Below are 235,743 nucleotides of genomic sequence, written 5' to 3' on the forward strand. Positions count from 1 at the left end.
CCTGACAAGTACAAAAATAGCAAATTGTTCATAACCAGTAGATAGGTCTGGAGTCTAAACAGAGAGTTTAGCACTTCTGGTCCTTTCAATGATCTTCAGGAAGAAAAAAAAAATCAGTATTGTCTATATTTGGCATGTATGTTTCTCATTCATGGGTGGCAGGAATTGGGGGATGGGGGAGGGGAATGGGTGGGGTATATGCAAATTAAATACTGTAGCATTACTATTGTAAAAAAAAACTGTAGTGTTTTGGTGGACATTTCTGTATTATTTACTACAGTCTTTTTGTGGATAATACTGTAGTATTTACTATAGTATTCTACAAAATTATGTAGCAAGTACTACACATGATTGAGGGATACTACAGTGTGGAGTATAGCATTCTACAGTGTACTACAAAATGATATAGTGAGTACCACACATGATTGAGGAATACTGTGAAGTATAGTTTTTTTTTACAGTATACTACGGTTTACTACAGACTTTGATAGAATTCTATAGTACGTACTAAAGTATTTTATAGAAAACTGTAGTATTTTATTTTTCACTCTCAACTACTGTGCAACACCCATCATGTCAGGAATGGATGCTGTGCATAATTTACTGACCACTTAGGTGAGCTAATTGCCATAGAAAAACTGATGTCTGCAGTCTTGTACTCAAATCACAAGGGACTGTCATGGACTGATTAAGCGATGGCTCAAAAAACACATTTCATGTACAGTATATCCAGATCTCTTCTTTTGAACCTATGATCTCATTTTTAGGTTAGAGAGACTAGAAATGCACTGTAGTGGAAATGCAGTGCACAGCTCCCACAGTGAGTGTGAGTGGGTACGAGAGGGTTGTAGGTCACACTGTCTGCCCGTTTTAGCATGAGTGTGCATTTTGCTCACATCGTTAAACTCTCTTAAACTCACATCTTCACAAAGACCCTACTGTCTAATCGCGGAAATGCTCTCCATCCTACTGTACATTAAGGACCAGTTGAGGGCTAGGAAGTTCCCCTGTGAAATGTAAAATGATAAACCAGATGTTGTTTCTTTTTTTGCATTCATCCAGTCCCAGGTTCCACCCCAATTAGTGACAATAGAGAGGGATATATGGCACATATTTCCATCAAAGTGCATGTCCTCAACTGTCAGGAAAGTGTTGATCAGGAAATAACTGGGGTACTCTGGCCAAGGATCAAAGCATTGGATCTCTTGCAGGCATCCTCTTTTACTGGGAGGCAATGTGAAAGAGTTTATTTAGAGGGGATATAAGAGCCTTTAATAGGTTAGAATTCTGCTGGCAAAGGACCTTAGTGGCTTTTCAGGGAACATAATAGAATATAAGGGATCAGAATCGAGTAGAGTAGAATAGAATAGAAGTCAATAGAATATAATAGAAGGGATCAGAATGGAGTAGCGTAGAATAGAATAGAAGTCAATAGAATATAATAGAAGGGATCAGAATGGAGTAGAAGTCAACAGAATAGAATGTAAGGGATCGGAATGGAGTAGAATAGAATAGAAAAGAAGGGATCAGAAATAGAGTAGAATAGAATAGAAGTCAACAGAATAGAATTTAAGGGATCAGAAATGGAGTAGAATAGAATAGAAGTCAACATAATAGAATATACCAAATATGCAAAAGTATGATAGGTTTGAATTAATCTGTGCCATTAGAAGTTTGAAATACAGTATATGCCATTCAACAGACACTTTTTTTATCCAAAACTAAGGCAGTTGAATACAATTGAATAATGTGGCCTCATAGAGGTTGGCCTGCTGCATACAAATATTAATACTACTCCTACCATAATTCTTTGCGGCACCCAAAAAAAATTGTAATCGCTCTGCTCCACGCCCCTGCCCTCTACCTAAGCATTGGAATATGTAGGAAATATCCGTGGAGAGATGGGCTGAAACTCCTTTCGGTTCATCCTAAAAGATTTCTCAAGCGGCCTATAGGATTTCCGAAAGAACATAAATATGTAAGTATTCACAAATGTTCTTTATTGTGGGAGCATTCGATGTTGGGATACAATGTAGATTGGTATGCGCATGTAGTAGCGCGCGCGAGGCACTATGCACGCAGCCTGAATGTAAATATTCATAGCCACTTTTCCAGTAGCGGACTTCAGTCGATCATACACAGTATCAAGACATGTATCAGCAGAATATATCTTTAGAATTAAAGTTACTTCATAAATTATCATGTTACTGTCGCACTCTTGTTTATTGAATGATATAAATCGATGTGTTGCTCGTCATATCAGGAAAGTATTATGGTTGTGTGGAATGCTGAACTATCCTCAGTCTGTTATTGTTACGAACTGCTATATAACAGTAGACTGACTATACATCCTACAAATTCACAAACACCACGTTCATGCGCTGTAGCCTAGGCTATTTAGGCTACTATACTTACAGTATGATCTATGTTAGCTTATCTGATATCAATACCAGCCAGCTATACCTCAATCTGTATCAATATGCCAGATTCTCCCCCTTTAAATGTCAATTGGTAGATTCGTTTCTCATAACAAGAGTTTGATTAAATATCATGAGCTCCAGATGTTTCACTTGTGTAATAGCATGGTTAGGCCTATTATAGCTAATATTATTACATTAAACATACAGGTAACTGCCAAAATAAAGGAAACACCAACATAAAGTGTCTTAATAGGACGTTGGGCCACCATGAGACGCCAGAACAGCTTCAATGCGCCTTGGCATAGATTCTACAAGTGTCTGGAACTCTATTGGAGGGATGTGACACCCTTCTTCGTCGAGAAATTCCATAATTTGAGTGTTTTGTTGATGGTGGTGGAAAATGCTGTCTCAGGCGCCACTCCAAAATCTCCCATAAGTGTTCAATTGGGTTAAGATCTGGTGACTGAGACACACACATGCACACACTCTTTAAAAGAAAACTATGCTCCTTTGAGACCCCTCTTTCAAAGTCACTGTGACCTCTTCTAGCCATGGTAGCCAGAATAATTGGCAACTGGGAAATGTTATACATTATACTTTTTATTTTTGTATAACTCTTTTTTATACAGGGTGGGTCACCATTGAGGCCAGGGTCTCATTAACAAGGGAGCCCAGTGAACATGACCCTAAACATTATGGGATGTTCATTTCTTAATTAACTCAGGAACCACGACTGTGTGGAAGCACCTGCTTTAAATATACTTGGTATCCCTCATTTACTCAAGTGTTTCCTTTATTTTGGCAGTTACCTGTACATGTGATGTTTTTCTAGGTGATTGGCCTTTATTGGTTATGGTGACACCAACCACCCACTCATACAACTGGTTCACATTCAAGGATGTGTTATTTCCCTTTCCTGTCACTGAATACAATCATTGGCTTAGTTGACTGTTTAGTTGACTAGTTGACTTAATGCTACTGCTGGCTTTGGAAGGGTGGAATTAACTCTAGGTGCTCTCGGGGCAGTGTGCTATGTAGGTCTTTATAAAGGGATGCAAATTCCGTGGTTTTCATTGCACCCAGCTCCATACAATGGCAGAGAATGTTAATCCGTTTCAGGTGCTAGAGGATGGCTACACACACGCCTTCTCATTGGTTGATTACACACATTGTATGAATGTGTGTTTGTTTTTTTTACTCTCCTTCTTCATGCCTAGCAACTCACCGTTTAATGTCTCCTATTTGTCAGAATGATGAGATGGTCTTTAAAATGTATGACATCTATTTCCCTATTGCTGTCTTGTTGTCATACAGTTCAGAGTCAGACCCATGTTTGTTTTGGGCTTGTGGTTGGTTTGCCTAAACTCCAAACACTCACACCCTCTCCCCATGTTTATAATGTCGATACGGGGGGTGCTACTTTTGACCAAACCCTATAGTGCATAATGGGAAATAAGATGTCATTTGAGACAGGATTGCTGTCAGATAATATTGTTTAAGCTCACATTAGATTAGATCACATTAAATTAGGGCACACATTTTGCAGTCCATAGACTAGTGTTTTTGCAGATCTAACTGTAGTATACTATAGTATTCACTGTAGTGTTTTTGCGGTCTTTACTGCAGTATTCACTGTAGTGTTTTTGATGAGATGACTAGTATACTATAGTATTCACTGTAGTGTTTTGCAGACATGACTGTAGTACACTGTAGTATTCAATAAAGTTTTTTTGCGGACATGACTGTAGTATACTGCAATATTCACAAGTGTTTTTGAGGGGATGAATGTAGTATACTGTAGTATTATTATTTTCTGGTCCACAGATGCCACTGCTTGTCTTTGTACCAGCAGTGCACAACTAGCTAGGCCTAAACAGCAATGTAATCTCTTCAACATTATAAGCCTCCTCCTCGGCCAGAGGTGTGAGGATTAGGTTAGCCTCAGCAGAATTCAGCTGCATAGCGTGCCATCTGTATGTAATTAACTACCACTGTAGAATTGAACAGTATTAGAGCAGATTTCCTTATTCCTCTTTCTACTCTGTAACGGTATTTGGGGCAACCTCTCTCACAAGGAACCAATGTGTTCAGCTCAAAAGACTGTTGTCTCTATTGTTTGTTGTTTGTCTCAATTCAGCATTTTGTCATCTGAGATTTTGGGTGAATTAGCATTTATTCGATTCCGAATTGTTCAATTGTTTGTTCTATTTTAAAGACGCTTCCAGTTGATCTGGAAATACAAGTCTTGAGGCACTATTCAGAGCAGAGGTGTCTTCTTCTAGACCCCAAACATGCACAATGCTATAACATAGTAGACGCAACACTGTTATGGTTTGGGCTTTTCAGTTATTCAAACAGTCACTGTGTGTTTATTGGCCAAAGAAATGAGCAACATACTAGTGCAGGTATGAAGTAAGAGGAAATGGAATTTGGCCGAAATACCCTCCTCACTCCCTTCAGTGTTGCATTGATTGGCCCTGAGCTTATAGTATATACTGTAATTCATAAACCACACCTTTTATTGCGCTGTAATTCATTTTCCATTATACTGTCCCTATCAGTGACAAGCCAAAGGAAGCACGTGACAATGTAGGAGTGTGTGTGTTGATAGGTATTGGTTACAGAGTTGTTGGAAACAAGGACACGAGGAAACAAGGACATGAGTAAAAGTTCAGTGTGTGTGTGTGCCTTGTACGTGTGCTGTGGGCGCGTGCGTGTGTATGGTCGACTATGAAAATGTGGAAGGTCATCTCAGCCACATATTCAGGTTCTCTCTTTTCTTTTTCACTCTCTGTTTTCTGGTCCTAAAAATAAGACCAAAAGCCCAATCCCCTGGAGGGCATGTGTTCAGGCAACCATGAGATTTGGGAGGCTAGGACTGAGTCACAGCTGTACACACACACACACACACACACACACACACACACACACACACACACACACACACACACACACACACACACACACACACACACACACAGACACAGACACAGACACAGACACAGACACAGGCAGACAGACAGACAGACAGAGGTATAAGTAGGGATAAAGCCAGAGGGAGGAGGGAAGCAGATGGAGAGAGGGAAGAAGTGAGCTAGCCCTCTGAGTGTATTGCCAAGGGAATCCAGTGAATGGTCCATTAACACCCGAGCTGTAATGGATCTGTGCTGTTAGCATTCATCCCCATATCCAGAGACCCAGTCAAGGAGCATCATGTCACGACTGAATGGACCCATGGAGTGGTTTCATGGTTTCACGTATCTGTCCAAAAGCCTCAGATGACCTGTCTTCTTGACACACTAACCCGGCAGAAATGTCTGGAGAATGAGAACGACTGAGCTCTGGTCAGTTCCATGTGAAGGAGCCATGAGCACCAACATGGGACGTTCATAGGAGCATATCTAATTGGGTGTCAAATGAAAGCTAAGAATTTATTTTGAGGAAATGAAGGCATAGATACATTCTTCAACCATTATACATCTTAAAAATGAGGCATAATTAATGTCTTTGATTTCTGGTTGAACAGATGGAAAGGGGTGTTGTGGAAAAATAGAAAGAGAACAAATGTGAACGATGATGGTCAGTGATTAAGATGAGTCTAGCAACTTGCAGGTGCCGAGGCCCAGCGTTAGGGCTCAATCCCGATTTATGGCATTGTCTGGATGGCAGACCATATGATGGATATCATAAAAGTTTAACACAACCTTATCCGTGGCTTTCTCCGAGGCGGGAGGTTCCCATAGAAGCCTGGGAGCACGGACACCTTCGGGTGTGTGAAGACCGATGAAAACTTGAATTGACTAAATGAATGTTACTTTGTGAATGAAATGGTCATGTTTGGATTGTTTCAAGAGTTCATAAAGACTTCATAAAGTGCTATGGATTTATTTTTGCAGAGTTACTGTGTTATTCTGCCCATCGAACAGTGGCAGTGGTGGAAAAAGTACTCAATTGTCATACTTGACTAAAAGTTAAGATATCTTAATAGAAAATGAAAGTCACCCAGTGAAATACTACTTGAGTAAAAGTCTAAAAGTATCTGGTTTTAAATGTACATAAGTATATTGGCGGAAAAAGTAATCAAGGGTCCTACTTGAGTAAAAGTAAATGGTAATCAAATTCCTTATATTAAGCAAACCAGATTGTTTTATTTATTTTCATTAACGGACAGACGGGGGCACACTCCAATACGCAGACATAATTTACAAAAGCAATATTTGAGTTCAGTGAGTCCACCAGATCAGATTCAGTAGGGATGACAACACGTTCTTTTAATAGGTGTGTGAATTGGACCATAATTCTATCCTGCCTGAGCATTCGAAATGTAACGAGTACTTTTAGGTGTCAGGGAAAATGTATGGAAGTAAAAAGTACATATTTTCTTTAGGAATGTAGTGGAGTAAAAGTAAAAGTTGTCAAAAATATAAATAGTAAAGTATAGTAGATACCACAACAACAAAAAACGACTTCAGTAGTACTTTAAAGTATTTTTACTTAAGTACTTCACACCACCGAATGGCAGTCAGTTCAATGGGGGAGTGACAGAGATGTGCGCCCCTATCATTCAGATAAGAGTTCTGTTTATTGTTTTGGCCTAGCATAGTGATGTTAATTAGACGATGGGAGATACTGAGATTTGGCGCTCTGGGAAAAATAAAAGATTTGTGGAAACTTTGTTCTTGGAGTCATTCTAAACCAATCTCCAGGTGTAGCGTCCCGTTACACTACTGTAAGTCGCAATGGATAAGAGTGTCTGCTAAATGACTAAAGAATATTTAGAATATTTTGTATTCTTTTGACATTGAAGACTTCTGTTATGCCATTGTATTCTTATTGCATAACTCGTAATAAACTTGTAATAAATCGGATTACTTTTAAATGGATACGAATGGTTGTCCTCATATTTCTGAGTAATATTCCTTGAATTATTATTTGATGTATGATCTAATGGTAAAAGTACTACACATAGCTTATATGCTCGGCCTCTAACTGTGCAGCTCTGAGCTGAGGATAACTCAATCATTTAATGCTGGGACATTGATTGCAGGATATTAGCTCTTTGTCTCTCAGCCTGTTAATATTAGGGTTATGTTGGAGACATGTAACTTATAGTATTCCGAGTGGTGACCCAAGTCTCGCTACCTTGACTAGAACCATCGGATTCGCTTATGGGCCTATAGCATTCACATGATAGTGGAGTCCGATTGAATATTATATTATGGTCTTATTGCTCCTACACTAATCTCTGTCATCAGACGGAGTGGATTTTCACTCTTTCACAGGGGTCTTAGAAAACATCGATCACAAAAAGTAATAAGTTGTTAGAAATACATCAAAACACAATAATGTGGAAGTAAAGAACCCTGCCAAATAATATCAATGCTTATTATTTAGTTTTGGAGAAATGTTTTGGAATATGGGTTGGAATAATACATTATGGCCTTTCTCTTGCATTTCGAAGATGATGGTACAAAAAAATTCTAAATAAAGTGTTTTTTTCTTCTTTGTATTATCTTTTACCAGATCTATTGTGTTACATTCTACTACATTCCTTTCACATTTTCACAAACTTCAAAGTGTTTCCTTTCAAATGGTACCAGGAATATGTATATCCTTGCTTCGGGGCCTGAGCTACAGGCAGTTAGATTTAGGTATGTCATTTTAATTTACATTTTTTATTATATTTTTTTATTATCCCATTTCCTCCCCAATTTTCGTGGTATCCAATCGCTAGTAATTACTATCTTGTCTCATCGCTACAACTCCCTTACGGGCTCGGGAAAGACGAAGGTCGAAAGCCATGCGTCCTCCGAAGCACAACCCAACCAAGCCGCACTGCTTCTTAACACAGCGCGCCTCCAACCCGGAAGCCAGCCGCACCAATGTGTCGGAGGAAACACCGTGTACCTGGCCCCCTTGGTTAGCGCGCACTGCGCCCGGCCCGCCACAGGAGTCGCTGGAGCGCGATGAGACAAGGATATCCCTACCGGCCAAACCCTCCCTAACCCGGACGACGCTATGCCAATTGTGCGTCGCCCCACGGACCTCCCGGTCGCGGCCGGCTGCGACAGAGCCTGGGCGCGAACCCAGAGACTCTGGTGGCGCAGCTAGCACTGCGATGCAGTGCCCTAGACCACTGCGCCACCCGGGAGGCCCCTGGGTATGTCATTTTAGGCGAAAATTGAAAAAAAGGGGCGGATCCTTAAAGATGCAGTTGGCCCAGAACAAAGAGGCACGTCTTACTCTTCATTGTAATCAGAGGGTGAATATCAATAATATGCATGCCAGTCTCTCTTGGCTAAGAGTTGAGGGAAGACTGCATCGCTTCTTGTTTGTATTAGAAACATGAATGTGTTGGAAATTCCAAATAGTTTGCATAGTCAACTTACACACACCACTGACACACACACTTACCCCACCAGACATGCCTCCAGGGGTCTTTTTCACAGTCCCCAGGTCCAGAACAAATTCAAGGAAACGTACAATATTATAAAGAGCCATGGATCTCCCTTTCATCTCATATTGCTCAAGTGAACAGCAAACCTGGTTGCAAAAAACAAATAAAGCAACACCTCACGGCACAACGCCTCTCCCCCATGTGACCTACTTGTTCTATGTATGTACTGACATGTATAATATCAAAAATAAGCACTGCCTTATGCCTTGTAATTCCATTAAAAACTTCCTCATATCTTTAAGCTGAGGAGAGAGGATAATGAATGTTCAGTAACAAGTAAATGTAGACCTACCAATTAGTTAGTGTTTTTACGTGTTATTTTATTAATTAGTAAAGATGCACTATGCAGAAAGCGCTAATTCTAATAGTTTGCCTAATTTCAGTTTGTGACTAAACAAGCAACTATAGTGTAGAGAATCATTGTACCATCTAAACCGCTGTGAAATATATTTTCCATAACCAAACATATTGTATTTTCAGCTGCTTGATGCTGGTGTACAAAACCAAAAGTAAAAGAGGCAAAAACGAAATTTAAGAACGGGAAGCATAAAATAGAGCACATAGAACAGATCTACCACTTCTTAGACTTGCTTTCAATGAAAATGACAGATCTATAACTCACATGTAAATTTGGTTGGGTCACCCAAAAAGTTACATATTGCAGCTTTAAGTGATTAAAACTCGTTAATTGGTAACAGAATTTCTGAACAATCTGTAACGTAATTACTGCAATTGAATTGGCTACAATGTTAAATCGTAGTAGTCACAAACTACAGTTGGGTACCTACTGTCCTCTCTTCCACTGGCATACTGTTATGTTCAGCTCATAACTGTTTTCTTTCTCTGTCTGTCATCTGTCGGTCAAAGCAAAACTGGGAAAACAGTATGAACAACCCCTTCCTCTCTCTCTCTCTCTCTCCCCATTTAATGTTACCTCTCCAGACTCTTACTGACACCGACCCATGAGCCTCCTCTCTTTCCATTTACTGTAACCAGCATTTGCGCCCACTGAGCACCGACCAACACCGGATGTCCATGGACATTGAAAAATAGTTTACATTTGGTCAGTTCGCCCTGGCTTTGATTTCAACGTCGTCAGATGTTTTTGGGGCCTAGATTTCCATGTCCACCGATGTTGATTTTTGGTCCGTTCCGGCCTTGATTTGGTGCGAACGTAGACGTCCATGATTGGTGACCGGAACCAAATCTGAACCAATCATAGATGTCTATGTTTCACCAGTTTAGACATTACAGTACAGCACAGCACGCTAGAGTAGAGTACAGTATAATGTACTGTATTGTACTGTACTCTACTGTATTGTTTTGTACTGAACTATACTTTACTGTACTCTATTCTACAGTACTGTCCAAACTTGTGAAACATAGACGTCTAGGATTGATTCAGATTTCCAAATTCGGTCTTGTTTAGGGGCGGAGCTCATTAGAATAATAGCCCGTGTGTAGAATAATACCCAAATATGCAAAGGATGATATTGCATATTTCTACCTTTGTGTACCTATTCAGATACATCACCATGAAGAGAATGACATTCATATCCATAATTATACAGATCAGCGACCCATGATGTAATTCCTTTTCTGTAATTCAGTTACTGGGTGTAAATCCACTCCACTTACTGTAGTTCAAGAACAAAAATATATATTTTTCAATCTCAAGGTGGCATGTCATAGCTGACACCCCATTCTTTCTGCAGAAATGGTCACCTCACTTCAAGTCCTGAGGAAACTATGCAGTCATTTTGTTTTTTTATGCATTATTTCTTACGTTGTTAGCCCAGAAAATCTTAAGTGTTATTACATACAGCTGGGAAGAACTATTGGATATAAGAGTGACATCAACTTACCAACATTACGACCCGGAATACGACTTTCCCGAAGCGGATCCTTTGTTCGAACCTCCACCCTGGACATTGGATCTAATCCCAGAGGCCGACCAAAAACAACGTCGTCACCGCAGGAGAAGCAGATGGAGCGGCCTCCTGGTCAGACTGAGAAGGCGAGCACACCACCCACCGCTTCCGAGCATATTAGTAGCCAATGTCCAGTCTCAAGACAACAAGGTGGACGAAATTAGGGCACGAGTTGCCTTCCAGAGAGACATCAGAGATTGTAACATTCTCTATTTCACGGAAACATGGCTCACCCGGGTTATGTTGTCAGAGTCGGTGCAGTCACCGGGGTTCTTCATGCGTCGCGCCGACCGAAACAAACATCTCCTTGGTAAGAAGAAGGGCGGGGGTGTGTGCCTCATGATTATCAACTCATGGTGTAACAATAACAACATACAGTCCTTTTGTTCACCTGACCTAGAATTCCTTACAAATGCCGACCACATTATCTCCCAAGAGAATTCTCTTCAATTATAGTCGTGTATATCCCCCCCACGTCACGTCACGGACACCAACGTCTTGCTTCGATACAAGCTAAACACCTTCTTTGCCCGCTTTGAGGATAATACAGTGCATCCGACGCGGCCCGCTAACAAGGACTGCGGGCACCCCCTCTCCTTCTTTGTGGCCGACGTAAGACATTTAAACATGTTAACCCTTGCAGGGCTGCTGGCCCAGACGGCATCCCTAGCCGCGTTCTCAGAGCATGCGCAGACCTAGTGTGTTTACGGACATATTCAATCGCTCCTATCCCAGTCTGCTTTCCCCACAGGCTTCAAGATGGCTACCATTGTTCCTGTACCAAAGAAGGCAAAGATAACTGAACTAAATGACTATCGCCCCGTAACACTCACTTCTGTCATCATGAAGTGCTTTAAGAGACTAGTCAAGGATCATATCACCTCCACCTTACCTGCCACCCTAGACCCACTTCAGTTTGCATACCGCCCCAACAGGTCCACAGACGATGCAATCGCCATCACACTGTTCACTGCCTGTAAGAATGTTGTTCATTGACTACAGCTCAGCATTCAACACCATAGAGCCCTCCAAGCTCATCATTAAGCTCGAGATCCTGGTTCTCAACCCCGCCCTGTGCAGTTGGGTCCTGGACTTCCTGACGGGCCGCCCCCAGGTGGTGAAGGTAGGAAACAACATCTCCACTTCGCTGATCCTCAACACTGAGGCCCCACAAGGGTGCGTGCTCAGCCCCCTCCTGTACTCCCTGTTCACCCATGACTGCGTGGCCATGCACGCCTCCAACTCAATCATCATGTTTGCAGACGACACAACAGTAATGGGCTTGATTACCAACAACGACGAGACAACCTACAGGGAGGAGGTGAGGGCACTCGGAGAGTGGTATCAGGAAAACAACCTCTCACTCAACGTCAACAAAACAAAGGAGATGATCGTGGACTTCAGGAAACAGCAGAGGGAGCACCCCCCCATCCACGTCAATGAGACAGCAGTGGAGAAGAAAGTTTTAAGTTCCTAGGCGTACACATCACGGACAAACTGAAATGGTCTAGCCACACAGACAGCGTGGTGAAGAAGGCGCAACATCGCCTCTTCAAGCTTAGGAGGCTGAAGAAATTTGGCTTGTCACCTAAAACCCTCACAAACTTTTACAGATGCACAATCGAGAGCATCCTGTTGGGCTGTATCACCGCCTGATACGGCAACTGCACCGCCCTCAACCGCAAGGCTCTCCAGAGGGTAGTGCGGTCTGCACAACGTATCACCGGGGGCAAACTACCTGCCCTGCAGGACACCTCCTGCACCCGATGTCGCAGGAAGGCCAAAAAGATCATCAAGGACAACAACCACCCGAGCCACTGCCTGTTCACCTCACTATCATCCAGAAGGCAAGGTCAGTACAGGTGCATCAAAGCTGGGACCGAGAGACTGAAAAACAGCTTCTATCTAAAGACCATCAGACTGTTAAACAGCCATCACTAACATAGAGAGGTTGCTACCAAAATACAGACCCAAATCACTGGCCACTTTAATAAATTGATTTAATAAAGGTATCGATAATCACTTTAAATAATGCCATTTTAATAATGTTTACATATCCTACATTACTCATCTCATATGTGTGTATACTGTTTTCATACCATCTATTGCATCTTTCCTATGCCGCGCGGCCATCGCTCATTCATATATTTGTATGTACATATTCTTATTTATCCCTTTACACTTGTGTGCATAAGGTAGTTGTTGTGAATTTGTTAGATTACTTGTTAGATATTACTGCACTGTCGGAACTAGAAGCACAAGCATTTAGCTACACTCGCATTAATATCTGCTTACCATGTGTATGTGACAAATACAATTTGATTTGATATTTAAGAGTTTTTGGAAAATGTGGTCGCATAAGAAACTGAGGGAGATTTTACCATAGTTCTCTTACCAAACTTTACATCTGCACAGTTCTTCCAGTCAATGTGTTTTTATGAAATGTCCTGGGCACATTGTTCAAAATAGTCCTTGTGCATAGAGTTGTATGGTTTGTTAAACTGTGAAATCAATATCTTTTGTTTGGAATACATTTTAAAGTGGAATTCCGTTTATTGTGGAATTGCCCTTCTCTTTCTCTTACCTCTTGCTTCCTCATCACACACACACACACACACACACACACACACACACACACACACACACACACACACACACACACACACACACACACACACACACACACACACACACACACACACACACACACACTGAGCTGCATTGTTTGTAACTGCAGCCTCTTTCTTCCTCTTTTTCTTCATTAACTTCACCCAGTGGTGGAAAAAGTACCCAATTGTCATACTTGCATACATTTTAAGATAACTTAGAAAATGACTCAGGTTAAAGTGAAAGTTACCCAGTAAAATACTACTTGAGTAAAAGTCCAAGAGTATTTGGTTTGAAATATACTTAGGTATCAACAGTAAATGTAATTGATAAAATATACTTTAGTATCAAAACTGAAAGTAAAAGTATAAATGATTTCAAATTCCTTTAAGCAAACCAGACAGCACTATTTTCCTGTTTTGTTATTTACGGATAGGCAGGGGCACACTCCAACACTTACACATCCTTTACAAACAAATAAGTGTGTTAATTTGACAATTTTCCTGTCCTGCTAAGCATTCAAAATGTACTTTTGGGTGTCAGGGAAAATGTGTGGAGTAAAAAGTAAATTTATTTTCTTTTGGAATGTAGTGAAGTAAAAGTTAAAGTAGTACTTTAAAGTATTTTTACTTACAGTGCATTCGGAAAGTATGCAGACCCCTTGACTTTTTCCACATTTTGTTACGTTACAGCCTTATTCTAAAATGGATAAAATCGTTTTTCCCCCTCATCAATCTACACACAATAGCCCATAATGACAAACAAAAACAGTTTTTTGAATATCACATTTACATAAGTATTCAGACCCTTTACTTAGTACTTTGTTGAAGCACCTTTGGCAACAATTACAGACTTGAGTCTTCTTGGGTATGACTCTACAAGCTTGCCACACCTGTATTTGCTCTCCCGTTCTTCTCTGCAGATGCTCTCAAGCTCTGTCAGGTAGGATGGGGAGCAAAGCTGCACAGCTATTTTCATGTCTCTCCAGAGATGTTCGATCGGGTTCAAGTCCTGGCTCTGGCTGGGCCACTCAAGGACATTCAGAGAAGCCACTCCTGCGTTCTCTTGGCTGTATGCTTAGGGTCGTTTGTCCTGTTGGAAGGTGAACTTTCGCCCCAGTCGGCGGTCCTGAGCGCTCTGGAGCAGGACCTTTGCTATGTACTTTGCTCCGTTCGTCTTTCCCTCGATCCTGACTAGTCTCCCAGTCCCTGCCTCTGAAAAACATCCCCACAGCATGATGCTGCCACCACCATGCTTCACTGTAGGAATGGTGCCAGGTTTCCTCCAGGCATGACGCTTGGCATTCAGGCCAAAGAGTTCCATCTTGGTTTCATCAGACCAGAGAATCTTGTTTCTCATGGTCTTGAGAGACTGAGGAGTGGCTTCCGTCAGGTCACTCTACCATAATGGTCTGATTGGTGGAGTGCTGCGGAGATGGTCGTCCTTCTGGAAGTTTCTCCCATCTCCACAGAGGAACTCTGGAGCTCTGACAGAGTAACCATCAGGTTCTTGGTCACCTCCCTGACCAAGGCCCTTCTCCCCCGATTGCTCAGTTTGGCCGTGCGGCCAGCTCTAGGAAGAGTCTTGGTGGTTCCAAACTTCTTCCATTTAAGAATGATGGCTACCACTGTTCTTGGGAACCTTCAATGCTGAAGAAATGTTTTGTGAATGGTGTTGTAGAATACTGTAGTGAAATACTGTAGTATGATGCTGTAGTAGGATGTTGTAGTAGGATGGTGTATGTGTGTGTGTGTGTGTCTGTGTCTGTGTGTGTGTGTGTGTGTGTGTGTTTGTGGCATCTCCAGGGTGCCTGACCAGGATTAGTTTGTTAATCCCGGTGTGTTAATTTACCAGCACTATACTGTACCTGTCCATCGGCCTGAACCCCTGAACCTCAACCTTAACGCTGCATGTTAGTTATTCCCCCTGGACCAGAGGTCACGTCATTACCTAGCAGAACCTCTGAACACCAAACTCTCCTCCAATGTGGGGGGGGCGACATGAGAAACTGGCCTTGGAGTGATCCCATGGAGCGGCCTGTTTGTAAATAGGCCCAGGCCTTAGCCATGCTCACACTTCCTCCCCCTGGACAGACCCAGGCGGCAGGAAATGTGGACCGTTGGTCTGTGTGCCAGCGTTGTGTGTGTGTGTGTGTGTGGGTGTGGATGGGTGGCCGGGACTAGCTTTGAGCACCATTAACCTCTCAACACCACAAACAGGAGCTGGGGCCTCAGGGGCCCGGGCCCTTTGATGTCCAAAGGCTTTGGATAGTTTGGCTATACAGGGCCACATTGGTACACAACACCACAAGGACACCATATAGCATTTTTTAAATTGTTTTAATAATTTTCGTTGTTGGACATAAAACACTGTAAAATCACCAGTAAATGAGCTCAAAGTGAAAAGAAATCTGTTCCCAAGTATTCCCACGCATAAATAGAGAGGCATATGCGATCGTATCCCAATGTAATCACTAATCAAGGTTAGAAATGATTCTGTTTTTGTTTCCGTTGTAATTGGGATTCTTGCAGTCAATTTTCAGTGTTCAAATATTTATAACTATGTTCCGACCCCTCAACCATCCGCTCAAGGCAAAATGGGCCCACGGCTGAATGTAATTGGGGACCCCTGCCATATAGGCTACCCCACCTGAATGGCCTCACTACAGCACCATGGTCATGTTCTTGGCCACATAAAATGTTAAAACGTTTTGCAACTAAAATGAGCATGTCTGTTTGGACAGTTCCAGGTAGTCCCTCCCGGTTCGGTCTGTTTTCTTCCATTGGTACCTAATGAACACGACCCTGGTTTGGACAGCCTCTGGTATTCAGAGTGTCATTTTAAAACCAATGCATTTTTGGGGAATCTAATCGGCAACATATCGTCAAGATCATCAGCAGATGCACTTCTTAAATCTTTGCACAGTGAGACAAGGACAAGGATTGTGCCGGGAGAAGTTGGGCCGTAGTTCGTTCGACTAACCTAAGGGGGAAAGTGGAGAAGGTCACTGAATGTTACCATATTAACATTTAGATGACCTGTTTTTCCTGCACTTCCCTCTATACTTTATGGACAGAAACGACTTTTTCCAGAGAGGAAATTATAAAGATAGTTGGGCTTAGCCTGTGTTGAACTCATCAGTGGGGTGGAGGGATGGAGGCAGGTAGAGTCTGATGGAAGTGAAGGAGGTAGGGAATGTTGACTGTGCATGTCCCATAAAGAGTAGGAATGGTGTAGTAGAAGGCAGTTGTAGAAGGCTGTTGTAGAAGGCTGTTTGTAGAAGGCTGTTGTAGAAGGTGGTTGTAGAAGGCTGTTGTAGAAGGCTGTTGTAGAAGGCTGTTGTAGAAGGCGGTTGTAGAAGGCTGTTGTAGAAGGCTGTTGTAGAAGGCTGTTGTAGAAGGCTGTTGTAGAAGGCTGTTGTAGAAGGCTGTTGTAGAAGGCGGTTGTAGAAGGCTGTTGTAGAAGGCGGTTGTAGAAGGCGGTTGTAGAAGGCTGTTGTAGAAGGCGGTTGTAGAAGGCTGTTGTAGAAGGCTGTTGTAGAAGGCTGTTGTAGAAGGCGGTTGTAGAAGGCGGTTGTAGAAGGCTGTTGTAGAAGGCGGTTGTAGAAGGCGGTTGTAGAAGGCTGTTGTAGAAGGCTGTTGTAGAAGGCGGTTGTAGAAGGCTGTTGTAGAAGGCTGTTGTAGAAGGTGGTTGTAGAAGGCGGTTGTAGAAGGCGGTTGTAGAAGGCGGTTGTAGAAGGCGGTTGTAGAAGGCTGTTGTAGAAGGCTGTTGTAGAAGGCGGTTGTAGAAGGCTGTTGTAGAAGGCTGTTGTAGAAGGCGGTTGTAGAAGGCTGTTGTAGAAGGCGGTTGTAGAAGGCGGTTGTAGAAGGCTGTTGTAGAAGGCTGTTGTAGAAGGCGGTTGTAGAAGGCTGTTGTAGAAGGCGGTTGTAGAAGGCTGTTGTAGAAGGCTGTTGTAGAAGGCGGTTGTAGAAGGCTGTTGTAGAAGGCTGTTGTAGAAGGCTGTTGTAGAAGGCTGTTGTAGAAGGCTGTTGTAGAAGGCGGTTGTAGAAGGCTGTTGTAGAAGGCTGTTGTAGAAGGCTGTTGTAGAAGGCGGTTGTAGAAGGCGGTTGTAGAAGGCTGTTGTAGAAGGCGGTTGTAGAAGGCGGTTGTAGAAGGCTGTTGTAGAAGGCTGTTGTAGAAGGCTGTTGTAGAAGGCTGTTGTAGAAGGCGGTTGTAGAAGGCGGTTGTAGAAGGCTGTTGTAGAAGGCTGTTGTAGAAGGCTGTTGTAGAAGGCTGTTGTAGAAGGCGGTTGTAGAAGGCTGTTGTAGAAGGCGGTTGTAGAAGGCTGTTGTAGAAGGCGGTTGTAGAAGGCGGTTGTAGAAGGCTGTTGTAGAAGGCGGTTGTAGAAGGCTGTTGTAGAAGGCTGTTGTAGAAGGCGGTTGTAGAAGGCTGTTGTAGAAGGCTGTTGTAGAAGGCGGTTGTAGAAGGCTGTTGTAGAAGGCTGTTGTAGAAGGCGGTTGTAGAAGGCGGTTGTAGAAGGCGTTGTAGAAGGCGGTTGTAGAAGGCGGTTGTAGAAGGCTGTTGTAGAAGGCTGTTGTAGAAGGCTGTTGTAGAAGGCGGTTGTAGAAGGCTGTTGTAGAAGGCGGTTGTAGAAGGCGGTTGTAGGATGGTGTAGTAGGATGGCGTTGTAGGATGGCGTAGTAATCGTGTACCGCTGACAAAAACTGTAGATGAGACTCACTCATCTCTTCTTTGGCTGCTTAGCTGAGAGACAGACTCTCACTCCTGCTCGCTCTCTCTCGCTCTCTTGTCTCTCTCTGGCTCTCGTCTATCTTTCTTCCACCCCCCCCCCTTCTCTCTCTCTATCACCCCCACTCCTCTTACACTTATCTTCTCATCTCTCTCTCTTTCTCCACATCCACTTCTCTTCCTCTCATCTATTTATCTCTCTCTCTCTCCTCCTCTCCTTATCTCCCCAGCATACAGTGGAATGAGCAGGCTGAGGTGAGGAGATGCCTTACGTGGATCGGCAGAACCGGATCTGTGGCTTCCTGGACATTGAGGAGAATGAGAACAGTGGCAAGTTCCTCCGACGCTACTTCATCCTGGACACCAAGGAGGGTAGCCTGGTGTGGTACATGGACAACCCACAGGTAGGACAGCAGGGTAGTAAACGCACACAAACACACACGCACAGAAGCTGACAGAAGCACACGCACACATATGCAGAACAGACATACGCACACAAACACACACACACACAATGGAAAGTGTAGTTATTGACTACATACAGTACCAGTCAAAAGTTGGGGCACACCTTTATTTTTACTACTTTCTACATTGTAGAATAATAGTGAAGACATCAAAACTATGAAATAACACATGGAATCATGTAGTAACGAAAAAAGTGTTAAACAAATCAAAATATATGTTATATTTGAGATTCTTCAAAGTAGCCACCCTCTCCCTTGATGACAGCTTTGGACACTCTTGGCAATCTCTCATCCAGCTTTATGAGGTAGTCACCTGGAATCCATTTCAATTAACAGGTATGTATGCCGTGTTAAAAGTTAATTTGTGGAATTAATTCCTTCTTATTGCATTTAAGCCAATCAGTTGTGTTGTGACAAGGTAGGGGTGGTATGTAGAAGATAGCACTATTTGGTAAAAGACCAAGTCCATATTATGGCAAGAACAGCTCAAATAAGCAATTACTTTAAGACAGCAATACTTTAAGACATGAAGGTCAGTCAATCTGGAAAATTTCAAGTGCAGTCACAAAAACCATCAAGTACTATGATGAAACTGGCTCTCATGAGGACCACCACAGGGAAGGAAGACCCAGAGTTTCCTCTGCTGCAAAGGATAAGTTCATCAGAGTTACTGGCCTCTGAAATTGCAGCCCAAATAAATGCTTCTCAGAGTTCAAGTAACAGACACATCTCAACAATCAACTGTTCAGAGGAGACTGTGTGAATTAGGCCTTCATGGTTGATTTGCTGCAAAGAAACCACTACACTAGCAAAGCTGTCATCAAGGCAAAGGGTGGCTACTTTGAAGAATCTAAAATATAAAATATATTTTGATTTGTTTAACACTTTTTTTTGGTTACGACATGATTGCATATGTGTTATTTCATAGTTCTGATGTCTTCGCTATTATTCTACAATATAGAAAATAGTAAAAATAAAGAAAAAACATTGAATGAGTGGGTGTGTCCAAACTTTTGACTGGTACTGTACATTTCACAGAGGAGATCATGAGTTAGGCTATGATGCTCTCACTACCCTCAAGTCATCAGTCTCTAATGTATGTGTGTTTAATCAACGCATGCATTTAGGCTGATGTCATTTCTTGAGTGGGCAGCAGCTGACACGGCCCTATGTACTTACAGTATGCACTGGAGTAGGACATTAGCGGTAGGATGAATTTAATAGTTGCTTCTGTTTGGACTGACCTAATCTCATAAAGTATTGGACTGGATTGATCCGTCTGGTCTGTCCAGACCACTCTGGGCCATCAAGAGGAAATGTGTGTTTCGTCGGCTGGGGAGATGATGCTACGTCTGGAGAAACCGAGTCAAGTTACACGTCTGCCCAGACGCCCGTCCGTCCGTCTGTCTGTCTGTCCCTCCCCCAGATCTATACTCTTGTCATGTGTGACATGTGCAAATTCACCTCTGAACCTCTTCTGGCATGCTGTTTTACGCTCCTACACGAAGTATAGCTGCTTGAAAGTATGTACAGTATACTAGTAGAGTAGTGCTTTATGATTTGGGCATTCCTTTCCTTAACATGAAACGACAAGATAAAGGAATCATCTTTTCAACGTGATGTAGATGATAACCAGTCAATGAAAACATTGGCGTGAACAGAAACAATCAGACTTCATGTTTTACAGGTCATTTAAATGCATGTAATCTGTTTGGAGGGGAGTGGGAGCTCAGTGAGGAATACCTGTACAAAGACAGACTTGGTCATGCCCTCAAAAAATGATATCATTTATTGATGCTGCCCTGGGCTCTGAATTATTCATTTCAGTTTAGTTTCCATCTCCTTCTCCAAGACTTGTAAATCGTTTAATGCCTTCATCACTGTTGAATGCTCTTTTTAGAACCTGCCCAAAGGAGCTGAACATGTTGGCTCCCTCAAACTCACCTACATCTCCAAGGTCAGTCAAGTTGTCCAATAGTGTTGTTGAATTAAATCCTGTCTGACAGACACAGACATGGCCAACCACAGTCTTAGGTGTGAACATCCGTCTCATTCTTTCTCTCGCTCTCTCTCACTATTTCTCTCTTTCTCTCTCTCTCTCCCTCTCCCTCTCTCTCACTATTTCTCTCTCTCGCTCTCTCTCTTGCCCCCTCTAGGTGAGTGATGCCACAAAGCTGCGACCAAAGGCGGAGTTCTGCTTCGGTAAGTCCCTCAACCTTTGGATTTGATTCAGTGTTTGTAAAACACTGTACATTACTGCTAGTTGTGTATATAAGTATGTTTGAGTATTGTCTCTCTAGCAGTGTGCTGTCTGGGGGGTTCTGTGAAGGAGGAAGCATTGGGAGGAAAGTGGGGGGGGGGGGGGGGGGGGCAGCTTGTAGTAAAGACACCGTTGACCTTTAGCTATTGAACTAGAATGATTCTATTTAGTTCGCTAAGGTCGATGATGTGAGCCCCTTGTCAGTAATTGTTTCACTGTTCACCTGTCCCCTCTTTCCATAGATTCCCTCCCCCCTCCCTCCCTCGCGGGGGTTTGAATGGGACCATTTTCTGTATGACGTGCTGTTGTTCAACAGGCCCTTTGTCCCTCAGCGGCCCCAGTCAGGAGTATACAGTAGCTCCCCCACTCAATAGAAGGAAGCAGTAGGATGACCCACCGGTGACCGCCAAGAGCTGGCTCGACCCAACCATGTTGTTCGATGAGCGGGGGTGTCGAGTTTGGGGCATGGGTGGGGGTCTTTCCTGCATGACAGGATGCTGGAGTCCAAATCGGAACCCCCCTCTCTAAAACTCTGGGATATTTTTAACCTAGGTATTTGCATGATCCAGGTCCACTTTTGGATAGTCTCATCAATCTATTCCACTACTGTAGTTTTAGGATTACCTGACTGTCCAAGTATGAGGTCAACCTACCTCAGCCCTGACTGAGTCTAGTGTGTGTGTGCACGTGCGTTTGCATTTGAGTGTGTGGGCTGGTGCGCTCTGGTGAATCATTGTGAGGATCACAAAACTGAGACGTTGAATAGGACGGTGGAAGACAGTATTATGTCTCCTTGAATAGGACGGTGGAAGACAGTCCACTGGTATTATGTCTCCTTGAATAGGACGGTGGAAGACAGTCCACTGGTATTATGTCTCCTTGAATAGGACGGTGGAAGACAGTCCACTGGTATTATGTCTCCTTGAATAGGACGGTGGAAGACAGTCCACTGGGATTATGTCTCCTTGAATAGGACGGTGGAAGACAGTCCACTGGGATTATGTCTCCTTGAATAGGACGGTGGAAGACAGTCCACTGGTATTATGTCTCCTTGAATAGGACGGTGGAAGACAGTCCACTGGTATTATGTCTCCTTGAATAGGACGGTGGAAGACAGTCCACTGGTATTATGTCTCCTTGAATAGGACGGTGGAAGACAATCCACTGGGATTATGTCTCCTTGAATAGGACGGTGGAAGACAGTCCACTGGTATTATGTCTCCTTGAATAGGACGGTGGAAGACAGTCCACTGGTATTATGTCTCCTTGAATAGGACGGTGGAAGACAATCCACTGGGATTATGTCTCCTTGAATAGGACGGTGGAAGACAATCCACTGGGATTATGTCTCCTTGAATAGGACGGTGGAAGACAGTCCACTGGTATTATGTCTCCTTGAATAGGACGGTGGAAGACAGTCCACTGGTATTATGTCTCCTTGAATAGGACGGTGGAAGACAATCCACTGGGATTATGTGCCTCTGCAGAAGGCAGGGCATTCATACTTCTTGCTCTTCCCGGAGCAGGGCAGAGCTGTTGTGAAGGAAGTTGTCAGGGAAGTGAGTTTGTGTTTATACAGGACCTCCCGCCCCACCTACCGTCAACCAGTCATGTCAATGCGGAGTTATTGGTTTGGGAGGCGCATGGCAATGCAGTACGGAGCACAATTTGGCCTCTGGAGGCGCCGCAATTGCGTCACGCCATCCATACGGCGGCCCGAACACATTTTGGGATCAAGGATACAGTGCATTCAGAAAGTATTCAGACTCCTTGACTTTTTCCACTTTTTGTTACATCTCTCTGCACCTCTCTCCCCCTCTCTCCCCCTCTCTCTCTGCCCCTCTCTCCCTCTCTCTCTCTCCCCAGTCATCAATGCTGGTATGAGGAAGTTCTACCTCCAGGCCAATGATCAGCAGGATCTGGTAGAGTGGGTCAACGTGCTCAACAATGCCACCAAGATCACAGTGAGTCCCCTGCCCTGTCTCTTGTCATAAGTCTCCCGTAGTACAAGACCGCTTCCATCTCAACGCCGGCTAGGAAAGGACCTGTGATTCAGAATTAGGATGTGTTATCCCAGTTCAGCTGACGTGAGTGACTGGGATGGAGGAGGATGACAAGGCCGGCATACCTCACGTGTGTCTACTGTCAAGTCAACAGTGGAGAGAAAGACATTATGAAGCACTAATCTGCTGGGTCCAGGAACCCCTGTCTGTTTCCTACAGGGCATCCAAACCCCTCTGGGCGGGGGATCTGGTCTCTTACTGTGTCACTGAGGGCCACAGCAGCAACCACGGCTTTCTCTGCTCCTCTCCCTCCCATCTGACTAGCCCTCACAGATACAGACACACACACAGACACACACACAGACACACACACGGACACACACACAGGCAGGCACGTACATACACACACACACTCGCCTTGCACAAATGTAAACGCAAACCCACACACAGGCAAGCAAGCACACAGGCATGCACACACACACACACACACACACACACACACACACACACACACACACACACACACACACACACACACACACACACACACACACACACACACACACACACACACACACACACACACAGGACAAAGGGGAAGGCGAGTGCTCTGAGTCACAGACTGTCGCTACAGAAAAGGAAGTAACAGGATAGAACAGAACGGGGCAGAACAGAACGGGGCAGAACAGAACGGGGCAGAACAGAATGGGGCAGAACAGGACAGGACAGAACAGTGTGCTTCCACTGGGATTCACTGGAGAGGATGTTCCACTCTAATTCCTCTTATAAACTGGGTGGTTCGAGCCCTGAATGCTTATTGACTGACAGCCGTGGTTTATCAGACCGTATACCACGGGTATGACAAAAAAATTTTTTTTACTGCTCTAATTATGTTGGTAACCAGTTTATAATAGCAATAAGGTACCTCGGGGTTTGCGTTGTGCCTAAGAACAGCCCTTAGCCTTGGTATATTGGCCATATACCACACCTCCTCGTTCCTTATTGCTTAATTGAACCACATCCATGTATGGAAAATGGACTGGGCGTTAAGTATGAAGTAACATAATAATAAGTTGTGTGATAACTTCACAATACACGCACTGTATTGAAGTCTCATCAAACTCTGTTGACTCATGTTCTCTTTATTGAGTTTAGTCCTGCTGCTGACACTACAACACACTCTCACAGTCCACTCAACAAGGTCACGCACACAGACGGCTGTCAATGTTTGACACACACACACACACACACACACACACACACACACACACACACACACACACACACACACACACACACACACACACACACACACACACACACACACACACACACACACACACACACACACACACACACACACGCACACCAATCGATTACCTCAGTCACCACTCAGTGTAGCAGTTTCTCTCTGAGCCCCCAGGCTAGAGTTGATGGAAAATAGACTAACGAGCAGGCAGGGAGTACATCATCATGTCACTACAGAGACCGCTGAGGGACACATCTAACAAGGTTTTGGGGCATGTTGGCCCGATGCACTCTGGGAGTTGATGTTTATTTGACATGTTCCAGGTGCCAAAGTCGGGGGATGGCCAGCCCAGTGCAGAGATGACCCAGGAGGGGCTGGGTGCCACAAAGCAAATCTCCTATAAGACAGAGATCATAGGTGGAGTTCCCATCATCACTGCCACACAGGTAAGGAAGATGCACCAGTCTGGCCCAGCACTAACCAGGCCCTAACCAAACATGAGTACGGTTGCAAACATTCAGGAAACTTTACCAACATTCTCAGATTTTCCAGATGTCCCGGTTGGGATATTCCTGGAATCAAGAAGGAATAAGCAGGATATCCTGGATTCCCTCACCTGGGATTTCTGGAAAACCTGGGGGAGTTTCTGAAAATCTGCAACCCTTAACACGAGTAAATAGACATATCTGACATATGTTTGAAGGCCATTTGCTCAGCTGTGGCTTGGAACAGTTAAGTCAAATCTGTCAAATTGGGACAGTAACGAGCAACATTCCATAACTGAGTTTTTGTTCCCTTAGTAACTTGATTTTAGCCATGTTAATCAGCTATATAAATAGATGGTCTGACTGAATAGAAATGTCCATGGATCAGGCCATCTTTTAGATAGTGACAGACATTGAACTTAATGTTCCTCTGAGGAGGAGCTCAGACGTGTTTTCTGGTACGTATGAGCGGTACCAGTCATATCCTGTCTTGTGCTGGTATATGGTATGTAGCAAGGCCTCTTAAAAAACACTGGCTGAAAGTGAAAAGTTACATCCAGATGCACAAGCTATGATGTCACTTCCTGTGTGGGCAGTGGCGGTGCAGTGGTCCGGCCTCAACTTCAGCTTATGGAACAGCCAGTGAATTCTCTATCATTATTGTTTGCTGTTACCACACATTTCTAGTCACTGGAGATGATGATATGGTGGGGGGCTTGTCATACACACGTATGGGATTGTGTGTGTATTTGTATCTGTCTGTCTAACGTGTGTGTGTGTGTTGGCGTGCCCGATATACTCCCATGCGTGCGTCTGTGCGTTTGTACACTTACATGTGCGTGTCCTGCGGTGCAGGAGCAGGGCGACGGGGGGCAGAACGGAGCAGAGCGGGGGGGCCAGCGGAAGGCCCACAGCCAGCTGCCCTACTTCCTGGGGCGAGGGGCGCAGGACCAGGCGCTCATCAAGGCTGGATACTGTGTGAAGCAGGGAGCCGTGGTGAGTAGAGACGGTACAGACAGTGGGAGAACTCTTCCCGGTGCTGTAGCACGAGAAGCCCACACTAGGACCATGGTCGCGTTCGTAACGGAACGCAATGGAAAACGTTTCTGTCCGTTTTCTTCCTTGTGGTGCCTAATGAGTACATCACAAGCTCAGAGGAATTCTCCCTCAGCTACAAGCTTTTTATACTAGCGGTATTCCTGGCTGTGTGTGTTTGTCGACCTATAGGATTATGATGTGTTGGAGTTGGATAGCAGCAGGTATCTGACCAGCTGTTTCAGAGGGTGAATTATATCCCTCATCGTTGTCCTGCCTTTGACCTAACTTCTCTTAGCTCTCTGTTAATGGAACATATTAACCACAGTAATCCAGCCATTCTAAAGCAAACAGTGTCAGAATAGCTATCAATTAGCAGCATTCTTAGCAAGTCAAAAGGATTTGGAGGAGCTGGAAATGTTGCCAGCCATCTGTGATTTGTTTTCCTTTCTCTTCCGCAGATGAAAAACTGGAAGAGGAGATATTTCTTACTGGAGGAGAACGCGGTCAGCTACTTTAAGTCAGACCTGGTTAGTGGGAATGTGGCTCTGTCCTCTCCTCCTTCTGTGGGCGGCTGTGAGCAAGGTGACACACACTCCACACAAAATGACCTTGAGCCGCCCACGCCAACACACACCCACACACAATTCAAAGGAGCTGCCTGACCCCGTTGGCTAGCAGTTTGTCTTTGTTTTCCACCTGTGTTTCACAGACCCCTAGAGCTCCGGACAGACACACACAGATTAGATAAGAGCCGACTCCAGGCCTGTGCATTGTTGCAGGCTCCCAAAGCTCTTGGCACAGCTACTAATAAACAGGACTTCCAAATGGACAAGCTGGGTTTTGATTCATCATCCATGCTGGCCCAGATTCTCAGCATTTCTATTCTGTACTGTAGCTAGACGAATGCTAGATTGTTGATAAATCTGTTTGTCCCACTCACATTCTGCATCTCCTCTCTCCCGGTCTGAGAGGTAGAGAACGAGTTCAGACAAGAGCGACAAGTTTTCTCCCTCCTTTACTCCCTACGTTTTTAGGATAAGGAGTGGCTTGTGTAGCATTTTTTTTGTGATTCCCCGAGATCAGAGCCAATAGGGATGACCAGGGATGTTCTCTTGATAAGTGTGTGAATTCGACCATTTTCCTGTTGTGCCAAGCATTAGAAAGGTAACAAGTACTTTTAGGTGTCAGAGAAAATGTATGGAGTAAAAAGTACATTATTTTCTTTAGGAATGTAGTGAAGTAAAATCGAAAGTTGTCAAAAGTATAAATAGTAAAGTAAAGATACCCCCAAAAAATACTTAAGTAGTACTTTAAAGTATTTTCACTTAAGTAGTACTTTACACCACTGTTAAGACAGTACACATATTTTTCAGTTTTTCCCCCCCTCCTTCTTGCCATTAAAACTAGTTAAGGAGGAAAATGATACCTTTGCAGCCTGAATGGAGGATGCTTTATGTACGAGACGGTCCACGGGGGAAACAAGTGTATTACCGGGAATGCACATTAATCCTAGACGATAGTGCAGATCTAGCGAGCACTATTGGCTGTCTAGGCTAGGCCTGGGTGTGTTCTCTCTCCAGACCACTTCATCTCTCCATCCTCTCCTACTAAAGTACCATTACAGCCTCTAACCCAGGGCCAAAGACATGCAGAGATACGTCTCTTATAGAGATTATGCTGGGATTGAGCTATTGTGTGTGTGTGTGTGTGTGTGTGTGTGTGTGTGTGTGTGTGTGTGTGTGTGTGTGTGTGTGTGTGTGTGTGTGTGTGTGTGTGTGTGTGTGTGTGTGTGTGTGTGTGTGTGTGTGTGTGTGTGTGTGTGTGTGTGTGTGTGTGTGTGGTTATAGGGGAACAGGGGTGTTGCCTTTAGGGATTTTGCGTCGTACACTACCATTCAAAAGTTTGGGGCCACTTAGAAATGTCCTTGTTTTTGAAAGGAAACAGCGCAAACTGGCTCTAATCAGAATAGAAAGAGGATTGGGAGGCCCCGGTGCACAACTGAGCAAGAGGACAAGTACATTAGAGTGTAGTTTGAGAAACAGACGCCTCACAAGTCCTCAACTAGCAGCTTCATTAAATAGTCCTCAACTCTTTCTATTCTGGTTAGAGCCAGTTTGCGCTGTTCTGTGAAGGAAGTAGTACACAGCGTTGTACGAGATCTTCAGTTTCTTGCAAAAGGGTTTTATAATGGTCAATTAGCCTTTTAAAATGATAAACTTAGATAAGCTAACACAACGTGCCATTGGAACACAGGAGTGATGGTTGCTGATAATGGACCTCTGTACGCATATGTAGATATTCCATAAAAAATAATCAGTTTCCAGCTACAATAGTCATTTACAACATTAACAATGTCTACACTGTATTTCTGATCAATTTGATGTTATTTTAATGGACAAAAAATGTGCTTTTCTTTCAAAAACAAGGACATTTCTAAGTGTGTGTATGTGTGTGCTGCCGTTGCACCAGAGCCTCTGGAGGCTTCCCCTGTGTAACACTACCCTGCTTTATGGTTTAGCAGGATGAGAGAAAGAATTGCATACAATTACAGACTCGCCCTGTGTCTGCGTCAAAAGGCAATTATCTGCAATGAACACTGGTTATAGTATGAATATATATATATTATATAAATACCCCAGGATCAGACCTAGGCCCCCTCTCTGCAGCCCCTCTTCTCTTTATTAGGCTTCAATCTGGACAGGGATCCTATTAGTTTAGCATAATGCCAATGATCATGAATACTCCCCTTCTACCTTCTCTGTGTCCTCCTCTATTCAAGGAACATCAGGAACTAGCTCTTGGGTTGTCATGCTACATTAGGCTTTACTTTTAGTTGTTGCCATGTTGTCATGTTGTCAGGTGAATTACATCTTGTATACATTTTCTGTCTCTCTCTCTCTCTCTCTCTCTCTCTCTCTCTCTCGCTCTCTCTCTCTCTCTCTCTCGCTCTCTCTCTCTCTCTCTCTCTCTCTCTCTCTCTCTCTCTCTCTCTCTCTCTCTCTCTCTCTCTCTCTCTCTCTCTCGCTCTCTCTCGCTCTCTCTCTCTCTCTCTCTCGCTCTCTCTCTCTCTCTCTCTCTCTCTCTCTCTCTCTCTCTCTCTCTCTCTCTCTCTCTCTCTCTCTCTCTCTCGCAGGAGAGGGAGCCTCTGCGTGTGATCCCGCTGAAAGAGGTTCACAAAGTTCAGGAGTGCAAGCAGAGGTCAGTGTCTGTTCCACTTTAGTCACTGAGCTGGACAGGTTGGCTATTGACGCTGACAGGCATAGTGCCAAAGTAAACGGACATGGCGTGTCTCCCAAATAGCATCCTATTCCTTATTTAGAACACTGCTTTTGACCAGGAATAGAGTGCCGTTTGGGATCAGACATGGCTAACAACTGTAGCGCGCTCACAGATAAGAATACATGTTGGACGTGGACCAACAGAGTGAGCTTACCGTCGCCCTTTGATGGCGATGCGTTCTTACATTCAGACCCAGTGATTTCTGTCACTGGGATGTTTGAATATTATTGAAAGTGGTGTCATCTCTTTCCATCCAGTGACTTAATGCAGAGGGACAATCTATTTGAAGTCGTCACAAGCTCGAGGACCTTCTACATGCAGGTGGGACATTTTCTTTCTCAGGGTAATAGATGAACATATAGATTTCATTCCAGCAAAACTGACGAAGAGATACAGTCAGTGTTCCTTGCCATTGTCACAGTGACCTCCTCCTTTTCTCTCTGTTTCCTACGTGTCTCCTTCTTCTTCCTCCCCCTCTAGTCGGACAGTCCAGAGGAGATGCACAGCTGGATCAAGGCCATCTCAGGAGCCATTGTGGCCCAACGGGGGCCTGGACGCTCAGCTGCCTCTGTACGTATTCAGTCTGGGGCTGGGCCTGAGCCACTGGTCCTGCATACTGGTTCTGCATGACCAATAGGGTGTCGACACTTTAGTTGTGGCCAAGAATTACAGAACACAAGTGGTTCCCCTAACCAAGGGCCTGATGGTTAGTTGGATCAGGTATGTTTGTGCTGGGTCAGAATAAAAGCCTGCACGTCCTGTGGACCAGTATTGGAGAACTCTGCTCGGAGGGGAGATACTTTACTGTCTTTGGAGGAAATCCATGTTTGAGTCTACATCCGTGTCTCTAGTTTCCAGATGTTTCTGTCTGTTGAAGAGCAAACATTAAAATCCGGTTTGGATGTAACCCATTCACCCATTCACCCACCACCCACCCCAGCTTACAAACTGGACATCACAGTTAAATTTCTGTACCTGTGTGCCACCTTGATTTTCCTAATTGTTTTGTTGGTTTCCATGTCCTATTTTTGCATTGACATAATTATAGTACACAAGGCAGTATTCGATCTCTACTCACAACCAGGTGATCCAGCTACACTTCAAACCCCTAACCAACGGGTACCCTAACTCGTACACTCATACACACACACACACACACACACACACACACACACACACACACACACACACACACACACACACACACACACACACACACACACACACACACACACACACACACACACACACACACACATACACACAGACACACACACACACCCCAGCCCCTCTCCTGTTCTCTCTCTAATCCCTTCCTCTCTCACCCGGAGCATCCTCCCCTCCCCACCCTAACTCTCACCCTAACTCTCTCTCACACACACACACACACACACACACACACACACACACACACACACACACACACACACACACACACACACACACACACACACACACACACACACACGCACACACCTCCACCCCAGCCCCTCTCCTGTTCTCTCTCTAATCCCTTCCTCTCTCAGCCGGAGCGTCCTCCCCTCCCCCTCCTCCTCCCGTTCTCTCTCTTCTAATGAAGCTGTGCACTACTGTGTTGTTGCAGATGCGTCAGGCCCGTCGGCTGTCGAACCCTTGTATACAGAGGTATACATTCCGCAATGGTGAATGCAGCACGTATGTGAGCCCCCGTGTCAGTCCAGCAGCTTCCTCTGTTTGTTTTGCAGACGTAGTCCTAGGTTGCATCTGAAATGGCACTATTTTCCCTATTTAGTGTACTGCTTTGGACCAGGGAGGGCGGGCTCTGGTCAAAATAAGTGCACTATATACGGAATAGGGTGCCATTTCGGACACAGCCCTAGTCTAATGTAGTGGAATAGAGCTTTGATGATTGCTTAATCCCCTCTGAAACTCTCAAGCAAGCCCATTTAATAGATAGACTTCCATCTCATGCTTGAGTGCTGATCATTAGCCCCTCCCCCTTCTCTGTCCTAACTGGTCTGGACAGGCATAATCTAATCTGCCATTGATTGGTCAGACTAACTCGCCTGGTCCACATGACCTCACTCCTCGCCCTCCTTCCGGAGCTTAGTATGGTCTGGTCCCGACCAGGCTTCTTTGAAAACCCCCTCTATGTCATTGTTGGTTTTCAGTACCTTCTGCCTCTTCTTCCTCCATCCTCATCTGGCAGGTAGCCTAGTGGTTAGAGCGTTGGGCTGACAAGGTAAAAATGTGTCGTTCTGCCCCTGAACAAGGCAGTTAACACACTGTTCCTAGGCTGTCATTGTAAATAAGAATTTGTTCTTAACTGACTTGCCTAGTTGAATAAAAAAATCCCACTTTCATGCATTTATAACTGATTTTGTGACCTCCTGTCTGCGTGTCTGTTCCTTTATACAGATAATACAGTGATCTGGCCTCCATGTGCAAGAAACTATTCCATATAGAACTGTCTTGCGTCACTGGGTTCCAATGTAGCTTGGGAAGCTGTAGTGTAGTAGCCTGTTGTACAGTTACCGGTAGCTGCTAGCTAGGTCTGGTAGCTGCTAGCTAGGTCTGGTAGCTGCTAGCTAGGTCTGGTAGCTGCTAGCTAGGTCTGGTAGCTGCTAGCTAAGTCTGGTAGGTGCTAGCTAGGTCTGGTGATACATGTTCCCCCACCTCTCCTAGAAACACACACAGCAATCCTCAAGGTTGACCATTATATCTTCATTCATTCATCCATTGGCTTCAACATCTTACACTTGCCAACTTTGAGACTTTTTAACATTGCCACATTGCTTTTAGAGTCTCTTGTTACTAGCACTGGCTGCTAAGGGGAGGACGGCTCATAGTATTGGCTGCAATGAAGTGAATAGAATGGCAACAAACACATGGAAACCACATGGAGTTCGATACCATTCCATTGATTCCGTCCCAGCCATTACTATGAGTCCGTGCTCCCCATTTAAGGTGCCACCAGCCTCCTGTGATGTCTAGTAGTTTGAAGCCTCTCATGTTCTCTAATGACCCAGTAATATTGTGATTTCATGTCAACATGTCCTCATGCACCCCATCCCTTCAACACATAGTTATGTTCTCCGAGCTCTACCCATCTATTCTAAATGTCATCCCTCTGCCCATTTTTCCTGGACGCTCGTGCTGTGTCACTTTTTCCATCTATCACTTCCTCATCATCTAATATTTTCACGCCCTTGCTAAAACGAGATACTCCTAAACAGTTTTTTCGCTCGCTGTAACTGGTCATCTTTTCACTAACTTTTGGGCATCTGTTTTCGTTGTTGTGTCTTTTCTCCCTGTCGTGTTTTTCAGAGATTAAAATGTGACAGTGAGTTACTAACATTCCCCAAGTGAGCTCTACTGTACCATCCCTTCTGCTGCTGCTGCTATTCTGCTTCCTCTTCCTCCAACTACATCTGCTGCCTTTGTTTCACTCCTGCTTCCACTACTGTAACCCTTTGCACCAGCACCACTGTTGATACTACTACTATTACTACTACTACTACTACTACTGCTGCTGCTGCCCTGCCCTGCCACCCTGTGCCACTGCCCACACTACAGCACTGTGACTGACCTGACTGAGTCCCCTGCGTCCAGTGCTTCTGAATCTGAATGACTTTGTCCCCCTCCTCCGTCCGTTCCCTCAACCCCTCCCTCTCCTACACTATGCAGGAGCACAGCGACCACTCTACCACCAGCATCCCTTCCAGCTTCTACTGCAGCAGCAACCACGGGGGACCCCCCGCCCCTCGCTCGCCCGTCCAGGCAGAGCCACCCTACCCCCAGCCCCAGGGGGGCCCGGGCCCTTACCTGGGACAGCCAGGACTTCATGGGCCTGCTGCCCTGGCGAGGCCACGCGGAGGCACCACCACCACCCCGCTCCCGCCTCTCCCTCCAGGAGACCCCCCGCCTGTCCAAGTGAGCGCCTCGTCCCTGTACCACACCAACGCCGACAGGGAGGACCGGTCGCCATGGAGACGACGCAGCGAAGTAGAGGGCGACCAATCGGAAATCTCCACCCTCAGCTTCGAGGACTCAGATCTGCATGTCAGCCAGGTGTGAGCCTCTAGTCTAACCCCTGACCTTTGACCCCTAACCCCTGCCTCACAGGACACCGCAAGCTCTCACCCATAACCCCACTCCCCCATTCCCTCCACCACCTGTCCTTCACTCCCCATGCACAGAACCTGCTCATTGGATGTGGATGCAGGTGGATTCACACTGACACAAAGGGGACTGGGCAGTTATCACCAACGACAAACGGAAAGCCAATCAAAAGTGACCAAAAAATGGAGCTGAACCAATCAGAGCCGACCTGGCCCTCAGGAAGACAGGAAGTGGTCCCTGGTTGTGATTGGTGATCGTCTACTCTACCCCTGTATCGAGAGCTTCTCTTAACACAGCCAATGGCGTGATGTGTCAGGGCAAGGAGACCTTGTCAGGTGTTTGGTTTTAGTTCAGTCTCTTTCGTTGTTGATATTTCTGTTGGGTGTTGCTCTTTCTCTCTTGGTGTTGGCATCGTGTGGTATGATTCAATAACATCATCCCTTGTCCATTGGCTAAAGAGGTTACTGATTTAGCTTACTCTGCTGAGAAACTCACTGCTCACGTTTCTCCACCTTCTCCACCTTCTCCTCCTTCTCCCTGACGTCACGTGATTTACTGTTATCAGGGTTGTTGGGCCTAATTTAAAGAGGCGTTAGATGTTATTTTTATTGATAGTTATGTAAACGAAAAAGTTGTAACTGTCGACAATGAGACAACCCCACTCGTAAACACAATGGTTTAGATTTGTATGTACTTTTTAAGATGTTAGATATATTTTCTTTTAAGCTGACCATTTAGTTTTTATCCAAAGCATGCCGTTGTGGAAGCACCTAATGAAATATGAAACCAAAATCTTACAAATAACCTGTTGAAATTCCGTGCACCATACTTGCTTTCAGGTGTTTTTTGGAGTGAGTGGGTCTTGTGTATATTTCTGTTTTTAGTAATCCTTTAGAAATGCTTTGAGTCCTTATGCTCTAATGAAAGTTACACCTGTTGTGTTCGTTCAGACTCTCTCTTTCTCTCTCAATCAGTCACACACACACACACACACACACACACTGTCACACCTAGGTGTTTTGCCAAATTTAAGTCCTGCACTGTAATGTTATGTGCCTGTCAACGTTAGCATGCATTTGTATAGTGACTTCTCCCTCAGGAGGACAGATATGCACAGTACAGTACAATACATCTATAGGCCTGTGGGTATGGCCTTTTAACTGGCACTTTGTGGATACAATGTGGGCAGATAATCTGCCCGCTACACTTGATCTGTTTTATGGGTTCCTTTGACGTCCTCTTCTCTACTGTATGAGTACTGTACTACTTTTCTCAATGCTGTGACGGTTTGTTTGCGTGTCTGTGGGGGAGACATAGGGTACCTGCGTTGCCAATATGGTGGAAGACGGGAGGAAGGTTTGACCTTTGGCCTCAGCTGTGTGCTCTTCCTGTTTTTACTGTGTTGCACAACTCTTACTGTAATAGCTGCTGAAGTGCCTGCGTTCTTTCTATAGAGGAAAAAAAACAAGAAGCTATTTTGACCCTTTTAATTGTGTACCTGATGTTCTTAAATCGTGTGCATTATTTATTAAGTGGAGTTTGAAAATAAATCAATGGATTCAAGTTGGTGTGACTTTTTGCTTCATGTTTGATTTGACTCAAGTCATGTAAATAATGTAATTTTTGTGTTGGCTGTAGATTGACACTATGTACTGCTGAAGGAAATAACTACAAGTCCTTATTTGATCAAATATTTATTCCATTCAATACAATGTCTGCTATGTTCTTTTGTAACCTCACATTTTCCAGCATGTAACTAGATTGCATTTAGAGATGTCACCAATTTACAGCGTTAACAGTTGCCACTTCAAGGCCTGGTAAGACCATAGGAAAGAACCCGGCCAAGCAGGGTTCTAGCACCATCTATTGGCATTGTTTATAGGCATCTATGGTCAACTGAGATGGTTGATAGAGGTTTACTGTCAATTGGAAGTATTTGTATTATTAATACATCTTAACGTAACGTAGCAGGCGTAAAAAAATGCCCGAGCGGCGTCCCCACATCTGTTTTTCAGGGGAAACGGAAGTTAGGTTGAAAATACTGTATCCCTGAAAACCGGAAAAATCTGCTTTCTACCAACCCCATGGAGAGTGAATACATGTAAACATTTAGTAAATATCTATCTCATTCACCACTGTTTGGTCTTCTGAACTACACACTGTGGTCTTAATGTGAATCCCATCAGTATGAATGATCACGGCGACATCATACCCCTAAGGTTCCATCCAAAATGGCATCCTATTCACGGTGGCAGGTAGCTTAGTGGTTAGAGCGTTGGGCCAGTAACCGAAAGGTTGCTTGATTGAATCCCCGAGCTGACAAGATAAAAATATGTTCCTCTTCCCCTGAACAAGGCAGTTAACCTACTGTTCCTAGGCTGTCATTGTAAATAAGAATTTGTTCTCAACTGACCTGCCTGGTTAAATAAAAAAAATAAAAAAATCCTATATAGTTTGACAAGGGCCCATAGAGATCTGAGGGAAAGTACATTTACATTTAAGTCATTTAGCAGACGCTCTTATCCAGAGCGACTTACAAATTGGTGCATTCACCTTATGATATCCAGTGGAACAACCACTTTACAATAGTGCATCTAACTCTTTTAAGGGGGGGGGGGTTAGAAGGATTACTTTATCCTATCCTAGGTATTCCTTAAAGAGGTGGGGTTTCAGGTGTCTCCGGAAGGTGGTGATTGACTCCGCTGACCTGGCGTCGTGAGGGAGTTTGTTCCACCATTGGGGTGCCAGAGCAGCGAACAGTTTTGACTGGGCTGAGCGGGAACTGTACTTCCTCAGAGGTAGGGAGGCGAGCAGGCCAGAGGTGGATGAACGCAGTGCCCTTGTTTGGGTGTAGGGCCTGATCAGAGCCTGAAGGTACGGAGGTGCCGTTCCCCTCACAGCTCCGTAGGCAAGCACCATGGTCTTGTAGCGGATGCGAGCTTCAACTGGAAGCCAGTGGAGAGAGCGGAGGAGCGGGGTGACGTGAGAGAACTTGGGAAGGTTGAACACCAGACGGGCTGTGGCGTTCTGGATGAGTTGTAGGGGTTTAATGGCACAGGCAGGGAGCCCAGCCAACAGCGAGTTGTAGTAATCCAGACGGGAGATGACAAGTGCCTGGATTAGGACCTGCGCCGCTTCCTGTGTGAGGCAGGGTCGTACTCTGCGAATGTTGTAGAGCATGAACCTACAGGAACGGGTCACCGCCTTGATGTTAGTTGAGAACGACAGGGTGTTGTCCAGGATCACGCCAAGGTTCTTAGCACTCTGGGAGGAGGACACAATGGAGTTGTCAACCGTGATGGCGAGATCATGGAACGGGCAGTCCTTCCCCGGGAGGAAGAGCAGCTCCGTCTTCCCGAGGTTCAGCTTGAGGTGGTGATCCGTCATCCACACTGATATGTCTGCCAGACATGCAGAGATGCGATTCACCACCTGGTTATCAGAAGGGGGAAAGGAGAAGATTAATTGTGTGTCGTCTGCATAGCAATGATAGGAGAGACCATGTGAGGATATGACAGAGCCAAGTGACTTGGTGTATAGCGAGAATAGGAGAGGGCCTAGAACAGAGCCCTGGGGGACACCAGTGGTGAGAGCACGGGGTGCGGAGACAGATTCTCGCCACGCCACCTGGTAGGAGCGACCTGTCAGGTAGGACGCAATCCAAGCGTGGGCCGCGCCGGAGATGCCCAACTCGGCGAGGGTGGAGAGGAGGATCTGATGGTTCACAGTATCAAAGGCAGCCGATAGGTCTAGAAGGATGAGAGCAGAGGAGAGAGAATTAGCTTTAGCAGTGCGGAGCGCCTCCGTGACACAGAGAAGAGCAGTCTCAGTTGAATGACTAGTCTTGAAACCTGACTGATTTGGATCAAGAAGGTCATTCTGAGAGAGATAGCAGGAGAGCTGGCCAAGGACGGCACCTTCGAAGAGTTTTGGAGAGAAAAGAAAGAAAGGATACTGGTCTGTAGTTGTTGACATCGGAGGGATCGAGTGTAGGTTTTTTCAGAAGGGGTGCAACTCTCGCTCTCTTGAAGACGGAAGGGACGTAGCCAGCGGTCAAGGATGAGTTGATGAGCGAGGTGAGGTAAGGGAGAAGGTCTCCGGAAATGGTCTGGAGAAGAGAGGGGATAGGGTCAAGCGGGCAGGTTGTTGGGTGGCCGGCCGTCACAAGACGCGAGATTTAATCTGGAGAGAGAGGGGAGAAAGAGGTCAAAGCACAGGGCAGGGCAGTGTGAGCAGAACCAGCGGTGTCGTTTGACTTAGCAAACGAGGATCGGATGTCGTCGACCTTCTTTTCAAAATGGTTGACGAAGTCATCCGCAGAGAGGGAGGAGGAGGGGGGGGGGGGGATTCAGGAGGGAGGAGAAGGTGGCAAAGAGCTTCCTAGGGTTAGAGGCAGATGCTTGGAATTTAGAGTGGTAGAAAGTGGCTTTAGCAGCAGAGACAGAAGAGGAGAATGTAGAGAGGAGGGAGTGAAAGGATGCCAGGTCCGCAGGGAGGCGAGTTTTCCTCCATTTCCGCTCGGCTGCCCGGAGCCCTGTTCTGTGAGCTCGCAATGAGTCGTCGAGCCACGGAGCAGGAGGGGAGGACCGAGCCGGCCTGGAGGATAGGGGACATAGAGAGTCAAAGGATGCAGAAAGGGAGGAGAGAAGGGTTGAGGAGGCAGAATCAGGAGATAGGTTGGAGAAGGTTTGAGCAGAGGGAAGAGGGAAGAGATGATAGGATGGAAGAGGAGAGAGTAGCGGGGGAGAGAGAGCGAAGGTTGGGACGGCGCGATACCATCCGAGTAGGGGCAGTGTGGGAAGTGTTGGATGAGAGCGAGAGGGAAAAGGATACAAGGTAGTGGTCGGAGACTTGGAGGGGAGTTGCAATGAGATTAGTGGAAGAACAGCATCTAGTAAAGATGAGGTCAAGCGTATTGCCTGCCTTGTGAGTAGGGGGGGAAGGTGAGAGGGTGAGGTCAAAAGAGGAGAGGAGTGGAAAGAAGGAGGCAGTGGAAAGAAGGAGGCAAGTAGTCCCCTAAACCTGGAGATGGCCTGTCCCTCACACTGAGCAGTTGGCGAGAGCTGTCTGTTGTGACTGAGAGGCCCCTGGTTTCTCATAGGAAAAACCAGCTGGAATACATTGTGCCCTCGGAGCTGGCCAGGCATGACTCATGGCCACAATGTTATGATGCATAGGTATAAGGAAAGAAATCCTGCTCTAAAGCTCTTGTTTGGATTGGGAACAAAATGGCACTCCTCTTCTGCTCCCATTTGAGTCTCATTAGACGAACATACTTCCAATAAAAACACAGAAATAACAAACTGCTTAAACATATTGGAACGGGTTTCCGAGAGTTTGGATGTTACTGGGAGGGAATGAGTTCAGCCAGTGCTTGTTGTTGCAGCAAATTAGATTCAAGACCCAACAGTTGGAATCTGTCTCCATTGTTGAGTTCAAGTTTGAATAACTCTGAATTTGATTCAAAGGGACATTCGTAGTGCTTCATTAGAACTCTTAAGTTCACACTTAATGGGCTTGTATTGAGAACGATGTGCTTGCCAGATAGTGTCACTCTAAAGAACACAAACTGGAAAGAAACCTCTGGGAAATCTATCTATATTGATGACTGCAGTGAGTACAGTTGACCTTGGTCAGGACATGGGGAACTAGGGACCTAGACATGCAGGCTGGACACCACAGTGTAATGATGCTGTGAAGACCGCAGGTCTCTGACCACTGATCCCAGGTCTGTTCTGCTGGCCCTTGGCTGTCAGGGTCAGTTGTACGCATCAGGTGTGTTCTGATCCCAGGGCCTGTGCCGGGAAATGATGATGTCAGCAATGATGACATGGCCCCTAACAGAGGCCTCTAAGTGAGTTGAGGATAACATAAACAGCTGGAAGAACTCTGTAACCACAGCAGAGCCTCCATGGCCCAACCCAGTGCCTATCAATGGCCGGGTCCAGCTCTTGATCATCATCATTTTTCTGGGGTGCTGAGGCTTTCTCCACACTGGTTCTGGGTGCCTAATGGAGATCTCACTGAGGGAGTGGTTGGAGCCTAACGTCTGCACAGCCAGAGAACACAGCAAGCTTCCCTTCTTCCCTCCCTCATCGATTCATCGCTGTGCCAGAATATGTTAAGTAACCACAGTTATTTGTGTGTGTGTGTGTGTGTGTGTGTGTGCGTGCGTGCGTGCGTGCGTGCGTGCGTGCGTGCGTGCGTGCATGCATGTGTGTGTGTGTGTGTTCCAATGTAATGGTGCAAAAGTGCAACTGAATATTATAGATATACTTCTACATATTTTGCAGACATATATGCATTAGACTGGTTCTGAGAAACTCCATGCATTACAGTATATGTGACATAAGCAACTGTGGATCCTTGATAAGCACTATATAAAACAAATGTGTTATTATTATCATCATTATTATTAGACGTTTCCTGCTCAACCAATCACTGCTTTGCATGCCTGGCTTCCAGTTTCTTTTTTCACATCACCCATGATTCAAGTTAGAAGAAAGACACAAACAGCCCAAACCCCCCACCAACCAAAATAATGTATAAAAGAAAACAGAGTTGTTCAATTATCCTGAAATGGTAAGCTCTGCACTCTGTCATTGCATTGCTGCAATTAACTTAATTCCCCCCACGTGTATTATTTATTTCCCGCTGTAAAAAATAATAAGCACTCCCAGATTAAATTGAAAGTGAACAATAAATGTTACAAGAGATTATGTAAATTTGGCAACAATGTCAGGTAGCCTAGCGGGTGGGTAGTTAGCCTTGCGGGTAGTTAGCCTAGCGGGTGGCAGGTAGCCTAGCAGGTGGCAGGTAGCCTAGCGGGTGGGTAGTTAGCCTAGCGGATGGGTAGTTAGCCTAGCGGGGGTTAGGTAGCCTAGCGGGTGACAGGTAGCCTAGCGTGTAGCAGGTAGCCTAGCGGTTAAGAGCTTTGGCTAAGAGTGCTCGGGCTAAGAGTGTCTGCTAAATGACAAAAAAAACATAAGAAACTCTGGCTCACGCTTTGGAACCAACCGTCTACTCTACGCACCAACACAAACCTATAAAGTTCCAACTGCACTGCTGTCACCCTGTGCAACTTTAGACTCACTTCTATAAGAAAGAACTACACTTGGTAGAAGCTTCTTAGTCAATTTAATGGACCAGCAACACTTCAGCACCTAATAAGATAAATGGTAGAGCTCAGCTGGATCTTTTGCCCACTAGTACGGTTCAGGATAAAGGACAATGTGTTCCCACAGAAAGATGGCTCTCTACAGCCAGCTGTGGTTAGCCAACACCACCAACCACTGCCAATATATTTTGGGAACAGGACAATGACGATTAGGAGTGTTGTGGTCAGATTTTAATCAAGTAAAGAACATTGTCTCTTGTGGCTAATGTGGCTTTCTTTGACATCCAGCACCTGTGGGCTGCAGTATTACTGTACTGTAGATCTTTCTCCCTCAACCTGCTGGTGGTTCTTGTTTCTCAGCTGTAATGGGGATGTGCTTTAGCACTGGCAGCAGCATGGCATGCACCAGGAACGTGGAGGGTGAACAGGATATGTCCTGGACAAGGGTGGGGAACGAGATAACTTTTTTGGACACCACACTCCAAAAAGCAAGTCCTGCAGGCTCTAGTTTAGTCTTATCTTGATTATTGTCCAGTCATGTGGTCCAGTGCTGCAAGGAAAGACCTAGTTAAGCTGCAGCAGGCCCAGAACAGAGCGGCATGTCTTGTGCTTCATTGTAATCAGAGGGCTGATATAAATACTATGCATGCCAGTCTCTCTTGGTTAGGAGTTGAGGAGAGACTGACTGCATCACTTCATCATTTTAGAAGAAACATTGTGTTGAAAATCCCAAATTGTTTGCATAGTCAACTTACACACAGCTCTGACACACACACGTATCCCACCGGACAAGCCACCAGGGGTCTTTTCATAGTCCCCAAATTCAGAACAAATTCAAGAAAATGTACAGTATTATTTAGAGCCCTTATTGCATGGAACTTCCTTCTATCTCATATTGCTCAAATAAACAGCAAACCTGGTTTCAAATGACAGATAAAGCAACACCTCGTGTTACAACACCTCTCCCCTATTTGACCTAGATAGTTTGTGTGTATGCATTGATATGTAGCCTACGTGTGCCTTTTTAAAAATGTATGTAGTTCTGTCGTTGAGTGATGTTCTGTATTATGTTTCATGTTTTGTGTGGACCTCAGGAAGAGTAGCTGCTGCTTTTGCAACAGCTATTGGGGATCCTAATAAAATACCAAATACTTCAAGTCAAAACCCTGTTTGTTCTGCTTGTGGAGTCTCGGCTGGCAGAAATATCATTATAAACTGGGTGGTTCGAGCCCTGAATGCTGATTGCCTGAAAGCCGTGGTATATTGGCCATATACCACACCCCCTCTGGCCTTATTACTTAATTATAGAGCATGGCAATTTAACCATGCTGAAATGACCTCCCCCTAGCTGATATAAGACGTTCATAGTGTCTTGTCCCTCCAATGACCACAAACGTTCTTACTTATCAACATCCACAGTATTACATAAGCTACAGTAAAGTAATGTTTCTGCTGGTGGTAGTCAAAACCACGAAATGAGCAGAGCTGTGCTGATGGGAATGGGTTGAGACTCATTCGTTTTGTGGGCCATTTGGAGTGTGTCTCTGTGTTGATGTTGGGGCTGTGAAAGGCGAGCGGGTGTGACTCATACGTGCTGGAACAGCCAGGTTCGGAAGACATGGATGAGGGGATGGAGAGGAGGATAGAGAGGAGTGAAGGGGAGGGATGTTTCCCGGAGCTCTGTTTGACTCCCCTCCAGCATCACTCACATCGTAAACTGTGATGAGATGTCGAGGGTCCCATAAACGATCCCTGAACATGCCAGTGGGTCAGAATCACTTTTCTCAGACCAGCAGCACTGTGTGAGTTCTCTTAAGCTAGGCCCTATAGGACGCTCCGATTCAGTCAACTCTGACACTCGTTGATGTTAGTTGTTTTCTGTAGTGGCATCCTCGAGAATCTAATTGTGATCATACATAACAATTTCCTGTCACAATCTGTCAGAATAGATTTGTAACAAAATTATAATTCATATTTTTCAAATTTAGTTATTCAGATCCTACAAGTGATCAACACAGCTCCCAAACACTCCCAACGCTCTCACTCCCAGTGGCTATGAGAAAAGTGAAGAGTGGGCGGTTTCTCCAGCATAACTGCCTGGGAGTTAGTGTTACATTCACTGTAGCTGTCGACACTTAAACCAAAATTGAGCAAGCGCTTGGTGTTCCTGTTCCTGTTCACTGTTGTTCCCGTTCACTGTTGTTCCTGTTGCTTTGGGGCGGCAGGTAGCCTAGTGGTTAGAGCGTTGGGCCAGTAACCAAAAGCTTTCTAGATCGAATCTAAAAATATGTTCTGCCCCTGAACAAGGCTGTTCCTAGGCTGTCATTGTAAATAAGAATTAGTTCTTAACTGACTTGTCTAGTTAAATAAAGGTTAAAATCAAAAAAAGTTGTCAATCATACTAAAGGCCTCAGTCATGGCTAGAAAGAATACAGCTTTTGTCAAATGAATATCAAAAGTTGTGTGACGCACTTAAGCGTAGTGGGTGCAGAGTCAGGCGCAGGAGGCAGAAGGAACTGAGTAGTGCTTTAATAGGCACAGGGAACAAATCATGCACGCCAACACACACGGGCGCAACAAACACGATACCCAACAAAACACACTACCAAAATACACTACCACACACAAACACAGTGAAAAGAATAAGCCCGCACAATAAGCCCGCCCCCCTGAGGGCGAGGCGCAGGGCTATCAGGATGGAGGCGATGGAAATCCCTCAACAGTGACGGATCCAAGATGTCCCCCACCGGTACCCAGCACCTCTCCTCCGGACCGTACCCCTCCCAGTCCACGAGGTACTGCAGGCCCCTCACCCGGCGTCTCGAGTCCAGAACAGCACGTACTGTATACGCCGGGGACCCCTCGATGTCCAGAGGGGGTGGAGGGACCTCCGGCACCTCACCTTCTTGCAGGGGACCAGCTACCACCGGCCTGAGGAGAGACACATGAAACGAGGGGTTAATACGATAATAGGAAGGGAGTTGTAATCGATAACACACCTCGTTTATCCTCCTCAGGACTTTGAAGGGCCGCACACACTGCGGCCCCAGCTTCCGGCAGGGCAAGCGGAGGGGTAGGTTTCGGGTCGAGAGTCAGACCCTGTCCCCCGGTACAAACACGGGGGCCTCACTGCGGTGGCGGTCAGCTCCCCTCTTCTGCCGTTCACCGGCCTGCTTGAGGGATTCCTGGACGGCCCTCCAGGTCTCCTTGGAGCGCTGCACCCACTCCTCCACCGCAGGAGCCTCGGTCTGACTCTGATGCCATGGTGCCAGGACCGGCTGGTAGCCCAACACGCATTGGAATGGTGACATGTTCGTGGAGGAGTGGCGGAGTGAGTTCTGTGCCAACTCCGCCCATGGGACGTACCTAGACCACTCCCCTGGCCGGTCCTGGCAATACGACCTCAGAAACCTACCCACCTCCTGGTTCACTCTCTCCACCTGCCCATTACTCTCAGGGTGATAACCAGAGGTCAAGCTGACCGAGACCCCCAGCCGCTCCATCAACGCCCTCCACACTCAGGACGTGAACTGGGGACCCCGATCAGAGACGATGTCCTCCGGCACCCCGTAGTGCCGGAAGACGTGGGTAAATAGGGCCTCCGCAGTCTGTAGGGCCGTAGGGAGACCGGGCAATGGGAGGAGACGGCAGGACTTAGAAAACCGATCCACAACAACCAGGACCGTAGTATTCCCCTGAGACGGGGGGAGATCGGTCAGGAAGTCCACTGACAGGTGAGACCACGGCTGCTGTAGAACGGGGAGGGGCTGTAACTTCCCTCTAGGAAGGTGCCTAGGAGCCTTACTCTGGGCACACACCGAACAGGAAGAGACATAGAACCTCACGTCCCTAACCAAGGTGGGCCACCAGTACCTCCCCCTAAGACCTCGCGCTGTCCTCGCCACCCCAGGATGACCCGAAAAGGGTAGTGTGTGAGCCCACCGAATCAATTTATCACGGACACCAAGCGGCACGTACTTACGACCTGTAGGACATTTAGGAGGCGCAGGTTCCACCCGTAACGCCCGCTCAATGTCCGCGTCCACCTCCCATACAACCGGTGCCACCAGCTTAGAAGCTGGAAGGATGGAAGTTGGATCTATGGGCCGATCCTCCGTGTCATAGAGACGGGACAGCGCGTTGGCCTTCGTGTTAAGGGAACCCGGTCTATACGAGATAGTAAACCTAAACCGGGTGAAAAACATGGCCCACCTTGCCTGACGCGGATTCAGTCTCCTCGCTGCCCGGATATATGCCAGATTGCGGTGGTCAGTCCAGATGAGGAAAGGGTGCTTAGCCCCCTCAAGCCAGTGTCTCCACACCTTCAGGGCCTTTACAGCTAACAACTCCCGGTCCCCCACATCACAGTTACGCTCCGCCGGACCGAGCTTCTTTGAAAAGAAAGCGCAGGGGCGGAGTTTCGGTGGCGTACCCGAGCGCTGTGATAGCACGGCCCCAACCCCAGCCTCGGATGCGTCTACCTCCACTATGAATGCCAAAGAGGGGTCCGGGTGCACCAACACAGGCGCATCAGTGAACAGCTCCGTCAGCCTCTGCCGACCACCGTAAACGCACCGGCCCCCCCTTCAGCAGTGAGGTAATGGGGGCCACCACCTGACCAAAACCCCGGATAAACCTCCGGTAGTAATTGGCAAACCCTAAAAAACGCTGCACCTCCTTCACCGTGGTCGGAGTCGGCCAATTACGCACGTCCCTAACTCGGTCACACTCCATCACCACCCCCGAGGTGGAAATGTGATAACCCAGGAAGGAGACGGCTCGTTTGGAGAACACACACTTCTCAGCCTTAACGTATAGGTCATGCTCCAGCAGTCTCTCAAGCACCTTGCGCACCAGAGACACATGCGCGGCGCGTGTGGCGGAATAGATCAGAATATCATCGATATATACAACCACGCCCTGCCCGTGCAGGTCCCTGAGAATCTCGTCTACAAACGATTGAAAGACGGCTGGAGCATTCTTTAACCCATACGCATGACGAGGTACTCATAATGGCCAGATGTAGTACTAAATGCGGTTTTCCACTCGACTCCCCCCCGAATACGCACCAGATTATACACGCTCCTGAGATCCAGTTTCGTGAAAAACCGCGCTCCGTGAAATGATTCCACCGCCGTGGCGATGAGGTAGCGGGTAACTAAACCCCACTGTGATGGAATTGAGACCTCGATAATCAATGCACGGACGCAGACCTCCCTCCTTTTTCTTCACGAAAAAGAAACTCGAGGAGACAGGTGACGTGGAGGGCCGAATGTATCCCTGTCGCAGAGATTCCGTGACATATGTCTCCATAACCAACGTCTCCTCCTGTGACAATGGGTACACGTGACTCCTGGGAAGCGCAGCGTTTACCTGGAGGTTTATCGCACAATCCCCCTGTCGACGGGGTGGTAATTTAGTCGCCCTCTTCTTACAGAAGGCGATAGCCAAATCGGCATACTCAGAGGGAATGCGCACAGTGGACACCTGGTCTGGACTCTCCACCGACATGGCACCGATGGAAACTCCCATACACCTACCTGAACACTCCTCTGACCACCCCTGGAGAACCCCCTGTCTCCACGAAATCCTGGGATTGTGACTGGCCAGCCAGGGAACCCCCAGCACCACTGGAAATGCAGGTGAATCGATAAAGAAGAGACTAATCCGCTCCTTATGATTCCCCTGCGTTACCATGTCCACTGGAACCGTGGCCTCCTTGACTAGGCCTGACCGTAATGGTCGGCTATCTAAGGAGTGCACGGGGAAGGGGGGATCTATCGGCACCAGCGGAATACCCAGCTTCCGGGCGAGTCCGCGATCCATAAAGTTCCCAGCTGCGCCTGAATTGACTAGCGCCTTATGCTGGAAAGAGGGAGAAAATTCAAGAAAAAAAATTAAGACAAACATGTGACCAACAGGGGGCTCTGGGTGAGTTTGATGCTGACTCACCTGGGGTGACCGAGAAGTGTTCTGCCTGCCCTCTCGACTCCCAGACAGGCTCCTCCAGCACCGGTCGGCCGTGTGTCCTCTCCGACCACAGCTGGTGCAGGAGGAACCACCTCCTCCGGTACCCCTCGAAGCAGTCCCCCCTAATTCCATAGGAGTAGGAGCAGGAGGGCTGGGAGGTGGAACTGACAGGGCCCTTTCTGAACGCCCGCGGGCAGCTAGCAGATTGTCCAGCCGGATTGACATGTCTATCAGTTCATCGAGGGAGAGAGTGGCGTCCCGACAAGCTAGCTCCCTGCGGACGTCCTCCCGGAGGCTGCACCAGTAATGGTCTATCAGGGCCCGGTCATTCCACCATGCCCCAGCGGCCAAAGTCCGGAACTCCAACACAAAATCCTGTGCGCTCCTCGTCTCCTGCCTAAGGTGGAATAGTCGCTCACCCGCCGCTCTGCCCTCCGGAGGATGGTCAAACACGGCCCGGAAACGGCGGGTGAACTCGGGATAGTGATCCCTCGCCGAGTCGGGCCCACTCCAGAGCTCGGCCCGTCAGGCAGGAGACGAGGACTCTCACACTCTCCTCCCCCGAGGGAATCGGCCTCACGGTAGCCAGGTACAACTCGAGCTGGAGTAAAAACCCCTGGCACCCAGCCGCCGCTCCATCGTACTCCCTCGGGGGCGCAAGACGAAGTGCGCTGGAACCGGACGCCGCCAGAGGAGTAGGTGGACTCGTCCGGAAGAGCCGGAGATGAGGTGGGGAGACCACTCCTCTCCCATCGGTCCATGCGCTCCATCATCTGATCCATTGCAGACCCAATCCGATGGAGGATGGTGGTATGGTGGAGGACGCGTTCCTCCATCGATGGAAGAGGGGTGGCCGCGGCTCCTGCTGACTCCATATATTGTTAGGGTGCGGGCTTCTGTGACGCACTTAAGCGTAGTGGGTGCGGAGTCAGGCGCAGGAGGCAGAAGGAACTGAGTAGTGCTTTAATAGGCACAGGGAACAAATCGTGCGCGCCAACACACACGGGCGCAACAAACACGATACCCAACAAAACACACTACCAAAATACACTACCACACACAAACACAGTGAAAAGAATAAGCCCGCACAAAGAGCAGGCGGCTGACCAGCTTAAATAGCCCCACTAAACGTAAACAAGGAACAGGTGTAACTAATAAGACAAAACCAACAGAAAAGGGAAAAGGGAAAAGGGATGGTGGCAGCTAGTAGACCGGTGACTACGACCTGCGAGCACCGCCCGAACAGGAAGAGGAGCCACCTTCGGTAGGAGTCGTGGCAGGTTGAAACATTTTAGCTAACCCTAACCCTTTTAACCTAACCTTAACCTAATTCTCCTAACGTGCTACCATAAGTATCCTAACCTGCTGCGTAAATTATTCTAACCTGCTACATAAATTGTAATCTGACAAAAGCTGTATCCCATTTAGTCACAATGAGAGTGGTAATAGCAACAAACACAAAACCAGAGTTAGGCTCACAGCACCCTTGGAAATGATGCATTGTGGGAGAGAAACTCTTCAAAGACCATTGCAAGCATCTGTCATTTAAAGTGCATTAGGATTTTAGGGTATTCGATCAATCCATTACAAACAGCACATGGAAGTGATTATATTTGCTTTTGGATTCCAGTACGATGCCATGGAATGGATGAGCATTCCAGAATACTGACGTAGACATTAGGGTTCTCAGAATCATGCAATAACATTAATGGACATAACATACTGTAGGCGTATGCCTGGCCCTTACCCAGACCCAGACCATCAACAAATCAAGGACTGCGACCCCAAATCTTTAAACTGAACTATGATAACCTTTGCTTTCACTTCATCACTTTCCCGGCTGTAAATTCAACTTCTGAGGATCCTATAAAAAAAAATTACACTGCACCAAGCATCTATAGTGGCTTTTGTTTTACGTAACCAGATTGTTGAACATTGATAGTCTGGCAAAGGAAAAATCAATGATCAAAGAGCATGCAATTGCTTTGGGCATCTTTGAATTTCCACAACAATTATTAGGCCTAGTCCAGTGCAGTACTTAAATCTATACAACTCAGTTATATGCAGTGGAAATGAATGGGTAGGCGATGCTACTATAAGAGCAAAAGTGTATTTCCATTTTTTCTTTGAGCAACTGAATGAAGCAATGTATGATCAGTTTGAAATGAACTCAGGGTACATTCTGATGCTCTGACATAGCCTCAGTAACAGGGCGGGTGGAGGAGGCATATGTACTGAACCCTCTGCACGTCAGTAGAGCCCACCCATCCCCTGTCTTGTTTATATTGCTACAACGTGTTGTTGCCTTTATAAACTCTGCAACATCACAGAGGGAGTTACAGCAGCTTTGTTGTCTGACAGCAGTAGACTAACGAAGCACAGTTTAGTGAAAAGCAACTGACATTTATTTTCACATTTATGCAACGTTTATTATTTATGCAGATAAAACATTTTTGTAGAAACGTTTGAAAATTCGTTTTTTGACAACATTGCATTTTTTTCAATTTAATATTTAACAATGTTTTGGTCGGTCATCTGCGCAACTTTTCTCCTTGCTCCTTTAGTTTGCGAGGCAAGAACCAAGCGATATGTCATCGGCTGTCCAGATAAATGTGACAAATCTCTATGTCCCCCGATCCCTGCGGACTGCATGGCCGGCGACATACTTGACCAATGCGACTGTTGTCCGGTCTGTGCGTCCGAAGAGGGTGAGGCATGCGGCGGCACAGGGAGATTAGGGGACCCGGAGTGCGGAGAGGGCATGGAATGCTCGATAACGGACGGAATTGGGGTGTCCGCCACAGTGAGGCGTCGGGGCAAAAGCGGTGTGTGCGTCTGCAAAGGTTCGGACCCGGTGTGCGGCAGTGACGGGGTGTCCTACCAAAACATCTGCGAACTGAAGAGAGTGAGTAATCGGGCTCTGAAGCTGCAGCAGCCACCGGTCATCTTCATACAGAGAGGAACCTGTAGCAAAGGTATTGGAATTCAACACAATGTATAACAAATTATGTCTTGTTTAAAGCCTGAGCAAGTGCAATATTGTGCGTAAAACCATAATGCATAAAAGGTGTAGACCAAATAGAAATAATATTATCCATTGAATTGGTCTGCGTTGAAATGTCATAATTGTTTGCTCATTAAAACATCCCATCTCCCGAAATAACATGTTACCGAGTTCAAATGGATCTGTTTTACTGTAGCCTAGCCCAGTGGCACAGCCAGTATGTACCAACATGTATAACAATCACACCAACACATTTACCAGTAGCCTACGGTTAAACCAGATAGAGATTTTGTGTCATACATGTTTTTCACAAGGATACCATATTTAACAAATATCTTAATTTGTTGGTTAATAACACATTTTACTTGCAGTTTGATTGACATTTCAATGGTGTGCCTTCGTGGCTGTTTAGGTTTTCTTCCCTGTCCATGTTATTTTGACTAATTAACCGGTATGGGCTTCACATGCCGACCTGGACATAGTAAACATACATCTGGGTCACTCCAATTAGTATGATATGTTACATTTCGTATAGTATGTATTAATATGTGGACGTCCATCATCCATGTCGTATGATATGTTACGAATTGCAATTCTTACAATATGTTACACATTTGCAAAATGTAGGATATGTTGCTAATTCTAACTTGTTGTAGCTAACGTTATCTAGGTGGCTAAGTGGCTAACGTTATCTATCTATTGGTTAACGTTAACTAGGTTAGGAATTAGGTTAAGGGTTAGCCAACATGTTAGTTGCAAAGTAGTAAGTAGTTGCAAAGTTGCTAATTAGCTAAAATTGTCCTTACGAGATTTGAACACGGAACCCTTGGGATGCAAGACGTTTACGTTACACGCCTACCCATCCACCCCAACCAACTGCCCTACTTTAGTTTTTGCGTGCAAGGCTTTCAAGGCTTTCTTGGGAACTTGGTGTATGCAGTGTAAATAAATACGGTCTTTCTGCTTCTGGGATGTGTATAGTTGTGATGCTTGGCCTCAAGGTACACATTGAAAACACACACACACACACACACACACACACACACACACACACACACACACACACATACACACACACACAGCTATGAACACACCATTCACACCTGGATCATTCTGTGCCAGCCAGCTTTCTGCTACAGTACACTCTTGGAAATAAGGTGCTATCTAGAACCAAAAAGGGTTCCATCGGCTGTTCCAATAGGAGAACCCATTGAATAACCCCTTTTGGTTCCAGGTAGAACCCTTTTGAGTATCCAACTCCTGCTACCCACTCATCACTCCCTCATTCTTCTCCTCCTCCTCCTCCCTCTCCCAACTTTTGAACACAAAACTCCCTTCCAGATTTTGGGACTCTGTTTAGCACCTTCAGATCAGAGGACTGGCTTACCTTGATACCTTAAAAATAGCTGTTTCACTTAATAACTGAGGACAGGATCGTTCAGCACTGAGGGAGGTTTCCAGGAGTTTCAGCCAAGCCAAAGATATGGTAGAACTCTCAGTCATAAAGCCATTACATGAGCTGCTCCCACCTATGATAGCATAGCATCTGTACCTCATGAAGTCAGTCGATTGTATAACTTCTAAACAGATCAAGATCTAGGTCAAATTCTACAGTCGTTGAGCCATGTTTTGTAGACCCGTTTCGTCATGAGGTGACTTGTTCCATATGTACTGTATATGTGTGATTGACAGGCATGGATATAAAATCAACTAAACTCTGTCAGTAGAAAGTGAATGGAATGGTGTCTTAATACCTTTTGAATGGAAAGAAGTGTGAATGGAATCTCTAACAATAAGATGTTTTGTTGCTGGAGAGGTTCAAATCAAATTTGAGACATGTTTAGTTAATTGGTAGCTAAGTTAGTTAATACTATGTTAATACCTGTTTATTTATTTGCTCTTGATGATGCTCAGCTCTCTGTATGAGTGACATGATGGAGAGTGCTGTGACGAACTGCTCCACAGCTGACAGTGACAGACAGTGACAGAGCACAAGCTGTTCCAGACGACTGTGTGATCTCGCTCTCTGTAGCCGATGTGAGTAAGACCTTTAAACAGGTTAACATAAGACCTTTGAACAGGTTAACATTCGCAAGGCCACAGGTTCAGATGGATTACCAGGATGTGTACTCAGAGCATGCGTTGATCAGCGGGCAAGTGTTTTCACTGACATTTTCAACCTCTCCCTGACCTAGTCTGTAACACCTACATGTTTCAAGCAGACCACCATAGTCCCTGTGCCCAAGAACGCCAAGGTAACCTGTCTAAATGACTATCACCCCGTAGCACTTGCATCTGTAGCCATGAAATGCTTTGAAAGCCTGGTCATGGCTCATGTCGACACCATCATCCCAGACACTCTGGACCCACTCAGATCCACAGATGACGCAATCTCTATTGCACTCCACACTGCCCTCTCCCTCCTGGATAAGAGGAACACCTACTTGAGAATGCTGTTCATTGACTACAGCTCAGAGTTCAACACCATAGTTCCCTCCAAGCTCACCACTAAGCTCAGGACCATGGGACTGAACACAACTTCCTCTGCAATTGGATCCTGGACTTCCTGACGGGCCGCCACCAGGTGGTGAGGGTAGACAAGAAAACATCCGCCACACTGACCCACAACACGGGGGCCCCTCAGGGGTGTGTGCTTAGTCCCCTCCTGTACTCCCTGTTCACCCACGTTTGTGTGGCCGCGCACAACTCCAACACCATTTGCTGACGACACGATGGTGGTAGGCCTGATCACCGACTACGATGAGACAGCGTACAGGGAGAAGGCCTGAGACTGGGCAGTGTGGTGCCAGGACAACAACTTCTTCCTCAACGTTAGCAAGACAAAGCAACTGATCGTGGAGTACAGGAAATGGAGGGCCTAGCATCCCCCCATCCATATCAACAGGGCTCGGTGTTCCTCGCTGTCACTAAGGAATTCACATGGTCCACACACACCAACGCCTCTTTCCCCTCAGGAGGCTGAAAAGATTTGCCGTTGTCCCTCAGATCCTCAAAAAGTTATACTGCTGCACAATTGAGTGCATCTCGACTGGCTGCATCACCGCCTGGTATGGCAACTGATTGGCATCCGACCACAGGGCGATACGGAGGGTAGTCCATACGGCCAAGTACATCATTGGGGCCAAGCTTCCTGCCATCCAGGACCTCTATACCAGAGCACCGTCTAGGTCCAAAAGGCTCCTTAACAGCTTCTACCCCCAAGCCATAAGACTGCTGAACAATTAATCAAATGGCTGCCCGGACTATCTGCATTGACCCCTCCCTTTGCACTAACTATTCTGACTCATCACATACGCTGCTGCTACTGCTTATTATCTATCTTGTTGCCTAGTCACTTTATTCATACCTGTATGTAGTTATCTACCTCAATTACCTCGTGCCCCTGCACATAGACTCGGTACTGGTATCCTCGTGTATATAGCCAAGTTATCATTACTCATTCCTTGTGTTATTATCGTTCTATTATTTTTAAGATTTTCTCTCTGTATTGTTGAAATGCCTGTAAGTAGGCATTTCACTGTTAGTCTACACCTGTTGTTTACATGATTGGATTTGACCATCGCTCAGACAAGTGCAAACACTGCTTCGAAGCTTGTTTTTTCCATACCCTTACAAATGTAAGGAGCTCACAGCAGGTTAAACATTAGTTTAGTGGTGAGCACGGCAGCCAAGGTGCACAAACACACTCACATAAACTCACTTGAAGTCTGGGGTTGAGCTTTGGCAACGTCAAGACGTCCAACATCATATTGGATGAGACAGAGTCAATGTGTGTGTGTGTGTGTGTGTGTGTGTGTGTGTGTGTGTGTGTGCGTGCGTGCGTGCGTGCGTGCGTGCGTGCGTGCGTGCGTGTGTGTGTGTGCGCATGTGTGGTAGTCAGAGGGTCCAGCCTGCAACCCATTGCCACCCAGTGCCTTCAATAGCGGGAGAGGGAGTAGCATGGAAGAACTCCTAAGCAACTGATGTCAACAGCACCATGGGAATAACAGCGGATGCTTGATTAAAATACCCATGGGCAAACATGGACACTCTTGTCACATGAGCGGGGAGGGCTGGGTGGTTGACAGACATTGTTGCTAAGACCAGGGCACTAGCCCACCAGAGGTTGTGGTCTATTCTGAAACGTGGTAGCCTGGTCTAAATCCTCAAGTATTTAAATGGACTCACAGATTCTGCAAGAAACCCCTCAATCATGCAAAACTGTTGCTGTAGTCAAATAAAGAAGAACCTATCGAGGAAGATCTATTCCACACAGTTGTCTTTGACCATGTTTACAGTATTAAGACATAACACTTCCTGCCAGCCTCTGTGTCTCTCTCTCTATGTACTCACTTCAGATTGCGAGAGGGGCCAAAGCAGCCTGACAGCCAGTCAAGCCAAGCACCCCTTGTCATATAGCTGATGGACTCATCAGGAAACCATCAGTGGGTAAGAATAGACAGACAGGCCATGGCATGCCCCATAATCAGGAGATCCACTTGGCAGAGAAACACACATCTGTAAGGTTAGAGGGCTATTATTTTCTCGCTCCACGTGATACAATTTCAATTGGGGTGTGTGTTTGTTTGTGTGTGTGTGTATTTGTGCGTGCATGTGTGTGTGTGCCTGTGTGTGCCTGTATCTGTTCAATCATGCTATAGGCTTTCAGTGCACAAAATAGATGGTGTGACTGACAGTGATTAAGAAAGATAGAGAGTCCTCAATTTACAACTGATCTTTTGACCTTTTATCAAAGCAGAAGTATTTGTATGTGATTTGATTGAAAGCCATTTTACATGGCGTGCCTGAGTGCATGTCTCTGTATGCAGGTCAGGTCGAGTGAACTCTCTCCTCTCTCTTACTCTTTTCGGCAACATGATGAAAGAATTATTACATAGAAGTTGACTAGTCATGATGGTGGAGGCTGGATCTGAAAATATATAGACTGCTATGCCACTTCTCTGGGTGGTTTGAGGTCTGTGAAAGTCCTTATAGCCTAAGATAATATTAATGAAACAAACACAGACTAGGCTGTCATAACCTGTTGAATTGATGTTGCCAGAATCTAATATGCCAATCTATACTGAACAAAAATATAAATGCAACATGTAAAGTGTTGGTCCCATGTTTCATAAGGTGAAATAAAATATCCCAGACATTTTCCATACACACAAAAAGCTTATTTAGCAACAATTATTTGTACACATTTGTTTACATCCCTGTTAGTGAGCATTTCTCCTTCGCCAAGATAATCCGTCCACCTGACAGGTGTGGCGTATCAAGAAGCTGATTTAACAGCATGATCATTACACAGGTGCAACCTTGTGCTGGGCACAATAAAAGGCCACTCTAAAATTGTCACACAACACAATGCCACAGATGTCTCAAGTTTTGAGGGAGCGTGCAATTGGCATGCTGACTGCAGGAATGTCCACCAGATCTTTTGCCAGAGAATATAATGTTAATTTCTCTACCATAAGCCGAGGCACATACATCAGCTGTATGTGACCAGGCGAAAAAACCTTTCCAAGCCAAACCATATCATAACCGCTACACACAGCCTACATCGTTGTCACTATATTAGCTAAAGTAACACCATAGTCAGCATAGCTAATAGAACTAACGCGTTAGTAACTCTGCTACAATCATGCAGTAACGTTAGTGAACAGTCAGTAAGCAGTTACCCTGGCGGGCCCCAGGGACAATACATTTGTCAAACCAAAAGCTTACCTTGACTTGGAAGAGTTCCAGTGTTGTGTTGGAAAGTCATAGCCAGCTAGTTAACATAGCATCCCTCTGTTTGAGAAGGGTGTTTCACTAGGCTACACTAGCTAGCTGCATTTTCTAGCTAAGTAAGTGAATATGAAAGTTTAAAAAATATGACAATCTCTCTCACTCTCTATTTCTCTCTTGCTTCTCTTTCATTTTGGAAGTAATTAACTTCTTCAAAACTGTTCAAATACTGTCTTTCTTTCTCTCTGAATCAACTACTCACCACATTGTATGTACTGCAGTGCTAGCTAGCTGTAGTGTATGCTTTCAGTACTAGATTAATTCTCTGATCCTTTGATTGGGTGGACAACATTGCAGTTCATGCTGCAAGAGCTCTGATAGATTGGAGGACATCCTCCGGAAGTTCTCATAATTATTGTGTAAGTCTATGGAAGGGGGTGAGAACCCTGAGCCTCCTAGGTTTTGTATTGAAGTCAATGTACCCAGAGGAGGAAGGAAGCTAGCTGGCCTCCGGCTACACCATGGTGCTACCCTACAGAGTGTTGTTGAGACTACTGTAGACCTTTGCAAAATTGTGTGTCTTAATCAATTATTTGGTGACATTAATATATTTATAGTTTTATCTAAAAATGATAACTTTTTAAATGTTTTACAATTTTTATTTGTATGAAATTCACTGAGGAGGATAGTCCTCCCCTTCCTCCTCTGAGGAGCCTCCGCGGGTCTCATTGTGAATGTCCATGATGTTGTGGTTGGGGTGATTGGGAGTGCTCAGCCCAGTTCAGCAGCCCATCTGCAGTGCATTATTGTTGGAATGTAAGATAAAAGGGGGAAACACCAGTTATTGTTTTGCCTATCATAGGTTGTGTGAGACCAAACCACACAACCTATGAGAACTCTTTTGTCAGTTTGCGAGGTGGGTTGGAAAGATGCTATTTATTAGAGGGATGAGATGGAGGATAGACCTAGGGATATTCTTTGACTGGACCGACACAGACCCAAAGGGAGGAGGTGAAGGCGTAATTGCACATGTTTTGCACGCACTGCAGCTGTTCCATAACCAAAGGTTGCGCAAGGTAAAGATCAAGTGTTATGGTTATAAAACTTCAGATTTGAGTCACTTCCTGAGTTTCATAAGCTCAGTGAGGAGATCAGAAGATCTTCAGCTGGACTGGCCATGCAGTACAATACGGAGCCTCAAAGCAGATGTTCCAATTTCCCTTTTTTAGATTCAGCTGAGTTCTGTCCCTCGCACTACCGATCTGGATGTTATCAATAGAGAATATGCTTATGTTTATACAGTATAGTGATGATAGGAGGTCCCCTGCACTCTTTAAAGCTCCTTTATAAGAGTATAGTGTAGAGCAGTGGTTCCCAAACTTTTTATAGTCCCGTACCCCTTCAAACATTCAACCTCCAGCAGCGTACCCCCCTCTAGCACCAGGGTCAGTGCACTCTCAAATGTTGTTTTTTTCCATCATTGTAAGTCTGCCACACACACACTATATGATACATTTATTAAACATAAGAATGAGTGTGAGTTTTTGTCATAACCCGGCTTGTGGGAAGTGACAAAGAGCTCTTATAGAACCAGGGCACAAGTAATAATATAACAATAATCAATAATTTTAACTTTATTTAACCATCTTACATATAAAACCTTATTTGTTCATTGAAAACGGTGAATAACTCACCACAGGTTAATGAGAAGGGTGTGCTTGAAAGGATGCACATAACTCTGCAATGTTGGGTTGTGTTGGAGAGAGTCTCTGTCTTGAATAATTTTCCACACACAATGTGCCTGTATTTAATTTTCCTGCTAGTGAGGGCCGAGAATCCACTCTCACATAGGTATGTGGTTGCAAAGGGCATCAGTCTTAACAGCGTGATTTGCCAAGGCAGGATACTCTGAGCGCAGCCTAATCCAGAAACCTGGCAGTGGGTTCTGATTAAATTCAATTTTCACAGAACCGCTTGTTGCAATTTGGATGAGGCTCTCTTGTTCAGATATCGGTAAGTGGACTGGAGGCAGGGCATGAAAGGGATAACGAATCCAGTTGTTTGTGTCGTCCGTTTCAGGAAAGTACCTGCATAATTGTGCACCCAACTCACTCAGGTGCTTCTCTAAATCACATTTGACATTGTCCGTAAGCTTGAGTTCATTTCCACACAAAAAAATCATACAATTATGGAAAGACCTGTGTGTTCTCCTTGTTAATGCAGACAGAGAAGAGCTCCAACTTCTTAATCATAGCCTCAATTTTGTCCCGCACATTGAATATAGTTGCGGAGAGTCCCTGTAATCCTAGATTCAGATCATTCAGGCAAGAAAAAAACATCACCCAGATAGGCCAGTTGTGTGAGAAATTTGTCATCATGCAAGTGGTCAGACAAGTGAAAATGATGGTCAGTAAAGAAAACTTTAAGCTCGTCTCTCAATTTAAAAAAACATGTCAATACATTACCCCTTGATAACCAGCGTACTTCTGTATGTTGTAAAAGCGTTACATGGTCGCTGCCCATATCATTGCATAGTGCAGAAAATACACAAGAGTTCAGGGGCCTTGCTTTAACAAAGTTAACAATTTTCACTGTAGTGTCCAAAACGTCTTTCAAGCTGCCAGGCATTCCCTTGGCAGCAAGAGCCTCTCCGTGGATGCTGTAGTGTACCCAAGTGGCGTCGGGAGCAACTGCTTGCACGCGCGTTACCACTCCACTATGTCTCCCTGTCATGGCTTTTGCGCCATCAGTACAGATACCAACATGAGCAGCAGCTACGTTTGGCTACATACGGACCCTTAGTGGAATTCCCGCGAGAGAGTAACTGTTAATGTGGTTGGATGTTAATTATTTGACTAGGCTACCTGTATTTGACATTCTGTTGTTATTTCGCTGAACACTAGATGGTTTAATTGTATTTTTGGCAATGAAACAAGGCTGCTCAGGCGAGAGAAAAAAACTCACCCAAATGTATAGCCCAGTTGGAAAATATAAATGGATTGCATTGCGCGTACCCCTGGGAGTTTGGGACTTTACAGAGTGTAATATATATATATATATATATATATATATATATATATATATATATATATACAGTGGGGAGAACAAGTATTTGATACACTGCCGATTTTGCAGGTTTTCCTACTTACAAAGCATGTAGAGGTCTGTAATTTTTATCATAGGTACACTTCAACTGTGAGAGATGGAATCTAAAACAAAAATCCAGAAAATCACATTGTATGATTTTTAAGTAATTAATTTGCATTTTATTGCATGACATAAGTATTTGATACATCAGAAAAGCAGAACTTAATATTAGGTACAGAAACCTTTGTTTGCAATTACAGAGATCATACGTTTCCTGTAGTTCTTGACCAGGTTTGCACACACTGCAGCAGGGATTTTGGCCCACTCCTCCATACAGACCTTCTCCAGATCCTTCAGGTTTCGGGGCTGTCGCTGGGCAATACGGACTTTCAGCTCCCTCCAAAGATATTCTTTTGGGTTCAGGTCTGGAGACTGGCTAGGCCACTCCAGGACCTTGAGATGCTTCTTACGGAGCCACTCCTTAGTTGCCCTGGCTGTGTTTTTGGGTCGTTGTCATGCTGGAAGACCCAGCCACGACCCATCTTCAATGCTCTTACTGAGGGAAGGAGGTTGTTGGCCAAGATCTCGCGATACATGGCCCCATCCATCCTCCCCTCAATACGGTGCAGTCGTCCTGTCCCCTTTGCAGAAAAGCATCCCCAAATAATTATGTTTCCACCTCCATGCTTCACGGTTGGGATGGTGTTCTTGGGGTTGTACTCATCCTTCTTCTTCCTCCAAACACGGCGAGTGGAGTTTAGACCAAAAAGCTCTATTTTTGTCTCATCAGACCACATGACCTTCTCCCATTCCTCCTCTGGATCATCCAGATGGTCATTGGCAAACTTCAGACGGGCCTGGACATGCGCTGGCTTGAGCAGGGGGACCTTGCGTGCGCTGCAGGATTTTAACCCATGACGGCGTAGTGTGTTACTAATGGTTTTCTTTGAAACGGTGGTCCCAGCTCTCTTCAGGTCATTGACCAGGTCCTGCCGTGTAGTTCTGGGCTGATCCCTCAACTTCCTCATGATCATTGATGCCCCACGAGGTGAGATCTTGCATGGAGCCCCAGACCGAGGGTGATTGACCGTCATCTTGAACTTCTTCCATTTTCTAATAATTGCGCCAACAGTTGTTGCCTTCTCACCAAGCTGCTTGCCTATTGTCCTGTAGCCCATCCCAGCCTTGTGCAGGTCTACAATTTTATCCCTGATGTCCTTACACAGCTCTCTTGTCTTGGCCATTGTGGAGAGGTTGGAGTCTGTTTGATTGAGTGTGTGGACAGGTGTCTTTTATACAGGTAACGAGTTCAAACAGGTGCAGTTAATACAGGTAATGAGTGGAGAACAGGAGGGCTTCTTAAAGAAAAACGAACAGGTCTGTGAGAGCCGGAATTCTTACTGGTTGGTAGGTGATCAAATACTTATGTCATGCAATAAAATGCAAATTAATTACTTAAAAATCATACAATGTGATTTTCTGGATTTTTGTTTTAGATTCCGTCTCTCACAGTTGAAGTGTACCTATGATAAAAATTACAGACCTCTACATGCTTTGTAAGTAGGAAAACCTGCAAAATTGACAGTGTATCAAATACTTGTTCTCCCCACTGTATATATATAGTGGGGAGAACAAGTATTTGATACACTGCCAATTTTGCAGGTTTTCCTACTTACAAAACATGTAGAGGTCTGTAATTTTTATCATAGGTACACTTCAACTGTGAGAGACGGAATCTAAAACAAAAATCCAGAAAATCACATTGTATGATTTTTAAGTAATTAATTTGCATTTTATTGCATGACATAAGTATTTGATCACCTACCAACCAGTAAGAATTCCGGCTCTCACAGACCTGTTAGTTTTTCTTTAAGAAGCCCTCCTGTTCTCCACTCATTACCTGTATTAACTGCACCTGTTTGAACTCGTTACCTGTATAAAAGACACCTGTCCACACACTCAATCAAACAGACTCCAACCTCTCCACAATGGCCAAGACCAGAGAGCTGTGTAAGGACATCAGGGATAAAATTGTAGACCTGCACAAGGCTGGGATGGGCTACAGGACAATAGGCAAGCAGCTTGGTGAGAAGGCAACAACTGTTGGCGCAATTATTAGAAAATGGAAGAAGTTCAAGATGACGGTCAATCACCCTCGGTCTGGGGCTCCATGCAAGATCTCACCTCGTGGGGCATCAATGATCATGAGGAAGGTGAGGGATTAGCCCAGAACTACACGGCAGGACCTGGTCAATGACCTGAAGAGAGCTGGGACCACAGTCTCAAAGTAAACCATTAGTAACACACTACGCCGTCATAGATTAAAATCCTGCAGTGCACGCAAGGTCCCCCTGCTCAAGCCAGCGCATGTCCAGGCCCGTCTGAAAATTGCCAATGACCATCTGGATGATCCAGAGGAGGAATGGGAGAAGGTCATGTGGTCTGATGAGACAAAAATAGAGCTTTTTGGTCTAAACTCCACTCGCCGTGTTTGGAGGAAGAAGAAGGATGAGTACAACCCCAAGAACACCATCCCAACCGTGAAGCCTGGATGTGGAAACATCATTCTTTGGGGATGCTTTTCTGCAAAGGGGACAGGACGACTGCACCGTATTGAGGGGAGGATGGATGGGGCCATGTATCGCGAGATCTTGGCCAACAACCTCCTTCCCTCAGTAAAAGCATTGAAGATGGGTCGTGGCTGGGTCTTCCAGCATGACAACAACCCGAAACACACAGCCAGGGCAACTAAGGAGTGGCTCCGTAAGAAGCATCTCAAGGTCCTGGAGTGGCCTAGCCAGTCTCCAGACATGAACCCAATAGAAAATCTTTGGAGGGAGCTGAAAGTCCGTATTGCCCAGCGACAGCCCCGAAACCTGAAGGATCTGGAGAAGATCTGTATGGAGGAGTGGGCCAAAATCCCTGCTGCAGTGTGTGCAAACCTGGTCAAGAACTACAGGAAACGTATGATCTCTGTAATTGCAAACAAAGGCTTCTGTACCAAATATTAAGGTCTGCTTTTCGGATGTATCAAATACTTATGTCATGCAATAAAATGCAAATTAATTACTTAAAAATCATACAATGTGATTTTCTGGATTTTTGTTTAAGATTCCGCCTCTCACAGTTGAAGTGTACCTATGATAAAAATTACAGACCTCTACATGCTTTGTAAGTAGGAAAACCTGCAAAATCGGCAGTGTATCAAATACTTCTTCTCCCCACTGTATATGTACATGCACAGTATAGTGCTTAGACTTTGAGCAAACATTTTATACAGATAGATATGCCCACTGTTCCAGTCCAAGCCAAAATAATCATTTTCCTACCCAGAAGTATTTGGAAATATTTCGGGGCTTGTGGCAAATATATAACCCTGTATGTGTTTGATGTTTCCCAGGCCAGGAGAATCCAGACAGTCTGCGCCACAGATACAACTTTATTGCTGACGTGGTTGAGAAGATTGCTCCTGCTGTGGTTCATATTGAACTCTACCGCAAGTAAGAACCTCTCTTCTCTGCATCACATTCACACACACGCACACACACACAAAACAACACACACACACACACACACACACACACACACACACACCAACACACAGAAACATCGAACATGAAAAAATACTACAGTGTATACTGTAATATTTACTGTAGTATACTGTAGTATTTCGAGTTTACTATAGTATACATACTGTAGTAAAAAAAGAGCAGTATATACTGTAGTTTTACTGTCATGTTTTTGCAGACTGTAGTATGGTATACTGTAGTATTTACTGTAGTGTTTTTGCGGACTGTAGTACGGTATACTGTAGTATTTACTGTAGTGTTTTTGCGGACTGTAGTACGGTATACTGTAGTATTTACTGTAGTGTTTTTGCGGACTGTAGTACGGTATACTGTAGTATTTACTGTAGTGTTTTTGCGGACTGTAGTACGGTATACTGTAGTACGGTATACTGTAGTGTTTTTGCGGACAGTTGTTTACTGTAGTGTTTACTGTAGTCTTTTTGGGGACATTACTGTACTGTTTGCTAAAGTGGTTTTGTTTTATTATCTTTGACATAGAGGTGTGGTCTTTCTCCTACTGGAGAAGTACTAAAAGAGCTAATGTGCCATAACATGTAGGTAGGACTGGGTTCTGAACGGAGAGGTCAGAGCTTCTGCTCTTTTCTATATCCTTTAGGGAACACAATATATGGTGTATACTTGGCATATAGGTTTCTCACTTATGGCACAAATTAGGGTTGTGTTTTTGTCGACTGTAGTGTTTTTGTTGACATTTCTGTAGTATTCACTACAGTGTTTTTTTATTGTAGTATTTACTATAGTACTCTACAGTATACTACCAAATGCTATATTACGTACTACACATGATCGAGGGATACAACAGTGTGTAGTATACTATTCTACAGTATACTACAGTTTACTACAGAATTCTATAGTAAGTGCTGTAGTATTCTATAGTAAACTGTATTTTTGTTTGTGGGATGGCCAGGTCTGACAGACCAAGCACACACACACACACACACACACACACACACACACACACACACACACACACACACACACACACACACACACACACACACACACACACACACACACACACACACACACACACACACACACACACTCACACTGACCACAGTAGAACAGGTACTGTATCTCATGCGGTTTTTCCCAGTAAAAGTTAAAGAAAGTGACCAATTTCACTCTAAGGTATATAGGAGTGGATGGAGTGTTAGACAAGTAACGTTATAGACCTATATTAAACACTGTAGATCTCCCACCAGATCTCCTGCCTGTCACAGCTGTGTACATAGTTGTCTGCCTGACTCAGGACCTTGTATAAATTGTTTACAAAGTTGATCCTGCTGTTGCTATGAGGACACAAACATTCTCCCGCCCTACTGTTGATAAACACATCATCAGGTTATTCATTCAAGGGATCTTTAAGAGGGGCTTTGAGCTAAATGGTATACAGTATGTTTTGCAGTACCATCTGGTCTTCTGCTCATGGACGTGGATTTACAGATATTGCAGAACATATGCTTTGGCCGATTTTCTGAAATTGTTCTACTACAGGACATCACAGAGCTTGGTTGCAGGCACTTCAAACAGTCTTAGGTGGAACAGTTTTAGGTGAAAACCAATGAAGGATGTTTCCCTGTCTCGCTATCTTTCACCCTGTCTCTCTGTCTCGCACCTTTGTCACCCTGTCTTTCTGTCTCACCCTCTGCCTCCCTGTCTCACCCTCTGTCTCCTGTCTCTGTCCTCTGTCTCCTGTCTCTGTCCTCTTCCCAGGATGGTATTCTCTAAGCGGGAGGTGGCAGTGGCCAGTGGTTCTGGCTTTGTAGTGTCAGAGGACGGCCTGATCGTGACCAACGCCCACGTGGTGGCCAATAAGCACCGGGTGAAGGTGGAGCTGAAGAGTGGCGCTACCTTCGACGCCAAGATCAAAGACGTGGACGAGAAGGCCGACATCGCCCTCATCAAGATCGACGTCCCGGTAAGCCCTGTTACCTCTCTCCAAGCCTCTCTTCTTCAGCAGTCTCTGAATGCACCGGTGCTTCTGTTTACCTCAACCTCCCTTTTCTCTCTCTTTTTCACTCCCTCCTTCCCTATCTCTCTTTCACTCTTGTTCTCTCTCTCTCTCTCTCTCTCTCTCTCTCTCTCTCTCTCTCTCTCTCTCTCTCTCTCTCTCTCTCTCTCTCTCTCTCTCTCTCTCGCCCTCACTATCTCTCTCCCCCTCTCTCTCTCTCTCTCTCTCTCTTGCTTTCTCTCTGAGATGATGCCAGAGAACAGGAATGTGATGGAGAGATTTTAACAGTGGCTCTGAATGGTCAAGACAAATAACATCAGTCTTTCACAGATTGTCATTCATCTGCTCACACAGACTGGATTAATTTATGGCTGACAAATCCCTGCATGAAAATACTTTTTCATATCATTCTTGGTGCCGTCTAGGTTTAATTTGAGCTAGGTCAGATCGTTGAAATAGGACACCTCAGCAACAAACATGATGAATTGTGAGAATGTGTATCTGTGATAATAGGGTCGTTTTTTTGGTATGATTTAGATTGAATTAACAGTTTTTCATCTTTGGTCCAGTTTGTTCTAATAACTAGGGGTCAACATTATGTTTTATATGTCTGCTTCTCCCTACTATTACCAAAAGAGTAATCACCCAGTTGGGGGTTAGAGCTGTTTGGGTGTCAAGGAGGAAAATGTTCCTCTGTGTGTGTGAACCAGTCCCAGGCTTAGTTCCAATGAACTAGTCCCAGAAGACTGAAGACTGGAGGAAGTGTGTGTGTGTGTGTGTGTGTGTGTGTGTGTGTGTGTGTGTGTGTGTGTGTGTGTGTGTGTGTGTGTGTGTGTGTGTGTGTGTGTGTGTGTGTGTGTGTGTGTGTGTGTGTGTGTGTGTGTGTGTGTGTTTGAAGGGGTGTATCTAGAGCATAGGGTGTCTAACTCCCCTACACTGGCCGGCTCCTGTGCCACGTTACTGTGAGTCCTCCCAGACAAGCCTCTGGCTGACTCCTGGATGCTGCTCAATAGCGTGTCACGTTTTATGTGATTTGCAACTGAAAGTGTCAACATTATAAATCCACTTCTGAAAGGTTTTATTGTTTGTCTCTGAGCATAGACAGTGTATTTTTACTTCCATAATGACTTCAAGTCATTATAAGTTAGAAACCTAAATTGTCGAAAGTCATTAAACCGACAATTACACTGTAATAACCTCACCAACAACACAAAGAGAACCCTTAGGAGGGAATCCAAGGACTGACGGACCCCTTCCAGACAGAGTGGTCAAACTCCCTGACCCTGTCTTGGAGTGTGAGGTGGAACGATTACACTGCGTTGGTGTAATGGCGGAGGACCGTCCTCAAAGCGGAGTGGGAGCAACACTGATGTACTCCTGCGAGGCATATAGCTGCATGTGCTGTGGCTCGCTCGCTGCTCTGTTTCCATTGCGTCAAAGGATGAGTCTGTACAGGCTTTGACAGACAGTGAAGAGAAATGGTCTCCTGTTGGCAACAAGGACAGGATTCTGTTTCTCTGTTTCTCTCCCCGCTCAGTGACTTGGAGCCCAGGAAATCTTAAGTCTTATTAGATACAACCGGGAAGAACTATTGGATATAAGTTCAACGTCCGAAGTGGATCCTCTGTTCGGACCACCACCCAGGACAATGGATCTAATTCCAGTAGGCGATCCAAAACAACTACGCCGCAGAAGGGGCAGACGAAGCGGTCATCTAGTCAGGCTCCGTAGACGTGCACATCGCACACCGCTCCCGAGAATACTACTAGCCAATGTCCAGTCTCTTGACAACAAGGTAGACGAAATTTGAGCAAGGGTTGCCTTCCAGAGAGACATCTGAGATTGTAACATTCTTTGTTTCACGGAAACATGGCACTCTCGGGATATGTTGTTGGAATCGGTTCAGCCACCGGGCTTCTCCATGTATTGCGCCGACAGAGATAAACACTTCTCTGGGAACAGGAAGGGCGGGGGTGTATGCTTTATGATTAACAACTCATGGTGTAATCATAACAACATACAGGAACTCAAGTCCTTTTGCTCACCCGATCTAGAATTCCTTACAATCAAGTGCCAGCCATTTGACCTACCAAGAGAATTTTCGTCAGTTATAGTCACAGCTGTGTACATTCCCCCTCAAGCAGACACCAAGACGGCCATCAAGGAACTTCACTGGACTATATGCAAACTGGAAACCATACATCCTGAGGCTGCAGTTATTGTAGCTGGGGAAATCCACAAATCCGAACACGACGCCATCTTGCTCCTTCCGTCTTATAGGGAGAAACTCAAACATGATGTACCATTGACGAGAACCATTCAACGCTGGTCCAACCAATCGGAAGCCACTCTTCAATATTGTTTTGATCACGTGGACTGGAATATGTTCCCGTCAGCCTCAGAGAACAACATCAACCTATACGTTGACTCGGTGAGTGCGTTTATAAAGAAGTGCATTGGAGATGTTGTACCCACTGTGACTATTAAAACCTACCCTAACCAGAAATCGTGGATGGATGTCGGCATTCGTGCAAAACTGAAAGTGCAATCCACCGCATTTAACCATGGAAATAGGTCTGGGAAAATGTCTGAATATAAACAGTGTAGCTATTCCCTCCACAAGACAAACAAATAAGCGAAATGCCAGTACAGAGACAAGGTGGAGTTGCAATTCATCAGCTCAGACACGTATGTGGCAGGGTCTACAGGAAATTACAGACTACAAAAAGAAATCCAGCCACCGACGTCACGGACACCGACGTCACGCTTCCAGACAAACTAAACACCTTCTTTGCCCGCTTTGAGGATAATACAGTGCCACCGTCGCAGCCCACTAACAAGGACTGCGCCCCCCCTCCTTCTCCGTGGCTGACGTGAGTAAAACATTTAAACGTGTTAACCCGCGCAAGGCTGCTTGCCCAGACGGCTTCCCTAGCCTCGTTCTCAAAGCATGCTCAGACCAGCTGACTGGTGTGTTTACGGACATATTCAATCGCTCCCTATCCCAGTCTGTTGTCCCCACAAGCTTCAAGATGGCTACCATTGTTCCTGTACCCAAGAAGGCAAAGATAACTTATCTAAATGATCTGCAATCGCCATCACACTGCACACTGCCCTATCCCATCTGGACAAGAGGAATACATTTACATTTTACATTTACATTTATACCTATGTAAGAATGCTGTTCATTGACTACAGCTCAGCATTCAACACCATAGTACCTTCCAAGCTCATCATCAAGCTGGAGGCCCTGGGTCTCAACCCCGCCCTGTGCAATTGGGTCCTGGACTTTCTGACGGGCCGCCCCCAGGTAGTGAAGGTAGTAAACAACATCTCCACTTCGCTGACCCTCAACACTGGGGCCCTACAACAGTGCATGCTCAGCCCCTTCCTATACTCCCTGTTCACCCATGAATGTGTGGCCATGCACGCCTCCAACTCAATCATCAAGTTTGCAGACGACACAACAGTAGTGGGCTTGATTACCAACAATGAGGAGACAGTCTACAGGGAGAAAGTGGGGGCACTCGGAGTGTGGTGTCAGGAAAACAACCTCTCACGCAACATCAACAGAGGATCATGGACTTCAGGAAACAGCAGAGGGAGCACCCCCTAACCACATTGAAGGGACAGCAGTGAAGAAGGTGGAAAGTTTTAAGTTCCTCTGCGTACACATCACAGACAAACTGAAATGGTCCACCCACACAGACAGTGTGGTGAAGAAGGCGCAACAGCGCCTCTTCAACCTCAGGAGGCTGAAGAAATTTGGCTTGTCACCCAAAACCCTGAAAAACTTTTACAGATGCACAATCGAGAGCATCCTGTCGGGCTGTATCACCGCCTGGTACGGCAACTGCACCGCCCTCAACCGCAAGGCTCTCCAGAGGATAATGCGGTCTGCACAACACATCCCCGGGGGCAATCTACCTGCCCTCCATGACACCTATAGCACCCGATGTCACAGGAAGGCCAAAAAGATCATCAAGGACATCAACCACCCAAGCCACTGCCTGTTTACCCCGCTACCATCCAGAAGGCAAGGTCAGTACAGGTGCATCAAAGCTGGAACTGAGAGACTGAAAAACAGCTTCTATCTCAAGGCCATCAGACTGCTAAACAGCAATCACTAACTCAGAGAGGCTGCTGCCTACATTGAGACCCAATAACTGGCCACTTTAATAAATGGACCACTAGTCACTTTATACAAATCACTCTAAATAATGCCACTTTAATAATGTTTGCATATCTTACATTACTCATATCACATGTATATTTTATTTTTATTTTTTTTATTTTACCATTATTTTACCAGGTAAGTTGACTGAGAACACATTCTCATTTGCAGCAACAACCTGGGGAATAGTTACAGGGGAGAGGAGGGGGATGAATGAGCCAATTGTAAACTGGGGATTATTAGGTGACCGTGATGGTTGAGGGCCAGACTGGGAATTTAGCCAGGACACCAGGGTTAACACCCCTACTCTTACAATAAGTGCCATGGGATCTTTAATGACCTCAGAGAGTCAGGACACCCGTTTAACGTCCCATCCGAAAGACGGCACCCTACACAGAGCAGTGTCCCCAATCACTGCCCTGGGGCATTGGGATCTTTGTTTAGACCAGAGGAAAGAGTGCCTCCTACTGGCCCTCCAACACCACTTCCAGCAGCACCTGGTCTCCCATCCAGGGACTGACCAGGACCAACCCTGCTTAGCTTCAGAAGCAAGCCAGCAGTGGTATGCAGGGTGGTATGCTGCTGGCATATACTGTATTTTATACCATCTATTGCACCTTGCCTATGCCGCTCGGCCATCGCTCATCCATTTACGACATGTACATATTCTCTTTCACCCCTTTAGATTTGTGTGTATCTTGTAGTTGTTGGGGAATTGTTAGATTACTTGTTAGATATTACTGCACTGTCGGAACTAGAAGCACAAGCATTTCGCTACACTCGAATTAACATCTGCTAACCATGTGTATGTGACCAATAAAATTGGATTTGATTTGATCTTGTATTGACTATAATAACAACTAGATGGTTGATGATAAAGTAAGTACTAGATGTTGTACATGACTGTATTATAATTATATGGATTGCTTGGGATATATCCTGTACATGTCTAGGTCTCCGTGAACTTTAGAGGAAGCCTGGAAATCAGTGGTAAATGACTGATCCTCTGTGACAAGAATTACAGTCCTCCATTGCATAGCTTATTGACAATGATCAAACATGTTTTCGGGAGTGCATTAATATTTTCACTGATGCTATCTGCACACTATATAATTATGGCCCTTAGGACTTGGCTGAGGAAGTTCGCTAATTGTAACGCTTGGATCGGCAGGGCGTTAGCTGATATCAGAGGGGAATATGTTTAAGGCTATTAAGCTTGTAGAGTGCATAGGGCTCTATTTTAACAAACCTAACGCTTTGAACACACCTGACAGCGTAATTGCATTTTGGTACACCAGAATTACATTCATTTCCAATGAAACGCTGCGTTTGCCTTGCAGCATTCCGTTGCAGAGGCAGTTGCAGTGCGTTGGGTGTGGTGCATACGTTGGATTTATCATTGGAAATAAATCGAATTCTGGTGTACTAAAATGCAATGATGCTGTCGGTGCGTTCGAAGCGTAAGCTCAGACGGTAGGGTCATAGGTTCAGGGGTGTGTCAGAAATATTTTAGCTATTTTCCCCATCACCATTGTCGGCGCACTTGCTGGCATTGGCGCGAAAGGAATGGGTTGATGAATAAACAAGTTGTGAGTTTGTCGAGTCTTGGCCCCTCACTGGCCAATCAGAACGTGTTCCATGGCGAAATATGTGGTTGTATGTAATTTTATGTATTGCCTTGGAATCAATTCCAAGGTTAGTCAAATGGTTTACAGAAACAAATTAACAAAATGTAGACCTTTCCCATCTTTGCTAAATAAATGAACTTGAACCCATTTGCAGACCATATTGTTCTAAGTAATTGCGTGGCTTCAATATAATTCCCACTGATATAGGGGCTAGGCCTACTGTAAATTGATTTATGGCTGAGCAGGGACATGCCAAACGTTGTCAATAAACAATATTAAATTAATTAATTATAAGGGCTAAAAAGAGAACATATATTTATAATCAAATTCTAAACAAAACGAAACAACAACTTGTTTTAAATAGGCTATGTCACACTTACAGGCACCATAATCTCTCCCCGTGGACATATACTATTAAAACAACATAGACTATGGAGGCTTTTACACACACCAAAACGGGACCTGCATGGCTAAAATAATGTGGGCTTGCCTACAATGCATAGATAAAAAGGGAATGTCAGCTCAAAGTTTTACTCCTCTTAAACTTGATATTTTATTAAAGCTTTGGTGATTAAGATTTATTTCCAAGCGGTCTCAGGAGCCAAACTTTATTGACAGTCTTGACTACTACGTGATTGCATTGGGCAGACAAAAAAAGCCTTAATTGAGAGGAGGCTATGCTTGGTTTTTAATCAAATAAAAGGGGGAAAACGTTAGTCTTTTATGTTTCTAAATACGAAGTATACAGGCACCAAAAGCACGTCAGGCTACTCTTGTTCTTTGTGTAGGGTAGTGTGCGTCACGGCTGGATAGGCTACGTTTCAGCTGTCAAAATCCATGACTGCGATACCGCTAAAACCAGCTTTTGGTTGGTCTTAAATATCTCTATGAACGCTGCCTGAAATTAGCACATTGGATCATGTTTTTAAGGACACATCTCAAATATTTCCACCCGCCCATCTGAGCGCATGCAAGCTGATATAAAACAGGTAAATTGCCGAATCTGGTGTTAGGGCGCCAGTTTTTACATGACGAAATTGCAAACGAACGTGCGTTTGACACTAGCGCCGCCTTAACACCAGCCGAAAATAGAAAATGAGCCCATAGATTTGACACCTGTTGTGCTGTTGAAGTTCTCTATCGAGGACAAATAGATACTGGTTGGGGAAATGTGTCCATCTTGAAGTGTCACTAAGTGACTACCTATGGATGAGTCACATGCCAACGCTATGTACAGTTCTGTCAAACCACAGGAGCGCCATAGTTAATCACAGTCCACACAACAAGAGAAGCCATTGTTTTTCTGGCTGGGGCTCTGTGTTGTGGTGGCTGGGTTTTTATGTAGTTCGTGTTGTGAACTGATGTGCTGTGCCATTGGAAGACAGTTTACACATACACAGACCTGTCGTATCTCAGTCTTATGCGAGACACCTAAACCAATATTATGCTCTCTTGCTATTCTAAAAGATTCCAGTCTGTGCGGTGTTTGTTCAGCAGAAACACAGCTGAGTCTAGATTTGGTTGTCATCCAACATGGATTCTATGGGCACAAAGGACCATTGATTATATTCCCTCAATGCCGCCAAAGCGTGGATGATGGAAAAGAGCTGTTACTGCATCCATAAGAATCCATTGTTTACATGCTCGTTAATAAAGCATCTACATTGAAAAGTCAGTGAAGGGGACCTCAGCTGACCTTTTCATTCTCCTGGATCTGAACAGTACAGAACATTTTCCTGGAGCCATGCTTCCTGCATACAGGAGGATAAGGTCCCCAATTGTGCTATAACCACAATCTGGAGGGCATTTGTAACAGTTTAACTTTACGTCCGTCCCCTCGCCCCGACCCGGCCGCGAACCAGGGACCCTCTGCACACATCAACAACAGTCACCCACGAAGCATCGTTACCCATCGCTCCACAAAAGCCGTGGCCCTTGCAGAGCAAGGGGAACCACTACTTCAAGGTCTCAGAGCAAGTGACGTCACCGATTTGAAAGGCTATTAGCGCGCACCACCGCTAACTAGATAGCCATTTCACATCCGTTACACATTACCCCGTCATACTGAATGAACTGCCTTGAGATATATTTTACAGTAGTAGTACGTGGTATACAACTTCTTCCAATCTATCAAAGTACCGCTGTCCAATTCCCCTCTTAAGACCAGTTTTTATGAAGGTTGTTGAAGTAGTCAGATGTACTGTAAAGAGGAAGGTCCTGGCACCATTTGGTTCACAGGTGGAGGCTTGATACTGTCTGCATTAATGTCAGATAAGGCCATGAAGAACTTGTTTCTACTGATCAGTAAAGAGATGCTGCCTAACTCTGTCGTCCGAGTTAACCATCTTTTACACTGCTACTGTTGACAATGATAGCCTGAATTATAACTTGGCATTTGCGTGCGTTACGCAACTAGTTTTCACATTAATCTGGTCTCAATTAGATTTGACAGACATCAAGTTAGGATTCGGTCTGAAGACCCAATTGAGAAATGTTGTTGAATCTTCTTGACGGAGACAGAGTCGTCTCAACACCCCCGCACTGATGGAGGTGAATCAATCCAAACATTTGGATAGAGTAAACAAGCGTTAGGTAAACGAAACAGATGTTTAAACTCTACCATTCAGCGCTCTCTCCATCCAGCAGATGTTGCATTTTTTATGTTCCATGACTAATCCAAAACCAAAGAGCAGAGAAGGAGCCGGCCCATCCCAGCCCATAGGTAGACCCTTCATACCTGTGGTTTGATCCACCTAGTCGATTTGTGCCAATCAAACAAGATTACAAAGAGAGATGGAATTTTCTAAGTGGAGAGACGCTACCTGGCATCAACAAAGTCATCACTCATCCTTGCATTCTTTCATGACGTGCAGTAAGACATATCCAAACTAGGTCCAAGCCTGCACTCTGTTACTTAACAGTACATTTGCAACATATGTGTTATTCAATTGGAGAAAAGTAAACTGGACTGGAGTCTGTTAGACAAAAGAGAGTCACACTCAAGTGTTGCAGAACAGAGATGAAAGACAATATATGTCTCCGCCGGCATTCCCAGGCTTGTGTTTCTTTCTTGGCTCTGAATTATGTTATTTTTGCTCCCTCAGGGACATCCCCGATTATAAATCTCTGGGATACGATGTATTTCCAATTCCTAATGGTTGGAAAGAAGGAGGCAATGTGTGTCGTTCTCAGTAACCGACATTACTTCTGTCTGCATAGATTTGCTATATCTCTTAATAACCGGAAAGAAAGTGACATGGTAAGTTTGTCTAGAACTGTTAAGTCCACTGTAACAACCAGTAGAGCTCTGAGAAGGAGCCCCATGACCCAGGGCTGGCTAACTGGCCCAGAATCAGGTCCTGAAAACGTAATCCATTAGTCTGAGGGTTTGAGTATGATTTACTGAGCTTGTCCCTGATCTAAGAACAGCCAGTCACAAGCTTCCCCTTCTGCCTGGACTGAACATTGACATTCTTGTCAAAATCTGGGTTTGATTAGCCTTTATTGGAATGGGTTATATATATACACGTGTGTGTTAGTCTTTATCTCATCCTTTCCCCTTTTCAGCAGCCTCAGAGGGCATTTGTCATCCGTTTAAAGCTGGTGCAGAAAGACCACATCAACAGAGAGGGAAATGGTGAATCACTTCAGATGCTCATACTTGCTATGGCCAGTGCCAGAAAGGAACCAGCCAAAGAAAACACATTCTCAAGTCCAATGGCCCCATTTCTCAAAGTTAGCCCATTTTCCCATTTGTCTTTCCTCAGACAGAAGATAGCCAAACCAGGGTGACCCCTTAGGAATGTCCAGGTCAGTCACAGTCACGGATCCTGTGGACTCAAACGATTGTAGAGACACGGAAAATGTCACCAAATGCAATTCCTTGCCTTCAGAAAAGCCAACTTGGCTATGGTGTTATCGGTCTTTTCCCAATATTATATCGTACACTTATAGGTTTAGAGTTATGAGAGACTTCGATCGTATTTTCTCACCATGTTTGAATGCTAGAGTATCTCAATGTGAAGAGCAACTCTGGCCTGGGGGACAGGAAGGGTTGTTACACTACAGGAAGTGGAATAGGTATTTGTGGGTCTGTACACTCAGCTGTGGCCTGAACAGATACAATCAATCAATCAATCAAATGTATTTATAAAGCCCTTCTTACATCAGCTGATGTCACAAAGAGCTGTACAGAAACCCAGCCTAAAACCCCAAACAGCAAGCAATGCAGGTGTAGAAGCACGGTGGCTCGGAAAAACTCCCTAGAAGGGCCGGAACCTAGGAAGAAAAAGAGAGAGACAAAAAAAAGAGAGCGAGAGAATTAGAGAGAGCATACTTAAATTCACACAGGACACCGGATAAGACAGGAGAAATACTCCAGATATAACAGACTGCCCTATCCCCCAGACACAAACTATTGCAGCATAAATACTGGAGGCTGAGACAGGAGGGGTCGGGAGACACTGTGGCCCCGTCCGACGATACCCCCAGACAGGGCCAAACAGGCAGGATATAACCCCACCCACTTTGCCAAAGCACAGCCCCCACACCACTAGAGGGATATCTACAACCACCAACTTACCATCCTGAGACAAGGCCGAGTGTAGCCCACGAAGATCTCCCCCATGGCACGAACGCAAGGGGTGGGCGCCAACCCGGACAGGAAAATCACGTCAGTGACTCAACCCACTCAAGTGGCGCACCCCTCCTAGGGATGGTATGGAAGAGCACCAATAAGCCAGTGACTCAGCCCCTGTAATAGGGTTTGAGAATCCCAGTGGAGAGAGGGGAACCAGCCAGGCAGAGACAGCAAGGGCGGTTCGTTGCTCCAGTGCCTTTCCGTTCACTTTCACACTCCTGGGCCAGACTACACTCAATCATAGAACCTACAGAAGAGATGAGTCTTCAATAAAGACTTAAAGGTCGAGACCAAGTCTGCGTCTCTCACATGGGTAGGCAGACCATTCCATAAAAATGGAGCTCTATAGGAGAAAGCCCTGCCTCCAGCTGGCCTGCGTCTTGTGACAGTAGTGTACGTGTAGGTATGTACGGCAGGACCAAATCGGAAAGATAGGTAGGAGCAAGCCCATGTAATGCTTTGTAGGTTAGCAGTAAAACCTTGAAATAAGCCCTAGCCTTAACAGGAATCCAGTGTAGAGAGGCTAACACTGGAGTAATATGATAATTTTTGGGGGTTCTAGGCAAGATTCTAGCAGCCGTGTTTAGCACTAGCTGAAGTTTATTTGGTGCTTTATCCGGGTAGCCGGAAAGTAGAGCATTGCAGTAGTCTAACCTAGAAGTGGCAAAAGCATGGATACATTTTTCTGCATTATTTTTGGACAGAAAGTTTCAGATTTTTGCAATGTTACGTAGATGGAAAAAAGCTGTCCTTGAAACAGTCTCGATATGTTCGTCAAAAGAGAGATCAGGGTCCAGAGTAACGCCGAGGTCCTTCAGTTTTATTTGAGACGACTGTACAACCATCAAGATTAATTGTCAGATTCAACAGAAGATCTCGTTGTTTCTTGGGACCTAGAACTAGCATCTCTGTTTAAAAGTAGAACATTTGCCGCCATCCACTTCCTTATGTCTGAATCACAGGCTTCCAGGGAGGGCAATTCTGGGGCTTCACCATGTTTCATCGAAATGTACAGCTGTGTGTTGTCCGCATAGCAGTGAAAGTTAACATTATGTTTCCGAATGGCATCACCAAGATGTAAAATATATAGTGAAAACAATAGTGGTCCTAAAACGTAGCCTTGAGGAACACCGAAATTTACAGTTGATGTGTCAGAGGACAAACCATCTACAGAGACAAACTGATATCTTTCCGACAGATAAGATCTACACCAGGCAAGAACTTGTCCGTGTAGACCAATTTGGGTTTCCAATCTCCAAAACAATGTGGTGATCAGTGGTATCAAAAGCAGCACTAATGTCAAGGAGCACGAGGACCGATGCAGAGTCTCGGTCTGAGGCCATTAAAAGGTAATTTACCACCTTCACAAGTGCAGTCTCAGTGCTATGATGGGGTCTAAAACCAGACTGAAGCGTTTCGTTTACATTGTTTGTCTTCAGAAGGGCAGTGAGTTGCTCAGCAACAGCTTTTTTTTTAAATGTTGAGAGGAATGGGAGATTCGATATAGGCTGATAGTTATTTTATATTTTCTGGGTCAAGGTTTGGCTTTTTCAAGAGAGGATTTATTACTGCCACTTTTAATGAGTTTGGTACACATCCGGTGGATAGAGAGCTGTTTATTATGTTCAACGTAGAAGGGCCAAGCACAAGAAGCAGCTCTTTCAGTAGTTTAGTTGGAATAGGGTCCAGTATGCAGCTTGAAGGTTTGGAGGCAATGATTATTTTCATCAATGTGTCAAAAGATATAGTATTAAAAAACTTGAGTGTCTCCCTTGATCCTAGGTCCTGGCAGTGTTTTGTAGACTCAGGACAGCTGAGCTTTGGAGGAATACGCAGATTTAAAGTCCGTAACTTGCTTTCTAATGATCATGATCTTTTCGTCAAAGAAATCCATGAATTTATCACTGCTGAAGTGAAAGCCATCCTCTTATGGGAAATGCTGCTTTTTAGTTAGCTTTGCGACAGTATCAAAAATACATGTTGGATTGTTCTTATTTTCCTCAATTAAGTTGAAAAATAGGATGATCGAGCAGCAGTGAGGGCTCTTCGATACTGCACAGTACTGTCTTTCCAAGCTAGTCGGAAGACTTCCAGTTTGGTGTAGCGCCATTTCCGTTCCAATTTTCTGGAAGCTTGCTTCAGAGCTCGGGTATTTTCTGTTTACCAGGGAGCTAGTTTCTTATGACAAATGTTTTTTGATTTTAGGGGTGCGACTGCATCTAGGGTATTGCGCAAGGTTAAATTTAGTTCCTCAGTTAGGTGATTAACTGATTTTGTACTCTGACATCCTTGGGTAGGTGGAGGGAGTCTGGAAGGGCATCTAGGAATCTTTGGGTTGTCCAAGAATTTATAGCACGGCTTTTGATGCTCCTTGGTTGGAGTCTGAGCAGATTATTTGTTGCTATTGCAAACATAATAAAATGGTGGTCCCATAGTCCAGGATTATGAGGAAAAACATTAAGATCCACATTTATTCCACGGGACAAAACTAGGTCCAGAGTATGACTGTGGCAGTGAGACATGTTGGACAAAACCCACTGAGTGGATGATGGCTCCGAAAGCATTTTGGAGTGGGACTGTGGACTTTTCCATGTGAATGTTAAAGTCACCAAAAGTGTGAATATTATCTGCCATGGCTACAAGGTCCGATAGGAATTCAGGGAACTCGGTGAGAAACACTGTATATGGCCCAGGAGGCCTGTAAACAGTAGCTATAAAAAGTGATTGAGTAGGCTGCATAGATTTCATGACTAGAAGCTCAAAAATTGAAATTTGCTATTGTGAATGTTAGCAACACATCTCTGCCTTTGCGGGATGCGAGGGGAATGTGGTCACTAGTGTGAGCCATGTTTCAGTCAGGCCAATCACATCAAGATTATGATCAGTGATTAGTTCATTGACTTTAACTTCCGTGGAAGTGAGAGATCTGACATTAAGTAGCCCTATTTTGAGATGTGAGATATCACAATCTCTTTCAATAATGACAGGAATGGAGGAGGTCTTTATTCCAGTGAGATTGCTAAGGTGAACACCGCCATGTTTAGTTTTGCCCAACCTAGATCGAGGCACTGACATGGTCTCAATGGGGATAGCTGAGCTGACTACACTGACTGTGCTAGTGGCAGACTCCACTAAGCTGGCAGGCTGGCTAACAGCCTGCTGCCTGGCCTGCACCCTATCTCATTGTGGAGCTAGGGGAGTTAGAGCCCTGTCTATGTTCGTAGATAAGATGAGAGCACCCCTCCATCTAGGATGGAGTATGTCACTCCTCAGCAGGCCAGATGGTCTCTGCCGGTCCATATGGAAGCAGAGACAGAATATTGTATGTGTGTGTGTGTGTGCGCCCACGGCTAAAGGTTATTAATGAGAAGTGAGGGAGAAAAAGTAAGGTGCCCTCTTTCCTGGCAGGAGACCGTAGCAGTAGAAGATGAGGTTTTCCATAAGCATGTGTGATTGGCCTTGAATACAGACTGGTGAATCTGTTGATACCTTTACAGTGTTGTTCATCCCAAATGGAAACACAAGCTGCTTCTCAAATGGACTAATTTGGATGTCTGCAAACAATTTGACACTGGACATTATAATTTCTCATCTAGCTCTGGATTTATTGTGTGTGTATAAGACACTGCTTTTATTGGCAGTCACAGTCCTCTTGTGTATGATATACAGTATATTTTATTTTTTAAATTATATTTCAGCATTTATCAGTACTGAGCAAACAAGTCTAACTCTCTTGGTGATCTGACTGTTCAGTCCCTATTGACTCAGGTACACACAGACCAAGCTGACACACACACAAGCAGACAGGCACGCACACACACACACACACACTGTGCCAACAGGTGCCTCGTCAATCACTCTAGCAGCAACAGACAGCAGCCCTGAGTAGTGGATCCTTCCTGCAGACGGCTGCCAGGTCTGACACTCCCCTCTGCACCCATTATCCCCCCCGTTCCCCCCTGATGTTTACCTCTCTGACAGTCTGGTCATTTCCACTGGCACACACAGGCCTGTCTCTCACCGTTCCACACTGGCACTGTATCAGAGGGCTCAGCAGCAAATATCATCCCAGTCACTGAGAGCTGACAAGGTATCCTATTAGCTTAGGAGCGCAATGGAAACTGGAAAGTCAAGGAAACGTTAGGATGCATCATTGCATCAAGTCTAAGATCCTGTTACATCGAGACACACTCAAGGACAGACAAAGCGAGACTAGTTTCACTGCCCTGCATCCTTGCAGAAACCGAGCACCGATGAAGCTTCTGTTTTAATCAAATGGCCACCCGGACTATTTACATTGACCCCCTTCCCCCCCTTTTTTTTTTACACTGCTGCTACTCGCTGTTTATTATCTATGCATAGTCACGTGTACAAACTACCTCGACTAACCTGCACCGCCACACATTGACTCGACTCGGTGCCGGTACCCCCTGTATATAGCCTTGTTTTTGTTATGTCATTTTATTGTTACTTTTAATTTTTTACTTTAGCTTATTTAGTATTTAGGATGGAAGAGGAGGGTGGAGGTGGATGGAAGAGGAGGGTGGAGGTGGATGGAAGAGGAGGGTGGAGGGGGTAGAGGAGGGTGGAGGTGGATGGAAGAGGAGGTTGGAGGTGGATGGAAGAGGAGGGTGGAGGGGGTAGAGAAGGGTGGAGGTGGATGGAAGAGGAGGGTGGAGGTGGATGGAAGAGGAGGGTGGAGGTGGATGGAAGAGGAGGGTGGAGGGGGTAGAGGAGGGTGGAGGTGGATGGAAGAGGAGGTTGGAGGTGGATGGAAGAGGAGGGTGGAGGTGGATGGAAGAGGAGGGTGGAGGGGGTAGAGGAGGGTGGAGGTGGATGGAAGAGGAGGGTGGAGGTGGATGGAAGAGGAGGGTGGAGGGGGTAGAGGAGGGTGGAGGAGGAGGGTGTAGGTGGATGGAAGAGGAGGGTGGAGGGGGTAGAGGAGGGTGGAGGTGGATGGAAGAGGAGGGTGGAGGTGGATGGAAGAGGAGGGTGGAGGTGGATGGTAAGAGGAGGGTGGAGGTGGATGGAAGAGGAGGGTGGAAGAGGTTGGAGGGATGGAAGAGGAGGGTAGAGGAGGTTGGAGGGGGATGGAAGAGGAGGGTAGAGGAGGTTGGAGGGGGATGGAAGAGGAGGGTAGAGGAGGGTGGAGGGGGATGGAAGAGGAGGGTAGAGGAGGTTGGAGGGGGATGGAAAGGAGGAGGGTAGAGGAGGTTGGAGGGGGATGGAAGAGGAGGGTGGAGGGGGATGGAAGAGGAGGGTGGAGGAGGTTGGAGGGGGATGGAAGAGGAGGGTAGAGAAGGGTGGAGGTGGATGGAAGAGGAGGGTGGAGGAGGTAGAGAAGGGTGGAGATGGATGGAAGAGGAGGGTGGATGTGGATGGAAGAGGAGGGTGGAGGGTGTAGAGGAGGGTGGAGGTGGATGGAAGAGGAGGGTGGAGGTGGATGGAAGAGGAGGGTGGAGGGGGTAGAGAAGGGTGGAGGTGGATGGAAGAGGAGGTAGATGGAAGAGGAGGGTGGAGGTGGATGGAAGAGGAGGGTGGAGGGGGTAGAGGAGGTTGGAGGGGGATGGAAGAGGGTAGAGGGGGCAGAGTTGTTACTGGGAGACGGGTGATCTGATAATGCATCTGTGAGTACAATACCATGGAATGCAAAAAACTGCCTGCCTCTCACTGCCCAGAGAAAACTGGGTCACTCAAGCCCACTTCCTTATCTCACTAGACTAGAGTGATGTGCTCCAGGTGCTGGAAGTAGTATACAGAGTACTGTGCTGTACAGGAGTTGTTTTCCTCCAGAGGTATTCCTCCAGAGGTTTTCCTCCTAATCCTGACTTGAGAAATATTTTCAGTAGCTTGGGCTGTTCTATTGTTCTGATCTACAGTGCATTCAGAAAGTATTCAGACCCCTTTTTTCCACATTTTGTTACGTTACAGCCTTATTCTAAAATTGATTCAATTGTTTTTCCCCCCCTCATCAATCTACACACAATACCCCATACTGCAGAATCAGACGTTTTGAAGGTTTAGGCATTCATTCTGAATGGTTAAGTTCTGCAACACTCTAGCATAACCCAAGCCTACTTGATGGCAATAGCGCTCACTGTTGCCCTTAGTGGCCAGTTTTAAAGTAATCTCCTCCTTACCTGGACAGACGTCTAATTTCGCAGTGGATCTTGAGCGACCAGTGTGACAGATAACCTGCTGACTGCTGGATGGCAGACAGACACACTGACACTGTGTGCCAAAAGCCCTTCCTCCCAGTCTGTCCCATTCCATCCACCTGACCGCCTTCCTGGAATGTGTCAGTTTATCCCATTTCCAGCCCATCTGGTAGAGTGCTTAGGGCTGTCAGCCAGGGAGCGGCCTGCTATTCCTGTGTATGGCCTGGATGTCAGGTCTGGATTCCTGGAGCACTGAGCCCAGGGTAGGGGCCCAATGGTTCCTCTCCCCATATACCTGTGGCTGTATCCCCATGACCCATCACCACATCCTGCCCCCCCTGCCCTGTCCCGTCCTATTAATATCTAGGTCTGGTGTAACCCAGCCATAGTGACAACTGTATAACTCTTATCCATTCTCCTGTCATTGTTGATGGATTTTGTCTATTGTAGATTGTGTCAGTGAGATGGATGAAGTGGCAATTCATTGCCTTGATATCGTTTCATAAAGCATGCAGAGTATGCAGACGTCAGGCCATATCGTCACTTCCTCTCAGTAGATTTACGGAACGCTATGTTGACCCCCATATGTTTGTTGCTTTTCAACTGGCGCCCGTCGTGCATAAACAAACAGGATGTAACAAAGGCACTTCCGGCATGTCTCAAAAGAGGGGTGGTCTTGTTACCGTAGATACTGAATGTACTGTAGCTACAACTAGTACTGTATCTTCATGCCAACTGTTTCTGTTCAGAATGCCCTCTATAGAATACACATCTTGACTGATCTGAGTCCTGTGTCTCTGTGTTTAGATGAAGCTGCCGGTGCTGCTGCTGGGTCGTTCAGCTGACCTCAGGCCTGGGGAGTTTGTGGTGGCCATCGGCAGCCCCTTCTCCCTGCAGAACACGGTCACCACAGGTATCGTCAGCACCACCCAGAGAGGAGGCAAGGAGCTGGGCCTGAGGAACTCTGATATGGACTACATCCAGACGGACGCTATCATCAACGTGAGTGATACATCCACATCATCAGCACACACACACAAGCAGCTGTCACACAGGGCATTTAGTTGTGGAACAGTTATTTGTGAAACATGTAGTTGGGGAACACAGCTGTCAGTGCAGGGCGTTTAGTTGTGGAACATTTAGTTGTGGAACATTTAGTCGTGGATATTTAGTTGTGGAACACAGCTGTCAGTGCAGGGCATTTAGTTGTGGATATTTAGTTGTGGAACACAGCTGTCAGTTCAAGGCATTTAGTTGTAGAACATTTAGTTGTGGATATTTAGTTGTGGAACACAGCTGTCAGTGCAGGGCATTTAGTTGTGGAACATTTAGTTGTGGAACACAGCTGTCAGTGCAGGTCATTTAGTTGTGGAACATTTAGTTGTGGAACACAGCTGTCAGTGCAGGGCATTTAGTTGTGGAACATTTAGTTGTGGAACACAGCTGTCAGTGCAGGGCATTTAGTTGTGGAACATTTAGTTGTGGAACATTTAGTTGTGGAACATTTAGTTGTGGAACATTTAGTTGTGGAACACAGCTGTCAGCGCAGGGCATTTAGTTGTGGAACATTTAGTTGGGGAACACAGCTGTCAGTTCAAGGCATTTAGTTGTGGAACATTTAGTTGTGGAACATTTCGTTGTGGAACACAGCTGTCAGTTCAAGGCATTTAGTTGTGGAACATTTAGTTGTAGAACATTTAGTTGTGGAACACAGCTGTCAGTGCAGGGCATTTAGTTGTGGAACATTTCGTTGTGGAACATTTCGTTGTGGAACACAGCTGTCAGTTCAAGGCATTTAGTTGTGGAACATTTAGTTGTGGAACACAGCTGTCAGTGCAGGGCATTTAGTTGTGGAACATTTAGTTGTGGATATTTAGTTGTGGAAAATGTTGTTGTGGAACACAGCTGTCAGTTCAAGGCATTTAGTTGTGGAACACACAACAGTAGCTCCCCCTTATTTGCCTCGTTACACACGAAGGAGCTGTAGATATGCCATCTGATCATCCCTTTAACCTGAATGTTGTTCCTTTTCAGTATGGGAACTCTGGCGGACCCCTGGTCAATCTGGTAAGATATCATTTCTTATTGATAAGAATTACATCTTTCAGAATGGTCTTGAAGGTTCATTTCAGCCGTTTTTATCTCAGTATCAAATCATTTCTGGGTAACAATGAAGTACCTTACTCTGATTGTTTTCAGTTCAAATGGTCAAAAATATACTAAAATAGCTTCTTAGCAACGAGCAATTTCTCAAGCAAGAATTTAGCTAAAACGGTCTGGGAGTGGTCTGAGTGGGGAGGGGAAAGCTGAAAATCTGCTGCTATTGGCAGAGAGGTTTGGAAGTCTCTTTCTTATTGGTCTGCTAACTAATTTGCCACCTGGTGATGTCACAAGGTAGGCCAAAACTCCATCCCACCAAAACAGGCTGAAATTTCAGGCGGTCTTTTCAAACAGCTTTTTAAACCATAAGGGCATTATCATAATTTTCGCAATTTCACAGTGTTATTCCAACCTCATAGTGTGGAAATATATATAAAACACAGGAAATCATGTTTTTAACTGCACTGGGCCTTTCATTGTACATCTATGACAAATCTGGAGGATGTATTTGAATAATGTGTGTTGTTTCTGTCTTCAGGACGGAGAGGTGATTGGGATCAACACACTGAAGGTGACAGCAGGAATCTCCTTCGCCATCCCCTCAGACAAGATCCGTCAGTTCCTGGCAGAGTCCCATGACAGGCAATCTAAAGGTACAGATTACCAATCTAAAGGTAGGGCTGTGACGATTATGGAATTTTGAGCTAACGATAAATTGTCACGCAAATGACCACGGTTATTGTCATAGTTGTCATTTTTTTCAACAATTGTTTTGAGCTTGTGATGCATCATAAATGAATGCATCTTTGAAAATTACCAATGACATACCTAATGAATATAACTCAGGTTTGGTGAAACCCCTGTTTTAAAAATATCTATATTTTGACCTTGCCGTTCTGCTCATAAAACCAACTTTACCCTCTTCATGTATAAAATAAATAAGTACAAATAAAATAAACAAAACTGCTATTGGGTTAGTTGTATCTACTTGAAAATAAAGTTTAAAAAAATATATATATATAATCTCCCCCTCTTAAAATGCATGTATTAAGACGATTTTGGCCATTTATTTTTAAGTTTACGGTTATTGTCGGTTAGACCAGGGTTTCCCAAACTCAGTCCTGCCCCCCCCGATTATTGTGCCAGACCTATCTAAAGTTTAATGGTTTTGACCAGGTACTGCATATTGAATTGTCAATGTTTATCACCATGTGCATGCTAATGCAGCATTTATCCTCTTTTCTTTAGGGAAATTATCAACAAGTAAGAAATATATCGGTGTGAGGATGATGACTCTCACACCAATGTAAGTTTCAGCCAGCCTGGTTCATCTTGTGAATTAAATTCTTCCAAATACCTGCGTTACATTAAACACATCTCTGTTTTCATTGGTTCCTTTCCCATAGGCTTGCAAAGGAGCTGAAGGAGAGACAATCAGACTTCCCCGATGTTACCTCAGGGGCATATGTCATCGAGGTCATCCCAAAAACACCAGCTGAGACGTAAGTAGTATCTAGAACCTGAAAGGGTTCTTCGGCTGTCCCCATAGGAGAACCCTTTGAAGAATGGGTTCTACGTGGAACCCAAAAGGGTTCTACCTGGACCAAAAAGGGTTCTCCTACAACCCTTTTGGAACCCTTTTTTCTAAGAGTGTACTGAAAACAGAACAGTTAAAGTCCTCGACCTTAGATTAGGACAGGAGAATTTAATGATTCATTTGGTATTTGGCAAAGTCTCCATCCCTCTCATAAAGGTTGCTAAGAGTTCATTGTCGTCTACTCTTAAAATTAGACTGGCCTCATAGCACAATGAATTAGCATTTCATGACCACATAAACAGCATGATAGAGCAGTCTATCTACAGAAGGTTATTCATTCCTACAGAATGCACTCTGTATATTTTTTGTGGCCACATAAAATTATTTGTGCTGAGGCGGTGGTCTCCCACTCAAGGAAATGAATAGCTTTCTTTTTGTCTGGTGGGGTTTGTGGTACCAAGGTTAGCAAAATGGTCTTAGATTTTTCAGAGACCATGGTCAGATTTAGTTTCTCACAGTGTCAAACAAGAATGTTACTGCCTCTGTAAGTTCATTTAGCTTTTTTTGGAATGGGGAAAACTCCCTTCTCTCAAATAAAGAGGCTATATTTATATTCTGTGGAATGAGAGATCAAATGGTACACTGCTTATAGAGCCTAACGTACTTTATCAGTAAAGCGCATTTCTTTTTTGCTACATTCCCCCCTCCCTCCTCCACAGAGGTGGCCTGCAGGAGAGTGATGTCATAATCACCATCAACAGCCAGCGAATCACCTCGGCCAGTGACGTCAGCAGCTCCATCAAGAGGGAAGACACGCTGCGGATGGTGGTCCGGCGGGGGAACGAGGACATCATGCTCACCGTCGTCCCAGAGGAGATTGACCCTTGACTTCTCAGCAACCACGAGCTGGTTCTCAGTGTTGAAAATCACGGACCTTAAACCGGGTGTGTCTGGAGCCACACCCTACCTTAGAACCTGTAACTACTAGTGTCTCCCCCCCTCCACTACCCTCAAACTACAGAGGTCTGTGAGGCCCACACCTAACCCTCTGGGAGCTCAAATATGTCCAGGTTAATAAAGACAGATTTTAGCACCGCTGCCAATTTTTTGGGTATTATTTGTCCTCATGTATGAGTCAAAAAGATACTTCCACACTCATTGAAACTGATTATTGCCATCACACTTGTTTTTATACTCTATTAACATCCTTGCACAGAGAACCCTCCTCAGTCAGAGAGAAGAAGTGAAGGGTGTCCTTAATCTGGTTTGTTGTTGATATTGTTGATGTTTTTTAATTGTATTTCTCTTGGTATGTTTTGACCACAATTTCACAGAGGGAATAAAATGGTTTTTAAAAAAGTGGTGTTCCTTACTGATATGAAAATCCTAACGCTGACTGCATGAATGTTGATGGTTGAACTATACACATCTAGTAAAGGCCAGTGTACACATCCAGCTTGGCTGCTCTATGCACAGACTGGGACTATGACCATGGCATGGTTATGGTTTGGATCATAAACTCAGCAAAAAAAAGCGTCCTCTCACTGTCAACTGCGTTTATTTTCAGCAAACTTAACGTGTAAATATTTGAATGAACATAACAAGATTCAACAACTGAGACATACACTGAACAAGTTCCATAGACATGTGACTAACATATATTGAATAATGTGTCCCTGATAAAAGGGGGGGTCAAAATCAAAAGTAACAGTCAGTATCTGGTGTGGCCACCAGCTGCATTAAGTACTGCAGTGCATGGACTGTACCAGATTTGCCAGTTCTTGCTGTGAGATGTTACCCCACTCTTCCACCAAGGCACCTGCAAGTTCCCGGACATTTCTGGGGGGAATGGACCTAGCCCTCACCCTCCGATCCAAAAGGTCCCAGACGTGCTCAAAGAAAGATGCTCAGGGTCCCTGCTCATCTGCGTGAATGTGCCTTAGGCATGCTGAAAGGAGGCATGAGGACTGCAGATGTGGCCAGGGCAATAAATTGCAATGTCCGTACTGTGAGACTTCTAAGACAGCGCTACAGGGAGACAGGACGGACAGCTGATCGTCCTCGCAGTGGCAGACCACGTGGATCGGTACATCCAAACATCACACCTGCAGGACAGGTACAGAATGGCAACAATAACTACCCCAGTTACACCAGGAACGCACAATCCCTCCATCAGTGCTCAGACTGTCTGCAATAGTCTGAGAGAGGCTTGACTGAGGGCTTGTAGGCCTGTTGTAAGGAAGGTCCTCACCAGACATCACCGGCAACAACGTCGCCTATGGGCACAAACCCACCGTTGCTGGACCAGACAGTACTGGCAAAAAGTGCTCTTCACTGACGAGTCGTGGTTTTGTCTCACCAGGGGTGATGGTCGGATTTGCGTTTATCGTCGAAAGAATGAGCTTTACACTGAGGCCTGTACTCTGGAGCGGGATCGATTTGGAGGTGGAGGGTCTGTCATGGTCTGGGGCGGTGTGTCACAGCATGTCAGAGCTTGTTGTCATTGCAGGCAATCTCAACGCTGTGCGATACAGGGAAGACATCCTCCTCCCTCATGTGGTACCCTTCCTGCAGGCTCATCCTGACATGACCCTCCAGCATGACAATACCACCAGCCATACTACTCATTTTGTGCATGATTTCCTGCAAGACAAGAATGTCAGTGTTCTGCCATGGCCAGCGAAGAGCCCGGATCTCAATCCTATTGAGCACGTCTGGGACCTGTTGGATCGGAGGGTGAGGGCTAGGGCCATTCTCCCCAGAAATGTCCAGGAACTTGCAGGTATATATATACACACTACCGGTCAAAAGTTTTATGTGGGAACTCCTTCAAGACTGTTGGAAAAGCATTCCAGGTGAAGCTGGTGGAGAGAATGCCAAGCGTGTGCAAAGCTGTCATCAAGGCAAAGGGTGGCTATTTGAATAATCTCAAATATAAAATCTATTTTAATTTGTTTAAAACTTTTTTGGTTACTACATGATTCCATATGCGTTATTTCATAGTTATGTCTTCACTATTATTCTGCGATGTTGAAAATAGTAAAAATAAAGAAAAACCCTTGAATGAGTAGGTGTTTATATATATATATATATATACACTGAGTGTACTAAACATTAAGACCACCTGCTCTTTCCACAACATAGACTGACCCGGTGAATCCAGGTGAGAGCTATGATCCCTTATTGATGTCACTTGTTAAATCCATTTCAATCAGTGTAAATTAACGGGCGGAGACGGGTTATTGTGTACGTTTGCCATTCAGAGGGTGAATGGGCAAGACAAAATATTTAAGTGCCTTTGAACGGGGTTTGGTAGTAGGTGCCAGGCGCACTGGTTTGAGTGTGTGAAGAACTGCAACACTGCTGGGTTTTTCATGCTCAACAGTTTCCTGTGTGTATCAAGAATGGGTCCACCACCCAAAGGACATCCAGCCAATTTGACAAAACTGTGGGAAGCATTGGAGTCAGTATGGGCCAGCATCCTTGTGGAACGCTTTCAACACCTTGTAGAGTCCATGCCCTGACAAATTGAGGCTGTTCCGGGGACAAAAGGGTGGGTGCAACTCAATATTATGAAGATGTCCCTAATGTTTTGTACACTGAGTGTATATACTGTATATATTTCGGTCTCTGACATTGCTCGTTCTGATATTTCTTAATTTCTACATTTTTCTGGATTATGTGTGTATTGTATTTGTATTGCTAGGTATTACTGCACTGTTGAAGCTAAAAACACAAGCATTTAGCTGCACCTGGGATAACATCTGCAAATCTGTGTACGCGACCAATAACATTTGATTTGATTTGCAGTAAAGGAAAGACACAGACAGAATTAGGTCATCTCTCAAGCCATTGGTCATCTCTTACATTTTATTATGGTCATCCATATATCCTCAGCGAACTGCTTAGGGTGCGACATTAAGTATCATGTGAATGAGCCACAGTATGAGGTGATTTATATATAGGGAAGGATCCATTACGTTAACTTGTGGAATAGACACCGTCTGGAATGCAGTTTCAACCAGTCAGCATTCAGGATTAGACCCACCCGTTGTATAATACGTAATAATCGACAGTATCCTTTCCGTTACATGTTCTTTGGGTTCAAAACCTAGATAGAAAACATGACCTCACTCTTACCTTTCAAACGTCCCAAATGGCACCCCATTCCCTATGTTGTGTGCACTGCTTTTGACCAGGGCCCTTAGGGATATGGTCAAAAGTAGTGCGCGATATAGGGAACAGGGTGCAATTTGGGACGCAAACACCGTGTGACATCAGTTACAGAGGCCTCATCGATGAAATGTTTGGTTAATGTACTGTGAAGGATAAGCTCAAGGTTTCTAGAAATACTGTAAATGTCCCATTAGTCAAACTAAGTGATCTGATGTTAATGTAATTCCCATGTGTTAGTGGGGATGTAGACTACCCCCTGAAAGGCTACAGTTACAGTGTAGATGAACGCTAAGGATGTGATGAACATGTATTAATAATAGAGACTAGTTTACTGGATGACTCATCCATCCAGGTTAATATCAGTGTCGGGCTGGGGCCAAATGAGAATACGTTGTGCTAACTAACAATACAATCTATCTGCAATATTAAAACTAACAGTACAATAAATCTGAATTATGTCGATCTGAGAAGGGTTTCTTACTGACAGGCCCGAGGCCATTCTTTCACTGTTGTATTCAAATCATTAAAATACTGATTGCTCTGGGCTCAGCCTCTGAGTACTGGCCTAGGATCAGGTCCCACCTGTCAATGCCGCAACATGGTCACACATCTAAAAGGCTAAACTGATCCTAGAGCAACACTCCTACTCTGTGACATACAGGCCCTAATCTGTATGTTACAAATAGAGTATTAATTTCCAAGAGCACACAGACATAGTAGGCTACAGTACTGCTGTGTTGATTTTTCCCCACTACTTTACACTTCATAAAGATCCTAATACAACAGGTTTCGATTAGTTCCCTTCATTGCCATGCAGAGTAGCAGCACCAGCAGTTGGATAGCGTTGATACAGTTTGTTCCACTCTACATGCTTTTCTTAGTGAGCATACTAGGACCTGCCCTTTGCTTACAGGAAGCTGTGCCCTACTTCTGCCTGGCCGGGTCCAGTCAACCAGCACTGACCTACGGCGCTGTAGTTCGAAGCGGTCTGAAGTATACATGTCTAGTCTACAGATCCTGGAGGAAAACACTGGCCCACTCTGTAACCTGGCCCAATGGATGAGTGTAGAATGATCAGGAGTGAGGACAACACAGACAGACATCATCCAGGGTTGTTAAAGCAGGCAGTGGCAGCCGTCACATGGTGTCTCTGCCACTAAATGTTTTACTGTGTCTGTGCCCAGTGGGATTCGACTGTTTCCATCCAGTTTGATGCATGATCATGATTTATACAAAGGATGATTGTTCTCAGACATAGTTATTTATTGATTTAGCTGGTACTGTAATCCACGCCAAACATCCAGCACATCATTCTGGTAAATTCATGTTTCACATAATCCTTCAAATATTTAGTCAGCTGAGCTTTTCCCAGAAAGATCAGCCCAGGGTGTGGTGACCTGTTCAAGGATGCAGCAATGGAGTCCTACCAAAGACACCAAACCAACGGCTCCACCTAGTGCTTCTCCTTTACCAACATAAACATTTAATGTTTTACATTACAGAGGAATGAATATGTTTAGCAGGTGTGGACTGGAGAGCAGGTTGTGTTAGATTCTTATTTTTTTTTACCCTTGCACAAAAAATAATAAACATATTCTGTAGTTTTGTTACAGTATAAATAGATTTATTTTCACTCTTGATCATACAGTGCAGTTATTTAAACCAGTCTGTTAATACACAGAATATGAAAGGGAGTCAAATTTACAACAGTCAGACATTATTTTACAAACGTGCACAAGTGGTAAAACTACAGTAAAATAAGCAGCTTGTCTCTGGGGAGTTGGGTTATTGGGTGCGGGTTATTGGGTGCGGGTTATTGGGTGCGGGTTATTGGGTGCGGGTTATTGGTCGCAGCCAGTGTAGGGGCTGTGCATGGGGCTGGGGATAAGGTAGGGGCTGGAGTCAGTGGGGGCTAGGGCTGGCAATAAGGTAGGGGCTGGAGCCAATGCAATGGGCTAGAGTCAGTGGGGGCTGGGGTAGGGGATGAGGCAGGGCTGTGGCTTGGGTAGAGGCCGGAGTTGGGATGGAGTTAGTGCAGGGCCTAAGGCTGGTCAGGCGTGGGTGCTGTGGTCTTGAGGTGGTTAAGGGGAAGGGCCAGGGTCTGCAGTAAGGCCGTTTCCAGGCGCAGCTGCATGGCATCCAGTCTCTGGTCCATGTGTTCCATCAGCCTCCTCTCCATCTCGCCCAGACATCTCTCCAGAACCTGCTCCAGCCCTCTGCAGCATGCATGCTCCTGCCTGCAAGACGATCCATCACAGAATAGGTTTTCATAAGAATTAAAGTACCTCCCTTTGGTGCTGTCGCCCTCCCATGATAACATTGCCCTTGAACATATCCTCGCTATCCTCACAGGTTTCACTGGACCGGGAGTTTTCCCTGACAACAAGACCTGTACGGTCATACAGACAAACCATACTCAGACATTTCCTGGAACATAAACAGACACACCACAATGCCACCAGAACCATTACCAGAACCATTACCAAACCCATTACCAGAACCATTACCAAACCCATTACCAAACCCAGACAGACATGGTCAGCCCTGACATCCTCCATCCACTTGACTCCTAACCACAACATCTGGACGCCATTCTACTCCAACCACACCATGTAAACATTCAGAGGGAGTTTTACATTGTAGTTAGACCCACCACCAGTCATCATACTCACCGCGGGCCGTTGGATGTCTTTGAGGCATCCTCGATGCGGAGCTGCGTCACCTGCCCACACACACTCTGCAGCATAGGGAGCAAGTCTGGGCTGATGCATGGCCTCCGTCCTCCTGGCTGGCCGTTAAGAAAGGGTGACATCATGTCTGCCAGGCCGGTGTGTGTATCGCAGGCTGCACGAGACTGGGGCCATGGATCTGAGGAGGCAGAGTCAGACATCTCGTCTGGCTGGAGGCTAGTGTTGACTGAGGGGTGTTGAATGTCAGCTGGAGCTGAAGAGGGTCCGTTCGTTACTTTAGCAAGAGCAGAGAGAGCCCCACTGCTCATGAGGAGGGGCAGAAACGCACTCAGTGAGTCAGCTTTGTTCTGGAAAAAAATACCAAAGAGCTTGATTTACCATACAATACAGCGATTGTCTTCTGTGTTCTCTGTTCACTAGTCTTGAGCTTCTCGCTATCTGACAGCCATCTTGGTGGGTAGAAGAATGAACAATACAACACAACACAATACAATAGAGCCAGTGTCTCCTGTGTAATTTCGGACTGCGTAATTTTCCACTGAGGTTTCTATTGACTTGTATTGGTGACTGTGATGCTTTGACGTCAGCGGAGAACCCACCTTCTGCTGAAACTGGACCATGTTCATGAGGCTCTGGGCCCCCGGTGAGAGGCTGGCACCCATCTCCTCCACCATGGACTGCACACGGAGCATGTCGATGCTGGGCCCCAGGCTCAGAGAGCAGTCCACAGGCGTCAGTGTCTGTAGGCCCATCACGACCCGAGCCACAGCCACGCTCCCTCGCCCACCAAGAGACAGCAGCTGAGAAAACGCAGAGGTTAGCCCAAGAAAGGGCACCACCCATAATAATCCTAACTAGACAGGTAAAGGGGATGAGTCAATGGATTTCATGTTCACAGAGACATTGCTTTGTGCTAGTAGAGAATAAACAGGAACGGGACTGAAGTAGTAACAGACACTACTGTTGATTTGAAAGCTGTGGTTGACATGCATACCTTCACCTCACATGATGCAGCAGGGGACTCCAATATTAAGTGTTTCCTGTAGAAGGGTCCTCTCTCTGCACTGAAAAGCAAAAAAAAAATTTTTTTTTTTTTTTTATAAATAAAGACGTACCACATTACACCCAATTATGATACTGTACCCATTTTTCGCTTTAAAATGTATGCCAAACAAAAAACATGAATTTCTAAGTTTAACAAAACCATACAACTCTATGCACAAGGAATGCTTTTAATAATTTACTCAGAAATGTTTATTAAAAAAACATTTACTGGACAAACTATGCAGATGCAAAGTTTGGTAACAGAATTTCTGTCAAATCTGTCCGTTTTTTTATGTGACCACGCTTCCCAAAAACGTAAATATCTGCTCTGGATTAAGTTTAAAAAATGTCTGCAGAAAGAATGGTGTGTCAGCTATGACATGACAGCTTAACTTTAAAAAAATAAAGTGGGTTACTGATCTATAGTGAAATAAATTTACACCCAGTAACAGAATTGCAATAATAGAATTTCATCATGGGTCCCTGATCTATACTACACAGAAATGCATAATTATGGATAAGAATGTCATTCTCTTCATGGTGATGTGTCATGTACAGGTACACAAAAGGTAGAAATAAGCAATACTCTCCTTTTCATATTTGGTATTATTCTACACACTAGCTATTATTTACATATATTCCCTACATATATTATATATACACACACTACCGTTCAAAAGTTTGAGGCCACTTAGAAATGTCCTTGTTTTTGAAAGAAATGCACATTTTTTGTCCATTAAAATATCAAATTGATCAGAAACACAGTGTAGACATTGTTAATGTTGTAAATGACTATTGTAGCTGGAAACGACTGATTTATAATGGAATATCTACATAGGCGTACAGAGGCCCATTATTAGCAACCATCACTCCTGTGTTCCAATGGCATGTTGTCAGCTAATCCAAGTTTATCATTTTAAAAGGCAAATTGATCATTAGAAAACCCTTTTGCAATTATGTTAGCACAGCTGAAAACTGTTGTTCTGATTAAAGAAGCAATAAAACTGGCCTTCTTTAGGCTAGTTGAGTATCTGGAGCATCAGCATTTGTGGGTTCGATTACAGGCTCAAAATGGCCAGAAACAAAGAACTTTCTTCTGAAACTCATCAATATATTCTTGTTCTGAGAAATGATGGCTATTCCATGCGAGAAATTGCCAAGAAACTGAAGATCTCGTACAACGCTGTGTACTACTCCCTTCACAAAACAGAGCTAACTGTCTCTAACCAGAATAGAAAGAAGAGCGGGAGGCCCCGGTGCACAACTGAGCAAGAGGACAAGTACATTAGAGTGTCTAGTTTGAGAAACAGACGCCTCACAAGTCCTCAACTAGCAGCTTCATTAAATAGTACCCGCAAAACACCAGTCTCAACGTCAACAGTGAAGAGGCGACTCCGAGATGCTGGCCTTCTAGGCAGAGTTCCTCTGTTCAGTGTCTGTGTTAATCTTAATCTTTTTATTGGCCAGTCTGAGATATGGCTTTTTCTTTGCAACTCTGCATAGAAGGCCAGCATCCCGGAGTCACCTCTTCACAATTAGCCTTTTAAAATGATAAACTTGGATTAGCTAACACAACGTGCCATTGGAACACGGGAGTGATGGTTGCTGATAATGGGCCTCTGTATGCCTATTTAGATATTCCACTAGAAATCAGTTAATTCCAGCTACAATAGTCATTTACAACATTAACAATGTCTACACTGTATTTCTGGTCAATTTGATGTTATTGTAATGGACAAAAAAAAGACTTTTCTTTCAAAAACAAGGACATTTCTAAGTCACTTAGAAATGTCCTTGTTTTTGAAAGAAAAGTCTTTTTTTTGTCCATTACAATAACATCAAATTGACCAGAAATACAGTGTAGACATTGTTAATGTTGTAAATGACTATTATATATATATATCCATACATACACACCTGTCAGGCTGTGTGTTGGGGTCTCTTTCCCCGCGACAGGTGCCACAGTAGTCCCCAGCCTGGGAGTAGACCTCGATTGTGCGGGCCTCGCTGGTCACCAGCAGGCTGGTGATGAGGGCAGGGCAGTGGGGTGCACAGCACAGGGTGATGACACACGGAGACCCCTCCTCTAACTGCTCCAGGAGCACTGGAACACACCTGAGGACAAACAAGAGAGAGATCAAAATGTCAAAGGGTAGCAGTATTTTTATTAAGAAAATCAAGGATTTTAATATCAGTGCTGTAACTATTCTAGAGAGTGGAAGTTAGTCTAGATAGCTAGCTATGACAGTCTGGGGCTTCCTGGAACGTTTCGATTTGAGTTAAGGCATGCATAAACCGTTTAGGTGTGGTCATTTAAAGGTTGACGAGGTCACTGTGGTATGGGAATGTCTGTCAGTGGAGAAGATGATAAACAAGGTGTCTTACCCGTTTGGTGTGTCTCTGTCGATCTGACTGATGTCAGTGTTGTTACTTGACTCTACTGGGAGAAGGATGTCAGAGAATTGGCGCTCCTGTGATTTGCAAGCCCATGACGTGTGCCCGTTGACAGGTCCATCTTTGCTTGTGCTCACGTCAATACTGGCCATGATGATTATGATGATGGCCGCTTTCCCTAAACGTAATACCTATCTGGCCTTGGGTAGCTAACTAGCTAGCCAAATGGACTAGTAAAATACAAAACAGATTCCTCTTCTACAGCACAGTGACGTTATGAACAAATGCTGGGGCAGAAACAGTTATTTCAGTCACACTGTTGGTTTGTCTATGCCAGCCGGTAACCGTAAAAAAACATATCAAGCAATCCTATCGACTCTCAAGGAAATGCTAGCTAACGTTAGCATGTTAGCTAGCATACAGGCGGCCCGTCCATTCTTGGGTCAATGGATGGAAACGTCAGTTAAAACGCTACAATTCATACCTTACATCAACCAATCGTTTTAGAAAGCATATCTGGCGACCAGACGACTAACTAGCTAGCAACTTCGATGAAAGCACGGCTTGTTTATGATGTTACACCACCAATGAAGCACTTCTGGGTTACGCTTTTTTCCCTTCTGTGGATCGGTTTCTACTAAATAGCACAGCCACTAACTCAAATTCGCTTCAGGCCGATCGTTCAAAAATCATAAAAACAAATTCATTTTTGGTCTTAATTTAAGATTAGGGTTAGACATAATGTTAGCCGTGTGGTTAAGTTTAGGCTTAAAATTAGATTTTAGATGAGAAATTGTAGAAATAGTTCGGAATGTATGACTTTGTGGCTGTGTTGACTAGCGACGAACCTGTGGATCTTCTACTTCTGTGTAACGCTTTTCTTCCTTCAAAATAAGAGTCCAAACCAGTAGACTGTAAAAATTAATAATGATAGTAGTAACCATCCAATTACAAATATTAATTATTAATTAATGGTGACATTTCGTGGATGAAAAACAAAAACATTTCTATTAAAAACAACATTTAAAAACAATGGAAAAACAACTAGCCTTAAACATGTTATTTATTTTCCCTCGTTAGTTGTTTTTAACATGAAAGACTGACTGGAGTAGTTTTGAGTGAATTTACCATAGACATTAAAACCAGGTCACAGATTTACACAGCAATACTGTATTTCACTCACTGTTTAAATCCAACCGCCAGGTGGCGACATTCCCCATCCTGTATAATGGCAATAAAGAGAAAATGGAAACCGGTACATAAACCTACCAGTTAACCGCAGCCCAGTTCAAAATACCGAGGATTTTGAGAAAACAGCGGTGGCATTCGACGTGGGGATTTGAACCCTCTTCCGAAAGAAATGCTGAGCGGAATAAGGTACCGAAATATGTAATTGATGTTCTAAATTACTGCATGATATTGCTCACTGAAGTATTAGAGGAACGTTACAGTCACTATGACCATTCGTTTTGGTCTGCTGCATCCCTCTCTGAAATAACACCTTGATGTTACCGCTAATTTACATTGTAAAATTGCCAGTCACATCGTTGTTGCAAATTGAACAATACATTTGAGTTATTTTAATTTTATCGCAGCTGATATTTGGCCTGCTGTAGTAGGAACAAAATGTGTTAAGGTATAAAAAAAAGTTTTGTGTCGCAGCTGGAGTAAAATTTTGCTATGCGCAGAGTTTATTATTTTTTAATCTCCTTAGTATTTATTTACTTGCTACGTGTGACAGTAACATGTTGCTGGAAACAATTGGTAGATACATTGTTGCACATCCTCCGCTGACAAAGATTTCTTCACATATTGCAACGCCGAGAATGTTGGCATTTCAAGAGTAGATAATTGCCTAATTAGAATGTACAGAAACATATCTGCAAGCCCATAAAAAATGTGTTAAAACATTCATTTGCAGTCAACTCTAGTTTTTGGCAGTATGGTTTACTCCAAGGCTAGGAAATCTATTTTGATGGTGCTCCCAAAAATCCCTGCGATGGGGGGAGGGGCATGTACGTGGCAGTCTTGTCTCCCTGAATTACACTCCCTGGTTTGAACCTCTCCACAATTGTAGGGTCCTTGCTGTCTGGGGGCCTTGGGACGTCCATACTCTCCATTGAATTTAAAATGTATTATATAACAATTACACTTTATTTTAGTGAACAGTAATAGCAGGCACAGATGCATCACCTCTGCATCTCCTCACCAGTTTTCTTAATCTAATAGCTCTTTGTAGTCTTGTTGGGTCACATCTCACACATTCCTGACCTTTTGATGAAAGACCTACTTTCCATTTACCTAGATAGGGTTGGGTGATAGGTCATCTGCCCTGGGCCTCTGTTCACCTGTTGCACATCTGTTTCAAGGGTACCTACCTATCCAAAATCAAATCCAGACCATCATAAAAGGAAATGAAGCTCATTGGCCTATTTATTTACAGCACCTACTGCCAGCCGTTTGTGTACTCTCCCGGGTATTTGATTGCTCGTTGTAAATAGCAGCCCAAAAGGGAAATCAAGCCTTTCCCTTCTACCTCGGCCCCCGCCCCCTCTGCCCCTTGCTCTCCTTGGGATGCAGCTGCTGCTCTCACTGTCCAACTTGTACTCTGTCATCCTAAAGCCTCAAATGCCCTCTGGTCAAATGGAGTACTGACCTCTTAGCTAGACATATAGTTAAAACATGTTTTTTATAGACAAAGTCATTTAAAATCCCCGCTTTGAGTCTATGAAGTGTTGTTTTTTAGCAGTTTGGCTGACACAGTAGTAGTTGTGTAAAGAACAAAGGCCTTGTGAGAGCAGTGAAAAGGGCCATGCAGGGAGCCGGCAGTGGCTGTATATTCACTTGGTGCGTGCAGACTCGGTGGGTTCTGAAGGCAAGTCTAGCAAAGCTGTATCCCCTGTGTGGGCAACACATTTTCACAAGCTTCTGCTCAGCCACTTAGCATGCCGAGACTCGCAGAAGTATTTTGATTGCAGCTGTTAGTTTCATAAAAATATGTCTTTCAGAAGTTTCCTGTCATGAGATCATCAGTAGATAGTGTGTCCAAGTGCCCGAACATCTCACAGGTATTAATATGATATGTAACGGACGAGCAACTCATCTACCTCGTTTTACAGACCCCTGTGCGGCAGTGCAAAGATGGAGTTGAGGGGAGTCTGTTGTGTGTTGTTGACCTGTCTATTCTACACGTCCTCCGCTGACAAAGATTTCTTCACTTCCATCGGTAGGTTAAATGTCCTCTCGTTTCATGAACATCTCTCCATTGATCCCTTTATTCAGTAGTTTCATCGCTTCCAGCCTGTCTTGGTCACAAACATTGGCTTGAACGGCATTGCTCCCTATGAAAGACGTTGTTTATCACCGACGTGAACATTACAAACATGTCTACAATGTTGAACGCATAGAAGAACGAGTACAACTTCTGACCCCTATGTGTTTCACTGTGTTCCCTAGGTCAGATGACCGATCTGCTGTACACAGAGAAGGACCTGGTCACCTCTCTGAAGGATTACATCAGAGCTGAGGAGGACAAACTAGAGCAGGTCAAAAAGTGAGAGGAGAGCCCCGATGCACAGGCAGTCTCTTTATATCTCTCCATCTGTCTCCCACAGTCACAGGCAGTCTCTTTATATCTCTCCATCTGTCTCCCACAGTCACAGGCAGTCTCTTTATATCTCTCCATCTGTCTCCCACAGTCACAGGCAGTCTCTTTATATCTCTCCATCTGTCTCCCACAGTCACAGGCAGTCTCTTTATATCTCTCCATCTGTCTCCCACAGTCACAGGCAGTCTCTTTATATCTCTCCATCTGTCTCCCACAGTCACAGGCAGTCTCTTTATATCTCTCCATCTGTCTCCCACAGTCACAGGCTCTGGCAGGTTATAAATTGAGAGCCCCAATACCCAGATAGCTACTCTCTCGCTCTTGGTTACGTTGCTCTCTCCCACAAGGCACCATGCTATAAAGACTGTCAAAGAGAGGAATGTACGTCACAGGAGGTTGGTGGCACCTTAATTGGGGAGGATGGGCTCGTGGTAATGGCTGGAGCGGAATCAGTGGACTGGTATCAAGTACATCAATCGCATGGTTTCCAGGTGTTTGATGCCGTTCCATTTGCGCCGTCCCGGCCATTACGCTGAGATATCCTCCCCTCACCAGCCTCCGGTGGTGTACATATCCTGCTTCACGACACTACCTGTATCTGTAACATGTCTTTAGAGGGTGTCATATTGCCATGTCTCTAGCTTACAATGGGCCTGGCTAACCAGAGACCTAGTTTTCTCTGGCTATGAAGATGACACAATAAACCAACAGGGTGTGTCACGTGCAGGACATGATGTAACTGTTCTCTTTTTTTGCCTTTTCAAAGCTGCTGATGGATGTGTGTGTGTGGGAGTTTATACATGAGTTCGTATATGAAGTTGCATGTCATATGAAAAGGATTCACTGTTTGCTTCTGAGTCACTTGTTTTTCTTTCTTTATTAGTCACGTGCACAGGGTACAGTGAAATTCGTAAGTTCCAACAGTGCAGGTCAAGAGGAGTAGCCTATATTGAATGCCTTTTCCCTCCATGGTGTGTCCAGGTGGGCTGAGAAGCTGGATGTGTTGTCGGCCACAGCCACTCAGGACCCAGAAGGCTTCCTGGGCCACCCGGTCAACGCCTTCAAGCTGATGAAGAGGCTCAACACAGAGTGGGGAGAGCTGGAGAGCCTGGTCCTCAAGGACATGTCTGATGGTCAGGGTTACTCATACGCCTCTATTCTAATGACTGTAAATGCTATGTTACCACATAAAGATTCAATTATTGCTAAGTGCTAATTGACAACTTAATAAAATTTAAAAAACAATATAATCAGTCATATAATCGGGCATTTTTAGCAATCACTGAAGTAATGGAACAGGGTCTGTTTCTACAGAGATGAATGAAATAACTGAAGTGCATATAGATGACGGCCTCCATGCACTTACCACATTCCTCGTTTTGCTAAGTTCACCGTATTGTACGTTGCTCTCCAATATTTATTGTTTTGTATGTATGTTCATTAGCAGAGTACACACACAGTCCCAATTTCAGCTTCAGAGTAGATTGTGCTGATTTATTGGCACATTGAACCATGTAGTGCACCGTAGTTTAACAACTCAGCGGATAGTGCTAAAACAATGACGTCATGCCATTGTTCTCCAAGCGTCTTTTAGCATCTATACCACCCTGTGTGAAGATGGTAGAATTGATGTTCCTAACCGTCTTTCCTTCCCATACTCCAGGGTTCATCTCTAACCTGACCATCCAGAGACAGTACTTCCCCAATGATGACGACCAGACGGGGGCAGCCAAGGCCCTGATGAGGCTTCAGGACACCTACCGGCTGGACACACACACCATCTCCTCAGGGGAGCTTCCTGGTGAGTGGGGCTGGGAGGTAGAGGCTTAGGGCATCTACTGGCTAGACACGCTCACCATCTCCATGGGGGAACTGCCTAGTGAGGGGCAGGCAGGGAGAGGCTGGCTAGGGGCTTAGGGCATGCGGTGGGAGCTTCATACCAAGAGTGGATTAGCAGCGGACGTGTTGCCGGCAGAGGTTATGTTAGAGCTTCAGTGATGGCTGCTCCTACTGGGGGAAATTGTGCACCGTGCTCACCACATGCAGTGGAACACCCCAGTTAGTCCACATGGATGCTTGAAATTTACATTTACGTTTAAGTCATTTAGCAGACGCTCTTATCCAGAGCGACTTACAAGAGATGCCATATAAGTGAACTGCATGCAAATGCTGCTGAGATGGAGATGTGTGTGTCACTCTGCACATGTTAACATCTACACACAGGAACCAATAAGGATGTCGCTATGAGCCCTATGACAGTGGAGGACTGCTTTGAGCTGGGGAAGATCGCCTACTCTGATGCCGACTACTACCACACAGAGCTGTGGATGGAGCAGGCCCTGAAACAGCTGGACGGGGGAGAGGAGTCCAGCGTGGACATGGTAACCATCCTAGACTACCTCAGCTACTCCATCTACCAGCAGGGGGAGCTAGAGAGAGCCTTGGACTACACCAAGAGACTACTCAAATTGGGTGAGTGGAGACTGCTGTAGTACTTGTACATTATGTAACGCCAGGGCCTGTTTGAATACTTTTGAAATTGATACTTTGTGTCTGAATCTATAACTGAAAGAAAACGGGGTTACCTCCCTATGGCTTTCACCAGTCCAACCTAGTCAGATTACTGAAATACATTTTTAAGTACTGTCACCCAAGTATGTGTATGATATTTGTTTTTCATGTCTTGATTGTACTGCGCAGGACAATACTGAGTAGACTCATCTTCTGTCCTAACCGAGTCTGTTGTGTTTCTCAGACTCTGCCCACCAGCGAGCCAACGGAAACCTGAAGTACTTTGAGTACCAGCTGGCCAAGCAGAACAAGGTGGAGGCGGAGGAGGGCCAGAAGGAGAAGGAGAAGAGAGAGCGGGAGAAGAGAGAGGCATCTGACAAGAAGGGCAGACCTGCAGATTACCTGCCTGAGAGGAGGAAATATGAACAGCTGTGTCGCGGCGAAGGCATCAAGATGGTGAGAGCCACTAACTGTACCACAGGAGGTTGGTGGCACCTTAATTGGGGAGGACCGGCTCGTGGTAATGGCTGGAGCGGAATTAGTGGAATGGTGTCAAATACATCAAACGCTTGGTTTCCATGTGTTTGATGCCATTCCATTTGCTTTTTTCCAGCTATTTATTATGAGCCGTCTTCTGCTCCGCAGCCTCCACTGAACTGTACTAACCAGTGGCTTGTGGCACTTTAAATCGGAGGACAGACTCGTAGTAATGGCTGGAATGGAATAGATGGAAAGGTATCAAACACATGGTTTCCATTTTTTGGATCCCATTCAATCCTTTCCAGCCATTACTATGAACTGTCCTCCCCTCACCAGCCTCCACTGGCTAACACACACACTCTGCATGCACAGCTTCTAATGGCTATGTATTTTAACTCCTACTCCCCTTGAAAGGCTTTATTTGAATACATTTATACACTGCAAATTGACCTCCACTAAGCCCAGAAATATGTTTTAGAGTGTGGGGGGAGCTCGGGTGGCCCTATGGAATCATGTATGATCTGTATCCCTCTCTTCCATCTCTCAGACCCCGCGTCGCCAGAGTCGTATGTTCTGTCGTTACTCTGACAACAACCGCCACCCCCTGTACGTGCTGGGTCCCGTCAAGCAGGAGGACGAGTGGGACCGCCCACGCATCATCCGTTACCACGACATCCTCTCCAACAGCGAGATTGAGAAGGTCAAAGAGCTTGCCAAACCCAGGGTGAGTTCAAAGTTCAACCTCCGGGGGAAGACTGGGTCTGGCGTGTGGTTTTCCAGAATTATAATGAATTATAATAAGGATATTTTTTGGGGGGAAATGATGCAACCTTAGGTGTGGTAGATGTTAGAATGTGTCTAAGATGCATGCTGCCGTAAGAAGACTGGGGATGCCCACCCTGCACGAGGACCTGACTGTGTTCCCGTGTGTGTGTTTATTTGTTACACACTGGCTGGATAAGAGCAACATCCCATTTGTTTGGTACATACAGTAGTATTTGATAGCACAGTTAGAACTAGAAGTGAGTTTTGACTCGGCAATGAACATCAACTCGAAAGGTCATAACTGAATCGAGTGGTCATAACTAAGTCATAGCTTCATATCAACACAGAACTCAGACTTTTGCATGAATCGTGTATTAATGTAAATGATAGAGATCCCTAACTCAAGCTAGAGTTCAGCTCTTGGAGAGGGTAAGGGGGCCCAGCAGGGACACACAGCACAGACTTAATGTAGCCTCGTAGTGTATGTGGGTCCAGCAGCCAGTCAGTGTGTAACAGGGATTGTCCCTGTAACCCGTGTCCTCTCTGCCGGTTGGCTGTTGGCTCCACAGCTGCGCCGGGCCACCATCTCCAACCCCATTACTGGTGTACTGGAGACCGCCCACTATCGCATCAGCAAGAGGTAAGACCAGCAGGCAGGGATGGGCACAGCGCTGTATCCCTCCGCACCCCGCATCCTCTCCCTCCGCTTGGGCAGGAACCTTGGCAAGAGCACAACAGCTAATCGGGAACTCTGCAATTTAAGCGTAGAGGGATTATAACGGATTTTAAATTGACAGTTTGTATGTTTGGGGAAATATTGCCTGAACAAGTAACATTCCTGTGAGATGGTAGACACTTTGGGTATATTGGAAGCTAGGTTGATTTTGAAGGTATAATTCAGTCCCTCTGGGCCCGCGCTCTTGCCAAGATGTCCCGCCACTGCTTTGATCATAACAAGAGGGAGGAACAGGAGACCAGTACCTGCTTGTTATGATTCCATTAACAGTAGTCGGGGTGCGACCAGGCCAGTTTTATATATTCTACCTTTGGTAGCGTCTCATTTAAGTTTTGGCTGTGACCATTACAAGTTGCAAGTCATGTACTGCAATGGTTTTAGACCTGATGGTCCGCATGCCCTGGCCTAGCGTCAGTCTGTCTCTCATACAGTTGCTTGATCATTCAGTGATGTCTCTATCTCTCCGTCTCTCCTCTTCCTCTGTGTCTCTGTCCTCCTCACTGTGATCTGTGACTGTAATGTGATCCATCCGGGATACTAGCTAAGGCGTACCACCGTGCATGACCCCCAAACTGGGAAACTCACTACAGCCCATTACAGAGTCTCCAAGAGGTAAGGGGTCAAAGGTGACGGAGAGGGGCCTGCATGAGGCCCTGTCTGCCCTCCTCATCCCTACCTCTCACCCCCTTTTGTGAAACTTTACTTACGGATACACCTACCTTTCCACCTCTCTCCTCCTGCTGCAATGACATCACTTCCTCTCCTCTCCAACCCATCAGATCGACATGACAACACAATCCATGCAGTGGCAAACGGCTGTTTTTCCTACTATTTTTCTTTGAAAACAGGAGTTTTTCTGTTATCTTGGTGCAGGCTCTAGCGCATCTTACAGAATGATGTTTCAGTGTATGGGTGGAATCTCCTCTTGTAGAAAGGGGTCTGCCTGCCTATTTGTTCCCTTCAAGCCTGATTAATGTGGTGTGGCTATAGAGCGCCCCCTTGTGGAAATAGATTAACTGCAGTTGACCTGCTCAATGTGTTTATGAATTATCTTAGGGGCATTTAGTTATCAGGGTTCTCGGTTAGGCTCTAGATTTTTCTTCTTGTTAGATGAATGGTTTAATGAAGCACTCCGATACAGAAAACGTTTTTGTAACCATACAGCTTATATAGCAGCTGATAGAGTATTTATATCTAAGGATGTGAGCCAGCATTCTGGCCGGACTCTAATGACAGTACTTCCAACATAACCCTGTCATCCAGTGAGGACACTCGCACATGTATACTTCAGAATGAATAGATTGAGGCAATTCCTATTCATCTATTCTATTCATCTAACATTCATGTTAAATGAGGGAGTGTAAACAGCGCCTGAGACGTGGGCCTGTCTGACTCAACATGTTTTGAAGTGAGGCTTGGCCCCTACCCAATGAAAGGATGAGATCTTGGTCTCCCCAGTCAACTCTGCTCCCTGCTGGACACTTACCATCATCTTCTGTTACTCCATAGCGTTTCAATCTATATTTATACATTTCAAACAGCAAGGTCTGTAACAGAGGGACAGAAGGGACTGGGGTCTGTTTGTTTAAATTAATAGCCCAAACTCATAAATGGTCACTTCCTCATAAATGCCCCCAACTTCCTTGGTGAGAAACGGTTAGTTTTTAATGTTTTTGCCCTGAGACTGGATAAATATGGAGTTCTCTTTCACCTGTTTCAAAGAGCCTGTTTCCTTCTCCTACAGACGTAGAATCTTAATTTGAGCCAGTTTGCTACAGCAAGAAAACAATTCTGCAGCAACAGGAAATGTGAATTATGTGGATCATAATTGTAGGGGTCGATGCATTTTTCGTAAGGGAAAATCAAGTCTTCCGAAGCATTTTTAAACCTCAAATGCACTACACGTTTTACATTTCCTGTATTGCAGGAAAGCTCTCCTGCAACAGGGTGATCAAATTAAGATCCTACATCTGTGTATACCCCTTCTAACCTACAGTACTACCACATGCTGTCCATGCTGCTATCTTAACTGTTAACTGTGGACACACTAATCTAGAATAACATCTTACAGCTGCCTGACTGCAATTTTGATGCTAAATAAAGATGTATTTTACTACTCTGAAACTCTCCGTCTCTCATCACAGTGCATGGCTAACCGCCTACGAAGATCCAGTAGTGGACAAGATAAACCAGCGCATTGAGGATATCACCGGCTTGAATGTCAAGACTGCAGAGGAGCTACAGGTAACACAACCGAACATCAGGGTGGCTGAGGGACTTTAGTAGGACTGGAGCACTGGCAGGAGGGGATACCCTGGCAGTACATCTGTGTAGTTTAGCAACCAATGATGTGAATATACATTGGCGGGTAGGAGGAGCGTAGGGCCAGTAACCGAAAGGTTGCTGGATCGAATCCCCAAGCTGACGAGGTAAAAATCTGTCGTCCTACCCCTGAGCAAGGCAGTTAACCCACTGTTCGCCGGGCGCTGAAGACGTGGATGTCGATTATGGCAGCCCCCTGCACCTCTCTGATTCAGAGGGGTTAGGTTAAATGTGGAAGACACATTTCAGTTGAATGCATTCAATCGTACAACTGACTAGGTATCCCCCTTTCCCTTTATACAGTATGCCTATTATAGCAACTGTATAAAAACTCAGTGCAAGCAATGAATGCAAAAGGAATCAATTTTACTGCTGTTTTCTACTTAGGAAGAGCCTACCAAAGTACTAGACGAGTGTCTCTAATGACAACACAGCATCTGTCACTGAGTTTGTCCTCTGTTCATCTCTCCTCAGGTGGCAAATTACGGCGTGGGCGGGCAATACGAGCCCCACTTTGACTTTGGACGGGTAAACAAGGCTTCTCTTTCTATTCTGGTCAGGGAACTATGACCTTTATGCTGTATGACTGAGAGCCAGTGGGTGACTGTTGATGGCTGGCACACGTGCATCAACTGTTGCTAGTGGGTTCATATGTGGATGGCAGTTTTTCCTTGACTTCACTGTTAGTGTTATTGAACCTTTGTGTATGTTCCATGTCTTTGTAGAAAGATGAACCGGATGCATTTAAGGAGCTGGGCACCGGGAACCGTATCGCCACCTGGCTCATTTACGTTAGTATTAAGCAATTCACTATTTCAGCTCTAGTTCATAGATGTGGATACAATTTTGGGTCTTCCATTTTACCCATGTGTAAATCTAATTTCAAAGGTTCCATTTAAAAAGAAATGGGTTTCGATTAGGTTGGGGAAAAAATGAAAAAAACTCGTATTAAAGTGGTATGATGCTATGGCTTGACGAGGCTCTCTGTTGCAGATGAGTGACGTGCCTTCAGGGGGAGCCACTGTCTTTACTGATGTGGGAGCTGCAGTGTGGCCCAAAAAGGTGAAACACACAGCTGTGGTGTTCACTTTGAATAATTGTCCTGTTAAGTGCGTGATGGGGTTTATTTATTTGTCATGTTGATGCTAAATAAAGAGCTTTGTGTATGTGTAAACTTTTCAGGGAAGTGCAGTGTTCTGGTATAACCTGTTTGCCAGTGGAGAGGGTGACTACAGCACGCGGCACGCGGCCTGCCCAGTCCTAGTGGGCAACAAGTGGGGTGAGCCAACCTGTCGCTCATTACATCCTATTTCCCACACCCTGAGAACTTCAGGTCTGCCCCGAGGGCAGTGATACGGTTGTGTCAGGTCCGCTAACGGTTTGCTGCAGCAGTTAACAGTGGGTACTTGTTGGTCATGTCCTCCTGACTTAGTTTCCTCTTCCTTCTCCAGTGTCTAACAAGTGGATGCACGAGCGAGGCCAGGAGTTCAGAAGACGTTGCACTCTGAACGAGTCAGAATGATCAAACGGAATACGCTTTTCTCCTCTCATCCCTCTTCCTGGACCCTCCTGACTCTTGGCTCTGTGGGCTGTGAAGTGCCCTCTGACCTCTCGTCCTGCTCTCCAAAACTCAGTGTTCACTGAGGCTCTGGCTGCTCATGTGATGTCACATTTGTTTGTAGTTGAAGTGTGTGTGAGTGGTTCACCAGTGGGTCCGAAGCGCTTCGCTCCCAGTCTGTGCCTTCCGTCATGGGTTTTGCACACTCCGACTGCACAGCTGTCTTAACCTGAGGAACTTTTTTTTATTTCATTCTCACCCTTAACAGGGACTTTGATACAAGATACTAAGTTAATTAGAGCAAGCAACACAGCTGCTTCTCCCTTTCAACTTCCTACACATTACATGTTTTGGTGTGCACTACTCTTTTCCTCTACCTGAAAAACTCCTTTTAACCATCACTCCAATCCCTTCCTCCACTCCTTTTAACCATCACTCCAATCCCTTCCTCCACTCCTTTTAACCATCACTCCAATCCCTTCCTCCACTCCTTTTAACCATCACTCCAATCCCTTCCTCCACTCCTTTTAACCATCACTCCAATCCTTTCCTCCACTCCTTTGAACCATCACTCCAATCCTTTCCTCCACTCCTTTGAACCATCACTCCAATCCCTTCCTCCACTCCTTTGAACCATCACTCCAATCCCTTCCTCCACTCCTTTGAACCATCACTCCAATCCCTTCCTCCACTCCTTTGAACCATCACTCCAATCCCTTCCTCCACTCCTTTGAACCATCACTCCAATCCCTTCCTCCACTCCTTTGAACCATCACTCCAATCCCTTCCTCCCCCACTGCTTCCCAGCACAGATGACCGAGACCAGTTATAAATGCACTGTCACTGTCCCCCTCTCCCTCATCAACAGGTCAGAATCAGATTACCCCACATATCAGACCTTCAACTTCAATGGGGGGACAACCCAATGATCCTGTAATCAGGGGTTGATGTTGGCCAGAGCCACAAAAATGGATGTTCTAACAGGTGTCGGGTTGGACTGGGGCTAGATAGAGGGCTCATGGGAAGGATGGAGGTTTATTGGTTGGTTGCACTATGACAATCAGGGTTAGTTATTAGGATGATACTATATGCAGGCCAGGCTTCTAAATTATGACCGTTGTAGTTGTTTATGCGCCTTAAAATGTGGCAGTACTACCTGAGGTATTCGATAAGAAAGCATCAATGTGAGGGCAAAGACTTGTTCTAATGTTACCATCAAAAAACATTAACATGCTTAGTTTTACACAGTACAGTATGCACAGGGTCTGGGCTATTATCACACTTGGGGCAGGTCTCAGAACAGTGACTATCTAATACAGTGTTTGATCCCTATTGCGGAAGGCAATGTTTGCATTCATGGTAAATGCTGCATATATCTACAATGCCATGTCTGCCACGGGGCAATAGCCCTGAGGTCATTCACTCCAGGGCAAACATTACTGCTGCACAGATAAACACTGACATTCAAAGCCACTGTGTCTGAGTCCCTCTGTTCCTCCCGTCTCTCCAACTCCTCTTTCTGCCTTGGTGAAATACAGCAGTCTGTAAGTGCTGACTCATCTGTTTTGTTACAGAAGCAAAGCTCCTACCTGATCATCCATTGGTCTGATAATCAAAGGATTTCATCTCTGAATGAAAGATGGTGCTAAGAATCAATAGGATTATTAATCCCATGCATCACTCCACAGTTTAAGCCTATGCTGACCCTGGGAAATCTGTTAGAGAATGTGGCTATATACACTCCAAAGCAGAAGAGGCTGGTGGGAGGCGATAGGATGGCTCATTACGATGTCTGGAATGGAAACAACGTGAGCCTATCCTCCCACCAGCCTCCTCTGCTCCAAGGTGCAGTCCTTATTTTATTTGAAATGTAATAATGGGATGTGTGGCCAGATATTGTACATGTGAGATTTAATGTTTTCTAAATAAATAAGTGTTCACTGAAGACTACAGTGTGAGCGAGTCAGTGTGACATTTGTCCAGACCAGACTCAATTTACTGGAACTGCAGAAGTATTCCTATATTACCTCGGGTACAATATTCATACCAACCAAACCCTGAAGCAGTTCTGGGGGAAAAAATATGGTATCTATTTTAATCTCTCCATAATTTGATACAAAAGGCAATTTGTTAACTAGATTACAGAAAAAGAGTAGATGATTTTGAAGTGCAGAAAGGTGGTGCTGGCCACAGCCCTTCACTGTAATAGAAGGCTCTTTGGCAGTTCAAGGCAGGGGCATCTTGTAGTCTGCAGGGTGGTTTCCCTCCCGGAGCTTTCCGAAGCAGATCTACTGCAGTGTTGACCGTGGAGCTGATCTCATCCTCTGTCTTGCCTCTCTTTGGGTTCACCTCCACCATGTCCACTGCAGACAGCATCCCTGTGGAGACGAAACACAGCTCAACACACACTTGACTGACCACAGACACATTGGAGCAGCCTCTACTGTGTGTGAGAGACCTCTCACCTGTCTGACAGATGTGCTCTGTGATGTAGATTCCCTCTCTGTAGGTCAGCCCTCCCACTACTGGGGTTCCTGTGGCCGGGGAGATGGATGGGTCCAGGGCATCGATGTCATAGCTCAGATGGATGGGCTTCTTCACCCTGTTAAATCAATTCAGTGTTTTGCCATCAGAACACATCAATGCCCAATATTCACATTGATTTATCAGTGTCTGATGTAGTCTACCATTAATAGCAAGAAATTAAAACAAAATTGTTGCGGTTATACTTTGAGAAGATGTAGTCACACGTCTCCTCCATCACTTTGGATATTCCAAGGCGATCCACCTCGGTCATGGAGTAACCTTTGATACCCAGCAACGTCAGGATATGGCTATAAATGGAAGAGTTTGTTTTAATTCTTCAGTAAACAAATGGATGTAGTGCAAGCTTATATAATACGATGTATGAGTCAGCATGACAGGCAAAAACATACTGCTCTTCTGGGTCCACGTCTCTCAAGCCAATGTAGACTATGTCTTTGGCTGATACACATGGCTTTATCCAGGAGAAGTTGGGCAGAACTGGAATCTAATCAAAGAAAAGGAGACAAGTCCGCATCTAGAACTGTAGCTCACACCCATGTAGAATTTTGGGGCAGGCAGGTAGCCTCGTGGTTAGAGCGTTGGGCCAGTAACCGAAAAGGTTGCTGGATCGAATCCCCGAGCTGACAAGGTAGAAATGTGTCGTTCTGCCTCTGAACAAGGCAGTTAACCCACCTGTTCCCCGTTAGGCCGTCATTGTAAATAAGAATTTGTTCTTAACTGACTTGCCTAGTTAAATAAAAGGTTAAATTAAATATATACTGTCACCACCTAAAATGTAAACATAACTGATATGACTATTCTCTATCAACATTTTTCCTTTTAAAATCAATTCCTAAAAAATGTATGATGACCAAGGACGTGCACAGGAAGAGGAAGTCTTACAGTAAATCCTCAAAACTAACTGACATTGCACAACTGTGTAAATACTGGTATTGCGAATACCAAGGTGTGGCTGATCTAACATTTTCAACTCTGTTGCAGGGCAAAACAACCACATTTTGTATGGTACAGTATTTTAAATATTAAAACTTGGGGATGCCTTTGGGGGGAATAGGAGAGAGAGAAGGATAGAGAGATCACCTTGGAATGCAGCTCATGGATGAGGTAGGACATGGGCTGTCCGTGGATATTGCCTGTAGGGGAGGTCAGGGGTGTGTTGATGTCTGCATGGGCGTCCACCCATACCACACTGAGGTCCTTCTTAGCTGCTGCATGCCCCTGGATCGAGCCTATCGCCAAACTGGACACAATCATGAGTGAATTCCATATCATATAGTCAGGAAAAACACCCTGCCCACAATCCTGCGAATTTTGGCTGGTTGTTGACACTGGGCTCTTGCTCTAATATGAGTGGATATGACACACACACCTGTGGTCTCCTCCCAGCATCACACAGGTGTGTCCGTCATTCTTCACGGCGTGGACGGCAGCAGACAGACGTTGGTTGGCGCTGCCCACCGCTCTGGGTCTCTTCACATTGCCTATGGGCTCATCGTTGGCCACCTCCTCAAATGTTACGTTGCCATAGTCTTTGACTGCACAGCCTGCGGAGGATGAGATTGGGCAACACAACAGTCACCGAAGGAAATGTATTAGTCAATGCACTTACAGTAATCTGGTGTCAAAATTAATCAAGGAAGAAGCTCTCAATGCATCACTTTGAAAAGAAAAGCCACACACTCTCATTAATAAGGTATCAATGGATCACCATAGTAATTACAATGTACCATCCATGTACATCAGGGGTATCAAACTCATTCCATGGAGGGCCTAGCGTCTGCCGGTTTGGTTTTTCCTTACAACTAAGACCTAGGCAACCAGATGAGGGGAGGTCCTTACTAATTTAGTGACCTTAATTCATCAACTAAGTATAAGAGAGGAGCGAAACACCCGCAGCCACTCGGCCCTCAGTGGAATGAGTTTGACATGTGATGTACATGTACATGTTATAACCTAGTCCCCTCAAACTCAACTCTGGACCTCGAAGCCAGTTCCACTGTATTGTCATTGTTCCCCTCTAATCAGGGACTGATTTAGACCTGGAACACCAGGAGTGTGCAATTAATTAGCAGGTAGAAGAGAAAACCAGCAGGCTCCGGACCTCGTCGGGCAGGCCTGTGCAATTCCAGTCCCCGGGGGCCTGATTGGTGTCACACTTTCCCCCCAACCCATGCAAACACAGCTGATTTAAAATAATTGCATTCTAAACTGAAGATCATGATTAGTTGATTATTGGAGTCAGGTGTGTTAGCTGGGACTGGGGCACAAGTGTGACACCAATCAGGGCCCCGAGGACTGGAGTTGCCCAGGTCTGTCAGAGTTGAATACCCCTGACCTAGTCCTTGCCTCTAAGCTTATTTGCAATGTAAAACAACTCCTCCATTTTGCCTAGATGCAAAATGTTGAATCCTCCCCATTTTGCCAATGCAAATGAGCTCTCTCGAAGTTTAAATAAATTACTTATTTTACTGTGTTTGTTACTAGGTTAGTGATTGAGATGTCTGTCTGCTATTCTCTCTATAGAGCACACAGACAGGCTAAGCATTGACAGAGCACTTGTCCCCCCCAAAGTGCCCTCAACTGTTGCTGGTGGGTGAGTGAGTGAGCACACTTTCACTGGCATGCATACTGTGTGCAGGAGGCTACTATTGTCATAACCCAAACACACAGACACACATGGAAGGGGGAGTTATGCAAGGTCAGGAGAGCTAGGCCTATCAGATCCCTTGTGCTGTATGCCATGAATAAAACAGAGAGGGTGCCTAGGATGTCTCTGAATATTTTCTTTACTCTTATTTTTCTTAACTTAATTGCTGGTTAAAGACTTGTAAGTAAGCATTTCACAGTAAGTCGCACGTGACATTTTTTATTGATTTGATTTGTTTGACGCATTTGCTCCATTCCAGCCATTACAATGAGCCCGTCCTCCTATAGTTCCTCCCACCAGCCTCCTCTGAATTGAATGTGGCCATGGAAAGTAAATCATGCTGTTCGCTTGTGTAAATGCTATTGTCATTTGACACCAGGTTTCAAACTGATGCCCAATATGTTAAATTATTTAATCTCAACACTTCTGCCAAGCCAAGTAAAACAAAATGTTAGATATCTGGAGACTGATCTTAGAGAGATCACTTACTCATTTGATCAAATCAATAGCTTACAGAAAACAGATTGTAAACAGATTCCCTTCACTGTACATGATCTATTTTCACAATTTTATTCAGCCCAAGTGTCTTCATTTCTGCACTGTAGCTACCTATAGCCTATATTACAGAATGAGTGTAAAACGCAATATCAGGACGTCACCTTGCGCTCTGAGCTTTTCCACCAATCCGGCGGAGCGAATGAGGTCTGGTCCTTTCTCCACACCATCCCTCGGCTGCAATAGAGATAGATGAATAGGACTGTGTATTACAGCAGCACATAATATAGCACAAATGTATAGTTTATTGTATCTGAACGGTAGTATATTAAGCCTATTCGATAACATATCGAATGGTATACCTATCAATAGCCTATAATAAATTACAGTACACACCTGTCCTTTTGAAAAAGGCGCTCCAATAATTCCAACTGAGTGATGATGACTTCGCTTATAAATTCGGAAGGCGAATTGCAATCCTCTCGAGCTCTTCATAAGGACCATTATCCTGTGTCGGGACACACTGTACAGGAGCACAGAAGAGCTGCGCAGGAGTTGCTTATACTATCAAATTGTTCACTGAAATCAAAAGGCGCACCACCAGTGTGACGACACACCGGCGTGAGCGTGGTACAGTAGCCTAAACCCAATTGGGAGCCATGTCAGCTGTAACGGTCGGGTCTAAAGGTAAAAGTTTCGGCACCGCCCAAGCATCTTCAAGGGTTAGCGGCTTTGTTCCACTCGGAATTAAAAATTGCATAACCTAATCTTCCGCCTTGTATTTCACACCGGGGATATGGCCGATCTTATTTACAGCAATAGCCATTTGCTTTCCAAACAGTTTTTCAGCGATTGAATTTTTAAATATTGCGATTATGCCCGGCTGGATCTCTGCTTTTCACATACAGTCGCAACTCAACAATCAACTCTTTTGGTATTTGCGCGCGCTGCCCAAATTGCGGACCCTTCCGACTGTAGGCTTTGCGATTTAAAACAATCCACACCAATTGAATTCGACGCATGTGACAAATAGTATATATATATTTAAAGAAGCTAATGATCCTCTGTGGCCAAATTATGCTTTCTGGTTTAGTGGCCAAGTAAGAACGAATTTATTTATTTCTGTATAGACAGGATAAAGCTAATTAGGCTATATAACTTTGGCAATTCAATTTACTTTAGGGAAATCTTAGCTTACCTTATGGACACGCCCCCTACGCTTTTTAATGTGGCATAAACCCAATCAGTCAACGTTTTCATCTGATTGTCAAACAATCGCTTATTAACAAATGCGCTCCTATAGGCTACCCGCGTACGTTCGTCCACTCATTATTTCAGCATCCAAACCCGAAAAGTGCACTCGCCTCGGTCTCGGCCACCCTTGTTCGCCTTGACAAAATGTAAGTGTTCTCCTCCAACCACAACGCAATTTGGAGCGTATATACCACCCGGCATCCAGTCAATTCACAAAATGTTCATTCGGCTGAAATGCTGTAATAGCCTATAGTTTTTTGGGCATGTTGTATTAATTGCGATAGGCTCATGTTTTAACCGTATGGCGTACCACACAATTTTTTCCGGGGCGGCATTCCTGACTGTATCGCCTTTCACCCCTATACATATGGTTTTGTTACATTGTATGAAAATGTCATGAGTTAAATAGTTGCCATAAAAAGCGTTTCATTATGGGAAAACAGAAATAACAAAAAATATAAATATATTCCTATTCTCATTCCCACATGATTTATATTTGGCTAACCGTTTATTATCCTATTGCTTGAGATCCATCCTACATGTACCAGATATCGATATGAATGATTGAGGCAGGGTTGACACATGGTTCTGGGAAACAGATCATGGCTAATCTTCCTGGGGACAGGGGCTGAGGCTCAGGGAGGTATTTAGTCCCAGGGTACTTAGCTCAGTGATGAGTTGAGGGCACTATGGTGTTGAACACTGAGCTGTAGTCAATGAACAGCATTCTCAGGTAGGTGTTCCTTTTGTCCAGGTGAGAAAGGGCAGTGTTGAGTGCAATAGAGATTGCATCATCTGTGGATATGTTGGGGCGTTATGCAAATTGGAGTGGGTCTAGGGTTTCTGAGATGCTGGTGTGGATGTGAGCCATGACCAGCCTTTCAAAGCACTTCATGGCTACAGACGTGAGTGCTACGGGTTGGTAGTCATTTAGGCAGGTTACCTTGGTGTTCTTGGGCACAGGGACTATGGTGGTCTGCTTGAAACATGTACACGTTCTGGTAATCCGCCTGGCCCTGCGGCCTAGTGAATGGTTAGCAGTTGATGTTATTCTTCAATAACAAACCCCAAAGCAAATGAGAGAAAAATAGATTTATTTGAGAAGGACAAATCGTAGATGTTATGCTGGGAGATAGATGTTCAGTCTCCCCTGTCCTCAGCTTTTCTCCACAGAACAAAGGAACAGGATTACATTTCTAACCCCCCCCCCCCACCCTAGCCTGGGGTTGACCAATCAGAAGTCCTTGCAGTACAACTGGGCCAATGGCCAAATAACAAGTATCCTGCTCCAGACTCAATGCACAGACCAATGAAAACGTGGCTCACATAGCTCTGAGTACAGGACTGACATTCCACAGATTCTAAACAGCTGTTCAACTGAAGACCAACTATTTACAGTGACAATTCCCTATTGACCATCCGTACTCTCGTCCTCTGCATTGTGTATTTATCTTCAAAATATTCTTAGAATGTTGACCTGTTTAAAAGGTCTTACTCACATTGGCTATGGCGAGCGTGATCACAGTTGTCCGGAACAGCTGGTGCTCTCATGCATGCTTCAGTGTTGCTTGCCTCGAAGCGCGCATAGAAGTCTTTTAGCTCATCGGGTAGGCTTGTGTCACTGGGCAGCTTGTGGCTGGACTTCCCTTTGTAGTCTAATAGTTTGCAAGTTCTGCCACATCCGACGAGCATAGGAGCCGGTGTAGTAGGATTCAATCTTAGTCCTGTATTTACGCTTTGCCTGTTTGATGGCTCATCTGAGGGCATAGCAGGATTTCTTATAAGCATCCAGGTTAGAGTTCCGCTCCTTGAAAGCGGCAGCTCTACCCTTTAGCTCAGTGTGGATGTTGGCTGTAATCCATGGCTTCTGGTTGGGGATGCACTTATTGATGAAGCCGGTGACATATGGTATCCTCAGGATGAGTCCCGGAACATATTGCAGTTTGTGCTAGCAAAACAGTCCTGTAGCTTAGAATCTGGTCATTTGACCACTTCCATATTGAGCGAGTCACTGATACTTCATGCTTTAGTTTTTGCTTGTAAGCAGGAATCAGTAAAATAGAATGATCAGATTTGTCAAATGGATGGCGAGTGAGAGCTTTGTACACGTCTCTGTGTGTGGAGTAAAGGTGGTCTAGAGTTTGTTTTCCCTCTGGTGGCACATGTGACATGCTGGTAGAACTGAGTTTGCCTGCATTAAAGTTCCCGGCCACTAGGAGCACCGCCTCTGGATGAGCATTTTCTTGTTTGCTTATTGCTTTATACAGTCGGAGTGCCAGCATCGGTTTGTGGTGGTAAATAGACAGCTACGAAAAATTTAGATAAACTCTTGGTAAATAGTGTGGTCTACAGCTTATAATGAGATACTCTACATCAGGTGAGCAAAGCCTTGAGACTTCCTTAATATTTGATTTCGTGCACCAGCTGTTATTGGCAAATAGACACCACCCTTAGACTTACCGGAGGCAGCTGTTGTCTTGCCGATGCACGGAAAAACCAGCCAACTGTATATTATCCGCATCGTCGTTCAGCCAAGACTCGATGAAACATAAGATATTACAGTTTTTAATGTCCCGTTGGTAGGATAGTCTTGAATGGAGCTCATCCAGTTTATTCTCCAATGATTGATTGTACATCGGCCAATAGGACTGATGAGGCGGGTTACCCACTCGCCGACAAATTCTCACAAGGCACCTGAACCTACATCCCCTATATTGGCATCTGTTCTTCATACCGTTAGGTTATAATTCTCAGTGTAAAAAACTCAGACATTATGAAAGCGTAACCAAGTTTATTCTTCCCAGAGGATCAATACAGCTGCATTAGACAAAAACATTTTTCACATAAGCACTGATATTTAACCGTTCCTCATAGGCTGAATCTCCTCCTACCCATCTGTACAAACATCATTCTTTACTGTTAGGCAGAACACTAGTGATACGGGCCATAAACTTTTATTTCTCCCTTAAGGTGACCTGACCTCAATCTCCCTCCATCACTGATCCATGGCTCTCTCCCCTTATCAATGACTGCCACATGTAATCGCTTCCCTGCACTCAACACATTCCAAGCTTAATTGCACACTATATACCTTCCTCCTATAACCATTAACTTCTGGTGTAGGCCCTCTAAACCTCAGCACTCCATCAGTGACATGGATAAGTATATTTTCATATTCTCAGAACCCAACAATACGAATGACGGGGATTTGGGCCTGGTCGGGTATCTGGAGTAAATCCTTTACATTCGACTCGTTAAAGAAAACAAATATTTGTCCAGTTCGAGGTGAGTTGTCGCTGTTCTGATATCCAGCAGCTCTTTTCGGGAATAAGAGATGGTGGCAGAAACATTATGTACAAAATAAGTTAAACGTGAAAAAAAATCAAATAGCACAATCGGTTAGGAGCTTTTAAAACGTCCGCCATCTCCTCCAGTGCCATTCTTTCACAAAATGGTGGCCATCGACCAAGAAACCTAACTACCCTAAACACATCAATACGTAGCTTCTATTACCCAACCCTGGTATTAACCACTTTCTTCACCCACCTTGGAGGCACATTAGAGGGAGGTTTGCATTCTGCCAAACCATACATTATGAACAACGCTCCTTTTTAGCTACGCTACAGGCAAAAGAAAAAAATGTGCAAGCAAAAGTTTGCTATCAAATTATAGCTATAGATCATAATACAATATGCCCATTTGAAGAGGTTTTCCACATCTGTTGAAGTGGAATGAAACGATGTTGCACAGAAAACAAGGTAGACAAACAGGCGAACAGGTCTTAATATGCTAACATTACAAAACAGTACAACAGCAGAGATAGAAAACAGGTTGTGTACAAGTTATGACACAGTCAACCTACCCTACATCAGTTCAGGAAGGGGACAGTCTCTGGCAGGAGGACCATGTAGTCCTCCCTCGGATTAGTTAGGCAGCTCCAGCAGCATCAGCAGGGCAGAGAAACGCACCTGACGGGAGAGGGGACAACACAGTCACTGGATGATCACTCCTGGTCCTGGAGAGCTGGAGGTGGGTTTTTGTGCCGACCCAGCACTAACAAACCAGCTAATCGTGGTCTTAAAGGTCCAATGCAGATGTTTGTACCTCAATATGTACCTCAATAATAATTTCTGGGTAACATTTAAGTACCATACTGCAATTATTTTAAATAAATAAAAATATTATTAGAAAAACATTTTTTTAAAGCTTCTTCGCAAAGAGCAATTACTTAAGCAAGAATTTAGCAAGGATTGTCTGGGAGTGGTCTGAGTGGGGAGGGGAAAACTGAAAATTAGCTGTTATTGTCCGAGAGGATTCGAACTCTAGTCTATTAACTAATTTACCGCCTGGTGATGCCACACTGGAAGGCCAAAACTCCACCTACCAAAACAGGACGAAATTATAGGTGGTCTTTTTAAACAGCTCTTACCCTAAAAGGGCATTATCATTTTCACAATTTAACAGTATTATTCCTACCTCAGTGTGGAAATACACTGCCCCAAAAAATAAAGGGAACACTAAAATAACACATCCTAGATCTAAATGAATGAAATATTCTTATTAAATACTTTTTTCTTTACATAGTTGAATGTGCTGACAACAAAATCACACAAAAATTATCAATGGAAATCAAATTTATCAACCCATGGAGGTCTGTATTTGGAGTCACACTCAAAATTAAAGTGGAAAACCACACTACAGGATGATCCAACTTTGATGTAATGTCCTTAAAACAAGTCAAAATGAGGCTCAGTAGTGTGTGTGGCCTGCATGTGTCTGTATGACCTCCCTACAACGCCTGGGCATGCTCCTGATGAGGTGGCGGATGGTCTCCTGAGGGATCTCCTCCCAGACCTGGACTAAAGCATCCGCCAACTCCTGGACAGTCTGTGGTGCAACGTGGCGTTGGTGGATGGAGCGAGACATGATGTCCCAGATGTGCTCAATTGGATTCAGGTCTGGGGAATGGGCGGGCCAGTCCATAGCATCAATGCCTTCCTCTTGCAGGAACTGCTGACACACTCCAGCCACATGAGGTCTAGCATTGTCTTGCATTAGGAGGAACCCAGGGCCAACCGCACCAGCATATGGTCTCACAAGGGGTCTGAGGATCTCATCTCGGTACCTAATGGCAGTCAGGCTACCTCTGGCGAGCACATGGAGGGCTGTGCGGCCCCCCAAAGAAATGCCACCCCACACCATGACTGACCCACCGCCAAACCGGTCATGCTGGAGGATGTTGCAGGCAGCAGAACGTTCTCCACGGCGTCTCCAGACTCTGTCACGTCTGTCACATGTGCGTGTGAACCTGCTTTCATCTGTGAAGAGCACAGGGCGCCAGTGGCGAATTTGCCAATCTTGGTGTTCTCTGGCAAATGCCAAACGTCCTGCACGGTGTTGGGCTGTAAGCACAACCCCCACCTGTGGACGTCGGGCCCTCATACCACCCTCATGGAGTCTGTTTCTGACCGTTTGAGCAGACACATGCACATTTGTGGCCTGCTGGAGGTCATTTTGCAGGGCTCTGGCAGTGCTCCTCCTTGCACAAAGGCGGAGGTAGCGGTCCTGCTGCTGGGTTGTTGCCCTCCTACGGCCTCCTCCACGTCTCCTGATGTACTGGCCTGTCTCCTGGTAGCGCCTCCATGCTCTGGACACTACGCTGACAGACACAGCAAACCTTCTTGCCACAGCTCGCATTGATGTGCCATCCTGGATGAGCTGCACTACCTGAGCCACTTGTGTGGGTTGTAGACTCCGTCTCATGCTACCACTAGAGTGAAAGCACCGCCAGCATTCAAAAGTGACCAAAACATTAGCCAGGAAGCATAGGAACTGAGAAGTGGTCTGTGGTCACCACCTGCAGAACCACTCCTTTATTGGGGGTGTCTTGCTAATTGCCTATAATTTCCACCTTTTGTCTATTCCATTTGCACAACAGCATGTGAAATTTATTGTCAATCAGTGTTGCTTCCTAAGTGGACAGTTTGATTTCACAGAAGTGTGATTGACTTGGAGTTACATTGTGTTGTTTAAGTGTTCCCTTTATTTTTTTGAGCAGTGTATATATAAAACAGGAAAATTACATTTGACTGCACTGGGCCTTTAATGATTAGTTGAATCAGATGTCTGTTGGCACTAGACTGGGACAAAAAGCCAGAACATCATGCCACTCTTCAAGACCAGACGTGGAGAATTGATGAAGAGAACAAATATCAAAGATATCCAGAATCCAACTTCAGGAACAACATCAGCTGTGTGTACAGCCTTCTCATGTCCCAGATATCTCACCTTGGCCGAGCTGTGTCGTGTCTTCAGCAGGATCTTGTAGTTGAGGGTCTACCACCGAGTGTCGTCTATTACGGCGCAGAAGTGGCCCACGCACAGCACCAGGTGCTTGGTGACTCTGGTCTGGTAAACCTCTTCTCCACCTTGGGTGTTCTCCAACTATACACAGACAGTTATACACCACTGCTATAGGGGGGTAATGGGGGATCACAGGAACAGATTAGAGCATTGGGACATGTGTAAGGCATCCATATTAGGAAGTCTCTCAGTTGTAATGGTGGCCATTTTTGTGGATGAGTCCTTTATTAAAGTAATGTGAGGGAGAGGGGAGGCTGACCTGATCGACCAGAGGGGTCATGAGGGCATTGGCTCTCTCCGTGCTGACGAAGCGCTTTGTGTCATACAGGCAGATATTATGGAGGCAGTCCACTATGTACTCCAGCAGCGGGCAGCTCTTCTCAATGTTGTCCTCTGTGTCGAAGAAGGCTTCGTCTGAACAAGGGAAGGAATGCATGATAAGAGACAAAAATGAGCGAAAAAGATTGCCTTGCGTTTATCCTTCACATTTGTTATTGAGAACCAGCAGTGAACCTGGAAAATCCCCATCAAGCATGACTTTTGTTTTACAGCAAAGCCAAACTAATCCAGACCCTTTTTTAGAGCTCTTAGATTAACAGGCAGTGTGTAACCACACAGGAGAGAGAGCAGAGACGCACCTGTCTTTGTGATGTTGGTCTGGCGGAGCAAGTCCGAGAAGGGCTTGACCAGGTGACCGGCAAACAGGATGGAGAGCCCCTAGGGGTTAGAGCCTGTCTGCCATGCTGTCTGCCATGCTGTCCGACAGGCGGTCCTTGGCTGCGCTCTCAGTCATGCCCCAATCGAAGAGCTGCATTGGGACCAACAGATTTTAAAAATCATGTCTCTAGCAGATAAAAGTTGCAGTTACACTGTGATCTATGGCTGTTGTGAATCAGCTTACTGTAAAAAACAACAACATACATAACTGGTAGCTGGGATCATAAGGACTCTTACTTTGAAGAACAGTGGCCTGAAGGAGACTTCAGACAGCTTCATGACCAAGGCCAGGAGACAGTCAATCAGATAGCCCTCCATCTCCTTAGTCTTCTCCAGATCACCCTGCAAACCAAACACAGCAGTCAAAACAAAGCGATGACTTTCAGACAAACGGTCATCAATTCATGGGACAGAGAGACAGACCTGGCAGTGTTGGGCCCGGAAGTCCAAAGAAATCAGGAAGGACGTGAGCTCTGATTGGTGGGAGGTCAGCTGATCCTTCTCCATGTGACCAACCTGCTCTTTCAAGATGCCCATCAGGGGAACAAGCTGGCTGCGTGAAAATGAAACACTCATAATTGTACCAAATCAATACCGTACATGACCACACAGTGTGAACACGTTATCCATTATGTATTTACTCCATCCTTACATATCACACAGGCTACTGCAGGTTAGGCACCACATACCTGTTTGGAGTCCATCTTATTCTAGTACTTTTTCGAGGGTTGGCAGCAGGACCCTGGGAGGGAACCTTGGTGGCCACGGTGGTCCTGAGGGAGGCCAGTCACACAGCCAGCTCTGGGGTGGTGGTGGCCTTCTCTGCCACCCGCCTCAGTCGAGCAACATTACGCTGTTACACCAGCACATAATTTCAGGATAACACGTTCCATTAGATGTATTACGTTAAAAAAAACTAAAAAAACAGAAGGATGTTTGTGTATGGTATAGTAGACGTTACCTGTAGCGGTGTCCTATTGTCCCGGTTGATGAAGTGAGGCAGGGTCTCAGTGACGTGTTGCAGGGCTGTGACGGCACTCAACATGTAGACCTCATTAGCAGAGAGGAAAGAGGTGATGTCTAGAGTCTGCAGCACTGCAGGCATCAGCCTGACAAAACAGGAGGAGGGGAAGGAGACTACGGTCACCAACAGTGACTAGTATACCTATGGTGTATTATGTGTCAATATTTTTTTATGTGTCAATATTTTTTTGTTTGTAGGAAAATATGAAATATGAGTAATTGAGCTGCCAAATGCACTGGTCTGAACTGTGCTGCCTGTATCTACTGTAAACACAGAAATGTAGTCTGTGTACCTGGGTAGTTGTGGGATAGCGAGGGCCTTCACAGTGCTGGCCACCTCCTTCATATATACACACACACACACGTTCAAAAGTTTGGGGTCACTTAGAAATGTCCTTGTTTTTTTTTGTCCATTAAAATAACATCAAATTGATCAGAAATGCAGTGTAGACATTGTTAATGTTGTAAATAACTATTGTAGCTGGAAACGGCTGATTTTTAATGGAATATCTACATAGGCATACAGAGGCCCATTATCAGCAACCATCACTCCTGTGTTCCAATGGCACGTTGTGTTAGCTACTCCAAGTTTATCATTTTAAAAGGCTAATTGATCATTAGAAAACCCTTCTGCAATTATGTTAGCACAGCTGAAAACTGTGGTTCTGATTAAAGAAGCAATAAAACTGGCCTTCTTTAGACGAGTTGAGTATCTGGAGCATCAGCATTTGTGGGTTCGATTACAGGCTCAAAATGGCCAGAAACAAAGACCTTTCTTCTGAAACTCATTAGTCTATTCTTATTCTGAGAAATTAAGGCTATTCCATGCGAGAAATTGCCAAGAAACTGAAGATCTCGTACAACGCGGTGTACTTCTCCCTTCACAGAACAGCGCAAACTGTCTCTAACCAGAATAGAAAGAGGAGTGGGAGGCCCTAGTGTCTAGTTTGAGAAACAGACACCTCACAAGTCCTCAACTGGCAGCGTCATTAAAATAGTACCCGCAAAACACCAGTCTCAACGTCAACAGTGAAGAGGAGACTCCGGGATGCTGGCCTTCTAGGCAGAGTTCCTCTGTCCAGTGTCTGTGTTCTTTTGCCCATCTTAATCTTGTCTTTTTATTGGCCAGTAAGATATATGATCGACAGACAATTCCTTCAACCTCATGGCTTGGTTTTTGCTCTGACATGCACTGTCAACTGTGGGACCTTATATAGACAGGTGTGTGCCTTTCCAAATCAGGTGCTCCAATCAAGTTGTAGAAACATCTCAAGGATGATCAATGGAAACAGGATGTACCTGAGCTCAAGTTCGAGTCTCATAGCAAAGGGTCTGAATACTTAGGTCAATAAGGTATGTTTTAATTTCTTTATAAATTTGAAAAAATGTCAAATAACCTGTTTTCGCTTTGTCATTATGGGGTATTGTGTGTCGATTGATGAGAACATTTTATTTAAATACATTTTAGAATAAGGCTGTAACATTAATCAAATGTGGAAAAAGTCAAGGGGTCTGAATATTTTCCGAATGCACTGTATCATGCTAACCAAAACTCCATATAATTAACATCCATAGCTTATTAGATGATGAGTGGAAGTGAGACAATGGGACAGGTCGTAGCTATCCAACGTCACTGACCGCTAGTTCGTTGACTTAGTGGTGTTGTTGATGACCTGAAAGCGCTAGGCGTCGTCCAGATGTGATGTTGGCGCCCATGAACGTGAAGATGGCCTTAATGATGTGCAGGACTTTCTCCTGGAAAAGGATGGGGTGGAGTCAAGAGGTCATTGGGAGCACACTTTCGACTGGAAAAAGCTATCTAATAGCTGAGAAATGGTTCCGTGATGGCTGAGAGATGCTCCATGTTGAACTCATCCAGCACATCTGTGTGTGGAGGACAAACATAGTCAGTCACACACACACACCCCCTAAAAGCCTCGGGGGTGCTCCTGGGCTAAAGCAGGGTCTCTCCGTCTCTTCACCTTTGCTGACGGGTCCTCTGTCGGGGGAGAGCTTCTGGCAGACATTGAACAGACATGGCCTACATGCTTGGCGTACTCTAGGTTGTCTTGCTCCACGGTTGACGTCTCCAGGCACCTGAGTGGCCAGAGAGAAACATCACTTGGTCTATGTCCCAACATCCATTGTAGTATTCTAAATAGTATGCTAGTGTAGGTAACTGGACACATGGCTGGCCTAGCTAAGGCCAAGGCACTGAGAGACAGCATGGTTGGTTGTACCTAAGAGAGGATGCTGAAGAGAGCGGGAACTAGCATCTGAGGCCTCTGCAACTTCTTCTTGTGCTGCAGCAGCTCTAGGATGAGAGTCACCCTCTCCCAGGACACAGCGCCCTCTTCTGGCACTGCCTGAGAAGTGTCCTGGCCTTCCTATATAAAAGGCACAGAAACACAGTCACTCAAGTCAAATTTCATTGCAACCATTGAGGTTATTGTATCTAGCTAGGTCTTATTGTAGGCCCAGTTAGAGTAGATGTTCCTCACCTCTGCAGCATCTTGCTCCTGCGGGTCTAGCTCGTTAGCCACTAGCATGCCGTCCACAGCACTCTACAGTGAAAGGATAGCATTAGCATCTAGTGCGGTGCTAGTAGATGCAGTATGCAAAGATTCCTCCTCACCCGTTTGAAGACACTGACAACGGTCTGGGCACAGACAGCACTCCTGCTCTCCACCAGCAGGTCAAACCCCTATGAGTCTCTGCTGGACCTTCTCATCTCACAGGGCTGAGTAGAATGCCTTGGTGATGTGACAACAGGGTCATGTTCAGTATGAGCAAATGGGAGAAAACATTTTGAAACAGATTATTTTTTTTAAAGAGGGTTGTCATTGGAGAATTTTCTGAACGTTTTATTCAATTTTTCTGTTTTGTTCCTACAATATTGGAAATAAGTAGCATACAGATATTGCATCACAGAGTATGCTGCTACAGTAGCGTACCCGTTATAGGGCGATGATCTGGAAGCAGGGGATATCAGGGTAGGGTTTAGACACCGTGCCCAGGGCCTCGATGAAGAGCTCCATGCAGGCCTGGTCCTTCACCAGGTGGTGGGGGGCTGCCTGTTCATTGTACTTCCCTAGGACCAGCTGCATGAGCAGGGCCTTTGTCCTTTAGAATGGTGGGTTTCTCCGGCCCGCTCTGCTCCAGCAGGCTCCGGCATTAGAACAGACGGCACAGACTGAGGAGAAAAGGAGACAGGAATATAAAATATATGGCTTTACAAAAACCACCAACACCCAGATAAGAGCTCCCATATAAAGAGCCCTCCGAGTTTTTTCAATCTTTCATATTCCAGCAAGGACTACTTAAATGTCTGTTGTCACTCCCTGTCCACTCACCTCTCCCAGAGCCCTCAGTATGGTTTTGGAGGTGTAGGCAGGGCAGCTGGCCACCTGGACACTGAGCAGCAGCTCCTCCAACCCCTCTAGCAGGTCTTGTCCCGGGCCTTGCCTGTCCCTGTTCCAGCCTCCTCACAGAACTTCCCCATGGCCTACAGAAACACATCGATTTGGAAAGAGTGTGTATAATAACATTTAATGTGAATATAAGATGAAATAGGTGTGTGTTTAGGATTTATTTTTGATACTTTGTACCAACAATGCTTAATTGAGAATACAAATTAAGTATTCACGTGTGTGTGTCTCACCCTCACCCGCCTGTCGATGGTGGGGTGAAAGGGAGAGCTGTCCACCTGGGCTAGGGTCTGTAGGGTGGCTGTGGCTGTCCTCCTCACCTCACAGACAGAGGAGCTCAGACAGGCCAGCAGGGAGAGCACCACTATGGAGGGAAGAAACATTTACAACTTTGTTACTAATACACCAGTAATACAACAGCTACTTGTTGAAATGTCTTCTACTGCAGTGATTGTGAGCACTTGGGTTTTATTACACCGTCACAAACAGAGCAGGCAATAAGCTTAACGTACCACAATACTGTAGACAGTTCTCTCACCTCAGACCACTGATAAACCCCAGGTCATTTTCAGACTGTGCCAAACTCTATACATGAAATACAATAAAATGATCCATGTCTGGTTAAAATATAGATTACACCAATAAGGCTACCTGGTGATGAGCCCGATGCCAGCAGTGTGAGGGTCTTCCCTGGCTGGCCGCTGCCCACAGAGGGCCTGCAGGATGGCATTGATCTTACAGTCCAGCTGGTCTCCTAGGTTACTGCCGTAGCCTCACACAGGAACTTGAAGAGCTCCAGGGGATCACTCAGGTGGACCTGGGACAAATGGAGGGGTTTGAGGAATGGAATAATGTGGACTAAGTGAGACAGTTGATCATAAAAACGGGAGATTGCTTTGTTTCGCCTACTTCCAAACACTCTGTACCTTACATTGATTATCATCATCATCATCATCGTTATATTGTAGCATACCTAGAGGAACGATGGACTATCCTTCAAGTGAGTTGAGTGAAGCATCCGTCTGTGCACTGAAATCCAGTGTGTAACATATCAAGTTTCAGTACCTAGAAGAGTAGCGTCATCAGGGCCCTGAAGCTGGCTGCAATGGGCCCCTGGCTTGCCCCAGTGACGATGACATCAAACATACGACACAGCAGTCGGCGGTAGCAGCACGTGTTGGTGTCCAGCTTCTCTGGGTTCCACCATGACTCACGTGACAGGAAATCCAGACAGGAAGCAAGCCGTCTGTCAGCCTCTTTCCTTCTTACTCAGTGTGTGACCAAGTGGCTAAAGTAACTGGTGATATCCAGGCCTTTACTTGAACATGATGAAAAACAATATGCAGCCAATTGCTTTCGAAAAAGGAAAAAAATTTAAGGAAGCGTTGTGGCTGGATAGGAGTCCTCTAAGCAGTGACACCAGCAGCACCCCATACGCTGTCTCTCTGCCCTGTCCTCTACAGGTACTCTTCCATGAATATCCTCCTGCTGCAGGCAACACAAGAGGAAAATACGGTAAACCATTTCAAACCAATTTCAACAGTACAGAAAAGCATACAATGGGTTAAGGAATTGGAGGATGAAAATCGTAGAAAGACGTAACGTAAATATCCCAAAAGGAAACCTCTGATTTATGTAGTTGTACAACTGCCACCCCCACTCACCTGAGGCATGTCTTTCTGGGTAAGTTCCAGTATTGCAGGCTCCAGCAGGGAGTAGACACACTGGGCAGTGTGGAGGTGCTGGGTCTCACTCATGTCCCCTGCAGTAAGGTCTGGCTCAGCACCATGAACACTGCCCTTAGAAGTCATGCAAATGAGGTCAAGGGTGAGTTGTGTTACTTATGACAATTTCCTCTTGAAACCAGCATGTTAATCCAAATTTCGAGCCGCAAAAAGGGATATTACCTGAGCTAGGTCGCGGAGATCCAAAAATCATCATAGCAGTTTCAGGAAAGCAAGGCAGGTTTGTTTCAATGGTACTTTGGATACGCCAACAAATGTTTACTAATCACTCATAGCATTGCGTTTGGAGAAGGGCTCCATGTTAGACAGGTTCTTGGTCAGTGTTGAGATGCTGGTTGACTGAGAAATCCTCTCCATCACGTCGTTGAGTGCTGAGAGCAGATATAGGATGTAGTTAGTACACAGACAACCTTAGTGTCAGGAAGTCAATAATCCTAACAAGCAGAACTTTATATTAGTGGCAGCGAGTTTAGAGTATACCTGATCCCTCTATTTACAAAAGTATCCTCCATTGCATTCTCAGTAAGCCATTTCCAAGTGTTATCAAAGACAAAAAAAATGACCTTTATTGTGAAACTCCATGTTCTTATGTGTTTACCATGGGCCCAGCCCTGAGTGCGGTGGTGCTGGTATAAGAGGGTGGAGACTGGGCCACACAAGTGGCCGTCTGGGGAGTCAGGCAGGGCCGAGGTGATCACAAGGAAGGGCAACAGATCCCCTACGACACGAGCCCTCAGGTCAGAGATCCCCTCAACCAGTCTGGGTTCCTCCAGAACCCTCACTGCCTCCTTCGACTATGGACACCTATGAGGAAGCACATGGAACCCATTCACTACCATACTATGGATATGGAGATATCTGGGGAATTGATGTACATTTCAATAAGGTGAGAACAGTACTAACCAGTTCCCAGCCTTTGAGAGGTCTACGCATGGCAGCAGTGAGTAGACATGAAACAGTGTCCTCTGGATCAAGAAAGAGTTGAGTAGGATATATAGGATAAATTAGGTTTAACCCTAGTAGATTCCAATATGAACGTACCTTAAAGTCTGATGTTCCAGCCACTCACCTCCAGAGCCTTCAAAGCTGCAGCCACCACCTCGGGGACGTCCTCCTTCATGCGCTCCAACAGAGCCTCGTATAGGAAGGCCAGGTCAAAGCCCTACTGTCTCAAGGTGACAATTCCCAATAGCTGTTCCACAGCCGTGTGCCTCAGGGAGGGGAGCGGGTGCTTCAGGCTCAGCAGGAGGGAGTTGTCTCGAGTCCCTGAGGATCTGCAGCCAAAAGACAGCAGAGGGTAAGAAAAAGGAAGAATCACATAATGGCTTTGAGGAGGGTGAACTGATCCTATAGTTAGTCAGATGCAGGTATAGCACTGCTATTCACTAGGCTTAGGCAATATAGCGTTTATACCGGGGTATTTAGAAATACCAACGGAATGATTTTTTAATACCGTAAAAATAATTACGTATTTTAAATGTTTTGGGTTGGGGGCACCCCCGCCTAGTGAGGGCTGCATGCTACACCACTGTTTATAACTATAAGTTAAGTATAACTATAAGAAATCTAAGATGTGAAATAAATTATATCCAGTGCAGGCTTCGGTTATGCATTTGGTTTGCTAACTTGCTAGCTAAGTGTCTAGATTTCATGATCAATCTTCTTGGTTAGAGCAGAGACATTCAATCCCCTCTTGGATCAAGATCCCTGTTGCCTCAGTTTTTTTTATAGCTCCCCTTGTGTGCACATTTGGTAATACTGTATACCCCGGTATGGTACAAAAAACGGTATGAAGGTATGAACATCTGGATACCGCACAACCCTCTACTCACCAGTGCTGGAGGTGACAACAGCGTGAACCAGGTGAGGCAGCAGGTAGCACAGTAAGGGTGGACGCGTGGAAAGAGAAAATCACGTGAAGTTGGGCAGTTTCCAGAATTTTCTGAATATGCCTGCAGAAATGACTAGCAGGTCAAGATGAGGCTCTGTGCTTGATACTTGAAGAAACATGGAGATGTAAAGCAGTGTATTGGGTTTACCTTGATTGACTTAGTGACCAGGATGTAGAGGAAACCCATGAAGCCCAAGTCTTTGTAACAGTCAGTGATTAGGGTTCGTCTGGCCAAGGGAACTCCTGGTTTCTGTCAGGAAATCAAAATATATTGATCATTGATAATATATGATATGCCATTTAGCAGACGCCTTTATCCACAGGGACATAGTCATAAGTGCATACCTTTTATGTTTGGGTGGTCCCGGGAATCGAGCCCACAATCCTGACGTTACAAGCGTCATGCTCTATCAACGGAGCCATACAGGACCATTGATGACATGCTGATCATGTAATGAAAAATAATAACAAATCTGTCAACTTCCAATAGTTATGTTCATAAATCATATAACAATTACCTGAAGCCCCTCCAGCCAATTCCATAGGTTAGTGGGGTCCTTTAACTGAATGACTGACAAACACCTTAGTCTCGTAATAAGGGCAAAACACAGGAAAGCAGGCTCTCCCCATTATACAGGTGGATGTGGAATCTGTGAGGGCTACAGGAAAGAAATACCAGTAGACAAAATGTCAACCTATTTTCAGTCTACATTAAGCTTTCATAGCAGTGAGACAACTTCAGTTCTCAGAAGTACTAAAAACAATCCCTCTGACAAGTTATCTTTGGGGGGGCTGTGTATAAGCCACTCTATGCACTTCTGGGCAGGCTTGAGCAGGAAGTATGGAGACAGCCGTGTGAGAAACAGTAAGATGCCTGCGTCCAGTTTCTCGTTGACCTCCTTGGACTGGACACCGCGCTCCAGGCACACCGAGGCTTGGCTGAAGAGGGTCTCCTGGAACTCACTGAACGCAGGCTCGATGCTCAGGAGTTCCTCAAGCCCTGTGCACCCTGGGAACATGCAGGAGAAAAGGCAGTGGTAAGGTAAAGCAAGACATTAACAGTAGGCACATCAACTTACAACATTCTTCTTCTGTGGATTTTATGGCAGACTACAACCCAAAAAGGTGTATTGCCGCCACCAACTGGACAGGATTGGGGGGGGGGGGAGAACAAGGTTAAAATAAAACCCATGTGAGATGGTTTTCCCTAACTTAATCCACCAAAAATAAAACAATAAAAATAAAACATTTACAAAACCAAAACTTCTTCCTTCCTTTCAAATCTCCATATCTCCCTTCTATGACCTGAGAGGGTGGTACGTCGTGTCAATAGTCCATGCATCCCCTCCGTCAAAAACTCTGAGTCCCAGGAACCGTTCTGCCTCATCCACAATTCTATCTATTTTCCTGGACTTCCTCTCCACCTTCGCAATGGCATTAATCACCATAGCTATAAAGGCCACAAAGTCCACCTTCTTAATCTTTAACATTTCTTGGTCCTGCTGTTGAACGGCAACCCCTCCAGCCTTCCGTGAAGGCCTATCCACCACCATGGACTCAGGAGCACCACTCAAACGCTCAACCCTTTTAACAGCTGCTGCAAATGAAAAACTCTGGACAGCCCTGACTTTGGCCTCCTCATTCTCTTTCACCCTTGTGGGACATTCCAAAGACGTGGCTTCATGGTTCCCACCGCAATTACAACATGTGTGAGGATTGAAAATATGCTTGGCCTATAATGGGGGTGTCTGTGTGTGTGTGCTGGAAGTAACATTTTGCCCCAGATAGTGTGCTGAGAAGCTGTGGTTAACCTTGAGCGGGAACAGTATGTTTTCTATGCAGGTGTAAATAGCTCAACAATGTTGCAGAACCGTCTGTGTTAAGTGAGGACACGAAAAGCAGGAACCAAGCTTGTGTGACCTCAGTGTCTTGGGTGTGGGCGCGTAATCTACACAGCAACAGCGTCGGACAGTTGGAGCGCCAGGGGCTGGGACCAGCCTGTGCGCCAGCGATAGGCTGAGTAAAGTCTAAACCACACTTAGCCTCTACTCTGACAGGCCAGCTCAGAAGCGGGAACTAACTCTGTCAGAAGTATATTAGATGAACTTTGTCAGGAAACAAGTCAGTTCTCTGTTCTGCCCTGCGTGGTGATACAGAGAACCTGTATATACGAAAATTGCATTTACCATTTATCGCTTGAGTTTAATAAAAAATACTTAAAGTATATTCGGTGACTCTGAATCACATTTTATCCTGATACCAGATTTGATTGACGCAACCCTTTACACATGTCACATTTTCAAACACATGATATTATCTTTTCAACAACTTGGACATCTCGGCTTCGCCCTTCTGCAAACACTTGAAACATGTCCAAAAGTTTTACAGTCACACTTAGTCTTGGAACCAATAATCTGACTTTGTAGTTTATATATCCCAACTGCAGTGGAGTAGGGAGAGACCATATCAAAAAACAAAAGAACATAACTTTTTCTTCATTCACCACACGATTCATCCGACAAGCATCAATCACTCCAGGAATATTTTAAATCTCTGCAACATCGACTTCCCACTTAACGCCATAAATGACCACCTTGACAGTTGCACTTTTCGGGCGAGACGCAAAACTATCTCCTTCTGATCCAAAAGAACGAAATGTCAAAACATGCCCGCCTCTCGTAAAACTCACAGCATTCACTTTACCCAGCACTCTCTCCACCAGTTTGGATATCTCAAATGGTTTCTTCAAAATTGGTAATCCAGCCTGCTGCTCCTAAAACATACTCCTACAAGATAAGGGGCATTTCCATCACTGTATGCTACTTTGCTCCGTTTCCTATATTCAAATTCTCCTTGATTCCCCGCCATTATATTTACGCTCCACATCAGCCATCTTTTCAGCCGGCTGCCAGCCTAGCCTATGCTAGCTAATAAACTTCCAGCTTTGATAACAGTAGTTATTCGCTACTACATGACTCGGGCCAATTCTAACGGTATTTTATTTCCGATTCACGAAATGTACTTCAAAATCAAAGTGGCCAAACCACAACCATTATCTATTTCTTAAGTTAAAATATATATACAGTATATATATATATACTATATTCAATGTAGTGAAAATACACAGCAGTCATTTTAGAATCTTCAAATAACATAAAAAGCTGTTGTCCGTGTAGATAAGAAAACAAAAGCACCGTGTTTTACTCCAGTCCAGGGGCCTGTTGCACAAAAGTAGAATTAAGACATCCGGGATAAATGACTCAGCTGAGCTCAATGAAGCCAAAACATGTGCGTCCAGGCTTAATTGGTTGCACAAAGACCAAGCCAGGATGAGCAGACACGGATTCATTAAGCCAGGTGAAACCAATCCTGGATAGGTGCGCGCTCACGGCTCACTCAAATAGACCCCGCCACAGATCACAGATTAACTGATTTACCATGGCAACTAGAGCCGCGTACTTTTCCCCGTCGGAAGCACAAATCCTCATGGAGGCATACGAGGAGGTAAAAGATATAATTAAGAAGAAAGGCAACACCGCCACAGTGATAAAGCAAAGAGAAAAAGCGTGGCAAAGTATTGCAGACCGCCTGAATGCGTAAGTAGTGCACAATTACACACTCACCGCTCCGCTGAAACATCACAATTACAATTCAAATATTTAATTCACATCTCCAAAAATGCAGTTGTACTGTAATTATGAAACGGTTAAATTTTTAATTGAAATGCACTGCAGATATGAGTGAAATTGTGTAAAGTAACTCCATCACACTGTATAAAGCTATGATAAATTTTTTGATATTTTTACTGAAAACAAGACAAAAATACCAAGTAATTTTTTGCAGTGTGACTCCATTAAATGTGTGTGTGTGTGTGTGTGTGTGTGTGTGTGTGGTAGATTAAACATGAACGGGCCAAAACGGACATGGCAGCAGGTCAAAATCAAATACAAGAACATTCTGCAGAATGGTATGGTCCCTGACTAATATTTAACAAAGCACAAGCATATATTGTACCCAGAAGGTGCCTGCTCACACATTGTCTGTACTGTTTTAGCAGTGAAAAAGAATACCCACAGACAAGGCACGGGTGGTGGGTCACCAAAGGCTGACCTTACCCCAGCAGAGGACATGGCCTTGGAGCTAAATAAAGGCAGGCCCGTCTTAGAGGGGATCCCTGGGGGGAAAGAGACGAGCATAGGTTCCTCCCAAGATGCCACCCGCTTCATTCAAGGTATGTCCTTCCATCTCTACATGGGATACAACCACATTCATATTGAATCAATTTGGACTGTCTGACTTTGGTTTACCTATTGCCTTGCAGTGTCTGGCAGCACTGTGTTCCTGTTAGAGCCACCAGCACAAGCACCAGACGATGCTGATCCAGTGAGTACTCCATCAAAGGCATACTGTAGGCCTGGCATGTCTTGTCTACTAGCTTCAATATGAATCCGATTAAATGTGATAGGGTGAAGGCCCCAGTGCAGCAGCAACAGCACATGATGGAGACGATGATGAGGAGGAGACCATCTCTCTGGATTCCAGAAGGCATGAGGTATCATGTTAAGACTGTGAAAGTACTATTTACTCTACAATGGTGAGGAGTCCTCATCAAAATCAAAAAATCTAATTTCTTTTACAGGACCCAGATGCTATACAGTGGGAAAACCAGCCTGGCAACATAGTGCGTATTAATAAAAGGACACCACATCCTGCCAAATTCCAGCTGCGCTAATTGTATTGTGTTCACAGAGCTCACAAGCTATCAGAAAGTTGTATGGCAACCACCTCCGGCGCCAAATAGAACTGGCAGACATAGACATTCAGTACAAGAAGAAAAAGATGGAAAATCTTGCACTGGAGTCCGAAATAAAAAAGAGGACAATTAGGAAACTGGACCTTGAAATAAAAAAACTTGAGAGGGAGGTGAGATATGCCTTCAATGTACACTGTATGCTAACTGTAACACAAATGTATTAATCATTATTTTTCTTTCCTCCCCCAGCTCCAAGAAGATGACACAGCTCAAAATAAAAATTAGGTATATTCTCGTAAAGTCAAGTGAGCCATGACATATGAGCTCTTATTGTGAGCACACAGGACGGTGGCATCTTTCTAAGGTTTTTTTTTATTTTCCCAGCAATCAGTACAACCAAGTCATCGTTATAAGGCATCGCCCTCTTTTGCCCACCCCCCCAGCACCAGGTGTGGCCACTAGCCTATATGAAGGCCCAAAATTGTGTGTTCCTTTCTGCTCTGACAATGGCATGCCCATTCGTGCGAGATGTGGTGGATGAAGAAGCACTTGTGCTGAGGAGAGCCTTCAGGCGAGAAAGGGTCTTCAGGGACCGGTTGGACCCACTGGCCTTCCCTGATGACCATCTATATGAAAGATACAGGTTTTCTGCAGATGGCATCAGGTATCTATGCAGACTACTGGGTCCCAGGATTAAGCACCGCACTGCACGGAGCCATGCACTGAGTGTGGAGCAAATGGTTTGTGTGGCCTTGCGCTTTTTTGCTAGTGGAGCCTTCCTGTACTCAGTGGGGGATGCAGAACAGCTGAACAAGGCCACAATTTGCCGCACAATAAGGAGTGTGTGTCTGGCTATCAAAGCATTAGCAGATGTCTTCATCTCCTTCCCTGGCCACAGAAGACTCTGTGACATCAAAGAGGAGTTCTATAGGATTGCAGGTAAGAGGATCTACAAATTACAGGACAACTGTTAACACATAGTAGGATACTCATTACTTTGTGTGACAGGTTTCCCCAATGTCATTGGTGCAGTGGACTGCACACACATAAGGATAAAAGCCCCCTCAGGTGCCCATGAGGCCGATTTTGTGAATAGGAAATCCTTTCACAGCATTAATGTTCAGGTGAACATAACTTTTTGATATTGTCCATTGACGAACACTCTGCATTGCCAGTGATGTGCATTGATTGGTGTAATATTCCTCATCTTATGATTTCAGATGGTCTGCAATGCTGACTGTGTGATCAGCAATGTTGTGGCAAAATGGCCTGGCTCAGTCCATGACTCCAGAATCTTTCGGGCCTCTGAAATCTATCAGTGCCTATCACAAGGTAAGCCACACAACCCCTATTTATAACCATCATGGCTGTGTCAAGAATATCACTGTGTTTATGAGGTAGTAATGATGAGATTTTGTGTTGACAGGTGAATTCTCTGGTGTGTTGCTGGGAGACAGGGGGTATGGCTGCCAGCCTTTTCTCCTGACACCTTTCACAGACCCCCAGGAAGCACAGCAGGCCTACAACCATGCCCATGCCAGGACCAGGGCCAGAGTTGAAATGACCTTTGGCCTCCTGAAGGCACGCTTTCACTGCCTTCACAAATTAAGGGTCAGCCCTGTTAGGGCATGTGATATTACTGTGGCTTGTGCTGTCCTCCACAATGTGGCCTGCCTGAGGAAGGAGAGGGCCCCCAGAGTGCCACCAGCCATGGACTGGGACAATCCGGCAATCTTCCCTGATGACGACAGTGGTCGGCTGCTGAGGGACCAATATGTGTTGAATTATTTTAGTTAGTATGTGTGCTTTCAATTTTGGTTAAATATGTCCTGCGGTGGCAGAGGAATTTTGGTTTTTTTTGGGTTCGTTTTTTGACGAATTTGGCCTCTTATGATGTTTGTGCGGTATACTGTGTGTAATACAAGGCTGCAGGGAGGCTACTGCATCCATTCATTTGTCTGTTCAGTTGATGTGTATGGATTTGTCCTGCATTTATTTTAGTGTGCAGACATGCAGGGTGTGTTATATACAGACCTTTGAATGTGTATGTATCATTTTGTATAATATGCTTGGATTCTGTGCTTTCCATCTTGTAGAGTCACTGTGACTTCAGTTTCGAAAGGAGCTGATGGTTTACCTGCTTTGTTTTGTCCTTATTCAATAAAGGAACATAATGTTACACATTGTGTTTTTATATTCATATGGAATGTGTATTTGTTTATATGACAGAGTACTAGGGCCACACTGAAGAAAAAGGATAAAGTCATACATTTATGAGGCTGGTTCTTTCTGCAGAAAAGCTACATATTGTTTTTACAGTTTTGATACTTATGACAATGTGATACTTAATATTCTGGCACATCAGCATGTCTTTGTTTATGAAACCATACTGAAGTACAATTTCACGAAATGCCCCACATCTGTCATTTTAACAACTGTCCTCCTTTAAAACAACTGGTTACAATATTATGACTTGTGTTTTTTTCCCCTCTGTGGCCCTAATATTCTATCATTTTATATATAGCCTTATAGTCTATGGGAAACTGTAAATTATCTAATGATAGCAACATCATCTAAAAATCATTTTTTATCCAAAATCATTGAAATTAATGATCACAAACGTTTAAATAATAACAGTGGGTCTAGTTATATGTGATAACAATGTATAGTGAGCAGTGAAATAACTATTGGTTTCCATTTGTGGTGACTGCTGACTGACATTAGGGATGAGATTAAATAGATCCTGGAATTTAGCCTGGTCTGGAGCAGGCTAGCTCCAGAATAAATCTCCATGGTAATTTATACCATAACATATCCTCCTGCCCCCTATCCATCTTTAGTGCAACCGGATTACGGATCAATTGAGCCAGGATCACCAAGATATCCTGGCTTAATCCCTTATCCTAGTTTTGTGCAACAGGCCCCAGGGTGGCGATAAAGCACCAGTGAAGTTTATTTACCGCCTCCATAAAACATCAGAAGAATATATGTTGGTCAGTCACCGACACCGTGGTCCGCGAAATAGTAGAGATTAGAGAAATGTCGATAACCTTACTCTTGTGAGATATTTTTAATTAATTGTTCATGGTTATATTGAGACTCACGTGTAAATGAAACGTTACTTTGGTTTGTAAGGATTCAGAGATTAGTTTTATTTTGAGAGCCTGCCACGCATCTTTGTCAAACTAACGTTAGCTATCTAATGTACACCTCCACGCTAGGTATATGACGGAGAAATGCTACTGTTCTGAGAAATCACTGCGCATCACCTGTCCCATCAGCCCAGCCAGGTAAGTGGAAACATCCAGTCTTTTTTACATTTTTATGTTCACCTTCATTAACCAGGTAACGTTAGGCTAGTTGAGAACAAGTTCTCATTTACAACTGCGACCTGGCAAAGATATAGCAAAGCAGTGCGACACAAACAACAACAGAGTTACACATGGAATAAACAAACATACAGTCATTAATACAATAGTCTATATACAGTGTGTGCAAATGAGGTAGGATAAGGGAGGTACGGCAATAAATAGGCCATAGTGGCGAAATAATTACAATATAGCAATTAAACACTGGAGTGATAGATGTGCAGAAGATGGGTGTGCAAGTAGCGAAATTGTTGTTTGACAGTTCATTTTTCGCGGGATTCCGCCCACGGCAAATTACCATTGGGCGTGAGGCTCTCAGCCTCCCTTGAACATTGCGCTGATTGAGGGGATTCGATTATCTGTCCGGGGTGCCACAGTGTAGGAGATTGTATCGGGTGAAAATTGATTGCATTCGTTTTTGAACCGGGCTGCCTTCCGGGTGTGGGCAGGGGCGGCGTTCAGTAAGTTTTTCTTTCTGGATAGGTCAATTGAACGGAAACGGTGCTGTACTTAACGACCAGTTGAAACACTGGAAGGGGTTGGGTTGGTAAACTCTGGCAGCATGGCCACTTCCTTTTTATGGCAACGCATTGCTTCAAGCCACACCCACAAAACGAGAGCAAACGTAGTCACTTTAAAAACGTACAACGACGTTTTGGTTGAACGTGTCGTTCAGTACTAACCATTCTACAACATAGCAAACGTTTACGCGAACTGAACGCAGGTGCCCTGCTCTGGTCGACGTTGATGTCGGCTCAAAAAAAAAGTGATGTAGGCTAAGAACGTGGAGTAATGAGTTTATTTTCATATAAACGATTTAACTGTCTCCCCAAATTAAGACTAGTCTGGAATTCAAAAATATGTTATATGGAAAAGAGGTATGTTTCTTTATGATGCACCATTCAGCCTTGACAACATGGCCGAGCTCGCAGATTACTGTTCATTATTTACTGTTCATCACTCACTGTTTTTAGTTATTCACTGTGTATTTATTCCTTTTCACTATTTTCTTTCACTCTACATTTTTGAAAAATAACATGTTAGTAAGGATTTCACTGTTAGCCTACACCTGTTGTTTATGAAGCATGTGACAAGTCACATTTGATTTCGATTTGAGAAGGGAGATGCTCCACTTTTGCCCATAGACTGGTGCACCGCGGTTCAGCTTAATCGAACTCCCTCGCTGATTGGTTCAAGTTTGAAAAGGCTACTGAAGTGACATTTGACATTCTCCCTTCACAATTTACCAAAGATGGTTGTGTGTAGCTACATGAGTTGCAAATTCTGGAGGAAAGAACAAGCAACACTAGTAGCTATTTCTCCCACTTTGTTGGGCGTTAGACATTTTGGAATTAAGATTTTTAATGACTGGAATTTTAACAGTTTATAACTGCCAGCTCTTGTGGCCACTTTCAATCCTGAGGGATAGATAATATTTTGATTGGGTAGTTTTAGGCCAGCGGTCTCCAACCTTTTCTAGCATGAGCGCTACTTTTTTTTTAATTAAACATGTCGGGAGCTACAATTTTTTTTTTTTTCTAGCTTTCAAATAGGCACATTCTTCTCTTTTATCCCCTGCAACTCTTCCCCCAGTCCTTGGTGTACAAGTGAAAATAGTGCACTGTTCTGTCAATATATCTGCTAAAATAATGGTTAAAAAACAGCTCTAAAGGGGGGCCCAAAAAAATCTGATTTTTTTCCCGTAAATTGTTTTCTCAGTTTTATTTTAAGGTTAACATTCATTTTTTATAAATCACTCTCAAATGTACAATTGTTCAGAGAAACAATGCAATTGGATGTTTTGTGTCCAAGTCAATGGTTAAATCCCGTAAGTATATATATTTTTTAGGTCTGGAAGAAAATGTGACTTTTTGGTATACATAATCCCCTTCTAATTGTGCATCTGGCCCTTTTAATTGCGAGTCTAGTGAGTGCTGAATGTGCTGTCTTTGCCGGTCTAGCAATGGTTCTTTCTGTACAGCTGCTCATTTTATGGCAAAGTTAGCAAATTACAAGTAATAGATACAAATTATATACTTACTCATGATATACTTCTGCCAGGTAAGCCTACTTTGCAGCAGTGGTGTAAAGTACTTAAGTAAAAATTATTTGAAAGTAGTTTTTTGGGGTATCTGTACTTTACATTACTATTTATATTTTTGATAATTTTTACTTTTACTTCACTACATTCCTAAAGAAAATAATTTACTTTTTACTCTATACATTTTCCCTGACACCCAAAAGTACTCGTTACATGTTTTATGCTTAGAAGGACAAGAAAATGGTCCAATTCACACACTTATCAAGAGAACATCCCTACCTCCTCTGATCTGGCAGACTCACTAAACGCATGCTTTATCTGTAAATTATGTCTGAGTGTTGGAGTGTGCCTGTGACGATCTGTAAATAAAACAAGAAAATTGAGCTCAGGTGTGTCATGTTTCCATTGATCATCCTTGAGATGTTTCTACAACTTGATTGGAGTCCACCTGTGGTAAATTCAATTGATTGGTCATGATTTGGAAAGGCACACACATGTCTATATAAGGTCCCACAGTTGACAGTGCATGGAACAGCAAAAACCATGTCATGAGGTTGACGGAATTGTCTGTAGAGCTTGGAGACAGGATTGTGTTGAGGCATAGGCTTGGGGAAGGGTACCAAAACATTTTTGCAGCATTGAAGGTCCCCAAGAGCACAGTGGCCTCCATAATTCTTAAATGGAAGAAGTTTGGAACCACCAAGACTCTTCCTAGAGCTGGCTGCCTGGTCAAACTAAGCAATTGGGGGAGAAGGGCCTTGGTTAGGGAGGTGATCAAGAACCCAATGGTCACTCTGACAGAGCTCCAGAGTTCGTCTGTGGAGATGGGAGAACCTTCTAGAAGGACAAACATCTCTGCAGCACTCCACCAATCAGGTTTTTATGGTTGAGTGGCCAGACGGAAGCCACTCCTCAGTAAAAGGCACATGACAGCCCGCTTGGAGTTTTAACCTTTAATTAACTAGGCAAGTCAGTTAAGAACAAATTCATATTTTACAATGAAGGCCAAACCCTCCCCTAAACTGGACGATGCTGGGCCAATTGTGTGCCGCCCTATGGGACTCCCGATCACGGCCGGTTGTGATACAACCAAGGATCGAACCAGGGTCTGTAATGATGCCTCTAGTACTGAGATGCAGTGCCTTAGACCGCTGCGCCACTCGGAAGCTCCACTTAAAGGACTATCAGACCATGAGAAACAAGATTCTCTGGTCTGATGAAACCAAAGTTGAAGTCCTTGGCCTGAATGCCAAGCGTCACATCTTGAGGAAACCTGGCACCATCCCTACGGGGAAGCATGGTGGTGGTAGCATCATGCTGTGGGGATGTTTTTCAGCGGCAGGGACTGAGACACTAGTTGGGATTGAGGCAAAAATGAACGGAGCAAAGTACAGAGAGATCCTTGATGAAAACCTGCTGCAGAGCACTCAGGACCTCAGACTGGGGTGAAGGTTTACCTTCTAACAGGACAATGACCCTAAGAACACAGCCGAGACAACGCAGGAGTGGCTTCGGGACCAGTCTCTGAATGTCCTTGAGTGGTCCAGCGAGAACCTGGACTTCAACTCGATCTAACATCTCTGGAGAGACCTGAAAATGGCTGCAGCGATGCTCCCCATCCAACCTGACAGAGCGAGAGGATCTGCAGAGAAGAATAGGAGAAACTCCCCAAATACAGGTGTGCCAAGTGTGTAGCGTCATACCCAAGAAGATTAATGGCTGTAATCAAAGGTGCTTCAACAAATTACTGAGTAAAGGGTCAGAATACTTATGTAAATATATTTCCCTTAAATTTTTAATACATTTGCAAAAATGTCTAAACCTGTTTTTGCTTTGTCATTATGGGGTATTGTATGTAGATTGAAGGGGGGGGGGACCAATTCAATCCATTTTAGAATAAGGCTGTAACGTAACAAAATGTGGAAAAAGCCAAGGGGTCTGAATACTTTACGAATGCACTGTAACTTTGCAGTCAACTTTGGCATTGCAGCTTCTTTTTGTATTTTTTTCAAGATTTTATTTAGTTGTAAGAATTTTTAAAGAAATTGCTCTTACATACCCACATTTTCTTATAATTTATTTAATGAAAGAGAGCCATTATAATACATATGCTCAAAATGTATGATGCCACGTTGGGAAAAGGACTTAAAGATATTTGTCTTTAAATGCTGGAGATAATGTTGGGTTGTTCCAAAAAGCATATGGATTTATTCCGTTTCATGAATTTATGTACGTTTTCCCCAATTTGAAAGAAAATCATTGGGTTGTCTTTTTTCTTTAAAGCCTTGGACCAACCCAAAGTAGTGAAATAAATATATATAAATATATATTTATTTATTTATATGGCATTACATTTATGGCTTCAATACTCCTCCAAGCACAAGGATAGTCTGCTGTCCATTGTTTAAGTGAAGACAGTTGTGTTGCCCAGTAATACATTTTCATAGGAGGCAGTCCAAGACCTCCAGCTTTAATGTAAGTGTAAAACATTCAATTTGGCTCTTGTTCTTACCATTCCAAATAAAATTGGAGAGTAGGCCATTTATTTTCTTACAGAAGTTGGATGGAACTGAAACTGGTAAGGCTTGGACTAAATGCATCAACCGTTGTGATATGTTCACCCTACCTAACATAGAAATGGGAAGAGTTCTCCATCTCTGAACATCGGATTGAATCTTATCTGGTAAAGGAGGAGAGTAGTTGATTTTATAGGCCTCCTCCAAATTGCTTGGTATCAAAACACCCATGGCATGTGCCTTTGTCCATTTCCACTGAAATCTACTTTCCAAGTTTGAAAAGTCAACTGAAATTATTCCCACTTTCTAATTTTCTCCCAATTTACTTTGAATCCTGACACAGTACCATACGTGTCCAACAGTTACAAAAGAAATTATGACATAATGTTCTGGTTCAGATAAATACAGTAAAATGTAATCTGCATACAATGATATCACATGTTGTTATCCACCAATCTCTATTCCCAGGATTGAGCAATGGGTTCTGATTTATTGATGCTAGGAGTTCCGTGGCTAAAGAAAATAAATAACTGGACAGAGGGCATCCCTGTCTTGTTCCTCTTAATTTAAATGGAGCTGAGATTAGTCAATTTGTACTTCTACCTGCTTTGGGGGATTTATACAATAGCTCAATCCAGGAAATAAATACCAGACCGAACGTGTGTGTTTTTTTAAAAGACTGCCCTCAAATATGCCCATTCCACTCTCGAATACTTTTTCAGCATACAATGATACTGCCACTTTTGGAAAGTTCAAGTTCCTGGTAAGAAGAAATCCTACTCCTTATGATCCCTGTTTGATCTAAGTGAATCAAGTTTTTTTTATTACACTGAACAAACATTGCTACAATTTCAATGATTTTACTGAGTTCATTTCAGGAAATCAGTCAAATGAAATAAATTCATTGGGCCCTAATCTATGGATTTCATATGACTGGGAATACAGATATGCATCTGCTGGTCACATATACCTTAAAGGTAGGGGTGTGGATCAGGAAACCAGTCAGAATCTGGTGTGACCACCATTTTCCTCATGCATCTCCTTCACATAGAGTTGATCAGGCTGTGCCTGTGGAATGTTGTCCCACTCCTCTTCAATGGCTGTGCGAAGTTGCTGGATATTGACGGGAACTGGAACACGCTGTCGTACATGTCGATCCAGAGCGTCCCAAATATGCTCAATGGGTGAGTATGCATGCCATGGAAAAACTGGGACATTTTCAGCTTCCAGGAATTCTGTACAGATCCTTACGAAATGGAGCTGTGCATTATGCTGAAACATGAGGTGATGGCAGCAGATAAATGATACCACAATGATACCACAATGGGCCTCAGTGTAACGGCTGTCGTCTTCCTCCTCGTCTAAGGAGGAGAAGTTTGAAGGATCGGAGGACCAATGCGCAGCGTGGTAATTGTTCATCTTATTTAATGAAAGTGAACAACTCAAAATACAAAAACAACAAAGTGAAAACCGAAACAGTTCTATCTGGTGCAGACACACAAAGACTGAAAACAACCACCCACAAAACCCAACAGAAAACAGGCTACCTAAATATGGTTCCCAATCAGGGACAACGAATGACAGCTGCCTCTGATTGAGAACCATATCAGACCAAACACAGAAAACCAACACAGAAATAGAAAACATAGATTACCCACCCAACTCACGCCCTGACCAACTAAAACAAAGGAACTAAGGTCAGAACGTGACACTCAGGATCTCGTCACGGTATCTTTGTGCAGTAAAATTGCCATCGATAAAATGCAATTGTGTTCGTTGTCAGTAGCTTATGCCTGCCCATACCATAACCCCACCATGGGGCACTCTGTTCACAACATTTAAATCAGCAAACCGCTCACCCACATGACTCCTTACATGCTATCTGCCAGGTACAGTTGAAACTGGAATTAATCCGTGAAGAACATACTTCTCCAGCATGCCAGTGGCCATTTGAAGGTGAGTATTTGCCCACTGAAGTCAGTTACAACGTCGAACTATAGTCGGGTCAAGACCCTGGTGAGGATGAAGAGCACGCAGGTTAGCTTCCCTGAGACTGTTTCTGACAGTTTGTGCAGAAGTTATTTGGTTGCGCGAACCCAGTTTCATCAGCTGTCTGTGTGGCTGGTCTCAGACGAGACCCGCAGGTGAAGAAGCTGGTTGTGGAGGTTCTGGGCTGGCATGGTTACACATGGTCTGTGGTCGTGAGGCGGCTTATGGTAGACAAATGAACATTCAATTCTCTGGCAACAGCTCTGGTGGACATTCATGCAGTCAGCATGCCAATTGCACGCTCCCTCAACTTGAGACATCTGTGGCATTGTGTTGTGACAAAATTACACATTTTAGTGGCCTTTTATTGTCCCTAGCACAAGGTGCACCTGTGTAATTATCATGCTGTTTAATCAGCTTCTTGATATACCACACCTGTCAGATGGATGGATTATATTGGCAAAGGAGAAATGCTCACTAACAGGGATGTAAACAAATTTGAGCGAAATAAGCTTTGTGTAAAAATGTATTTTATTTCAGATCATTAAACATGGGACCAACACTACGTGTTGTTTTATTTTTGTTCAGTGTACTATTTCTATGCGGAAAGCCAATACCTTAGCAATTAATTTATAATCCACATTCAAAAATTAAACTGAGCGGAAGGTTCTGCAATGACAATCCATCTCTATCTATCTTTTTTAAATTGGGTGATTGTAGCCAAACAGTGATTGGGTAAGTACATTTTTCTCTAGAGCTGCTGTTAGCATATGTAACAGGCTTTAGTGATTTGGGATAAAAGTGTCTGTAAAATTTCACTGGGAATCCATCATCACCAGGAGACTTCCCATTTTGTAGTCTAGCTATAATTCAAGCTTCAAAGTGTTCAACTGTTGAAGGGTGTCTACATCTCTATTTAATCTGCGTTTTCTTTCTAAATCGTGAATTCTGTAATTGTATTTCTCATTCTTTATTGGTCTTTTTCTTATGTGAAGAGTAAGACCTGATACAACCTCCTCATATGCTTTAAGAGCTTCTCAGACAACAGTTGGGCATACTTCATTATAGACATGTTTTTGGGAATAAATGTAGATCTGTGTGGTGAGATGAGGTAAACTCTTCGGTCATTTAAAAAAACTGCTGTATGTAAAATATTGTGTGCTATAGCTTGGAAAATAAATGTGACATGTTTCTTTCCAACATGAGGGCTGCTTTCCTAAATAAGTTAAATCTGCTTTGTGTTTTGTTTCCTTGCCAGGATACTAAGAAGTATCGCGATACTGGTATCGGCCCTAAAGATCTATTTAGCATTTTCGGGAGTTGGACCATCGATTAACCCTAAAATTTGTGATAGACCAAGAATGGTTGCCTGGTTACCCAGACTCATTGCTCCGGCGGAACGCCACACCACGCTCGTTTGTTTCTTCACCGCAATTTGACTCCGCCCCCCTGACCCTTATAGAACGCAAACCCATTCGAACCGTCTGATTGGGTCCAGAAACTGATGGGTTGGGCCAGAACACACGTGGGTAAAGCAACGTTTTGAAAATGTCATTGCCTTTTGAAACTGGTTAGAGATACTGGTCCAATCGCAGATTTACTTTGTTTTGTACAATCCTGCTTGTCACCACAAACAATTTTAAATTATGGCAGACTGAAGTATGTAGCGAATGATAGAGCAACGAAATAATTCAGTGTGTCAGGCAACGAGAATGGCATTGAGATATTCTGTCTTGTACTGTTACATGCACACAATCAATATTGTGAATCATCAGAAATATAATAGTTTGGTTTAAGGAAATTGCCAATCAAAAGAAACGTTCTACCACAGCCACCATGTTATTTTTGGAAGCCTATACGTGAAAACTATTTCTAAATTGCATAATTTCAGTTTTTCTGAACTCCCTTCCCTCGCGGAGAAGAGGGACGCTTGCGCCAACGCTGGAACTCCGATTTAAACTGATTATTTCGATTATAACCTTAATAAGCAGAGTTAAGTTTACATGACTACTGCCATAATCAGTTTAATATCAAATTATTATTAGTGTGCATGTAAACATACTCACTATGTTTTGGAATCAAGTAACCGTCATATGTCATGATTGAATGTCTGTTTCAGAGGTGTTCACGGGTCCAGGTCCAAATTTCAAACTTTTCCCTCAGGGTCGAGTCATGTTTGTTTGTCATTGGGTCTATGTAACTACAGCCGAATGGACCTGACCACTGCTCTGCATAGCCTATGAATTGACTTATAGAAGGCCTAGCCAACATATAAAGACCTATTCGTTAACCAGAGAGCATTTTTTTTTTTTTTTTGTCACTGGTCCATTAGGGTACGGATCGGGTCTTGTTGTTGTCGGGTCCGTCCGGGTCTGATTGTCCTGGGGTCTGTCCGCGTGCAACTTTTTGGAGCTGAGAACCTCTAGTCTGAACTATAACCAACTTGGTGTGTGTGCAGGAGCTGATGGGTAAGAACCGTGACAAACATGTCTTGTACTTTTTTCCCTGAGTACGAGAGGAAGAGGGACTGCTGTACCCATCAGCCTGGTCTCACTGCAGCTGTCCTGGGCCTGGCTCCCCTGGCCCAGACCCCAGACTGGGGATTTGGGTGAGACTGCTGAGTACTCACTGCTGTCCCACGGAGGGGCATAGAGTGCCCCTAGCAGGGGGCAGGAGGGGCAACAGACAAAGCAGCGGAAAGCACATAATTGGCTCTGCCAAGGCCCTCTGTAATCCTGTCAGCTTAATTTAGGACATGAATAGAAAGACATGGAGGGAAAGAACCGGAGAGCAGGGTGATTTGTTGGGTTTTTTACATGGGCAAGGGCCCTGGAGAGTTTCTCCTTTCGTTTATGAGATCATATTAAATAAGCTCTGGGACACTGATGTGGACACTGGGAATTGCCAGGGACCTCAAGATATAATACTTAGGTGTCGATACGATATGTATTGCGATACGATCATGTTCCAAACATATTGCTCACCATGTCTGCTGCAGAGCAACAAGAGACAGCCATGAGAATGAGTTTTGATCAGTCATGGAAATAAGTGTTAAACAAATTGGCTCTCTATTTTTGAAAAAGTTATGGAGGAAAAAAATATGGAGTTTTGGTGCAGTTACAGACTACTAGTGCAAAAATAATATTGCAATACAATATATCATAAAAAAGAACACCCCAATATGTAACTTTTTTGTGTTTTTTTCACAATATATATATATATTTTTTTAAACAAGTCTCTTCCTCCTTTTTGTAGTACCTAAGGACTGACATCACTCATCATGTCAAAGTGCATAATTCATAGATTGGTGTAATTGTTTTGTAGAGACAGGAGGAGAGGATAAGGGAGGGGGGAGTTTAATCTCTAATAGGCTTGTCTATCGCTGGCAACAGGAAGTAAACACGAAGCATTGGCTAAATACAGTATTAAGTAGTGTTAAATTGCCTGATCTCCCCTGTCTCGCGTGAGTGTCTGTGATGTTTGTCTGCTTTTCCCTGGGATGAGCGACGGTGACGAGAGGTGGACTCTGGAGAGCTGGGTGATGTGGGGGGGATCTGTATGTATCATCCTCTTTCATTATGTTCTTTGTCTGTGCGCTTGCCTATTTTTAGACAGCAGGCAGGGTTACTCCTGTTTGCTCTGTGTGTGTGTTTTATTATAGAGATTAGGTTTCAGGCTGTAATAGCCTGTCATGCATTGTTATATGGAAAGTTACCGTTACGTTGTACTACCGTTGTGCTATTCCCAACTGGGACTTCAGTTAGCCCAATGATCGTTTCTTCTTATCAGTCGCGTATACAGATTTAGAAACGGTTTCAAAGGCGAACAATATGAATGCCGAGATTGTTCCTTGAGAGATGGCAACAACAGTTTTCTTTTTTTTCTTTTTTTTGGCAGGGCTACGTTGAGCATAACTCATCTCTGTTGAAATCTGGGCCAACTCTGGGCAAGGAATATGGGAGAAGTGTGTCTATAGCAGCTGCCAGTAGATGTAGGTCCCCAACTCTTGCTGTAATATCACCATGTTTAGAGAAGGCCCCATCATGTGGCCTCATTTCTCTTCCTGTGTTCTTTACTGTGATGGGGGAACATCAGTGCTCATTTCCTGTCAAACCAGCCCTGTGTGGTGACAGGGGAATAGAACAACCGCAGCCTCTCAGCTTAAGCTTTGCACTACTAGCAGAGGGTGACAGTGCCATTACGGTAAGATGTTTGCTGCCATTGGGGAACAATTGCGCCTTCCATGCTTTGTCTGCATGCTAGAGGAAGAGGAAGTTAAATACTAGGATCTATTTTGGTATTTTTGCGTGACATATGATTTTAGAATTAGAATCATTGATGTTGCCAATCAAATGATTCACTGTTGCTTAGAAAATGAAATGTTTATTATATGAATGTTCATCTAAATGCATTCCTGTCTTTTCGTCCTTGTTTTCCCAGCTCCAGCTTCTTAACAACAGCCCTGGACTTTGAGAAGGAGCACAGGATCACTCCAGTGTTTTCGAGTCTCCCAGGATGTCTCGGCGGAGCCTGCGTCTGCACACTATCACTGGTCTCTATGGCGACGACAGCCTAGACTCTAATCTGAACCACAACGTGTACCACGGTGCCTCCTTCAGCGCAGGAGGAGCCAGTCGCAGAGAGTCCAAGTAAGTGATGCTGCTGCTGCCCTGGGGTTCCTTCTATGGATTTGGGCCTGCGTGTGGCTTCCATGTCTAATCTGACTGTTGTCTATGTCTAATCTGACTGTTCACTTCTCCCTCTCCCAGGGGATTGAAGAGCAGGAGGTCTCAGCAGCACTCTGTCTCCTGCTCCCAGTCTCTGCTCTGCACCACGCCCCGTAAGAGCCAGCATGGCTCCCAGCAGCACGACAGCAGCGTGACCGCCAGTGACGCCTCCATGCTGGACGAGTCGTGCATCCAGGAGCGCACGCTGGTCGGCAGCTTCTGGGGTTTGGATGAAGCTTCTGAAGATAAAGGTCTTTTATTTATTTATTTTACGACCTTATCGATCACAATTACTTGTCATGCTTGAGACATCAGTGTCTTGAATGGATTCCTTTTAAAAAGGCAAATTTTGTGTTTCATTATCAAATCTGTCTGTGCGTTACAGAGCGGACCATGAAGGTAGACCACAGTATGTGTGGGACCAATGGAGACATTAACTCTGTACAGACCCAGACCTCCATGGTGAACGGTAGCTTTTGTAAGGACTTCCCTATCCCCTCGGACAGACATGAGGCTCTAAGCACCTACTCCTCGTCCTCCACTGGTGCCTGCTCTGCCACCAGCTACCAGGCCCTGTCAGCCCCCTCTACGTCACCTCCCTCCATGGTCTACGCCAGGGACAAGAGCCGCAAGCAAAAAACGGGTGAGAGCCAAGTACAATAATATGTATGCGCTCAGTACTGCATGTGTTGTATCTGGGAGTGTTTTTCCTTACCATTCCATTTGAAGGCATATCATCCACAGTGTTTTTTTGTTGTTGTTGTCATTGCTGATGCACGAGTATGTCAATTTTCATTTTCTTACATTTGACATTCATTGTGATTTTGTGCATTTTCAATAAAGTTGAATCGATTTGATTCAGGTCTGCTGGTGTCCGTCTCGGACACCTGTGTGCGTGTGAGCAGGAGGGCAGCAGCCTCTGTGGCATACGTCTTCTCACTGCTCTTAAAGAGTGTACTGATGAGGACACACAAGAATGGAGAAGGTATCAGCTTCTGCGCCGGCTCGGCTTCTTGCTGTCTTTACAGCGCCAGCGTTGCCTTTCACTCTCTCTCTCATATCTGCCTTGCAGCGTCCCACTTTTGTGTCATAAATAATGCGGATAGCGGATAATTCAACGTTTTAGTTGGGTCTCAACTTTTTCCTGCATTCTTAACAGCGGCGTAGTGCTGAGATAGGCTACCACCACATGATTTGCATAGGCTGTCAGGAAATCTGACAATGCTTTGCTAAAGTGCAACATAATCATACAATCTGGATTATTGGCCCCCTTTTTCTCCCCAATTTCGTGATTACGATCTTGTCTCGTCGCTGCAACTCCCCAACGGGCTCGGGAGAGGCGACGGCCGAGTCATGCGTCCTCCGAAAACATGACCCGCCAAACCGTGCTTCTTAACACCCGCTCGCTTAACCTGGAAGCCAGCCGCACCAACGCGTTGGAGGAAACACCGTTCAACTGACGACTGTAGTCAGCCTGCAGGCACCCGGCCCGCCACAAGGAGTCGCTAGAGTGCCAAAGAAAGCCCCCACCGGCGAAACCCTCCCCTAACCTGGACGACGCTAGGTCAATTGTGCGCCGCCCAATGAGACTCCCGGTCACGGCCGGTAATGACACAGCCTGGGATCGAACCCCAGGCTGTAGTAACACCGCAATGCAGTGCCTTAGACCGCTGTGCCACTCGGGAGGCCGGATTATTCCCTTTTAATATCCTCTGTCTCTTTCGGTGGGCTGTGGTCAGTATTAGACACCAGTCTGCAACATAGCAGGAGGGCAGCTGCTTCCACAGTGTCTGTAGTGACTGGGCTCATACAGGCTGCTCTGCTGAAGATGGGCAATGGGGGCAGGAAATGTGTTAATGGAGGTATTCCACTTTGCTTTTTTAAAGGCTGAAAGATTATTCATCGGGGTTGGGCATCCACAAGTCAGGTGTTGCATGATTTGCATGGCACTGTACTTAGTTGTCACTGGTTGAAACTTGATGTTAGGAATACCCCTGCTTGCAATCTCTTGCACTGTACTGAATCTGCACTGACACTGGAGGTTGCATTGGCTGTGTGAATGACCATGGTGGCTCTCACTGCTGACTGACTAACCTAAAACTCCTCGTCACCTGCTTCTGACTGTCTATCTTTCTCAACAGGGGGACAGAGGCTGACACTAACACAGCTTTTCCTGCCTACAGATTTCTCACTCCCTTTAACATCACTCCACCTTCCTATTCGGCTGTTTGTATGGCACTTTTACCCCACAGATTTCACCCTCTATCTCCCAAACAAATGGGCTACCTTCGCTTTGGCTATTGCCCTGGTGACATGCAAATTCGCTCTCTCGCCCTGCGCTCAGGTGAAGCAAGGGAAAGAGGGATGCTCGACCGATATGTAGCTGTGCTAGTTTTTATCTGATTTTCTTTCTTATTGGTTGCAGCTCTCTCCAGCTACTGCGGAAGCATGCATGTGAAGGAGTTGGGGACTGACGGGAAGCGCACAAATCTGATTGGCTCTCTGTGTGAGTAACTGACCTCCACACCGATATCTTTGTTTGTGCATGAACCCTTGACTATGTACTACAAGGCGACGTGTTTTCTGTGAATAATAGAAGAATGTGAGTTGGTGTTATTTGTCATGTAAGCCTATGTAACCTTTGTGACGACACACACCTGCCACGTACTTTTTGTTAGTGTACTCTTGGTAGAGGATATGTCAGTCGCACAACTGAATGCATTCAATCAGAGAGGTGCTTTATCCTTAATCGACGTCTTCGGCGCTGGGGAATAGTTGTTGTTGTTGGGAGGTTAACTGTCTTGCTCAAGGGAAGAACGGCAGATTTTTCAACCTTTGCCGGCTCGGGGATTCGAACCATCAACCTTTTGGTTACTGGCCATGAGCTCTTAACTGCTAGGCTACCTGCCTTTTTAGCCTGCCTCTCTCTCTCAAAACATTTTTATTTTCATGTTTAATTTCTGCCTTTGCTGCTCATCCACCCTGCTGATGCTAATAGGTGATGACTGCAAACGGAAGCAGCACGCAGAGACACACGCAACCTACACCACATGGGCCTCCCGGTCACACCACGTGTTGGGAGCACTGTGGCTCACCGCTGTTTACACAGGTTACCTATTAATCCAGCAAACTCTGGCCTATCCTGATATACTTGAAACGAGTTCTACATTTAGTCCTTATTTTACTGTTGTATGTAAGTAGATGAAGTTATGTTTTGGTCCCCAGGCTCAAGTGTGTTGTGGGTTGGGCAGGAGGCAGGCTCAGCTGTCTGGGCCGTGATGAGGAGGATGCTGTCGGTTCCCTGGTTGGCAGTTAGGTCCCCAGGTCATAATTTTGCCGTGTGTAACCAGCCTCCAGATACACCCCTGCATGATACCTCCTAGTCCTAGTCTCCCCATGGCTAGTTTGTGTGTCTGCCTACCTAACGTGAAACCCATTAGAATGGTGCCTTGGAGTATATCTATCTCTCTAACCTTTTCCCATTTAAGATGACTAACTGCCGTTTAACATTCTTACCTGTCTCATTTCCTTTGCGTTTCGTCATTTCTAATTCACTGCTCTATGCGTTAGGCTAGGAAACTGCAGAGACTGTCTGCAGAAGTGATCCCCCCTCTGCCTGCTGCTTCCGTCTCTGTGGGCATTTTAAAGTTGGTGCCAAGAATGGGAGCGATTTGTCACACTGTACAGGAGTTTGATTGGAGTGGTGCGATTTGCTAAAGCTGTGCTCTCCTTGAAAAAGGCTCCTCTCTGCTGTACTGTGCATCTACGCTGACAGAGAACACTTTTGCTCAGCCTTCTTTATCGCCTCTGTCTGTACTAACTAACCCCGTAACCTGTTGCACTGCATTTATGTCCTTGCCTCTTACCTCATCTGGTGAATGTACTTGATTCTCTAATCCTTAGTGCTGTGTTTACGTGCCTCGTCTACCCCTCCCGCCTCCTGAAGAACGCTCACTAATCTGCTCCCTGTCTGTCTTTGTGTGTACAGGCAAGGCAGCGACGGGGGTATTCTGGTGGCTTGGGACTGGATGGTACCATCTGGTTACCCTTCTCTCTCTGCTCAACATCTTCGTCTTGACACGGTGAGTCTCTTGGGCCTGAGAGTAATACTCAAGGAACCGGTAACTGCCCAAATAAAGGAAACGCCAACATAAAATGTACTCAAGTGTTTCCATTATTTTGGCAGTGACCTGTATGTGGTAGTGGATGGAGCTCCATAATATGTGATCACACTAACAAGTGTTTTTCTGTTGTCGTAGTTACCCTGCCAAGCTCCTCAAACTCCTGTTGATTTTGCTCCCATTCCTCATCCTACTGGGTGAGTAGCACCGCTCTCGGTGTCCATCCCAAAGCTCTCATGCTGCTTATCCATAGTACTGAACAATCACCCACTGTGACCTCTTCCGTCTCCTAAATCCTCCGTTCTCGATGTTCTACCAGCTCTGTGGCACTGGGGTCCGTCCAGCCTGCTGTCTGTATTGCCTGCCGTTAACGTCACTGAGTGGAGGACGGCCTACCCCCTCAGTTTCACCTCTGCCCAAGTCCAGACCAAAGACGGGCAGTCCACCATGACTCCACCACCACTACCACCAGCTGTCTCACAGGTAGGAGGGGTGTTGATGCACGTATTCAATCAACCATTATATAACTGTCAGCTTCCTTAAGACCTTCCAATTCTATGGATAAGGCCTGATACTCTGTATAGCTGACCTGACCCCTATCCCCCTCCACTGTATGTGAACAGCCAGGCAGTGTGGCCGTGTCTGTGGACTCCGAGCACCTGGCCCAGTTGGAGCAGAGGCTGGCCCAACTGTGGGAGAAGGTGGAGGGAAGGGGCCAGAGGCAGGAGCAGCAGCACGGAGAAGTGCTGGGTCTCTACCATTCTCTACGAGAGCAGCTGGACACCCAGATGGACAGGGACGGCATGGGGCTGTGGGTGTCTGGCCTGCTGGAGGAGAGACTCACCCTACTGAGGAGAGAGCTGGAGAAGGATGCAGCACTGCAGAGGGAACAGGTGACTCTCCAGGTTGGATAGTCAGGGGTCCATTTCAGGGAGCAGATAGTAATTGTGCTTGTAATGAAAAGTAAATGAGTATATAATTTGGTCCGCTTACTTGGGTAACTTAAAAAATATATATATACTTTCTTTTTTTTCTTTTTTACCTCTGCTCATTAATCTCTTCCTGTGTTGTGCAGGAGCAGGATGTGATGCTCATTAATCTCTTCCTGTGTTGTGCAGGAGCAGGTTGTGGTGCAGCAGCAGGGCCAAGAGTCTCGTCTTGCTCAACTAGAGGTTCTACTGCAGACACTGGCTGCCAAGACAGAGGTACACATCCATAGGTCCTATACTACGTTCTATGTATAGCCCCCGTCCCCACAGAAGGCCTTTTGCCCTCACTGTAAATTAGAATTTGTTCTTAATCGACTTGCCTGGTTAAATAGAGGTAAAATATTTTATATAAATGTACAGACCTTACTGTAGAACCTGTATAAAATGTATTTGTTGTCATATATCCATGTTATGTGGTCCCGTGTGGCTCAGTTGGTAGAGCATGGCGCTTGCAACGCCAGGGTTGTGGGTTCATTCCCCACGGGGGGACCAGGATGAATATGTATGAACTTTCCAATTTGTAAGTCGCTCTGGATAAGAGCGTCTGCTAAATGACTTAAATGTAAATGTTGATGATGTCTTCAGGAGGTGCAGAGGAGGCAAGTTGAGACTGCCAGTGCCACGCCAGTTCCTGCGCCAGTCAGGTGAGTTCAGCACACAACCCTTTGCCTTTGGATTGTAATAGTTGAATGAAATCACGAGTGGTGTTTAATATTGCTCCCTGTGTGTGCCCTTCGATTGTGGGTGTGGACAGTGAGTCCCATGATGCCTTGCTGGCGGAGGTGCAACGGCTGGAGGCGGCACTGGGGAGCATTAGGCAGGAACTGCAGGGGGTGATGGGATGCCAGGGCATGGGTGACCGCTTGGACAAACTCCATGACATGGTGAGTTGCTTGCGCTCTCTCTCTCTGTTCTATACATGCATTGCTCCAGTATGTGCCTTTCCAGATGGCCTCTTCCATTCCTTTGAATAGCTGGTCCTATATAGACACTCAATATTATATCTGACTGAATCTCATCATAATATTTTTTCCTGAAGATCTTTTATATAAATCCGCTCTGTTGACCCTTGACCTCTGTGGTTGTGACAGGTGTCTGAGCAGGTGTCTCCCCAGGTGAGGCGGGAACTGCGGATCCTGTTCTATGGCAGTGAGCAGGCCGGAGATTCCGAACCCGGGGAGAAGGAACTCCCTGAGTCGCTACTGCAGTGGCTGTCTGAGCGTTATGTGAGCGGGGCCGACCTGCAGGCCTCTCTGGCCTCCCTGGAGCTCAGCATCCTGCAGAACGTGAGCCTGCAGCTTGAGGAGAGCAGGGCCAGGCAGGAGATGCTCAGCACTGAGACTGTCTCTCAGACCGTGATGCACACTGTTGGGGCCGGGATGTCCGAGGAGGTAGGTTGTTTGATTTTGTGAAGAAAAAACATTTGTCGTTTTTGTTGGTTGAATAATTCGTTGTTGTAGTTTTATCCCCCTTTTCTCCCCAATTTTGTGATATCCAGTTGCGGTCTTGTCTCATCGCTGCAACTCCCCAACGGGCTCGGGAGAGGCGAAGGTCGAGTCATGCGTCCCCCGACCCGCCAAGCTGCGCTTTTTAACACCCGCTCGCTTACCCCGGAAGCCAGCCACACCAATGTGTCGGAAGAAACACCGTTCAACTGACAACCGATGTCAGCTTGCAGGTGCCCGGCCCGCCACAAGGAGTCACTAGAGTGCGATGAGCCAAGTAAAGCCTCCCCAGCCAAACACTCCCCTAACCCGGACGATGCTGGGCAAATTGAGCGCCGCCCAATCGGACTCCCGGTCACAGCCGGTTGTGACACAGCCTAGGTCACTGCCGGAAGTGACGCCGCAACACTGCGTTGCAGTGCCTTAGACCGCTGCGCCACTCGGGAGGCCATATATACTTTTTAAAATATTGTTTTAAATTAGATTCAGTGTTTTGGTGTTCTAAATGACTTATTTCTTGTCTGTCTGCATTATTCCAGTTCCTCACCCAACAACTCTGTTCCCCTCTTGCTCCTCCAGCATGTGCAGCTGATGGTGAAGAATGCTCTGAAACTCTACTCCCAGGATCGGACTGGCCTGGTGGATTACGCTCTGGAGTCTGGAGGTAAAGTTTCACAGCTGTTGTGGTGGCGGGGTGTGGAGACCTACGTTGACTGTTTGTCTACTGCCTATTATTTCGAATGATCTGTTTTGGCTTTGTACAGTACACTGTTTCTGCTGTGACTGGCTTCAGCTATGCCCTCGTTGTGAGGGTGGCTGACATTTGTGTACGGTCGTGAAAGTGACATCATGGCTACGTGTGTGCAGGTGGCAACATCCTGGGCACTCGCTGCTCTGAGACGTATGAGACAAAGACGGCACTGATGAGTCTGTTCGGCCTCCCACTCTGGTACTTCTCACAGTCTCCTCGCGTGGTCATACAGGTACGACTCAAGTCACCACATGAGACTAGTCTTTTTTTTGATGGCTTGGTGATTTTTATTACATTAATGGATTATATTGGGAGAGTTTTAGTTCCTGATACTGCCTAGTAGTCAACCCATTCATCCACTGGTCTGATCAATGCTCTCTCTCTCTCTTCTACTGCAGCCTGACGTCCATCCAGGGAACTGCTGGGCGTTTCAGGGTTCCCATGGTTACCTGGTGATGCGTCTTTCCATGAGGATCGTGCCCTCTGCCTTCTCATTGGAGCACATCCCCAAAGACCTGTCGCCAACAGGCAACATCGACAGCGCCCCGCGCCAGTTTAACGTCTATGTAAGCCACACTGCTTACCCAATTTAACATTTCACATGTTGGTTATTACTGTCTTTACAAGCCATTCAGAAGAACACCTAGTAGATGCTCAAGTCAGTCACGTTTACTGTGAATGTGCTCTGGTGAAGCAGTACTGATTGACACACTTACTGCTGTGGCGCTCTGCTGTTTTCTAACTGTGTCGTCGGTTTCCAGGGTCTGGATGATGAATACCAGGAGGAGGGTAAGCTACTTGGCAGCTATACCTACCAGGAGGATGGGGACGCGCTACAGACTTATCCCGTCACCGTAAGTACACTTCAACACTGCCTCAAGGGGCTTGATTGGTCAGATGTAGATGTTATGTAAGTAGTCCACATGCAGTGTTCGGGAGTAGTGAACTACATGTTGTTTAACTACATTTTGCAGTAGCTTGGTGGTACATGAACTTAATTCAAATCTTGGTGTTTTTTTTCAGTAGTTAGTTATACTGCTACACAGCAAAAAAGTAACTAACTATTGGAACTACACACTGTTTTTGCAAAAAGAAAATGAAATATGCAAGAATGTCCTTTTTCGCTATCAGACCTTCCTAATTCTCACTTGAAAACACATTTTTGTGTTTAATACGCTCAATTACACATTGTGTTAAAATCTGATTCCAGAGTGATCTGTTCTTGCAATTGTTCGTCTATGATATTTCAGATTTAGATATGATAATCTATCACAAAGTAGCTTGGATGTAGTGAACTACTGTTTCAAAGTAGCTTTAGTTAAGTAAACTACAGTATATTTAGCTTGCTTTAGCATCTTAAGTAATTGGTAGTTTGGTAAACTATGATTTCAGAGTAGCTTTCCCGACACTGTCCACATGGCATTTATCTCTAGCACTATTAGAGATGGTGACTTGAGTGTAAACTGAGTGTCCTTTGCTATCTATCCACAGGAGGAGAACGATGAAGCCTATCAGACCATTGAGGTTCGGGTGCTGTCCAACTGGGGACACACGGAGTACACCTGCCTCTACCGTATCAGAGTGCACGGTCACCCCAGTATCAACTGATGGCACAGAGCAGACCACCCTGCCTACATTTGAATGTTCTGCAGATGACTGGAGGCATATTATGCAAAAAATTATTGGATGACAATCAGTGCTTTACTACTGGTTGAAAAATGTTTCAAGTACATTTTTCTCAGTCTATATTTAGACATGAGCTATACGTATTCTGAGACCAAACTGGATTCTTGCGTGTTGAGCCCCTTCTCGCACATGGTTAAACCAGGTTTTAGCATGTTCTCTTACGAATAATGTAAACGTGTACATTTTGTCAATAGTATACATTTTGTCAATAGTATGTCATTTTAAGTCTACTAATGTCAAATGCTTTGAAAGATGTATATGCTGCAGTTATTAAAATGTTGATTTCGTTTGTTTTTTAAAGGGAATTACTGCTCAAGTAAGTTAAGGATATCTTGCACTGGTCCCTTCAGCCACAGAAATCAGGCTTTGACCATTAACCTTTTATCGATAATTTAAAAGTGCCCAGTTGTAAATCTCATAATTTATTTGTTTGTCCCGACTTACTGATTTAGCAATCTGTGTAATATATTTTTGTAAAGGCTTTTCAGACTATTTGTAAAATTGGCTTGGGACTATACAGGTGTTTTTTTTAAATATAATTTTATTTTTGTCTTTTGTAACTTGTAAGAAATGTTCAAATAAAGACCTTCATTTCCAGTTCTTGTAAAGTAACGGTCATTGATTTTAAAAAGTATTTTTGCTTTTTTAAATAACTTTGAAAGAAAATGTTAGGCTGAGAAGTTTTTAAAAATGTGGCTGTTTTGTTTTATGTCCCACAGGCACAGCTTGGTTAAAGTCTGATTCTCTACCCATCTTCCTGAAGTGTGCCCCCATTCACACAGATTCTGACCCATCATGTCCAGTCCAGTAAATGGCAATAATGCTATATGGACAGTTTTTATATCCTAGACTGAACAGAGAAAATGCTCGGTGCAGAATTCTCAAATGCAGCAGTCCCTAGTCCTAGCTTGTCATCTGGGGTGGTAGTATCTCTCGCCCAGTAGGGGTCGCTAAACTCAACAATAAGGGAGGGGCAGCAGTAGCAAAGAGTACCTATATTCTCTCACAGGAGCTGCTCAATGAACGTAACTCATGCTGCTTTCTGACTGTAACAGCAGTGTTACACTAGTGTATACACCCTGATTTTTATACTAGGGAAGTGTTTCCATATCTAGGGCTGAGAGTGAGGACTTGTGAAGAGCAGGATCAATAACTGCATAATCAAGACCGTTGCTTTTTGGGAAGGTGTTAACCGTCGAAGATGTAAACCCATGTTCACAGTAAGCCATTGTTCTGTAAAAGCATGCTGAAAAGTACCAGTGGCCTAACCTTGGCTCCAAGTCAGAGCAGGTCTGCTGGAACCATGGCCTAGTGCAACCTGGACTCCGGGGTAGACATAACATAGTCAACGAAAATACGGGGCACTGAAATTAGTATATGTTACGTTTGGAATGGTATTCATTTGTGATGTCCGTCCATTTCGTATGATATGTTACGAATTATAATTTATATGTTATGTATTGCAATTTGTACAATATATTACAAATTTGCAATGCGTATGATATGTTACGAATTACAATTTGTTGTTCCTAATGTTAGCTCGGTGGCTAATGCTAACGTTAGCTAGGTGGCTAATGTTAGCATTGTTAGGTTAAAGGGTTAAGGTTGTGGATGGGTTAGCTAAGTAGTTGCAAAATAGCTAAAAAGTAGTGAGTAGTTGCTAAAATGCTAAAGTTGTCTGTTAAGAGATAGATTTTAACTCGCAACCATTGGGTTGCTAGATGTTCTTCATACATCCACCAACCCTACTTTCGTTTAAGTAACCTGTCTTATGTAACCACACCAAAGGTAACATGATACTAATTTGAATTTGAGACATGGCCTGCATACATGGAAACAAAAGTCTGAGCCTTCTGGGTTAAACATTGGGGCAGAGAGGAAGAGGCGAAGCGAGAGGGATAACTGGGCCCAAAATCTGTGTTCTCCAGCAGGTGACGTGTTTCCCGCTCACCAAGCGAGGAGTTTTTGTATGGAGGTCAATGAGAGTGTTGAATTTAGTTAACAAAAAAATGAATGGCTGATCAAATAGAAGTTTAATGTTTAGGTTGTTACGAGTGTACTGATGTAAGTAGGACACGTGACATCCCGGCAACTTTGAGAAAAAACACTTTATATCTGAGTTGTGCCCATTGTTCACAGCGTGTCTGCCCTCTCGTTGACTAGAATGGTTCCACCTGATCTTGCCGGCTCCAGACAGCCATCCATTTTTTAAGACGCTTATTTCATTGTTAGACTGGCCACTTGAGTATCTCGTCAATACTGTATATTAGATCATCTGTTACGGGTAAATCCTCATTGGAAATGCGCCATCAGTGGACCGGTGATGAACTCATGAACTACAGCATAGAAATTCTAGTCTAACCACAATAAGCTTTTTGTGATATAATCTTTATTGAGGCGGTGATAAAATATACTATTATATACACTGTATATTCTATACTCTTATAATATTGACTGGGCTATGCAGATGAACCCAGACACTCTGGTATTGACTGAAACTTGGAACTCTTGGGACATTCTGAACTATGATATTAAAGATGCACTATGCAGAAATAGCTCTGCCATTTCCTGGTTGCTAAATTCTAATAGTTCACCTAATATCAGTTTATGTGACAAAACAAGCAAGTATGATATAGAGAATAATTGTACTATCTAAACCAGTGTGAAATATATTTAAAAATATATATATATATTGTATTTTCAGCTGTTTGAAGCTGGTGTACAAAACCGAAAGTAAAAGACTCAAAAAACAAAACATGGAACAGATCTACCGCTTCTTAGACTTGATTTCAATGAGAATTACAGAACTATAATAAACATTTTAATTTGGTTGGGTCGCCCAAAAAGTTACATATTGCAGCTTTAATATTGAGGGTTATAATGTGTTCAGCGCTGACAGAGAGGGTAGAGGTGGTGGAGTGGCCATTTTTATAAAACATATTTTCTCTGTTTCTTATTAACTGAAATCCATTTACCTCTGCCAACTTTTTTTGCTACTATCTTCAAGCCTTTGTCTGGGGAAAAATGTATCCATAACTGTTATACGGGTCTATCGTCCTCCCTCGGCTAACCTTTGTGCACTTGAGGAGTTAACTAGTTGTCTTCTTTTACTAAATCAGAAGTTACTATCCTGGGTGACCTAAATTATGATTGGTAAATGCAGGCTTCAGACAATCTAAAAGACGTATAATGATGAAAAACCTGACTAAACCTAAACCAGCTGGTGACTAAGCCTACACGGCCCAACCCTAAAGATCCTTCAAAGTCAACTCTGATTGATCTTATTTTAACAAATACACCAGAGAAATATACATAGTATACAAAACATTAAGAACACCTACTCTTTCCATGACATAGACTGACCAGGTGAAAGCTATGATCCCTCATTGATGTCACATGTTAAATCCACTTCAATCAGTGGAGATGAAGGAGAGGAGACAGGTTAAAGAATGATTTTTAAGCCTTGAAACAATTGAGACATGGATCGTGTATGTGTGGGCAAGACAAAATATTTAAGTGAATTTGAACAAGGTATGGTTGTAGGTGCCAGGCGAACCTGTTTGATTCAAGAACTGCAATGCTGCTTGGTTTGTCACGCTCAACAGATTCTCGTGTGTATCAAGAATTTGTAGAGTCCATGTTCTGACGAATTGAGGCTGTTCTGGGGTAAAAAGGGAGGTGCAACTCAATATTAAGAAGCTGTTGCTAATGTTTGGTATACTCAGTGTGTTTCTACTGGTGTCTTCACGCAAGACACTAGAGACCATTACCCAGTTGTTTGTGTTAGAGATGTGAGAATACAAAAATCTGAGCCATGTGTCATCACAAAGAGGCTATTTAAAAACTTCAGTGAACAGGGTTTTTTACATGTGATCTTGATTATATTTCTGCTATCCCTGAACCTGATTCAGCTTTCAGCCTTTTTGCAGATGTCTTCAATACTATTGTGGATAATCATGCTCCCTTGAGATGGTTTGGGATGAGTTGGACCACAGAGTGAAGGAAAAGCAGCCAACAAGTGCTCAGCATATTTGGGAACTCCTTCAAGACTGTTGGAAAAGCATTCCAGGTGAAGCTGGTTCAGAGAATGCCAAGAGTGTGCAAAGCTGTCATCAAGGCAAAGGGTGGCTACTTTGAAGAATATCAAATATATTTTTTATAAAACACTTTTTTGGTTATTACATGATTCCATTTGTGTTATTTCATGTCTTCACTATTATTCTACAATGTGGAACATAGTAAAAATAAACAAAAACCCTTGAATGAGTAGGTGTGTCCAAACTTTTGACCTGGTACTGTATGTATTCATGTTTGCTGACAATTCAATCAATCAAATGTATTTATAAAGCCCTTTTTACATGAGCAGATGTCACAAATTGCTTATACAGAAACCTAGCCTAAAACCCCAAACAGCAAGCAATGGAGATGTAGAAGTACAGTGGCTAGGAAAAACTCCCTTCAAAAGACATGAACCTAGGAAGAAACCTAGGCTCTGAGGGGTGGCCAGTCCTCTTTTGGTTGTGCCGGGTGGAAATTATACGAGTACATGGCCATTAAAAGGCCAGATCAATCTTCAGGATGTTCAAACGTTCATAGATGACCAGCAGTGTCAAATAATAAACACAGTAGTTGTCGAGGGTGTAACAGGTCAGTACCTCCAGAAGTAAATTTCAGTTGGCTTTCCATAGCTGAATACTCAGAGGTCGAGACAGCCGGTGCGGTAGAGAGGGAGAGAGAGAGGGCGAGAGAGGGTCGAAAACATCAGGTTGGGGACAACGTATCACGTCCAGTGAACAGGTCAGCATTCCATAGCCGCACGCAGAACAGTTACAACTGGAGCAGCAGCACGACAAGGTAGCACATCTGGTGAACAGGGCCAACCAGGCAGGATATAATCCCACCCAGTTTGCCAAAGCACAGCACCCACACCACTGAAGGGATATCAACAGATCACCAACTTACTACACTGAGACAAGGCTGAGTATAGCCCACAAAACTCTTGTCCACCACAAGAGCCAGAGGGGGCGCAAAACCGGACAGGACTACACTCAATCATAAGACCTACTGAAGAGATGAGTAAAAACGTAAAGGTAGAGACCAAGTCTGCGTATCTCACATGGATAGGCAGACCATTCCATAAAAATGGAGCTCTATAGGAGAAGGCACTGCCTCTAGCTGTTTGCTTAGAAATTCTAGGGACAATAAGGAGGCCTGCGTATGGTGACCGTAGCGTACGTGTAGGTATGTACGGCAGGACCAAATCGGAGAGATAGGTAGGAACAAGTCCTTGTAATGCTTTTTAGGTCAGCAGTAAAACCTTGAAATCAGCCCTAGCCTTAACAGGAAACCAGTGTAGAGAGGCTAGCACTGGAGTAATATGATATAATGTTTTTGTTCTAGTCAAGATTCTAGCTGCCGTATTTAGTACTAAGTTAAGTTAATGTAGTGCTTTATCCAGATAGACGGAGAGTAGAGCATTGCAGTAGTCTAATCTAGAAGTGACAAAAGCATGGATTAATTTTTGGACAAAAGTTTCTGATTTTTGCAATATTAGGAAGATGTAAAAATCTTGCCCATGAAATATTCTTGATATGTTCGTCAAAAGAAAATTCAGGGTCCAGAGTAACGCAGAGGTCCTTCACAGTTTTATTTGAGACGACTGTGCAACCATCAAATTTAATTGTCAGATCAAACAGCAGATCTCTTTGTTTCTTAGGACCTAGCACTAGCATCTCTGTTTTGTCTGAGTTTAAAAGTTAAACATTTGCCACCATCCACTTCTTCATGTCTGAAACACAGGCTTCCAGGGTGGGCAATTGTGTCGTCCGCATAGCAATGAAAGTTGACATTGTGTTTCCGAATGACATCACCAAGAGGTAGAATATATGGTGAAAACAACAGTTGTCCTAAAACCTTGAGGAACACCAAAACTTACCATTGATTTGTCAGAGGACAAACCCTCCACAGAGACAAACTGATAACTTTCCGACAGATAAAATCTAAACCGGGCAAGAACTTGTCTGTGTGGACCAATTAGGGTTTCCAATCTCTCCAAAAGAATGTGATCGATGGTGTCAAAAGTGGCACTAAGGTCTAGGAGCACGAGGGCAGATGCAGAGCCTTGGTCTGATGCCATTAAAAGGTAATTTACCACCTTCATGAGTGCATTCTCAGTACTATGATGGGATCAAAAACCAGACAGGAGCGTTTTGTATACATTATTTGTCTTCAGGAAGGCAATGACAACAACTTTTTCTCACATTTTTTTGAGGAAAGGGAGATAAGATATAGGCCGATAGTAAAAAAAAAAAGTTTGGCTTTTGCAGGAGAGGCTTTATTACGGCCACTTTTAGTGAGTTTGGTATACATCCAAAGGATAGGGAGATGTTTATTGTGTTCAACATAGGAGGGTCAAGCACAGGAAGTAGCTCTTTCAGTAGTTTAGTTGGAATAGGGACCAGAAGGCAGCTGGAAGGTTTAGAGGCCATTACTATTTTTGTGAATGTGTTGAGAGATACAGGATAAAAAAATCCTATGTCCTGGCAGTTCTGGGTATTACGAAAAGGTTAAATTTAGATCATTGGTTAGGTGGTTAACTAATTTTTGTACTCTGAAGACTTTGGGTAGGTGGAGGGAGTCTGGAAGGGCATTTAGGAATCTTTGGGTTGTCAGAGAATTTATATCGCAGTTTTTGATAATCTTTGGTTGGGGTTAGAGCAGATTATTTGTTGCGATTTCAAACGTAATAAGATGGTGGTCTTATAGTCCAAGATTATGAGGAAAAACATTTAGATCCACAATATTTATTCCACGGGACAAAACTAGATCCAGGTTTTGACTATGGCAATGTGTAGGTTTGGAGACATGTTGGAAGTGATTGAGTAGGCTGCATAGATTTCATGACGAGAAGCTTAAAAGGCGAAAACGCAGTCATGTTTTTCCCGTAAATTCAAATTTGAGGTCATAAATTTTAGCAACACCTTCGCCTTTATGGGATTATGGTCACTAGTGTAACCAGGAGGAGAGTCCTCATTTAACACAGTAAATTCAAATCAAATCAATTTTTAATTGTCACATGCGCTGAATACAACAGCACCTTAGGGTGAAATGCTTACTTACAAGCCCTTAACTAACAATGCAGTTTTAAGAAAATACCCCCCCAAAAAGTATGAGATAAGAATAGCAAATAATAGCAGCTGTAAATAACAATAGCGGAGCTATATACAGGGGGTACCGGTACAGAGTCAATGTGCGGGGGCACCGATGTCGAGATAATTGAGGTAATATGTACATGTAGGTAGAGTTATTGTGACTATGTATAGATAATAACAGAGAGTAGCAGCAGAGTAGGGGGGGGGGGGGGGGGGGCAAGGCAAATAGTCTGGGTAGCCATTTGATTAGCTGTTCAGGAGCCTTATGGCTTGGGGGTAGAAGCAGTTTAGAAGCCTCTTGGACCTAGACTTGGCGCTCCGGTACCGCTTGCCGTGCGGTAGCAGAGAGAACAGTCTATGTCTAGGGTGGCTGGAGTCTTTGCCAATTCTTAGGGCCTCCTCTGACACCGCCTTGTATAGAGGTCATGGATGGCAGGAAGCTTGGCCCGGTGATGTACTGGACCGTACGCACTACCCTCTGTAGTGCCTTGCGGTCGGAAGCCGAGCAGTTGCCATACCAGGCAGTAATGCAACCAGTCAGGATGCTCTCGATGGTGCAGCTGTAAAACCTTTTGAGGATCTGAGGACCCATGCCAAATCTTTTCAGTCTCCTGAGAGGGAATAGGTTTTGTTGTGCCCTCTTCAGAACTGTGCTTGGACCATGTTAGTTTGTTGGTGATGTGGACGCCAAGGAACTTGAAGCTTTCAACCTGCTCCACTACAGCCCCGTCGATGAGGATGGGGGTGTGTTCGGTCCTCCTCTTCCTGTAGTCCACAATCATCTCCTTTATCTTGATCACGTTGAGGGAGAGGTTGCTGTCCTTGCACCACACAGTCAGGTCGCTGACCTCTCTCCCTATAGGCTGTCTCATCGTTGTCTGTGGTCAGGCCTACCACTGTTGTGTCATCAGCAAACTTGATGATGGTGTTGGAGTCGTGCCTGGCCGTACAGTCATGAGTGAATAGGGAGTACAGGAGGGGACTGAGCACGCACCCCTGAGGTGCCCCTGTGTTGAGGATCAGCGTGGCAGATGTGTTGTTACCTACCCTTACCACCTGGGGGTGGCCCGTCAGGAAGTCCAGGATCCAGTTGCAGAAGGAGGTGTTTAGTCCCAGGGGCCTTAGCTTAGCGATGAGCTTTGAGGGCACTATGGTGTTGAACGCTGCGCTGTAGTAAATTAATAGCATTCTCACATAGGTATTCCCTTTTTCCAGGTGTGAAAGGGCAGTGTGGAGTGCAATAGAGATTGCATCATCTGTCTATCTGTTGGTGCGGTATGCAAATTGGAGTGGGTCTAGGGTTTCTGGGATAATGGTGTTGATGTGAGCCATGATCAGCCTTTCAAAGCATTTCATGGCTACAGACGTAAGTGCTACGGGTCGGTAGTCATTTAGGCAGGTTACCTTAGTGTTTTGGGCACAGGGACTATGGTGGTCTGCTTGAAACATGTTGGTATTACAGACTCAGACAGGGAGAGGTTGAAAATGTCTGTGAAGACACTTGCCAATTGGTCAGCGCATGCTCAGAGTACACATCCTGGTAATCCGTCTGGCTCTGTGGCCTTGTGAATGTTGACCTGTTTAAAGGTCTTACTCACATCGGATGCGGATGGCGTGATCACACAGTCGTCCGGAACAGCTGATGCTCTCATGCATGTTTCAGTGTAACTTGCCTCAAAGTGAGCATAGAAGTTATTTCGCTCGTCTGGTAGGCTCGTGTCACTGGGCAGCTCTCGGCTATGCTTCCCTTTGTAGTCTGTAATAGTTTGCAAACCCTGTCACATCCGACGAGCGTCGTAGCCGGTGTAGTAGGATTCAATGTTAGTCCTGTATTGAAGCTTTGCCTGTTTGATGGTTCGTCAGAGGGCATAGTGGGATATCTTATAAGCTTCCGGGTTAGAGTCCCACTCCTTGAAAGCGGCAGCTCTACCCTTTATCTCAGTGCGGATGTTGCCTGTAATCCATGAGGACGGACGTCCTTGATGCACTTATTGATAAAGCCAGTGACTGATGTGGTGTACTTCTCAATGCCATCGGAAGAGTCCCTGAACATATTCCAGTCTGTGCTTTTTTCCCCTGTAGTTTAGCATCTGCTTCATCTGACCACTTTTTTATAGTCCGAGTCACTGGTGCTTCCTGCTTTAATTTTTGCTTGTAAGCAAGAATCAGGAGGATAGAATTATGGTCAGATTTGCCAAATGGATGGCGAGGGAGAGCTTTGTACGTGTCTCTATGTGTGGAGTAAAGTTGCTCTAGAATTTTTTTTCCCTCTGGTTGCACATTTATCATGCTGATAGAAATTAGGTAAAACTGATTTAAGTTTCCCTGCATTAAAGTCCCCGGCCACTAGGAGAGCCGCCTCTGGATGAGCGTTTTCCTGTTTGCTTATGGCGGTATACAGCTCATTGAGTGCGGTTTTAGTGCCAGCATCGGTCTGTGGTGGTATGTAGACAGCTACGAAAAGTACAGATGAAAACTCTCTAGGTAGATAGTGTGGTCTACAGCTTATCATGAGACACTTAACCTCGAGACTTCCTTAGATATTGTGTACCAGCTGTAGTTTACGTATATGCATAGGCCCCCGCCCCGTGTCTTACCAGAGGCTGCTGTTCTATCCTGCCGATATAGTTAATAACCCACCAGCTGTATGTTTTTAATGTCGTCGTTCAGCCACGACTCGGTTAAACACAAGATATTACAGTTTTTAATGTCCCGTTGGTAGGATATACGTGCTTACAGTTCGTCCCATTTATTTTCCAGCGATTGAACGGGACGGAAGGCAAAGGCTGATTAGTTACTCGTCGCCTGATCGTCGCCTGATCCTCACAAGGCAAAATCTCAGTTTCCTTCTTCAGCGAATGACGGGGATCTGGGCCTGGTCGGGTATCTGTAGGGTATCCCTCCCGTCCGACTAATTGAAGAAAAACTCTTTGTCTAATCTGAGGTGAGTAATCGCAGACTTGAGCCATGTTTTAGTCAGGCCAATCACATTAAGGTCACATCAAGGTAATGATCAGTGATTAGGTCATTGACTATGTCTGCCTTGGAAGTAAGGGATCTAGCATTACATAGTCCTATTTTGAGATGTGAGATATTATCACAATCAGTGGCGACCCGTCATTCATGGCAAGCCCCACCTGTTTAGCAAAAAAGCAAATATATAGAGATATTTTATTGCCTGTTTTGCATGTTATTTTGGCATTAATACTTGTCCCATATCAGTTTGCAAACAACTTTAAAAAAGCTTCATACAAACATGGTCTCTTTTTTGCTTTCTTGAGTAAGGCAGCTCCAAAATGCAGGTGTTTCATCCTAGCTCAGTGCTTTCTGTGGTGGTGGGGCAGCCAGTGGACAATACGGAGCGTAGTGGTTGGTAATGTTCTCTAGTTGCGTAGTGATTGGCTCAGTGTTTTGCCACTCATGGGGACACTACGTCACCGCAAAATCTATGGAGAGAGCTCGAAAATTGAAGCCCCTTGAGTGCTGCCATAGAGTTACATTATAAGTGCCCATCCAAGAAGGCTCAAGGTCATTGGCCACAGATAAAATGATGTCAAATCACATTATATCTACCGTAGCTTTGATGGACTGAGGCCTCCCGAGTGGGGCAGTGGTCTAAGGCACTGCATCGCAGTGCTAGCTGTGCCACTAGAGATTCTGGGTTCGAGTCCAGGCTCTGTTGCAGCCGGTCGCGACTGGGAGACCGATGGGGCGGCGCACAATTTGCCCAGCATCGTCCGGGTTAGGGGAGGGTTTGGCCGGCAGGGATTTCCTTGTCCCATCGCGTACTAGCGACTCCTGTGGTGGGCCGTGCGCAATGCACGCCGACACAGTTGCCAGTTGTACAGTGTTTCCTCCGACACATTGGTGCGGCTGGCTTCCGATTTAAGTGGACATTGTGTCAATAAGCAGTGCGGCTTGGTTGGGTTGTGTTTCGGGGGACGCCCGGCTCTCGACCTTCGCCTCTCCAGATACGTACGGGAGTTGCAGCAATGAGACAAGACTGTAACTACCAATTGGATACCATGAAAAAGGGGTATACAAAAAAAACTTTGATGGAATGATCTGGTCAACATCATACTTTCAAAATCTTATCTAGCAAGCTAGACAAGCAGTCATCATCATGAATCACGTCGACAATCTACTGGCAAATCCTTTTCAATCCTTGTCATATGAAGAGAAAGTATAGATAAAATGTATCCGTGCTCATCGGCCATTGGACAAGTTCAACAATGAGTGGTTTGGAAGGAATCAGTGGCGGTTAACTGCAAGCGTTACTAAAGCCAATCACTAGTGTGCTATTCAGTGGAGTGGGATGTGGTCCAAGTCTGGGTGTAAAAGGGTCTCTTTTCCAAGCTTAAAAGGATAAACATTCATGCTGTCAATCCAGCATGATTTCTGTCGGGTTCAGAACAACTGGAAATTTGGAACTGGGAAATCTCAGACTTCAGTGAGTTCAAGACACCTGGGAACTCAGAAAAAAAGAGCTCAGAAAATACATTTTGAACGGTCCTCCAACTCAGAATTCCAAGTCGGGAACTCAGGCCTCTTTCTAGAGCTCCGACCTGAAGATCACTGACGTCATGATTCAACCTTGTTTTCCCCCCCAGTTGTCTTGAAAGCACCATAAATCCAGAGAATGCCAGACCTTGATGACAAATTTTGATGACAAAATTTGCCCACAAGGACAGCCGCACCACCTTCCTGTTCAAGTGAGCAAGGCACAACAAGGTGAGTCCAAAAATGTATTGTATGCTGCTGCATAAATGATGTAATATGCCAGGGAGATATGTATACTGTAGCTAAGAAAGTAATAGTAAGTGTATGTTGTGTAGTAAGCTGTTAGCAGCCTATGTGCCTCACCCTAATAATTTGGTCCCTTTCTCCCTATAGCCTGTTTTAGAGAAATGTAATCATCGAGTATTGTAAGAGTTTTTATTGTCTGCTTATATACCCCCTTTATTTATCCTACGGTTCTGACTTGGTGTACAGGGAGAATACTGTAAGAACAGCCCATGTTCTTAATTCTGTTGCTGTACATTTCAAAAGTGCTGAACAAATAGTTATATTGACTATGTCCGTCCTAGCTCGCTCATTATGTCTTAATCGAAATTACGGATTGCCTCTAATCTGCTCGTTGTCCCCTTATGCCATAGTTTGTACATCCTAATTGTCAGTAGAAACCACATTTGTTTAAGCAAGTCAGCCATATCAGCTATGTTTAGTTTTTTTAAGGCAGTAAATGAGGCTGAATGAACTGTTTTGGTGCCAGACAAGGCTCCACTGATAGCCAGGTGTAGCAGTGGTAAGGATTCACTCCATGGTGCTGAAAAGAAAGCTCGCTGTTGGGACAGTTTTATGTAGGCCCTAACAGTTTGTGGGCACCGTTTGAAACCGTTACAGTGCAATTAATGTATTGTTTAGTGTTGTGTTGTGTAGTGGCTTTGCTGGCATCTAAAACATTTTTTGGTTTGTTTGCCCCACCAAGATTTACATGCTAAAATCTCCACTGATCACAATCTCTTTCAATAACGACAGGAACAGAGGAGGTATTTTATCCAGTGAGATTGCTAAGGCCAACACTGCCATGTTAAGTTTTGTCCGACCTAGACCGAGGCACAGACACTGTCTCAATAAAAAGTTGAGCTGACTGCACTGACTGTACTAGTGGCAGACTCAACTAAGCTGTCAGGCTGGCCTGCACCCTATCTCATTGTGACCATAGATGAAAAAACAACAACATTTGATCACATAAAAAAGGTAACTGTAATAAAACGGTGAAAATGTGTAAACGCAAAATTAGTGAAATGAAAGTGGCCTAACTTTATCAGGGAATCTTGTCACTAACGCCCCAGACTGTATTTGCTAGTACCTGACTTGGATGTAAACAACACAAGGTCATTGCCAAAGATACAGTACAGTAATCCCTCGTTTATCGCGGGGGTTACGTTCCGAAAATGACCCGCGATAAGTGAAATCCGCGAAATAGAAAACTTCTTTTTTTTTTACAATTAGCAACTATTACATGTATACAAATACAGTGACTCACGTGTAGGCCGTTTCACTGCTCTTCAGACTGGGCCGCTGCATCCTGACTGCGCTCTGCAGTGTTCTCTTCTTCTGAAGCCCGCGGTGCAGGTGTGTTTGTTCGGGAGAAGAGCATAGTGATAGGCAGCTGTTGTCGCTCTTTTTTCTTCTTTGCAAAAAGATCCTTGTACACCGACATGCCACCATCGATTACGTTGGAGAACTGTAATGAACGGCTCATCAAAGGGTCCCATTCCTCAGCTACTCGCTTAAGTTCAGTGGCCATTCGCACCATGGTTGCTAAGCGACCAAGCGTTAGTCCTTCCTTCCTTCCTGGCCAACTTAATGTAAATTTGCCAAGCTGTTTTATGTACGTACACATAACTGCACGAGACGACAAAATGATAGCACAATTCGTAGCATGTTTTGATACAAGAAGCGGGAGTGAGTTTTTAGCGAATCAGAATGCAGAGCACAATGCACCAAAAAAAAATAAAAAATGCATTATGAAAATCCGCGAAATAGCGAATCCGCGATAAGTGAACCGCGAAGTGGCGAGGGATCACTGTATTTATAGATTTCCTTCAGGGAACGCCTCCTCTGTGAAGTGCGCATGTGCACAAACCTTGCACTCCTTCTAAACAACGCTATTTTTTAAGACTTTGGCAAAGCGTCAAGTCTATAAAACTTAATGCATTGTGTTCGTAACAGATTTTAGTTTTGGGAAGAGAAAATGTATTGAGATCAGATGTTTCATCGATGAGAAAATTTCCAGAATGTCGACACAGTTTCACCCAGTTCCATCCTCTCCCACGACCTGCCACTGGACTTCCTCTCTCTACCATATTTGGTGGTGAGAAAACGTTCTGAACGGATGCTTCAGCTTTATAGCCTTTGTGGCGTGTCTGTGTTGCCCATTCTGTCTGTGCCATAGCTAACTACGGCAAGTAAAATGGGTCAATGCTAGGTATTTTTTTTGTACCCGCTTTCTGCACTGTCAGTGTCAACGTTTGGTTGTTGGGCCGAGTTGCTGGGAACAAACAATAATGATGTCGGAGCAGGAGGCTCTGAAGTGCTCCAATGCAAGAAACCGTGGAGGAACGCAGCGGGTTGAAGGGAAACTGCGAGCCAGTGTTGAAAAGGGAGATTACTATGAGGCTCACCAGATGTACAGAACCTTATTTTTTAGGTAAGAAATTTCCATTTTCGTTAGCCCGGTGAGATTATTAGTTCGCTTTTGGGCCTCCCCTTTCCAGATCGTTCTGCTTGTTAACCTTGCTGCCTACATTTTAGTGTATGATTGGTATATTCAAGGTACTGCCCCACCCACTAGGGTCAGTCCTTCTTTTTGTTTGGACAGTTTTTTGCGTCAATCACTCCAAGTCACAAAATGGGACACAGCATGCGAGCTAGCCTAGCTAATGTCGCAATATACGCTAGCTAGCTAGCCAGTCCATCTCGTTTTTCTAACTAGTTACCCATAAGTGTACGTCTTTGTTTAGTAAAGATACAGTTCACTGACCTGACACACTGATAATCAGACTGTCATCTCCAGCCCAGTAACAATCATGACAGATACAAGTAGTAGGTAACGGTAGCTGGCTATCTAGCTATCTCGCTAGCTAGAGTGTGTGTAGTTAGCCAACGTGAACAAGCTAGTTTGTTTTAGCTAACTTACATGTCCTAACCAGCTAACGTTAGCTAGCTAGTCGTCTTTGCTACACATGCACAATCAATTTAGCTATGGGTGTTGGTATTGCCCATGGTTCCTAACCTTCCTTCACTAATTTAATAGCGATGGTGTCATCAGTCATTGGGTGTAATTCATTCACTTACTGTTGTACTTCAATGTTTTTGACTGTCATGACAGGTAGCCTAACTTAACATGAGAACTGTGTGTGCCTAGTAACTGACAGTTAACTGTGATTTATTGTCGTGTATTGAGAAATGTTGGTCCAGTGACTGAGTATTACTTTTCAGCCCTCGTTATTAGGCAGGGGGACTACCACACTAACATCCATACTGTCACTCGGCTGATGTAAAAAGGGCTTTATAAATGCATTTGATTGATACTGTCACTTGCTTAGCCTGGTTTGAATTCAGTTTGTCAGTGACATGACATTTGCCATCTCTGTTTGACACAGGTATATTTCACAGGCAAAGCACACCGATGCCAGGGAGTTGATGTACAATGGCGCCCAGCTCTTCTTCAGCTACAACCAGGTATAAGAAGTCATGACGCTGGGGCATTTGTTGCATTTCGGCCATTTTTGTGGCATTGGCTATAGCAATTTTAATTATCCACAGCTGAACAGTTGGGAGTTCTGTGTCAAATTACAGGTTTTTGTCATCCACAGCTTAACAGTGCTGCAGACCTGTCAATGTTGGTGCTAGAGTCTTTGGAGAAATCCGAGGCAAAGGTGGAGGATGAAGACTTAGGTGAGCTAACGTGTGTGTGTGTATATAATGAATTGTAGTTAAACAGTATAAACACAGTTAGTCAGTGTGCCGTAGTCGCTGTGTTAAGCTCCTCTGGGTTGTAATTTCAGAGCACCTGGCTAAGCTGTTTAGTTTGATGGACCCCAACTCCCCAGAGAGAGTAGCATTTGTGTCCCGCGCACTCAAGTGGTCCACAGGTGGCTCGGGGAAGCTGGGCGCCCCCAAACTGCATCAGCTCCTAGCAGTCACCTTGTGGAAAGGTATTCAGTAGAAAACTCTGAACATTAAACTGCAAGGATATCATTTTCATGTTTCCCTGAACAGAGGTTGAATATGATATAATTATATCTGTTTAGAGCAAAACTACAGTGAGTCTCGCTACCACTTCTTGCACTCCTCTGATGGAGAGGGATGTGCCCAGATGCTGGTGGAGTACTCAGCGCAGCGGGGGTTTCGCAGCGAGGTGGACATGTTTGTGGCACAGGCCGTCCTGCAGTAAGTCTCTGTCTCCCTGCACCCTGATCCGTTTTCAATCTGTCAACAAAAGCTGCTTGTTCTGCTGTTTAATCGCTTGTTCACCTCTGCCCCTCCCTCTTCCTGCTCAGGTTCCTCTGTTTAAAGAACAAAAACAGTGCGTCTGTAGTTTTCAGCACATATACACAGAAACACCCCTCAATAGAGAAGGATCCTCCCTTTGTGCAGCCCTTGCTCAACTTTATCTGGTTTCTCTTGCTGGCAGTGGATGGGTAAGGCCTTATTTATCCAACCACCAAAACCTTCAGGGAATAAAACACATTGTTTTTCCAGGTTCTCATAAATGTGCCTCAACTTTTTGTGTTCTCCTCTGCAGAGGAAAATTAACAGTGTTCACGGTGCTATGTGAGCAGTATCAGCCTTCCCTGACGAGGGACCCTATGTATAATGAGGTGAGCTTGACCCTTTAATGAGTGTTCCTCATGTAGCATTGTAACTCGGCATGGTGTCTAATGATTTTTTCCCCCTTCTCCTGTTACATTGACTGCCTGCTGCATCAGTATCTCGACAGGATAGGACAGCTTTTCTTCGGGGTGCCACCCAAACAGTCTTCATCATATGGTGGATTGCTAGGTAAGTGCTTGTGACTGTCATCTCTTAAATACCAGGCATGAACTAAGCAGTATTTTTACAAACTCATTCTGATCACCATTGAAAGCTGCGTTGGTGAAACGGTATGTTTGTGTTTCATTCAAGTGTGTTCTGTATCTGTCAGGAAACCTGTTGAACAGCCTGATGGGCTCAGGTGAGGATGAGGAGGGAGAGGAAGCACAGGAGCACAGCAGCCCCATCGAACTGGACTGAGAACAGGGTAGTGCAAGGCTGACCCCCCACATCCAACAAGAACCCGAACAAAGAGCAGGCCAAACTATCCCCCTCAGCACTGCCTGGACTGCGCCAAAATGCAAATTCCTTCCGTTTGAGTTATGTTATAATTGTCGTTTTTTTTGTAGTTTTTGTTTCTTAGTTTTGGACAATTTTCTGTGTAGGTTTGTTTCTTTAAAAAGGATAAGAGAGCAACTGCAATCCTTCCTTCCCTGGACTTATTTTCTCTCATCCACAGGGACAGAAAAGATTCAACAATGGCTGCGTATTCATTTCAGTCATAGTTCAACTCGTTAAATAACACGTCAGCCTGGGATACAACAACAACAAAGAAACCCTTTTCATTCTAGGGAGTGCTGCTTTTTCTCCTCATATACCATGCATCTTCCACAGGTGCAGGTAGTAATTTGTATTAAATAATTACTATAAACAACTTGTAATGTGGTAGCTGCATGGTGTAGAGAGACGTACCTGTCAGGCATCGTACACCTGGCTGCAAGCTAAAGCCGGACTTGACCACTACTCATAATCCATATGGAAGATTACGTGTGTTTAAGTCGACAGGAGTAGACGGGTAGATGGCACCTCATGGTAATGGCTCGAGTGGAATGGTATCAAACACATGGTTTCTACGTGTTTGCCATTCCATTAGCGCCGTTCCAGCCATCATTAGGAGTCATCCTACCCTCAGCAACCGCCACTGGTAGATGGGTATGCTCAGGTCATATACCTGGGTGGGTGTGTGTGTTAAATGTGTTTGGCATGCTCATGTGAATCCGTTACGTTGAAGTCTTCTAATACATTGCCACCCCCCCGATACATTGTCAGATTGAGTTGGTGACTGCGCTATTTTGTCGGTCCAGATGTTTGACTGAGACCAGAAAAAACGAAGAAGATTTAAAAATACTAAGATAAAAACAAAAAAAATCCCAGCCTATTGTGGAATTATATTGTCGATATCCAGAAGCTTAATTATTAATCTCACAGGGTTTGGTTTAAATATACCCCAGTATCCAACATGAAGACTCCTTTTACGTGTATAGAGTGAGTATACAGTGGTTGTTTAAGCCAGTTCTTTGACATTTTCCACTGCTAACTTACTGTATGTGTTTTGGGAATTTCTTGAATTCATGTTTAAGAAGAGTGGTGAAAGGTCTTAGGGGTTCTTATCTATTTTGGAATTATAACTGCTATAAATATTCTCACGTGACTCTTCCAAGCTAACAGACACATCCTTCAGGTATTGTTATTATAAAGTTACATCTTTGATAATAGCCATGATGTCCATAAGTGTTACTACTTTAACATATGTCATTTTGCAGACATTTTTATCCAAATCTACTTAGTCATGCGTGCGTACATTTTACGTAAGGGTGATCCCAGCAGTAGAACCCACTACCCTGGCTTTTCTAGCGTGTTGCTCTACCACCTGAGCCACAAAGGATCACTACAAATATCTCAGCTTAAAAAAATAAGTTAATGCCATTGGTTACATCATTATTCAATGCACTAACTCAACAAGATCAGTTGCCTGGATAGCATTAAAGGCCTGCATATATATTATTCCTCCTGGTGTGTGAGTCTGTACGGTAATGCGCAGAATATTTAGGGAACGCTACCGGAGTTGAGGGGTATGTGTGATCAAAGGCTTTTTAGACAGACTGGGGCTCTGAACATAACATTTGGTTTTTGATAATTTCATTTGAATGCAAATGGGGGTTGTTTGCCTTTTAAATGATTCACTAATTGAGTAAATAAACACAAATGGTGATAGCTTCTCTGTCCTCAGTCTTTTTAAAGAGTGCTGGGCTTGAATGAGTTGGTTGCTTTCAGAGGAGCCAAAACAAATACCCCAATATCACGATTTAGTTTTTTTCAATCATGTATGTTCAGACATTATTACAATAATATGCAGAATGGAGAAACGTCAGTTCAGTAGAAATACACAAGTATACAATCATTTGAAATGGAGTAAAGTTTAGCGGCACTGTATGAATCGGTTATCTATAATGTTAGTTTATGGTGTAGTAAGGAGCTTTTCCTATCTAGGATCAGTCTAGACTTGAAGAGGGAGTGTCATATCAATCTGGCAATTAATTGATCAATTGATGTAACTTATTGGCTGGAGGCAACCAACCTAGTTTACTAGGTCCAAATGAAATACTGAAAATGTTAAATCTGTAAGTGTACAGTCCTTCAGGGGCCTAGTTGACACCTAGTGGGCACTAAACAGATGCAGTTTTAAAGTGAGACAATCCCTACAGGGGATGTACAGTGTCTTCAGAAAGTATTCATACCCATTGACTTATTCAGCCTGAATTCAAAATTGATTTAAAAAATAATTGTCTCGCCCATCTACACACAATACCTCAGAATGACAAAGTGAAAACATGTTTTTAGAAATGTTTGCTGATTTATAGAAAATGAAATACAGGTATCTAATTTACATAGTTATTCACACCCCTGAGTTGATACTTTGTAGAAGCACCTTTGGCAGCAATTACAGCTGTCAGTCTTTCTGGGTAAGTCTCTTAAGAGCTTTCCACACTTGGATTGTGAAACATTTGCCCATTATTTTCAAAATTGTTAAAGCTCTGTCAAATTGGTTGTTGATCATTGCTAAACAACCATTTTCAGGTCTTGTAGATTTAAGTCAAAACTGTAACTAGGCCACTCAGGAACATTCACTGTCTTCTTGGTAAGCAACTCCAGTGTAGATTTGGCCTTCTGTTTTAGGTTATTGTCCTGCTGAAAGGTGAATTAATCTCCCAGTGTCTGGTGGAAAGCAGACTGAACCAGGTGTTCCTCTAGGATTTTGCCTGTGCTTAGCTCCATTCCATTTATTTTTTATCCTGAAAACTCCCCAGTCCTCAATGATTACAAGCATGCCCATAACATGATGCAGCCACCACTATACCTGAAAATATGGAGAGTGGTACTCCGTAATGTGTTTTATTGGATTTGCCCCAAACATAACACTTTGTATTCAGGACAAAAAGTTAACTTGCTTTACCACATTTTTTTGCAGTATTACTTCAGTGCCTTGATGCAAACAGGCTGCATGTTTTGGAATATTTTTATTCTGTTCAGGCTTCCTTCTTTTCACTCTGTCAATTAAGTTAGTATTGTGGAGTAACTACAATGTTGTTGATCCATTCTCAGTTTTCTCCTATCACAGATATTAAACTCTGTAACTGTTTTAAAGTCACCACTGGCCTCATGGTGAAATACCTGAGCGGTTTCGTTCCTCTCCAGTAACTGTGTTAGGAAAGACGCCTGTATCTTTGTAGTGACTAGTGTATTGATACACCATCCAAAAGTGTAATAACTTCACCATGCTCAAACAGATATTCAATGTCTGCTTTTTTATTTTTACTCATCTACCAATAGATGCCCTTCTTTGCGAGGCATTGGAAAACCTCGCTGGTCTTTGTGGTTGAGTCTGTGTTTGAAATTCACTGCTCGACTGAGGGACCTTACAGATGATTGTATGTGTGGGGTACGGAGTCATTCAAAAAAATCACGTTAGACACTTATTACACACAGAGGGAGTCAATACAACTTATGCGAGTTGTTAAGCAAATCATTACTCCTGAACTGATTTAGTTTTGACAAAACAAAGGGGTTGAATGCTTATTGACTCAAGACTTTTCAGCTTTATATTTTTTATACATTTGTAAACATTTTTAATAACAATTCCACTTTAACATTATGGGGTATTGTGTGTAGGCCAGTGACAAAAAAAATCTAAATGTTAAAGTCAAGGGGTGGGAATACATTCTTAAGGCACTGTAGATGTATGGGACAGGGGATGTAGTTGATGGCCTCAGGTCCTAGACTGCAGGGTGAGGTGTTGAACCATGTCTGGCTGCTGGGCCTGGCGCTTGATGAATTCTAGTGTCCTGACCTGTCAAGAAAAAGAGGGCGACTAAGAAATAAACCATATTCTGTGTTGTGTATGTAGAGATAGTGAATATCTCTTCATGTTTTGTTCTTGCACCTAAAACTGCCTGTGTTTTACTCACGGAGGTGCGTGTGTGGCTCAGATTCCACAGGTTGAGTTTGTTGTTACATAGCTCCCCATGAGCCAAGAGGCAGCCAAACAGAGAGAAGGCTAGACTACCCTGTCTAGGAACACTCTATAGCACAAAGAGGAAGAACGGGAAGGGATAAGAGAGGACAGTTAAGTAAAACATGTTCTATGGAAAAATACAAAGAACATGTATAAGCAGCGACTTTGATTCCAATGATTCTTTCATTTCACATTATCTCTATATTTCTAAAGTCTACTCTGAGAAATCAATATCATATGGTCCTCTGTAGCTCAGTTGGTAGAGCATGGGCTTGCAACATCAGGATAGTGGGTTGGATTCCCAGTACCACTCGTACTTGGTTAGAGCCATGGGCCAGTAACTGAAAGGTTGCTGGATCGAATCCCCAAGCTGACAAGGTAAAAATATGTTGTTCTGCCCCTGAGCAAGGCAGTTAACCCACTGTTCCCCGGGCGCCGAAGACATGGATGTCGATTATGGCAGCCCCCCGCACCTCTCTGATTCAGAGGGGTTGGGTTAAATGCGGAAGACACATTTCAGTTGAATGCATTCAGTTGTAGAACTGAATGCATAACCGTAAGTTGCTTTGGATAAAAGGGTCTGCAAAATGTTGTTGTTGGCCTAAATGGCATAAAGTACCAGTCAAAAGTTTGGACACACCTACTCATTCAAAGGTTTTTCTTATTTTTTTTTACTATTTTCTACATTTTAGAATAATAGTGAAGACATCAAAACGATGAAATAACACATGGAATCATGTAGTAACCAAAAAAGAGTTAAACAAATCAAATTTGAGATTGTTCAAAGTAGCCACCCTTTGCCTTGATGACAGCTTTGCACACTCTTGGCATTCTCTCAACCAGCTTCATGAGGTAGTCACCTGGAATGCATTTCAATTAACAGGTGTGCCTTAAGTTAATTCGTGGAATTTCTTTCCTTAATACATTTGAGCCAATCAGTTGTTGTGACAAGGTAGCGGTGGTATACAGCAACAACAAGGTAGGGGTGGTATACAGAAGAAACTACAGTCCATCATTACTTTAAGACACGGTCAGTCAATCCGGAACATTTCAAGAACTTTAAAAGTTTATTCAAGTGCAGTCGCAAAACCAAGAGTCACGTCTGGAGGAAACCTGGCACCATCCCTACGGTGAAGCATGGTGGTGGCAGCATCATGCTGTGGGGATGTTTTTCAGCTGCAGGGACTGGGGGACTAGTCAGGATCGAGGCAAAGATGAAAGGAGCAAAGTACAGAGAGATCCTTGATGAAAACATGCTCCTGAGTGCTCAGGACCTCACTCGCAAATGCTTCATAATGTATTTCTTTGTAGGCTATATCCTTAAAATAATACGCCATACCATCTGGTTTGCACTTAGTGGGACTATCATTTGTTTTTCAACAGGACAATGACCCAATACACCTCCAGGCTGTGTAAGGGCTATTTGACCAAGAAGGAGCGTGATGGAGTGCTGCATCAGATGACCTGGCCTCCATAATCACCCGACCTCAAACCAATTGAGATGGTTTGGGATGAGTTGGACCGCAGAGTGAAGGAAAAGCAGTCAACAAATGCTCAGCATATGTGGGAACTCCTTCAAGACTGTTGGAAAAGCATTCCAGGTGAAGCTGGTTGAGAGAATGTCAAGAGGCAGAGGGTGGCTACTTTGAAGAATCGAAACTCTAAAATATGTTTTAATTTTTTTTGGTTACTACATGATTCCATAATTGTTTTTCATAGTTTTGATGTCTTCACTATTATTCTACAATGTAGAAAATAGTAAAAAATAAAGAAAAACCCTTGAATGTGCAGGTGTGTCCAAACTTTGACTGGTACTGTAGATAGTGCTGTGGTGTGACAAACCCTGACTAAAGCAGCAGTCTTATGGGAGTGGCTCCCCCTCATCACACAGCTTGTCTCCATGGCCAGCTGGTTCACAGCCTGAAAAGAAGATAATAAGTTGAGTGCATTTACAGTATGTGCTCTATGTGTAACCTTTGGAAAATTATTACAACGTTTAACTAGATCGATATCAACTGTCAAAAGAAGTCGGTTTGTATTGCAATTACAGAACTACACACAAGTTAATAAAGGTCAACCATGTCTAGGTGTGGTCTAGGTGTCGCATGTATGTATGTGCACACACACAGATAAGACGATGTAGATAAGGGCTTATGAGGGGGTATGGTTGGCCCCTTGGCTGTTTTCACGTGGAGGGGGGGTCACTGTCCGTCAGCCTTGGAAATGCAGGAGGAGAAGTAGTGCGGACCCATTGGAGGGGTATTCAGTCAGACACTCACCATGCGTATGAAGCCATTGATCAGTAAGGCCAGAGATCTCTTCTCATCCTCCAGAGTCAGCGCACTAAAGGACACAGAGAGAGTAGGGTCACTTTATAACACACCCACCCACAGTTGACTATTTACTTTACAGAGTCGTGCATGGTCTTGCAGACGTGCAGTAGAGCATTGAGGATAACAGGGTCTCTAGTGTGCTCCTGTTGGTGTCTGAAGGGACAGACACAGACAGACATTCGGGATAGACACATGGATACATGCACAGAAGCAAACTGAGTTCACATAGAAAAGAGCTGAAGAGATATTTAGCTTGGGTGTCATTAGCCACTTAGCATGACATCAACCAAGGTGTTGCCTAAACCAGACGTACTTGATGAAGACGTCCATGATGGAGAGACACACCTTCACCCTGACGCTGTCCTTCTGGAACATGTCCACGAAGGGAAGGAAACGCTCCTAAGGGAGAATCATAGAGAAACTAGTTAGATCGATCCACTGACAAACACAAGTGATTGTGTGAGACTGGAGAATATCAAACCAAGTCTTACCATGGAGAAGAGGATAGAGAAGTCATGAAAGTAGGTGAGGGTCTTCCTTATCACGGACTGGAACTGAGCATAGGCATCCTCAAAGGCATGATCCGGCATAATGTGCTTGATGATGTCAGAGAGCACAGTGTTGACCTCACGTTTTTGAGAGAAAGAGGAAATAAGGATTATACTAGCATGAATCATTTGGAGACCCTGATGCTTACAACTCTTTCATTGGCAGTCTGTTTTGGAATGGATGGCCAGTAATAATCTGGTCCTGAACATCTCTAAAACTAAGAGCATTGTATTTGGTACAAATCATTCCCTAAGGTCTAGACCTCAGCTGAATCTGGTAATGAATAGTGTGGTTGTTGAACAAGTTGAGGAGACAAAATTACTTGGCGTTACCTTAGATTGTAAACTGTCATGGTCAAAACATAGATTCAATGGTTGTAAAGATAGGGAGAGGTCTGTCCGTGATAAAGAGATGGTCTGCTTTTTTGACACCACACTCCAAAAAGCAAGTCCTGCAGGCTCTAGTTTAGTCTAATCTTGATTATTGTCCAGTCATGTGGTCCAGTGCTGCAAGGAAAGACCTAGTTAAGCTGCAGCAGGCCCAGAACAGAGCGGCATGTCTTGTGCTTCATTGTAATCAGAGGGCTGATATAAATACTATGCATGCCAGTCTCTCTTGGTTAAGAGTTGAGGAGAGACTGACTGCATCACTTCTTCTTTTTATAAGAAACATTGTTTTGAAAATCCCAAATTGTTTGCATAGTCAACTTACACACAGCTCTGACACACACACGTATCCCACCAGACATGCCACCAGGGGTCTTTTCACAGTCCCCAAATCCAGAACAAATTCAAGCGTACAGTATTATATGGAGCCATTATTGCATGGAACTCCGTTGCACCTCATATTGCTCAAGTGAACAGCAAACCTGGTCTCAAAAACAGATAAAGCAGCACCTCACGGCACAACGCCTCTCCCCTATTTGACTTAGATAGTTTGCGTGCGTGCATTGATATGTAGGCTACTTATGCTTTTTTGTAAAAACTTTTTTTGAAATGTAGTTCTGTGCTTGTCTATTGATGTTCTGTATTATGTCATGTTTCATATTTTGTGTGGACCCCAGGAAGATTAGCTGCTGCTTTTGCAACAGCTAATGGGGATCCTAATAAAATACCCACAGTGAAGTGACGACAGGTGAACTCCACCCTGATCTCAGCACAGTTGATGTAATCCTGGAATAAGAGAAGGTAACATTTACAACCTGACCATTTGTCCATGTGCATCACCAAGCATGTCTTCATCGTCTAATAGGGTTATTATTTGTTGTGCACCTGTGTACTGCGCACTTTGGTGATGACCTTATTATATAGAGCCAATCCTAAATGTATTTTTGATACTGTCGCAAAGCTAACTAAAAATCAGCGTTCCCCAAGAGAGGATGGCTTTCACTTCAGCAGTGATAAATTCAACTTCTTTGATGAAAAGATCATAATCATTAGAAAGCAAATGACGGACTCCTCTTTAAATCTGCGTATTTCTCCAAAGCTCAGTTGTCCTGAGTCTGCACAACACTGCCGTGACCTAGGATCAAGAGAGACAATCAAGTTTTTTAATACTAAATCTCTTGACACATTGATGAAAATAGTCTTGGCCTCTAAACCTTCAAGCTGCATACTGGACCCTATTCCAACTAAACTACTGAAAGAGCTGCTTACTGTGCATGGCCCTCCAATGTTGAACATAATAAACGGCTCCCTATCCACCGGATGTGTACCAAACTCACTAAAAGTGGCAGTAACAAAGCCTCTCTAGAAAAAGCCAAACCATGACCCAGAAAATATTTTAAAAACTATCGGGCCTATATCGAAACTCCCATTCCTATCAATTTTTTTTGAAAAAGCTGTTGCACAGAAACGCAATGCCTTCCTGAAGACAAACAATGTATACGAAACGCTTCAGTCTGGTTTTAGACCCCATCATAGCACTGAGACGGCACTCGTGAAGGTGGTAAATTAACTTTTAATGGTGTCAGACCAAGGCTCTGCATCTGTCCTCGTGCTCCTAGACCTTAGTGCTGCTTTTGATACCATCGATCACCACATGCTTTTGGAGAGATTGGAAACCCAAATTGGTCTACACAGACAAGTTCTGTCCTGGTTTAGATCTTATCTGTCTTTGTGGATGGTTTGTCATCTGACAAATCAACTGTAAATGTAGGTGTTCCTCAAAGTTCCGTTTTAGGACCACTATTGTTTTCACTATATATTTTACCTCTTGGTGATGTCATTCGGAAACATAATGTTAACTTTCACTGCTATGCGGACAACACACAGCTGTACATTTCGATGAAACATGGTGAAGCCCCAAAATTGCCCACCCTGGAAGCCTGTGTTTCAGACATAAGGAAGTGGATGGCGTCAAATGTTTTACTTTCAAACACGGACAAAACAGAGATACCTAGTTCTAGGTCCCAAGAAACAAAGAGATCTTCTGTTGGATCGGACAATTATTCTTGATGGTTGTACAGTCGTCTCAAATAAAACTGTGAAGGACCTCGGCGTTACTTTGGACCCTAATCTCTCTTTTGACGAAAATATCAAGAATATTTCAAGGACAGCTTTTTTCCATCTTCGTAACATTGCAAAAATCTCAAACTTTCTGTCGAAAAATGATTCAGATTAATCCATGCTTTTGTCACTTCTAGATTAGACTACTGCAATGCTCTACTTTCCGGCTACCTGGATAAAGCACTAAATAAACTTCATTTAGTGCTAAACACGGCTGCTAGAATTTTGACTAGAACCAAAAAATGTGATCATGCCTCAGGACTACCTGGCCTGATGACTGCTTGCTGTCCCCAGTCCACCTGGTCGTGCTGCTGCTCCAGTTTCAACTGTTCTGCCTGTGGCTATGGAACCCTGACCTTTTCACCGGACGTGCTACTTGTCCCAGACCTGCTGTTTTCGACTCGCTCTCTCTACCTTTGCAAATATTGCAGTGTGTTTGTATTAATGCAGGTCAATCAATCAATCAAATGTATTATATAGTCCTTTTTACGTCAGCCGATGCCACAAAGGGCTATACAGAAACCCAGCCTAAAACCCCAAACAGCAAGCATTGCAGATGTAGAAGCAAGGTGGCTAGGAAAAACTCCCTAGAATGGCAGGAACTTAGGAAGACACTTAGAGAGGAACCAGGCTCTGAGGGTTGGCCAGTCCTCTTCTGGCTGTGCCGGGTGGAGATTATACTTTGATGCCGAATGTTGTTAGTTAGAAAGCTGACTTCGAGAAAAAACAGTCAAGACAAAGTTGACAGCTTCTGACTAGTTATGACAGCAAGATCATGACAGCAATATCAGGCAAGTACACGCATTTTAATTTGCTGTTATGCATCTAGCTATGTTATTTTAATGTGATGTTTATACTCTTAAGATTTAAAGAACAGCAAAGACCGATTTTTGATCAGAAAATAGTCATCTTTCCACTGCACAGATGCCGTCTCTCTCCAGTCATATGACGTCTCCACTTCCTGCTTGGAGTACCAATTTTGAGAACGATGTTTTCTCCTCTAATAAAGAAATGTTTCCAGATTTAATTTATGGTACTCATTAAACATGAAAATCCCCAAAGGATGGATGATGTAGCGCAGCTTGAATCAATCAACAGATTAGCAGGGAACGGTTTTATTTACATCTTGAAAAGTACAAAAAAAAATCATTTCCCATGATCCAATGCATGCCCAAAGGGGTACGACGTCTCGAGGATTTTTGACACAAGAAAATAAGATAGGCTGCTTCCGCGCGCGATTTATAATGGTTTGCTCACTTTGCGAAATCTCTTGAGTGTAGCTAACGTTTCACAGTTATAATGACTTGAATGTCAATGCATTTAACCTAGCTGGTCCTATCATCTCTGAAGATAAGGTGAGTGAAATATTTTGATTATTGGCATATCAATGGTGTCAGTACTAGTAATTAGCCAGCTAGTTATCATAGCTAACTGCTAGCGAGCCATCATAAAATGGCAATATTTTGCAATCAACACACATCTCAGATTGTATTCTAATGTCATGGAGCGGCCTGCCAGCGGATAACTCAGCAATCAAGATTGCCAGGCTGGTGGCACCCTATCAACATGGTTTGTCTTTTGTGGTAGCCAGCGGCAACAGATATTAACATGACACTGAGTATGCTTGTCTGTGCCTTAAAGCGGCAATCGGAGGTTGAAACAAGAATAAGACATACTCCTCGAGTCCTGCCACCTTTTCGGTAAAAGGCTGAGAAATGGGTCTGGAGAAATGTTAGCTCTCAATCTCAAATTCACCAGCAGAGCTATGGACACAATGACTGAGCCATCCATGACATCAACATGATCGTTTTAACCATGTTGAGGCTATATAGGGTTTGTTTACAAACATTTGAGTAATGGTTCTGATGGGGTACGACAGTTGAACTAAGCTCATGAGACATTTCTAACTTAAATTCTTCAATAATTGATGGGTAAATATAATTAATTTATGTCCGAAAATGTATGTAGTAACTGCAGATTGCCCCTTTTTAACGTTAGAGACCCCTGTAACATGAAGACTAGACAGAAGTCAGGGCTATGTTATTTGTACAGTCAGCGCAGAGCTATTCCAAATGTTTTGAGTGTTGATGGCGTGAATGTGATCATAGAAATGTAGTACTTTAGGATGTAGAACTTACTGTTCAGTGGTGACTGCATTAACATTCTATTTTGTAGAATAGGATTCTTTTCTTAATATGTGAATATGTCATTTGCATCCCTTCGGATTGTAGAATGAGGCCATTTTCTGGAGTACAATAACCCCAATAAACAACTCCATCATTCCCTGGGCCCAGTGCTGTCAACACCGGTGTAAATGTTTACCCCGAGGACTGAACCAAGAGACACAGCAGTAGCACAGAGAGAGAGAGAGAGAAGTCTTGAGCAGAAGCAACAAACAGACCGAAGTGTCCGTTTTAGAGTTGTCAGTGCAGCTTGCCAAGTTGCAAGGCCTGTGCTGCACACAAATATGCTAAGCCAGTTTCAGGGACAGACAGGGCAAAGCTTATTACCCTGGCAGAGCAGAGGTGACAATTTCCTTGCTGGGCAGATTTGGAGGTTGCCGTAGAGACTGCCCTCGCTGCCTTAAAGAGCTTAATTGTTGTGTTTTAAAACTGAGAATTAAGGGGTTAATCTGAGATTGCGGAAAAACGAGCTTTCTGATGGTGATGATCAGGTTTAGAGATTGATTGCATGTTCACATTTTGTTCATACTGGTTTGTTCCAATATGTCACTCTGAACTCTACCTTTGGAAATTCATGTGTAGTTAGTAGGTAGTCAACAACAGCCTGTCGATTTGGCAGGAAACCACCCCTAATCTTTTCCAGTTCCACGCAGCTTTTCTATGACTGGCATGCTGCCATATGCTGATCAATGATCTCCGTAATACTGGGTGACTTCATGGTCACCTGTTGGCATTATTCGATTTCTGTCATTCTATCTGCGCAGGTTGTAAAGAGGGATTACATACTCTCTGCATATTGACAACAGAGGGGGCAGTTGTAGGCCAAACAGCTGGCCACAGTGAAGGTCCCAGCATTATAATTGATGATTAGGCCTTACAAATGTAATTAAAAGTTGGAACGAATGCCCCTCTTCACTTTTCTGGAAATTGCACAATTAAAGCAAAAAAGATGTCCCCAAGCCTCCAGTGAAGAGAGAAACAACTTTCCCTCAAGTTATGGCTGAACCTTGCCTAATTTAGCCTCCCAAAAGGCAAAAATATCTTGATTTGGTCGCTAGATGTTGAACTAAGGTTGCTATAGTATGTTAACAAGATAGTCTACTTCTGTTTTGTTGTTCACTCGCCTCACTCAAAAAAATTATCTGTAAAACATTTAACAAAATGTGTATGGCCTTAGCGTTCTGGAGAGCCTAACCAATGTTTCCCCCTTATCGGTGTAACTAATACTCACTTTCATGAAATTGATGCCCCAAATGGGTGTCCACTTATTCCCCTCTTAGGAAATTCATCCTTGGGCTTTTGGTGTCTTATAAGGTTACTGGTTTTGCATACCCAAGGTCTTTCAATAGAAGGCTCGGCCACAGAACTGTATTTCTAATGAATTATTAACATTATACGTTTTGTGAGAGTGGACGCACTCATTACCTGATAGCCCTGTCCCATTTTCTGGACATGCATCCTTTGGTTCCATTGGAAACGGCACTCACCTGGTTTTAATTACTTTAATGCCTTGTCTTCGCTCTGTGGAGAGGAAGACTGCGCTGAGCAGACGTCTCTCTTGATGAGCTTTTCTAGGTCTTGGAGAGCTGGTTGTTGTTAAGCATTTAAAGGGATACTTCAGGATTTTGGCAATGAGGCCTTTTATCTACACCAGAGTCAGATAAACTCGTTGATACCATTTTTATGTCTCTGTGTCCAGTATGAAGGAAGATGGAGGTAGTTTCGCAAGCTAATGCAATTAGCAATTGCGCTAGTTAGCAACTTCCTTCAAACTGCACGCGGAGACATAAAAATGGTATCCACGAGTTCATCTGACTGGGGAAATAAAGGGCCTCTGCCAAAATCCTGAAGTATCCCTTTAATTGAGAGATAAGATGAGGTTCTTCAGTTTTTTTAAGGAGAGTGGAATTCCACCCGTTTTGTATTGTTTTCATGTTTTATTCAGACAGATTAGAATTAAAGAAGGAGCTTGAGGAGAAGAACACATTAGGAATGGTGGATGCGGGGATTGAACCCTGGTCTCTGAAGTCGCAGTATGTGTCGAGCTGGGAGTGTTACCACTCAACCGTGGGTTGTATTTCTCAAAGAAAGAGTGACGACGATGACATCATCTGCAATATGGATGACTGTACATTCCAAGTTCTTCTTTCCGGTCGTAGTAGTTTTTCACCTGCTTCTGTGTTGTGTTTCTGTGGAAGACTGGGCCATGCGCAGCTGGAGGTGGCAGTTCTCCAGGATGATGAGCCTTTGCCTGCGCTGGTGCCGGCTGTGTCCTAAGCGAGGGGTGCGTCCCAGCAAACCCCGGAGGAAGCTAGGAGAGCTGTGGAGCTACTGGAAGCTGCTGCTCAACTCCCTCTACTTCAACAGCCTCACCAACTCTGACACCTACCTGGACTGTGTCTTTGAACCCATCTACTGGATTGTGGACAATGTGACTCGCTGGTTTGGGGTGGTAAGTCAATAGATCACTTTTCTGGTACATTTGATATTTTATATACATTTGAGTCATTTTAACAGATGCTTTTATCCAGAGCAACTTTCACGAACAGTTAGGGTCAAGTGCCTTGCATAAGGGCACGTCAACAGATTTTTCACCTAGTTGGTTTGGGGATTCAAACCAGCAACCTTTCGGTTACTGGCCCAACGCTCTTAACTGCTAGGCTATCTGCTGCCCTGTCTGTAGATGTACAGTCAAATAGCTTTGTTTTAATGTAGTTCATTAAATATAGGCTAGTTAATTAAATATCCCATGTTTGGTTACATTAACCTTTTTGCTCTTCCATTTTTTTCCCCCACAGTTTTTTCGCCTTTCACGCTCCCTCATGAGTTGTTCCCTCTGTTCGTGTCCTCCTCTCCTCTGTTCCCAGGTATTTGTGTGCCTGGTGATTGCCCTCACCAGCTCTGTGGTGGTCATTGTCTACCTGTGCCTGTTGCCTGTTATCCTCAACACCTACCCACTGCAGTGGATCATCTGGCACCTCACCTATGGCCACTGGGTCCTCATGATGGTCCTCTTCCACTACTACAAGGCCACCACCACCTCCCCTGGACACCCACCACAGGTGAGGTGCCCGCTCCAATGCCTGCAGAAACACGGTTTTGTGAAGACACAGGCTATAGGCAGTTTTAGGTGTGGTTGTGAAATAACTGTCTTCTATTTCCCTTTTTTTGGTTTGTTTCTCAGGTTAAAAGTGATACACCGTCAGTGACCATCTGTAAGAAATGCATCGTCCCCAAACCAGCCAGGACTCACCACTGCAGCATCTGCAATACGTAAGTTAAGGACTCTGTCAGTCATTAGATGTCATCAAGAAATACAAAATCTCTACTGGATAGCTCTAGTCCATGGCGCAGGTCAATCACACTGAGTGACTTTCTTTCATTCCAGGTGTATTCTGAAGATGGATCACCACTGTCGTATCCTTTCTATCGAGACCCACAAACAGTCTTCAACATCTCACCTGTCTCATTCCTTTTTTTGTGTAATCTTTTTATTTGAATTTAATACATGTTAAAACCCAAGGGACGGGACAGTCATTCAATTGAATAATCTCTCGCATTCCTACATGTTTTATCTTTGTTAGATCTGCCTCATTGCCCTTAACTTGCCTTGTGACGCTAGCTTGGCTCAACAACTGTGTGGGCCACTTCAACCACCGCTACTTTTTCTCCTTCTGCCTGTACATGACCATGGGCTGCATGTACTGCAGCGTCAGCTGCAAAGACATGTTCATAGAGGCCTACAACGCTGTCGAGGTGAGGGAGATCAACAGACGGAAGAATGTCAACTTCTTAGAGGTTCTAGAAGGCTTGACATTTTGACTTTCAAAGAGTATTCGGAGTACTGCCCTCCGTGTAAATCATGCCTTGTTATTGACATGTGGACCAAACACCCTGATTGAGTGAGGCCGCTTGGTTCATGACTGTTTGGATAGAGTCTGGCATGTCTTTGCCACATTTTTCCTGCTGTTATGTGCTAGGTGAGGCGTGGGCTTGTCGTATAGGTAAGCGAAAGGCCATACATTCTGAGCATGATGTGTCAAGTTGAGCTGCCGCAAGTTTAGCTAAAGAGACAGGCAAAAGACAGCAGCCAAGCAAAGCTGGCTAAGGGAGCGCCAAGGGAGCTTTGGAATGTAGGAATCAAAGACATCAGATGAAACATTAACAGCAATTAAATGCACTTGTTTCTTGTCAAGTCCACTGAGAAGGCTCATGGCTGTTTGTCTAATGTCATTTAAAGTCTCCAGGATCAAGATCACTTACTGTTTTGACACCAGTCCACCATGGTAAGATGGGAGTTAATATAGTAACAGATCCTATGGCTCTTAGGCAACACCTCACTGTTTTAGATTTTTTTAAATGCTTCCATCGCTGTGAGACAAATTCTCTCTAGCTACAGAGGTATCATGATGATAACCCATAACCAGTCTAGTCGATAGTTTCCCTCACTATTATGAGTTCTGATTGAGCTAGTCAATAGCACTAACTTTCTCTCCTGCATTTGGCTGTTATCCCCCAAATGGCATTTTATTCCCTATATAGGGCACTACTTTTGACCAGAGCATTGTGGGCCCTGGTCAAAAGTAGTGCACTACATATGGAATAGGGTGCGATTTGGGATGTAACCAGTGTGTGTATTGACATTGTTCCATTAGCAGTGTGAATGGGGAGCCACAGAGGGATCCAGTGATAAGAGTAGGCGACAGACTGCTTCTCAGTCTGGCCATGTAGTACAAAAGGTTCTCGAAATCACAGCACTCAGAACAGGGCCTGGTTTTCCAAAAGCATCTTAAGGTTGTTTGGGAAACCGGGCCCTGGTGTGTTGGCCAAAATTAAAACTGCAGATTAATTTGTGGAGGGTACTCAAAAAAGATGTTGAAAGTCATCATTTTTTGGCCCGGTAGTACTACAGATTGACAGGCTGCAAAGGTCCACTGGGCAACACTGGGTCCCACTGTCAATTAACAATCAACATTTGACAACGAGGCAATCATCTCCATGTGTAGTATGGGGACTTCTATGTTTCCCTGCCCAGTGAGACTGCAGCTCTCTCCTCAAGCCAGGCAAAGTCCCATGTGATTGGTAGTTAGTTCGAGGTCCCTTGGCTATGATTGGCTACGATTGGCTACAGACTTGGCATCTAGAGTTTTGCTGATTTGCCACTAGTTGCATCCTGAGGACCGTGGATGTGCTCCTTTGTTAACCCAGCTACTGTTTGTGATTGGGCTTTTTTGTGGTTGGTGGTTTAACTCTGTGGAATACTCATTGGTATCACATTTACTAATTGAACTGTAACTTGAGTGAGACCATTCTGCACATTTTAAAGTGCGTTTCTAGCTTAAACGGTGTAGGAGGAGTAGCGTGTTTAAGGTTGAAAATTTAAGCTGGGGTTTTTGCTGTGCAAGCCCCACAAACTGCTTTTCATGTAGGGTCTTTACATTGTTTGCTTTTGCTTTCTTTCTAGAGCTACTATCAGACCCCACCAGCACTGTTTTCCTTCAGGGAAAAGTTGGTCCACAATGGTGTCATTTTCCTTTGGGTGCTGACAAGGTGAGACGAATTTGTAACCGCTAAAAGTTTGGGGTTTTGTTGTGGTGAACTGCTATGGCTGTTCTGTGTGTGTTCTCAAATAGACCTCATCTTGAGTTGTGTTCAGTACAGTCGTGGCCAAAAGTTTTGAATGACACAAATTTTCAAAGTCTGCTGCCTCGGTGTCTTTAGATATTTTTGTCAGATGTTACTATGGAATACTGACGTATAATTACAAGGATTTCATACGTGTCAAATGCTTTTATTGACAATTACATGAAGTTGATGCAAAGAGTCAAAATTTGCAGTGTTGACCCTTCTTTTTCAAGACCTCTGCAATCCGCCCTGGCATGCTGTCAATTAACCTCTGCGCCACATCCTGACTGATGGCAGCCCATTCTTGCATAATCAATGCTTGCAGTTTGTCAGAATTTGTGGGTTTTTGTTTGTCCACCCACCTCTTGAGGATTGACCACAAGTTCTCAATGGGATTAAGATCTGGGGAGTTTCCTGGCCATGGACCCAAAATATCGATGTGTTGTTCCCCGAACCACTTAGTTATCACTTTTGCCTTATGGCAAGGTGCTCCATCATGCTGGAAAAGGCATTGTTCGTCACCAAACTGTTCCTGGATGGTTGGGAGAAGTTGCTCTCGGAGGATGTGTTGGTACCATTCTTTATTCATGGCTATGTTCTTAGGCACAATTGTGAGTGAGCCCACTCCCTTGGCTGAGAAGCAACCCCACACATGAATGGTCTCAGGATGCTTTACTGTTGGCATGACACAGGACTGATGGTAGCGCTCACCTTGTCTTCTCCAGACAAGCTTTTTTTCCGGATGCCCCAAACATTCGGAAAGGGGATTCATCAGAGAAAATGACTTTACCCCAGTCCTCAGCAGTCTAATCCTTGTACCTTTTGCAGAATATCAGTCTCTCCCTGATGTTTTTCCTGGAGAGAAGTGGCTTCTTTGCTACCCTTCTTGACACTAGGCCATCCTCAAAAAGTCTTCGCCTCACTGTGTGTGCAGATGCACTCACACCTGCCTGCTGCCATTCCTGAGCAAGCTCTGTACTGGTGGTGCCGCGATCCCGCAGCTGAATCAACTTTAGGAGACAGTCCTGGCGCTTGCTGGACTTTCTTGGGCGCCCTGAAGCCTTCTTCACAACAATTGAACCGCTCTCCTTGAAGTTCTTGATGATCCGGTAAATGGTTGATTTCGGTGCAATCTTACTGGTAGCAATATCCTTGCCTGTGAAGTCCTTTTTGTGCAAAGCAATGATGATGGCATGTGTTTCCTTGCAGGTAACCATAGGTAACAGAGGAAGAACAATGATTCCAAGCACCACCCTCCTTTTGAAGTTTCCAGTCTGTTATTTGAACTCAATCAGCATGACAGAGTGATCTCCAGCCTTGTCCTCGTCAACACTCACACCTGTGTTAACGAGAGAATCACTGACATGTCAGCTGGTCCTTTTGTGGATTCAGTTAATTTGCATGGCAGAGGGACTTTGCAATTAATTGCAATTCATCTGATCACTCTTCATAACATTCTGGAGTATATGCAAATTGCCATCATACAAACTGAGGCAGCAGACTTTGTGAAAATTAATATTTGTCATTCTCAACTTTTGGCCACGACTGTACAATTGACAGATGGTCATGATCGCTGTTTGTATTCCCTGCAGTTCGGTGGCAGTTGCTCTGGGAGGTCTGACACTGTGGCATGCTATCCTCATCACTCGAGGAGAGACCAGTGTGGAGAGACACATCAACAAGAAAGAAATCAGACGTTTAAAGGAGAAAGGAAAGGTGAGGCTTATTGGACTCTCTATGGGTTTACCAAAATATCAACATGGTGTACCAGTTCGGAATGAGTGAGTAAAGCCTGTTTCTCTTTTGTAAGGTGTTCCGAAATCCATACCACTATGGGAAAATAAACCATTGGAAAGTTTTGTTTGGCGTGGAGGAGACAAGGTAAGCCTTGTTTTTAGGCTGTTGTGAAACATACATGATTGTTCTTACTGAGTTGGTTTGTCTTCCTCTTCCCACAGTCACTGGTTGACCAGAGTCCTCCTGCCGTCTAGCCATGTTCCCCATGAAGATGGACTGATATGGGAATGCCCTCGGGCTCTCACCAGAAGAGACCCGATGACCATCTAACCTCACTACTCACTGCTGCTGGACAGTTCCTCATCTCCACTTTATGGGCCATAATCACTGCTATGGCCCCTGGATGGTGGGGTAGACAGAAGACTTATTTTAGCCTCTGAGGAGTGGGCTATTTGGTGTTGATTGTGGCCCATGAGTCCAGGGACCTTAATCAGACCTCCAGTCACTGTCATGTGAAGTGAACTGATGGTCCTGTCTTTAATTGGCTCCTTGTCTTGTGAACTGACTGTGTTTTTGTACTGTTAGGTATGTTGTCCAAAGTTGATGTGAAGTGTGTGCTTTTTAATTGTACTGAAGTCACAGAAGAAGCAGTTTGGACTTTTTCAGTGCCAAAGAACAGCTTTCCACCAAAGGCTAGGTTCGAGCTAGATAACCACATGCCTTGGCCATTGTCCAACTATGGGTGCGTACTCTGGAGACTCCAGTTAGATTATGGTGCTCATGTTACTGAGCAGTGCCCCTGTCAATATTAGGAATTGTCATAAGATTGCTATGTTAAATCTTTAACCTGGTTTCTATTTGTTAATTATCAGGCACTAATGCAAAGTACAGTTTAATGTATTTTCTACTATTATCCAATCTCTCCCACATTGATTTCCCCACTAAAAAGCGGCGTGTACACTACACGATTTTGGTCCTGATAGCTGTCCCGGTCAAGTTTTTGAAATCGGTATTTTCAAACATGGGTTTTACTTTATCGGCATAAAATCAGCAATGATCTTGTAGTGTGAGATGTGCAACAAGTTTTTAGAATGGTGATAAGCAATAGTCAATGAGAGCTCGCCAGTGAGATGACGTTTCGCATCACACAGAATGTGTAGGTGCTCGAGCCGGAGCCATGAATACTATTAGTACGCGTTTGTACTTCCCTTTAACCAAAGCGTCAAGTCGTTACAGCTCTGAAGTTCACAAGCAATGTTATTGAAATCAAAATGTTGGCTAGATATTTAAACTCTGTATGACAAGCGTGAAAGTCTTAAAAAATAAAGGAGAGCCGCACACTCTAGGAGCTCAGATGCAAAACTATTTATGTCCAACGTTTCGACAGACAAGCCGTCTTCATCAGGGTATAATGACAAACACTGCGAGATGATTCATTTTATATAGTGTCAAAAGACACGCAGGTGTCTGTTATCATGGACAGTTGTGGCCTGATATCAATGGTTAATTATATTAAAATAGCATACAAATACAATTTGGCTACAGCGTGAAAGTCTGACTGAAAACGTTTGAGGCTGTTGAGACCGCTCGTTGTAGCTACATTAAATCTAATAACATTTTTTGCGAGATAGCGTGGTATCTAGAATCCTCACAAGTGAATTATCTTGTAGTGTTTGACCCCTGTCTGTGCCACATCGTTTAGTGCGCACCACTACATTGGCAAGACAACTACAGGAAATAGGTTGTTTAACCTCTACGGAATCCCCCCCCAGGTCATGGTTGCGCTAACGTGATGAGCATGACGTAAGTAGCAAGAACATAGACATATCTGATATGAGCAGAAAGCTTAAATTCTTGTTAATCTAACTGCAATGTCCAATTTACAGTAGCTATTAGTGAAAGAATACCATGCTATTGTTGAGGAGAGTACACAGTTAGGTACTTAAATGTATCAATTAAGCACATGTTGAACAGTAATGCAATGGTTCATTGGATCAGTCTAAAACTTTGCAGAGACTGTTGCCATCTAGTGGCAAATCTAAATTGCACCTAAACTGGAATAATACATTGTGGTCTTTCTCTTGCATTTCAAAGATTTAAAAAAAACTTTTCTTTGTGTTATAGATCTAATGTGTTATTCTCCTACATTAATTTCAAAGTCTTTCCTTTTAAATGGTATCAATAATATGCATATCCTTGCTTCAGGTCCTGAGCTACAAGCAGTTTAGATTTGGGTGTGTCATTTTAGGTGAAAAAAAATAAATAAAAAATGGGTCAGATCCTTGAGGTTTTTATTGTGAGGCTCAGCGACGTTAAGATTTTGAAAGTTGTGTAGTGTACACCCGGCTTAACCAACATTAAGATCACTTAACATGGTCGGAAAGCTGCGGACTTCCTCCTAGCTGATCTCGAATATGGCCACCATAGTTAGAATTCCTAGATTGGTCGGGGGATATTTCTTGTGGCCAGCCTGTAACAGGAGGGAGGGGCTATGTGGTTGACATAGTGAAAGTTGACTGCTGTGACATGACCAATAGAAACTGTTTAACTATATTGCGCACATCTGTATCATTACAATTGATAATACTTTTGATATTAGCTTGTATTGTTAATATTTGATAAAGGATTGTTTTTGGAAACGTCATCCAGCTTCTTTGAGCTCGTTGATTTTAAAGCACTGATTCATTTACAAAAATGGTTTTATTGACAGCTTAAGTTAGACATTTAAATATTGTCCACATATCTTCGGCATATGTTCGTGAGGTTCAAAGTTAGCCTAGTGAAATTAAATGTGCAGCCTACCATGTGCCAGCTGCATCAATCCTTCCAATACTGAATACAATGTTGAATCTTCATAATGGCATCTTCACGAGCGATGTTAAACACATTAATATTGTCATCTATGGTTAGATAGTCAATTACTTAAATCAGTAGCTCTCGTACACAACTGGCAGGGTGAGGTCAAATGTTAGACTTGTAACTCATGATTTCAAGGCATAATATTATAGATAGAAATGGTTCTCTCTGTGCCAAGCTTGTTTCAGTGCAGCGCAGTCCTTCCATGATGGACGGTTGGCTGTCACCTATAGGTCCACGCCACCATGCAGTGGTGGAGGGGTAGCAGTACAAAAAAAAATGGACGTGTAAAAGGTGAAGTGCTGTGGGTGGTGAGATGTCCCAGACTCCAAGGGCAAAACTAGGGTCCCATGCCTGGATCCAAAGCCTCTTCCTCAGGAGCAGGCGGTCCCACAACCAGTCCGTAATGGTGGGGCCAAACTCACCTTCCCCCTGGACTCCCCAGTAGGAACCTTCACATGAGACACAATGGAGAGAAATTCGGGGCCTGTTTTTCTCATTGTTAGGTTTGTGTCATTGACTTCTTGTCTGGTGAATCGTGTTCCATTTCTAACAATGTTACATCAACAGATTGAAATGACTAACCCTTGTAGTTGTGAGAATGTTTGAGGAAATCTAATGCCTCACCATTCATTGCGTGCCACCACCGCCTCGCTCCTCACCATCCTCTTGAGGTCGTCCAGGGGCACAGCCAGGCCACGCAGCACCCTCGCACGGAAAGGCATGATCTGCCAGAGGAAGGGTGGGTTTGTTTATGACCAGAGTTTATATGAATCGGTTATTAAAGCCAATCACTTGTTAAAATCCCATCTGTGTGGCCAGTTGGCTGACAGAGGTTGTTCTGTGCAGTCCAGGACCGAGTCTTACCTCATGTTCTGGAAAGCGGGAGAGGGCATGGATACAGCGCAGAGAGGCTATCCGCACTTTCTGTGAGGACGAGGAGAGAGACAGACAAAAAAACGACCTCCGTGAGTGAAGATATGGGGATTGGGGACAATGGTACTCAAGGTTACCTTGGTTCATGTTGCAGCTGAATACTGAATAGTCCAGATGTCAGAAACGCTGAGTTGCATTCTGGGGTTTATGACATTAATTGCATTTCAGGTTAAAGACCACACCGGTACAGTCAAGCAGCATTTCATTTGCAGATGTATTGTGGGTTATAGTGGGTTCGATTCTCGGGACCACACATACGTAAAATGTATGCACATGACTGTACGTCACTTTGGATAAGTGTCTACTAAATGGCATATTATTGAATGCTCGCGGGGACACGGCTGAATCAACTACCTCTGGCACAGGAATAATAAGATACAAGGTCTGTGGGACAACGCTAATGTCACAGAGAGAACACATCTCTGCCTGATGCTCACATTTGACTATGTATTTAGCTTTCTCAATACTTGTCCCATTGGCATATGTCACTTTTATAATGATAGTGTGTGTGTGTTTGTCTGCCTGCGTGTGGTGTCTCATAACATACCCTATATTACACACGCGCGTATGTGGATTCGGCTATTTCAGACACACCAGTTGCTGACAGCTGTATAAAATTGAGCACACAGCCATGCAATCTCCAAAGATAAACATTGACAGTCAAATGGCCTTACTGAAGCGCTCATTGACTTTCAGCGTGGACTGACATAGCCTGCCAACTTTCCAACAAGTCAGTTTGTCAAATTTTTGCCCTGCTAGAGGTGTCCGGTCAACTGTAAAACAGGACCGCCTAGTGTTAAAGAGCGCAAAAATTGTCCACCCTCGGTTGCAACACTCACTACCAAGTTCCAAACTGCCTCTCGAAGCAACGTCAGCACAAGAACAGTTTGTGCGTCGGCTGGAGTGGTTTAAAGCTTGCCGCCATTGGACTCTGGAGCAGTGGAAACACGTTCTCTGGCGTGATGAATCATGCTTCACCATCTGGCAGTCCGATGGACAAATTTGGGTTTGGCGGATGCCAGGATAACGCTACCTGCCCCAAAGCATAGTCCCAACTAAAGTTTGGTGGAGGAGGAATAATAGTCTGGGGCAGTTTTTCATGGTCCAGTGAAGGGTAATCTTACAGCATACAATGACATTCTAGACGCTTCTGTGCTTCCAACTTTGTAGCAACAGTTTGTGGACGGCCCTTTCCTAATTCGGCATGACAATGCCCGGTCCATTCAGAAATGGTTTGTCGAGATCGGTGTGGAAGAACACCTTTGGGATGAATTGGAACGCCAACTGCGAGCCAGGCCTAATCGCCCAACATCAACGCCCGACCGCACTAATGCTCTTGTGGCTGAATGGAAGCAATCCCCCCCAGCAATGTTCCAACATCTAGTGGAAAGCCTTCCCAGAAGAGCAGAGGCTGTTATAGCAGTAAAGGGGGGACCAACTCCATATTAATGCCCATGATTTGGGGATGAGATGTTCAACGAGCAGGCGTCCACATACACTAAGTGACCAAAAGTATGATACGTACCATAGCAGGGCTTGTGGTGAGGGTGAGGGTGCGGCCTACTAGCGCCTCCAGCTGAGTGATGAGGGCGGAGGGGGGGTCCATGAGGACAGGTTGCAGGCAGGACAGGGTGGACAGCTGCACCGCCTGGTCTGGACAGGACAGGGCCTCTAGCAGGAGGGGCAGGAGCTGACCAAACAGTGGAGAATAGAAAAGGAGGACGTCACCACATCATTAAGATACAGTGCCTTCAGAAAGTACTCACACACCCTGATTTTTTTTCTACATTGATGTTACAAAGTGCGACTAAAATGGATTTAAGTAATTGTTTTGTCATTTATTTATTTTTGACCCATCTACCAATAGGTGCCTTTGAGGCATTGGAAAACATCCCTGGTCTTTTTTTGTATTTTAGCTAACACTTTTATTTACAATGATGGCCTAACAAAAGGTCTCCTGCGGGGACGGGGGCTGGGATTAAAAATTAAATACAGGACAAAAACACACATCACGACAAGAAACACCACAACACTACATAAAGAGAGACCTAAGACAACATGGTAGCAACACCACATAACAACATGGCAGAAGAACAAAAGATGGTACAAACATTATTGGGCACAGACAAAGGCATGAAGGTAGAGACGAGACAACACATCACGCGAAGCAGCCACAAGTGTCCATGATTGAGTCTTTGAATGAAGAGATGGAGATAAAACTGTCCAGTTTGTGTGTGTGTTCCAGTCGCTAGCTGCAGCGAACTGAAAAGAGGAGCGACCCAGGGATGTGTGTGCTTTGGGGACCTTTAACAGAATGTGACTGGCAGAACAGGTGTTGTATGTGGAGGATGAGGGCTGCAGTAGGTATCTCAGATAAGGGGGAGTATTGAGTGCAACGATGCGTCCGATAAGGAATATTGGTGGCAAATCTGATGGCCGAATGGTAAAGAACATCTAGCGGCTCGAGAGCAGCCTTTACCTGCCAATCTATAAATTACGTCTCCGTAATCCATCGGTAGGATGGTCATCTGAATCAGGGTTAGTTTGGCAGCTGGGGTGAAAGAGGAGCGATTACGATAGAGGAAACCAAGTGTAGATTTAACTTTAGCCTGCAGCTTTGATATGTGCTGAGAGAAGGACAGTGTTCCGTCTAGCCATACGCCAAAGTACTTGCATGAGGTGACTACCTCAAGCTCTAAACCCTCAGAGGTAGTAATCACACAAGTAGGGGCATTCTTCTTACCAAACCACATGACCTTTGTTTTGGAAGTGTTCAGAACGCGTTTTTTTTTTTGTACCTTTATTTAACTAGGCAAGTCGGTTAGGAACAAATTCTTATTTTACAATGACGGCCTACCCCGGCCAAACCCTCTCCTAACCAAGACAACGCTGGGTCAATTGTGTGCCGCCCTATGGGACTCCCGATCACAGCCGGTTGTGATACAGCCCGGGATCGAACCAGGGTCTATAGTGACACCTCTAGCACTGAGATGCAGTGCCTTAGCCCTTAACCCGAATGGCACAGTGGTCTAAGAAAGCTTTGTTGTAGAGCGTTTAACACAAAATCCAGGGAGGGGTCAGCTGACTAAGACTATCATCTGCATATAAATAGATGAGCGCTTCCTACTGCCTGAGCTATGTTGTTGATGTAAATTGGGAAGCGTGTGGGGCCAAGGATCGAGCCTTGGGGTACTCCCTTGGTTACAGGCAGTGGCTGAGACAGCAGATGTTCTGCACTCTGAGAGAGGTAGTTAGCAAACCAGGCCAAAGACCCCTCAGAGACACCAATACTCCTTAGCCGGCCCACAAGAATGGAATGGTCAGCCGAGTCAATAAAAATAGCAGCACAACATTGCTTAGATTCCAGGGCAATGGTGACATCATTTTGCTCGATTGAGGGACCTTACAATTATCTGTATGTGTGGGGTACAGATATGGGGTAGTCATTCAAAAATCATGTTGACCCCAATTATTGCACACAGAGTCCATGCAACTTATTATGGGAGTTGTTAAGCAAATCTTTACTTCTGAATGTATGGCTTGCCATAACAAAGGGGTTGAATTCTTATCGACTCCAGACTAGAGGTCGACCGATTAATCGGAATGGCCGATTAATTAGGGCCGATTTCAAGTGTTCATAACAATCGGAAATCGGTATTTTTGGACACCGATTTGGCCGATTATTTTTATTTTTATACACCTTTATTTAACTAGGCATGTCAGTTGAACACATTCTCATTCTCAATGACGGCCTAGGAACGGTGGCTTAACTGCCTTGTTCAGGGGCAGAACGACAGATTTTTACCTTGTCAGCTCGGGGATTCAATCTTGCCACCTTACAGTTAACTAGTCCAACGCTCTAACCATTGCACTCCACGAGGAGCCTGCCTGTTACGCGAATGCAGTAAGCCAAGGTAAGTTGCTAGCTAGCATTAAACTTATCTTATAAAAAAACAATCAATCACTAGTTAACTACACATGGTTGATGATATTACTAGTTTATCTAGCATGTCCTGCGTTGCATATAATCGATGCGGTGCCTATTCATGAAAAAGGACTGTCCGTGCTCCAATGTGTACCTAACCATAAACATCAATGCCTTTCTTAAAATCAATACACAGAAGTATATATTTTTAAACCTGCATATTTAGCTAAAAGAAATCCAGGTTAGCAGGCAATATTAACCAAAATTGGGTCACTTCTCTTGCGTTCATTGCACGCAGAGTCAGGGTATATGCAACAGTTTGGGCCGCCTGGCTCGTTGCAAACTAATTTGCCAGAATTTTACGTAATTATGACATAACATTGAAGGATGTGCAATGTAACAGGAATATTTAGACTTATGGATGCCACCCGTTAGATAAAATACGGAACGGTTCCGTATTTCACTGAAAGAATAAACGTCTTGTTTTCGAGATGATAGTTTACGGATTCGACCATATTAAATGACCTAAGGCTCGTATTTCTGTGTGTTATTATGTTATAATTAAGTCTATGATTTGATAGAGCAGTCTGACTGAGCGATGGTAGGCACCAGCAGGCTTGTAAGCATTCATTCAAACAGCACTTTCGTGCTCTTTGCTGTGCTTCAAGCATTGCGCTGTTTATGACTACAAGCCCATCAACTCCCGAGATTAGGCTGGTGTAACCGATGTGAAACGGCAAACGTCACTCGCTCTGAGACTTGGAGTAGTTATTCCCCTTGCTCTGCATGGGTAACGCTGCTTCGAGGGTGGCTGTTGTCGATGTGTTCCTGGTTCGAGCCCAGGTAGGGGCGAGGAGAGGAAGCTATACTGTTACACTGGCAATACTAAAGTGCCTATAAGAACATCCAATAGTCAAAGGTATATAAAATACAAATGGTATAGAGAGAAATAGTCCTATAATTCCTATAATAACTACAACCTAAAACTTACCTGGGAATATTGAAGACTCATGTTAAAAGGAACCACCAGCTTTCATATGTAATGAGCAAGGAACTTATACGTTAGCTGTTTTACATTGCACTTTTACTTTCTTCTCCAACACTTTGTTTTTGCATTATTTAAACCAAATTGAACATGTTTCATTATTTATTTGAGGCTAAATTGATTTTTATTGATATTATATTAAGTTAAAATAAGTGTTCATTCAGTATTGTTGTAATTGTCATTATTACAAAAAATAAAATAAAATAAAAAACAACAAAAAAAGAGTCGGCCAATTAATCGGTATCGGCTTTTTTTGGTCCTCCAATAATCGGTATCGGCGTTGAAAAATCATAGTCGGTCGACCTCTACTCCAGACATTTCAGCTTTTTTAATTAAAAAAAATCATAAATTAGTAAAAAAAATCTACTAACAAAATTCCACTTTGACACATCTAAATGTACCGGTAATCAATTTTAAATTCAGGCTGTAACACAAAATGTGGAAAAAGTCAACGGGTGTGAATACTATCTGAAGGCCCTGTAACAGTACCATTGTGGGATATAATGCTCATCACAGATGTATAAAATAAGAATTTTATAAACTGGGTGGTTTGAGCCCTGAATGCTGATTGGCTAAAAGCAGTGGTATATCAGACCGTATACCACTGGTATGACATTTATTTTTACTGTTCTAATTATGTTGGTAACCAGTTTATAATAGCAATAAGGCACCTCGGGGTTTGTGGTATATGGCCAATATACCACGGCTTAGAGCTGTATCCAGTCACTTCGCGTTGTGTTATGCCTAAGAACAGCCCTTAGCAGTGGTATATTGGCAATATACCACACCCCTCTCAGATATGTGTTTTAGATTTAAGGAATATATTAATGGAAAAAATAAATGTCTAAGTTGTTCCTGTTTTTGCTCCCTTGTCTGGCACTTATCTATACTGTTTCACTGGTTCTCTCTACTTACCGCTGGTAGCTCAGTGAGCTGAACCTGTCTGGGTAGGTTGTTCACTATGTGAGACAGTGCCTTCAGGTAGCCAGACTTCTTCTCTGTAGAGGGAGAGAAGGAAGGGAAAGTTAAGAATCGGTACAATGAACAGGACTCTCACAAACTGGTCAACAAGTTACAACACGTGGCCAGTATCTGTAGTGCATTGAAAATGTGTCCCTCTCCGGTACCTTGGGCTGCAGAGTTAAAGCCCTGGACCAGCTTGGCCGAGTTCTCGGTGAAGAAGCGCTGGCGGTACATGATGCGTATGTCGGCGTTGCAACCGCGGTTGAGGATGTCCGGCGAGTCGCTCATCAAGAGAGAGAATCCATCGGCAGCTAACGAACCCAGTTCTGAGTCACTGAGCAGGGAGAAAAGCTGAGACCGACACAGGATTATTGCTGTGTGAGGTTACTGAGGTAGAGATTTTTCTAGGGGAGAAGAGACAAAACAATTAAACTACAGACTGTGTGTGTGTAGGAGGACAGAGGACTCCTGTCCTTTACCTTGTCAGTCAGGGCTGTGGACAGAGGGTGGTAGCGGAGGAGGAGAGCCTTTGCCACCTAAAGACAAGAAAGCCATTCACAACTTGATGAATGGACAGAACACCATAACAACATACAATAGGCAAGTCACCATTCACCCTAAAGGAGAGGAGGTCGTAGGAGAAACAGAGATACCTAGTCTAGAGACACAGGGGGGGGGGTTACAGTGTGGGGAGTTCAGTAGGCTAAGTATGGGCTGAGGGGAACAGAGAACGAAACAGAGAATACATGGAAATCATAGATACTGATGTGAATGGATAAAATACTGCCATGTGAGTAGCAATACAAAACGGGGGCCTAACCCAGAGCAGCAGCGTGAACGCCTGCGTTCGGACCGAGGAGGACGCACAGTCCAGCTCAGTGGAGATCCTCTTCAACATCCTGTCTATCAGAGAGTCCAGGGCTTCTCCTGTAGAAAGACACAACATTAAATATACCATCTCACCAACATTCACTTGACCAATCCTCATTCAGATCAAGGACAGGACTGGAGGACTCGCCTGCAGGCCTCTTGTTGACCAGCCCAGCGTAGCACTTGGCGGCTGAGGTGTAGGAGAGGGGATGGTCACAGGTACAGCTCAGCTCCTCCAGTTCTAACAGTAGCCTATCCATCTGTGGAACCTCCACCTGTCCAGGACACACGGTCAGTCAGTCAATGATAACAGGCTAAATTAAGCCATTAAATGTCAGGATATCTTAAGAATGCAACATATGAGTATCCAGTGTAACGCATTAAACCGGTATCCATTGTATGAACATTTAACAGTACAAACACGGTTACAATGTGGTTTTGAGACCCTGTGATGAGTAGCAGACATGTAGGGCGTTCTTACACTCCGTGGCAGCGAACACACACAGCCCATTAGAAGACACACCATCTGGGACTGGCTCCAGGAGTCACCTGCCTGCTTCTGGAGGACAAGGTCAAAGGACAACCCATTCAATATACCACTCATAGATACAATGCTCTATTTATTCCCAGCATGCATCCTGTCCCTTGAGTATCCTCAGTAGTAGGTATTAGTGTGTTTTGATAAAGGAGATGGCTGGGTGTCTTTAGCATTGAACCCTGACCTTGAGGAGCTGGATCTGGGAGGGGAAGGCATTCTCTGGCAGGAAGGACATGTCCCCATCCAGGAAGAGGGACACCACCCGCGAGGCTGTTTGGCCCGCCAGTCTGGTGACACAGCAGAGCTTAGTAGGGTTACAAAATTCCGGGAACTTTCAATAAACTCCCATTGTTTTCCAGAAATCCTGGTTGGAGGAATCTGGATTTCCTGCCTGTTTCCTCCTGAATCTGGGAATCCTCCAACCAGGAGTTTGGGAAAACCAGGGAATGTATTAAAAGTTCCTAGAGTTTTACAACCCTAGTGGTTAGCACCAAGCCAACATATTTACATATGACATAATACATGTGCCGTCATCAATTATGTGTGTGTGTGTGTGTGTCTCTCGTCTGACTGGGTGGCTGGCTCTCTCAGTGATGCCAACTCACTGGGACTGTAGTCGGGCACAGGTGGTGCTGATGACTGGTACCATGGCGGATAGGACAGACTCCTCCACTAAAGGACTCTGATGGTCTGAGGGCCCTTCACATATAAAACAGAGCAGGAAAAAAACATCAGTCAAAAAGAGTTTGGTCTTCTGCATTTAGTTTGCATAGGTTTGCCAAAACACACCAACTCATTTTCAGAACAGCTCTCCATTGAACCAGAGATTCCTTATCTCAAGGGACTTCCTGGTTCAATAAAGGTTACATTAATCAAAACATTACAATGTGTTGCAGAGGCCTGAAGGCATTAGTTGGTCAGAATATTCTCACCTTGCATAGCTGCCTGCAAGGCCAGTCCGAGCAGGCGCGGAATGATGATGTCATGGAAGACGCGGCCGGTCTCTTCAGTGTCCTGGGCATGCTCTGCTATCCTCTGCAGATTGTGGCACACAGAGATCACCTCCTCCAATGAAAATGAGCCAGTGCCTGTTGGGAGAGAAATTACATCTTCATTGTCATCAGAGTCTACTTATACAAAAGGTGCAATATGCAGAAATTGCCCCGCCATTTCCTGGTTGCTAGAATTCTAATAGTTCAAGCAATGCATAGTGTAGAGAACCATTGCACCATCTAAACTGCTGGGAAATATATTTACAACCACCACAAAAATTCTGTTTTTCAGCTATTTGAAGCTGGTGTACAAAACCGAAAGTAAAAATGACAAAAAGGAAAGGGGAAGAAGCATCGAAATAGTGCACATAGAAGAGATCTGCCGCTTCTTAGACTTGCTTTCAATGAGAATAACATATCTATAACTCACATTTCTATGTGAATTTGGTCAGGTCGCCCAAAAAGTTACATATTGCAGCTTTAACATAGAGAGATAGGGGAGTTTACCTATACAACGAAACATAAGACATATTTAGAAAGGGTCTACCTATACAAAGACAGATGAGTGTGTGGTAGTGACACATACCAGTGTGTGAGGAGGTGAGAACCTGTAGCAGGACAGGTGTGCTCTCCTGAACCACACTGGGCCGGGACGACACCGCAGCCAGCGCCGTCAAACACCGCTGACGTACGGCCTGCTGGGAATGTTCCTGGGACGGCGTGGCGCTGTCACCTTGTGCCATGGACTCTGGGAACAGGAGAGGAAAGGGTTCAGTTCAGTAACCCTCCTCCGGTTGGAATGATGTCATTGAAGGAACGTAATGATAAAGACCTTTGTTTAAATTTTTTCATTTTGACCTTTGACCCTAACCCACCTGAGAAGATCTCCCCCTTCAGCCGTGGAACCATCTTAGAGATGAAGGCTAGAGGGTGCAGACAAGCCAGAGCCCCTGCACACTCAACCACAGCCAGGCTGGACAGACAGGGAGAGGCAGAGAGAAGAACCAAACTCTTGTGTTAATTGATTAGGCACACACAGGTTGTGTTTACACAGGCAGCCCAATTCTGATGGGTTATTTCTCACTAACTGGCCTTTTGACCAATCACATCAGATCTTTATCAGCGCTTATCTGATTGGTCAAAATACCAATTAGTGAAATAAAAAAGATCAGAAGTGGACTGCCTGTGTAAATGTGGCCAAAGACTTCTGATTGACCTCCCAGAAGAACTGAAAACAGGTACTAACCTGACTTTAGCATCTTCCTCCTCCAGGATGAGCCTGGTGAGGTGGTCAACGGCCAGCTCCACATCTGACTCTAACAGCAGGACTAGGAGAGAGGTGGGAGAGGTCAACCTATACGTCTCAGCATAGTAAGGGGAGATGTAGCACAATCTGAATGGCCAATTAAATGTATTCTCTATCCCACAAGCTGAACAGCATGTGAACAAAGACTCATTCTGACTTCAATTCAATCCTGGGTAGCAGTGAGAGGAGCTCAAAAGGTCTCAAATGTGTTGGTCAGGTGTATGTTAATTGGAAGAGGGATTGCGAGGTCAGGAGTCTCACCTGTCTGTTGGCTCAGGGCAGTGAGCACACGCAGTGATGTGATCTGGAGCCCAGCACTGTTCTCAGCCAGGGCAGAGAACACTATACTGCAAAGAGACTGCCTGAAGTCCAACAGCACACTCTCATCTGGTGAGAGGAGAGAGAAGGAGGGGGGAGGGAGAGAGACAAAGAAAGTAGGGAAGGAGAGAGGGAGGAAGAGAGAAAAGGGAGAGAAGGAGGGGTGTGAGAGTGGTGGGAAAAGGTTAATAGAACAATTCACACCGCCACATATCACACGAACCAGGAGGGAAATTTCATGAGGGACTGAGTTATTGCACAGTAGAAATGGCTGGATATTCTCATCATTCCTAAAGCATGAATTGTTATTATGCTTGGGCAAGTTCTAACAGCGTTCTGCTTCAAATACTCTTTCAAATGGAGCCCTGAAATGAAGCATTGTAAATCACTTGTTTAGCTGCAGAGGCAGAACATGAAAGGAGGAACAAGGGACAATAAATCTCTAAAAGTCCAAGCCGATGGGGGGGGGGGGGCGATGACGAACTACCTCCGTACTTCCATTGGTTTGTACGGGTTACATTCAGACGAGTTCCGTGACACTTGTGGGGTCAGAGCAAAATGAAGAAAACTATCGTGTTTGTGCAAGTCACCCCTTTCCATAGTTTGTAGCTCAAACTAAAGGCCATAAATTACAGACAGAAATTGGCACATCAGAGTTACTGACTTTAAACGAGTCCCATGCTATGGGGCTCGTAGAGCAAAACAGAGAACATCATCATTACAGACGTTTTCGTGACAAGACCAATTTCTCATGGGCTGACAAACACCGCTGTAGCTCGGCCACCTTCCACCGCAGATGCGCAAGGCCAACATAGGAGGATGTGGCGGGTTGAGAGGCAGCCCATGCAACAAAACAAAAAAAGATATCTCTTGACGGGTTTTGATAGAGATTATTTTATTATGTTAACTAGATTGACGCACGGCTCTTAATGAACGTCGCACAAAGAGCGGGACAGTAATGAACGTTACACTTACCCTCCTCTGAAGACTTCACTGGCTGGACGAAGCCCTGTAACACCTCCAGTAGGGTGCGCCGCTGAGCACACTACACGGGGGAGGACACAGACAGATATTTAAGATTTCTGTAGGAACCAAGCCAGAACCAAGATATTTACAACAGGCTGGGCTGCCTACATGTCCTGTGGCAGTATTGGGTCAGCAAAAGGCCATAACTTACAATGCAATAACACTGTGATTTTGACTATGTGGGAAGCCAGAAAAACACACAATGTGAGAAATCTGACTGGCAGAATTGACTCAAATCATTACCAACAGTCAAGAATGGGAGACGAGCGTCAACACTGATGGAAATGGAACGACCTAGCTGGCTGGTGTGACTCACTTGTGTTCGGCTGTTGTATTGTTCTATGAGGGACGGCATGATGGCGGCTGCAACTCTGTGGCTCGCCCTGTAGGAGGCGGTAGAGGTGGCCTGCAGCAGCTTGGCGCTGGGCCACACCAGCTTCAGGTCCGGCTCACACAGGTGGTGCTGACAGTCTACAAAACATTAGGCTGGGTTGGCAAATTGGCGATGGCACGTGTATCAGGACATCATGCTGGATTATATGAAGTGTGTATACCTACATCTATCTGGGTGTAAATAACAAACAGTGTGGTGAGTCGAAGGTGGAAGGTTGGGGGGGGGGAAGCAGACAGGTAGCAATGAGCCTGAGATTTATTTGCCATCGCTCGCCATCATCTGAAGCCAAGCTGCCTCTGTGGAGATGTCATCGTCTCTCATCTCCCTCCACCTCTCTCTCTCAATTTTAAAAATGTTTCAATTTAAGGGGCTTTATTGGTATGGGAAACATATGTTTACATTGCCAAAGCAAGTGAAATAGATAATAAACAAAAAGTGAAAAACAAAAAAAGTTTACATTAAACTCACAAAAGTTCCAAAAGAATAAAGACATTTCAAATGTCATTATGTATATATACAGTGTTGTAATGATGTGCAAATAAAAAAATTAAAAAAACGTAAATATAACCTATATTTATAATGGTGTTTGTTCTTCACAGGTTGCCATTTTCTTGTGGCAAGAGGTCACAAATGTTGCTGCTGTGATGGCACACTGTGGTATTTCACCTAATAGATATGGGAGTTTATCAAAATTGGATTTGTTTTCAAATTCTTTGTGGGTCTGTGTAATCTGAGGGAAATATGTCTCTCTAATATGGTCATACATTTGGCAGGCGGTGATGAAGTGCAGCTCAGTTTCCACCTCATTTTGTGGGCAGTGTGCACATAGCCTGTCTTCTCTTGAGAGACAGGTCTGCCTTTGGCGGCCTTTCTCAATAGCAAGGATATGCTCACAGTACATAGTCGAAGATTTCTTTAATTTTGGGTCAGACACAGTGGTCAGGTATTCTGCCACTGTGTACTCTCTGTTTAGGGCCAAATAGCGTTCTAGTTTACTCTGTTTTTCCCCTCTCTCAACACCTCTCCTGCTGTGGTAAGCACTGAAGAGAACAACTGCCAAGTCCGTCTCCCTCTCACACATTTCCAAATACACTGACCCCACACAATAACAAAATAGACAAACACCTTCGACATTAGTTGGCTCCTGTTTCTCAGATTTGTTTGAGGGGTTACCTTTGAGGACCAAGTCGAGGAAGACATTGAGGTAGTCTTCAGAGTCAGAGTTGAGGACGGAGCGGGAGATGCAGGCTGTCAGGGCACCGAGGGCAGCTAGACCAGCGGACTCCACCCTCTCACTGGCTGTCTGGAACACCTGCACAGGGATGGAGGCCAATCAAACTCTCCATTCAGACTATCAAGATGCCTCGTGTACTGTCCGAGACACTTTCACACAATTCTAATAGTAATTTGCGATGTTGCCAGCCCCCCAGGTTCCATTGAAACGCACCTCCCTGCGCAGCGAGGCCCAAAGGCCTGGTAGGAATTCGGCTAGCTCTTTATGTTCATACACAGAAGCACAGGCAGTCTGCAACATGAGGATGAAACACAGCTCATTAAGGCATGAATGCCATTTACTTTATATATAAACCATAAAGATGATCTGAGGTGACCAACGAGGTATTACCAGGGTCTGCAGGGAGTCCACCTTGGCACTCTGAACATCGGAGTCCAGCTTCTCAATGATCAGCGGCAGCAGGTACTGTTGAAGCGAGACAATCAACAAATCATGACTACACCCACCCAAACTCTTTCACTTGTTCACTTTCCGTCTCTCACAAACATACAACCTTACACAGAGACTATATCTGATGTCCTTTAACGTTCTAAAAGGCTATGCGTTGTGTAGTCTCGCTTGCCAGACACGGCAGATGTGGGAAGAGGCTACGCATTGCGTGTAGTGTGCAGTACAGTACGTCTTCCCCACCTCTGCAAAGCGGGGTGTTCCAGTGAGCACGGCCCTCAGGGCGAGGATGAGCTCTTCCTGGGTGATGCCGTGGGGGTCATTGGGTGGCTGGGTGGGGACACACACAGAGACAGTCATGGATGTCAACCATTTCAAAACACGGAACAACTCAAATTGAATGTTTTAATTGATTGAATGAAACTTAGATCCAGCTCATCAAAAGACCTTCCTTAATACTCTTAATACTTTAAAATGAATGTTAATCAAGTACTGTTATGAGTGATCTCCACTATCAAGCTCAATCTGAATCACAAAAAAAATTGAATAATACAAGCTGTCTGTCAAAGTGTTTAGACCCGGGGCTTATCCATTTCCTATATTCCTCTGCCAGATGCTAGTCAGTGTCACATGGCTCAGGTATCAGAGCACATAGGACAGAGAGCCACAGAGCCACATACGCATTGTCTCCTGGGTAGGTTCATCTGGCGGGTCTAAGTCCACAACAGCTGCACAAACAAACACTTACCGGGCTGAAGTCTATGGGGAAATAGCAGGATGTAACTTCAAACAGCTCCTCTGTGAATTTACCTGAATAAAGAAACACAGACATGATATTACCGTCTACGGATTGAGGAATCGTTAGATAATACATGTATTAAATATCAACCCAACTACTGGTATACATAAAACAGGGCTTAAACCTGTCCTCTTGTGTGTGTGTGCGCACGTAAAGGACTCCAGACTAACTCTTTCCACTGGTGCAACTAACCTTTTCAGTTGGTGACACCAGCCCATGATTTGGTCGCACAAAAATGTTGTTGCGGCACCACGCAAAATATATATTTTTTGCAATCATATTATGAAATCATTTACAGTGCTACTTAGTTGGTATGCTTCAAGACATACGTTTCATCCAACATGTCCAAGCAGAAAAGCATGAACATGATGTGCAACCTAAACCAGTGACTCGTGAACTCTGCTCCATATGGCTAGCTCTCAGGAGAGCTGTTCTCAGTAATGACATGCAGGTTTTTCCATGCCTCCGCGCACCCTAATCTCTGCAATTTACAGATAAAATTTCATTAACGGAGAGAAAGACACTGGCAGTCTAAACAACACGAGCAGCACTCGCGAGACTACACTTAAGTTCACTTCCGAAACATGACTCAGCTTGAATTAGTCTCTGTCCATCTGTCACACACCACAGACTAAACAAGCAGAAGCCAATGCTTCATTTCTCGTAACCAGGACATGGTTAAAACCTGTTTGGGCTATAGGGGGCGTATTGGAAAAACTGGAAAATATGTGCAAATTTTCAAACGGCCTCTTAATCAATTTTTGCTCTTACAATATGCATATTGTTAATACTATTGGATAGAAAAGAGTCTCTAGTTTCTAAAACCGTTTTAATTTTTTCTCTGAGTGGAACACAAGTCCTTTGGCAGCACTTTCCCCGACCAGGAAGTAAAATGCAAGATGTTTATGCTCGCTTCAACGCTCTGCCTATACATGGTCATGCCACCTATGACCCGAAACACACCTCGTACGCCTTCCTCTGGGTGTCAAGAGGACGTCAGAGGAGAAATCTTGCGTTTATCTTGTTCTGACGTGAAATAAGACCTATTTCTTTGACGTGACCGTCAATTTCAGGAAGTCAGAAGCGCGCGACTTGGGAGAGATATCATGTTTTGTTTTGCTGCCGTTTCGGATGTGAACTATCTCCAGCTCGGATTTGATTTGATAAATGAGACCATGTCATCGTAATGTATGTTTTTTCAATATAGTTTAATCAGATTATTTGAATTTTTTCGGGAGTTTTGCCGTGTTCCGTAATGTTTACTTTGTTTACGTTGGAGAGATCCGTGCCACTCGACTAGTACCCCTGCTAAATGAAGATGGAAAGTTGCCATTCTGAATGGATTGAACGACTCTTCTGGACTAAGGACAACTTGATCAACATTCTGATGAAAGATCAGCCAAAGTAAGACCAAATTTATAATGTTATTTCATATATCTGTCGTGCATGTCAACTGGTCGCGCGCGCCCAAGTGTGTCTGTCTGACGTGGCTATGCTAATTTAGCGCTACATTTAGTTTTCGATGTAAAACATTTAATAAATCGGAAATATTGTCTGGAATCACAAGAATCCTGTTTTTCAATTGCTGCACAGTATGTATTTCTCAGAAATGTTTTATGAGGAGTAATTAGGTATTTGATGTTGGTGTCTGTAAATGTTATGGCTGCTTTCGGTGCAATTTCTGGTTGTAGCTGAAATGTAATTTATGATTTATACCATAAATATGCACATTTAAAAAAAAAAAACATATGCTATACAATAAATATGTTATCAGACTGTCATCTTATGAAGTTGTTTCTTGGTTAGTGGCTATATATATCTTCATTTGGTCGAATTAGTGATAGCTGGTGATGGACGTAAAAACTGATTGGTGTTAGAAAGTGGTGTCTTTTGCTAAGGTGGTTAGCTAATAGATTTACATATTTTGTCTTCCCTGTAAAACATTTTAAAAATCGGACATGTTGGCTAGATTCACAAGATGTCTGCCTTTCATATGCTGTATTGGACTTGTTAATGTGTGAAAGTTAAATATTTTAAAAAAATGTATTTTTTGAATTTGCCGCTCTGCCTTTTCAATGGAATGTGGGAGGAGTGCCGCTAGCGGCACCCGTGGCCCCTAAAGGTTAATCCACAACAAAAAGTCAAGAGTTCATATCATGCCTTGACACCGTGTTGATATTGTTACCTGACACCGTGTCGCTATTGTTACCTGACACCGTGTCGCTATTGTTACCTGACACCGTGTTGATGGTGAGTTTTGGTCACCTGTGTCCCGCACACGTTTAGAGGGTCTTTTTTCCCTGCTTGTCGTTATAGCACGTTTTCCTAAGACACAGCGGATCAATTTCCTCAAGCAATGTAATTTCCCTGTTCCTTATTGAATACAACCTGCCTTTACCTCATTACTGAGGAAGCAATTAAATGAAGATGGATGTGTTACAAGTTCACTCAATGCCCAGTAAACCTGAGCAACATTGAAACACAAGATGACAGCACAACTAAAAAAGGTACATAAAACACATTTGTAAAGTTTGGAATAACAATGTGTGTGTTCTCACCCAGATCATAGCCTCCGTGGATGATTTTCCCAGCGATCTGGAAGGCCAGGAGAAGATTGCGTGGGTCCCTCTCCCCATCCACTGACTGGACAAACCCAAAAACAAAGTCTGCACCCAGGCCCTTCAGCTCTGTGGGATGGAAAAAGTGGTCCATCAATTTAACAACATGCAGATAAGCAACATACAGATCATGCTGATTATTACAAAGCTGTACAGTCTCAATGTTGACCACTCTCAACAAGGATTTCTACAATCCGCTGATTTCATCCATTATAGCTACCACTCTACCTCAGTTCTTACCTGACTCTCTGGATTCCATAAGCTGGGTTAGGATGTTGTAAACACATGACCGCTCCACCAGCATCAGGGACTGTAGTGACACAGAAAGCAGAAACAGGGTCAGGGGTTTTGCAGTATAAGAAACATATAGGCCCCCTCTGTATGCTAATTATTTAGGAGAGTTGACACTTGACAGGGCAGGTTGGATGTGCTCACCTGCACATGAACGTCCTGGAAGAGTGATTTCAGAATGGACACTGCAGACCCAGGCGGCAACACTGAGCATTTTGTCTGAAGGGGTTATTTCAAAACGTTGGTCAGGAATAGGCAAGGAATGTCTGTCAGTTCACTTTTGACAATAGTCGCATTTCTATCTAATATTCACGTCAAATTTAACATGAGGCGACTAAGATTGAGACTTACCAGCGCTTTCAACCCCTTTAAGACATGTGGTGTGACGACATAGTGGTCCTTGAGTCTGTTCTCATAAAACGCTAGAAGGACTTCCACTGAGGGCAAAACAAAAAGAAGAAGATAATCAATAGCCATGGACAGGACATATAGCACCCACAAACCAAAACGACAAAGATGTGTTATAGTGCTGTTTACCTTCTCTCTCTGTAAGGTCTCCATGGCACTGCTGTAGGACATTGGAGAGGAGCTGGACACCACGGGCTCGGGTCTGGGGTTGGGAGCTGGCCAGATGCAAGCTGCACAGAGACAAGATGGTCAGCTTGTTAGTGTTGGCTGGAACTGCATGACATTGAAGTTGATGACATTGATAGTGAATGGGACAATAATGATTAATGTAACTTAAACATTACCCCAACGCTTCAACCAACTGTAGTATTGTAAACTGTCCAGCCTTGAGTCCTAATAAAAGGAAAATGCATTTATTCAGCCAGAGGAAAGACACGTGGTCAATGAGTAGGATATATCATGCAGACACTTTTAGGGGACAGGGAAGTAGGTTCAGAGTCTAATGTCAAAGACGGTACACTTTGTGCTAATATGTTGATAAAGACCCTTTTCACAGCAGGTTGGTTAGAAAGTTAGCAAGCAAGTTCTGGCCAAAAACATATGTTCATTCGCTTGACTTCAAAGACATTGATTGCCACTTTGTATACGTTGATAGCTACTGAACAGGCTGTAGTTGTCCGTTTTTGTAGTATGCACTTGAACCAATGACCGGTTAAACACAGAAAGTAACGTTAAGAGTTTTGATGGCCTGCTGCTAGCTAGCATGCTAGCCAGATGTCATGCTGGGCCACCAGTCACGCGCGATTTCTGTATCGTTCATTGACGTTCATCTCAAAAACCAAATCAGAGAGAAAGGTGGCTGAAATACCTGTTGCGGTGTCTGCGGCCTTGCTGTCCTGTTGTCCCGAAACAAATTCTTCTACCAAGCCCACTAGCAAGGCACTACCCGCAGCCATCACGAACAGCCTTGGTTCAACCAAACTGAAGTGAGCATGCGTGGAAAGTTCTTGCGATTACCCTGAGAGCAGTCACAAAAAAAGTAATAATACCAAATATGATATTGAACCCCATGCATAAATGTGCAAATACTTTTTTGCAATGTATTAAAGCTGTACATTCTTTACTGACCAAATCATACATAAACTTGTTGTGGAAGTGCATGGCTATGTGCATATTCTAAAGAAATGTTATATATGGAAATGTTTATATTTCTATTTATCAATTGACCGTTCATCTGCAAAATATATATATAAAGTTAGTTTTGGCATGGTTGAGGACTTTCATTTGTTCAAGGGATGCTCCCCACCCCTGAAGGAAATCGTGACGTGCCATAATCTGACACCCCTTGCCTTGAGCACGCGCAGGCGTAAAAAGTTACTGTTGCTACCCGCACCAGGAAGAGAAGGGGGATTTAAAAACCTGGCTGAGAAAAATGAGAAAGGTTTGAAATTGACCACGGTGTTAAACGGAGAATCATATCAACAATAATTTTGGTTTAAAATCCAAGCTATCTGTTTAGAATACTTACGTGGTCGTGAGTACGTGAAAGGTTGTTTACTAATGTTAACTAGCTAAATTAGCTCGGGCTGTCTCGCGCAACGACGGGTGGCAGTGTGCGAGTTATCAAGCCAGCGATCTAATGTGAGCTTGCTAACAAGTTGCTTAGCAAATCGTTGTCCACGAAACTAGCTAGTTGCCACGCTAACTTGTCTAAGTACAATGTATAGAGGGCAGTCTAGATATAATGCAATCAATTATTGTTGACACTTATCCCGTTTAGCTTGCTAGCGAGTCTGCACGTGACTACTCATTTTGGAATGTTGGATCGCATCAAACAATAATAAAGCAGAAGTATCTAGCTAGCTCTTCCGCGCTTACAATTTAGTTGTGCGACCAGTGTTCACATTCCATCTAAAGTTAATTTGTGGATTCTGCTATCAAGAAAAGCACCTTGACCTAGCGAGTTAATTTTGTACAGCGGTTCTAGCTATATCTAATTGTTTTGGAACTAGGTAGCGGTTGGCTAATAATGGGGCCCCGACATAGTTAGCCAACTGATAATAATCATGGGAGGATGTGTTGGGAGAGAACGTGAGGACACACAGGGCCACGGATCATCCAGAAGCAGTGGAAGGGCACACCGAAAACGTGGAAGTAAGTAACGGTAACTTTGTTGTCTGAGTGCATCGAATAGAAACATAGTTCAACACATTACGTGGTAAATGTTTACCATGTAGTACCATATCTACCCATTTCATTACTACAACATATTAACCCCCAGAGAAATATGGATTTCGTCCTTAAGGTTCTCACTCTTAACACGGGTACCCAATCTGGACTGTGCCCAAATAACTGTAGGATAAGTTTGAAATTTCCCTTCCCCCGTCTTGCAGGACACGAGTTACTTCCTGTTACCTCTCTACCAGTACAGAAAAATGTATGCACTCACTACTGTAAGTCGCTCTGGATAAAAGCATCTGCTAAATTACTAAAATGTACCAACCGATGGCTGTATAAATAGCTACCAACACAACTAGGCTAAACCTAATTTGATCAGGGAAAACACCATTGGTTGACTGTCAATAATACATCATAGTAGTTGAGTTGACTTTTCACCAACAATGTTATCTTGATTTTTCATGTGCAAGTCCATTACCTTGCTAAGATTATTTTCTGCATTAGAAAAATAGTGGCAGACTGCCATGTTTAACCTGTTATAGTTTGTTTGCGTTTTAAGTGACTGATGGAATGTAGATTGCTGCTAAAGCACTTTGCATAAAGACTGACGCTACAGGCTCCAAATAGCTTAGGTCTAATGAAACACAAATTGGAAACTTCCTAGGGACACGGAAAGCAGTAAGATCCCTCTGCCACATAGGACCTATCAACACCTCGGCCTAATTTAGAAAATGCAATCTTACACTGGACTGTGGGACTGTCATAACACCGTTTCTTAACCCAGAGGCGCAACATCGCAAAACTTCCGGGAAAGCTTGCGAAACAGACCATCCCGGGGCTAGGGTTTTGAGAAGTCAATAAGTGAAGTGAAGACCCGATGATGCATTTCTACGCATGAGCTTTGCTAGCCAACAGGGCTTCAGGACAGTGTTTCCCAAACACATTTTGGTTTTTGCCCTAGCACTACACAGCTGATTGAAATGGTGATCAGCTGATTATCTGAATCAGCTGTGTAGTGCTAGGGCAAAAACCAAAATGTGCAGCCCGAGTTTGTGAAACGCTGCCTTAGGAGCAGTGAGTGTTTGATGCAGGTAGACTAGAGGCACTCCCAGGCCGGTAATAAGAACAAGTCGTGTCATGTGCCCTACAGCAGTGGTTCTCAAACCTCTCCTCTGGGACCTCCAGCCATTCCATGTATTTGATCTATTCCAGAGCTAGCACACCTGATTCAACTTGTCAACTAAGTATCAAGCCCTTGACTGTGTGAGTCAGTGAGCGAGTTCAGGCCTACAACAAAATTGTGAAACGTCTGGGGGTCCCTGAGGAGAGGTTTGCGAACCACTGCCCTACGGCAACTGTTCCACCGGGGCTGCGTGCACCAGGCCGGCATGCAGTGTGCCATGTGAAAACATGGAGATGTCTGACGTTTCTCAGTGTCATGTCTCCCATTAGGACTAGAAATAAGTACCAGGGTGCTAAGTTAAGAATGACTTGCTGCCTTTGTTTTATTTAAAAATATATATATATTTCACCTTTATTTAACCAGGTAGGCTAGTTGAGAACAAGTTCTCATTTACAACTGCGACCTGGCCAAGATAAAGCAAAGCAGTGTGACACACACACAGCAACACAGTTTCACATGGAATAAACAATAAACAAGCCAATAACACAATAAACAAGTCAATGACACAGTAGGGAAAAAAGAAAGTCTATATACAGTGTGTGCAAAAGGCATGAGGTAGGCAATAAATAGGCCATAGGAGCGAATAAGATACGGGTGTGCCTAAGAGCAGAAAAGTAAATAAAAACAGTATGGGGATGAGGTAGGTAGATTGGGTGGGCTATTTACAGATGGACTATGTACAGCTGCAGCGATCGGTTAGCTGATGTTTAAAGTTGGTGAGGGAAATAAAAGTCTCCAACTTCAGCAATTTTTGCAATTCGTTCCAGTCACTGGCAGCAGAGAACTGGAAGGAAAAGTGGCCAAATGAGGTGTTGGCTTTGGGGATGATCAGTGAGATATGTGGGTGGAAGTATTGTTTTATTCCTTGGTGTAGAACTTCATTTGGGTGTAAGCATTTGTTTAATTATAACCGTGGCCAAGTCATGTTGTAGCTACATGTAAAATAAAGGAAACACCAACATAGTGTCTTAATAGGGCGTTAGGCTGCAAAAACAGCTTGAATATGCCTTGGCATAGATTCTACGTGTCCTGAACCTATATTGGAGTGATGCATCACTATTCTTATAAAAATAATTATGAATACGTACTTTATTCAACTTATATATTCTTCCACAAGAAATTCCATAATTTGGTGTTTTGTTGATGGTGGAAAACGCTGTCTCAGGCACCGATCCAGAATCTCCCAGAAGTGTTCAATTGGGTTGAGATCTGATGATAGACACACACACCCTTTAAACCCCCTATGCTCCTTTGAGACCCCTCTTTCAAAGTCACTGAGATCTCTTCTAGCCATGGTATCCAAAATAATGGCCAACTGGGAATTTTTATACATGACCCTACGCATAATGGGATGTTAATTGCTTAATTAACTCAGGATCCACACCTGTGGAAGCACCTGCTTTCAATAGAGTACCGAAGTATCCGTCATAATACCCATAAAACCTAGCAGTCAAACAAGGAAATTGTTCCAATCATTTTCCCACCTTTCATTTTTGCCGTAGGGGAATTTAGAAATACTTAAAATAAGGGCTGTGTTTCATGTAGGCTTACGCTGGTGTGATGTTTAGATAACCATGTAAATCTCTCTTGGACAAAGTGATATATATATATATATTGATACAAGTCCCCTTATCCCTCACGCCAGGGTAAGCCTACACGAAACACAGCCCTTATTTTAAATGTTTCTAATATTCCCTATGGGGAAAATGAGGGGTGGAAAAACGATTGGAACCATTTCCCTGTTTGACTGCTAGGTTTTATGGGTATTATGACACCTCCACTGTGGCGCTCTATATCCACATCAAAGTTGTCTAGCAACTGGGGCTAAGCCTAGTTGATAGCAGTTTTCAAACTGCTTTTTGGATGTTCCGTGGAGGTTTGGCAGGCGAGGCCAAGTTTTATCTTTAGCCGCAGAATGTCGAGGAGGACTGTGTTTTGAAAAAGGCGATAAGATTGTCAATTACAGGGGTGACTGTGTTCACAGTGAATTTGTGCTTGGTCCAAGCCTAGTTTTGACTTTCATAGAATTCATTCCTACATGGCTGTACTGTCTGTGAAAGGGATACTTCCTAGTCTTGCGGATATGCTTTTAACTTGCAATGTTGGTTCAGGGCTGAAATTGGCCTACTTCAACATTGACATTGTAGGGGTGAAAGCAGGCTGTAGGCCTCTAGGAACAGATCTGCCCTATATTTAGTGTTATCGGGGGAGTGAGGCGCTATGATGTAAGATTGTAACCTATTATTTTGAACCCAAGCCCCAAGATTATACTTTTTAACAGCCACATACAGCCCACCGCTACATCACAAGTGTATCTTTGTGTCCTGAAACAGTACATAACGTGATCTGCAATGCAGTCCTGTCTGTAAAATGCAATTTACCAGCACCCCAGTGTGGCATTATCTGCCCCTTCGTAACCTCAACAAGCCCCACGTGAGGAGCACACCCTGCTATTGCGTCATGTCTCTGGAATGCTTCTCTAATGCTGCGGCAACATGGATTCATGATGGGTGGAGATGCTCCTTGGCCTAGTGCTGCAATATCTGCACACCTGGAAATAGGCCTGCACGTTTCCAAACTATTTGCTAATCTGATGTTGAAACGTTAGCTGGTAATCAAGACGACACATTAGACCTATTCACTTTTTTCAAGAGGCCTAGTCTAGGCTATATGATGACTGGAAAGTCTACAAGTCCTTTTTCCCAAGACAGCATGTATGTTGAGTTGAGTTGAACGTACAGTATATGATGTCCCTTACCACTGCGTTTCCCAAACTCGGTCCTGGGTGCACATTTAGTTTTTTGCCCCTAGGACTACACAGCCGATTCAAGTAACCAACTCATCATCAAGCTTGGATTATTTGAATCAGCTAGGGACAGAACCAAAACAGGCCCCAGGACCGAGTTTGGGATACCCTGCCTTACGACATCACATAGTGTTGCACACACAGTTGTGTCCTAGTCCTGTATGCTGCCTGATCCAACAACTCTCATAGACTAGTCCATTACTCTGCTTGAGTGCTAGTATGAAGATTATTACACTCTACTCCCTGTATATCCTACACTGTCCTACCGCTTACTCCTCGTAAACTACCTGCACTCTAAATAATTTGTTTGGTGGAAAGGTGACCTTTTTTCGATACTTGGCAACTGCCCTTGGTTAGCCTAGTTGTCAATGAAGACCAGAGATGCCGCTGATCATGTTAGGACAACAATCGCCGCCTCAGCAGACTCTTCTTTGACCATTCAAACACTCGTTTGTGAGCTAACTGGGCCCGTTTCGTACCACGTGACAGACCGAGCCGAAGTCGCACTCTGGTGCCAACTATAAAACTCAGCTGCTCAGTTTGACACCAAGTCCTCATTGGAGGCCGGGACTTACCTCTCCATACCATTCTGAGAGCTGCTTGTCAGCCGTCTGCCTGCGTCCTATTAAGCTCCCTCTCTCCTTTAGGTTATGTGGTTGAGACAGGAGGTGTTTTAGAGGCGCTGTATGGTGGTCAGCCTGGCCTGGTGCTGAAGGAACACTTTACCACATGCTGAAAAGTGTTTTCCTGGCTTCCCCGATAGGTGTGCAGTGCTAATCCAATGCTAAGCATGGATTATCTTTCAGATGTACATGGCGTAATACTGTCTGCAAATTCTAATTATAAACCCTGATTGAGGGTATAGAGAGCTGTGTGTGTGTGTGTGTGTGTGTGTGTGTGTGTGTGTGTGTGTGTGTGTGTGTGTGTGTGTGTGTGTGTGTGTGTGTGTGTGTGTGTGTGTGTGTGTGTGTGTGTGTGTGTGTGTGTGTGTGTGTGTGTGTGTGTGTGTGTGTGTGTGTGTGTGTGGGGGGGGGTCGGGGGGTGGGGGGGGTCTTTGCTGGCAATGTAGGGAAAAATTCTCCAGACGGGCAGGCCCAAACACTCCAGAAATGTCTTGTTAACTGTTGCATCCGTGCTAGTGAAACGTTTGGAGATGGGAACACCCATCACATGCTGTGTGTACCCAGTGCAACCGAGATTGCCACACACTCACTCTACGCTATCCTGGACCGTGTATGGTGCGGGAGGGGGAATTTTATTGTCCAAACAACCCCCCCCCCCCCCCCCCCCGCTCTCGGGAATGCCTCCTTTGCTCTGTCATGCAAACGAGCAGAGCCTAGATTGGTCTTGTTTATGTTGTGTGGCTCACCTGGCTGCCTTGAATCTGGCAGAGAGGGAAGGACTTTGGTCATGATGATGAGGAAGAGGGTTTATTATAGCTGGGTGTACTAGTCCTCATGGAATACCTAACGCTGCAAAGGCCTGCTGTGGCATTGCCAGAGCAACGTGTAACGTCTATTAGTTTCTTAAGTATCTCTCTAGGGCAGTTTTTTTTAAAGAGCTCTAGTCTTCTGTGTCTGGTACAACTTGCTTATATGGTATTATGATGACCTTATTGAACGTAGATGATAGACTGTACTATTATAATGAGATTCCAGGCATTGACAGACGCCACGACATTGTTGCTCTAGTTTCGTCCATGGTAATGACTGTGTCATGATGATGCCCCCCACATTGTCTAAGCCCCCCTCTAATATTCTTTAATGGGTGTTGTTCACTCTGCGTCGCAAATCAATGGCTGCTGGTAAGTCTCATTATGTAATAGGCTATCTAGTCTATTGTACTTGGAAATGAATATCTGAGTAATTTAGCAGATGCTCTCATACAGAGCGAGGTGAGACCACAACATAGAGTATAGAGTACATTTAGGGGTGGGAGGGGCAAGAGACCAGAGGTGGTGGAATGGAGTGCTCTGGTTTGGGTGTAGGGTTTGAGCATAGCTTGAAAGTAAGGAGGGTCAGTTCCCCTTGCTTCACTGTGGGCAAGCACCAGAGTCTTGAAGATGATGCGAGCATCGACTGGAAGCCAGAGTGTGCGGAGGAGCGGGGTGACATGGGAGGACTTGGGAAGGGTGGACAGCAGACGGGCTGCTGCGTTCTGGGTAAGTTGCAGGGGTTTTATGGCACAAGCAGGGAGCCCAGCCAACAGAGTTGCAGTAGTCCAGACTCCAGATGGGAGAGGACAAGTGCTTGGATTAGGACCTGAGCCGCTTCCTGTGTGAGGAAAAGTCATACTCTATGGATGTCGTAGAGTATGAACCTGCAGGTGCAAGTCACTGCTTAGATGTTTGCAGAGAACGACAGCATGTTATCCAGGGTCAGGCCATAGTTCTTTCCACTCTGGGAGGGGGAGCACCGTGGAGTTGTCAACCACAATGGAGAGGTCTTGGATCGGGCAGGCCTTCCCCGGGAGGAAGAGCAACTCCGTTTTGTTGAGCTTGAGGTAGTGGGCCGACATCCAAGCTGAGATACCTGCCAGGCACGCAGAGATGCTTGTCACCGCCTGGGTGTCAGAAGGGAGGGAAGAGGAGTAGTTGAGTTTCATCCGCATAGCAATAATAGGAGAGACCATGTGAGGATATGACAGAGCCCAGTGACTTGGAATAGAAATGGCTTTGTGGCCAACAGATAGTTGGAGGAAGGCAAAGAACCTGGATTGCAGCCTTGACAGAAGTGATGATGTGGGAGGTACTCCCATTGCCCTATCATGTCTCCCGAAAACTGTCAAAAGGCCAGATATATGCAGCAGACATTCCCTATCATGTGCTAGATTGTATATACCCAGATAATCCCCATGCCCAGATAAGGACCCAGAGTTAACATGTTTACCATGTGGATGCCCTTGCCTTGGACATGTCTACGTTCTAACTTTGGGAGGTGTTGAAAACAATTATGTGTACCTTAACTATATTTTGTAACAAATAGGCTAGAATGGGTATCTGGTACTTTGACATTAGCCCTTGCTGTAACCATATGTGTTTTTAGAGAGATGTAACCCAGTATATATTGCTGAGCATGTGACTAAAACTGTACCCGTTTCAATGCACTAAACAATGATGTGTAGCGATATTCTGGTACGTAGTCTGTAGGTTGATATTACAAAAGCCTTCTAATAATGTGACTTTTTGTTGTGTCCCTCCCTGCAGGTCGCAATGAGCCCCTGAAGAAGGACAAGCCCAAGTGGAAGAGTGACTATCCCATGACGGAGGGCCAGCTCCGCAGTAAGAGGGATGAGTTCTGGGACACCGCCCCGGCCTTCGAGGGCCGAAAGGAGATCTGGGACGCTCTGAAGGCAGCCACCGTCGCCCTGGAGTGCAACGACCACGAGCTGGCCCAGGCCATAGTGGACGGAGCCAGCATCACACTGCCTCACGGTGAGGCACACACACACGCAAGATATGGGGAAGCTATGATAACCTGGGGGCACATTTGGAATCTGAATAGACTTGAACTGTCAGTACATTTGGAACAATGGTAATATTACACCATGATGTTTTTGCACAACTATTGACCTGTTTATGAAATCTGATTCATGTTTCTCTGATTCATGCCTGAGTCAAGACCACTTCCTGAGCAGTTGTGAAATAACACACATTTAGCAACAGAACATGTTTTTGCCTCTGTCTGTGTTCCAGGCTCCCTGACAGAGTGTTATGATGAGCTGGGTAGCCGCTACCAGCTGCCCGTCTACTGCCTGGCCCCGCCGGTCAATCTGATCTCCGAGCGCAGCGACGAGGACCCCGGCGACAGCCCCGAGCCCACAGCCGCCCCCAAGAAGGAGTTCCAGCTCAAGGTGCGCCTCTCCACGGGCAAGGACCTGCGCCTCAGCGCCAGCATGGCCGATTCCATCGGGCAGCTGAAAAAGCAGCTTCAGGCCCAGGAGGACATCGACACGGCCCACCAGCGCTGGTTCTTCTCAGGCAAGCTGCTCACGGACAAGACCCGCCTGCAGGACACTAAGATCCAGAAGGACTTTGTCATCCAGGTCATCGTCAACCCGCAGGCCCCCATTAACTAGGTCCCAGATGAAAGGATCGACGGAGGAGCCCTGGATAATGGTTTTACCGCTGATCTGTAAAACAGAGAGGTGATTTGGGGAATTACGGTTAATAGATGAACAACAGAAGGGAGAGACTCTGAAGTGCTGCTTTTCAATGTTTCATTGTTTACCATTAAAGAGTGTGGTTCTTTTCAGTGTGTCACTTCTCTATAGGACGGTTGGTCGATCGATCCAGACGTTTCAGATCAGACCACTCACCCGAAGGGGTGTTTTCTGTCACTCACCACACTAACTTTGAAGTAAATTATAGCAGAATTGCCCCCCCAGATGTGAGACATTGCAGGCGTGCACCGTACGGCACGTGCAAGGGGTCTGCGTCTGCACTAACCAAGTGCCAATTGAAATCGCAGATTATTTTACATAGTTTGTAAAGCACATCTTTTTCTGTCCCTGGTCTCTACTCTGTACCCTGTAATGGATACTTCCCATGATCCTCCCTCAAGTGATATACAAAACTTTTTCTCTCATTGTTTTCTTTCTTTTTTTGAGTTAATCTCAAACAAAGCTTTTTTGCACAGTTGATTTGTACTTGCGTGGAAGTTTGTGTGCCTTCAAGGAAGAAAACTAAACAGAATCCTGCTTTTTTTACTGCTAAAGCCTTCTGTCTCTAGATTCAGGAATAATCGTTTCATAGATCTATACAAATCCTAAATATACTGCTGCATTTCTCGATCAGCTGTCTCTATATCAGTTATTGCATTTCAAATGTACCACTGGCGTTTCCATGGATGTTAGCCCCGTGTTGTCCCTAATGGTTGTATGCGCCCCCCCCCCACGCTCCTATTGTCAATGTACCGTAAAGTGACAATGATTAGAGAGCCTAGCCCTTGTATGCTGTGCCACATTACAATCCTGAGGTGAAATGGGAAGCTCAAGCTACAGTGAAGAGGATAGGAGAACGTCTCTCTGTTTTAGTATATAGTCATGGAAGAGGAACAGTGGTTTTCTGGCTGTCTTGGGTGGCACCTCGCTGCACATGAGGTGCTCCTTTACCCTTCACGTCAGTCCTTTGTTTTTCCATCTCTCTCTAAGCGCTTGTGCCTCTTTCTTTTATGGCCTCATCAAAAGAACATAAACAAGATACTCAGTGGTGGATGGTTAAGCTGGAGGTGGGAAGACTTGTTACCAGGCTATTGTCATCATAGTTATGCTATCATTTAAAGGGATATTTTGGCAATGAGGCAATTTATCTACTTCCCCAGTGTCGGATGAACACGTGGATACTATTTTTATGTCTTTGTGTTTTAGAATGAAGAAAGTTAAAGGTAGTTTCACAAGCCAATGCTAACTAGTGTTAGCGCACTGACTGGAAGTCTATGGGTATCTGCTAGCATGCTATGCCCTTTAAGGATTTTAGGTTTGTTGTCTGTATAGGCATTTGAACTTTATCCAACTTTAGCTCAAACAGTTGATCAATGACTGTGCTGGGAATATATTTGTTAACCTTTATGCAAACTTGAGTATTTCTCTCAACTTACAATGTATGTGCAATACAAAATAGACCTCGTACCTTTTGATTCTCCCCTTATTTCATATATACAGTAGCATTAGCTATGACTATGTAAAGGTTCTCAGAAACACAACATAGGAGCCTGCTATGTTCAGATTGCTTTGTTGTACAATCAGCCTTTGACCTTGTTCAGAGTTTCATATTGCTTTCATCTCTGTTTTGAAATGTTGTCTCATCTATAAAAGTGTTCAAATGGCCACTTCTTTCTTTTAATGGGATGTCATCACTATAACAATCATGTACCTTGCGTGAATTGGCTTGGCCCTTGTCCCCCCCCCCCATTTTCTGTGAAGGTTAGCACAGCCATTTGGGCTCAGAAAAATACCTAACTTTGTAATAGAGCCTCTTTTTACAGTCTCCCACCTCTTCTGTGTATAACAGCAGAGACCCATGTTCTGTTAGCTGTGTTGCTACATCTTGTCTCAATCCCTCCTTGCAGAATGTGGCTCAAATGTTTGCTTCATCTAGGTTAATTTAGTGCTATGAGAGGTAACGAGATACGTCGGTCTAACATCAATGTACAATCCCTACACCGGACAGCACAAAAATAGAAACCTCAATGTAATCTATGTGAGGGAGCTGCACGATGTTGCCAGTAAGGACAAATCTGATGCCACAGAGCAATGACATCACACAAGGGCCGTGGTTCGATCCAGGCCAGGGGAGCAGGGGAGAGAGAGCGACTTCTCTGCTCTTCCTTCAGTTTTCTGAGGCCTGTGAACCTCCCATCACAATAGTTGGGAGAGATTTCAACAATTGTCTAGGAAAGATCCCTTATGCAGGCAATTAATCAGACACGCTTTCTGTTTTAGTAAGAATGTACAAGTATGTTTTGTATGCATGATACGTGTTTGATCATATGGGGGTCAGATCAGGAGTTTCATTTGTATGTTTCTGTAATGTCCTAAGTCATATTAGTCATGGTACACAGGTGGACTCAGTCATGCAGTAGACTAAAGCTGGTAATATGGCCATGGATATTTATTTTAGTTATTTTCTGGGTTACTTTAGGAAACCATGTACACTGCTTTATGTTCCTCTCGGACCTCAGATACCAATAAGCCATTGCATTTTAATCAAGCATTTTCACCAGGGTGGATCAAGAGGCCTTGCTCAAAGCAGAAACATGCAAATTGTGTTTTTGTTGATGTCCACAAGGATGTATAAAGATATGTATATTTAGTCATTTGGAAAAAATATAAGTGATTATTATATATGAGATTTCTGATAATTAAAAATGCTTACAACAACTCATTTTACAAGTGACGTGTACATTTATAAGCTGATTTCATTTTCAACCTTGTTTTTAGCTGTAACATAATTACAATTATTGTTAAAGGAAATCTCTTCATTTTATCCTGTAGCCAAATCTGTATGTGGCCTTGGACCAGAATATCCTTACTAGCCTCTGTAAATGAATAACAACCAAAGTGAATTTTTATTAGTTTAAATGTTTGTGTTCTCTTGTCCCTTTGGTGATCCGTTTTTAAAGTTCAATACTTATTGAATGAACTTCCCTGGACTCGCCCCACACAATGCAAGTTCAGGTAATTGATTTAGGTCATACTGCCATCTTGTGGATATACAGTATAATTTAGTGTATTGATTATTGACTCTGTGAAATTCTCTTGTGGCGCACTAAAGAAACATGATCACTTCCTTTCTTCTATAGAAATAAGATAAAGGAAGAGGGGGTGAGCGAAAAGCACATGGAGACGTGACACCGAAGCAGAAAGATCGGCTACTCCTGGAATATAATGCAGAAGACTGTAGAGAATGAAGTTGAGTACTCGGTAGAGTCGTTGATGATGGCAGATGCTCCTCATGGGGCGACTAAGCAATCTATTATACTCCCACTAATTCAAGTATTTCCAGTCTTATTGCTCAGATCCCCACCATCCAGTTTTACTCCCCATCTGTAACATGAATGAGAGACCATGCTGTTATCCTGAAGACCATGGGTATGTTTTTGCTGAAAGCCATATAAGGCTCTGATTTCCCTGACCTCTGTGTTGAAGAGTTTACAAACCCCTGCATTATCTCTGACTGTTATTTGAATATACTATTCTCTTACATTATGTAATTTACTTGGCAGTCATTTTCTTTTCCAGAACCGGAACACTTAATTGTGATCATATCTTCAACAAATTGAACTTTGATGGGCCAAAAAGAGCAAAGGATGTTGGTGGGTTACTGGACTTGGCTCTAACAAGGTATGTTTGGAGTCCCTGATGAGTCCAGTGAGCCTCGCCCAGTGAGAAGGTATGACTGCTGAGCAGGCTCTGGTCTGGTCTTGTGTGTTTGACTGGGCTTGTCTGATCCAGAAGGAAATACCACCCACGTTAGTTGACCTCTTCCTCGATCCTCCACTACGCCCAGATTAGGTTGTGCTGAGTTACAGGATATGCAGCATTCAGTCGACCATCCTCGGTTAATTTAATAATAATTGTGAAACATTAAAGTTATTATTTTTAGATAAAACTATTTCTAAATATATTCATGTCACCAAATAATTGATTGAAACACTGTTTTGCAATGGTCTACAGTATCCTCAGCAGCACTCTGTAGGGTAGCACCATGGTGTAGCCGGAGGACAGCAAGCTGCTTTGTAAATGACATCGCCGAATTCAAGAATCGGTAGGATAGTCAGTTTTACGAGGGTATGTTTTGGCAGCATGAGTGAAGGATGCTTTGTTGCGAAATTGGAAGCCGATTTTTTTGGATTGGAGATACTTAATGTGAGTCTGGAAGGAGAGTTTACAGTCTAACCAGACACCTAGGTATTTGTAGTTGTCGTGGTAAACATTAAGTGTTGGACCACCACGAGCTGCCAGAACAGCTTCAATGAGCCTTGACATAGATTCCAAGTGGCTGAAACTCTATTAGAGGGATTCGAAACCATTCTTCCTCAGAAATTCCATAATTTGGTGTTTTGTTGATGGTGGTGGAGCCTGAGACAGTGTTTCCCTCCCCAGAAGCTCCCAAAAGGGGTTAAATTGGGTTTAGATCTGGTGACTAAGATGGCCATGGCATACGGTTTAGATCGTTTTCATGTTCATAAAACCCTTCAGGGACCACTTGTGGATGGGGTATTGTCATCCTATGGGCTGGGGGCATAGCAATGGTGGCCAAAATAATGGGCAACTGGGCCTGCCCAGCATTTTAGTAGATGACTTTAAGTGTGATGATGGGATGTGAATTGCTCAGGAACCACACCTGTGTGGAAGCACCTGCTTTCAATATACTTTGCATCAATTTACTTTAACGCTAAATTGTAATTATTTCACCTCTATGGCCTATTTATTGCCTACCTCCCTACTCTTCTACATTTGCACACACTGTACATTTTCAATATTTCTTCTATTGTGTTATTGACTGTATGTTTGTTTATGAGTAACCTTGTTGTTTTTGTCGCACTGTTTTGCTTTATCTTGGCCAGGTCGCAGTTGTAAATGAGAACTTGTTCTCAACTGGCCTACCTTGTTAAATAAAGGTGAAATAAAAAATAAAAAGTGTTTCAATTATTTTGGCAGTTACCTGTACATATACACTACCAGTCAAACGTTTTAGAACACCTCATTGAAGGGTTTTTCTTTATTTTGACTTTTTTCTACATTGTAGAAAAATAGTGAAGACATCAAAACGATGAAATAAAACATGGAATCATGTAGTAACCAAAAAAGTGTTAAACAAATCAAAATATCTTTTAAATTTGAGATTCTTCAAATAGCCACCCTTTGCCTTGATGACAGCTTTGCACACTTTGCAGTCTCTCAACCAGCTTCATGAGGTAGTCACCTGGAATGCATTTCAATTGACAGGTGTGCCTTGTTAAAAGTAAATTTGTGGAATTTCTTTCCTTCTTAATGCGTTTGAGCCAACCAGTTGTGTTGTGACAAGGTAGGGGGGTATACAGAAGATAGCCCTATTTGGTAAAAGACCAAGTCCATATTATGGCAAGAACAGCTCAAATAAGCAAAGAGAAATTACAGTCCATTATTTTAAGACATGAAGGTCAGTCAATCTGGAAAATGTTGAGTGTCTTCAAGTGCAGTCTCAAAAGCCCCCGTGTCATCGATGGCCGGCCAGCGTACACGGTGAGACGCCTCCTGAGGGTTTGACTACGGGGCAAGGGTTTCCAGTACCTGGTTGACTGTGAGGGTTATGGGCCGGAGGAGAAATGCTGGGTTCTCGCTCAAGACATCCTGGACCCGGGCCTCATCGCCGACTTTCACCCCCAACACCCCTGTCTGCCAGGTGTAACGCCAGGTGGCGTCCCTAGAGGGGGGAGGTACTGTCACGCCTTGATCTGTTTCACCTATCTTTGTGATTGTCTCCACCCCCCACCAGGTGTTGCCCATCTTCCCCATTATCCCCTGTGTATTTTCTGTCTGTTGACAGTTCTTGTTTGTTCAAGCCTACCAGCATTTTGTCTCAGCTCCTGCCTTTTCTCTTTCTCAGCCTCCTGGTTTTTGACCCTTGCCTGTCCTGACCCTGTACCTGCCCGCCTGACCACTCTGCCTGAGCCTGCCTGCCGTCCTTTACCTTTGTTCCACCTCTGGATTTCCGACTTCCGCGTGACCTGAACCTGCCTACCGTCCTGTACCTTGGCCTCTACTCTGCATTATCGACCCCTGCCTGCCTTGACCTGTCATTTGCCTGCCCCTGTTACAATAAACATGGTTACTTCACACAGTCTGCACTTGGGTCTTACCTTGGTACCTGATAGAGCGACGGTTGCTGATAATGGGCCTATGTAGATATTCCATTAAAAAAATCTGCCGTTTCCAGCTACAATTGTCATTAACAATGTCTACATTGTATTTCTGATCAATTTGTTTTTCTAATGGACAAAAAAGTTGCTTTTCTTTCAAAAACAAGGACATTTCTAAGTGACCTCAAACGTTGCCAATGAAGTAATAATACAAATAATTGGCAACATCAAAAGGTTTTGTGATGAGTAAGCCATCGATGAAATATGTAGTTGAATTGGTCTTTCTGCCCATAATTTCATTTAAAGTACTCAAGTTTTTTTCTCAAGAATCCTTTATATCATTGATCTTGGCTTCATAATAAAGTTTCTTGCTCTTAATTTCTCAATTTGCAGTAAGTCAGCCAGTCAGATGTGTAGCCAGACCTTTTAGCCACTCCTTCTGCCCCATCTCTTTCAACCATACAGTTTTTCAATTCCTCATCAATCCATGAAGCCTTAACAGTTCTAACAGTCAGTTTCTTAACAGGTGCATGTTTATCAATAATTGTAAGAACCAATTTCATAAATTCATCAAGTGCAGCGTCTGGATGCTCCTTATTAATCACATCAGACCAACGTCGGCCACAAGAGTCACAGCAAAAACTTTTTGTATGATTCTATTTTAGGCCCAGCTTTTGAATCCTTGGTTCTCCTAGATGTAGCATCCAATTACTGCATCCAATGGGTACGGAAACCACTTTAGAACAGAGTTCTACAGTATTAGTTAAAATGTGATCAATACATGTGGGTGATCTTGTTCCTGTAGTGTTTGCAAACACCCAGGTAGGTTGATTAATAACCTGAACCAGTTTACAGGCACTGGTTACAGTGAGAAGCTTCCTCTTGAGCGGAAAGCTTGATGAAAACCAGTCAATATTCATGTCCGCAAGAAAGTAGACCTCTCTGTTTACATTGCACACACTATCAACCATTTCACACACATTATTTAGATACTGACTGTTAGAACTTTGTGGCCTTTAGCAACACCCCAAAAGAATAGGCTTTAGATGAGGAAAGTGAACCTGCAGCCACAGTACTTCAATAACACTTGACATGAGATCTTCTCTAAGAATTACTGGGATATGGCTCTGAATATATTCTATATACAAAAGTATGTGGACACCCTGTCAAATTAATGGATTCGGCTATTTCAACCACACCCGTTGCTGACAGGTGTATAAAATTGAGCACACAGCCATGCAACCTCCATAGACGAACATTGGCAGTAGAATGGCCTTACTGAAGAGGTCAGTGACTTTCAATGTGGCACCGTCATAGGATGCCACCTTTCCAACAAGTAAGTTTGTCAAATTTCTGCCCAGCTTCAGCTGCCCTGGTCAGCTGTAAGTGCTGTTATTGTGAAGTGGAAATGTCTAGGAGCAACTAAGCCGTGAAGTGGTAGGCCACACAAGCTCACATAACGGGACCGCCAGGTGCTGAAGCACGTAGCGAGTAAAAATCATGTGTCCTCGGTTGCAACACTTATTATCTAGTTCCAAACTGCCTCTGGAAGCAATGTCAGCGCAAGAACTGTTTGTCGGGAGCCTTCATGAAATGGATTTCCATGGCCGAGCAGCCGCACACAAGCCTAAGATAACCATGAGCAATGCCAAGCGTTGGCTGGAGTGGTGTAAAGCTTGCGGCCATTCGACTTGTATTTTGAGATCGGTGTGGAAGAACTTGACTGGCCTGCACAGAGTCCTGACCTCAACCCCATTAAACGCCTTTGGGATGAATTGGAACGCCGACTGCGAGCCAGGCCTAATCGCCCAACATCAGTTAACCTCACTAATGCTCTTGTGGCTGAATGGAAGAAAGTCCCCGCAGCAATGTTCCAACATCTAGTGGAAAGTCTTCCTAGAAGAGTGGAGGCTGTTATAGCAGCAAAGGGGGGACCAACTCCAAATTAATGCCCATGATTTTTGAATGAGATGTTTGACAAGCAGGTGTTCAATACTCTTGGTCATGTAGTGTGTGAATATATAGCAACACCTCCCCCATAAGCATTCCTGTCACTTCTACAGATGTTATGTCCTTGTACTGCTACTGTTTTATCATCAAAGGAATGATTTAAGTGAGTCTCAGAAATGGCTAATATATTTATGTTTTCTGATGTTAGCAAGTTATGGATTTCATTAACCTTATTTCTAAGTCTACATATATTAATATGGGCTATTTTCAGCTCTTTCCTGGGTAACTTCTCAGAGATAGACATAATATGGAAAATAACAAACAAGTGTGTGTGTGCTGCGGGGTTAAAGCTACGAACCCATACGCTTGGCTCTCTTATCCCTTCCAGGCTTTTGGGAGGGAGGGCGGACAAAGAGCCTTTTATATCGGACGTAAGCAATGTCCCCACACGTTTTGGCAGCTTTCATGGCCGGGATAAGTTATTTTCTTTTCTGGCGCACAGCTTCAGGATAGTCCTTGTTGAGGAAGATGTACGTTCCCCTCAAGTTCTTGGCTCTTTCCAGAACCCCTACCTTGTCCTTGAACCTCAGGAACAGCTACTATCGGCCTGGGCCTGTCACCTGGGCCGGTGGTGGCTTTTCCTGTGGGCGCTCTCCATCTCAATCTTCCTGTGATCTATCTTCAGTTTCTCCAAGATAATTTCCCTCACTTTGTCCTCAGACTCCATCCAAGTATCGTGGAGATTCTGCAATTCCGTCGACATCAATGTTGTTCTGCCTTGATTGTCCCTCGAGATAATCTGATTTCTCTGTCATTGTTATCATGGATTCACATACAGAATTAATGTACTCTCTCAATGACTTAAAGATTGTTGTTATCTTGCTGTTTTCAGTGGCCATGATGGTGAGCATTTACCCACTGAAGTCGGTTACGACGCCAAACTGCAGTCAGGTCAAGACCCTGGTGAGGACGACAAGCACGCAGATGAGCTTCCCTGAGACGGTTTCTGACATTTTGTGCAGAAATTCTTCGGTTGTGCAAACCCACAGTTTAATCAAATGTTCGGGTGGCTGGGCTCAGACACTCCCCCAGGTGAAGAAGCCAGATGTGGCTTCTTCAGCCAGATGAGCCAGATGTGCTCACCAGGTCCTGGGCTGGCGTGGTTACACGTGGTCTGCATTTGTGAGCCTTGTTGGATGTACTGCCAAATTCTCTAAAACGACGTTGGAGGCGGCAACAGCTCTGGTGGACATTCCTGCAGTCAGCATGCCAATTGCACGCTTCCTCAAAACTGTGACATTGTGTTGTGTGACAAAACTGCACATTTTAGAGTGGCCTTTTATTGTCCCTAGCACAAGGTTCACCTGCGTAATGATCATACTGTTTAATCCGCTTCTTCATATGTCACACCTGTCAGGTGGATGGATTATCTTGGCGAAGGAGAAATGCTCACTAACAGGGATGTAAACACATTTGTGCACCAAATTTGAGAGCAATACGTTTTTTGTGCATGTGGAAAATGTCTGGGATCTTTAATTTCAGCTCATGAAACATGGGACCAACACTTTACATGTTAGCTTTATATTTATGTTCAGCGTTATAGCCAGTACAGCATGCACAACAGACAGCCTGACTCATAAACAGTCACTAGTTTGTCATTACCACTAGATGGCACTGTGCACAAGATGTTAGAACAAGGAGAATTGTTGGCTTGGATACCGGTATACAGTAATAGGCTGCAGGCCGATTCCTTCAACTGAGAGAGCTTATGTTTGAAGTGTTCCCTGGAGATAAAACGTATTAGGAACATACACCATGTTCAGATTTGGTCATCGATTCAAAAGTGTTTAGATTTTTCCATGACTGTTTTCACCATTTATGTAACATGAGGCTGAGAGACAATGAATGAATCTAATATTATTCCCAGTAGCACTGTGGGGTGAATGGTATGGCTATCATCAGAGGTCTGAAGGGTTCAATGTTAGGGAACTGGCCTGAGGACAGGACCAGAGGTGGTCAGCCAACGACGTCTGTGATTTCTGCTGGCCCCAGATCTGCCGCTTGGCTGCCTCCACTCAACTTACTGTCACACATAATATCCTAATGTCACGACACAGCCCCACAAGTACTCCAACAGACAGTATTTGACCCGGACGTGAGAGATCATTGAGGTTTTTGAAAGATGCTTGAGTAATCCTCAGTAGACTATACTGTAACACCATACAGTAACGTTACATTTCTTCACAAGTCGACTGAGGTTTTTTCATATTTTTCCCAATATATGACGCCCATGTACATATGCACAAGAAAACAAACACGCACACACTATACACACACTATACACAGTACTCTCTCTCTCTCCCTCTCAAGGCAAATACAGTCTACAGGGCGGATGAAAATCCCTGAAAAAAGGCCCTATTGATGGAATTTCTCAAGAGGCGTTTGTGGTTGGCTGCCCTGCCAGGACCTGAGTGGAATCAGGCCATTCTACACTGTGTGCCATTACAGACCCAGAATGAGCCTATCAAGCCTATATGCACAAACGTGCTCAAAACAGTTTTCAATGCGTTGAGGTGCTCAGCTGAGCAATCTGGAGTCTCCATAGGCATCTTTGACTGTAATTTACCCCAATTACCCCATTAGAAATGGACTCATTTCTCAGCTTCTCAGAACGAGCAGTATCAACATACTAAGGGAGAGGGATACACCTTTATGCAGTTTCTGAGCAAGAGCTCTGACTGAATCTTGTGGGATGGCTTGTAGGCATGTTGAAGAACATACACGATCTAATATCAAAAAATATTAGATAATGGTGGACAGGTTCTGTTTATCGGGCGCACAACCAATTCATGTTTTACTCCTTGTGTAAATCCCTTCTGTGCTTGGGCCGACTTACAGCACATGTCATCGGTATGCATCGTCAACGGGGAAGATGGATTTTAAGGTCACAGCTGTTCGTGGCGGAGGGCTATGGAGCAGGGCGTGTAGGGTTGCTCTATGATCTTGTGCAAACTGGGCAGCTCTTTGTCCAGAATAACAGAAAGCTCTGACCAGAATAGAAGAAGCAATCTTGTCAGGGCAGCAGATCTTGCAGAACACAGTTCATGTGAGTCAGTGTGTGTGGGGTTGGAGGCCCGGGGAGTTAGGTGGGCTTTAATGCTAATCTGCTGCCATCTCCTTGTGGCCAGTCCCCTGGAAAGTTCCCCCACCGCTCACTAAACGCTTACCTTAATGCTCCTCACCTCATAATGCTGCTCACCTCAACACAATGTGCATAAACCTGTGTTGAGGTGAGCAGCATTCCATGGGCTGATATGACGTCACATGGTCTCAGTGACTCCAGGGGAGGACAACAGCAGACGCCGGACACCTTGTCTTTCCAGGAAGTGGGCTGTGGACCCAATGACCAAACCCCGGTCCTAAACGGGTTTCAACTTGCCTCTCTACACAGATCTATTTGAATATAGCAATGAAATCAGCATACAGAGGTTTAAAGTAAACCATCCACCCTCACTATGCAACATAATACAATATCACACCATCAAAAGTCATAAGTCAATCCCAATTTGCCGATTACAGGAATCAACACCTGTGAACTTAACATATATTTCACTGACACACATTGTGTCCCTGCACTGGATTACAGGGGACAGGGACGGGAGCCGGGACAGGGTGTCCATCTCACCTGTAGTAAGCTATTGTGTTCGATGTGGCATAGTTCCATCTTAGAGCCAGATATCCTTTCCCCTTAAGGCTGTGCCACCAGCTCCCTGTCTAAGCCTTGAGCCCCCTGCCCTGCAAGTTGGTCAAGCCTACCAGCCAGCCAAACACTCCCAACAACCA

General features: G+C 44.4%; 10 protein-coding genes, 1 long non-coding RNA gene, 1 other non-coding gene and 3 pseudogenes across 33 annotated transcripts; 8 read left to right on the plus strand and 7 right to left on the minus strand.

The window, feature by feature from the left end:
- The first annotated feature begins 1,805 nt into the window (after nt 1-1,805).
- plekha1b (pleckstrin homology domain containing, family A (phosphoinositide binding specific) member 1b) lies at nt 1,806-34,585 on the plus strand. Of its 7 annotated transcripts, none has more exons than XM_071391750.1 (13): nt 1,806-1,978; nt 18,374-18,547; nt 20,508-20,564; nt 20,764-20,809; nt 22,734-22,831; nt 24,443-24,565; nt 25,460-25,600; nt 26,101-26,169; nt 28,776-28,840; nt 29,179-29,242; nt 29,402-29,491; nt 30,525-30,582; nt 32,588-34,585. In XM_071391750.1, exons 2-13 carry the CDS (start codon nt 18,407-18,409, stop codon nt 32,983-32,985), a joined length of 1,350 nt encoding a protein of 449 aa, XP_071247851.1. In that variant the 5' UTR covers nt 1,806-1,978; nt 18,374-18,406; the 3' UTR covers nt 32,986-34,585. The 7 variants fall into 7 exon arrangements, with proteins under 7 accessions (XP_071247851.1, XP_071247853.1, XP_071247854.1 ...); XM_071391752.1 differs by having other exon boundaries at nt 30,525-30,595; nt 32,588-32,984; XM_071391753.1 differs by having other exon boundaries at nt 30,525-30,565; nt 32,588-32,984.
- A 13,862-nt stretch (nt 34,586-48,447) lies between these two features.
- On the plus strand, nt 48,448-84,811 carry htra1b (HtrA serine peptidase 1b). Of its 2 annotated transcripts, none has more exons than XM_071391757.1 (9): nt 48,448-49,084; nt 61,334-61,433; nt 63,240-63,444; nt 80,884-81,078; nt 82,111-82,143; nt 82,715-82,850; nt 83,425-83,482; nt 83,583-83,678; nt 84,433-84,811. In XM_071391757.1, exons 1-9 carry the CDS (start codon nt 48,628-48,630, stop codon nt 84,599-84,601), a joined length of 1,449 nt encoding a protein of 482 aa, XP_071247858.1. In that variant the 5' UTR covers nt 48,448-48,627; the 3' UTR covers nt 84,602-84,811. The 2 variants fall into 2 exon arrangements, with proteins under 2 accessions (XP_071247858.1, XP_071247859.1); XM_071391758.1 differs by having other exon boundaries at nt 82,715-82,829.
- Nucleotides 84,812-89,491: 4,680 nt separating this feature from the next.
- Nucleotides 89,492-94,865, minus strand: c3h10orf88 (chromosome 3 C10orf88 homolog). The gene is made up of 6 exons (XM_071391771.1): nt 94,009-94,865; nt 93,541-93,738; nt 91,574-91,643; nt 91,179-91,379; nt 90,562-90,926; nt 89,492-90,126 (listed from the first exon to the last, which is right to left on the minus strand). Exons 1-6 carry the CDS (start codon nt 94,167-94,169, stop codon nt 89,931-89,933), a joined length of 1,191 nt encoding a protein of 396 aa, XP_071247872.1. The 5' UTR covers nt 94,170-94,865; the 3' UTR covers nt 89,492-89,930.
- Nucleotides 94,866-95,252: 387 nt separating this feature from the next.
- LOC139570155 (prolyl 4-hydroxylase subunit alpha-1-like) lies at nt 95,253-107,948 on the plus strand. Of its 2 annotated transcripts, XM_071391770.1 has the most exons (16): nt 95,253-95,394; nt 97,137-97,243; nt 97,474-97,570; nt 98,606-98,757; nt 99,288-99,425; nt 99,848-100,096; nt 100,380-100,591; nt 101,163-101,339; nt 101,950-102,020; nt 102,663-102,728; nt 104,261-104,360; nt 104,913-104,966; nt 105,164-105,229; nt 105,432-105,500; nt 105,621-105,717; nt 105,890-107,948. In XM_071391770.1, exons 1-16 carry the CDS (start codon nt 95,378-95,380, stop codon nt 105,958-105,960), a joined length of 1,743 nt encoding a protein of 580 aa, XP_071247871.1. In that variant the 5' UTR covers nt 95,253-95,377; the 3' UTR covers nt 105,961-107,948. The 2 variants fall into 2 exon arrangements, with proteins under 2 accessions (XP_071247871.1, XP_071247870.1); XM_071391769.1 differs by lacking the exon at nt 102,663-102,728.
- Nucleotides 107,949-108,062: 114 nt separating this feature from the next.
- On the minus strand, nt 108,063-113,098 carry LOC139570157 (arginase-1-like; annotated as a pseudogene).
- A 6,325-nt stretch (nt 113,099-119,423) lies between these two features.
- Nucleotides 119,424-121,388, minus strand: LOC139569785 (HEAT repeat-containing protein 1-like; annotated as a pseudogene).
- A 128-nt stretch (nt 121,389-121,516) lies between these two features.
- LOC139570158 (uncharacterized) lies at nt 121,517-145,037 on the minus strand. The gene is made up of 18 exons (XR_011674018.1): nt 144,840-145,037; nt 128,452-129,115; nt 128,048-128,356; nt 127,285-127,489; nt 127,119-127,180; nt 126,814-127,019; nt 126,378-126,586; nt 126,135-126,269; nt 125,444-125,958; nt 125,122-125,287; nt 124,704-124,834; nt 124,396-124,547; nt 123,997-124,235; nt 123,678-123,795; nt 123,544-123,606; nt 123,283-123,429; nt 123,025-123,139; nt 121,517-122,926 (listed from the first exon to the last, which is right to left on the minus strand). It is a non-coding gene; the product is annotated as an uncharacterized lncRNA (long non-coding RNA).
- On the minus strand, nt 124,920-125,047 carry LOC139571703 (small nucleolar RNA ACA64). The gene has a single exon (XR_011674341.1). It is a non-coding gene; the product is annotated as a small nucleolar RNA ACA64 (small nucleolar RNA).
- On the plus strand, nt 131,320-135,059 carry LOC139570153 (putative nuclease HARBI1). 9 transcript variants are annotated; one of them, XM_071391768.1, is made up of 11 exons: nt 131,320-131,702; nt 132,003-132,073; nt 132,161-132,337; nt 132,428-132,489; nt 132,572-132,658; nt 132,746-132,787; nt 132,856-133,029; nt 133,109-133,144; nt 133,244-133,798; nt 134,080-134,191; nt 134,286-135,059. In XM_071391768.1, the coding sequence occupies exons 1-8, from the start codon at nt 131,545-131,547 to the stop codon at nt 133,142-133,144; spliced, it is 807 nt and encodes a 268-aa protein (XP_071247869.1). In that variant the 5' UTR covers nt 131,320-131,544; the 3' UTR covers nt 133,244-133,798; nt 134,080-134,191; nt 134,286-135,059. The 9 variants fall into 9 exon arrangements, with proteins under 9 accessions (XP_071247869.1, XP_071247863.1, XP_071247867.1 ...); XM_071391762.1 differs by adding an exon at nt 133,868-133,983 and having other exon boundaries at nt 132,003-132,337; nt 132,746-133,029; XM_071391766.1 differs by having other exon boundaries at nt 132,856-133,144.
- LOC139570154 (SUN domain-containing protein 1-like) lies at nt 135,878-157,092 on the plus strand (annotated as a pseudogene).
- A 13,400-nt stretch (nt 157,093-170,492) lies between these two features.
- get4 (guided entry of tail-anchored proteins factor 4) lies at nt 170,493-175,241 on the plus strand. Its single transcript, XM_071391778.1, has 9 exons — nt 170,493-170,859; nt 171,815-171,893; nt 172,028-172,109; nt 172,220-172,369; nt 172,466-172,604; nt 172,715-172,855; nt 172,960-173,035; nt 173,144-173,216; nt 173,359-175,241. Exons 1-9 carry the CDS (start codon nt 170,717-170,719, stop codon nt 173,445-173,447), a joined length of 972 nt encoding a protein of 323 aa, XP_071247879.1. The 5' UTR covers nt 170,493-170,716; the 3' UTR covers nt 173,448-175,241.
- Nucleotides 175,242-177,104: 1,863 nt separating this feature from the next.
- LOC139570162 (VPS35 endosomal protein-sorting factor-like) lies at nt 177,105-180,669 on the minus strand. Of its 3 annotated transcripts, XM_071391781.1 has the most exons (6): nt 180,365-180,669; nt 180,187-180,272; nt 179,820-179,883; nt 179,383-179,460; nt 177,494-177,607; nt 177,193-177,375 (listed from the first exon to the last, which is right to left on the minus strand). In XM_071391781.1, exons 1-6 carry the CDS (start codon nt 180,548-180,550, stop codon nt 177,295-177,297), a joined length of 609 nt encoding a protein of 202 aa, XP_071247882.1. In that variant the 5' UTR covers nt 180,551-180,669; the 3' UTR covers nt 177,193-177,294. The 3 variants fall into 3 exon arrangements, with proteins under 3 accessions (XP_071247883.1, XP_071247882.1, XP_071247881.1); XM_071391782.1 differs by lacking the exon at nt 177,494-177,607 and having other exon boundaries at nt 177,105-177,375; XM_071391780.1 differs by having other exon boundaries at nt 177,193-177,607.
- A 3,415-nt stretch (nt 180,670-184,084) lies between these two features.
- Nucleotides 184,085-195,118, plus strand: LOC139570160 (palmitoyltransferase ZDHHC16B-like). Of its 3 annotated transcripts, none has more exons than XM_071391776.1 (10): nt 184,085-184,284; nt 187,311-187,564; nt 187,980-188,174; nt 188,297-188,385; nt 188,501-188,529; nt 188,735-188,868; nt 190,577-190,662; nt 192,330-192,453; nt 192,548-192,618; nt 192,696-195,118. In XM_071391776.1, exons 2-10 carry the CDS (start codon nt 187,319-187,321, stop codon nt 192,802-192,804), a joined length of 1,083 nt encoding a protein of 360 aa, XP_071247877.1. In that variant the 5' UTR covers nt 184,085-184,284; nt 187,311-187,318; the 3' UTR covers nt 192,805-195,118. The 3 variants fall into 3 exon arrangements, with proteins under 3 accessions (XP_071247877.1, XP_071247876.1, XP_071247878.1); XM_071391775.1 differs by having other exon boundaries at nt 184,097-184,284; nt 187,911-188,174; XM_071391777.1 differs by lacking the exon at nt 192,548-192,618 and having other exon boundaries at nt 184,097-184,284; nt 187,911-188,174; nt 192,696-193,836.
- Nucleotides 195,119-195,155: 37 nt separating this feature from the next.
- On the minus strand, nt 195,156-214,465 carry LOC139570159 (MMS19 nucleotide excision repair protein homolog). Of its 2 annotated transcripts, none has more exons than XM_071391774.1 (31): nt 214,309-214,465; nt 213,785-213,833; nt 213,570-213,670; nt 213,384-213,469; nt 213,177-213,251; nt 212,982-213,051; nt 212,682-212,810; nt 210,073-210,134; nt 209,568-209,654; nt 209,268-209,342; nt 209,091-209,168; nt 208,817-208,955; nt 207,566-207,720; nt 207,199-207,268; nt 206,167-206,292; nt 205,846-205,927; nt 205,475-205,572; nt 205,186-205,347; nt 204,540-204,695; nt 204,213-204,306; nt 203,792-203,894; nt 203,551-203,625; nt 203,218-203,344; nt 203,020-203,126; nt 202,679-202,735; nt 202,364-202,550; nt 202,152-202,234; nt 197,792-197,956; nt 196,198-196,257; nt 195,958-196,058; nt 195,156-195,782 (listed from the first exon to the last, which is right to left on the minus strand). In XM_071391774.1, the coding sequence occupies exons 1-31, from the start codon at nt 214,394-214,396 to the stop codon at nt 195,752-195,754; spliced, it is 3,078 nt and encodes a 1,025-aa protein (XP_071247875.1). In that variant the 5' UTR covers nt 214,397-214,465; the 3' UTR covers nt 195,156-195,751. The 2 variants fall into 2 exon arrangements, with proteins under 2 accessions (XP_071247875.1, XP_071247874.1); XM_071391773.1 differs by having other exon boundaries at nt 203,551-203,628.
- A 333-nt stretch (nt 214,466-214,798) lies between these two features.
- LOC139570163 (ubiquitin domain-containing protein 1-like) lies at nt 214,799-226,490 on the plus strand. Its single transcript, XM_071391783.1, has 4 exons — nt 214,799-214,881; nt 215,453-215,594; nt 222,813-223,040; nt 223,302-226,490. Exons 2-4 carry the CDS (start codon nt 215,507-215,509, stop codon nt 223,682-223,684), a joined length of 699 nt encoding a protein of 232 aa, XP_071247884.1. The 5' UTR covers nt 214,799-214,881; nt 215,453-215,506; the 3' UTR covers nt 223,685-226,490.
- The last annotated feature ends 9,253 nt before the right edge of the window (nt 226,491-235,743 follow it).

This window comes from Salvelinus alpinus, chromosome 3 (assembly GCF_045679555.1).
Source record: "Salvelinus alpinus chromosome 3, SLU_Salpinus.1, whole genome shotgun sequence".
In the NCBI taxonomy this organism is placed as follows: domain Eukaryota; kingdom Metazoa; phylum Chordata; class Actinopteri; order Salmoniformes; family Salmonidae; genus Salvelinus; species Salvelinus alpinus.

Bases quoted from the DNA above. Each gene is read 5' to 3' on its own strand.
- plekha1b (XM_071391750.1), top strand. From the start codon at position 18,407: ATGCCTTACGTGGATCGGCAGAACCGGATCTGTGGCTTCCTGGACATT. The intron at 25,601-26,100 runs GTGAGTAGAGAC...TCTCTTCCGCAG, and splicing joins GTGTGAAGCAGGGAGCCGTG to ATGAAAAACTGGAAGAGGAG. The intron at 26,170-28,775 runs GTTAGTGGGAAT...TCTCTCTCGCAG, and splicing joins GCTACTTTAAGTCAGACCTG to GAGAGGGAGCCTCTGCGTGT.
- htra1b (XM_071391757.1), top strand. From the start codon at position 48,628: ATGTTTTGGTCGGTCATCTGCGCAACTTTTCTCCTTGCTCCTTTAGTT. The intron at 49,085-61,333 runs GTATTGGAATTC...GATGTTTCCCAG, and splicing joins GAGAGGAACCTGTAGCAAAG to GCCAGGAGAATCCAGACAGT. The intron at 82,851-83,424 runs GTAGGGCTGTGA...TCTTTTCTTTAG, and splicing joins TACAGATTACCAATCTAAAG to GGAAATTATCAACAAGTAAG.
- c3h10orf88 (XM_071391771.1), bottom strand. From the start codon at position 94,169: ATGGCCAGTATTGACGTGAGCACAAGCAAAGATGGACCTGTCAACGGG. The intron at 91,644-93,540 runs GTGTGTATGTAT...TTTGCTTTTCAG, and splicing joins CCCAACACACAGCCTGACAG to TGCAGAGAGAGGACCCTTCT. The intron at 91,380-91,573 runs GTATGCATGTCA...GCGTTTTCTCAG, and splicing joins CTGCATCATGTGAGGTGAAG to CTGCTGTCTCTTGGTGGGCG.
- LOC139570155 (XM_071391770.1), top strand. The intron at 104,361-104,912 runs GTAACACAACCG...ATCTCTCCTCAG, and splicing joins AGACTGCAGAGGAGCTACAG to GTGGCAAATTACGGCGTGGG. The intron at 104,967-105,163 runs GTAAACAAGGCT...ATGTCTTTGTAG, and splicing joins CCCACTTTGACTTTGGACGG to AAAGATGAACCGGATGCATT.
- LOC139570153 (XM_071391762.1), top strand. From the start codon at position 133,327: ATGAAGGCCCAAAATTGTGTGTTCCTTTCTGCTCTGACAATGGCATGC. The intron at 133,799-133,867 runs GTAAGAGGATCT...TTTGTGTGACAG, and splicing joins GGAGTTCTATAGGATTGCAG to GTTTCCCCAATGTCATTGGT. The intron at 134,192-134,285 runs GTAAGCCACACA...TTGTGTTGACAG, and splicing joins CTATCAGTGCCTATCACAAG to GTGAATTCTCTGGTGTGTTG.
- get4 (XM_071391778.1), top strand. From the start codon at position 170,717: ATGATGTCGGAGCAGGAGGCTCTGAAGTGCTCCAATGCAAGAAACCGT. The intron at 170,860-171,814 runs GTAAGAAATTTC...TGTTTGACACAG, and splicing joins TACAGAACCTTATTTTTTAG to GTATATTTCACAGGCAAAGC. The intron at 173,036-173,143 runs GTGAGCTTGACC...CTGCTGCATCAG, and splicing joins GGGACCCTATGTATAATGAG to TATCTCGACAGGATAGGACA.
- LOC139570162 (XM_071391780.1), bottom strand. From the start codon at position 180,550: ATGATTCATGCTAGTATAATCCTTATTTCCTCTTTCTCTCAAAAACGT. The intron at 179,461-179,819 runs GTGAGTGTCTGA...TCTTCTTTTCAG, and splicing joins TCAATGGCTTCATACGCATG to GCTGTGAACCAGCTGGCCAT. The intron at 177,608-179,382 runs GTTTGTCACACC...TTTGTGCTATAG, and splicing joins AGACTGCTGCTTTAGTCAGG to AGTGTTCCTAGACAGGGTAG.
- LOC139570160 (XM_071391775.1), top strand. From the start codon at position 187,319: ATGCGCAGCTGGAGGTGGCAGTTCTCCAGGATGATGAGCCTTTGCCTG. The intron at 192,454-192,547 runs GTGAGGCTTATT...CTCTTTTGTAAG, and splicing joins GTTTAAAGGAGAAAGGAAAG to GTGTTCCGAAATCCATACCA. The intron at 192,619-192,695 runs GTAAGCCTTGTT...CTCTTCCCACAG, and splicing joins TTTGGCGTGGAGGAGACAAG to TCACTGGTTGACCAGAGTCC.
- LOC139570159 (XM_071391773.1), bottom strand. From the start codon at position 214,396: ATGGCTGCGGGTAGTGCCTTGCTAGTGGGCTTGGTAGAAGAATTTGTT. The intron at 209,655-210,072 runs GTAAGTGTTTGT...GTCCCCACCCAG, and splicing joins TCCCCATAGACTTCAGCCCG to CCACCCAATGACCCCCACGG. The intron at 205,928-206,166 runs GTGAGACTCCTG...CCTCTCTCCTAG, and splicing joins TGCCCTGAGCCAACAGACAG to TCCTGCTGTTAGAGTCAGAT.
- LOC139570163 (XM_071391783.1), top strand. From the start codon at position 215,507: ATGGGAGGATGTGTTGGGAGAGAACGTGAGGACACACAGGGCCACGGA. The intron at 215,595-222,812 runs GTAAGTAACGGT...CCCTCCCTGCAG, and splicing joins GGCACACCGAAAACGTGGAA to GTCGCAATGAGCCCCTGAAG. The intron at 223,041-223,301 runs GTGAGGCACACA...TCTGTGTTCCAG, and splicing joins CAGCATCACACTGCCTCACG to GCTCCCTGACAGAGTGTTAT.